This window comes from Dipodomys spectabilis, unplaced genomic scaffold, assembly GCF_019054845.1.
Source record: "Dipodomys spectabilis isolate Male_0828 unplaced genomic scaffold, ASM1905484v1 ptg000140l, whole genome shotgun sequence".
Lineage (NCBI taxonomy): Eukaryota > Metazoa > Chordata > Mammalia > Rodentia > Heteromyidae > Dipodomys > Dipodomys spectabilis.
Window position 1 is genome coordinate 28,776,489 of NW_024870817.1, and position 288,358 is coordinate 29,064,846.

Below are 288,358 nucleotides of genomic sequence, written 5' to 3' on the forward strand. Positions count from 1 at the left end.
TTGTGTGTGTGTGTGTGTGTGTGTGTGTGTGTGTGTGTGTGTTTTGTGGAGCCTGAACTCTGAACCTGGGTGCTGTCCTTCAGCTCTTCAGCTCAAGGCTAGCACTCTACCATTTGAGCCACAGAGCCACTTCCAGTTTTCTGGTGGTTTATTGGAGATAAGAGTCTCACAGACTTTCCTGACTGGTCTGGCTTTGAATCGTGATCCTCAGATATCAGCCTTCTGAGTAACTAGGATTGCAGGCCTGAGCCACCAGCGCCCGCTGTGAGACAAAGTTTTAAATGATCTCCAGTCCAGAGGTTGTGATAGAGAACTAAACTGAACAAGGAAGAGGGAGAGAAGAGGAAGAGAAGATGGCTGGGAGGCAGAAGTGAAGGGCTTAGTGAGACCGAGAACAGGCAAAGAAGACCTGAACATATGGAAACTGACCTTGGAAGAAATTATCCAAATATTGCAATAGTGTGGGGTCAAAAGTATTGTATTTAGGTGAGTGATTGTGATTGTATTTATCCAATTGGTATTAAGGCCAATTTTTTTTTTTTTTTTTTTTTTGTCAGTCCTGGGGCTTGAACTCTGGGCCTGGGCGCTATCCCTCAGCTCTTCAGCTCAAGGCAAGCACTCTACCACTTGAGCTACAGCGCCAGTTCTGGTTTTCTGGTGGTTTATTAGAGATAGGAGTCTCACGGTCTCTCCTGCCTGGGCTGGCTTTGAACCGCAATCCTCAGATCTCAGCCTCCTGAGTAGCTAGGATTACAGGCGTGAGCCACCAGCGCCCGGCTAAGGCCAAATTTTTAAGCAGATACTTTTCTTTTGATTTTAGATCTAGTTTCAATCCCAGAATGGCTAGCCTTTGAGAGAGAACCTAGACCAGGAAGGAGGAGGGGGTGCGGGGGCGAGGTGGGGAGGTGGGGGGGGGGAGGGTTCTTGGGAGCCAGCCTGCATTGCATTCTGGAGGGCATAAGCCAAAAGGTTGGAACCTAGACCTTTGAACATGTTGAATACCTGCTCTACCACGGAGTTACATCCCCTGTCCGAAGAGACTGAGCTGCAATACAATGACCAGATGTCCTGTTTAGGGTGGGTCAGCCCTTGATTTTGATTAGAATCTGAGCTTTTGAACCATTTTCTTTTCTTGCTTTTTCAGGACTGACAGGAGAGAACTTTTTAAACAGAGGCTACATATAATTTTCCTTAGAAATTTTTTATGGTTCTTTATTAGATTATCTGTAGAGTACCTGGTATTAGGAGAAGTTAACCCAGGAATAGATTTCTCTTTACAGAAAGAGTGTAGACTTGGTTAAATACCAGATCCTTCAGTTTAAAATCAATTTAAAAAATAAAAATATGAATAAGCCAAAACTAAATCCCTGAGTAGGAGTTTCACTTTAACCATTCTCTTCATTTATTTGTTTATTTATTTATTTATTTATGTGGGTTGCGGGTCTTGAACGGTGGGCCTGGGCACTGTCCTTCAGTTCTTCAGGTCAAGGCAAGTGCTCTACTGCTTGAGCCACAGGGCCACTTCTGGTTTTCTGGTAGTTAATTGAAGATAAGAGTCTCACGGACTTTCCTGCCCAGGCTAGCTTTGAACCTCAGATCTCAGCCTCCTGAGTAGCTAGGATTACAGGCGTGAGCCACCAGCGCCTGGCTCCTTTTTAAAAATTTTTAACAGGGGCTGGGAAGTTGGCTCAGTAGTAGAGCGCTTGCCCTGCATGCCTGAGGCCCTGGGTTCGATTCCTCAGCACCACATAAGCAAAAAGAAAAAACCCAGAAGTGGCGCTGTGACTCAAGTGGTAGAGCGCTAGCCTTGAGCTGAAGAGCTGAAGGACAGTGCCTAGGCCCAGAGTTCAGGCCCCACAATCGGACCCAAATAAAAAATAAGTAAAATAAAAATTTTTAACAGTATTGGAGTTTGAATTCGGACATCCCAACATTGCTAGGATGGCACAATTCCACTAAGCCATGCCTTCAGGTCTGATTTTGAGGGTTATTTGTAGGATAGGGTCTTGCTTCATGTATAGGCAGTTACCCAAGCTGCTTCCAGTGTGGTGGGATTACAGGCATGAGCCTCCATATTCAGATCCCTTCTGTGGAAACAGAGTCTCATAGACTTGTTCCACCTGGGCTGGCCTTGAACTGTGATCCTCTCAAGCTCATCTATGTCTTTTTCTTTTCTTTTTCTTTTGTGCCAGTACTGAGGCTTGAACTCAGGGCTTGGGCACTGTCCCTGACCTTTTTTTGGTCAAGGCTGGTGCTCCACCACTTGAGTCATATCTCTATTTTTGCCTTTTTGGTGGTTAATTAGAGATGAGGGTTTCACAGACTTTCCTGCCAAGGCTTTGAACTTCAATCCTCAGATCTCAGCCGCCTGAGTAGGGAGGGTTACAGGTCTAAGCCACTGGTGCCCAGCTCTCTGGACTCGTTTAAACTGTAGCAGTTTCCTATTCACTTTCTCTGTGACATGAGAAACTCCCGGAGCATATTTTCAAAACTGTAAAATTGAGATCATAGCAGAGGCCTCACAGAGATGTCGTGACAAGTCAACGAACTAATACGTGAAAGACGCGTTTAAAGTGCAGAACTAAATGAACTACTTTTCTCACTGATCAAGACTCTTATTAGACTTACTAGCTACAAATTCCATGTTTTCTCCTCTCTCCTCATCCGCGTGGTCACCCAAAGTGCTTGTCACCGGGTTTTGACCCATCTTACCACTTCTCCCCTTTCACCCAGATCCCTTTCATACCGCCTTCACAGCAAGCTTCCTGAGGGAGCTGTCTATACTTCCTGTCTTTACTTCCTTTTTCCTTTTTAACCCACTTCAATCAGACTTGTATCTCCATCGCTTCAAAGACTCTGAATTTGTCAAGGTCATCTCCATCTGGCTAAAACCAAAGGTCATTTTTTCAATGTCTATCATCTGTTGGCCACTGAAATAATGTTTTCTGCTCTGGCTTCAGTTACCTTTTTCCTGGTGCTGCTTCTACTTTACATTCATCTCCCTTGTGAACTCCTCCTCTTCCTCCACTTCCTGCTTCTTTCCTATATAGCCCACAAGGCTAACCTTGAACTCATGATCATTCTACCTGTGCCTCTGACCTCGAGGATTATAGGTGTGTACTAAGCTGGTTTGTTCACTTCTAACCTCTAAATGCAGGAATTCCCTTGGTGTAAGAGACTGAACCTAGAATACACAGTAACAAGTGTGTAATCCCATCAAATGTTATTTACATATGTTGATGACCCTTCAATTTATGTCCTGAATCAAGGAATCTATGTGGCGAGCTCCAGAATCATAAACTGAAACACCTGATAGATATTTCTGTGTGGATTTTCAAAAAGCACCTCAAACTTAACTTAAAAATAGAGCCTAGGGGCAGAGAAGGTGACTCAGTGGTAGAGTGCTTGTCTTGCATGCATGGGGCCCTGAGTTCAATTCCTTAGCACCACATAATCAGAAAAAGCTGGAAGTGGTGCTGTGGCTCAAGTGGTAGAGTGCTAGCCTTGAGCTGAAGAGCTGAGGGACAATGCCCAGGCCCACAGTGAAGGCCCCACAAGTGACAAAAAAAAAAAATGGAGAGAGACTAAGCCAGGTGCTGGTGGCTCACCCCTGTATTCCTAGCTCCTCAAGAGGCTGGAATCTGAGGATCACAGTTCAAAGCCAGCCCAAGCAGGAAAGTCTGTAAGATTCTTATCTTCAATTAACCACCAAAAAACCAGAAGTGGAGTTGTGGCCCACCAAAAAACTTTAGAAGTAGAGCTGTGGCTCAAAGTGGTAACTTGCTAGCCTTGAGCAAAAAAAACAGGTCAGGGACTGCACCCAGGTCCTCCTTTCAACTTCTGGACTGACAAAAGCAAAAACAAAACAAAACAAAACAGAGCGAGGAATTATCTTATCTCAAACCTACACAATGCCATATCCTTTCTATCCGTTCACTATCATCACTCACATAGTTTCTCAGCCACAACTCAAAGATCATCCTTAGTGTCTTTCCCCCTTTCACACCCGGTGTCCAATTCATTAGTCAACTCTGTCAGCTTCGCCCTAAAAATCCATTTGGAATCTAGTCACTCCTTACTTTTTTCTTTCTTTTCTTTTTTTCTCTTGCTGGTCGTGGGGCCTGAACTCCGGGCCTGGGCGCTGTCCCTCAGCTCTTCAGCTCAAGGCTAGCGCTCTACCACTTGAGCCACAGCGCCACTTCTGGCTTTTTCTGCTGATGTGGTACTGAGGAATCAAACCCAGGGTCGAATGCATGCAAGGCAAGCGCTCTACCACTGAGCTACCTTCCCTGCCCTCTCTTTACTTTTTTCATGCTGCCACCTTATCCTGCCAGGACTATTTTATCTGTCTTGTGAGTGGCCTTCCAGTCCTTGCCTTATTACAACCCTTCTTCACAGGGTACTGTGAACTATTAAAAAGTTAAATCAGATCCCACCATTGTGTTCCATCACAACCCTTTACTGGCTCCTATCCCGTTGAGATTACTCCTGTCTTTGACACACTCTGCCTCCTTTTCTGACCTTGTCTCAGTACTTCCCTTTGATTCCAGCTCCCACCGGGCTCCTTTGTGTGTACTTGAACACCTGCAGCTCCACGGGCCTTCTTGTAGATCTTCAGTGTGGACTTCCCTGCTGCTTCCTTTAGCTTATTCAATCTGCTCAAGTGCCACTTCCTCAGAGAGGTCTTTCTGACAACTCTAGCTAGAGAAGATTTCCCCTCTTTCTACTACAATCTACCTCATGTATACTTCATAGCATGAATATCTTCCCACAATAAAGGCCAGGGGAGCAGCAAAAATGACTTGTCTTGTTCACCATTGACTCCCTGGTGTCAAGAAGATGGCCTACCTCACTCAGCACAGGCGCTTGCTAAATAAACAGATAGACGAGAGCACTGGAACAATGTGTTACTGCTGAGTCCTGCTGCTACAAGGGCGATCAGAAAGCGTTGGTCTGCTGGTATGTTTGTGTTTTGCTCCTATTACAAAATATCTGAGACTGTGTACTTTAAAAAGAAAGAAGTTTACTTAGTTTGTCATTTGGGAGGTTCAAGAGCATGATGGCACAGATATCTGCTCAGCTGATGAGAGTCGGCAGCAGATGATATCATGATGGCCAGTCTCAGCCCATGAAGAAAAGGAATCCATGGGAGGTGTCATACTCCATTATAACAATCCATCCTTTCAGGAATGAAACCTTCATTAATCCTCTGAAGGGTGGTACCCCATGACTTAATTATTTCCAGTAGGCCGCACTTCTTACAGGTTCCACTACCTCAACTATAGACACTGGGGAACAAGTATATAGCATACGGATCTCTGGGGAACCAGTCATAGCAATGGTAACTCAGATCCTCTCTCGAGCGTCAGGGCATCTTCAGAGGCGACCAGATACATGTCCTCCATGCTTAGCTCAGCCAAGGGTGCTTCTTGCTTGCTGCCTATGATACATCTTTTAGTTCTCTTTTTTTCCAGTTCCCACAGCAGCCCTTAGCTAGGGGCTAGCTGGCTCCAAGACTTCTAGAAGTTGTTCTAGACTGTAATAGTTTACGGATCTCCTCAGACCACTTTGCTAAAGGTTGACAGGCCTGGGCTGGGAAGGTGGCTCAGAGGGAGAGTGCTTGCCTTGCATGCATGAGGCCCAAGGTTTGATTCCTTAGCACCACATAAGCAGAAAAAGCCGGAAGTGGCACTGTGGTTCAAGTGGTAGAGCGCTAGCCTTGAGCTGAAGAGCTGAGGGACAGCACTCAGGCCTAGAGTTCAGGCCCACAACTGACAAAAGAAAAAAAGAAGGTTGACGCTCCTGGTGAATCTAGGGCATTTTCCTGCTAACTTTCCTGTTGAAAGGAAGAAAGAAATTGAATTTCTATGAGTTAGCCTTCTGGAACAGTGATTCCTTAATTTATTCATTTAACAAATATTCATGGTTGGTTGACAACTATGTAAAAAGCACTCTTCCATGCCCATTATTATAACTGTCATTATCAGTATCAAATTAATCAAGAGCCTCTATATGAAATTAGTTTTTTTTTTTTGGCCAGTCCTGGGGTTTGAACTCAGGCTTGGGCACTGTCCCTGAGCTTCTTTTGCTCAAGATTAGCACTCTAGCATTTGAGCCACAGCACCATTTCTGGCTTTTTCTGTGTATGTGGTACTGAGGAATTGAACTCAGGGCTTCATGCATGCAAGGCAAGCTTTCTACCACTAAGCCACATCCCAGCCCCTAGAACTTTCTTAAGAGCAAAGACAAGTATTGTAACAAGAGCTTGATAAATATCTATTGCTGAAATAAAAGAGAGGTAATAAAATATGTTAAAGATTACTCCCAAGTACTTAAAAATAATAAAAGGAAAAATTTTTTAAAAGATTAGTCCCAGCCGGGCGCTGGTGGCTCACACCTGTAATCCTAGCTACTCAGGAGGCTGAGATCTGAGGATTGCGGTTCAAAGCCAGCCCGGGCAGGAGAGACCGTGAGACTCCTATCTCCAATAAACCACCAGAAAACCGGAAAGTGGTGCTGTAGCTCAAGTGATAGAGTGCTCGCCTTGAGCTGAAGAGCTGAGGGACAGCACTCAGGCCCAGAGTTCAAGCCCCATGACCAACAAAAAAAAAAAAAAAAGATTAATCCCAATTTACATATATAAGTATCTAGAATTTTTTTTTTTTTGTCAGCCGTGGGGCCTGAATTCTGGGCCTGGGAGCTGTCCCTCAGCTCTTCAGCTGTAGGCTAGCACTCTACCACTTGAGCCACAGCACCACTTCTTTTTTTGCCTATGTGGTGCTGAGGAATCGAACCAAGGGCCTCATGCATGCAAGACAAGCACTCTACCACTGAGCCACCTTCCCAGCCCCTAGAACTGTTTTTTTAAAAAAGTTACTGGGTAAATATTTGTAAAAATATTTAGCAATTATAAATTAAACTATATGGATTTCTTCATTTTTCCATATTTTCCTTTTTATTTTTTTTTTTTTTGTGTGTGTCAGTTGTGGGGCTTGATCCCTTAGCTTTTGTGCTCAAGGCTAGCATTCTTACCATTTTGAGCCACAGTGTCAATTCTTGTTTTCTGGTATCTCACAGACTTTGCTGCCTGGTCTGACTTCAAACTATGATCCTCAGATCTCAGCTTCTTGAGAAGCAAGGATTATAGGCATGAGCCACTGGAGCCCAGCACCCTTTTCCTTACAGGTATTTACATGCATATACAAGTATTTAGTATTCATGCCAAATATTTTATATATACATATATATTACACAGGTATTGCAACTCCCCCCCTCCATTTTTTTGGTGCTAGTACTGGGGCTTAAAACTCAGGGCCTGGGCATTATTCCTTAGCTTTTTCACACAACTTTGGTGCTCTAACCACTTGAGCCACACCTCTACTTTCAGCTTTTTGCTGGTTAATTGTAGATAAAAGTCTCATAGACTTTTCTGCCTGGACTGTTTTTTTTTTTTTAATTTTTTTTGGGGGGTCCGGTTGTGGGGCCTGAACTCTGGGCCTGGGCGCTGTCCCTCAGCTCTTCAGCTCAAGGCTAGCACTCTACCACTTGAGCCACAGCACCACTTCTGGCTTTTTTCTTTTTGCTTATGTGGTGCTGAGGAATCGAACCCAGGGCCTCATGCATGCAAGGCAAGCACTCTACCACTGAGCCACCTTCCCAGCCCCTGGCTGGCCTGGTTTTTAAACCACAATCCTCAGATTTCAGCCTCCTGAGTAGTTAGCATTACAGGTGTTAAGCCCAGCATACAGCTAGTATTACCTTAGTAATTTCTCTGTGGCCACTAGCAGTGTGAATCTCTTAACAATTTGTCAGGGTTTTGTGCATCCTCCACAAACCACAAAGCCAGGGATCCCCTTGAAGAGGCAGGCCAATGGAGGAAAGCATGGTGCCACTTCAGAAAGCAGGTGGTCCCTGGGGCACTTAGAAGAAAGGCGCCTAGGGAGCTGCTCTGAACCAAGAAGCTTGTATGCAGAGTCACGCTTGGCACCTTCTGCAGTTAAATTAGCATGTTTCTACCTCTTGGTTTTCCTATTGCAGCTTGCCTGGTTACCATCTGCTAAGCTTTTACTTTTTTTTCCCCGTTGCATGCAGTGTTTGTACTTAATATGCTGCTTTTGCATGAGGAAAGGAAAAGCAAGGTAATTCCTGACTTCTCCGAGCTGGCTTTTTCTCTGCTGCCTTTTAACAGAGTTTACCCCTTTTGCAGTTTGCCTGTCATCAGATAGCTGAGTACTGAATACTGAGGATTATTCCATTTGATAGAGAATGCTGCTCCTGAAATTAGTAGATGAAGTCTCCTGGAGCTTCTCCTCTGCTGCTCTGGGAACAAGTGGAAATTGCCAAATTGTATTGAAAACAAATGGGGAAATGTGTTTTACTTTATAGCTAACCTTTCTGAAATGAAACTAGATGTCAATGCTGTAATGAGGAAAGCTACTTCTGGGTGTGTTAGAGACTGGACTCTTAAACTTGGAGACAAACTCTATTTTGTAAGGCAAAGAATCTTGTAGTCTTATGTGCTACCACTCATCAAGTTATGTCCTGATAGTCCAGGAATACTTTGGGCTATAATGTATATGTTTGGACAAAAATTTAATGAGGCCCAAGAACATCTTTTGGAAGCCACCATATTAATAGCTGGTGTGATTAGAGAGAGATTCAAAGTAGATAGTGAATCTGGTCATGGGGACAGCCAAAAATGAAAGGACAATTTGTGTGTGTATGTGTGTGCCAGTACTGGAGGCTTGAAACTCAGGGCCTGGGTGCTCTTAGTTTTTTTTTTTTTGCTCCAGAATGACACTCTACCATTTGAATCACACCTCCAATTCTGACTTTTTGCTTATTAATTCGAGATAAGGGTCTCACTGGCTTTCTTGCCTAAGCTGGCTTTGAACCATGATTCTTACATCTCAGCATCCTGGGGCTGGGAAGGTGGCTCAGTGGTAGAGTGCTTGCCTTGCATGCATGAGGCCCTGGGTTCGATTCCTCAGCACCACATAAGCAAAAAGAAAAAAGCCAGAAGTGGTGCTGTGGCTCAAGTGGTAGAGTGCTAGCCTTGAGCTGAAGAGCTGAGGGACAGTGCCTCGGCCCAGAGTTCAGGCCCCATGACCGGACCAAACCTCCCCCCCCCAAAAAAAAAAAAAAAAGATCTCAGCATCCTAAGTAGTTAGTATTACAAGTGTGAGCCACCAGCACCATCAAAAGATATTTGAATATCTTTTCAAAATATTTAAAAATTTAAGAAAATTAAATTAAGTAGGGCTTAAATAGATAATGGTATTCTCTGTGAGTCCTAGCATCTAGCACAAAATAAAGAACATTTTAAGGGAGTTATTGCATAGCCAAGGACAAATCCACTTTGACATTTGATAAGCCTAGTTGTTCATTCATTCATTCACTGAACATTTACTACATGATTGTTAAGTGACAGGTAGGCAGTTTAGTTGTGCTCTCCTGTTATCTAGGCCAGTTTTTCCTAAGTTTACAGTGTATTTGTATAAAAACAGGCTAAGGTTGTGTGGCACGATATAAGCAGCTTGCCTACTTAAGGTCGTTGCTCTGCCAGAGGATCTGTGCATCTCAGGAGACAGAACACAAGGTGGCTGATACCACCCACATTTTTCCTATATTATACCATCTTATCTGGAATTTAGTCACGCTAATCACTAAGAAGTTCCACAACTTAAATACCAGGCAATTACAACACAATGAACTTTATACCTAAAATGCACAAGGGATTTATCTCCCTGGCAGACTTACCCATGATATTTATGGGATCCAAGGTAAAGACAAAATGGAGGCTAGTGTAACATGGACAACTATGGTGACCACCATGCTAAACAGAAGGAAAATCTAGGCTTGACAGTACCAGGAATGATTTGTTATGCCAATGTATTGCATTCAAGCTGAGGTTTGAGAATTTAAAAGTCTGTCTGACCTAAGTAACCACTTCCGAATGAGAGGTATCGCGTGATTTTTACTTTAGAGGATGAAAATAATTTCTCATAAGGTGTTATACCATTACATTTGAAACCACAAGATGGAGGAGGTGTGATGTATGTAACAGTAAAAGCTACAGTAAAGCTAGCTTGACTTCCAAGAGCTGCTGAGCTGGGTCCTGGCTGATCTGGTGGCACTGAACTTGAGAGCTCTACAAGAATGCAATGATCATTTTGTAACCCTTGGAAGAGTAAAGCCTGGGGAGGGGATTTAGTGCTTAGACGTGTTAAAACACGTTTTGTTTTGTCAAATGCACAAGTTGCTAGGAGAAACGAGGAATTTTGCGAGCAGGTCCAAAGAGAGGCTTGTTTTTCCTTGCCGGGGTCACGTTCCCTCCCCCTTCCCGCCCCCCCCCCTCCCCAGGTCAGCGGCTGGGCCTCGGCGCCAGGTCGCGCAGCTCCAGCGACAACTGGGCGTTTCCTCCCTTCCGGCCTCGGGGGCGGGGAGTCTTGTTTTGCTCCGAATTCCCAGTCCAGGAAGGGCACCCCGTGACCCCAGGGTTCCCCAGGCCCCAGGGGGCGGGCCGGCCCGCCAAGGGCCCTCCGGCCCCGCTCGCCGGACTTCGGTCTGCGGGTAATCCTCCAAGGCCAGCGGCGGAGCCACGACTGAGCAGAGCATCACCCTAGTTTTGGCTCGAATTCCGGCCAGTGCCTGTCACGCCGTGGGGGACGGTAGCCCGTGACTCCACCAGGACCCGGTTCTCCACCATTCCCCGGAGGAGACTCAAACAGAGCCGCGCCCGGGGCTGCGGGTGGCACGGCGCTCGGTGCGCATGCGCACTCCGAGGTCGCGGCGTCGAAGCGTCCGTCTCGTGACGGCCGCTAGGTGGCGCATGCGCCCTGGAGGGTACGGGCCGGTCTCGGGGAAGAAGGCGGCGGCGGCGGCGAAAGGCGGGGGCGCGGTGGGGGCCGGTCCGTGTTTACACAGCGGCGGGCGGGTGCGGACGCGGAACCCGGCGGCGGTGGCGGCAGCACAATGGTCATGGCGCATTTCGTCGAGAATTTTTGGGTAAGCGTAAAGATGGAGGGAGTGGGGAGGGTTTCGGAGTCCGGCGCTTTGGGCGCCTGACCTCGGCCTGCGTGCGCTTCGGGCGGCGGCGGCGGCTCCGGCTCCTCCGCGGCGAGCGTCCTCGGACCGCTGCCTGCCGGGTCCGCCGGGTCGAGGTCCGGGCGGGCGGCCCCCCGGGGACTTGTAGTCCCTCCTTGTCGCGGGGGCTGTCAGTGCGGTCCGGGGAGCCGCGGCGGGGCCGCCCCGGCCGGGACAAAGCGCCGGATGGGGCGGGAGACGCCAGCCGGCCTCACCGGAGGCTCCGGGCGCGCTGGGCGCGGGGCGTGCGGCGGCGCTCGGACGCGGAGGACAGGCCCGCGGCTCGGCGCCTCCCGCGGCGGCGGCCCCGGGGAGCGCGCCCGGCCCAGCCCGGGGGTCGTCCGTTTCCCGCGCCCACCGCAGGCCGCGTCTCGGCACGGCCCGCCCTCCACCATCCCCGCTCGCGACCCCGCGCGGGGCCGGGCCGGATCGGATCGGATCGGATCGGCACTGCACTTCCTCCCCCTGGCCTCGCCGCGCGGCTGTGTGGTTCGGCGCCCGCGACCTCGCCTTTAGGCCTGTCCACAAAGCTGTGGAAGTTGACTTGAGTGCAACCCAACTCTTGTGGATTGGGTGCACCCAGGCTTCCCAGACCTGCTCCTTCCTCATTCTTCCACCACCCCACCTCTGAACTTAGTGGTAGTTTTTTCTTGGAGCCGGATTCTCAGTTTTCCTCTGGGGTGTTGTGCTGCAGGACTGTTGATTGTAATGGGAATTACTGTGCAGCCACGTTCAGGAAAGGAACACACGCAGGTACCCTGAATGAATCTCTTGTGTATGTCCTGACACTTTGCAGGTACTGCAGTTTCATTTGAGCACGATCTAGAACTGTTTTGTTGTAGAGGAGACATCTTTTAAGATAATAAGGAGTGAATCTTCTTAATTCTAAGTGTTTCAAACATGAGACCATGCTCAGAAATCAGATCAGTTTGTCAGTCATGTTCCTTGTTTCCCGTGAACAACATATGTATTAACATGTTCTTTTAGACAGCTTTATTAACATGAAATTCACATTCCACACAGTACACCATTTGCAGAGTATATCGCAAGAGTTCCTTAAAATGTTTATAGAGTTGTTCAAACATGACCACAAGCAATTTAAGAACAATTTTATCAGGCCAGAAAGAATCCCGTGTCCATTTGTAGTCACTATTTTCTTCTAGTCCCAGCCCTAGGCAGCTGATTTACTTTTTGCTTCTTATAAATCTGTCTATTCTGGACCATTGTGATCGGCTTCTTTCCTGTAGCATAATATTTTCAAGGTTCATCCATGTTAGTACTTAATTCCTTTTGGTGGCCAAATTATATTTTTCTCACTTTTTACTTAACCGTCTGTGATAGATTTTGTTTTGTTTTTATTTTGTAGTACTGGGCTTGAACCTAGGGCCTAGAGTTCTCTGTCTCCTTTCTTGCCCACAGCTAGTGCACTACCACTTGAGCCAGTCCTCCAGTACTGAAATGGATATATCATTTTCACTTTTTGGTTATTATGAATAATGCTTCTATGAACAATTTTGTAAAAGTTTGTCTGAATATGTTTTCATTTCTTTTGGGAATGGAATTTGTTGGGCCTTATAGTAACACTGTGTAACATTTTAAGGAACTGCTGCTGACTGTTTTCCAAAGTGGTTGAAGCATTTTAGGATCACACCTCACATCTCAGGATACTCACTATCATTTGTTATATGACTTTTTGATTGCAATACAGTATCATAGTGTGGTTACTGTTGTGTCGTTCTTCATGTGCTTACTATAAAGTTTTATGTTTTGTTTGGAGAATTGTTAATCTCCATTGACCATTTTTCAATTATGCTATTATTGAGTTGTATAAGTTCCTTTTGTATTCTATTTTTTTTTTTTTTGGCCTGGGCACTGTCCCTCAGCTCTTCAGCTCAAGGCTAGCGCTCTACCACTTGAGCCACAGCACCACTTCCGGCTTTTTTTTTTCTCCTTATGTGGTGCTGAGGAATCGAACCCAGGGCCTCATGCATGCTAGGCAAGTGCTCTACTACTGAGCCACCTTCCCAGCCCGTCTTTTTGTATTCTAAATAAACATTTTTACCAGGTACAGTACTTGAAAAATATTTTCTGCCATTTTCTGACTCAGGTCTCCCATTCTGTGACTCAGGCCGCATGCTTGCCTGGCTGGTGCTTTACTACTTCAGCCACACCTTCAACCAAAGCTGGTTATAGAGTTTAGTGAACATCTCTCCCAGGGCTATCTGGGCACCTCTGTCTTATCTGATAGTCTGATTAGTAGCTAGGATTATAGGTGTGAGCTGACTCCCAGCTTCTTCTTTCCCACTTTCTTTAGCCTGCATTAATTTGTGGGGGAGGGCTTTAGTGTAACATTTCCACACATTATATTATATTCCCATCTCCCTCAGTAACCCTCTCACAAACCTCTTTCCCAGAACAATTTTAGCAGGTATTGTTTTGTTTTTACATATGCAAATAAACTATGTTGATCATATTCATCCCTTTCCACCTTCCCACTGCTGTTGTCCATCCCCACTTTGTTTTTTTGGTGCCAGGCCTGGGGCTTGCTTGAACTCAGGGCCTAGGCGCTGTTCCTTCTGAACTCTTTGAAATTCAAGGCTAGTCTTCTACCACTTGGAGCACAGCTCCTCCACTTCCAGCTTTTTGGGTGGGTAGTTGTATGTAAGAGTCTCAAGAACTGGGCTGGGAAGGTGGCTCAGTGGTAGAGTGCTTGCCTTGCATGCTTGAGGCTCTGGATTTGATTCCTCGGCTGGAAGTGGCACTGTGGCTCAAGTGGTAGAGCACTAGCCTTGAGCTGAAGAGCTGAGGGATAGTGCCCAGGCCCAGAGTTCAGGCCCCACGACTGACCAAAAAAAAAAAAAGTCTCAGGAGCTTTCCTGCCTGGGCTGTTTTGAACCTCGATTCTCACATCTCAACTTCGTAGGATTACAGGCATGAGCCCCTGGCTCCTGGCTTCATTTACTTTCTTGTAACATCATTTGAAGCACAGTGTTTAATTTTGATGTAGTCTGGAAGCACAGTTTACCTTCTTTTCTATCACTTCTCTTTTGTTCTTGTACCTAAGCCTCTGCCTGACCCAGGATTTACTCCTGCATTTTTGTACTTAGAAAGGTTTTACACTTTTAATTTATCTGCTTAAGTCTGTGATCCATTTGAAATTAATTTCTTTGTGTGGGAAATGTTAGGGGAGCAGCTTCATTATTTTGTGTAGATATATCCAGTTGTTCTAGTATCATTTGTTGACAAAAAGCTTTTTTTTTCCTTCATTGATTGCGTGGCACCTTTATCAAACATCACTTAACTGTGGATAGGAGTTTATTTTTGGAATTTCAATTTTATTCTGTTGTCTGTCCTTATGCCAGCCAGTATTTTTTTTTTTTTTTTTTTTGGGTCCGGTCGTGGGGCCTGAACTCTGGGCCTGGGCGCTGTCCCTCAGCTCTTCAACTCAAGGCTAGCGCTCTACCACTTGAGACAGCGCCACTTCCAGCATTTTTCTTTTTGCTTATGTGGTGCTGAGGAATCGAACCCAGGGCCTCGAGCATGCAAGGCAAACGCTCTACCACTGAGCCACCTTCCCAGCCCCATGCCAGCCAGTATTAAGCCTTTTCGATGACTTTAGCTTCATATATTGTTTGGAGTTGTGAGTTTTCCAAGTTTTTTCTTCTTTTTCAAGATTATTTTGGCTATTCTGGGTCTCTTCTGTTTTCATATGAACTTTAGGATTGGCCTGTATATTTTGGACATTAGGTTTTGCACTGAAAATTTAGATCACTGTTACAAAAGCATTGAAAAGTTGATGCTCTTGGTCTGGGAAGGTGGCTCAGTGGTAGAGTGCTTGCCTTGCACGCATGAGGCCCTTGGTTTGATTCCTCAGCACCACATAAACAGAAAAAGCAGGAAGTAGTGCTGTGCCTCAAGTTGTAGAGCTCTAGCCTTGAGCTGAAGAGCTGAGGGACAGTGCCCACACCCAGAGTTAGAGCCCTCCGAACAGCAACAACAACAACAAAAAACTAAAACAAGAGTTGATATTCTCACTGTTTTTAACTTGTTTTTATTTTTTAGCCAGTCTTGGGGCTTGAACTCAGGGCCTAAGATATTTTTTTTTTTGCTCAAGGCTATCACTCTACTTTTTGAACCAAAGTTCCACTTCTGGCTTTCTGGTGGTTAATTTTTTTTTTAATTTTTGGTCCGGTCGTGGGGCCTGAACTCTGGGCCTGGGCGCTGTCCCTCAGCTCTTCAGCTCAAGGCTAGTGCCCTATCACTTGAGCCACAGTGCCACTTCCGGCTTTTTTCTTTTTGCTTATGTGGTGCTGAGGAATCGAGCCCAGGGACTCGAGCATGCAAGGCAAGCGCTCTACCACTGAGCCACCTTCCCAGCCCCTCTGGTGGTTAATTTTTATCAATTAAAAAGAAACTTTGAATTTTTATTAATTCAAAAGTAACTTGTCAAAGTGAAGTAATAGGAACCTTTGACATTTTAGATTTCTAATCAATCTATTAGGTTTATTTCCTGGGTATATATAATTAAAAAGCTTTTTTGTTGTGGTACTTAGTTGGATGAAAGTTGAAATTATTGAAATTCTCTAATGTCTCTTGGAAGTATGCATTCTTTATAGCTTTTTATTGACTAAAATTATATGTCAAATTGAAAACTTCTTAATACCATATACTTTGAAGAAAAAAATATATTCACAGCTTCCTACACAGCAGGTGTTTTATTGCTGATAAGCCAGTTGCTGCAAACTACAGTGTCATTGATAATCATATTGAAAGTGTTTTCTCTTAACATTGGATAGCAGAGTAATTTTGATAGCAGAAATGCACACTGCTGACATTAATGTATAAAACCAGCTGTTGACACTTGAAACGAGTGTGTAACTTTCAGAACGGTATAGCTAGTCTTTACATTAAGAGATTGTTTCTGTATGCTGTGCCTTTCTCAAAAAGAAGAGTTGAGGGGACTGGGAAGGTGGCTCAAGTGGTAGAGTGCTAGCTTTGAGCTAAAGAGCTGAGGGACAGCGCCCAGGCCCAGAGTTCAGGCCCCACGACTGACCCCACCCCCCCCCAAAAAAAAAAAAAAAAAGAAGAGTTGAGAATTAGTTTATATTCTGAAGTCTCAACATTACATTAGGATGAAATTAAGATGTAATTAAAATGCTTAATATTTTTAATATGATTGCTTAATTTAGCAGTAAAAGCATCAAAGGAATAAATTTACAGAAATTACTTAAGGGGAAATGTAAGCACAATATATTTGAGTTGAGTACTTTATAATCCCAATCTATTTAAGATATGAAACATTTACCCAAAGATGTTGAATGTTCTTTCTTCTGTAGCATTGTAATGAACTATGTTTTTTGTTAGCTACTTTTCTCAGAGACTATCTACATTTAGCCAATAATGATAATAATAATAATATAGTTATCTTAGTCATTTGTATTCAGAAGTTTTTCCTCTGTAGTCTCACTAAACTGTAGAGAAGTCTAATTTCATTTGTTACTTCATTGGTATTGTCATACTTTATTTTAAATCAAGTTGGAACATTTGCATATGTATCCAAAATTTGACCTGTCATTACGTAGGTAAAGCTGGAAGGATTAAAATGCTTAAAAAAAAAATCTGGGATTAGCCAGGTGCCTGTGGCTCACACCTGTGAACCTAGCTAATCAGGAGGCTGAGATCTGAAGATCACAGTTCAAAGCCAGCCCGGGCAGCAATGTCTGTGAGACTCTTATCTCCAGTTAACCACCAGAAGACTGGAACTGGGGCTGTGACTCAAGAGCTTCCCTTGAGCTGAAATGCTCAGGGCCGCATCCAGGCCGAGAGTTCAAGATCCATGACCAACCAAAAAAAAAAAAAAAAAAAATCTGGGATTACTATTAATAGGATTTTGAAATGTAAAATATATTTTTGCTTGAATGTGTGATTTAAACTTAGTGTCTTGGTTGAGAGATTATCATCAACACTATTCAGGGATATTTACCCATATGAAAATTTAAAATATATATCTTTAGAAAATTACTTCAGATGACTACAGAAACCTAGACTATAGTCTCTGTCTCTGTCTCTCTCTCTCTTTCATGCTGGTGTTGGGGCTTGAACTTAGGGCCTGGGCTCTGTCCCTGACCTTTTTTTCTTTTTTGTCTGTTGTGGGGCTTGAACTCTGGGCCTAGGTGCTGTCCCTGAGCTAAATCTTTAGCTCAAGGCTAACACTCTACCATTTGAGCCACAGAGCCACTTCTGGTTTTCTCAGTAGTTTATTGGAGATAAGTGTCTTAAGGACTTTTTGTGCCCAGGTTGGCTTTGAACTGTCATCTTCAGATCTCAGCCGGATTATAGGCCGGAGCCACTGACGTCTGTCTTGTCTGTCTTTTTGTAGCTTGAAATTTCCAAATATTATAGTTGGGGATATATTTTCAGAATATGGTTTCATCTGTAGTTATACTAAAATAATATTTGCAAACATATATGTGTATGTTTATATGTTAACTTTATATGTTAGCTAACGAGTTTGCAAAACATCATAAATGATTTCATATTCAAAAGATACAAAAGAGAACATGGTATAAAAACTTATTTTCTGTAGACATGAAGATGTCCTTGAAGGCGGTCACTGTTGTTTCTTATTAGCTTCGCAAGGGTCATGTATACATAATATATACTAAGTAAAAAATAGTATATATAATATATACTATATGTATATCATCTTTCACTTATATATATACATGTACATGTATATATACACACATTTATATATGTGTGTGTGTGTGTATATATATATATATATATATACACTAAGTGAAAAATAGTGTTATTGTATAACTATTAGCTAAATAGACATGTCCAGATAATTTTCATTGCAACAGAACTATGAAATCTCACTTGGTTCAATTTGATTTGACAAGTAGGCATTCTAAACTTATTTTGTTAGTTTTTGTTTGTGAAGATAGGTGTTCTCTCTTTTTTTTTTTCCTTTTTTTTGGGTCCGGTCGTGGGGCCTGAACTCTGGGCCTGAGCGCTGTCCCTCAGCTCTTCAGCTCAAGGCTAGCGCTCTACCACTTGAGCCACAGCGCTACTTCCAGCTTCTTTTTCTTATGTGGTGCTGAGGAATCAAACCCAGGGCCTCGACCATGCAAGGCAAGTGCTCTACCACTGAGCCACCTTCCCAGCCCAGGTATAACTTAAGTAAAGCAGGGGCTGGGAAGGTGGCTCAGTGGTAGAGCGCTTGCCTTGCATGCCTGAGGCCCTGGGTTCGATTCCTCAGCACCACCTAAGCAAAAAGAAAAAAGCCGGAAGTGGTGCTGCTGTGGTTCAGGTGAAAGGGCGCTAGCCTTGAGCTGAAGAGCTGAGAGACAGTGCCCAGGCCCAGAGTTCAGGCCCCACGACCGGACCCCCCCCCAAAAAAAAACAAAAAAAAAGTAAAACAAAGAAATGCAAGTTTCATTTGATTGAAACAATAACCTCAAGTGTAGTTTTCTTTTTAATTATAGCCTTTATTATATGATAGGTATAAAACAGAATCCAGAATAAAAATTACCAATAACCTCTGCACTAGCTGCCCTGTGGTTTTTCCTCTAGAGAAAACATAACATTCCAAATGGATTCTACTATTTATCTTGATTTTTTTCAAATATTAATATCAAGTCTTAATCATATGCCTAGATATTCTTTTAGTACTTTTCAGTGATTGCATAGGTTCCCATTGAATGAATAGGCTGTGGTGTTTTTTTGGGGGGGTCCGGTCATGGGGCCTGAACTCTGGGCCTGGGTGCTGTCCCTCAGCTCTTCAGCTCAAGGCTAGTGCTCTACCACTTGAGCCATAGCGCCACTTCCAGCTTTTTGCTTTTTGCTTATGTGGTGCTGAGGAATCGAACCCAGGGCCTCAGGCTTGCAAGGCAAGCGCTCTACCACTGAGCCACCTTCCCAGCCCTTAACTACTCCTCTTTAGGATACTTCAATTATGCTGATCTTTCAGACTTGAAACTTTTTGATGAGGGTCAAGATGCTAGCTTAAGAAACTAGCCTTCTGGTGGTTAAGGTGGCTCAGTGGTAGAGTGCTTACTTTGCATGCCTGAGGTCCTGGGTTCGATTCCTCAGCACTACATAAGCAAAAAGAAAAAAGCCGGAAGTGGCGCTGTGGCTCAAGTGGTAGAGCGCTAGCCTTGAGCTGAAGAGCTGAGGGAGACAGCACCTGGGTCCAGAGTTCAGGCCCCACAACCGGACCCAAAAAAAAAAGAAAAAAAGAAACTAGCCTTCTGTTTATTTGTAAGCATAGACTGAAGGGTTGAGAAAGCTGAAATTGTCAATTTTTATTTTTTTATTTTGAAAGTAATGTAAATCACTTTCATTACTTACTAGTACATAAATTAGAAGGTACAAAAAAGTTATCTTACAGCTGGGTGCCAGTGGCTCATGCCTGTAATCCTAGCTACTCCGGAGGCTGAGATCTGAGGATTGCAGTTTAAAGCCAGCCTGGGCAGGAAAGTCCATGAGACTCTTAACTCCAATAAATCACCAGAAAACTGGCTTCAAAGAACGCTGGTCTTGAGCTGAAGAGCTGAAGGACATCACCAAGCCCAGAGTTCAAGCCCTAGGACCGACACAAACACACAAAAAACTACGATTGCTTTTTATTGAGCCTATGTAAATCTCTTTAGATGTTTTTAAGGATTTAATTACCCTGAAAGAAGTGAGTTATAATTAAAAATGATTAGGGACGAATGTCTGAGTGGTGAGAAAAACCAATTCTTAAAAATGTAGTAAGATTGCTCTTCTTTGGTTAACCAACAAATGTGTTTGCGTCACTTTTGTGCCTGCATTAGATACTTCTCTCTGCTGAGCAGTGCTTATTCTACATATTTTAATCACTGTTTTTCGTTTTGGCAATGTCTTGCCCAAGAGCTGAAAATATACTGAAAATTTCAGTATATAAAGGAAGTGATGACAAATGCCCTGCTTACTAATTAAAGAATGAACAAAATCTGTGTGCATATGTTTTATCCTCTTCTTCCTAGCAATTTCCAAGGCAAAAATGGCATAGTAGGGCTGCCATTGCAGATCTCATTAAAAGGATTTCAATAGGTTTTTTACTAGAGAAGCCCTACCTACCTACTGATCTACCGATCTACCTACCTACTGCCTACCTATATTTCCTAGGTAGCTGGGAAGGCAGATGTGTGCTACCATGTCTGGCTTGTTTTGTTGAGATTGGGGTCTTGACCAGACCAACCTCGAGCCATAACCTTCCCAATCTGCCTCATGAGTAGCTGTGACTAAGGTGTAGGTGGTTTTTTGTTTTTGTTTTTTTGTATTTGATTTACTGTTATTCTTTAAAAATTCACTGAAGAAATCACAGCTGGGCCCTTTGGCTCATGCTTTAATCCTAAATACTCAAGTGGCTGAAATTTGAGGATTGAGATTTGAAGCTAATCTGGGTTGACAAATCTTGGAGACTCTTATTTCCAATTAACCAGCAACTCCAGAACTGGAGGGTAAGGCACAAGTCGTAGATTACCAGCCATGAGCAGAAAAGCTGAATGAGAGTGTGAGACCTTGAGTCCAAGCCCCCAGTACTGGTAAATACATACAAAAACAAATAAAAGTAAAAACAGGTAAATAAACATAAAACAAGCTATTGCATTTTTCAGTTCAAGTGGAAATATGTTAGCATATTATACTATAAAACAACAAAAAATCTGGTTTTGGAAATGTGCTTAATAGCTTATTTAAACTTTTTAGAAAATTAGAAATTTAGTTTGGGAATGTGGCTTAGTGGTAGAGTGCTTGCCTAGCATGCATGAAGCCCTGCGTTCAATTCTTCAGTACCACATAAACAGAAAAAAAATGGAAGTGGTGCTGTGGCTCAAGTGGTAGAGTGCTAGCCTTGAGCAGAAGCTCAGGGACAGTGACAGGCCCCGAGTTCAAGCCTGGCATCCCTCCTCCCCCCCTCCAAAATTAGAAATTTAAAGGAAGCCTCATTTGTGAACTATATATAGTAGAGAAAATTTGAACATTTCAGTGATTTGATATTTTCAGCTAAATTTTAGTGTGTGTGTGTGTATACATATATATGTACGTGTGTGTGTGTGTGCGCATGTGCATGCGTGTGTGCATGCACTGGTACAGGGCTTGAACTCAGGGCCAGGGTCCCTTAGCTTATTTGCTCAAGACTGGTGCTCCACCATGATCCACAGCCCCACTTCTGCCTTTTTGGTGGTTAATTGGAGATAAGAATCTCACTGACTTTCCTGCTTAAGCTGACTTTGAGCTGTGATTCTCAGATCTCAGCTTCCTGAGTAGATAGGATTGCAGGTGTGAGCTACATGTGCTTGGCAGTTTATAATAATTTTTTTTTTTTTTTGGGTCCCATCGTGGGGCCTGAACTCTGGGCCTGGGTGCTGTCTCTCAGCTCTTCAGCTCAAGGCTAGCGCTCTACCACTTGAGCCACAGCATCACTTCCGGCTTTTTTCTTTTTGCTTAGGTGGTGCTGAGGAATCGAACCCAGGGCCTCATGCATGCAAGGCAAGCACTCTACCACTGAGCCACCTTCCCAGCCCCATGCTTGGCAGTTTAAATGATAATTTAAGTGTAAAATGTGCATAATATGATTGCATTTTCATATTAAAAAGTACAATGTGGCTATTTATGTGCAAAAAGGAATCTGGACTGATAGATATAATGCAGTCATCTTAATTAGAACAGGAATGGAGCAATAGATATGGGAAATGCATATTCACAAACAGCCAGCATGATTCTGAAATTATGTTTTTAAAGGATGATAAAACTACATTGTGTTGAAAAGAATTAAACTTGGCACCTTGGATATGCTAGGAAAGCATTCTACTACTGAGTACACTCCCAGCCCCACTTTACAAAGATTTTTAATACTTATTTGTATTGGATGATAATAAGATGTAATCTCATCAGTGGATATTAAATGAAATGACTATCTCTTTGTGAAATAGTTGTGAGATCAGAAGATAAAACATCTCATATAAAATATAAGCTTGCATTGCAGTTGTCTTCCTTGGACCAGCAATGGCATTAATGGCTATTTTTGTTATATAATAGTGAAAAATTATTAGAATTTATTAGGGCTAGAAGGCTGAATTGTTGTTGTTGTTACTGTTCTGAGGCTTGAACTCAGGGCTTGGACACTGTCCTTGAGCTTTTTTGCTCAGGGCTAGCTATTTTCATTTTGAGCCAGAGCTTCACTTCTCGTTTTCTGGTGGTTAATTGGAGATTAGAGTTTCATGGCCTTTCCAGTTCAGCCTGGCTTCCAAACTGCAATCCTCAGATTTCAGCCTCCTGAGTAGCTAGGATTATAGGCAAGAGCCATCAGCGCCTGCCCAGCTTGAACTCTTTTAACTCTGTTCGACGCCTCAGATGTTGTTAGTCAATGCAGGGACTTGTGCAGGAAATACACAAAACTATTAATTACTTGACATTTATTATTTTTGACAGTATTGGGGATTGAACTCAGGGCCCTTGGACTTGCTAGGCAACTATTATTTCTAACAGGTTATATACTTGTTTGTAGTAGCTCTTCACATCCAATTCTTCTCTAATTCAGCCTTTATGTATGTGTATCTACATACATATTCATATGCACATACGAATTTGTGTTGGGAGTGAGCTAGAGATAGAACCTTGTATATTTCAGGCACCATTCTGCTACTAAATTATACTTGCCCCTCTCTTTAAGCCTTCATATTGTACTCTAGGGATCTAGGTAATCTGACTTGTTAGAATAAGATGAATATGAGAACTGTGGGACATGAGAGCTCGCACATGGGTTTTATGGTTTTAGGTTTCAGTGTTTTTGTCTTTGCTTGTTTCAAGGCCCACAACTCTATTCTGGAAGTTTAATCAGGCGTAGTTTCTGTGTTATATTAAAGTAATAGAATTCATTCTACAAGGAATTCTAATCCTGCATTTTCCTCCTGTAAAATTTTATTTATAAATCTGTATGAGGATACTATTTTTACTTGTTATAGACAAGTGAAAATCGTTACTTCAAAGAACGATTTTTAGCTGGGTGCTGGTGGCTCACACCTGTAATCCTAGCTACTGAGGAGGCTGAGATCTAGGATCATGGTTCAAAGCCAGCTCGGGCAGAAAAGTCCGTGGGACTCTTATCTCCAATTAACCACTAGAAAACTGGAAGTGGAGCTGTGGCTTAAGTGGTAGAGCACTTGCTTTGAGCTGAAGAGTTGAGGGACAGTGCCCAGGCCCAGAGTTCAAACCCCATGACCGACAAAAAAAAAAAAATATTTTGCCTGGAAAAATTTTGCTTGAAAACAGCAACATAAGTAAATTAAAATTAGATACTACATTTTTTTTTTTTTGGTCGGTCGTTGGGCTTGAACTCTGAGCCTGGGCTCTGTCCCACTAGCTCAAGGCTAGTGCTGTACCACTTGAGCCACAGCACCACTTCCATCTTTATCTGCTTATGTGGTGCTGAGGAATCGAACCCAAGGCCTCATGCATGCAAGGCAAGCACTTTACCACTGAGCCACCTTCCCAGCCAAGACACTACATATTTCTTAAACCTGAAAAGTTGCAGAACCCCATAAAAATGCTTGGATTCGTAAGAGGCTGATTTTTGTGTATTATTATTCTTGATAGTGGAAATAAGATATTCAGAATGTTAAGGTTATGATTATGTCATCTCATAACAAGTATGGCATTTTCATTTGTATTTCACAAAACTGATGAGTTTATTAGAGATCACTTCAATTCAACTGGAAGTTCCAATGTTGACTTTTTATTTAGTGGGCCATTTAAAGTTAGGTTTCAGATGTGTAATATATACTTCTATTTTATTTAGAACAAATATAGTTGATTCTTCATTATCTTATTTTCATTGAAGAGAATTTAAAAAACCCTCTTAACCTGTAGATAGCTGTTAAATTTAGTTTATTAATGATATTATATTTAATTTAATTTTTTAATTTTTCTTTTTTTTTTTTTGGGTCCGGTCGTGGGGCCTGAACTCTGGTCCTGGGTGCTGTCCCTCAGCTCTTCAGCTCAAGGCTAGCGCTCTACCACTTGAGCACAGCGCCACTTCCAGCTTTTTTTCTTTTTTGCTTATGTGGTGCTGAGGAATTGAACCCAGGGCCTCTGGCATGCAAGGCAAGCGCTCTACCACTGAGCCACCTTCCCAGCCCCTGATATTTTATTTTTTGATTGTGGGGCTTGAACTCGCCTGGCAATTAATGTTTTTTTTTTTCCCACGTCAGATGAGTAATGTGCCCACGTCGTAACAAAGTTTAGAGGGAGGCACATGTCACGCAGGCGCAGGCGTGTGAGAACCCAGTCATCACACTTATGAACCAGAAAAGGATATGATTTTTTTCTTTTGGCCAGTCCTGGGACTTGAACTCAGGGCTTGGGTACTGTTCTTGAGCTTCTTTTGCTCAAGGCTAGCACTCTACCACTTGAGCCATAGTGCTACTTCCAGCCTTTTCTATGTATGTGGTACTGAGGAATTGGACCCAGGGCTTCATGAATGCTAGGCAAGCACTCTACCACTAAGCCACATTCCCAGCCTTATAAATGGTACTCCATTTTGCTGATTAGACACTTCTAATGTTTCCTTTGTTATAACTTAATTTAACATTTATAGGATTAAGCAGCTGTAAAGATTTTTCTTAGGTTGTATGCTCATCTAATTCTATTTATTTATTTAATTTTTGTTGGTTGTGGGGCTTGAATTCTGGGCTTGGGTGCTGTCCCTCAGCTTTTCAGCTCAAGGCCAGCACTCTATTCCTTGAGCCACAGCACCACTTCCAGTTTTCTAGTGGTTTATTGGAGATAAGAGTCTCACGCCTTTCCTCCCCTGGCTGGCTTTGAACCGTGATCCTCAGATCTCAGCCTCCTGAGTAGCTAGGATTACAGGCATGAGCCATGGGCGCCCAACATTTCTATTTATATTTTAATTGAAGACTGAGCTAATAGCCAATTTCTTGTCCTTCCTTAATGTATTTCTCTTTTTTTCTGACCTTCCAAGTTAAATTTTCCTGATGGCTTAGAATGGGAATTATAAAGTATTTTATGATGTACAGTGCTTGCATGTTGAGCAGTTTAAAATCATATAATGATTTAACAGTGATTGAATTAAGGAAATAAGTCTTTTACCAGACAACAATGTGTAAGAATCGTAAGATGTTATTTTTATGTTCCTTTCGTTAAACTAAATATCTCTTCTAATTTTAGGGGGAAAAAAATAGTGGCTTTGATGTTCTCTACCATAATATGAAACATGGACAGATATCAACAAAAGAACTAGCAGATTTTGTGAGAGAAAGGTATGTATTTTTGTGAGTAATTTTTAAATAAATTGTTAATTTAAATTGTATAAGTAATTGAAAAGTTTTAGATTAGGAATCAAAGCACACTTTTAGAAAAGCATGCAGTACTGGGCTCTGGTGGCTCATGCCTATAATCCTAGCTACTCCTTGCTAGCAGGAAGACTCCTCAGGGATATTACCCAGGCCTTGAGTTCAAGCCCACGATTGACCAAAAGAAAAAAAAAAGCGTGCTATATTTTATATAATTTTTTGTAAGAGTATTTTATTTTATTTTATTTATTTATTTTTGGTCAGTCGTGGGGCTTGAACTCTGGGCCTGGGCGCTGTCCCTCAGCTCTTCAGCTCAAGGTGAGCGCTCTACCACTTGAGCTACAGTGCCACTTCCGGTTTTCTGGTGGTTTATTGGAGATAAGAGTCTCACAGTCTCTCCTGCCCGGGCTGGCTTTGAACTGCGATCCTCAGATCTCAGCCTCCTGAGTAGTTAGGATTACAGGTGTGTGCCACCAGCGCCCGGCTGTAAGAGTATTTTAAAGTAGGCTTAAAAAAAAAATATTACACACAGAGACTGATTTAATGGCTCAAATTTTGAATGACCCTATCTTAACAGCTGGGACTGGTTTTGTGGGCTTATCATGGAGGAAATCTGTAGAGTATTGCAGTTCAGGCTGTCTCAAGGAGGAAAAGGAGAGACCCATCTCAAAAGTAGCCAGAGTCGGAGCTGGGAAGGTGGTCCCAGTGGTAGAGTGCTTGCCTTGCATGCATGAGGCCAAGGGTTTGATTTCTCAGCACCACATAAGCAGAAAAAAGCCGGAAGTGGCTCTGTGGCTCAAGTGGTAGGGGGCTAGCCTTGAGCTGAAGAGCTGAGGGACAGCGCCCAGGCCCAGAGTTCAGGCCCCACAACTGATCCAAAAAAAAAAAGGAATCATCTGACAGGTACAAATAGAAGTGACTTTTAGGAGCCAGAGTAAAAAAGATTGAAGTATGGCTGTATGGCACAAGTATTAGAGAACCCAAATAGCAAGTATGAGGACCTGAGTTCAAACCTTACATTTATCGTCTTTGTAATCCCTCTAACTTACTTCAGTGATAACTGATTTGCTTCTAAAGCTTAAGCTGATTTTTGTTTTCTAGAGTTTTGTATAAATGGAGTCATATGTTATGTAGTCTTGTTCTCCTGCTACTTTCATTCAGTGTATTTGTCCCTAGCTATATTTGGTTTATTGGCTCCAGAAGTCTCCTGAATACTAAAATCCTCAGGTGCTTAAGATTTTTATATAAAATAATAGAGATTTTTGCATATGATCTTCACATCATAGTCATCCAAGTCATAGCTTATCCTAGGGTCCGCTTTTTTTTGGGGGGGGGGGGGGCTCCGGTCATGGGGCCTGAACTCTGGGCCTGGGCGCTGTCCCTCAACTCTTCAGCTCAAGGCTAGCGCTCTACCACTTGAGCCACAGCGCCACTTCCGGCTTTTTTCTTTTTTCTTATGTGGTGCTGAGGAATCGAACCCAGGGCCTTGAGCATGCAAGGCAAGCACTCTACCACTGAGCCACCTTCCCAGCCCCTAGGGTCCGCTTTTATTGTTTTAGGTTCAAGTTTCTTCTGGGTCTTTTTTATGATTTGCCTGCTTATTTGTTTTTAGTGCTGACTAGTGTCCTATTTTTTCAGATGTACCACAGTTTATTATTAATCTCCTGAAGGACATCTTAGTTATTTCCAAGTCTTAGAATTACAAAGAAAATAGCTACAAATAACTGTGCAGATTTTTGGTAGTCTTGTTTTCAGCTCTTTTAGATAAATGAGCAGAATTGTTGAATAACGGAAAGAATATGTTCAGCTTTGTAAGAAATCAGTGAACAGATTGTGGTTCAAAATCAGCCCAGGCAGGAAAGTCCATGAGACTCTTATCTCCAGTTAACCACCAAAAAGCCAGAAGTGGAGCAGTGGCTCATATGTTAGAGTGCTAGTCTTGAGCAAAAAAGCTTTGATAATACAACTAATTCTTCTACATTGGGTAATATGTACATTTCTTCCCTTTTGTTTAGTGTAAGATATTCTCTCTCATTCCCTCCCTCCCATCATTGCCCTTGAGTTACTTAGTTCGTTTTCATCAAGTCCAGTGCAGCTGATGGGCCCCTCTATTGTATATTTTCCCATTTCCCTCTGATTCTGCGCCTTTCTCCTAGCTTCCCTCAGATGCGCGCGCGAGTCGCGCATACACACACGGTTAATTAAGAACATGGAGTCATTTAGAAATGATAGGATAAATTGAATGGAGAGCCTTTGTTTTTCAAGTCCTGTTTACTTTGTCATATCTCCTTGCATTTTGGATTTAATATCCACATATCAGGGAGATCATGTGTTGTTTGTCTCACTGCTCTTGGCTTACCTTGCTCAAAATGATTTGTTCTAGTTCCATCCATTTCCTTGTGAATGCCATTATTTTGTCCTAATGGCTGCATAATATTCCATTGTATATAGGTACCATAATTTTTGGATCCATTCATCTGTGGTGGGGCATCAGGGTTGTTTCCATACCTTGCCTATTGTGAACAGTGGTACAATAAACATGGAGGTGCACGTGTCCTTGCAAGCTGGTTCCTGTTGCTCAGGATAGATGCCCAGGAGTGGTATGGCTGGGTTATGGGGAGGTCTGTATTTAACTTTCCAAAGTGGTTGTATTAGTGTATATTCCCGCCAGCAGTATGCAGTAGGGTCCCTCTTTCTCCGCATCCCCACCAGCATTTGTCATTGATTGAATGTAAGATATGTGCCATTCTGACTATGGGTTGTTTTTAGTTGCATTTCCTTTACAGCCAGGGATGATGAACATTTCCTCATGTGTTTCTTTGCCATTTTTATCTTTTCTTCTGAGAAGTCTCTCTTTAGCTCCCTGGCCCATTTAACAATTGGTTTGTTAGATATGGGAGGGGTGAGTTTCTTGAGTTCCCTGTATGTAATGGATATTTGGCCCTTGTCTGATATATTGCTGGTAAATATTTTTTTCTAAATTAGTTGGCTGTCTTTCTAGTTTGGTAGCTATGTCTTTTTTTTTTCTCTTTTGGTTGGTTGTGGGGCTGAACTCTGGGCCTGGGTGCTGTCCCTGAACTCTTCAGCTCAAGTCTAGCACTCTACCCCTTGAGCCACAGCATCACTGCTGGTTTTTTGGTGGTTAATTGGAGGTAAGAGTCTCATGCCCAGGTTGGCTCTGAACCACTAACCTCAGATCCTCAGCCTCTTGAATAGCTAGGAATACAGGCATGAGCCACTGGCACCTGGCATGGTAACTATGTCTTTAGTGTACAAACTTTTTATTTTAAGATAGTCCCATTTGTTGAGAATTTCTCTCTGATTTGTTGCAACCCTGAACCTCTGTTCAGGAAATCCTGCCTGTGCCTATAAATTCAAGTGTTTCTCCTACTCTGCCCTGCAGTAGTTGCAGAGTTTCAGGTTTGATGTTAAGGTCTTTAATCCATTTTGAGTTGATGTTAGTGCATGTGACAGGCTGTGGTACACTTTTAGTTTTCTGCATGTGGCTGCCCATTTTTCCCAGCACCAATAGTTGAAGAGGCTATGATTTTACTGTATGTCTTTAGTCCCTTTGTCAAAATCAGATGACTATAGGTATGTGATTTTATTTCTGGATCTTCTAATCTGTTCCCTTGGTCTTTGGATATGTTTTTGTGCCAATACCAAGCTGTATTTGTTATTATGGCTCTATAGTGGAGCTTGAAATTTGGCATCATAATCCCTTCTGCATTGTTTCTTTTGCCTGGAATTGCTTTGGCTATTCTAGGGCTTTTGTTGTTCCATATGAATTTTTGGATTGTTTTCTCTATTTTATTTTATTTTAGTTGTTTATTTATTTTTGGGTCCAGTCGTGGGGCCTGAACTCTGGGCCTGGGCGCTGTCCCTCAGCTCAAGGCTAGCACTCTACCACTTGAGCCACAGTGCCACTTCTGGCTTTTTTTTTCTGCTTATGTGGTGCTGAAGAATTGAACCCAGGGCCTCAGCATGCAAGGCAAACGCTGTACCACTGAGCTACCTTCCCAGCCCTATTTATTTATTTTTTGTCAGTCGTGGGCCTGAACTCTGGGCCTGGGCACTGTCCTTCAGCTCTTTAGCTCAAGGCTAGCGCTCTACCACTTGAGCCATTGCACCACTTCTGGCCTTTTCTGCTTATGTGGTGCTGAGGAATCGAACCCCGGGCCTCATACGTGCAAAGCAAGCACTCTACCACTGAGCCACCTTCCCAGCCCTGTTTTCTCTATTTTAGTAAAGAATGTCATTGGGATTTTGAGGGGAATTACATTGAGTTTATATGTCATTTTTGGCAGTATGGCCATTTTCACTATATTAATTCTGTCTATCCAAGAACATAGAAGGTCTTTCCATTTCCTGGTGTCCTCTATTATTTCTTTCTTTCTTTTTTTTTTTTTTGTCAGTCGTGGGGCTTGAACTCTGGGCCTGGGCGCTGGTTCTCAGCTCTTCAGCTCAAGGCGAGCACTCTACCGCTTGAGCCACAGTGCCACTTCCGGTTTTCGAGTGGTTTCGAGATAAGAATCTCACGGACTTTCCTGGCTGGGCTGGCTTTGAACCTTGATCCTCAGATTTCAGCCTCCTGAGTAGCTAGGATTACAGGCGTAAGCCACTGGCGCCCGGCTCTATGATTTCTTACTTTAGGCTTTTATAGTTTTTCAGTAAATACTTACTTTATATCTTTGATTAGGTTAATTCCTAGATTTTTTTTTGAGGTTATTGTGAATGGGTTGTCTCCTTGATTTCCCTTTCTGTTTGTACAATGTTGATGTACAGACAACTGATTTTTGTGGGTTAATGTTGTATCCTGCTACTGTGCTGAAGTGGTTTATAAGTTCTAGGAGTTTGGAAGTGGAGTTTTTGGGATCATTAAGGTATAGTATTGTGTCATCTGCAAATAGTGATAGTTTAATTTCTTCCTTTCGGATGTGCATCCTTTTAAAGTCCTTTTCTTGCATTAGTGCTCTGGCTAAGGATTCCAGAACTATATTGGTGAGGAATGCAGAGAGTGGACATCCTTGCCTTGTTCCTGATTTTAAGAGAATTGGTTGTAGTTTTTCCCCGTTTAGAATAATATTGGCTATTGGTCTTTCATTGTTTTAAGGATTATTCCTTCTATTCCTATTTTCTCCAGAGCTTTTAATATGAATGAATGTTGTATTTTTACATCAAAAGCCTTTTCCACATCAATGGAGATAATCATGTGGTTCTTGACCTTGGATCTGTTGATGTGTGATGGATTACATTTATTGATTGATTGATTGATTGATTGATTTGTTTTCTGGTCCTGGGGCCTGAACTCTGGGCCTGAGCACTGTCCCTCAGCTCTTCAGCTCAAGGCTGGCACTCTACCACTTGAGCCACAGCGTCTGGCTTTTTCTGCATATGTGGTGCTGAGGAATCGAACCCAGGGCCTCATGTATGCAAGGCAAGCATTCTACCACGAGCCACCTTCCCAGCCCCGATTACATTTATTGATTTATATATATTAAACCATCTCTGCATCTCTGGGATAAAGCCTACTTGATCATAATGTATGATTTTTTTAATATTTTTCTGGATTCTGTTGGCTAAAATTTCACTGAGGAGTTTTGCATCTATGTTCATCAAGAGATTGGTCTGTAGTTCTCTCTCTTTTTTTTTTTTTTTGGATCTTTGCCTGGTTTGGGCATGAGTGTGATATTGGCTTCATAGAATGAGTTTGGGATTGCTCCCTCTGTTTCTATTTCTTGGAAGAGCTTGAAGAGTATGAGTATTAGTTCCTCTTTAAAGCTCTTATAGAATTCCATAGTGAATCCATCTGTTCCTGGGATTTTCCTTGTTGGAAGACTTCTGATTGCTTCCTCTATCTCATTGTAAGTTATTGGCTTATTTAATTGAATTATTTCTTCTTGATTCAGTTTGGGCAGTTTGTATTTCTCTAAAAATTCATCCATTCTTAGTCTCATTTAATTTCAGCTCTTATTTTGGTTATCTTGCTTTGCCTAATAACTGGGTTCAAGTTTTTTCTAGCAGTTGTAGATGCTTCATGAGATTATTTACTTGGTCTGTTTTTTTTTTTGTTGGTCGTGGGGCTTGAACTCTGGGCCTGGGCACTGTCCCTCAGCTCAAAGCGAGCGCTCTACCACTTGAGCTACAGCGCCACTTCCGGTTTTCTGGTGGTTTATTGGAGATAGGAGTCTCATGGTCTCTCCTGCCCGGGCTGGCTTTGAACCGCGATCCTCAGATCTCAGCCTCCTGAGTAGCTAGGATTACAGGCGTGAGCCACCAGCGCCCGGCTTGGTCTGTTTTCTTGATGTGTGCACTGAGGGCAATAAGTTTGCCCCTCAGGCCTGCTTTTGCCGTGTCCCACAGGTTTCTTTGTGATATATATTCATTTTCATTGAATTGTAGAAACTTTTTAATTTCTTCTTTAATTTCTTTGTTTTTTTTTTTTTTTTTTTTTTTTGTTGGTTGTGGGACTTGAACTCTGGGCCTGGGTGCTTTCCCTCAGCTCTTCAGCTCAAGGCTAGTGCTCTACCACTTGAGCTACAGCTCCACTTCTGGTTTTCTGGTGGTTTATTGGAGATAAGAGTTTCACGGACTTTCCTGTCCGGGCTGGCTTTGAACCATGATCCTCAGATCTCAGCCTCTTGAGTAGCTAGGATTACAGGCGTGAGCCACCAGTGCCAGGCTTTTCTTTAATATCTGCTGTGACCCAGGTGTGTGTGCTGTTCAATTTCCATGTATTTGAGTAATTTCTATGGTTTGCTTTGCTATTGAGAACTAGATTGATTCCAGTATGGCTGGATAGAATACAAGGGATTATGTTGATCCTCTTGTGTTTGTTTAAATTCTTTGTATGAAATATGATATGATCTATTTTTTTTTTTTTTTGGGTCCGGTTGTGGGCCTGAACTCTGGGCCTGGGCGCTGTCCCTCAGCTCTTCAGTTCAAGGCTAGCACTCTACCACTTGAGCCACAGCGCCACTTCCGGCTTTGTTCTTTTTGCTTATGTGGTGCTGAGGAATTGAACCCAGGGCCTCATGCATGCAAGGCAAGCGCTCTACCACTGAGCCACCTTCCCAGCCCCGATATGATCTATTTTGGAGAAAGTTCCATGGGCTGTTGAAGAATGTGGTTTGGGTTTGTTGTTGGGTAGAAAACTCTGTAAATGTCAATTAAGTCTACTTGAGATATGGCATCATTTAATTTGGAGGCTTCTTTGCCAATCCTCTGGTTGGTAGATCTGTCCTTTGGTGAGAGTGGAGTATTAAAGTCTCCTAGTATAGTTGTATTTGGATCTACTTTTCCCTGTAAGTCTGAGAGTATTTGCTTAATGTATTTGGGTGTACCAATGTTCGGGGAGTATAAATTGATAATGTTGATATCCTCTTGGATTGTTCCCTGTATTAATATGTAGTGTCCTTCTTTGTCTTTTTGTATTGATTTTAATAAAAAGTTTGTTTCGTAAGATATCAGGATGACAACTCCTCCTGCCTTTTTTTTTTTTTTTTAATTTTTTTCTTCTTTCTTTTTTTTTTTTTTTGGTCCAGTCGTGGGGCCTGAACTCTGGGCCTGGGCACTGTCCCTCAGCTCTTCAGCTCAAGGCTAGCGCTCTACCACTTGAGCCACAGCGCCACTTCTGGCTTTTTTCTTTTTGCTTATGTGGTGCTGAGGAATCGAACCCAGGGCCTTGCAAGGCAAGCACTCTACCACTGAGCCACCTTCCCAGCTCCTTTTTTTTTTATTTAAAAAAAAATTTTTTTTTTTGGTCCAGTGGTGGGGCCTGAACTCTGGGCCTGGGCGCTGTCCCTCAGCTCTTCAGCTCAAGGCTAGCGCTCTACCACTTGAGCCACAGTGCCACTTCCTGCTTTTTTCTTTTTGCTTATGTGGTGCTGAGGAATCGAACCCAGGGCCTCAGGCATGCAAGGCAAGGGCTCTACCACTGAGCCACCTTCCCAGCCCCTCCTCCTGCCTTCTTGCTGAGAATATTTACATGGTGGACCTTCCTCCATCTCTTCACTTGAAGTTTATTTTTATCCTCGGCTGTGAGATGGGTCTCTTGAAGACAACAAATGGATGGATCGTGTTTTCTGATAGTCTGCAGTTCTTTTTCTTTTGATTGGTGAATTGAGTCCAGTAATATTTATGGTTATTACAGAGAGGTGCATTGTGTTTCCTGTCATTTTCTTCTTTCCTTTCTTCCTGTGCTTACTAAGTTGGTCTTCTAGTGATATCTGTCTGATGTGGATCCTTTGTCTTGATTGTTTTCTTCAGATTGTAATCTCCCTCTTAATATTCTTTGTAGTGCAGGCTTATTGTTTATGAATTCATTTAGTTTTTCTTTACTATTAAAAATTTGTTTCTCTGTTAAATGTGAATGCCAGCTTTGCTGGATATACCAGTCTGGGTTGGCAGTTATTGGTTCTCAGGGCTCAGATGGTACTTTCCCAGGCTTTTCTTGCATTCAGTGTCTGTGTCAAAAGATCTGCAGTGTTTCTGATTTTTTTCCCATTGTAGTATATATGTTTGTTTTTGCTGAGTGCAAGATCGTTTCTTTATTGTTCAGATCTAGCGTTTCCTATGATGTGCCTGGAAGGGTTCCTCGTGGGATCCTGTTTGATAGGTGTTCTGTATGCTTCTGGTATGTAGATGAGATTTTCTCTTTTAAGACTGGGGACATTTTTGGTGATAATGTTATTGAATAAGTGTTGCATCCCTCTGATCTGGCATTCCTCGCCTTTGTCAACCCCAGTTAAAGGAAGGTTAAATTTCTTGGCACTGTCTGCTTATTCTTGGACTTCGCTGGCATAGTTTAAGTGTTTTTTCCATATCGATGACTTTTTTTTTCCAGTTGCTGCATTTTGTCTTCTGTACCTGATACTCTGTTTTCCATTTCATTCCATTGTGGTTTGCATGGAGGAAATTGAACCATTTATGATATCTCAAAGTCTTTTTTTTTTTTTTTTTTGGTCGGCCGTGGGGCTTGAACTCTGGGCCTGGGTGCTGTCCCTCAGCTCTTCAGCTCAAGGCGAGCACTCTACCACTTGAGCTACAGCGCCACTTCCGGTTTTCTGGTGGTTTATTGGAGATAGGAGTCTCACAGTCTCTCCTGCCCGGGCTGGCTTTGAACCGCGATCCTCAGATCTCAGCCTCCTGAGTAGCTAGGATTACAGGCGTGAGCCACCAGCGCCTAGCGATATCTCAAAGTCTTAATTTCATCTTAAAGAGGTGTGCACTGCATCTATTTTTGAGTGCATCTCTTGTTTGATAATTCATTTCTTCTTTAAATTTCAGATCCATTTCTTGCTTTAATTCTTGAGTCATTTTTCTTCCATTTCTTTTTCACTTTCACTAGAATTCTTCCCTGGGTGGCTGCTGGCCTTTGGGGATGTTTGCTGTCTTGGCTGTTGATGAATCTTGTAATTTTTCACTGTGATTTTCGCATGAGGATTCAGGGATTGTTGGAGACAAATCCCGAACTCTGTTTTGGTCAATAGGTGCTGTCTTTGCTTGGTACTGGGTTGGTTCCTAGGTCAATTGTTGAAGCCTGCTCTCAGCCCTAGGCTGGCTGAGACTGCTGGGTCTTGGTTCTGTTGGGGGAAGGGTCAACCTCCAGCTGTTAGTCTGACCCAAGTAGGGCTCATTCTTGTTAGATTCTGGTGGGCAGACACACTCCATTCTCTGCTGAGGCATGCCCAACCCCTCACTGGCAGTGGCATTTTACTGACTGCTGTGGCTCTGGGGTTTCCAGCGGCTGCTTTGGCAGCTTGGTGCGGAGTTGCACTGCCAGTGAGGGGTTAGGGGAAGGATCTTTGTGATTTTCTGACTTCGTGTAGGTTCTGGAATTGTTTCCTTTTTTCACTTCCTGTATTTCTCTGGGTGTTTGCCTTTTGGCTGTTGTCCATCTTTTGGAACTCGAACTCTATTTGGTTGGAGTGAGCTGTGGTATTTCCTTACTGTGCCATCGCCATGTTGGGTCCCCCCTTTTTAATCTTACAGATTTTTACTTCAGTGATCAAAAGGGCATAGTAAATTATTAACATCAGGCATGCACCTGTGCTTGAAACCACTGTGAAGTTGTGTAGTTCTATCTGGTCTTAAGTTTTTATAATTTCTTTTTAAATTTTGTAAAATTTTTATTGTAAAGATGATATACAGAGGAGTGAGTTACATAAGTCAGGTATTGAGTACTTTCTTTTTGAACAGTGTAGCCCCTCCCTCATTTTCTCCCAGTTTTTTCCCTTCTTACCTCCCTGCCCCCTACGTTATATAGTTCATTTTCAATCTAGTGTCTGGTGAGTATCACTGCTGAATTAGTTCAACTTTTATCTCATTATTTCATTGCTTTCCCTTCCTCTACTTAAATCAGATAAACTTACATACAAGACAAAAGGTACTGAAATCAAAACAGTGACAAAAGGGAAAAAAATCAGAGAAAAAATTTCAAAAAGTAAATAAGAAAACCTCTTGTTTCCACTTCTTGCAGTTCATTTATAATTTCTTTAGGCTCATCTTTTGAGTGTTTTTTAGACACACACACACACACACACACACACATCTTTTGAGTGTTTTTTAGACACACACACACACACACACACACACACACACACACACACACACTGGTCCTGGGGCTTGAACTCAGGTTCTTTTTTTTTTTTTTTTTTTTTTTTAATTTTATTTTATTTGAGAACATACTGTACAGAGGGGTTACAATTACATGGGCAGGATAATGCATACATTTCTTACCAAGCATTGCAGCCTCCTCCTTTGTTTACCCTTGACCTCCCTTCCCAGCCTCCCCCCTCCCCCCCCACCCAATCATACCCCCCCTTCCCCCCCCACACCGACATTGTAAAGCTGGTTTTGACATGACATTTTGTACTTCTCATTGTTGCAGCAGGTCCACCTGAATCCTGGTGCTTCAAACTGTGATCCTCAGATCACTGCCTCCTGAATAGCTAGGATTCTAGGCATGAGCCTCTGGTGCCCAGTAACAACATATTTTAATAGAGACATTTGAGTAAATAATAAGTGAGGGAATTAACCTAGAAATCTGAAGTATACTATATGAACATTCCATAGATTTTTTTTTTTTCTGGTACTGAGGGTCAAATAATAGATAAATTGGCCCACAGCTGAATGCCAAGCTGTTCTCCCAAGACACTCTTTTCTGACAAAAGATCTCCCTCAAAATCTGAAATGAATTCACACAAACAAGGGAATCCCACTAACAGATTATAGAAAGTACTACATTCCATTATTGAAGTTATCAGAAGCAGTTAAGGAGACATTAGGAAAGGTACAGCCCCACATATAGTAATATACATCTAATAATTTTCCATTTATCCTTGCTATCCAGAGGTTTAGGTAGGAGGGACCCTATCTGAGTAATAGCTAAAGCAAAAAAAGGGTTGAGGCATGGCTCCAACATTAGAGCACTTTTTCAGGAAGCAGGAAGCTCAGAATTCAAACCTAGTGTCTGTCTGTCTGTCTGTCTCTCTCTGTCTCTGTCTCAGTCTCTGTCTGTCTGTCTCTCTCTCTCTCTCTCTCTGTCTGTCTGTCTCTCTCTCTCTCTCTTTCTCTCTCACACACACACACACACACACTCCAAACAAACAGAAACAACCCAACAAACAAAATGTATCCTGTAAATCTGGAATTTGTAATTTTTCTATTATACCCTTATACTTCTTCTATATAGCCCAGTATAAATTACAGTGAAATTTGACATAAACCCAACTCAACATAGTACAGATATTTTATCTTTTTTTTTTTTTTTTGTGCTGGTACAGTTGACTGAAATCAGGGCTTGGGTCCATCCCTGAGCTTTTTGTGCTCGAGAGTAGTGCTCTACGACTTGAGCAACAGCTCTAGTCTGGCTTTTTGATAGTTTAACTAGAGATATGAATTTTCTTATGTACTTTCCTACCAAGGCTGGTTTTGAACATTGATCCTCAGATCTCAGTCTCCTGAGTAGCTAGGATTACAGATGTCAACCATCAGTGCCTGGCAGTCTTTTCATATATTGATGAAACAGTTTGCTCTTACTTTTTTTTTGTCAGTTGTGGATCTTGAACTCTGTGCCTGGGTGCTGTCCTTGAGTTCTTCAGCTCAAGGCAAGCACTCTTCCACTTGAGCTACAGTGCCGCTTCTGGCTTTATCTGCTTATGTGGTGCTAAGGAATTGAACCCAGGGCCTCATGCTTGCGAGGCCAGCACTCTATCACTGAGCCACCTTCCCAGCCCCTGCTCTTTTAAAATCTTTTTATTAGCATATCATAGTTGTATAAAGGAAATTTCATTGTACTTTGCTATCTTTTTGTAAGTGAGGTTGGCCTGAAAAATTCTTTTCTCTAATGATCCTTGTTAGGTACATTGTTAGGTTTTAAGTATTGAGGTTTGCTGGTTTCATTAAAAGTGATGGAAGGTATGCCCCATTTTTTCATTCTCTTGAAAATAATTGGTGAGAGATTTATTTTTGTATATGATTGATAGAATATTCTGGTATCCAGTGTATCCAGTGTGGCTTGATACTATCTTTACAGAAAGGTTTTAAAATACACATTTGATTTTCTAAATATAAATTTGTAGTTCACATAGCTATTGTAGTATTTAGCTTTTTTTTAAATTTTGACAGCAGCACCCATGATCACATGGGCCCTTACACTTGCTCATCTTGCTTTGTTCACCACTTTGGCATTCACCACTTGAGCCTCTACTTGACTTTTTGCTGTTTTTTTTTTTTTTTGTTGTTGTTGTTCTTTTTGTCCATAGTAGGGCCTTAATTCTGGGCCTGGTGCTGTCCCTCAGCTCTTCAGCTCAAGGCTCTACCACTTGAACCACTTCTGGCCTTTTCTGCTTATGTGGTGCTGAGGATCGAACCCAGGGCCTCATGCATGCAAGGCAAGCACTCTACCACTGAGCCACCTTCCCAGCCCCTTGGTAGTTTTTATAAAGAATCAATTACAGGATTTGTTCATCGTCTTTTATATTTTCTATTTCACTAACCTCAGTTTATGAGCTCTTTCTACGATCAGTTTGCTATTCTTTTTTTGTGCCAGTACCGAGGCTTGAACTTAGGGCCTGGACACTGCCCCTTACCTTTTTTGCTACTTGAACCACAGCTGCATTTCTTTTTCTTTGTTTTGTTTTGTTTTTTGTTGGTTAATTGGAAATAAGAGTCTCCAGGGTAGTCTGGGAATGTGGCTTAGGGGTAGAGTGCTTGCCTAGCATGCACGAAGCCTAGTACCACATACACAGAAAAAGTCAGAAGTGGCACTGTGGCTCAAATAGTAGAGTGCTAGCCTTGAGGCAAAAAAGCTCAGGAACAGTGTCAAGACCCTGAATTCAAGCCCTATGACTGGCAAAAAACAAGTTTTATGGACTTTTCTACCTGGGGCTGACTTCAACTCATGATCCTCAGATCTCAGCCTCCTGAGTAGCTAGGATTACAAGCCTAGCCGTCAGTGTGGGGCATGAGTCACAGGTGCTCAACCACAAATGACTTTTTTGGACAGTGTCATTCTTTCTTTGCGTTTCCCCAGTTTCCCCCTCCTTATCCCTTCATAGTTCATTTTCTACATAGTATATACTGACTATCATGATTACACTTGTTCAACTTTCCTCCCTTTTTAGGCCCCTCCTTTGCCCCCTCCTAAAAAAGACAACAACAAAAGCTAAAGCAAAAAAACAAAAACAAAAAAAATCTATAACCCCCCCCTCCCCAACAATAACAGTACAAAACCCGTATTTCCATTTTTCTGGAATTAGTTTTGATAGTATGTTCAGAAGAGTTTCTGCTTTGGGTTCCTCCCCTAAGGGTATCCTCCTTTAATCTGAGGTTTGTGTGTGAATGCCTACAGTGTTGTACAGATTATCTTCTCCAGTTATAGTGTAGATCTAGCTACCACATATGAAAGAAAATATGTGCCATTTGTCTCTCTGAGTGTAGCATGATTTTTTCTAGGTCTATCCATTTTCCTGCACATGGCATAATCTTATTCATTCTAATGGATGAGTAAAATTCCATTGGCATCTTGGGCTGTTTCCATAACTTGGCTTTTATGATAGTGCAGCAGTGAACATGAATATGCAAGTGTCTTTACTATATCCTGACTTGTAATGATCTGGGTAGAGGCCAAGAGTGGTATGGCTGGGTCATAGGGAGTTCTCTGTTTAGTTTTTTGAAGAATCTCCAAACTGCCTTTCAGAATTGTACTAGTTTATATTCCCACTAGCAGTGCAATAGGGTTCCCCTACATCTCTGCCGGAGTTTGTTGTTGTTTGAATTCTTGATATTGGCCAGTCTAACAAAGGTGAGATGGAATCAAAGTTATTTTGATTTGAATTTCCTTTATGGACAGTGTTGTTGAGCATTTCTTGCTTCTTCTTTTGAGAACTCTTGAGTTCCATTGCCCATTTATTGCTTGGTTTATTATGTCTTTTTTTGGGGGGGGGTGTTAATTTTTTGAGTTCTTCGTGTAGTTTGGATATTAGGTCTTCGTCAGATTGCTGGTAAAGATTTTCTCCTAGTCTGTTGACTGTCTTTCTGGTTAAGTAACTGTGACCTTTGCTGTGCAGAAACTTTTTATTTTGATTTAATCTCATTTATTTGTCAAGTCTCTAGCGTTATTTTCTGGGTCCCTGGGACTCTTCAAAAAGTTCCTACCTATACCTATAAGTTCTAATGTTTCTTGTACGCCATCTTGCACTAGTTTCAAAGTTTTGGTTCTGACATCGACATCTTTGCTCCACTTTAAGTTGGTATTGGTGCATGGTGACAACAGAGATCAAATTTTATAGATGTCTAGTTTTCCCAACACCAATTATTGAAGAAGCTTTTTTTCATTGTACTTTTTTGACTCCTTTATTTGTATTTTGATCATTTTGATATGTTTTTGATCATTAAACAAGATTCTCTAATATGAAAATTTCATTTAACAGAGCTACAATAGAAGAAGCATACTCCAGATCAATGACAAAACTAGCAAAATCTGCAAGCAATTATTCACAGCTTGGGTGAGTTACTTTCTAATTCATGTTCATTCAGGCAAGGTTTTTAGGAATATTAAGTTTGTATTAAGGGTATAATAGTTTATAAGTATGGTGATATTAAGATATATCAATAATCACTTAACCACATATTCTCAGAAATGTGTCAGATGAGATTTTGTCATTCTGCAAACAGCATAGAGTATATTTGCAAAAACTAAGACATTGGGCTGGGAATGTGACTTAGTGGTAGAGTGCTTGACTAGCATGCATGAAGCCCTGAGTTTGACTCCTTAGTACCACATACACAGAAAAAGCCCGGAGTGGTGCTGTGGCTCAAGTGGTAGAGTGTGAGCTTTGACTCAAAGAAGCTCAGAGACAGTGCCCAGGCCCTGAGTTCAAGCCTCAGGTCTGGCAAACTAAGGCATCTACAATATCACTATATGATAGTGATATTGGGACCAAGGCTGGGTGCCGGTGGCTCATGCCTATAATCCTAGCTACTCAGGAGGCTGAGATCTGAGGATCGTGGTTCAAAGCCAGCACGGGCAGGAAGACTGTGAGACTCTTTTTTTTTTTTTGGGGGGGTCTGGTCATGGGGCCTGAACTCTGGGCCTAGGCACTGTCCCTCAGCTCTTGAGCTCAAAGCTAGCGCTCTACCACTTGAACCACAGTGCCACTTCCGGCTTTTTTCTTTTTGCTTATGTGGTGCTGAGGAATTGAACCCAGGCCTCAGGCATGCAAGGCAAGTACTCTACCACTGAGCCACCTTCCCAGCCCAAGACTGTGAGACTCTTATTCCAATAAACCACTCAGAAAACTGGAAGTGGTGCTGTGGCTCAAGTGGTAGAGCTCTAGACTTGAGCTGAAGAGCTCAGGGACAGTGCCCAGGCCTAGAGTTCAAGCCCCACGACCGACAAAAAAAAAGTTTATGGGACCAGTGGTTTCTATTATTGTAAATGTTATTGTTGATCAAAATGTCAACATACATGCATAGTTTACTAAGTACTTATTTAGAATTTCTATCTTTTATAAATATATATTTTTATTATCTTTAAGTTGTATAAAGGGGTTGCAATTCAGCATGTCATTTATGAGTACATGCTTGTTAATGAATGTCATCTTTGTATGAATACATTTTGACTTACTGAAAATAATCATTGAAGTTGCTGAATCAGTTAATGCAAAGATACTGAAACTTAGTGTTTTACCTAGCCATTCAGTAGTTTGAGATTATAAATGCTCTATTACATATAGACAGATTGTTCTAGTTTCTTCAAGTTAATTGAAATTCTCTTGTACGCTTAATAATGATCCTTACATTGCCAGGTATGGTGGTCTAATCCTGCAACCCCAGCACTCAGCAGGGTGAATGAGGAAGATTATGAGTTTTGAGGACATTCTTGTCTTCAGAGTAAAATTATCTCTTAAGAACAAAACAAAAAACAACAAAAACCGCAACAAAAACAAAACTCAATTGAGACAAAACTATTGAAATAATTTAAAATTATTTGAAGCTGGGCGTTGGTGGCTCATGCCTGTCTGTAATCCTAGCTACCGAGGAGACTGAGATCTGAGGATCATGGTTCAAAGCCAGCCTGGGCAGGAAAGTCCCTGAGACTCTTCAATTAACCACAAGAAAATTGGAAGTGGCACTGTGGCTCAAGTGGTAGAGTGCTGACCTTGAGCTGACGAGCTGAGGGACAGTGCCCAGGCCCAGAGTTCAAGCTCTGTGACTGAACAAAAACACAAAAAATTTAAATATTCACATGATTTAATAGACTCATTAAATCTAAACAATTTGTATTCAAGAAACATGTTTCTTAAAAAAATTGAAAAGTAATGACTCTTTAAAATGAAAAAAACTTACAGCCATAAAAATTATGGAAAGAATAGTTCTATAGTCAAAACCTATAATAACTCTGGAAAGAATTAATCTTGTTTAATTATATTCAAGTTGAGGAAAGGACTGGGGACAGGGCTTATGTTTGTACCTACCTTGCAAACATGAAGCCCTGAGTTCAACACCTTATACTACCAAAAAAAAAAAAAAAAGTTGAGGGAAGATTCTATCTCAGCTAAGATGTTGAAATAGTTAATCTAACAAGATTTTGGCAGTGAACTTCTGTGAACTTGTCAATTTCATTTTATATTAACTTATATTTTATAACGATGGTCAGTACAAATTAACTGATTTTCAAATGATTCTGTGATTTTCAGAATAGCTAAAAACACCTACTTTATGTAAATATTCTGCAGTATGTTTAGTTTAAACAAAAGTTGCTTGGCTTTGGGATTGGGCCAAGGGGGATTGAAATCTCAGTCCATTCCCAGTGTAGAGTCCCTGCCCTTTACGTGTATGCTGACAACTACACAACTAAAAGGTCCTTGTGCAGCCAGTGCTGCACAAGTCTAGTGGGAGGGCTGGGAATTCCACCTTGAAGAACGGAGACTGGTGGTTGAGAAATGCTTCTATTTTTTTCCTTCCTATTTGTCTTCCTTTTCATAACTTTATCCCTACTTTCTTTTCTTACTTTTTTGACACCCTCTTCTTTCTATTATAATAAACTTCTAAAACCCAGTTTCTTCTTTTCTGATCACACTAGAAGGGCCAGAAAAGTTAACTGGAATAACAAAAGTGTGTTGGGAGTTTTAACTAATTGGGCTTGGTTTTATTATAATATTCTACCCTATTTTTAGTTTTTAGGAATATGGTAGACAGAATTTTTTTTTTTTGGGGGTCCGGTCATATTGCCTGAACTCTTAGGTGCTGTCCCTCAGCTCTTCAGCTCAAGGCTAGCGCTCTGCCACTTGAGCCACAGCACCACTTCTGGCTTTTTTTTTTCTTTTTGCTTATGTGGTGCTGAGGAATCGAACCCAGGGCCTCATGCAAGGCAAGCGCTCTACCACTGAGCCACCTTCCCAGCCCCGAGACAGAATATTTTTTGACATCAGCTTCGTTTCTTGACAACATTACTGCCTTTGGAATGTGTATTTTCATAAATAATAGGTTATTTTTTGTTGTACCATCTCTTAAGTTTGTTAAGATTCTTCTCTCTCTCTCTCTCTCTCTTTCTCTCTTTCTCTCTTTCTCTCCTTTTTTTTTTTTTTGTCAGTCCTGGGGCTTGAACTCTGGGCCTGGGTACTATCCTTCAGCTCAAGGCTCAAGGCTAGTGCTCTACCATTTGAGCCACAGCACCATTTCTGGCTTTCTGAGTGGTTTATTGAATAAGAGTCTCAGGGAGTTTCCTGCCTGGGCTGGCTTTGACTGCAATCCTCAGATCTCAGCTTCCTTTGTAGCTAGGATTATAGGCAGGAGCCACCAATGCCCGGCTAAGATTTTAAATGTTTATGTTGTTGTTTACTGTTGCATAGTTTAGCATTAAATTGAATTTTGTCTTTTCATGTTCAGTTGCATTTAAATAGACTTTTAATTTCTCATTTATTTTCCTTAGTGTTTATTAATGTATATACAGTAATATCTATAGTTGACCCCAGAAAATAGATGTATATGTCAAACTTAAAATTTGAATGAGATTTAAAATTTCTTAAACAATTTTTGAAGAAATTATATGTTGAATCCCCTTTGAGTATAAAGAATCCTTTAGTGCGAAGTAAAGGGACATTGTGTTTTTGTCTTTGTGAAATCTCACCTAATACCAGGTTTATGTGAATTGAAGTACATGTATTTTGATACTTTAGTGAGAAGATGCATTATTGGTATCTTTTCTTGAAATTTTCTGCTTAACTGCTTGCCAAGCTTAGTGCTTATGAGACTTTGGTGTGAGATAAGAACTGATCAGGAAATGTATCACAAAGATTTTGAATAGCGTCGTACTGTATACAATGATTGTTTCCAGTTCACTTTTCTACTGGCTAGGAAATGTAGTGATTTGCAGAAAGTACACATAAAAATAAATAAGTAATTTCACTCTCTGACCTCTTAGTAGTCATTGCTGCAGTTTCTTTTGTTTTGTATTAGAAGTTTTATTGTGAAGATACTTTAAAGCAAGAACTTGAACAAAATATAAATTAAGATGATTATTAACCAGGCTAATTTAAACTAAGCAAGGATATCCTAAGTCCTATCCAAAATAGGATAATTGTACCAATTCTTGGTTGTACTTGAGACTGCTGAAAGTATAAATCCTTAATTTTGAGGAAAAAAATTGGTAGGAAAGAAGGTCACATCCCTTACTGTTAATGAATTATTGAAGTACATGGTAGAGAAAATCATAATGCCCAAACATTTCAGCAGTTATTGCTGTAAAATAATTCTTAAAGATATAAAATATCACATGCAAAAATTTTGCTTCTTGAATGTTAAATTCAGAGAAACTGTTACTATTATTAATGGAACCCAGGACTTCCTAAATGGTAGACAAAGCACTCAACACTGAGCTGTATACCTAGCCTCATAGGAACTTTACTTTCGGAGAAGCATCTTAAATAGAAACTTCATAGTTTTAAATTAAAATTTTGATGATTGATTTAATTTTTAACAATAGTGATAAACTTTCTAATTCAGCTTTTAATAACTAAGTCAATATAGAAAGCAATGTAATTGAGAGGGACCTGTGATATGTGACATAAAATTAATCCACATTTGTGACAGGAATACATTCAGTAATTAACCAAGGATGAAAAAATAAAAAATCAAGATCAGTTTGTTAGTTTTTCCATTAAAAAATTTTTTTTTGCCAGTCCTGGGGCTTGAACTCAGGGCATGGGCACTGTCCCTGAGCTTCTTTTGCTCAAGGCTAGCACTCTACCTACCACTTGAGCCACAGCGCCATTTTTGGCTTTTTCTATTTATGTGGTATTGAGGAATCAAACCCAGGGCTTCGTGCATGCTAGGCAAGCACTCTATCACTAAGCCACCTTCTCAGCCAGTCTTTCTGTTGTTTTAATTTGGTCTTCATTATTATTTCTAGTAGTTCCATCTTAGAACTTTAAATTTTTTCTTTTTCTTTCTCTCTCTCTCTCTCTCTCTTTTTTGGTCAGGTGTGGGGCTTGAACTCTGGGCCTGGGCGCTGTTCCCACTTGAGCCACAGTGCCACTTCCAGTTTTCTGGTGGTGTATTGGAGATTAGAGTTTCACGGACTTTCCTGCCTGGGCTGGCTTTGAACTGCGATCCTCAGATCTCAGCCTCCTGAGTAGCTAGGATTACAGACATGAACCACCAGTGCCCAGCTGCTGCTGCTGCTGCTGCTGCTGCTGCTGCTGCTGCTCCTCCTCCTCCTCCTCCTCCTCCTCCTCTACCTTCACCTTCTTCTTCTTCCTCCTCTTCCTCCTCCTCCTCCCCCCCCTCCTCCCCCCCCTCCTTCTTCTTCTACCTTCTCCCTCCTCCTCCTCCTCCTCTTCCTCCTTCCTTCCTTCTTCTTCTTCTTCTGTTGTGGGGCTTGAACTCAGGGCCTAGGTATTGTCCTTGAGCTCTTTTGCTCATGGTGCTCCACCACTTTGAGCCACAGCATCACCTCCAAACCTTTCTTTTTCTTTTAGTGAATTATTTCTATGTTGTTCCTTTTCCTTAGAACATTTGCTCCAGTGTGGGATGTATTCAAAACATCTACAGAGAAATTAGCAAATTGTCACTTGGATCTTGTTAGAAAATTACAGGAATTAATAAAAGAAGTTCAGAAGTATGGAGAAGAACAAGTAAAATCTCATAAAAAGGTATGTGTTTTTTTTTTTTTTTTCTCATGAAAGTATTGCTTAGTTAGATATTAAGTCCTTTCTGGTTTATTCATTTTTTTAAATCATCATGCCAAACAGACGAAAGAAGAAGTTGCAGGAACTCTAGAAGCTGTTCAAACCATTCAGAGCATAACTCAGGCCCTTCAGAAATCCAAGGAAATTTACAATGCCAAGTGTGTAGAACAAGAGCGTCTGAAAAAGGAAGGAGCTACACAAAGAGAAATAGAAAAGGTAATTGTAATAGAAATAGTACATGCAGTCGTGGAATTCCTTGGAATACCTTCTGACTAGTCAACATAAAGTTTAACAAAAATGAATATCAAGAAGCTAAAACTAATTGGAGTGGGGGGTTACTGGGAGAGTGTGGGTGAATGAAAAAGGGAATGGGGAACAAATTCAGCCAGAATACTCAATGTACATGCATGATAAAGGAAGTAGGAAATATGAAATGAGTCTGGGAAAAGGAATCAATGGGATGAATGAGAATGGTGGAAGGTATGACTGCTCAAAAAGCACTGAATACATAAAGGGATATGATAACTAGAAACCTCTTGTTACAACCATTTGAAGTATAAGAAAGCAGTTTTTTAAAAAAAGAACTACCTTGTAATTGATGGCATAAAGTTAAAATCTGGAGAATATATTGAGAAGATAACGAACACATTTCAAGAAATAGATGCCTTGATCTGGATTTTAGGGCATTATATGTATTTTCAAAGTTAAATATGAACACTTCTGCTTTAGAAACTAAATATGCTTTGTGAAATGAGTATACTAAAGGCTGATACTTGTACTAACTATCTACTTTGTTTTGAAACTATCCATGGCTTTGGGAGCTGATCAACCAGCTTTTAAGGTTTGGATTTTAGAATTTAAGAAGTCTTGAAGGTTATATTTGTAATTTTTTATTTGCCTTAATTTAAAAATGATTTATGAAACATAACTCATAAATACATAAGTACATGCTTATACATTTAGGCCCTTTGTTCAAATGTTACTTAAGAAATAGATTGACTGCTCATGTTATTATAATTCTTAGATAATCCAAATCTGATATACTTAGGGAATGATATTGTAATAGGCTTGAGCTATTATACAACATAATGAAATAATAAAATATATAATGTATAACAAATTGGAAATTTCTTAAAGGAAAAAATAAAAAGCAGCAAATAATTCAAAAAAATGTTCCAGGGCTGGGAAAGTGGCTCAGTGGCAGAGTGCTTGCCTTGCATGCATGAGGCCCTGGGTTCGATTCTTTAGTACCACATAAGCAGAAAAAGTCAGAAGTGGTGCTGTGGCTCAAGTAGTAGAGTGCTAGCCTTGAGCTGAAGAGCTGAGGGACAGCGTCCAGACCCAGAGTTCAGGCCCCCCTCCCCAACCCTCCCCCCCTCAAAAAAAAAAAAAAGTTCCAGAATTCGTAGTGTAGCTCAATAGAACACTTGCCTAATGTGCAAGGTCCCACTTTTGATTTCTAGCACCATAAAAAGAGCAAAAACAAAAAACCTCACATTTTTCATCTTCCCTTTTAGTGATGACTTTACATGGGCAATCTACTAGGGTTTGTAGTTTCTATAGATCTACTTGAAGAATTCATAGTATTAGCATACTATTTATAAAGTGTAGACAGTAATTCAGTATTACTCTTCAGCTATTTCTTACGAGAGCAGTTTCTTTTAAAAAAATATGAGTACGTTTTAAATTTGCTCCTACGTCCTTTTTTATAATACCTTTAGTCATTTGTAAAACACTTCAAGAATCAAATTCTTTTTCAAATTTCATTCTTGCTTTTCACTGGTGGCCCACAACCTCTATCCTAAAGCTACTCGGGAGACTGATAGATGAGGATTATAGTTCTGAGCCAGCCTGGGCAGAAAAGTCCATGAGACCTTTATATGCAGTTAAGCACTAAAAAGCTAGAAATGGAGGTGTTGCTTACGTGGTAGAGTGCAAAAAAGCTAAGGGCCCCAACTTGAAGCCCCAGGACTGGCACATTAAAAAAAAAAAAAAAAAGCAAATATAATGAAAGTGTTTGCTACTATATAGTTCTAAAATTCCTTCTATATCCCTGTGGTAGTTATTATAAATATTGAATCCACCTTTGTTCTAAACCACAATCCAGTGTTGCAGATATTTGTTTAAAAGGACATCTGTATTTTATGAATGATACTATTGAACTCTTGATTTGTGTTAAAAAGAATTAGAACTTTAAAAAAGTACCTTCTTTCTTCCTTAATGTTTCCAAATAGGGGAAATGAAAAATTTAGTTTTGTTAATATCAGAGAGTATATTCCAAAAGGGATTAACTGGCTTATAATTTTGGGTTAGATTCAATTCTTAACCTTTGAGCTAAAGATGACAATTTTATGGTTAGTAGTAGTAATTAGCATGTTAAATTGAATAGCTACATCAGTAGTATTATGGTATAATTTTATATGGGAAAAAATGAAAATTTACTGGTGTACAGGTTTTTTGTTGACTTATTAGCTATTGGTGTGCAAATTTTAAATGACTAATTTTGTCTTTTGACTTAGTGAAGACCTGGTTAACAAATTTTTCAGAATTCTAGAGACGAGTATAGAAGGAAGAAATGATATGTCAGGAGATTCTTTCCATCTTTCTCTTTTTTTTAATTGTATTTTTATTACCTTTAGTTGTACAAAGGGTTATCATTCAACAAATCTGTTTTTAAGTACAATTCATCTTGACCAATATCACCCTTTCATCATTCTCCCCTCTCCCTCCCAACTCCATGCTTCTTCTGTCTCTTAAATTCCTTTATTATGTGGTGACTAATGTTACGAATAATTATTTTGTTTATATTCTAGAAATACAGGTCTTCTATAAGGAGTAATTTTCTTCCAGGCGATCATCCTATTTATTTATTTATTTATTTATTTATTTATTTATTGGGTCTGGTCGTGGGGCCTGAACTCTGGGTCTGGGCGCTGTCCCTCAGCTCTTCAGCTCAATGCTAGTGCTCTACCACTTGAGCCACAGCGCCACTTCTGGCTTTTTTCTTTTTGCTTATGTGGTGCTGAGGAATCAAACCCAGGGCCTCAGGCATTCAAAGCAAGGGCTCTACCACTGAACCACCTTCCCAGCCTCATCCTTTATTTTTAATGACATCATAAATTCTTTGTCAGTAAAAAAAAAAACCATTACTGAATTGTCCATAAACAGCTTTTGTGTTTACTTGGAAAATAAGAAAAATTTAAACAATATTATTTGAACTTTTGCAGTTCATAAATTATTATAATAAAATTGATTATTTTAGCTGTAATTTTATTAGAATATTTACACTTTCCTAAATAGTTTCCTCAAATATTTTTCTGATTGACAATTAGATTATGATGTAATAATTTATATGTAATAGCAAGTCAGAATTTTAGTTCCAAGCTTGTCACTTTGCTAGATACTGTGTTATTAAAGGCTAAATACATGATATTCCCTTCTGTCTGTAAGAAGCTTTTATTTTCTTGAGAGCTGAGGTACATGATTAAATAGTGAGTTATAAGAAGTTAGAAAATCGCTTGAATGGTAAGTTGAGAAGTGCAAGTATCTTAACGTGTATAGTACCTGTGAAAAGAAAGATGGCTAGAGGTGTAGCTCAGTGGTGGTAGAGTATTGGCTTAGTGTGTTCAAGGCTTTATGTTTGATTCCCCAGCACTGAAAAAAAGGGAAAAGAAATAAAGACTACAAGAAAGCTGAATAAATTACTTTTAAAATTACGGACATAGTCATAGTTTTTAAAAATCTTTCAAATCTTTAGGAGTGATTGTAAGCTATGTCTTAATAGGTAACATAAATTACTAAATCATAATTTAATAAGCAATAGAGAAAAAGAGTAGAATTGAGGAAAAGAAGCAAGTAAAGATGGGTTTGCCAATGAGATCACATAATTTTGTTAGACAGTTATTAAAAATCACCCTGTAGATTGTAGGATGACTTTAAGTTATAGAAAGGATTTATTTAGTATAGGATGAAGGAGGGAAAAATGGAGAAGAAAGAAAATAATTTCTGTTTTGGTTATGTTACTATTAAGGAGTTGTTACAGCCCCTTAAGTCAGATGGTAAGTACAGTGCTTCTTGGACAATACCACTCCTTCCTTTGCTTTTCCTCTATTTTCTTCTTCCTGTCCCTGCCCAGAAGTTTCATAGTTCATTTTGTGTATAGTATATATGCATTTGTGTACTTTTCTTCCCTCCATTCCTGCGCCTATTTTACCACCCCAACCACCAAAAAAAAGAGACAACAGCAACACAAAACAGTACCACCACCAGCAAAAAACTTTGTTTCCATTTCCTGGAATTCTTTTGATAAATCCTTTTGCTCTTCAGAGGGTTGTGTTCTTTAAAAGTCCTTGAAGCAAAGATCCCTTGTATAACTTACTTTGATATTCTTCACTTTCTCATATTTAGTATATTGCTATTTTTTTACTAAGTAATAAAACTAGAACTGTGATATTATACTAGAAGTTTGTTTTTAGGGATAGAAATTTTGAAAAAATAGGAAAAATTTAAAAATTCATTGCTTTAGTTGAATATAATAGAAAATAAGAACAATGAAGGAAAACTAAGTATTAACTTTTTTTTTTTGGGTCTGGACGTGGGGCCTGAACTCTGGGCCTGGGCTCTGTCCCTCAGCTCTTCAGCTCAAGGCTAGCGCTCTACCACTTGAGCCACAGTGCCACTTCTGGCTTTTTTCTTATGTGGTGCTGAGGAATCAAACCCAGGGCCTCATGCATGCAAGGCAAGCGCTCTACCACTGAGCTACCTTCCCAGCCCCTAAGTGTTAACTTTTGAACTTTGTTGATAGACTTTAATAAAACAGTAAATGAAGTGTGTGTGTGCGTGTGTGTGTGTATGTGTGTGTGTTGTCATCAAGGAGAGATGAAAGATGCAAGTACAGAAAGAATATCAAGTGCTTCTGATGGTATTGTCAGATTTTCTTGTGGATAGGAAGTTTCTTTGCAATAGTGTGTTGACATATTCCTAGCAACTTCACATAATTATAATGTGGTTATATATTATATAGTCATAATACTCTTAAGTTATAAAATAAGCATATTTAAAGTTTTCAAAGTACATTTGATCAGATAGAAAGGAGAGTCAGTATTTAATCTCTGAGTTATTATTTGACCATAAAAACAAAATGACTAAGATAGGCTTAACCAAGCTATTAAAATGGCTGTTTGTCATACTGAACTCTTAAAATATGTTTTATTTTGTTATTTCAAAATATATTAGGAAAGAAAAAGGTTAATGTGTAGTTTAAAATGTTTTTGTCTTGTTACAGGCAGCTGTTAAATCTAAGAAAGCTACAGATACCTATAAACTCTATGTGGAGAGATATGCATTAGCAAAAGCTGATTTTGAACAGAAAATGACAGAAACAGTTCAGGTTGGTAATTTTAAGACATTAAATTGAAAATAGCACATTTGTATTGTTTATAGTTATTAACACAAATTTTTTTCATATATAATTTAATCTTAGAAATGTTTAGATACCCAGAATAAATGTTCTAATATTGTGGTATTTTAAGGTATTGAATTTTGTTTGTGAGCTTGTGGACCAAGATGTTATAATGGTGGTGTCATAAGGACATATGCAGGTAGAAGAGGGTGTTTAAAGATAATTGAGCTGGGTGCTCAAGGCTCACAACAATAGTACTGTCTACCTAGAAGGCTGTCTGAGGATCGTGGTTCAAAGCCAGCCCTGGCAGACTCTTATCTCCAATAAACCACCAAAAAACTGGAAGTGGTGCTGTGGCTCAAGTGGCAGAACGCTAGCTTTGAGCTGAAGAGCTCAGGGACAGCACCCAGTCCCAGAGTTCAAACCCCACGACTGATTAAAGAAAAATTAAAATAAAACAATAAAAATAAAAAGTCTATCTTCCATAAACTTAAATTTTATCCAATTTGTATATCCAATTTGATGTTCCTTAGAACCTAGTTAAAGGTCAGGTTTAAAGTAGGTGCTTTTCATAAATTGATTTCCATTCTTCTTTGTCTTCTTTCTTGTTTTACTTTCTTAGTGTTTATCATTATCCTTTTCTTTTTTTTCTGTTCTGGTACTGGATTGTCACTTGAGCTACAGCCCTACTTCTGGCTTTTTGGTGATGATTGTAGATAAGAATCTTACAAACTTTTCTGCGTGGGCTGGCTTTGAGCTGAGATCCTGAGATCTTAACCTCCTGAGTAGGGTTACAGGTGTGAGCCACCAATACCTTGCTGATAAAGATACTGGGAATTTAATTTTTCTTTTTCTTTTTTTTCTGTTAAAACTCGTTTTATTAAGAGAAAGGAAGAATCCTTTTAAAATTATCACTCTAAAGCCATATATCAAAACAAATCAAGAGACAGAACTTAATTTTACTATCATATTAAGTAGCTTACATACATACCTAGCTTTGTAGGGTTTTTTTTTGTTTGTTTGTTTGGGTTTTTTGGAGCCTGGGTACTATCCTTTAGCTTTTTTACTTAAGGCTGGTACTGTACCAACCATAGCTTGAGTCATAGCTTGACTTCTGGCTTTTGATGGTTAATTAAAGATAAGAGTCTCACTCAAACTTCCATCCTCCTATCTCAGACTCTTGAGTAGCTAGGGTTATAGGCATGGTCACCTGGCTTGTACTTTTTTTTTTCTTGGCATTAAATCATAAAATAGCTTTCTCTATATCCTCACAATCTTTCAAAGGCCCACAGATAAGATATAAGGCATTCACAAAATAAGTGGCTTAAAGTATCAGGTTTGCTTGTTTCTGTGCTTTGTGTTCAGTGGTGGGCTAAAACTCTTGTGGTAAGGCTAGTAGTGGTTGGAACTTCTTTTTGGAACATAGTCATTATGTTTGAGAAGCTAGAAACATAGTGAAGGACCTAGTGAGCTCTTTTACCCATATTTTTTGTTTGTTCTTTCTCAGTAAATTGCAGTTCTGTGAGAAGAGAAATTTACATCCTAAGCATTTAAAATAGTTCCCAGCTCATGGTACACATCTGATAAGCACAAAAGATGTACTTCATATAGATGTACTTTCTGTCTCACTTGAAGAAGTGAATGATTGACATCTCAGAAACCCAAAAGGCTTACGTGCTAAAATTCATCTGTCTTTATCTACCATTCCATAGGCTCTGTGGTAGATGCTGAATATGTAGATTATATCTGTAAATAATAAAACTTACATGGGTTTCATAAAACAGAATGAGAGGCAGACATTAAGCACTTGATTATGAGATAACAAATTATAAATATTACAAGGGAAAAGGGTATTTTCACTCCATGAGATAAGATAATAGGAATGACCTAATTTTTTCTTTTTCTTTCTTTCTTTCTTTCTTTTTTTTTGGTCAGTTATGGGACTTGAACTCTGGCCCCTGGGCGCTGTCCCTCAGCTCTTCAGCTCAAGGCGAGTGCTCTACCACTTGAACCACAGTGCCACTTTTAGGTTTTTCTGGTGATTTATTGGAGATAAGAGTCTCATGGGCTTTCCTGCCTGGGCTGGCTTTGAACTGAGATCCTCAGATCTCAGCCTCCCGGGTAGCTAGGATTATAGTCATGAGCCACCAGTGCCCTGCTAGGAATGACTTAATTTGGATTAGGTTATTTTTGGAGAGAAAAAGCTTTTGGAGACATGAGACTAAGACTTAAAGAAGGCTGGGAGGGGGCTGGGAAGGTGGCTCAGTAGTAGAATTCTTGCCTTACATGCATGAGGCCCTGGGTTTGATTCCTCAACTCTACATAAGCAGAAAAAGCTGGAAGTGTCACTGTGACTCAAGTAGTAGAGTGTTAACTGAAATGCTGAGGGTCAGTACCCAGGCCCAGAGTTCAGGCCCTACAACCAACCAAAAAAAAGAATGACTGGGAGACTGGTAGGGCAAAAGTGTCCCCAAACTTTGGAGCCCAGAGATAGAAAAGAAATTTAGTGATTTCTGATCACATTACTCCATGCTGAAGAGATTTAAACATTAAATATGAGGGGAAGTAATCTAATTTGATACAGAGAAAAATAATAAATCATTTAGGCCAGTTACTTAGAACCAGTTTAATTTGGCAATAAAGGGTAATCAGGTTTGTGTAGAAGAAATGATGAATGTATTTTGTTTGGATATTGATAGCTCAGCACTTCCCAAACCCTGTTTTGAGGAACATTGTGTGATAGTAATGTTTTTGGTTTTTTTTTTTGTCGGTTGTGGGGCTTGAACTCTGGGCCTGGGCGCTGTCCCTGCACTCTTCAGCTCAAGGCAAATTCTCTACCTTGAGCCACAGTGCCACTTCCGGTTTTCTAGTGGTTTATCAGACATAAAAGTCTCATGGACTTTCCTGCCTGGGCTGGCTTTGAACCGCGATCCTCAGATCTCAGCCTCCTGAGTAGCTAGGATTACAGGCGTGAGCCATCGGTGCCCAGCTGATAGTGATGTTTAAGGGGCAAGTAAAACATTAAATAAGGTTGTGAGGTCAAACTTTAGAAAACACTGGATTAAGCAAAATGAAGTTCCATTGTTCCAGTATTTCTCAGGACTTTTTAATGCTTATTGTGAAGCCAAGGCTAGCAGCAACTTTTTCTCTCAGGTATAAATGTTAGAGTAGCTTGGAGGTTTTTCCAGACAACATCCCGACCTGTTCTACCCGTTCCTCAGGCAGCACTTGGAGGATCTGTGTGTTTTATGCTGATCTGATCCTATCCTTACCTTTGGTGCTGTGTTGAGAGTACACAGGCTTTCTTACAAATTACAGACTACCTCTTTTGGAGAATACATTAAACATATCAAGGATTGTAAAGACATTTTAAAAGTCTTTATTTAGATTATGAAGGCTTCAGAGGTAAACTCTAGCTTTTGATCTGCTATCATACAGTTTTTCAGTTTTAGAAACTTTTCTCCCTTGGCTTTTGTAATTATTCTCTTGGGTCTCCTGTTTTTTAAACCATGTTTATAGAGTTGAACTTGAATTATTTTTAAGCTCTAGAAAAGTTTATATAAGCAAAATACTTTTCTCTGAGCTGTTTTTTAGTGTAAATTCATTTGTCTAGATGTATTGTTAAATGCTATCTAAACTAACTTGCAGGGCTGGGAAGGTGGCTCAGTGGTAGAGTGCTTGCCTTGCATGCATGAGGCCCTGGGTTCCATTCCTCAGTACCACATAAACAGAAAAAAATAGCCAGAAGTGGTGCTGTGGCTCAAGTGGTAGAGTACTAGCCTTGAGCTGAAGAACTGAGGGACAGTGCCCAGGCCCAGAGTTCAGGCCCCAGGATCGGATCCCCCTCCAAAAAAAAAAATAAATTAACTTACTTAAGTTGGTTATCTAAATTGAAATGATTTCTAAAATCTTTTGATCCCAGAATATGTTTTTGTATGCATCTATATTTTTATGTGTAACTACCCAGAAATTTTATGTTTTACTGTCCAGAAATTTCAAGATATTGAAGAAACTCATCTCATTCACATAAAGGAAATTATAGGATCCTTATTGAATGCTATAAAGGAAATTCATTTGCAAATAGGTCAGGTAAGTACATTATTTTACTTGATGCTCAGCTGATTTATGAAAATTTTTGGCACTTTATAAATATCAGTGTCTAAAGCTCACAGATATACTGAATTAATGCCTGTAAAGAATACGTATTTAGATGTATTTTTAATTATTTACTCATCAAGCATGTAATTCAAATTATTTATAGAATAATTATAGCTAAGTGCTATAGTATTTAGTTACTAGATAACTATATAGTTAGTATATAGCTAAATGATTATGGTTATTTTAAATAGCTTGTTACAATTTTTAAAAAACGAACTGTACAGTTCTCTTAAAGCATTCAAAAATTACTAATTTTTAAATATTTCTGATTGCAAGTTTTACTATGTGTAGCTGTGCATCAGTGGTTCATGCCTGTAATCCTAGCTATTCACAAAGCTGAGATCTGAAAATTGCTGTTTAAATCTGGGCAGACAGCAAAAAAGCAGAACTGGAGGTATGACTCAAATGGTAGAATACCAGCTTACGTAAAAAAGCCAAGCAAGACTCCAAGGTCAAGCTCTGGTGTTGGCACCAAAAAAAAGTTTTATTTTTAGATAGAGGAGAAACTTTTGTAAGTTAAAGAACTTGAACTTAGAAATATTTTGAAAATATAGAGGAAGTTTAATTATAATTTATAATTTAGGGTACATTAAACTATAGTAGAGTAGGATGAAATCTGTTATGCTTTGCTACTAAAATCCCAAACTATTATCATTGTTTTTTTTTTGCCATTACATTAATTTTTTTGATAGCACTAGGGTTTGAACTCACTCCCTAGTGCTGGCTATACAAGTGTTGTACCATTTAAGCCATTATTGTTTTTATAAATTTGTATTGCTTTTGTAAGTTTTAATTAGCATAAGAATTTTGGTGGAAAAAGAAAAAAAATGGTCTTTGTTTTGTTTTAATAGGTTCATGAAGAGTTTATAAATAATATGGCTAATACAACAGTTGAAAGTTTGATACAAAAATTTGCTGAATCAAAAGGCACTGGGAAGGAAAGACCTGGTAAGATGATTAAGCACAAGGGAAACATTTTCAAATTTGTAAATCTCATAACAAATATTTGCCTTTTTTTCTTCCCTTTTTGAGATGGATTCTCACTCTGTAGCCCAGGTTGGTCCAGATCATGATCTTTGTGTCTCAGTCTCCCAGGTTGTGGGATTACAGATGAGCCACATATCTGAATAATATTTGTCTTTAAATTCATCTGTGCCATTGGTGATTTTAACTTTTCATCCTGTATCTGAACTGAATCATACTTTCAAACTATAAAATAGAACATACCTAAAAATCTGCATAGAATCTCAGCTATTATATTCTATGGAGATTTTTGTTGTAGCATTTAGCAGTTGATAATTTAGTAGTATTTAATTTAGTTTTTAGAGCTGGGGGCTCATGGCTTATACCTGTAGTCCTAGTTACCAAGGAGGCTGAGATCTGAGGATCACGGTTTAAGGAAAGCCATGAACAATAAAGTTCTTTGGAGACTTTTATCTCCAATGAACCAGTGAAATCTGGAAGTGGAGATATGTTTCAGTTGCTCTTGTGCATGCACTTGCGCCCTCTCTCTCTCTCTCTCATCCACCCTCCACAAAAATTATATAACCTTTACTAACCTATTTACAGTTTGTTAGAGTTTGTGAAAGGAAATTAGCTACAGAAAGCCATTTTAATAAGTTTGGGAGAGAATGTTAAGCCCTTTGACCATTGAGATCAACATAGACTCTTAGAATTTAATTTCTTTTTTTTTTTGTCAGTCCTGGGCCTGAACTCTGGGCCTGGGTGCTGTCCCTCAGCTCAGCTCTTTAGCTCAAGGCTAGTGCTCTACCACTTGAACCACAGCGCCACTCCCGGCTTTTTCTGCTTATGTGGTGCTGAGGAATTGAACCCAGGCAAACACTCTACCACTGAGCCACCTTCCCAGCCCTAGAATTTAATTTCTTGCCAGCCACTGGTGGCTCATACCTGTAATCCTAGCTACTCAGGAGGCTGATATTTGAGGATCACAGTTCAAAGCCAGTCTAGGCAGAAAAGTCTGTGAGACTTTTATCTTCAATAAACCACTCAGCAAATGTAAGTGGCACTGTGGCTCAAGTGAGCTGAAGAGCTGAGGGCTAGTGCCCAGGCTCAGGCCTAGGCCCAGACCCAGACCCAGAGTCAGATTTCAAGCCCCATGACCAACCAAAAAAAAGAAAAGAATTTAATTTCTTTTCCTATGCACATACACATTCAACAAATATATATATAATTTTTTTTGGTCAGTCGTGGGGCTTGAACTCTGGGCCTGGGCGCTGTCCCTCAGCTCAAGGCGAGCGCTCTACCACTTGAGCTACAGCGCCACTTCTGGTTTTCTGGTGGTTTATTGGAGATAGGAGTCTCACGGTCTCTCCTCCCTGGGCTGGCTTTTAACCGCGATCCTCAGATCTCAGCCTCCTGAGTAGCTAGGATTACAGGCGTGAGCCACCAGCGCCCAACTTTAACAAATATTTTTATCAAGTGTCAGTAGTACACTGGACATTGTTCTAACATTGGGATTATACCAGTGAGAGAATGAAAATAGGAATCTTACTTTCTGGTTTTATTAATAAATTATTATAGGAACCCAAATCCTACTTTTTTTTTCCTCCCCAGTCCTGGGGCTTGAACTCAGGCCCTTGACACTGTCCCTGAATCTCTCTACACTCTACCACTTGAGCTGCAGCGCCACTTTGGGCCTTTTCTGTTTATGTGATACTGAGGAATCGAACCCAGGGCTTTATGCATGCAAAACAAGCATTCTACCACTAGGCCACATTCCCAGCCCCCCAAATTCTACTTTTGAAACACCTTATTATATAGCACATATAATAAATAGACTATTTTTCCCTAATGCTTAGCATAGTTAGTTTTGTTGATTTTTTGAATTTGCTTATTAGTTACTGTAAGATACTTGTTTCACTACACAAGTAAATATAACTCAGTCCAGTTAAGAAGTTAAAATATAGTATGGAATTCAGAAAAATAGAGGTTTTGTAGAGATAGATATCTGGTAGCCATTTTTCTTTAGCATTGTTCACAGAACCTAGTTTCTTTTTTACAAATTTCATTACTTCTCAAATCTTATTGATTGGATTGTGTTAGTATTTCTCCCTCAGATTTTCTTCCCATGCTTTCTCTACCTGCCTGATGAATTTGCATGTTTCCTATCCTAGGACAGTAGAGGTTTTTTCCTACAGTTCTATTTATATGTTATAGCAATTCACCTTTTGACTGTACAGTTATGAATTATTAGTGTACTACTTGTAATCTTTAAATTTGCATTATAGACAGAATGAAAGTTACACTTCAAATTTGGATTCAAAGCCTTTAAGTGCTGAGGTTGATCATTTTTGCTTTTTATCACTTTGGATTGTTCTTGTTCTGGGACTGTGGCCAACCTGAAAACTGTACTGTTTTCTGTCTCTACCCAGATTTTCCCATTAGTACATTAGTTTTCCTAATGTCCTTCAAAGATTTTCTTCAAGCCTCCTACGTATGTGCAAAATAAATACATACTTAAAGAGCCAGTTATATATTAACTTTCTTTATTGAAAATGCCACAAAACTTTATTCTTTTTATTTATTTTATTTTATTTTATTTTGGGTTTGGTCGTGAACTCTGGACCTGGGTGTTGTTCCTTAGCTCTTCAGCTCAAGGCTAGCGCTCTACCACTTGAGCCACAGCACCACTTCCGGCTTTTTTTCTTTTTGCTTATGTGGTGCTGAGGAATTGAACCCAGGGCCTCAGGCACGCAAGGCAAGCGCTCTACCACTGAGCCACCTTTCCAGCCTATTCCTTTTTTTAATCATTGCTGTCTGCCTTAATTAGCTAATTTATTTATGGTACTGTTTTGAACTTGGTGCTTGGTAGACTGGCAATCTACCACTCTTTTAATACTTTCTTGCTCTAGTTATTTTTGAAATAGGGTCTTCCATTTTGCCCAGACCAGCCTGGACCACAATCACCCAATTTATGTTTCCTCTTTTATCTGGGATGATAGGCATGTGCCACCATGCCCAGCATTTTCTTTTGAGATAGGGATGTCTTGAACTTTTTTTTACCTGGCCTAGCCTGGTGCTAAAATCCTCTCAATATTAGCTTCATATGCAGCTGGACAGATAAGCATTCACCACTATGCTCAGTAGTTAGCTGAGGTATCATCTTGTGTATGGTCTTTTAAGACTGGCCTCAAACTACAGTCCTGCTTTTTGCCTTCCAAGTAGGTAAGATCATAGGCATGAGCCACTAGCCTCTGAGCTAAGTTTGGCATTTGTGAAAAAAATCAATTATTAAATCTTTTTTTAATATTTTTGTTGAATGATGAACAAATATAATGTTAAGATTAGAGCATTAAAGAGATTGAAGTGAATGATGTTACTATTAGAAAAGTCATATGAACACTAAATATTTATGGTAAATGTTTAGTGAACACTTAGCTCTGTGTTATGAACCATGCCAATCGCTTTGCAGGCACACTTTTTACCACCTCTTGAAGCTCTTTGATTCCAGTTTTACAGATGTGGAAATACTGAGAATGTAAATGATTTGCCTAATCCAGTGTGTAGTAGAACTGGACTTCATTTCTAGGATTTTTGATCCCAAGACTGATGCTTTGGAAAAATTAGAATAGACTGAATGAGAGAAAAAGATATGTATATGATATATGAAGATATATGAAGATGGTAAAGTGTTTAAGAATAGTATGACGTTCCAGAACCCCTTCCAAAAGAGATTAACTTACAAATGAAGACCAGTAAAGGGGGTAGAAAACAATTGGAGAACAAGTGCAATTTACAGTCTTTAGAAGAGTTGATAGAATGAAATGTATTGGCCAGTTAAAAATGCCTCAGGAGGAAAAACATAATTGTTAGATTATAGTTATTAGTATTCTAGTTGTGATGATATAGTTTTGTTTTATAAAAATATTATCATGGGAAATTGAGCAGGGTATACTAGGGTTCTCTTAGATTGCTTTTTTTTTTTTTTGGAGGGTCCGGTCGTGGGGCCTGAACTCTGGGCCTGGGCGCTGTCCCTCAGCTCTTCAGCTCAAGGCTAGTGCTCTACCACTTGAGCCACAGCGCCACTTCTGGCTTTTTTTCTTTTTGCTTATGTGGTGCTGAGGAATCGAACCGAGGGCCTCATGCATGCAAGGCAAGCGCGCTACCACTGAGCCACCTTCCCAGCCCTCTTAGATTGCTTTTTACAATATATGTGAATTAGTTATCTCAGTAAAAACTTCAGTTATAAATATGCCTTGAATTGAAGTGTTAACTTTTTCCTTTCAAATCATAGATGATCCAGAGCATTTTTTTTTTTTTCCGGTCGGTCATGGGGCCTGAACTCTGGGCCTGGGCACTGTCCCTCAGCTCTTCAGCTCAAGGCGAGCCATAGCCCCACTTCTGGCTTTTTTCTGCTTATGTGGTGCTGAGGAATGGAACCCAGGGCCTCATGCATTCAACGCAAGTACTCTACCACTGAGCCACCTTCCCAGCCCTCCAGAGCATATTTTAGAAAAAAGAAAGAAACCAGAAAATCAGCTTAAAGATAGATCAACAGTTTTTTCAAATATTAAATCAGAATGGTTGGAATATTAAAATGAAAAGCTGAAGTTGTACAAGGTCTTTCTGTGAAGTGCAGGCTGGCCTGGAGCTCTCAGTTCTCCAGCCTTAGCACAGGCATCAGCCTTCATGCCCAGCTTTGATTTGGCTTTTTTTTTTCTTTTTTCTTTTTTGGTGATTGGCATTTTGGAAAGCCAGTTCTTGATTTGTCTTTGTTTTTTATTTTTTCTTCTACTCTTTTGGCTTCACTGGGGTCCTTTACTGCTTCTTCACTTATTTGCCACTGTTGTTTCCTAAGGCACTGCTCACACAAAGGCTGACAAGTATATGGCACATGTACAGTCTTACTCATGGAAGATACTGCTAGTAGATCATTGCATTTTTCATCCAAAGAAGACTTAGGATTTCCTCTTATCACAGTGCTGCAGGCAGCTTCTGGCCAGTATTGTAAATGAGCACTCAGGTCAAAATTGGTCATTTCTGGCTCAGTTTAATAGAGACTTTTTTGTTTGCAAATGTCAGCAAGCTTAAGCAAAAATTCCATGCCTTGATCTTTTCTTTAACCTAGACTGACAGGAATGCATTAAAATACCTCTAAGCCTTTTTAAAAGTTTATTTATTTATTTATTTATTTTTTGGGTCCGGTTGTGGGGCCTGAACTCTGGGCCTGGGCGCTGTCCCTCAGCTCTTCAGCTCAAGGCTAGCGCTCTATACCACTGAGCCACCTTCCCAGCTCCTCTAAGCCTTCTTTTTTGTTTCGTTTTGTGCTGGTCCTAGAGCTGGAACTCAGGGCCTGAGCACTGTCCCTAGGCTTTTTTTGCTCTAGGCTCATGCTCTAAGCTCCACTTTGGCTTTTTGGTGGTTAATTATAAATAAGTCTCATGGAATTTCCTGCCAGGCTGACTTTGAACCACAATTCTTAGATCTTAGCCTCCTTAGAAGCTAGGATTAAGGTGGGAGCTACTAGTGCCTGGCAAGACTTCATGTTATTCTTTTTTGTTCCAATGTTTGTCTCTGCTTGGCTTTACTTTCTTAAACTCCTGTTGAAGCCTCTTCCTGAATTGGCTGGGAGGGAAGGCATCAGTACCACTAAACCTTTATCTGTTTCGATGAGCTTCCAAGTAGAAAAACTTTATTTTTTCTTATTGTCAACATACTACTTTTCAGGAAGATTCTCCTTTTATCACATGCTTGTTTTTAAGTAAGTCATTGTGTTAATGATAATGGGATATTATAACTGATCAACATAGGACATGGGGCAAAATGCTTTCTGAGGAAATTGTAGAGTCACCACATAAAGCACTGAAAATAACATCCTCAAAATGTGTGTGTGTGTGTGTGTGTGTGTGTGTGTGTGTGTGTGTGTGTGTGTGTGTGTGTGTGTGTGTGTGTGTGTGTGTGTACGTACACACTCGCTTGTGGTACTTGAACTCTGGGTCTGGGTGCTGTCCCTTAGCTCTTCAGCTCAAGGCTAGCATTCTACCACTTCTGCTATAGCACCACTTCTGGTTTTCTGGTTGTTTATTGGAGATAAGAGTCTCACAGTCTTTGAACAGTGATCCTCAGATCTCAGCCTCCTGAGTAGCTAGGATTACAGCACCCTGCATAATTTTTTTTTAAAGTGCAGGTATTAGGGCTTAAACTCTAGGCCTGGCTGTTGACCTTCAACTTTTTTACTCAAAGCTAGTGCTCTACTACTTGAGCTATAGCTCTTCTTCTGGCTTTTTGGTGGTTAGTTGTAGATAAGAGTCTCATGGACCTTCCTGCTGGGCTAGCTATATGAATATCTCTACTTGTGAGTAGCTAGGATTATAGATATGAGCCACTGGTCCTGGCAAAATAAAACCCTTTAAAACTGGGAGGATTTGGGGCTGGGAAAGTGGCTCAGCAATAGAGTGCTTGCCTCGCATGCATGAGGCCCTGGGTTCTATCCTCAGCACCACAAAAACAGAAAAGGCCAGAAGTGGCACTGTGGCTCAAGTGGTAGTGTGCTAGCCTTGAGCTGAAGAGCTCAGGGACAGTGCCCAGGCCTAGAGTTCAAGCCCCACAACTGATAAACAAAACAAAAACTGGGAGAATTGTTTGAATTGTAGGACTTAATTATGTTATTAATATTAATCAAAACAATCAGTGTAGAACATAGGGATTCATTTTATAATTAGAAGTAAAGAAAATTACTTAGTTTTAGAATCATAGAATTTTATTGCTTAACAAAGACCTTAAAAATAGTTACTCCCGGGCTGGGAAGGTGGCTCAGTGGTAGAGCACTTGACTTGCATGCTTGAGGCCCTGGGTTCGATTCCTCAGCACCACCTAAGCAAAAAGAAAAAAGCCGGAAGTGGTGCTGCTGTGGCTCAGGTGGTAGAGCGCTAGCCTTGAGCTGAAGAGCTGAGAGACAGTGCCCAGGCCCAGAGTTCAGGTCCCATGACGGGATCACCCCCCCCCCCCCCCCCAAAAAAAAAAAAAAAAGTTACTCCCAAGCCATTCATCTAATATGCAAAAATATCTTGGGTATTAAATGTTGCACTAATTTCATTTATTAGTCTTTTTTTTTTGGGGGGGGGGTCTGGGCACTCTCCCTCAGCTCTTCAGCTCAAGGCTAGCGCTCTACCACTTGAGCCACAGCACCACTTCCAGCTTTTTCTCTTATGTGGTGCTGAAAAATTGATCCCAGGGCCTCATGCATGCAAAGGCAAGCATGCTACCACCGAGCCACCTTCCCAGCCCCCATTTACTAGAGTCTTACAAGTGAATTAAAATTTTGTCAGTTCTCAGTATTGGAGATTGCTGCTCTTACCTTATTCATCATAACATTCCATGTGCTCACCTATTAATGAATTTCTCAGTGAAATTTTCAACAAATATGCAATTATTTTATAAATTCAATTCACTTGATTAGGTCTTTAAAATAACATCACAGATGGCCTCATTTTAGGAATATTTTAGTTTAGCTTTTTTTTTGGGGGGGGGGGTCTGGTCATGGGGCCTGAACTCTGGGCCTGGGCACTGTCCCTCAGCTCTTCAGCTCAAGGCTAGCGCTCTACCACTTGAGCCATAGCGCCACTTCTGGCTTTTTCTTTTTGCTTATGTGGTGCTGAGGAATTGAACCCAGGGCCTCAGGCATGCAAGGCAAGCGGTCTACCACTGAGCCACCTTCCCAGCTCTAGGAATATTTTAGAATCTGGCTGATTTTTCTTGTTTGTATTGCAGAGCAGTAATATTTATTTATTTATTTATTTATTTTTATTTTGTCAATTGCTTGAACTTGGGGGCCCAGGTGCTCTCCCTGAGCTCTTTTGCTCAAGGCTAGTGTTCTACCACTTTGAGTCACAGTGCCATTTCTGGTGGTTAATTGGAGGTAAAAGTCTCACAGACTTTCCTGCCTGGGCTGACTTTGAACTGCAATCTTTAGCTCTCAGCCTCCTGACTAGCTAAGGATTACAAGTGTAGGTCACCAGTGACTGGGTTTAGGGCAGTAATTTATACTCTGCTCTTCACCAAAAGTGAAAACAAAGTTTTCTGAAAACAGTTTTAGGTTCCAGGTCCAAACTCCAGATGTTTCACATGACAGGTCTGGCCACTGTCCCAAATAGAGACATGGTAAAGGGTAGAAAAAGGAGGTTTATTATGTATCACATGGCACAAGGAGATCAAACTTCATCCATCTTCAGCTATCTTCTCAAAGCATACAATTTCTTTAAAATAAACAGAGGGAATTGGGGCTGAGAGTGAGAAGAATGCATAAACGGTTCCAGTCATGGGTGTTTTTTGGTGGTCACTTCCATTCTTTGTTGGGAGGGGTTCAAGGGAGTTGTTACAGCTTTTTCACTTCACAGCAGCAGCTTGGGTTAGATAAACAATCCATTGACAGTTGGCAATAGCTAATCTGTCCTGGATTCCAAGATGGCTGGGAGTGATTGCAGGGCAAAGAACATAGATATAAAAAAGAGCTGGAATACCTAATTTTTACCGTTTTAAGCTAATTTATGGGCTTAAGTAAGGAGTTAGTGTTTTTTCAGGGAAAATAACTTCTTAGCCCTTGTATAAGACCTTACGTCTCTGTGCCTTTACCTGTAAAGTAGGGATAATACTAGTACTTACCTCATAGAATTGTGAGGTTTACATGGAGATAATGTTGTAACATTACTAAGAATTCAATAAATACCATTTTATAAAAATGAGTGGCATTTCCTGATTAATAGCTATTGTTTCTTTATAATTTTAAGTTTATTGGTTTTAAGACATATAAAATATATAGAAAATTCCTATAACTGAATGAATGGTAGGAGATGAGAAGGTAGACATGGGCTGTTTCAGGTTTGCTGTTGATGTCATGTATATAGGTGACTTGCTTTAAAAAAAAGTGGTCTTACAAGTAACTTTTTATTTATTTTATTTTATTTTTGGTCGGTCATGGGGCCTGAACTCCAGGCCTGGGCGCTGTCCCTCAGCTCTTCAGCTCAAGGCTAGCGCTCAACCACTTGAGTGTCAGCCCCACTTCCGGCTTTTTCTGCTTATGTGGTGCTGAGGAATTGAACCCGGGTCCTCATGCATGCAAGTAAAGCACTCTACCACTGAGCCACCTTCCCAGCCCCTCAAGTAACTTTTTAATGAAAGGATGTGGTGTGGATTAGAGTGGAAGGTTAAGTTACTGCTCTTTTAAGTATTTGCTTAGCTTATTTATACCTGAACAAAGGATTCCAATTTACAGTGACAGAAATGTGGTGTTTTTAAGAGCAGTACCATACTACAGGTTTTGTATGTGATTAGATGGAATTCATGTACTTAAAGGATTTGTTATTTATGCTGAATTATAATCTACTGTTGTTTTATACTATTGATTTCTATCAACATTTATTTCTGTTGTTTTGTAAGGGCTCCCTCTGGTGGATAAGTTTCTTTTAAAAGCAGAACGTAAGTCTTGTTTTAATCACAAAACAGGAGCCTTGGGTTTTTTGTTTTTGTTTTTCTTAAATGCATATAAAAAGTTAAGTATTTCTCTGGTGCTATAAAGCAACTCCATTTAATCTTTAGTCTGCTGCAAGGTATTCTCTCTCAGTTTATCTCTTCAGCTCTTGTGTAAATCAAATACTTTCAGAGCATTGAGACTTTCCTGACTCATTGAAATAGTATGGTAAGTCATGGCATTTTTTTTTAAATTGCTTAAATGAAATATTGCCTAGTTCCTCTGGAATTTGTTATTTATTTATTTTTTGGGGGTCCGGTCATGGGGCCTGAACTCTGGCCTGGACGTTGTCCCTCAGCTTTTCAGCTCAAGGCTAGCACTCTACCACTTGAGCCACAGCGCCACTTCTAGCTTTTTTTTTTCTGCTTATGTGGTGCTGAGGAATCGAACCCAGGGCCTCATGCATGCAAGGCAAGTGCTCTACCACTGAGCCACCTTCCTAGCCCCTCTTGAATCACTGGAAATGGATACTTTGAATACCAAAAGTACCTGTGGCCAGTCTTGAAGAAACAGGTGTTTTCTAATTTTAGGTATCTTTTTATATTCTGGGACATTATCCTAGTAATACTAGTTACTATGTTTTTTCATTTGTTAAAGGATCCATATTTTTATGTTTTCTATTTTAAAAGGATTCTACTGACTTTACTGTCTGCTTTTAATGCAGCTTTTCATAGACATTAAACCAGTTTCCAGCCCAGCACTGGTGACTCACGCCTGTAATCCTAGCTACTCAGGAGGCTGAGATCTGAGGATCATGGTTCAAAGCCAGCCCAGGCAGGAAAGTCCATGAGACTCTGATCTCCAATAAACCACCAGAAAACTGGATGTGTGGCTTAAGTGGTAGAGCTCTAGCCTTGAGCTGAAGAGCTGAGGGACAGTGCCTAAGTCCAGAGTTTAAGCCCCACTACCGACAAAAAAAAAACAACCAAAAAAACAGGTTTCCACTCAAAGAAAAGGACAAATAATTTAAAGAAAATAAAAAATTTGGTGACCAGTGTGTTATATCTAAATAAAGATTTTGTTGAAGAGCTTATCGATATTTTCATTATATGACAAAATAGGCTTATAGCTTCCATTCGAAGACTTCTAGAAACTTTTTTTTTTGTCCGTTGTGGGGCCTGAACTCTAGGCCTGAGTGCTGTCCTTCAGCTCTTTAGCTCAAGGCTAGTGCTCTACCACTTGAGCCATAGCACCACTTCAGGCTTTTTTTGCTTATATGGTGCTGAGGAATCGAACAGGGCCTCATGCATGCAAGGCAAGCACTCTACCACTGAGCCACCTTCTTAGCCCTTCTAGAAACTTTAAAGAAACGGATCTCTAAAGTTGAAGATAGGAGTGGGCCTATAATCCCAGCGACAATGGGAGTAGAGATTGTAAGGATTACAGTTTGAGGCTAACCTAGGTAAAACATTAGTCTTGACTTCCATCTCTCAGTGAACAAGAGGGGTATTATGGCATGTGCCTATGGTTCAGTTACTTGGAGGTGTAGGTAGGAATATCAAAGTCAAAGGCTAATCCTAGGCTGTATCTTGGGGGTGAGGGTGGGAAACTAAAGAAGGACTGAGGACTTGGCTCAAGTTGTAGAGCACCTGCCTAGCAAACATGAGGGCCTGAGTTTAAACCTCACTACCATCAAGAAAAACAGAAGACAGGGAAACCTGAGAAGAATGGGTATAAAAATAATGACCCACAGAAAAATAGGAAAAATGTGATTTCTGTTGTCAGATTTTCTCAGTGAAATTAATGTACTAGCTTTGATATTTGAGGCTATTTTAGCTTTTGTATTAGGTATATTATTGTATTAGGGGATAAACCAAATAATTTTAAGTAGATATAATCATCTTTCTAGAGCTCTTGAGGATTTGATATTGTGCTAAGCCCATAGAGCTCCTTGTTTTCCCCATTCAGACTTTAAAACATTCATTTTGAAATTAGAGGAACAAATACAGAAAAATGAAAGCAAATTTTAAGTATAGTTAAGAAGAGAAATAGGAGGGGGATAAGTAAAGGCAAAGACTCCCTAACCACACAAGATATAGTGTGCTTATTTTTTTTTCTATTAGATAATGGTTAAATTACCAGAAAAAGGAAAGATGAAAGGATGATGACCAGAGAAGAGAATACTGTAATTAGTACCAATAGCAGAGTAAAAGAGGAGACTCCATGAAGAAAGGAACATCAAAATGCTCCATTCTGGATTGCCTAGAATTTGTAGCCCTGGGTTTAATCCTCAGGACCCCAAATCCCAAATCTAAAACAAACCCTCAGCTCTGTATACCTCACCTATGTGTCCCAGCCACTCTAGGGCAGAGTCCTGAGTTAGGCTATGTTTGTGGGGCCTACAAGCAAAGGATAGGGTTTACACTTTGATGGCAAGTGGGGGAAAAAAAATCAAAAGAGTAATATTTTGTGACACAGGAGAAGTTCATGATCTTCAGAATTTTGGTGTCTATAGTTTTATTGTTTATTGTTTATGGTTGCTTCTGTACCACAGTAGCAGAGTTGAGTAGTTGTGACAGACCCACAAAACCTGAAATGCTGTGTTTTATAGACTAAGTTTACCTACCCATGTGACAGAGAATACTTTTCTTGGTTTAGTGTGTGTTTTTGTTTGTTTTTTAAAATATTCTGCTTATGTGGTACTGAGGAATTGAACCTAGCCGAGAATACATTTTTTGCAGAGCATAGGAGCATATGGTATGATATATTGGAACTGTATGGCTCCTGACAGAGCTTTTTGTCAAGAGATTTTTGCTGTTAATAGTTTTTGAGCAGGGCGCCTGTGGCTCATGTCTGTATTCCTAGCTACTCAGGAGGCTGAGATCTGAGGATTGTGGTTCAAAGCCAGCCCAAGCAGGAAAGTCCGAGAAACTCTTTATCACCCATAAACCACCAGAAATATGGAAGTGACACTGTAGCTCAAGTGGTAGAGCACTAGCCTTAAGCTGAAGAGCTGAGGGACAGAGCTTAGGCCCAACGTTCAAGACCCACAACTGACAAAAAAAAAAAAAGTTTTTGAAATCATTCAATTTCTAAACTAACCTACACTTATGTAAATAGCAATTGATTCTCAGAATGATAATTCAAAATTGTGAAATAGGGAGTGAGTGGTTTGTTTTTTGTTGTTTTGAGGGGCGGGGAAGGGCATAGGCCCTGAGTTCAAGGCTAGCTCTCAGACCAAAACTCTACTGGTTGATTGTAGATAAGTGTCTTATGGGGACTTTTGTGCCTGGTGTGGCTTTGAACAATCTTCAAATCTCAGTCTCCTCAGTAGCTAGGATGACAAGTGTGAGCCACTGACTCCTGGCTGGGAGTGAGTGATTTTTGGTATGGTAGCCCAGACCTGTAATCCAGCATTCAAGAGAATACAGAGTTTAAGACCAGCGTGGGCTAAACAGTGAGACCCTGTCTTTAAAAAAATAATGAAACCAGGCACTGGTGGTTCACTACCATAATCTTAGCTCCTCAGGAGGCTGTCATCTGAGGATCACAGACAGGAAACGTGGGCAGGAAAGTCTGCGAGACTTATCTCCAATTAATCTCCAAAAAGCCAGAGGTGGAGCTGTAGTTCCAAATGGTAATGCTTCCAGCCTTAAGTGAGAAAGCTAAGGGACAGCCCCCAGGTCCTGAGTTCACGACCCAGTAAGTGCACATACACACACACACAAGTGCTGTTATTGGTTGGCTTTGTTCTGTTAGGTTTTTAAAAAGAGGTAGCCGAGTAAGAACAGCAATGGTATCCATGCGCTGTTTCCGCCGCAGACAGACTGGTTCGCAAAAGGCCGTCAGAACTGTGGGAAAAAGGGCAAAAAGGGAAGAACAAAAAAAGAAAAAAGAGGAAAAAAACAGAGAAATCCCAGCTTTCCTGACTTTAAGCCTTTATCCGAGTCACAGCACCATTTATGTTAGGTTTTTAAAAAGAGGTAGCCGAGTAAGAACAGCACCAGCACGCATGTGGTATTCAGGTAAGGGGTAGGTTTATTCAGTAGACCTGCTGGGACCAGGCAAGGTTGGCACTTCACGCGGCTGGCAAAAGAAAAGGGCGGTCTGGCCGCGGTTTAGGCCTTATATAGGGTAAGGGGTGGGGAAGGGTGTGTCCAGGTAAAGGGAAGTGGGGTCAGGTGGGAGAAAAGTGTGGCCACATCAGGTTAAGATGTGACCTCAGTGGATGTAAAGGGGTGGGGAAGGGTGTGTCCAGGTAAAGGGAAGTGGGGTCAGGTGGGAGAAAGGTGTGGCCACATCAGGTTAAGATGTGACCTCAGCGGATGCGGATGTGACCTCTTCCAGGTGTCCCAGTTGCCTAGGTAACGCAGGTACTGGGCGAGGTCTGTTTGCGGTCCAGGAATGGACCTTACATGTTCAAGGGAAGCTTGAGTCATTAATTTGAGCCAGACATTAAAATGTTAATAAATGCATAAGCATTTTGGTTCCACATTAGAAGTAAGACAAATTAAACTGTTATTGTTTTTTGCTTTTTTTTTTTGGGTCCGGTCATGGGGCCTGAACTCTGGGCCTGGGCGCTGTCCCTCAGCTCTTCAGCTCAAGGCTAGTGCTCTACCACTTGAGCCAGAGCCCCACTTCTGGCTTTTTTCCTTTTGCTTATGTGGTGCTGAGGAATCGAACTCAGGGGCTCAGGCATGCAAGGCAAGCACTCTACCCACTGGGCCACCTTCCCCAGCTCTGTTTGTTTGTTTTTTGAGTTGAAATTTTCTCCATGTTGCGTGGGCTGCAGTTTTCCTGCTGTAGCTTCTTAAGTGCTGAAACCATAGGCACTGAACCTAGCAAGAAAAAGGGTTTAGTTCTTTTTGCCATATAAAAGAGGACTTAAGCCAGTTAGAATTTAAAAGGAAATTTATTGGAAAGAAACGGAAATATTCCAAGGATCCAAGTTCAGGAATATAGCCAGGCTTCAGAAGGAAACCCATAGCAGTAGTAGGAAAATGAGGTATCACTTTTCTTACATTCTGTCTGTTTCTACTGCTAAATTATTTTCTTTGCAAATTTTTAAAATTCTTTTATTAAGCACATGCTGATATGAGGTTGTCCCAGTAATAATGTTGGTTTTTATTTCATTATTATTTAAAAAAATATTTCATAATTGCAGTCATAACTCAGAATGAAGCCAGTTTGTTTTGTCCCTTTCCAAATTGCTTGCAGAAAGAATACGATTGGTCCAACCTGGGTCAAAGTGATCTTTCAGTCTGACCAATTCTAGATAGGTCCTGCAGTATAAATATGGCTGCACACTAAGCACTTGTTGAGACGGGAACATTTTCTGGAGAAAAGAGATTATAGTGACTACAGCATAATCTTCTTTCAAGTATCTCCTGCTTGATCCCCAATAAGAAGCAAGAGAGAATGGTGGTTAGGATATGCATATTCAGCATACATTTCCCATGTTGTTCACATGTCCAGAAACTTTCTGAATCTGTAACTATGGTTCTTAAGGAGACTTCATTACATAAATGTGATTGAAGCATGGATTCAACATGTAAAAGTGTGACTAAATAAAAAGGAATGATCTAATGCTAATAGACTGAGTAGAGCAACACACCCAGCATAGCTTCTCTCACTTAGCATAATATTTTCAAGATTCATCTGTGTAGTAGCATATATTAGTATTTAATTCATTTTTATAGTTGAATAATATTCCATTGAATAGAAAAGCCACATTTTGTGTACCTATTCATCTGTTGATGAGCATTTGGGAATCCACCTTTTGGCTCTTGTAGATAGTGCTGCCATGAACAGTCATAGACAACTTTTTGTTAGGATGTCTGTTTTAGATCTTTTTGCTGTGTATTTAGGAATGTAAATACTGGGTCATAGGATAATTCTGTTTGGGGCCTGAGGAACTCACTGACTTTTTTTTGTGGAAATACCATACAGAGGGGTTATAATTACATGAGCAAGATAGTGAGTACATTTCTTATCAACCATTGTTGCCTCCTCCTTTGTTTCCTCATACTGACTATTTTTTTGTTTTTTGTTTTGTTTTGTTTTTGGGTCTGGTCGTGGGGCCTGAACTCTGGGCCTGGGCACTGTCCCTCAGCTCTTCAGCTCAAGGCTAGCACTCTACCACTTGAGCCACAGCACCACGTCCGGCTTTTTTCTTTTTGCTTATGTGGTGCTGAGGAATCGAACCCAGGGCCTCAGGCATGCAAGGCAAGCGCTCTACCACTGAGCCAACTTCCCAGCCCCGACTGACTATTTTTTTGTAGCAACTGTTGTTCTTTACATTCTTACCAACAGTTTTCCAGTTTCTCCAAATACTTACCAGCCTGTTTTTATTTGTTTTTAAATTATAATTCCTTTTAGTGGGTATGAGTAGTATATTGTTGCGGTTTTCATTTTCATTTCCAGTGATTATGCTTGAAATCTCATGTGCTTGTGAGATGTTTGCATATCTTTAAGATACTTTCTTGAGTTATTTGCCCTTTCCCTTTACCCCTTCCCTTCCCTTTCCTCCCCTTCCCTTCCCTTTCCTTTTCCTTTCCCTTTTCCCCTTCCCTTCCCTTCCTTTCCCTTCCCTTCCCTTCCCTTCCCTTCCCTTCCCTTCCCTTCCCTTCCCTTCCCTTCCCTTCCCTTCCCTTCCCTTCCCTTCCCTTTCCCCTTCCCCTTCCCCTTCCCCTTTTCCCTTTTCCCTTTTTCCTTTTCCCTCCCCTCCCCTCCCCTCCCCTGCCCTCCCCTCCCCTCACCTCACCTCTGCTTTCCCTTTCCGCTTTCCTTGGAAGGTAGGATTGCTCTATGTTGCTCAGAATGGCCTTAAATTCCTGTGTTCAAGTGGTCCTCCAGCTTACACTTTCTTAGTAGCTGGGTGTATGTCACTGAGCCCAGCTTGCCCATTACAAATTGTATTGTCTTTTTGTTGTTGCATTCTAAGATTTTTTTCTGTATAGTAGATCCTTATAATTTGTGGGTTTTTTTTTTTTTTACATTATATGGATTGTCTTTCTGGATAGTATTTTTTTGTTGTTATTATTATTGGTTGTACTTTCACAATCATGTAAAAGAAACTATTGCCAAGCTGAGCAATGTTGGTTCATAACACTAGCTACTCAGGTGGCTAAGACCTGGAAAATTGAAGTTCAAAGCTAGCTCAGACAGAAAACAGTACACAAAACTTCATCTCTAATAATATCAGCAAAAAGCCAGCTGAAGGTGAGATTCAAATGGTAGAATGCCATCCATGAGTAGTCCTCCTAAGCATGGAGTTCTTGGTTTAAGCGCTGGTACCAGCAAAATAAATACGATAAAATAAATAAATAGTAGAAGAAAGCATTGCCAAGTAGAAGAACATAGAGATTTACCAATGTTTTTCTTTTAGGGCTTTTTTTTAAAAAAAAAAAAATCAATTTCAAGTCATTTTTCACATGATATGAAGTAAGCATACAATATCAATCTTTTGCATGTAAATATGCAGTTGTCCATGTACCTTTCGTAGAAAAGATTATTCTTTTCTTTTTCCTTTTTTTTCTTTTTGTGCCAGTCCTGGGGCTTGAACTCAGGGCCTGGACACTGTTCTTGAACTTTTGTGCTCAGAGCTAGTGCTCTACTACTTGTGTCATAACTCCATTTCCAGCTTTTTGTGGTAGTTAATTGGAGATAAGAGTCTTACAGACTTTCCTGCCCAGGGCTGGCTTAGAACCTCAATCCTCAGATATCAGCCTCCTGAGTTGCTAGGATTACTATGGGTGTGAGCCTCCAGTATCTGGCTGATTATTCATTGCTTACTGAATTGTTGTAATACTAGCTACATATTTTAGTTACCTATATACAGAAATACACCTGAGTTGAAGAGTCCAGACATACTGGGGTTGTTCATTGTTAGTTTAAAAAAATTTTTTTGTGCCAGTCCTGAAACTTGAACTCAGGGCCTGGGAGCTGTCCTTGAGGTTTTTTGCTCAAGTCTAGGAATCTACCATTTGAGCCACAGCTCTTCTTTAGCTTTTTGGTAGTTTGTTGGAGATAAGAATTTCATGACTCATTCCTGCTGTGTCTGGCTTTGAACCATGATCTTCAGATCTCAGCCCCCTGAGTAACTGGCATTATAAGTGGCTTACACTAGTACCCAGCTACTTCTTTTTTTTTTGTAAAAGTAATAGGAAAGTTTTATTAGGAAAGAAATACAGGAGAGAAAGAGTATGTAGCAAAGGCATGCCATGGGAAGATGACACTTTAGTTTAATCTTCAGCTATGAATATTAGGTTTTGTTTTTTTTTTGGTCCAGTCGTGGGGCCTGAACTCTGGGCCTGGGCGCTGTCCCTCAGCTCTTCAGCTCAAGGCTAGCGCTCTACCACTTGAGCCACAGCGCCACTCCCAGCTTTTTTCTTTTTGCTTATGGGGTGCTGAGGAATCGAACCCAGGGCCTCAGGCATGCAAGGCAAGCGCTCTACCACTGAGCCAACTTCCCAGCCCCTGAATATTAGGTTTAAATAAAGGAAGAAGTAGGGCCAGGAGGCAAACGTATGTGGTTACAGAGAGGTGTAACCTGGCTGACCATCATCTCCGTTTTGGTTTTATCACTGAAGTTGTTATTGCTATCTTCACTTGAGAAGAGTATTCTGGTTCCCATCAGATGATGGGAGGGAAGGTTCTTCTGTTCCTTAGGGATAGTTTTAGTCTTGTAAAAATATTATTGATTTGTCCTATCTTTCCTAGAACACAAAGTGATTGCAAAGTGACTGTTAGGGTTGTGTCGCTAGCTAATGAACGAGGGCTTTCCTCAGCTTCCCAGTTTCCATAAAAAGTCTCAGCTCTTTTGAGATCTACATATGAAAAGAATTTTGTGCTCTCACAAAAAGTAGGTGAAAGGTTTAACAAGGATTTATTTTAGTGTAACAGGGTTAAAGTAGGGAGAAATGGGGGGAAAACATTTTCTAATTACTACAAATGAGGGAAACGATGGACCTTATGTTTCTTTGGGTCTGGCTTACTTCACTTAACTATAATTTTTTTTCCAAGTCTTTTCATTTCCTTACAAATGTGAAATATTCTTTCTGATGGAATTAGAGAATTCTATTGTGTATATATACCACATTTTCTTGATCCATTCATCCACTGAGGGGCATCTGGGTTGATTCCATATCTTGGCTATGGTAAAAATATGCTGCAGTGAACATGGTTGTGCTGGTGACTTTAGTGTGGCCTGGTTTGTGGTTAATTGGGTAAATGCCCAAGAGTGAAATTGCTAGTTCTTAGGGAAGCTCTATGTTTAGTGTTTTGAGAAACCTCTACACTAATTTCCAGAGTGGTTGAATTGTTTATTTTTCCACTAACAGCATAGTAGTATTCCCTTTGGCCACATCCCTGCCAGCATGTGAGTGTGTCTATAAATCTACAAGTAAACACAGTGAATGGTAAAAGACAAAAAATTACACTTGGACATGATAAATTACACAGGATTCCAAACATTCACACAAGTGATATTCCTTGGAGAGGATCACAAAGGCTGAATAGCTATTTGCATATGACCATATAAAATGATGTTTATCTAAATGAACTTCAAGAAATGGAAACAAGAGGTTTTTTATTTTACTGTTTGTGATTATTTTGTTTTGTTTTTTGTTTTTCACGTTTTGTTGCTGTTTTTGATTTCTGTACTTTTTATCTTTTATTTATAAATTTTATCTGTTTTGGGGGGGGCAAGGATAAGCGCAGAAATAGTGGGACAAAGGGTGAGCTAATTCAGCAGTGATACTCACTAGATACTATGTTGAAGATAAATTATACAAATTGGTGGGAGGGGTTCAGGAGGGGAAAAATTAGGAGAAAAGGAGGGACGAGGTGACACTGTTAAAAAAGAAATGTACTTGTTACCTGTAACCTCTATACATCACCTTTACAATAAAATTAAATTAAAAAAACAAAACATTTTCTGTACCTCACACAGGAAATGGGAGTTAAAAAGACTCATATTTGAGGTTTTTGTTTTGTGTCTATGCAGAGGCTGGAACTCAGAGCCTTACACTTTTGCCCAGCTTTTTCTAAAGTGGCTAGTACTCTACCTCTTGAGTTATGCCCCGAGCATGGCTTTTTGCTGGTTATTTTGGAAATGATGTCGCTCAAACTTTTTTGCTCAGAGTAGCTTTGCACCTCAATCCCTCAGATCTTAGCTTCCTGAGTAGCTAGAATTATAGGCATGTGCCACCCTCACTTGTCTGGTTAATGACTTTTAAAATTTATTTATTTGTTTGTTTATTTGAATTCAGGGCCTTGTGTTTGCTTATTTGGCACTCTACCACTTGAATCATGTAACATCCTGTTGATGGCTTTTAAAAAATAGCAATAATTTATTTCTACCTAATGATTTAAGAATATTTGAGAATTGTTTTTGCTTTGAATTGTTGATATCTCAGAATGGTCTTGCGTATTTGTGTGAACTTATAATGACATTTGTGGATATTTGTGGTAAAAATATCAAGAGAAAGAGCTAAGTAATTTTATTTACTTTTGTATAAACTAAATTGCCCTTTTGACCTGGCATAAAATCTTAAGTGCAGTCACATGTATTGATAACAGAACTAATTGGGTCTAAAACAGTTGAAATTCCAGTTGTAGTAAACTGTTTATTAAGATTCTCACTCTGGCATTAGTATTGTCAAAAAAATAACTTGTCTTATGATTAAATAGCATAATGATGAGCAGGACGGCACTTGAGGGAGATGCTAAATCATCTTTCATCTTGTGAAACAGTTGAGAAGTGACTTACTACAAGAGGGGGGTGGTCAGACTGCATTGCTATCCAGCTGAGCTGTCAGCTGGCACTGAGCCAGGCACGCAAAGCCCTGCCATGTGAAGGAGCATATGGAATATGTGCTGTCTGAAGAAAGAAATCTTTTTGTACATATTTAATTTTTAAAGTTTCATTGTACTGAGAGCTGTTGTATTTCTGTCATTAATAGAAATGTTTACATGGATTGTTCTCAGACATTTTTACATGTTTTAATTGACTTGAATTTGGAAAATTTGACATTTTTATATTTCAGAAATGTTTGTTATTTTGAATATTTTCCTTGGGCACTTTGCTATTTCAGATAGATTTTAAGATGTTTAAAAAGATGAGGGAAATAATCAAGGAATATATGTGTAGTGAAAAGGTTTATGAAGGAAAAAAATGTTGAATTTTATTTAAGGGGATTGATTTTTTTTTTCAAAACAATTTTTAAAAATTTTTTATTGTAAAGATACTATACAGAGGGTTACAGTTACATGAACAAGGTAATGAGTACACTTCCTATTGAGCATTGTTACCCCCTCCATTGTAAGGGGATTGATTTTATAGTTGAGAGATGACCTTACTATTTTCACATACATGTAATCATCCAAAGATCTTTTTTTTTTTTTTTTTTTTTTTTTTTGGGGGGGGGGGGTCGGTCTTGGGACTTGAATTCTGGGCCTGGACCCTGTCCCTAAGCTCTTCAGCTCAAGGCCAGCACTCTACCACTTGAGCCACAATGCAACTTCTGGTTTTCAGTTGGTTAATTGGAGATAAGGATCTCAGGCTGGCTTTGAACCATGATCCTTAAATTTCACCCTCCTGAGTAGTTACGATTACAGGCATGAGCCACCGGTGCCCAGCTCATCCAAATATTTTTTGGGGGGGGGGGGGTGTCCGGTCGTGGGGCCTGAACTCTGGGCCTGGGTGCTGTCCCTCAGCGCTTCAGCTCAAGGCTAGCGCTCTACCATTTGAGCTACAGCGCCACTTCCGGCTTTTTTTTCTTTTTCTTTTTTTCTTTTTTCTTATATGGTCTGAGGAATCGAACCCAGGGCCTCATGCATGCAAGGCAAGCACTCTACCACTGAGCCACCTTCCCAGCCCCCTCATCCAAAGATCTTAAAAGATAATTTTCTATGTATTCCATGTTTGATGAGATGATATAAGTGTATATTTAGGTATATTTTTTTTCAAAATTGTTATTTTGATTAAGTGGTTATATAATTTCCCAAATTTCACAGTATTGTGGGATAGTGATGCTTAGTTAAAAGTCACAAACACATTCTAACTTTCATGGGGCAAATTGTCTATCATGGTCTACAACATTTATGAGCTTTTCAGTACAGTTATTTCTTCCACATTGGGTGATATGTACATTTGTTTTGTTTTGCATAGCATCAGCTGTTTCCTCTTTCCCACTTGTTCCCTCCCTCCCATCGCTGCCATTGATTTGCTTAGTTCATTTTGGTCAATGTCCAGTGCAGCTGATGGGTTCCGCTGTTGCATGTTTTTCCCTGATTCCCTCTAGTTAAAATATTTGTAAATAATTCAATTTGTTTGTATTGATATTTTTTTTTACCATTATCTTTCTCTCTAGAATAAGTCCATGCCCAATTGATTCTTACAGTGATGGGTGCAAATTAGGAGTTTTTTTTCCTTTTTTTAATGTGCCGTGGATTAAAAACAGGGCCTTTATTATGCTAGACTATAAGCCTTTTAGAGATTTATTTTGTTTTGTTTTTTAATTGCAAGTACTAGGATGTAAACTTGGGTCTTGAGTTACTATTTAGCTTTTTCTGCTTATTCTAGCACTTTACCACTGGAGCTATGCCTTCAGTTCTTACTTTTTGAGGTGAGAGTCTCATGGTTTTGTCTGCCAGGACTTGCTTCAGCCCATGATCCTCAGAATCTCAGACTCCTGAGGAGCTAGGATTACACATGAGCCAACAGTTAACCCAGCAAGAGAATATTTGACTAACCACATTTTTAATTGCTCTTTTTGGATGAACTCTGTCTCAGATATATTTGACAAATAGTTATATTGCCTAGAACTTAGAAAAGCCAATAATAATAATACATAATGAGATACTGTTAGTTTAAAACTTTGAGTAGCTGGCTGCCTGGAGCTCATGATCCTAGATACTTAGGAGGCTGAGATCTGAGAATCGTGGTTCAAAGCCAGTCCAGGTATGAAAGTCTGTGAGACTTTTATCTCCAATTAACCACCTAAAAAGCCAAAAGTAGAGTTGGGACTCAAAGTGGTTGAGTGCTAGCCTTGAACAAAGAAACTCAGGGACAACCCCGGCCCTGAGTTAAGCCTCATGACTGACAAAAAAGAAAAAAGCTTTTGAATACAACTGATATGTTACAGAACAATGACATAGAAAGGAAGGTATTAATTGATATGGATTTTATTTAACAAATCCTTTTTATTACTATTTGTTCTACTTAGCATCAAATGTAAATCTGTCTTTGGGGGGGGACAGTACTAGATTTTGAATTCAGGGCTTTATGCTTATCTAGCAGGTATTTTACCACTTAAGCCATGCTCCCGGTGTAAATTTATTTGACTTGAACAGAAACTAGGACCAATCAGAAGTATATCTTAGAGTAAGGGAGAAGGACATTTAGCCAATTCTTATAGATCTTTTCTCCCTGAAGAGAAATATTTATTTTTACTGAGTGATTTTCTTCTTTTTTTTGCTGGTCTTGGGGCCAATCAGAATGAACAGACGTGAGCCACCGGTGTAAGAACTGATGCAATCAGTTTGCAAATAGTTCTAAGGATCAAAAGAGCTAGTAGGGAAATCCTCTGTTACATCTTCTCTTCAGTCTATTTTTAAAGTTCTTAAAAATGTAGATTGTGCACTCAAAAACTGGAAATGGGGCGGGATGCCATTGGCTCACGCCTGTAATCCTAGCTACTCAGGAGGCTGAGATCTGAGGATCGAGGTTCAAAGCCAGCCCAGGCAGCTTGTCTCAGACATATACCAGTTATTGCAAATAAGGGAAACCATGGGACCTATGTTTCTTTGGGCCTGGCTTACTTCACTTAATATAATTTTTTCCAAGTCTTTCCATTTCCTAACAAATGGGGCAATGTCATTCTTTCTGATGGAGGCATAGAATTCCATGTGTATGTATACCACATTTTCTTTTATTTTTTATTGTGAGAATACCACACAGAGGAGTTAAAATTACATGGGCAAGATAGCGAGTACATTTCTTATCAAGCAGTGTTGCCGCCTCTTTGTTTCCCCTTCCCATACTCCCCCCCTCTCCCCTACCACATTTTCTTGATCCATTCATCTACTGAGGGGCATCTGATGTTAGGCGAAATGAACCCCAAGATAAGGACTCAAATGTTTTTTCTTTCTTGCTATGGTTTCTAACATATTTATAAGGCGCTATATGATTTCTTTGTTGCTTTGTATGTCCCTTCCCCACAGTATAAACCCTGTTTTCACTGTATTTGATGTTGATATAATTTGTGGAGGGGAAGGGAAAAAACAAATTGTTTAAATAGGGTTACAAGTGGACTAATTGCAACAATAAGATGTACAAGACGTTATGTCCAAAAACGAACTTTACAACTTTGGCTTGGGAGGGGGCTGGGGGTGGGGGGGAGATGGTAAGGGAAACAAAGGAGGAGTCAACAATGCTTGATAAGAAATGTGTTCATTATCTTGCTCAAGTAATTGTAACCCCTCTGTACAGTATTTTCACAATTTAAAAAAATTTTTTAAGTGAAAAAAAGAAAAAAAAAAGCCAGCTCAGGCAGGAAAGGCTGTGAGACTCTTATCTCCAATAAACTACTCAGAAAACTGGAAGTGGTGCTGTGGCTCAAATGGTAGAGCACTAGCCTTGAGCTGAATAGCTGAGGGATAGTGTGCAGGCCCAGAGTTCAAGCCCCATGACCAATCAAAAAAAGCCCCCCCCAAAACAGAAATGGGACTGTGTGGCTCACAGTGGTGGTAGAGCACTAGCCTTAAGCAAAAGAGCTCAGGGACAATGCCCAAGACCTGAGTTTAAGTCCCAAACCCCACAACTGACCAAAAAAAAAAAAAAAAAAAAAGAGAAGGCTGTACGAATTACATATAATAATAAATTTATAAATATTTCACAAACTAGCTGGGGTCTCTACAGTTTTATTATTTTAGGGCTATTTTGGTAATTTGTAACTGACTTCTACTTTATAATCTCTTTTCTACAACCTGTCCTTCATTTTAGTAAAAAATTATTTTTCTATAATACCACTTTGCCTGAGGTATATGTTTATATGAGAAACCTTTGTCACATTAAAACTCTTCCCATTGCCTACAAATTACAGTTCATATTCCTTAACCTTCTAATAAATTTAAGACAGATCTGGATTATAATCCTGGGACTACTACCTAATTAGCATATAATTGATTTATTCCTCAACAAGTATTTACTTGAGACTTGGTGTTTGCCTAGTATTCTAGGGTAGAGTTGTGAACAGGAAGAAGTAGTTACTCGGCTTACATTCTAATACTACTCACTGTGGATAACTTTTTCCCATAACAGAAGCAAGTAACTGTGCAACAAACTCCTTGAAAGAAGAAACTGCTCAATCTGTGTCTCTAGTTCTATAGTATCACATATAAAGTATTTTTAGTAAATTATTGTGAATTTCAGGAAATAAGCAAGTATCAGTTGTTTCATTGTTTGGCTTATTTAAATAATTATAGATATTTTAATTATCAGATAATTATAGAACATGTTACAGGACAACTTAAAAGATGTCGTGCAATGTTAAAATAAAAAATGTAAAAAACTAATGATTAAACCTGTATATATTTGATAATTATTTTCTTTTTTTTTGGGTCCGGTCGTGGGGCCTGAACTCTGGGCCTGGGCGCTGTCCCTTCAGCTCAAGGCTAGCGCTCTACCACTTGAGCCACACTGCCACTTCTGGCTTTTTTCTTTTTGCTTATGTGGTGCTGAGGGATCGAACCCAGGGCCTCAGGCATGCAAGACAAGCGCTTTACCACTGAGCCACCTTCCCAGCCCCATTAATAATTATTTTCAACTACAGGTTGTCCTTTTCTTTTTCTCCAGGTCTTATTGAATTTGAAGAATGTGACCCTACGAGTGCTGTTGAAGGTAAGTGCTAGTGTTAACATCACACATGGTAACAAAGAGGAGCAGATAGCTATTTGACTAGCATACTGTGGAGTTGTAGTTTGGAAGTCTACAGACATTAATTGTTACTTACTAAATTAGTAATGTATTGCCCAAAGAAATATTAGTGTATAAAAATACATACTTTGTTACGCTGGAAATTTAACCAAAAGTCTCACATAGGCTAATAAGTGCTCTATGGCTGAGCCATACCCAGCCAAAAATAAAATGTGCATTTGTTTTTAAATATATATTGAGGATTGTTCTCTTTTTTGTGTTTTTGTTTTGCTGGTCTTGGGGGGTGAACTTGGGGCCTGGGGCCTGTCCCTGAGCTGCTGCTGCTTCTTTTTTTTTTTTTTTTTTTTGTTGGTCGTGGGGCTTGAACTCTGGGCTTGGGCGATGTCCCTGTACTCTTCAGCTCAAGGCAAGCACTCTACCGCTTGAGCCACAGCACCACTTCCAAGGATTGTTCTCTTTTAACATACATCTTTAAATTTTCTAATGTCATAAATACGATTCTTATCATTACATATTAATGAATAGTGGTTACTCTGAAAAGGATAACATTTCCTTTATTAATGAGATTATGAATTAGTTTTAGTATTATCATTATTCAAAATGAGTTTTTAAGTAGAATGGGAGGAAGGGTCTACAACCAGCCTGGCTTCTTTGTAAGTAGGTGTCTTTTTTATAGCTTAAAACCCAAGATCCCTACTATTTTTTCATATTTTATATGTCTTACAAAATGAGATTATTTCACTTTGATAGAAATAACTTGGAATCAGTGTTTCATTTTTTCTTTGTAAAAATGATTTGTTACAGTATATATGTTTATTATTGGGCTAATCAATAGTCTTGAGACCTGGGCTTCATAAGATTTACAAATGTGTGGCTTAGGTCACTAGCTTTGCATGATAATAAGTCCATTACTCCATAACACCTGAGTTCTTGTTGTGAGTTAAGGACAAAAATAATACTTAGGCTAAGATTGGAAGGATCATAGTTAGAGGCCAGCTAGGCAGAAAAGTTTTCCAGACCCCATCTCAATAAAAAACTGGCACAGTCTCAAGCTTGTCATCCTAGCTACATAGAAAGCCTAACGTAGATGGTTTGTTCTTAGGCATATGTATAGGCAGGAGGCAAGATCCCACCTCAAAATAAATCAGCAAAAATACCAGGAATGGAGGAGTGGCTCAGCTATGAGAGTGTCTGCCTACTAGCAAATGTGGGAATCTGAGTTCAAACCACAGTACACACAAAAATTATTTATTTTTTTGGTCAGTCGTGGGGTCTGAACTCTGGGCCTGGGCTCTGTCTCTGAGCTCTTCAGCTCAAGGTGAGCACTCTACCACTTGAGCCACGGCACCATTTCTGGTTTTTTCGCGGCTAATTGGAGATAAGAGTCTCACAGACTTTCCTGCCAAGGCTGGCTTTGAACCATGACCCTCAGATCTCAGTCTCCTGATTAGCTAGGATTACAGGCGTGAGCCACCAGCGCACCGCTTAAATTTTTTTTGTTTTTCAAAGAGAAGTTAAAACAGACCCGTCTCTGGGGTATGCGGTGTTAACTTAGTTCATCAGAGTTCTCTTGCTGCTTGCTTCTTTTTTTCTAATTATTTTAATTTTTTATTGTTTTTGTATAGTTGATATATAGAGGGGTTACAGTTACATGAGTCAGGTACAATCAATAGAATTTTTTTGAATTATGTTTCCCACCCACCCATAAGTTCATTTTCCACATAGTATCTAGTATCACTGTTGTATTTGTTCATCTTTGTTCCACCTTTTACGTGCATCTCTTGCCCTCCAAATACAAGCAAATAAACAAGACAAAAGGAAAAGAAAGCAAAAATGCAGCAATGACAACTAAAGAATGAAACGTGTTTTCTTTTCTTGGAGTTCATTTCATAGAATTTTTTTTATTTTTATTTTTATTTTTTTCTTTTTAATTTAAATTAAAAAAAAATTATTGTCAAGCTGATGTATAGAGGGGTTACAGTTACATAAAAGTAAACTGCTTACTTCTTAAAGAATAAACAAACAGCTAATGAAGTTTAAGTGCTAAGTTCTATCAGCAATTAGACCAACCAGTTAGTTCAACAAGTAGTTCAATCACAGACCTTAAAGATAATTTATCATGTAAGATGAGGATGAGTTACTGATATACTAGGAAAAAGATGATTTTGGAGATAACGTTTATACACAGAGGTTCCACATTATGAGCTTTAATTTTCTACTTCTATTTGTGTCGTGACTTAAAACAGCACATTTGTATTTTGTGACCTTTTATATAGGGAATATGATTTGACCCTCATACATAACCAGTCTGATATACTGGGCAATACTTTCTTTGAATTTTTGAGTTATCTCCATATGCTAATTTGCCTGAGGTGACATAGGGGAGACTGAGATGAAGAAAAAAGGCTTTCATTTATTAAGTGACTGTTCTATAATTTTATTTGAGACTATATTATATTAACATAATTAAGAGTTTAAACAGATTATGACTGACTTAAATACTTGAGTCTAGTGATTTATTCTTTTTATTTCTTTCACAAGTTTTGCACCAATGGGAACAAATTTGCCCTAAAGTATTCATTGTTCCATATGTTTGTTAAGAACAGTTATGTTTCTGTAACAATATACATTTATCTTAAAGGCATAAAACCAAGGAAAAGAAAGACTTTCGCTTTGCCAGGAATAATAAAAAAGGAAAAAGATGCAGAATCTGTGTAAGTATTTTAAATATTGCCTAAATCATTTTCACTGTTACAAGTGATTAAGAATAAGGTTTGTTTTGAATATAGAAAGAAAAAAGTCTTATAAATAACTCTGAATTTATGTTTAAACTGTGTAAAAGAATCCAAAGACTTCTAAGTAAATTAATTTACCATTTCCTTTGGTTTTGGTTCAGGGCATTAAACTTTCTTGTTAATTACTTTAAAATCTTAAGACAGCACAGTTGAAAACTGTAGTGATTTGAAACTGACCTTGAAAAGTATTCTTTGCCTGGTGCCAGTGGTTCACACCTGTAATCTTAGCTACTCAGGAGGCTGAGATCTGAGGATCACGGTTTGAAGCCAGCCCAGGCAGGAAAATCCATGAGACTCTTACCTGAAATTAGTCATAAAAAAAGCGGCACTGTGGCTCATGTGCTACACTTGCGCCAAAAGGAGCTCAGGGTCAGTACCCAAACCCAGAGTTTGAGCCCCAGAACAGCAAAAAAAAAAAAAAAAAAAAAAGTATTCTCATTTTGTAAAATGCTATATGAAATTTAAACTACAGAGAAAACTGAAATTTTATCAGTATTACTTACCTAAGGTAAAATGTGAAACTTCTAATTAATTACCTCCCCCCATTATTTCGAGAATACTTTACCAGTTTCTGTAATCTGATCAGCTATTTGCTGAAAATCTTTCTAGGGTAAATTGGGGTTCGTTATATGGAAGGAGACCTAACATGTTTTATCATTTGTAGTAGCTCTTGTTTTTATATGGAATCCATTTGTGAGTCTTACTGTCTTTTAAAAATAAGAAACCAACTAGGTGCCAGTAGCTCACACCAGTAATCCTAGCTACTCAGGAGGCTGATATCTGAGGATCACAGTTCAAAGCCATCCTGGGCAGGAAAGTCTGTGAGGCTTATCTACATTGAACTACCAAAAAAAGCTAGAAGTGAAACTGTGGCTCAAGTGGTAGAGTACTAACCTTAACAAAAGAACCCAGGGACATTGCTCAGTCTCTGAGTTCAAGCCCCAGGACTGGCAAATTAAAAAAACAAAATACAAACTAGTGTACAAAGAATTTATAGTTAGTACATAAGAATTTGAACTTACTAACAAAACAAAATTTTCTATTTGACTACTTATTAGAACTACTGGAGGTATTAAATATGTCTATGATAGCTAGGACCAATTTGAGACAAATCAGATTCTCCCAGTGTATGAGACCTCACATAGTTGTTTTATTTGTTTTAGGCAGTCTGTGTGATTCCTAGTATATAAGTAGGGTTGAGAAACATTGAGCTATGATTAATCCAGACAAATCAGATGTAAAGGAGTTTTTCAGTAATTGCTCAGTCTGTTTAGACGGAAGAAACAACTGATCAAAAGTCTTGAATGATTTGTTGTAATACTATTGAAAATTATTTTAAAATTTCTTCTTTAACATAATCTGTGGAACTCCCATGTGATTTAAAACTTTGATGGGCATTTATATTTTCAGCCTTAAAGAATAATCAGTGCTTTGGATATTTTTATCTTCTACTATTAACCAAGTTCTTCAAGAGTTTTTCTGATTATAAATGTTTGCTGCTTTTTTTCTGCCCAAGTGACATTTAACTAACAGATTAAGACTAAGTGCAGAACAATTTATATCCATGATTATCATCTTTCTTGCAAATACCTTCCTTGGACATTTATGAAGAGATATTTTGCTGTGGAGCCTAATTTCTTCTTACAATATTAGAAATAGTGAAACTTAAACAACTGATTCGAAAGCAGATTATTTATTTATTTAGTTAGTTAGTTATTTTTGTCGGGCATGGAGCTTGAACTCTGGGCCTGAGCGCTGTCCCTTAGCCCTTCAGCTCAAGGCTAGCACTCTACCACTTGAGCTACAGCACCACTTCTGGTTTTCTGGTGGTTTATTGGAGATTAGAGTTTCACGGACTTTCTTGCCTGGGCTGGCTTTGAACCGTGATCCTCAGATCTCAGCCTCCTGAGTAGCTAGGACTATAGGCATGAGCCACCGGTGCCCGGCAATAAGCAGATTTTAAAAATGAAGTCACATCTGTTTGTGACTGTGTTACAAAGAATGTTTATCTTAAGTATTTTTATTTTATTTTTTGACTTGTTTTTGAAATAGTTTTCACCATTAAGAATTTCCCAATCTGGGGCTGGGAATATGACCTAGTGGTAGAGTGCTTGCCTAACATGCATGAAGCCCTAGGTTCAATCCTTAGTACCACATAAACAGAAAAAGCCAGAAGTGGCACTGTGGCTCAAGTGGTAGAGTGTTAGCCTTTAGCAAAAAAGAAGCTCAGGGACAGTGCTCAGGCCCTGACTTTAAGCCCCATGACTGACCAAAAAAAAAAAAAAAAAAAAAAAAAAAAAAAATATATATATATATATATATATATATATATATATATATTTTTTTTTTCCAATCTGATCATAGTACTATTAGGATACTGGAATTTTTCTTTAATTTTTTTTCCAAGTTAGGGTCTTAATTATTCAGGATTTTGATTTCTGGAATTAAAAAATCTTCTTGCCTCCTTCTGCTGATACCTGAGACTATATGTATGTACCGTCAAACCTGCTTTAGTATTGGACTATTATTTGTTAACTGAGCATACAAGAACAGAAAGCCAACACAGAAACCATATCATTGTCATCACCTTCTTTCAAACTTCTTAGCAGGAACAAGGCTAGAATTCACTAGAAATGCCAGACATTCTTCTCTTGCTTTTTCCTCATAGCATGAAGGCCCAATTTTAAGATGTTGTAATTGAAAGATAGGTCCTGCTCAGATGTTTATCTTCCTTGGTCTTCATATGTAGGTCTTCTGCAGACACTGTGGAGGCAAACAGATGCGATGAGAGCTTTACCACAAAGACTGGGGAGTTGTGTTTCAAAGCGACAATAAATTGCACCCAGAACATTTCAGGTTTAAGGAGTCTTGGGATTTCCTTTTTGTTTATTTTTTAAAGAAACATAGAAGAGTCCTAACGTTTCCTTGATTTTTATTCTCGACTAGGAATGGGAAACCTTTATTCTACCAAGGGCTGTTGGTATACTAATAATGCCATTCTCGAGCCTTACAAAATTAACAAGACAGACAACTGAGGGCAGCTGACTGGAAGCATGTATATCTAGCATGTACCAAATTATCATGAGGACCTTGTATGGCCTATGGGTCAAGGTTCCCTACTCCTGCAGTGTAGACATAATAAATTTATTATTATTGGCCTTTTCTAGAACATTCCCACCAAGTATGTTTTTTTTTTTTTCTTTCCCCTTACTAGTCTAGGGCTTGAACTCTGAGAGTGGGCGCTGTCCCTCACTCAGCTCTTCAGCTCAAGGCTAGCACTCTACCACTTGAGCCATAGCCCCACTTCTAGCTTTTTCTGTTTATATGTTGTTGAGGAATCAAATCCAGGGCCACATGCATGCAAGGCAAGCACTCTACTACTGAGCCACCTTCCCAGCCCCACTTCCAGCTTTTTCTGAGAAGTTTATTGGAGATAAGAGTCTCATGGACTTTCCTGCCTGGGCTAGTTTTGAGTTGCAGTCCTCAGATCTCAGTCTCTTGAGTAGCTAGGATTACAGGTGTGAGCCATTGGTGCCTGGCTTACCTTTTTTTTTTTTTTTAACATAATAATCTTTACCAATAAGAAAAGTAAGTTCTAAAATTTGTAATTTTAAGTGACTTTTTATGATACTGGGTTGGAACTCAGTGTTTCATGCTTGCTGTACCACTTGATCCATAACTCTAGACTTTTTTTCTTTTTAACGATAAGGTCTTAATCATTGTCCAATATGGCCTGACCACAGTACTCCTATTTATACTTCGGTAGTACATGACAGGGATGAGCCAACATGCATAGCTTTTTTTGTTAGGATGGAGCCTCATGAACTGTTTTGCCTGTACTGGACCATAACTTTGATCTTCCAGCTATCTGCCTCCCAAGTAGTTAGGATTACAGTGTGAGCCACCAGTGACTGGTGGTTTTTTGTTGTTGTTGTTACTGTTTTTTTGAAACTGGGCCTTGCTATGTTGTCTAGGCTGGTCTCAAGCTCCTAGGTTCAGGTGATCCTCTGGTGTCATCTTCTAGTATAGCTGGGATTATGGGCTTGTGCCATTAAGACTGGCTTTAAAAGGTGATTTTTTAAAAAAATAAAACTGATTTTTAAGTGGATCTAGTGTTTGTTGAATATTTCACTTGAATTAAAAGGATCTCTTTGCTTTTCATTTAAAAAAATTGTTCCATCCTATCTTTCTTTAACAGAATTTCAGCTTGTAAATTTTTCTGCTTTGTGCTAATCTTGGGTAGATTGACATTACCTGTTTCTAGAAGATTCTGATATATATATTAATTGTCTCAAGTTGAAGTCCAAAATGCATTCTAAATCTGCTTGTTTCAGATTATATACATAGAAATTCTTAAGAAATTCTGAGAAGAATGAGAACCTAATTCTCATGGCCTCAGTAGCTTTAACTTTATGAAATTTTTATCTTTATGTTTTTATTTTACATTTCAAGCAATAATTTTCACTAGTTTGTGTGCATGCATTAATTTGTTCATCAGTTAAATGATAAAATATTATTTGTCAACTCTATTGCATTATACTAGAAAGTCATTCCAAGGAGAAGTCTGTTCATCTAGAATATATGGAAAAACTAGTTGTGACTTCTGTATATGCTGTTACAAAAAGTACATCAAATGAAAGGGTGGTATTTAAAAAATTATAATTAAAAATTTTTATTTATCAAATATAAAGTTATCAATTGACTTTAAGTATTTAGATTGCTGGCTTTAAATATAGACCTTGTCTTTTTTTTATGCTGAAGCTTAAACTAAGGGCTCTTGGCTTTCTTGCTCACAACTGTCATTCTACCACTTGATCCTTGAGCCTTGCTCCCAGTTGGCATTTTATTGATTGAGGATGGGGCCTTACAGACAGTTTTTGTCCACACTGCTTCAAATTGAGAATCTCAGATTTCAGCCTATTAAGAAGCTAGGATTATAGGCATAAGCCACAGTGCTCAGCTAGACCTTGCTTTTTAAAGCCAAGCCTTTTTTTTTCTTTATAAAGGATTTTAACTATTTTTTGCCTCTACTTGGATAATAAAAAGATTTGAAAGCCTTATAGTAATGACAAGTTTTGATACGATATGAATATTTTCATAGGAGAAAAAATGCTGTTGAAAATAATTTTTAGAGTATTTGTAAGCTATATTTTGTTTCAGCAAATATTATGGTACTGTCCTTAGAATTGCTTGAAATAATTTGGCTCATATTTTAAAAATATGTAATTAAACAGATAGTGCTAATAGTTGAATGTTTCTAATACTTTGTTTGCTTTAATAGGGAATGTCCTGATGCAGATTCACTTGTAAGTAGATTTAACCTTGATACAATTTAAATTTGCTGTTTTCATTAAAACAGAAAAGCATATTTGAGTTGCTAGCCAATCTTTAAAAGAAAAATACCAAACATATTAAAGTTTATTGTTAAAATTATTTTTAAAAATCAGTTTTGATTTTACATTGCCATATACTTTCCTGTTAAGTAGAAAGTATTTCTCACTTCTGTAAAAACTGGACTTTATACTTTCAAAATTGACATTGTGCCATACCAGCATGTTTCCCCTCCCTTCCCTACCCCCCTTCACCTGCTTGGGAAACACGCCAGAGAGAAGATCTACAGGCTGTATTTTAAAATGTGTTGCCCTTACTGATTCAGTCTCAGCTGTGTAAAGTACACCCTCACCTGTTCATGAATTTGGGTTTTCAGTTAAGAGATTATCATATTAGAAATAATTACAACAATCATGGTCAGTATTTTTCTGTGCCTTTAGTTTAAAGAAAGGTTATTTACTTGATTAAATGTAATTGTTAATGTGTATATAATTAAAGAAGGTACTAAATGGAGCTTCTGGTGGTACAGTGGCAGAGTAGATTTATGAATCTGTAAATTATGTGCTGATTGATAGATACATTTTCAAACTGTTCATTAGACACCATGTTGATAAGTGTAGGAATTTCAATTATTCTCTTTTGCTTATTGTTCTTATCACACAACTGTTATTTCCTTTGGAATATTTTGATCTTTTAGGGTATAATGATGTACCAAAATATAGAACTAAAAATGTTTTGTGAAACATGTTTTATATACCTTAGCTTAAGTAAACTAGAATTTTTCTTCTATATTTCTTTTTAAATGTTCAGCATTTTTAAAAGAAAGTTATGATTTACGAAATTATATGAAAATCAAATAGATTTCTGGTAGGATTTGGAGTTAAGATCATCAGTGTTTTTGGAGTTAAGAAACATTTACTCTTGATGCCTTGATTAACTGATTAATGAAACAGCAAATGTGTTTAGCATTCACTATAGCTCTCATGCATTTTAGTTTGCATCTAATTATTTATAGCCTTTATTTTAAATGGTTGCTACGTTGAATAAAATCCTTCAGTACTTTGTTTCTTTTATATATACTTCCTTAAATGGCTTTGATTGTCTTAGTAGCAGATTGACACTCTTTCTGATGATCAGTGTTATCTACTTTTAAACTTTAGCCAGTACTTATAATGAATTAAGAAAGGGCTAGAGAGAACATGAAATTCTAATCTATGCAAGAAGAGATTGGTAAATGTGGCTGTGTAGAAATGGAAAAATCTAATTAGAAAAAAATACAACTTAGAAGAATTTCAGGGAAGTGGCTTTGTGGCTCAAGTGGTAGAGCTATAGTCTTGAACACAGAGAGGCTCAGGGACAGCGCCCAGGCCCTGTGTTCAAGCCCCATGACTGACAAAAAAATAAAATAAAATAAATAAATTAAAAACCACACCGGGCTGGGAAGGTGGCTCAGTGGTAGAGTGCTTGCCTTGCATGCATGAGGCCCTGGGTTCAATTCCTTAGCACCACATAAGCAAAAAGAAAGAAGCCGGAAGTGGCGCTGTGGCTCAAGTGGTAGAGTGCTAGCCTTGAGCTGAAGAGCTGAGGGACAGCGTCCAGGCCCAGAGTTCAGGCCCCAAGACCGGACCCAAAAAAACAAAAAAGAATTTCAGTTATCAGTACGCTGGTAGAGCATGTTTTCAGGATATGTTACACAGGGATATTTGTTTTTATTTTTAAAGTAATCATTCCAATTAATATAAAAATTAAGTGCTAATAGGGAAAGGACATAGGAAGAAATTAGATTTTCATAAAAGGAAATGTGATGAACAACCATAATGAGTATTACTCAAAAGTGATATAAATTGAACAGTATATTCTGCAATCATATTAGGAATTTTCTTTTTCTTTTGGTCAGTCGTGGGGCTTGAACTCTGGGCCTGGGCGCTGTCTGTCCCTCAGTTCTTCAGCTCAAGGCTAGAGCTTCTACCACTTGAGCCACAGCTCCACTTTGGTTTTCTGAGAAGTTTATTGGAGATAAGACTCTCATGGACTTTCCTGCCCGGGCTGGGACTTGCTGGCTTTGAACTGAGATCCTCAGATCTCACCCTCCTGAGTAGCTAGGATTTACGGGCGTGAGCCATTGTTGCCTGGTATTAGGAATTTTTTAATACATTGTCACTGTTAACAGAAATAGAGGGCTGGGAAGGTGGCTCAGCGGTAGAGCGCTTGCCTTGCATGCTCAAGGCCTTGGGTTCGATTCCTTAGCACCACATAAGCAAAAAGAAAAAAGCCAGAAGTGGCGCTGTGGCTCAAGTGGTAGAGTGCTAGCCTTGAGCTGAAGAGCTGAGGGACAGCGCCCAGGCCCAGAGTTCAGGCCCCACGACTGGACCCAAAAAAAACAAAAAACAAATAGAAAGTGGTACAGTCTTGTAGATAATTTGGTAGTGACATTGACACTCAATAAAGTGTTTTCTTTTTAAGTACGAAATCTCCTACTTGGAATTATTGTTATGGTTGTGTTTGCAGAACATCCTGTACCTACGGTATATACATGCAAAAATACTTTTGATCAGATATATACATATATAGAAGGGGAAACATCATAATAGCAAAAAGTAGACCACCAAAGCAATTGTCAAAATAAGAACTGGTTAAATGATTAAACATTCACTTGGTGATCAGGTAATAGAAGTTACAAAGAATTAGGTTGATCTGTTTTGGCCCATATGGAAAGAAATTAATTAAAATGAAGTATGGTCTTGGCATATGTGTGATTTTTTTTTTTTTTTCCCCTTTGAAGAATGAGTCACAACCTTTGGACAGTAAGTTACCTTTGGTTACAGTGATGATCAACAGGGAAAGAAGATGGTCATTTCTGTTGTTCTCTTATATTTATGGCCAATTATTACTTATGATCCATTTATGGCTTTACATTACTAGTTATTTTAAAAAAACATGATTAGATTCTCTTGGTAGGGAAATTATTGTTGATTGCTGTTCTCCTTTGAAGACCTTTAAATTAATTTGAGGAACTTTTTCTTTGGAATGTAAGAAGTGTAATTGTTGTTTTTGGCCAATGTCTCCCAATTCCATTGACATTCCAGTGACTTCTTTTTTGGGGGGGTGCTGGAGGTTGACCTTAGGGTCTCATGCTTTCTAGGCAAGTATTCTATCACTTAAGCCATGGACCAAGGTCATATTAATTGTGTTTCCTGCCTGGCTAGGATAGATAGGTGCATGCCACTGCACTCATATATTGATTGTCATGCAATCTCAGTAACTCTAGCCCAGAGATACTCCTGATCATTGTCTACCAAGTAAGGTGGGACCATGTCCATTGACTCTTGAACTTCCTCATAGTGTAGAAAACACTACTACCCGTCACAGTTATCTTTAAAATTGATAGGTGAAATTACCTGTTCTGTTCTTTTTTGTTGTTGGTCATGGGGCTTGAACTCTCAGCTTGGGCACTTTCCCTGCTTTCTTTAGCTCAAGGCAAGTGCTCTACCACTTGAGCCATAGCACTACTTATTGGAGATAAGAGTCTCATGGAATTTCCTACCCGGGATGGCTTTGAACTGTGATCCTCAGATTTCAGCCTCCTGAGTAGCTAGGATTACAGGCGTGAGCCACTGGCGCCTGGCTGCCTGTTCTGTTCTTCATGTTGCTTTTAACTTAATGTTTCACTTTAGCAGTGTGGGACTCTACTGTAAAAACCCTAAGTAGATGAGGAAGGATAAATACAAGGTACTGTGTAAGTTTTTGTTAGTATCATATCGTATTTCTTTGAATAGTCTTAGCACTGAAAAACTAGTGTGCTTTGAATCACTGCTTTAAAAAAATTAACTTTTTGGGGCTAGAGACATGGCTAGCAAGCCCAGCAAACACAAGGCCCCAAGTTAAAACTCCAGTACTACCAAAAATCACAAACTACATTTTCTTTGGAAATAATTTTAGATATATGGAAGATTCCAAAACTAGGAGAGAACAATCTTACATACCCACCATTCCTTTCTCCTGAAGGAGATGTCTAGTAAAACTATCACAACTGTGATAGCATCCTCATTCAGTTCATTACCACAAAGATCCCTCATGTTGGTTGTCTTTTTTTTTTTTTAACTAAGTACTTTTCTTTCTCTTCCCCTATCTTAATCTCTGTCAGCCACTAATCTCTTCTGTATTTCTATAATTTTGTTAACCCAGAATATTTTATAAAGGGAATTATATAGTGCTCTTTGAGATTGGCTTTTTCCATGCATCACAGTTCTCTTCAGATTTATCTAGTTGTTATTTATATAAAGAGTTTGTTCTTTTCTATTGCTGAGTAGTATTCCAGGAATTAAATATTCCAAAGTTGGTTTAATCATTCACCTATTAAAGCATATTTTAGTAGTTTCTAGTTTGAGGCTGTCAGAAGTGTTTGTGTATATCTTAGGTTCCTTAATGCTCTGTTAATTTTCTTCTGAAATCTACTTTAGTGCCAAGACAATCACTCTTAATTTGACACATTTTTGCCTTATTTACATAATAATACTAATGTTTGCTTGATATTTCTTACACTTTTTTTTTCCACTTACCTGTATGTGAAGTGGTTTTCTGGTATATCATATGTAGTTGCCAATCTCTATCTTAATAAAATTTAAAAATTTACTTTAGAAGTTAATTTTTAAATTAACACTTAAAAATTTAACATTTTTATTTTTGGTATAGTAATCACACGTATTTATCAGGTATTACATTTCAGTGTCTTTTTACAGTAATATTCAGATAAATCCAGATGGATGATAAATCCATCATCTCAAACATTTGCCTTTTTTTTTTTGCCGGTTGTGGGGCCTGAACTCTGGGCCGGGGTGCTGTCCCTCAGCTCTTCAGCTCAAGGCTAGCGCTCTACCACTTGAGCCACAGCGCCACTTCTGGCTTTTTCTGCATATGTGGTGCTGAGGAATCGAGCCCAGGGCCTCATGCATGCAAGCCAAGCACTCTACCACTGAGCCACCTTCCCAGCCCACATTTGCCATTTTTTTATGTGGTGCATATAATTTAAAATCTCGTAGAAAACAGATTGATTTCATTTAAAATTATTACATCATACTATATAATACATTTTAAGCAAAGTAGTATCAATTACCAAATTCTAGATGGAACCTGCAGAAGACATAACACCCCCTCATCTTACCATGTATGCATTTATCTGTTTATATACTTATACATAAACAAATACATGTCAGATATATACATATGTAGCTCTTGACACATATATATACATATATATGTGTATATATATATATATATATATATATATATATATATATGGTTATATATCAGTTTTTCCCTATGTGTATTTAGGCCTGTGATAATTTCATAAGTTAAGCACAGTAAAAGATTAACAACAATAAGTAGAATAGCTATAAAAATTACCATAATAAAAGTTACTTAAAATGTGTAGATTTTTTTATTTCTGGAATTTTTAGTTTCATATTTTCAGACCACAATTGACCACAGATAACTGAAACTGTGGAAAGCAAAATCTAGCATACTTGGAGTAGGGATAAAATATCTTGAAAAATCTTAGCTTTTCTAATGAAGCCACACTTAGAAAGTTTCTAACTTTTTAAGTATTCCACATAGTAATATCTATATATTAACAAGCAGTATATAATACTGAAAGTAAGTGTAGTATTTCTGTTACTATAACTATGACATCTGCCATCTCTTTATTCATGGAATCTGTTTTCCATGAGATATTATTTTTCCATCTTCACCCTAGCTTTTCATCTTCTAAATTGCTAGATTTGGCAGGAAGGTATAACTTTTTATTTTGAAATAATAACAAAATAATACACAGAATTCTAGGTCCATTTTACTTTTCTACTACATTTGCTTTACTAAACATTTTGTTCTTTTTCTATATGAACATGTATTTATATTATTTATTTTATGATTCATTTTAATATGTTAGTATATTATAGTCCTTTACCTCTAAATACTTCCATGTGTATTTCCAGGAACTAAGAAAGTGTTCCTCTCCTTGATTCCTTTGATGTCAATGTTCTCTTCTATAGACATCCAGGTTTAGTTTGTTCAGATTTTTCCAGTGTTTTTTTTGGGGGGGGGGGGGCGGTCTGGTCGTGGGGCCTGAACTCTGGGCCTGGGCACTGTCCCTTAGCTCTTCAGCTCAAGGCTAGCACTCTACCACTTGAGCCACAGCGCCACTTCCGGCTCTTTTTTTTCTTCTGCTTATGTGGTGCTGAGGAATCAAACTCAGGGCCTCATGCATGTAAGGTAAGCACTCTACCACTGAGCCACCTTCCCAGCCCTTCTTCTCTTTTTTATTTACCACCTCCCCCGCTCCAGTTCCTCAGACCCAAGAATTTTATCTCTTTTTTTCTTGTTTTAAAATATATTCCTCCCAGTGTATCTCTTCTTATTTTTATAACATCTATATTTGTTGACTCCTCATCAGTGTTCAGGTTTACCATTTCTTTTACCTTGAAAAAGTAAATATTAACTGTGCACCTGAGCTATCTACTTTCTATATCTTGGTTTATGATAGATTTCTTTATTCATCATGTTCTTTGTTCTCTACACCTGTGGAAATTTTATGATATGAACAGAAAAGCTCTTAAAATGTTTTGAAACTAATTTACAGCCAAGCCAGAATATTTAGTAACTTGCTGTGTTTTATACTGCCAGCTAGATTTTTAGTAACTTTTTATTATATTGAATTTTAAGTAAATGCAAAATACATTCAGTAGTACCATAATATCTCATGTACTCATCAACCAGCTGCAAGTTTTCCATAACCAATTCTTCCTGTCCACTTTCCATCCCCAGATAACCGAATAATATATTCTAACTGATGAAACATTGTGTATGTCTGAAACATAATCAAAATGCCATCATGCTGGAAAACAATTCTGCTAACTCCTTACTGTTTTCAAGAAGCCTTTCAGTGTTTGTCTTTATTATTTATTATTAGCTTTCAATGCCAGTTTTTTGGATTTTTTTGTGTGTTTTTGCCACTCGTGGGGCTTGAACTCTGGGCCTGGGCGATGTCCCTGAGTTCAAGGTGAATTCTCTACCGTTTGAGCCACAGCACCACTTCCAGTTTTCTGGTGGTTAATTGGAAATAAGAATCTCACAGACTTTCCTACTGGGGCTGGCTTTGAACTGCGATCCTCAGATCTCAGCCTCTTCATCCTCAGATCTCAGCCTCTTCAGTAGCTAGGATTACAGGCGTAAACCACTGGTACTCAGCTTAATGCCAGTTTTATTACACTTTTATTTTGTTGGTATGTCTAAATCTCCTTTGATCTGTAGATTCCCCTTCCTTCTTTAACTTTTATTTGTTGAAGAGACTGGGAAGTTTGCTTTGGTAGTTCTTTTAGTCTGATTTTGCTGATTGCATTTCAGTTTTTGTTTTCTATTAAGGCTACCTTTTCAAGAAGCACTAATAACTGTAAGATGTTGATATATATTTATGCACTGTCCTAGAGTTTATTAGCTCACTTAGACTTTAAGCAACTCAGTGAAACATTATATTTCTTTTTCCATATACCTTTTGATAGTATTGAGACTATTTAGCTTAAAAGTGCATTTTTTCTTTTTTCTTTCCTTTTTTTTTTTATTGTGAAAATACCGTACAGAGGGGTTACAATTACATGGGCAAGATAATGAGTACATTTCTTATCAAGCATTGTTGCCTCCTTTTTTGTTTCCCCTTCCCCTTCCCATCACCCCCTTCCCATCACCCCCCCCCCCAAAAGTGCATTTTTAAAGAATAGCCTTTTTAATTCATGAAAGAAATGGTAGATTTTGGTGATAGTGGGGTTTGAGCTCAAGACCTCACACTCAGTGGTTGGCTGGTGCTCTGTAACTTGAGCCATGCCTCCAGTGGAAATAATAGATTTTGAACACTCCAAATTGGACTTTACCTTTTTATAATATATAATTATTTATTTATCTATTTTTGTCGGTTGTGGGGCTTGAACTCTGGGCCTGGGCACTGTCCCTCAGCTCTTCAGCGCAAGGCTAGCGCTCTACCGCTTCAGCCACAGCACCACTTCCGGTTTCCTGGTGGTTTATTGGCGATAAGAGTCTCATGGACTTTCCTGCCCGGGATTGCTTTGAACCACAATCCTCAGATCTCAGACTCCTGAGTAGCTAGGATTGCAGGCGTGAGCCGCTGGTGCCCAGCGGCTTGTTGTTGTGGTTGGTTGTGAGGCTTGAACTCTGGGCTTGGGCGCTATCCCTCAGCTCTTCAGTTCAAGGCAAGCTTGAGTCACAGGGCCACTCCGGCTTTCTGGAGATAAGAGTCTCATGACTTTCCTGCTCAGGCTGGCTTCGAACCACGATCCTCAGATCTCAGCCTCCTGAGTAGCTAGGATTATAGAAGTGAGCCACCAGCGTCCGGCCGCTGTAATTTTTTTTTTTTCCCCAGGGCTGAGGATTGAACCCAGGGCCGTACGCGTGCCGGGCGCGCACCGCACCGGGCGATCGCCCTTCCGCTGGGCTAAACCCCAGCCCCCGGCTGCTGTAATTTTTATACCTTGAAATTTTGAGTTGTAATTCTGTCTGTTTTTGCAGGTGTTCGGACATCTGAAGCATAGATTATTTGAAGCTGATTAACTAAAAACAAGTTAATTTTCCTGTGATGCTAATAGTTCTATGAACCTATTGGTATTTGATAAGTGATTTAATTTCTCAGAAATATTTAAGGCTGTTTGGCTAATTAATAATACTTTTGTATTTTGGAATTGTTATAATAATTGTTTTTTTTTTTTCCCATAGAACATTCCTGATGTAGACGAAGAAGGCTATAGTATTAAACCAGAAGCAAATCAGAATGATATCCTTTCATTATTTGGGGTATTCTTAGAGATTGTGTTGCATATGAAAAACAGTGTTGCTGGGCACAATGACTCTTGCTTACAATTCCGGCTGCTCAAGAACCATAGATCTAAAGATTGAAGTCAAAAGTAAGCCAATACAGATAAATCCACAAAACTCTTACCTCCAATTAACCCCCCTCCCAAAAAAGAAAAAGCCAGAACTGGGAGCATCCCACAAGGGATAGGGTGACAGCTTTGAGCAAAAAAGAAAAAATGTTGAGTATGAGGTCCTGAGTTCAAGCCTCAGTATAAGCACAAAACCAGCAAAACAAAATGCACACACAATGTTAAAAGACTTCAGTTTTTAAATTAGTTATAATAAACCATGACTGTTCTTCATTTTATATGTTTTTGTTAATAAAAGTGGTAGTTCATTTGTTAATTTATTTTACCCTTAAGGGTTGTGTTTCGTTTTATATAAGTGTGGGGAAAACTGATTAGGCATTAAGGCAATTTAAAAACTAAATTCTTTAACTGATACTCACATACCAAAGAGAATCATTTTTATTCATCTAGTGATTCTGACTCTGAAGATGAAGAACCAAAGAAGTACCGCATAGAAATTAAGCCTATGCATCCAAGTAACTCACACCACACAATGGCTTCTTTGGATGAATTGAAAGTATCCATAGGGAATATATCACTCTCCCCAGCAATATCTGTAAGTGAAAACCTGAACAAATTTCTACTCTGTTGTAGAAGTCATTATGTATTTATTTTTGCCTTATTTACTGCATCTTGTTAATTTTAAGAAAAAAGTAAGAAAGACATCATTTAATCTAAAGCATTTTTCGTGAGAAAATATTAGTTTATTATTTTTATATACACTTTGGGTTTGGCTTTTACCTTGATTTTGAAAGTATTTTACAAAAGTGGAAAATTCACAACTATGTCTTTAAATTTTTATTAATGTTTTTGGTTGGTCGTGGGGCTTGAACTCTGGGCTTGGGCACAATCCCTCAGCTCAAGGCGAGCCTGCTACTGCTTGAGCCACAGCGCCACTTCCAGTTTTCTAGTGATTTATTGGCGATAAGAGTCTCGTGGACTTTCCTGCCTGGGCTGGCTTTGAACCTTGATCCTCAGATCTCAGCCTCCTGAGTAGGTAGGATTACAGGAATGAGCCACCAGCACCCAGCATTTCTTCAAATTTTTATACACAGCTCTCTCTCTCTCTCTCTCTCTCTCTCTCTCTCTCTATATATATATATATATATATATATATATAGATCTCAGGCAGACTTTGTGAATTTGCAGTATTAATCTTTCCCCCCTCTAATTCTAAAGTTTTACTTTTATGTTTTATAAACATTACATAAAAGGAAATTCCAATTAATTCTTTGCTTTTATTTTTTTGGTACTGGGGTTGGGAGTGAACTATTTCCTCTTTTGAATGCTAGGTAGGTACTATTCTGCTGAGCAACACTCCAAGCCCCTTTATATTTTCCCTTTTTGTATATCATTAACATTTGCTTTTGTGGAAGAAATAAAACATATCTGTAATAAAAGTTTCGATAATATCTCCCCCTTGATAATGTCATTCTGAATTCAGAAGTATTACCTATGTGAGAAAAAGCATATCTTAGAACGTTAAGTGGGTCTGTACATTTTCTTAATTGATGAATTTAGTTTTTCTCATAATGAACAGAAGTTCTCACTTTTTTGACTCCCTCCCTCCCTCCCCCCCTCTCGCTCTCGCTCTCTTGCTCTCTCCCTTCCATCTGTCCTTCCCTTCCCTTCCCTCCCTCCCTCCTTCCCTCCCTCCCTCCCTCCCTCCCTCTCTTCCTCTCCTTCTCTCTCCTTCTCTCTCTTCTCTCTCTCTCTCTCTCTCTTGCAATACAGGCTTTGAATTCAGGACCTTACACTTGTTAGACTGGCACTCTATTACTTTAGTCCTACTTTTTTTTTGGCTGGCTATGTTAGAAATGGAACCTCTAGGGCTTTCCTGCCCAGTCTGGCTTTGAATCAGGACTCATCAGATCCCTCCCTCCCTCCCTCGGTCCCTCTCTCCTCCCTTCCTTCCCTCCCTTCTTTTCCTCCCTTCCTCACCTTCCTTCCTTCACCCCTCTCTCTCCCTCCCCCCATCCTCTCTTTTTCTTACACACACACAGACACACACACACACACACATCTAACTTTTTATTGTAAAATCAACTCTGCTCACTTTCTTTTTTGGTGCCAGTCCTGGGATTTGAACTCATACCCTGGGTCATGTCCTGGAACTTTTTGCTCAAGGAGCTAGCCACAGCTCCATTTCCAACTTTTTGGTGGTTAATGGCAATCAGAGTTTAATGGACTTTCCTGCTCCCAGCTAGCTTCAAACTGCAATGCTCTGATCTAAGTTATTTGAGTCGCTAGGATTACAGAAGTAAGTACCACCTCTTGGCCTGCTCTCAGCTTTGTGAGTAGCTAGGATTGCAGCCACCAGGGTGTCTAGCTTTCTTACATTTTAAATTACCTAATTATATATTTTAAGTAACCTCTGCCTGTTACTTTGTAAAAAAGTTTTTTTTCCAGATACTCACTTTTAGAATTTAATTTAAAAACTATTGTTTTCCCTCTAAAAAGATTACTTCCTCTCTTTTCCCACCCCTGGTGCTGAGTATTAAACCCCAGAGCCTTGTGCTTGCTGGGCAGGTATCCTGTCACTGAGTTTACCCCTATCCCAAGAAGGATTTAGGAGGGGCTGGGAAGGTGGAAGGTGGCTCAGTGGTGGAGTGCTTGCCTTGCATGCCTGAGACCCTGGGTTTGATTCCTCAGCACCACATAAGCCGGAAGTGGCCCTGTGGCCCAAGTGGTAGAGCGCTAGCCTTGAGCTGAAGAGCTTAGGGACAGCACCCAGGCCCAGAGTTCAGGCTCCATGACCGGACCCAAAAAAAAAAAAAAGGATTTATTGTAGCATCACTATTTGTAACATTGTGACTAATACTTAGTTACAAAGAGAGTTGATGTAAATATGAAGTAGAGAATTGTAAACCATTAAAAATTTATTGTGGGGCTGGGAAGGTGGCTCAGTGGTAGAGCGCTTGCCTTACATGCATGAGGCCCTGGGTTTGATTCCTCAGTACCACATAAGCAGAAAGAAAAAAAAAAAACCAGAAGTAGCGCTGTGGCTCAAGTGGTAGAGCAGTAACCTTGAGCTGAAGAGCTGAGGGACAGTACCCAGGCACAGAGTTCAGGCCCCACAACCAACCAAAAAAAAAAAAAAAATTATTGTGTAAGAGCCTGACTAATTTAAAATAGATACACAGATAAATAAAATAAAATGAAAGCCTAGAGAAACACCAATATACCAAAGTGTTGATTATCTCCTCTAGATAGTAAATTACAGATAGTTGTAGATTCTTTTTTGTGCTTCTTTTTCTTCAACTTGTTTTAAAATAAATATGCATTAATTTTATACTCAGAAAATAATCAAGAAAATTTTAATAGTTAACATTGGATTCGAAAAGAAGTTCTTTGAGTGTACTTTGTTTTGGTTTGTTGTTTTATATTTAGAGCAGAGGTCAATACTGAGATTTGAACTCAGGACCTGGGTACTGTCTGCTTTTTTGCTCAAGGCTAGTCCTCTCCCACTTGAGCTACAGCTCTACTTCCAGCGTTTTACTGGTTTATTGACTTGGCAGGGCTGGCTTCAAACTGTGATCCTTTGATCTCAATTCTTCTGAGTAGTTAAGATGCCACTTGTGCTTGAGTTTGATTGTTACTCAATTTTTGCTCCTTAACAATGTCTGGGTTTTGGGCTGGGAAGGTGGCTCAGTGGTAGAGTGCTTGCCTTGCATGCATGAGGCCTTGGGTTTGATTCCTCAGCACCACATAAGCAGAAAAAGCTGGAAGTGGCGCTGTGGCTCAAGTGGTAAAGCGCTAGCCTTGAGCTGAAGATCTGAGGGACAGCACCCAGGCCCAGAGTTCAGGCCCCATGACTGACAAACAACAACAACAATAACAACGTCTGTGTTTTAAAATGTTTATTTTAGATAGAATTCAGAAGGAAAGAGAAGCAGCAAAATAGGAAGACTAAATTCTATACTGAACACTGTCTTTCTTTTTTTTTTTTTCCATGTACCACTAGAGACACAGTCCAGTAAGTGCAAGATTTTCTGTTTTTGATATTGACTTAAAAAGCATTGTGATCATTAAACATTGGGTTTCAAAAATTTGTGTTTTATTTAAAGAAGTTATAGTATCTCACTGTAGTTGTTGTTTTAATATTTTAGGAACATGTTATTGATCATTAAAGGTCCTTGTATTGCTATTTCTTATAGAAATAGTGAAAAGTTTCTGTTTTATGTTAATAAATTTTACAATTGATCAGATATACTAAAAGCAGCTGAAAACTAGGATTACCAGTATTAACGTTTTGTGCAGTATTTCATTGCCAAATTAAGTTGTTTGTTCAATGGTACTTAGTTTTTGCATTTCTGTTTTAGGTACAGATGAATCGGAATTCCTCTAGTAAGTTGACAGTTATGTCTCTAAAACTACCAGGCATTTTGTCTTATAACCCTGTGTAATTGTAGAAATAGTTTTTTCATCATTACCAGCCTTAGAGGATAACTGAGACTGATGAATTACGGAGATGAGGGCAAATGGAGAAAGATGGAAAATAGTACAATAAATGGTTTGAGGCAAAACACTTAGCAGCTAAACCAAGCCACATAGAAGAATGTAGTACTCCTCAGGAATGTGCGATAGCACTCACACTCACTTTCTTGGTGTTCATCACCTCTTAGTGTTGTATAACATGAGGTACTATCATGACTTTTGTGTAACTGATCCCATTCTCCTGTTTATCACTTACTTGTGAAACAAGACACATAACAAATGCATAGGCAGCAATACAGACGTGCTCTAGGTTGCTCTAAAACTTTCATTTGAAAATAGTGCCTACAGGATTAATCACTACCTTTAGTGAATATAATTATCACTAATAATATTCTTAAAACTTGAAATCTGCTTTTGTGATTCATCAATTAAAATTCTTTAGTAAAATTTGCAAACATGTTTTTCTCCTAAGTTTTAAAGCTACAGCTCATACTTCCTCTCTCTTGAATAGTAAGTTTATTTTAGTGAATACCATGATTGATTTTAAATAATTTCTTCCCAAATCTGTTGGAAGAAATTGAGGTTCAAGGGAAAATCAGCTTAAGTTTTTCCCTCTGATTACTTTCGTTTTCAGTTCCAGAATTCTGAAATTGTTCATAGGATTGGGATATGTGGGTAGTTTCTCTTTTTATTATTTTCTCAGATTATGAATCTTTTGTTTTAATTTTTTAATTAGATGAGGAGTTAACAAAATCAAAGTCATCTGCTTCATCCAATGAGTAAGTTACCTGTTTATTTTTTAAAAATAGATGTAATAGCCAGGTAAATAGATGTAATAGCCAGGTGATAGTTGTTCATGCCTGTAATCCTAGCTACTTAGGAGGCTGAGATTTGAGGATCACCATTTGAAGCTGGTCCAGGTAGGAAAATCTGTTAAGATTCTTATCTCCAATGAACTACCAGAAAACTGGCTCAAAATGGGTAGACTGCTAGCCTTGAGAAGAAAAGCTCTGGGACAGTGTCCAGGCTCTTGAGTTCAAGCCCTACAGCTGACAAAAAAAGGAAAATTTTTTTTCGATATTTTAGAGCAGTTTTAGGTTCAGAGAATGTATAAAGATTTCTCATATATTCCCCACCAGAGTTTACAATCACTCTGAGTTGATAAGTTAAAGAGTTCCCTCTTGATGTTGTATATTGTGTAGGTTTTTATAAATGCATAATGCGAATTATGTGTCTTACGTTATAGTATCTTACAGAATATTTGTACTTTGCTTATTTAGTCCTTCCTTTCTTCCAATACAGATTTTAAATAGGTTCCTTTTGTTCTTTTCTCTAGGGAACTCTCTAGCTTAGTTGGCATATTTCTGAACTATGAGATGGCCATCTTGGAGTGTTAAATGTCTTAAGTTCTTTATTAATTTAGTATTTCTTTTTCCAGTGATTAAAATATTTAAGTGAACTTTGTCTTGGTGGCCTCACTGCTTCAACTTTATTTATTTTTTTTTTGTCGGTTGTGGGGCTTGAACTCTGGGCCTGGGCACTGTCCCTCAGCTCTTCAGCTCAAAGCGAGCGCTCTACCACTTGAGCTACAGCGCCACTTCCGATTTTCTGGTGGTTTATTGGATATAGGAGTTTCACGGTCTCTTCTGCCCAGGCTGGCTTTGAACCGCGATCCTAAGATCTCAGCCTCCTGAGTAGCTAGGATTACAGGCGTGAGCCACCAGCGCCCGGCACTGCTTCAACTTTAAAATAAATTGTATTTCAATGAGAAAGTGTTTGAATTAAGATGGCTTTAGCAGTCTTAGAAAAAAAAAAGTTAGAGTTGTATGAGTTCCTCTTCACTTCTTTATTAGAAAGAATACTATCTTTAAATTGACTTTATTTGTAACCTGGGACTTGAATTCAAGACCTAGGCTTTTTGTTTTATCTTTTTGTTTGTTTGTTTGTTTGTTCAAGGCTAGCACTTTTCTCACTTAGTTGACAGCTTCACTTTTGGCTTTTTCTGGTAGTTAATTGGAGATAAAAGTCTCATGAATTTTTCTGCCATGGATTGCTGCAAACTAGGATCCTCAGATCTCAGCTTCTTGAGTAGCTAGGATTACAGGTATGAGCCACCCACAGCTAGCTAAATTGATCTTTTAACTTAAAAAGGAGTTAGCCTAGGGCTGGGAAGGTGGCTCAGTGGCAGAGCTCTTGCCTTGCATGCATGAGGCCCTGGGTTCAATTCCTCAGCACCACATAAGAAAAAAGAAAAAAGCCAGAAGTGGCACTGTGGCTCAAATGGTAGAGCCCTAGCCTTGAACTGAAGAGCTGAGGGACAGTGCCCAGGCGCATTGTTCAGGCCCCACGACCAGACCCCCCCTCCCCCCCCAAAAAAAAAAAAAGGAGTTAGCCTTTATAAAAAGGCTTAGGGAAAAAGATAGTTTAAGTTTAAAATAGTTATTTGGTGCCTTTGAAGCACTAACTGACCATGGTTGTAGTATTTATTGGATTTAATGTTTTTAGGATAAATACGTTAGCACTTTAAACTTTTTAAGCTTTATCAAACTTAGTAATACACTTCCATACATTCATGTTGATATATTAGGTAAACATTTTTAGATAGTTTTAACATTTTTTGGGTAGTTGTGCTTTCTATTTAAAATCTCCTAAAATATTTTTAGAATAATGACTGTTTGATACATTAAAATATTTAAGCCACTTTTATGTACTTATGACTTTTAAAGAGTCCTTTACCTATTTTCTCCATCTTTGAAAATAAATGTGGCTTATAAAATTTTTAATGAGTTGTGTGTTTCTTAAACTTTCTATCCAAGAGTGGGTACTAGGTGTGAGTCAGCAGAGCTGAGACTGTTTTAGAATACACTAGCTGTATGACACTAGCTCAGAGCTGAGACTGTTTTAGAATACACTAGCTGTATGACACTAGCTCATTTAGACTCTCTGCTACTTTTCAACAGCCTTCCACAATTGTCAGTATCAAGGCTGCTAACATTTATCAAGGTTGCTAACATTTGATAAGGTAGGAGGGCAATTAATCTTCACTTTCTCTTGCCAACTTCAACTGCCAGTTTATTGAGGCTGTTTATTAAATTTCTTCATGTAAACCATTGGTAGAACACACAGATTTTAAACACTGAATATTGAACTCTTTGAATTTTGTGAAATAAAAATAACTTATTAACCAGGCACTGGTGTTAGTTGGGGCAGGATAGTTTGTGAGACCCTTTATCTCCTAATTAACTATCAAAAAGCTGGAACTAGAGCTGTGGTTCAAATGGTAAAGTGCTAACCCACAACCAAAAAGCCCAGGGACAGTTCCCAGGTCCTGAGTTCAAGTCCCAGGATAGGCACCAAAAAAACCATTAGATTTTATACTAATTCTTACTTTTTTTTTAATGATATGGAAGAAAAGGGAACAGTGATTTACTTGCTTGGGACCCTCTCTTTGGACCATCTCTTGATTCATCTTCTTCAACTGCAATAACATCCTCATCATCAGGTAAATATATTTAATGTATATATATATATAATATATTTAAATGTATATTTAAGAAACGTAGTTCCTTTTTTATAATTGATTTATTTACTATTTTTTGTAATGTACTTAATCAACTAAAACTTGTAACTTGTCTTCATATTATCAGATAAAATAAGTTTTTAATTTGTTTACTTATTTGTGGCTTACACAATAATAGTTTATCAAGTACCAGCTAGATGGGCAGCACTTGGGAGACTGAATGAAATATAGGAGGATTTAAATGAGTTAAAGCCAGCCTAGGCTACATTGTGAGAGTTTGTTTAAAAAACACAACAATAAAACAAAATTTTTAAATAGCCAAAATGTCCAAGACTGATACATTTATTTGTAGCCATCACTACATATCCTTAAGCAAATAATATTTCTAATTACATATAATTTAGATGCTATAGATATCTATTGCTATAACCAATTCTTTCTTGATGGACATTCATATTGCATCTGATCTTTTAGTAGTATATATTAGTGTAAATAACTGCATATTCTATATTATCCTTATTGTAGTCAATATATAAAATATATAGGTACACATACTCCCCTTGATACCACCAAACTGCTTTCCAGAAAGATTTTTAACAGTTCCTATGCAAGATATTAACTAGTTTCATGAATGTTGTTTAGTTGTTGTTTTGATGAGAGTATGTTGTTTCTCTTCAAAATGTAAAAATCTCATTAGCCTAAAATTAAAGCAAGCATCAAAAATTTACTTAAGTAAAACCTCTGTTTGTTCAAAATAAGAAAGTAGACTCCCCCTTTTCTTAATTGCTTATGCAGTGTTCAAATATTTGCTATACAGAATTTGATGTTAAAGGAGTGCTGAAATCATGGAAATAGAACTTCAGTCTATTGCCTTTATGTTGTATCACTCTACTAGGAGCTTCTCTGTTTAATACATTAACATCTTGGATGAAGTCTTTTTTATTGTCTCTATGTCACAGGTGAAGAAAGGAAAGCTCAGAGAAACAGCTTCTTCAAGATTATCTAGTTAGGAAATAAATGATGGAGATAAGATTCAACCTAGATTTTACTAATTCTAAAGTCATTCTTCTATTTCATTCTGACAAATGAAGAAAAATAAAACCATGTTGAAATGTTTTAGTATCACTCATGAAATAGTTATTAGGATATGAAATTGCATTGTTTAGAGAATAAAACTTGTGTGTGTATGCATGTGTGTGTGCACATGCGTACACGCACATGTGCCAGTACCAAGGCTTGAACTCAGGCCTTACGTTCTCATTTGGCTTCTTCACATATAGCTAGTGCCCTACCATTTGAGCCATACCTCCAATTTTGGCTTTTTTGTTAATTGAAGATTAGAGTCTCACTGCTTTTTCTGCCCAGATCCTTAGATTTCAGCTTCTTGAGTAGCTAGGACTATAGAAATAACCATTAGGTGCTCTGATGAGAGTAAATATTTAAGATACCACAAATGGCTTGTTGGAAATCTTAATCCTAAAAATTATGGAGGCTGAGATCTGAGGATCGCGGTTCAAAGCCAGCCCGGGCAGGAGAGACCGTGAGACTCCTATCTCCAATAAACCACCAGAAAACCGGAAGTGGTGCTATGGCTCAAGTGGTAGAGTGCTCGCTTTGAGCTGAAGAGCTGAGGGACAGCACCCAGGCCCAGAGTTCAAGCCCCACGACCGACAAAAAAAAAATATTTGGAATTTTAAAGGGAAAGTAATCTATACTTAATAAAACAGCAAGAAAACAATCAATTGAACATATTCTGTAGTGGCCTCGTAGCCTTTCGTGTGTGTGTGTGTGTGTGTGTGTGTGTGTGTGTGTGTGTGTGTGTGTGTGTGTGTGTGTGTGTGTGTGTGTGTGTGTGTGTGTGTGTGTGTGTGTGTGTGTTTTGGGGGGGGTAGGGCTTGAACACTGGGCCTGAGCACTGCTCTTCAGCTCCGAGCTCTCTATCACTTGAGCTACAGTGCCACTTCTGGTTTTCTGGTGGTTTATTGGAGATAAGAGTTTCACGGGGACTTTCTTGCCGGGCTGGCTTTGAACCACGATCCTCAGATCTCAGCCTCCTGAGTAGCTAGGATTACAGGCATGAGCCACCGGTGCCCGGCTCATTTATAAACATTTTTTGCTGTTTTTATTTTAGTGTTTGTTTTATGTCGATTCTGGGGCTTGAATTCCAGCTTGAGTGAGTCCTCAGCTTCTTTGCTCAAGGCTAGCACTCTTATCACTTGAGCCACAGTTTTACTCCTGGCTTTTTCTGAGTAGTTTATTGGAGATAAGAGTCTAATGGCCGGGCTGGGAAGGTGGCTCAGTGGTAGAGTGCTTGCCTTGCATGCCTGAGGCCCTGGGTTCGATTCCTCAGCATCACATAAGCAAAAAGAAAAAAGCCGGAAGTGGCGCTGTGGCTCAAGTGGTAGAGCGCCAGCCTTGAGCTGAAGAGCTGAGGGACAGCGCCCAGGCCCAGAGTTCAAGCCCCCTACCGGACCCAAAAAAAAAAAAAGAGTCTAATGGACTTTCCTGCCCAGGCTGGCTTCAAACCATGACCCTCAGGTCTCAACCTCCTGAATAGCCAGGATTATAGGAATGAGCCACCAGTCCCCAGCTTTTAGTGTGTGTGCTTTAAGCTTTCAGATAAAACATAATTATGTAATAAATAATTCTTACAAAATTAATGGTACTCTAAAGATAATTATACTGTTATGTTGTAATTATTATTAGTCTTCACTTGAACAGAAGATAATTATTGGTGAAGTTGATCAATAACATTATTGTACATTTTACAAACTGGCCTTCAGGAAAATTATGAAATAAGCATTTTATTCCAACATGTTTTTGCGATATACTTCTTCTCCATCTTAACATCCTCTTACGTTCCCACTTGAACATTTTAGCAAAGTGTAGGTATGACATTATCCCCTTCTCTCCTTTGTCTCCTTCAGAATCTTAATTCAGTCAGTTGATCATTAAAAAGAATGCTCAGATTTACCCAAAAGATTATATACCAGGATACAGTAAATCCACCAGCATAACCATGTTTATTATTGCAGCACTGTTCACCATACCTAAGGTAGGAAATCAACCCAGATGCCCCTTAATGGACAAATGGATCAAGAAAATGTGGTATATTTACACTATGGAATTTTATTCACCCATTAGAAAGAATGATAGATATTGTACTATTTGTAAAGAAATGGAAAGACCTGGAAAAATTATGTTAAATGTAGTAAGGCCCAAAGAGACAAAGTCTGAATGTTTTCCCTTATGTAAAAGCTCAGTTTATAAATCTGTAAGTGAATACATTGGGTAGTATGCAAGTATAAACAAATGTATTAACTAGAATATGGTATATTCAAAGGAGATCTCAAATCATTGTAATTCCTTAGAAATGGAACAAATTTCAATAAAATAAAACTCCAGGAAGCAGATACTTGAAAAGAGTGGGTGGGATCAAGGGGAAAAAGGTAAATGGATGAAGAGAAGAGGCAGAAAATGTACATAAGAATCCAATCTAGCCTGGCGCAGGTGGCTCATGCCTGTAATCCTAGCTACTCTGAAGGCTGAGATTTGAGGGTCACCGTTCAAAGCCAGCTGGAGCAGGAAAGTCCGAGAGACTCTTATCTCCAATAGACCACTCAGAAAACCGGAAGTGGCACTGTGGCTCAAGTGGTAGAGCGCTAGCCTTGAGCTAAAGAGCTGAAGGGCAGCATTCGGGCTGAGTTCAAGCCCCATGACCGACAAAATAAAAGAGAGAATCCAACCTATCTCCTACAAAATTATGGAGAGTGAGGAAAAGGAGAGGAGTAAGGGAGAGATGGGTGAAAATGTTGAAAGGGAAGATAAATTGTATGCTTCATTAAATGGCAGTTCCTTTGTATATTAATTAAAGATAATAATAAAAAGTGCTCAGAGCTTGACTGAGAAGTATTTTCAGTGGTACTTTGTACTATGTGGACTATAAGGAAGCATTTATATTTAATTCTGTGTATATACCAGCATTCATGTACTAGTGACTCATAAATACTTATACTTTGTTCATTGGGCCTTGTAGCTTATTTTCTCTGTTCAGGAATTAAGCTCTATGGCTCTACAAAAACCCCTCTAGAATTACCTTTAAAAAAATTAGATTAGGAGGATGACAATTGGAATGGTGAACAAATGCAATAATATTATTCAGTGTATACTATGTGGAAAATGTGTGGAAAATGACCAGTGTAACTTGTGGGCAGGGATGAGAAAGGGAAACTGGGGGAAAGTAAAGGGAGAGGTAACTGTCAAAAAAATAAATGTACACATACACATGCACATGCACGCACACACACACACGCCCACAGGAAAATGAGTTAGAGTAGGCCCCAGTGGCTCATGCCTATAACCCTAGCTACTCAGCAGACAAAAATAAAAGCTAGCCTGGGCTGGACGGTCCTTGGACTTCATCTCCAAACTAACCTTCAAAGAAAAATATGGCTAACGTGGTAGAGGAAGCAAATGGAAAAAGTAAGAACCCCAGAGTTAATAACCCTGGTATCAGCCAAAAATAATACTCATTTTAATAGTAACTCTATTGCCTGTGATAGTTTATCAGTAGTCGGGAACTTTATGGAATACTACATGTACAAAGTACTCTCACTTTGCTGCTTTGTTAAATCTTTTTTACACTTCAATACTGACTGCTAAAGTTACCTTGCTGCTTTCAAAGAAGGAATTCTGATTTTACATAATTTGGGATTTCATTTTCTCATATATTTTAAACTTCTTTTGCTCACAGTTGTTTTTCTCAGTGGTAGAGAACTTGCCTAGAATGCATGAGCCCATTCTCTTCTTGTTCCAAGTATTACTGATTTTTTTTCTCATTTCTAGTAATTAAAATAAAATTAAGCTGGAACAAGGGAACTATTTGTCTATAGATGCTTCTAGTTTTATAGTTGTTTTCATTTTACTCAATTGATCTTCATAGACCAGACTAGCAATATCACGTCCTCTCTCACTGATATGCCTGATGGGTGATAATTGAAACCTTGCTTGAAAGTAGGTCAGATTCTGGCTCTAGAAAACACATGGGAGACTTCCCCCTAACTGTTTTGTACTACATTAACAATACCACTAAAGAGTAAAAGTTTCCTTTTACTTGATGATCACAAATTCAGTTGGCTTCCTTTATTGATAAACTTGCAGCAATTTATAACTCTAGTGCCACTCAAAAATGTATTCCAAGAATACAGTATTCCAAAAACACTCTTGGGTTCCTTGGATAGGATGCCTTCCAGCATCTATATCTCCAAGGATCAGTATGGCTATTGCCACAATATTAAATATCCTGAAAAAATAATTGACAGAAGAAAATAACAGTGTTACTTACTCTACATCATTATCATTGCTTCTAGATTCTAGATTTGTTTCTGCCTTTGTTCAGATGAAAAATGGTATGGCAAACATATACATTCCATAGTGGATGCTGGTGGCTCACACCTGCAGTCCTAGCTACTCAGAAGGCTGAGATCTGAGGACTGCAATTCAAAGTCAGCCTGGGCAGGAAAAGTCTGTGAAACTCTTTATTTCCAGTTAACCACCAGAAACCGGAAATGGAGCTGTGGCTCCAAGTGGTAGAGTGCTAGCCTTGAGCAAATGAGCTCAAGCACAGTGCCCAGGCCCTGAGTTCAAGCCCCATAAAGGACCAAAGCACAGAGACAAAAAAAAAAAATGCTCGTTCCCCGTAGATGTTTATCTGACAGCAAATGCAGCTTGGCATTTGTCACCTATGTTTTTGTACTATATAGATCACTTTCCACTTAAAACACTACATCTTATAGACATTTGTAGTAGTGAGCTCTCCCACCAGTAAAAAAAACAACTAGTAGTACATTTAAACACAACTGTTGACATTTTAAAATTAACTGTAAACATAATACATATAGACAGTTGTAGGGCTGGGGACATGGCTCAAGGGGTAGAGGGCCTCTACCTAGTAAGCAAAAGGGCCTAAGTTCAGTTCAAACTCCAGTACTACTCCTAAAAAGAATATAAACAGTTACACAAATATTCTCTAAAAATGATGTCTAATTGACATATATAATATTAATTTGTTATTAGCTTTCCTGCAAAGAAAATTCTCATTGTAGGGCTGGGAAGGTGGCTCAGTGGTAGAGCACTTGCCTTGCATGCATGAAGCCCTGGGTTCGATTCCTCAGCACCACATAAGCAAAAAGCCGGAAGTGGCGTTGTGGCTCAAGTGGTAGAGCGCTAGCCTTGAGCTGAAGAGCTGAGGGACAGCTCCCAGGCCAAGTTCAGGCTCCACGACCAGACTCCCCCCGCCCCCGCAAAAAAAAAGAAAAGAAAATTCTCATTGTTTGAAGGATTTAAACTTCACCTTCTCCAGGCCTAGTTTGAGTCCACTTATTAAATGCTATTTGGAAGCCTGGTGGCTCATTTCTGTAATCCTTACTACTCAAGAGGCTGAGATCTGAGGAACAAGGTTCAAAGCCAGACTTGGACATACAAACCTGAGGAACTCTTATCTAACCTGCAAAAAGCTAGCAATGGAAGTGTGGCCAAAGAGCTACAGTGCTAGACTTGAGAGAAAAAGCTAAGTAATGGGTGGATAGATATAAACAGACAGACAGACAGACAGACAGATAGATGATAAATACTACTTGGAGGCTTCCTATATACAGTAATGAGCTTTAAGTGTTAAAACTCTTACACAAGGTTGAAATAATGTAGAAGTTTAGATCAGTAATGATTTCATTGATAATGAGCATGTCTTTAAAGTAGATACCGTACCACAAGGAAGTGCTCAGGTTGATGGACATTTCTTCTAGTATACACCTTATAAAGTGTGAGGGCAACATGAAAGGTCAGTGCTTCCTGAAAGAAAGAAGTGGCCTTAGAATCTAAGCTTGATGTGATACACACACGAAATGTGTATTACACTTCCTCTGATAACACTTTCTAATGATAGCTCAACTTACACATGTTTATTTTCTAAAATATAATGACCTTTTCTTCTTCCCTAATAAAGGGAAGGCCCTTTATAGTTCATTCTTCCATTGGTGGCCAAGGGCCTTCAGATTTCTCTTTTTCCTTCCTTCCTTCCTTCCTTCCTTCCTTCCTTCCTTCCTTCCTTCCTTCCTTCCTTCCTTCCTTCCTTCCTTCCTTCCTTCCTTCCTTCCTTCCTTCCTTCCTTCCTTCCTTCCTTCCTTCCTTCCTTCCTTCCTTCCTTCCTTCCTTCCTTCCTTCCTTCCTTCCTTCCTTCTTCTCCTTTCTTTTCCTTCTTTTTTTCGTTGCCAGTCCTAGGGCTTGAACTCAGTGCCTGGGCACTATCCCTGAGCTTCTTTTTTGCTCAAGGCTAGTACTCTACCACTTTAGCCACAGTGCCATTTCCAGATTTTCTGTTTATGTGGTACAGGGGAATCGAACCCAGGGCTTCATACATGCTAGGCAAGCACTCTTCCACTGAGCCACATTCCCAGTCCCCAGATTTCTTTTTATTCCCTCATATGTATACTTTAGCCTGTTTAATTATACTTTACCCATTTAATTGTTTTTAATTTTTCATGTCTGTAAATGTGGAGGACTTGCTGAGTGTATTTTTCCCACATACTATGTTTTTCATCTCTGAATCACAGCCATATTTTATTTTATTTTATTTTTTTTTTTTGGGTCCAGTGGTGGGGCCTGAACTCTGGGCCTGGGTGCTGCCCCTCAACTCTTCATCTCAAGGCTAGCACTCTACCACTTGAGCCACAGTGCCACTTCCGGCTTTTTTGTTTTTGCTTATGTGGTGCTGGGGAATCGAACCCAGGGCCTCAGGCATGCAAGGCAAGTGCTCTACCACTGAGTCAACTTCCCAGCCCCATCACAGCCATATTTTAGAATAGACCTAGTGTTTTTGAAAATTGTTTTAACTGGGGCTGGGAAGGTGGCTCAGTGGTAGAGTGTTTACCTTGCCTGCATGAGACCCTGGGTTTGATTCCTCAGCACCACATAAGCAGAAAAGGCCAGAAATGGCTCTGTGGCTCAAGTGGTAGAATGCTAGCCTTGAGCAAAAAGAAACATTAGGGACAGTGCTCAGGCTCTATGACCGACAAAGCAAAAAGAAAATAAAATTGTTTTAACGTATTTAGTAAGATAATCTAAGCATGTTTGCTTCTATTCCTCATTCCTGTTTTGATTATATAATAAATTTATGAATTTTGATGATGGACACTTCAATTTCACTCAGTGATAAGGGTTTTTAGGAGTTAATATTGATAGTTCTAGAGAAAGAATGATGCAAGACAAGACACTGGTTAGGAAGCATTGTACACACAAATGGACACATTAAGTTGTACAACTACTTAAATATAATTAAAGCAATAAAAACAACCCCCAAAAGAAATTAGAAATACTGATTCCTAACCTGCAAAATTTGTAAATGGCATTGAAAAAATATGAAGACTTAATTTATTTCAGCAAAGTAAAATGTTATTGTGAACTCTTAGAAAATTTATACTGATTTGGGGAAATATTTTCAGCAAATTAATAGAATACTTTTGATTATTCCTAAAAGTACAATGTAGTCAAATGAACAAAGTTTAGTGAAGGTAGGGTTTTGATTCAGAGCTCACAGCTGTAAAAGTTTGGTCGGTCTGTAAAGAAGATGAGTTATTAGTAAAGACATTTCACTCCAAATTGGCTTAGTCTTACCAGCTAACTTATTAGATTTAATTTTTACATGTATAAATAAGAATAAAATTTGTCAGTTTTGTTGAAAAGTGTGATTTTTTTTTTTATCCAGATTATCATTGATAGCTTCAAAAACATATTTGATGAATGGGTTCCATCAAACAAACACAATTACATTTTAAAACCCCTGGAAAATGAGCTTTTAATCCTAACAGTTCCTTTATAATAGAATGTCTTTATGCAAGGATTACTGCATTCTAATGATTTTCTTCTAATTCTCTTTTTCCTACCAGCCAGGCCCACAACTCCTCTTTCTATTGGCACCCTTGTCCCACCTCCAAGGCCTGCTTCCAGACCAAAACTTACATCAGGCAAACTCAGTGGGATTAACGAAATAGTATGTACTTGTTTTCATTTTTTGAATTATGTAACATTCAATTTAAATGTCAATATTTTTCTTACACAGTTAAGTGCTTGAAGTTTTCTGCTCTAGTCCTTAAAGAATAGAAAATTTCGCCAGGCGCCAGGGGCTCATGCCTGTAATCCTAGATACTCAGAAGGCTGAGATCTGAGGATCACAGTTCAAAGTCAGCCTGAGCAGGAAAGTGAGACTCTTATCTCCAATTAGCCACCAGAAAATCTGAAGTGGTGCTGTGGCTCAAGTGGTAGAGTGCTTGCCTTGAGTCAAAGAGCTGAGGGACAGCTCCCAGACCCAGAGTTCAAGCCTCACGATCAACAAAAAAAGAAAAGAAAATTTCCCAAACCAGTATTTTTTTGTTTGTTTGTTTGCTTGTTTTTTTTTATGGATCATGAGGATTGAACTCTGGGCCTGGGCGCTGTCTGTGAGCTTTTGTGTTCAAGACTAGCACTCTACCACTAGAGCCACAGATCCACTTCCAATTCTCTGAGTGGTTTATTGGAAGTAAGAGTCTCAACGTGGTCCTCAGATCTCAGCCTCCTGAGTAGGATTACAGGCATGAGCCACCATGCCCCTGGCCCAAACCAGTATTATTATTACCTCTGTCCACAAGGAGATTCCTGAGAATATCAACACATTACAAAAGCACCATTCAGTGCCCATTGTCCTCACATTTTGTTCTGCCTAAAATTAGATATTGAGGAAGAAATGTTGATATATCCCTAAGCCTTAGAGGTATACTGCCAGGAGAGTCCTGGAGGACATTTAGTCTAGCTTTTTTATGCATAGGAGAGTCGAGTCCACATCAGTTAACTGATATATACTATAGTTTATATGGAATGGGAACAAACTGGTCTTCAAAAATCATCAAAATTAGGCTCTTCTAAACCAACCTTCTTGCCATGATCTGTTTTGCTTTGCTTCATCTCAACATTAATTGCTAGTTTAATTGCCACAATTAAATTTCTAAAAGTTTTAACTTACTATTTTCTTCATATTACATCTCCATATGTACTGTGGATGCCTGTAATCCATAAATCACTAACCTGCCTCACCAGAGTAACTGCTTAATATTTAAATGTATGTGCTGGTGGAGATTGAAACTAGGGCTTTGTACATTCCCTCTTCCATGGAGGTACATTATGTCCTTTTGTATGTCCATGTTTTCTTATTGTGCACTTGGTTTGAAGTACTCCTCAGTGTTTTTTGTAGTACACTAAACTAACCTCTTTTAGATCCAGCTAAATGTGAACGTTTATGTAGAGCACTTTTGACATTGTTTCTCCAGCAGATTAAACTAATTCTCTTGCTTACTCCCATATTCTTTGCTTCTATTTCTGTTAATGCATACTTCAAATTGTATAGACTCTGTCCGTGTTCCCCTCACTAGACTGGCTTAGCTAATTTCATCAGTATTTTACAAAATGCCTATCACATGGTACATAGTTAGGAAATGGTCAGTGAATAGAGCACCATAGGTGTTCCATGAAGTGATGATTTACATCACTATTTCACTGAACTGACTTACTGGTATAGGAGAGTGGAATGAAAGACCACATACAAACTGCCAAGGAGATGACTATTGTAAGAATTACTACATCTTGGTTTTCTTTTTTTTTTTTGGGTCCGGTTGTGAGGCCTGAACTCTGGTCCTGGGCGCTGTCCCTCAGCTCTTCAGCTCAAGGCTAGTGCTCTACCACTTGAGCCACAGCACCACTTCCGGCTTTTTTTCTCTTTTTGGTTATGTGGTGCTGAGGAATCGAACCCAGGGCCTCACACATGCAAGGCAAGCGCTCTACCACTGAGCCACCTTCCCAGCCCCATCTTGGTTTTCTTTTTTCTTTTCTTTTCTTTTTTTGAGGGGGGGGGTCCAGTCTTGGGGCCTGAACTCGGCCTGGGCACTGTCCCTCCGCTCTTCAGCTCAAGGATAGCGCTCTACCACTTGAGCCACAGCGCCACTTCCGGCTTTTCTTTTTTTGCTTATGTGGTGCTGAGGAATCGAACCCAGGGCCTCAAGCATGCAAGGTAAGCATTCTACCACTGAGCCATCTTCCCAGCCCTTTCTTTTCTTTTTTTAAAATATGGAACACTTTACGAATTTGCATGTCATCCTTACACAGGGGCCATGCTAATCTTCTCTGTATTGTTCCAATTTTAGTATGTATGCTGCTGAAGTGAGCACTTGGTTTTCATTCCCTGATTACAAAAGAAATGCATGAACAAGTTATAAAATACAGAAAGTAGAAAACACAGAAAATTAAAAATTCCCTCTATATTTTACCACCTAAAGAAAACCAGTGTTAACACTTTTGTTCTTTTCTATTGTGAGTTTCAACTGAGGACCTTGTGCTTGCTAGACAGGTGCTCTACTAGTTGAGCCATGGCTCCAGTCCTATTTGTTGTTTTCCTGTGCATAAGAATTTGTTCCAAGGCAATGAAGCATAGTTATTACAAGTACAACCTTATTTCCCACATACTAGTGGATCAGCATTAGGCAAAGTATTTATTATGAAGCCTGGTTTCCTGTAGGTAGTGTGGGTGTAATGATACTTTATCACCATAACACTTAAACACTTTCATGTGTATTAAACACTATGACTTTGTTGAGTGTAGGTAATTGCTCAAAAATTTATTACTAAGTATATCAGTAAATACTCATACTTTACATATTTCTACTTTTCAGCTGAAAATATTTGGAAAATGTCTTTCTATATCATGAATTATTCCATGGTTTACAAACTTATTTTAAGTAGCAGAATTATCAGATAATTATAAATTCTTACTGTATTGAAATCAGTGGAACTATTACAATTAAGTCCTTTACATCACCTTCCTTTCCCCAATTCCCACAATTGAGATTTTTATAGAAAATACCCTAGGCGGGGCTGGGAAGGTGGCTCAGTGGTAGAGCGCTTGCCTTGCATGCATGAGGCCCTGGGTTCGATTCCTCAGCACCACATAAGAAAAAAGTCGGAAGTGGCACTGTGGCTCAAGTGGTAGAGCGCTAGCCTTGAGCTGAAGAGCTGAGGGACAGCGCCCAGACCCAGAGTTCAGGCCCCGTGACCAGACCCAAAAAAACAAACAAAGAAAATACCCTAGGCATTCCCAGGATCACTATTTGAAGTTGTCAGAATATTTCATTGTCTAAAATGTTCTGTCTTCTACACTGTCAGAATTAAATTTCTAAAAGAAATGTGATATTTATTTCTAAGTCTTCATTATTACACAGTATCTGATGAATATCTGTTTTTAACTTGTAGTCAATTAAATGTATGGACTAAATGTGCATATTTTAAGACTCTTGATAATTTTTCATTGCCTATCAGAGAACACACCTTTCCCACCCCAAGAAATAATTCTTGTTCTAGAGTGTGGTGCTCAAAATAAGATACCAGGTTGGCAATATTGGCATTTTTACTGGTGACTCAGTAAAAGCAGTGTCTTCCTCCACCCTAGACAAGTCAGAAGCTCATTAGTGCATTCTGATAATGCACTCATATTTAAGATGCACTGTTATAAATCATGACTACTCAAGCAATATACATAATTTTCAGCTTTCTAGGAGGCACATTAAAGAGTTAAAGTCGGCGAAATTAATTTGAATATATTCTATTTACCCAGTTTACCTAAAACATAATTTTAGTATGTGTTTAGAATAAAAATTGCTAATGAAATTTTATATTTTTTATGTGTATGCTGTCTTCAAAGTCCACAATTTTTCAAATCTCAGTAAACATAGCTACATTTTAGTAGCTATTGTAATAGGTGGGGCAGTTTTAAAAATAAGAGAAAAACATGAGAATCTTTTTTATCTTTTCCTTGAGAACTTTAAAATACAATGAAAAATATAGCTACATTTTAGCCCTTGCTGTATGTTTTCAGTGTAGTGAGTCACTAGAAAGTTGTACTCTAGAAAAAGTGTTTTACAATAAATGGATCAGGATGTTGTTACAAAACGGCTTATCTAATGAAGTTAATTTTCATGGAAATGTATATATGTTTTTGTTACTACTGAAGAGTTGGCTGATTTATGTATTAATGCTTATAGAATTGTGCTGGAGTTTGCTTTTTTCATGTCTTTCCTATGAGAAAAGACAAGTTTTTGGGGGGCTTTAGGAAGAAAAGGTAAATATGCTTTTTTTTTTTTTTAAATAATATGAAACATTCTAGGAAAGCATTGCTTATATATTACTAAAGGAATTAGGAGTTTGAAAAGGAAAAACATATTCACCAAAGTAAAAGATAAATGGATTGAGGTTATATTTTTCTATTTGTTTCTACAAAAGTAGAAAAAACACAAACTTAAGATTTTTCTCAGCCAGACATGGTGGCTCATGCCCGTAATCCAAGCTATTCAGGCAGCATGAGAGGTTCCAAGCCAGCTAATCAAAAATTAATTTATCTAGAACCCTTCGGAGACAATAAAATTCTGGGCTTGATAGCACATGCTTATCATCTCAGCACATATAAAGCATAAATAGACGGATAGTGGTCTGGACAGGCCTGGGCAAAAAGTAAAACCTCTTACATTTGGAAAATAACAAAAGCAAAAAGGGATGGCTTGGGGTATGGTTCAAGGGATAAAGTACTTGCCTAGCAAGTGTGAGGCCTTAAGTTCAAACCTCAGTACTACCTCCCTTTCCTCCCCAAAATGATTTTCTCAAATCTTTATATTGGTCAAGCTTTCTTAGTAAGGAAACATTACAAAGAGTTACAAAGGAAAATGGGTATAGATGTGTAAACAATAAAGGCAGCTGAGCTACATGTGATTGACACCTGTAATCCTATAATTCAGGAGGCTGAACTTTGAGGGTTGTGGTTTGAAGCCATTCTAGGCAAGAAAGTCCATGAGACTCTTACCTCCAGTTAACCACCCAAAATGCCAGAAGTGGGGCTGTGGCTCAAGTGGTAGAGTACTATCATTAAGCAAAGAAACCCTCAAGGACAGCATCTAGGCCCTGAGTTCTAGTCCCAAAAAATTTAAAAAAAATCATATCTCTGTCTAGTATACTTTTAAAAATACAAATGTTTTAAGTACAACTCTTGATCAGTTATTTAACTGTTTCAGCTTTCAGTGTATTCTTAGGAATAGAATTTGACTGTTTTGGGGTGAGAAAAAGCAGTAAATTTGAAAGTTAATCATACTCATTAACTTAAAAAACATTTTCTGGCAAAGCAGGAATTATTTTAACATAAAAACTTTGTTTTTAAGCCCAGGCCATTCAGCCCACCTGTAACTTCCAATACCAGCCCACCCCCTGCTGCTCCCTTAGCCCGGGCAGAAAGTTCTTCCTCCATCTCATCTTCTGCTTCATTGAGTGCTGCCAATACTCCAACAGTAGGTAAGTGAGATCCTGTCTAAAAAAGTAACTCTGGAGATGTGGTTCAAGTAGTAGTGTCTGACTAGCAATTGTGAAGAAGCCCTGAATTCAACCCTGTACTGACATTTAAGGAAAAGTAAAGTTGAAACATTGTATCACCTATTTTATTTACCTTTCATGTACCTTCATGTACAACATTTTCCCATCCTATAACTTTGTGTAAGTTGAATTTAGTAACTTTATATTTTATTTGGTTTAACAAATACTTTATATATTTGGTTTCAATCATTTTTATTTATATGAATATATTTTAGTCATAAAAACTAGATGGGTCCTACTCAAAATCAAGCTGAGTCAAGTAATCTTTAGTTCTTTTTCATTACCTAGATTATTTAGAGCTTTCTGGTTATGATGGAAACTAAGTTATTTTTTGTGAATCGGAACAAAGATGTTCATGGTTTCAGCCAGTGCTGGCAAAAGGAGAACCAACTGTAGATGACACATCTGCAGGGAAGGCAGTTGGATATGGATTTTATATAAGAAACAGTCTTTACCCTCAAATTTTACTTGTCAAGACATTTATGTAACTCTGTTTACATTTGAAAGTTTGATTCTTGTTACTTGAAAGTGTTTTCCTACAATATTGTGTTTTATTTAAATATAATAGAAGATGATAATTTGATTGGGACACTCTCTGAAATTGAAAAGCACTGTGAGACATCACCAGGTATAGTATCAGAAGCAAGTGTTTATGTTGACTAATGATGCTAAAGTGTATCTAAAATATTTTGTTACCTAGTTTTTCCTTTTCCAGCAATGTTGGTGTCTCAGAAAACAGGAATAACACTAAGATTAACTATCTCAGTTTTGTGCTAATTATGTCTAGTTGCTGTACAACAGCTATTGACATCAAATCCTTAATGTAATATTTTTGTATTTTCTTCTATTTCCCTGCTCTCTTCTTCCCTCAATATTAAAATATGTCAATAAATCTGAATGTCAGAGCTATCTGAATAAGAAGAAAGAGTGATTACAAAAGAAGTGGGAGCTACGGGCTGGGAAGGTGGCTCAGTGGTAGAGCGCTTGCCTTGCAAAAGAAGTGGGAGCTAGGCACTAGTGAGATGAGATCTGAGGGTCAAGATTTAAGCCAGCCAGAGCTGTGAGACTTTTATCTCCAGCAAACAAACAAAAAGCTGGAAGTGAAGCTGTAGCTTAAGTGGTAAAGCATCAGCCTTGAATGAAAAAGACAGCACCCAGACCCTGAGTTCAAGCCTCAGTACCAACCTCCCCCTTCCCAAACAAGTTATAATATGTAAACTATCAGAGCAAAGGCTGTCATGTGGAAAATCACAAAAAGATAAAATCATAGAAGTAGAGGTAGGTAGGAGGGAGTTAGGCTCAGGTTTTGTGACTTAAATAAATGCCCACTCTTAGAGAAAGATACCTTGTATCCTTACCTCAGATTTACAGAACATACTTAAGTAAGCAGCAATTAAGCTGGAATTGAAAACAAAAAATATTCTAATTAAAATACAGATTTCTAAAAAATTATTTAAAAGAATATTGTAAATTTAGTTGCTGAGAGACTTAAGTGAATACTTCCTCTATGAATTTATTTTCTTCAGATATACCTGTACAATATGATCTTGAAAGGAAAATAAAATTAGAAAGTACCAAAATTGATATTGCCAAATGCTAATAGATTTTGAGTTATCTCCCAGTCTTCCAAACACTGGTTGTGTATTTGTAAATATTTCATAATAGTCATGGTATATGATTACAATGGCATATTGAAAACAATAAGTTACTATTTTGTTTTGTACTGGGTTTGAACCTGGTCCTTGTGCATGCTAGTGAAATGCTCTACTACTGAGTTACATCCATAATCCCTATAGATAGATCTCTTTTGCTATTTACAGTTAAAGCAGTAGCAGACATTAATGTTATACTTGACTGTGTCTACATATCCATTTGTGTAGGTTGCTCAAGAAAAAATAATTTCATATTTAATAAAATACAGGCAGCCTTTGACATCTCTTGACATCTACATGTGGTATTTGTATATACCCTCTATACATTTTCCTGTGTGCTTTGTCATCTGGTTATTTATATTGCACGATGTAGTTTTATATTTATATTTATAATGTATAAAATAAATAGTTATATTACGTTGTGTGGAAATGACAGGAAAAATGTCTATAGATGTTCACGAGACACAATTTTTTTTCTAAATATTTTCAATCCATGGTTGAATTTGCAGATGTAGATTCCTCAGGGCAAGCTATATACTTTTCCTTATGAGACTGGGGGCACAGCAATAGGTCAAGTAGTAGAGTGCTTGCCTAATAAGCAAGAGGCCCTAAGTTTTAATCCTCAGTACCCTAAAAATAAATAAAAATAAATGAGTGGGCCAGGCACTGATGGTTCATGCCTATAATTCTAGCTAATTAGGAAGCTGAGGTTTAGAGGATCATGTTCAGAGTTAGCTTAAGCAGAAATATTTCTGAATGACTTTGTTTCCAAAATAATCTGTAAAAACTAGGTTGAAGGGACACCTTAAGTGGTAGAGTGTCCGCCTCAAGCAAGCAAATGGAACAAGTGGGAAAGGTCCTGAGTTGAAATTCTGGTACTGCAAAAAAAACACCAAACCCCACATTATTGAACTTGGAAGATAGCTCAGTAGTAAAGCATTTGCATGAGGCCCTAGGTGTGATCATCAGTAGGGACCAAAAAAAATATTATGACAGAAAATGACAGTGATGAGGAAAAATGCACTGAGTGGGAGTGTGAAATGTTACCATTACTCTGAAAACAATGGTTGTTACTCAGAAAGTAATAAATAGATTTACCATATGATCAAGCAGTTCCACTTTTGGATATATACCCAAAAGAACTGAAAGCAGAATTTTTTTTGATTGTTGTTGGTCATGGGTTTGAATTTAGGGTTTGGGTGCTGCCCCTGAGCTTTTTTGTTTCAGGCTAGCACTCTACCACTTTGAGCTATAGCACTTCTGGTTTCCTGGTGGTTTACTGGAGATAAGAGTCTCAGGAACTTTCCTGCCCGGGATGGCTTTGAACTGCAATACTCAGATCTCAGCCTCCTCAGTAGGATTATAGGCATGAGACACTGGCACCTGGCTTGAAGCCAGAATCATAAAGAGATAGCTTTATATCCCTGTTCATAGTAGTACCATTTACAGTAGCAACCCACCTGTGCATTGACGTATTAAACTGATAGCAAAATGTAATATATGCATGCAATAGACTATTATTCAGTTTTAAAAGAGAAGGGAATTCTGACATGAGCTACAACATGGATGACACTTGAGGACACAGAGCTCTCAGATACTGTGTTCAATTTAGCTTATTTGGGGCATTTAAAATAGTTAAGTTCAGGGCTGGGAAGGTGGCTCAGTGGTAGAGCGCTTCTTTGCATGCCTGAGTCCCTGGGTTCAATTCCTCAGCACCACATAAGTAAAAAGAAAAAAGCCGGAAGTGGCGCTGTGGCTCAAGTGGTAGAGTGCTAGCCTTGAGCTGAAGAGCTGAGGGACAGCGCCTAGGCCCAGACTTCAGGCCCTATGACTGGACCCCAAAAAAAACAAAAACAAAAAAATAGTTAAATTCATACAGAAAGAGAGGTAATTGCCAGAGGCTGGGGGTCACAGGGAGATATTGCTTAATATGGGTATGGTGTTTCACTTTTACAAGATGAGAACAGTGGATGGTCATGGTTTTCTAGCATTGGGAATGCACTTAAAATGATTCAAAGGATATGTATGTTATCGCAATAAAAAAAGAGGAAAAGAACTGAGTGCTGGTGGTTCATGCCTGAAAGTCCTAGTTTCTTTTTTTTTTTTTTTTTTTGGTCCAGTCGTGGGGCCTGAACTCTGGGCCTGGGCGCTGTCCCTCAGCTTTTCAGCTCAAGGCTAGCGCCCTACGACTTGAGCCACAGCGCCACTTCCGGCTTTTTTCTTTTTGCTTATGTGGTGCTGAGGAATCGAACCCAGGGCCTCAGGCATGCAAGGCAAACGCTCTACCACTGAGCCACCTTCCCAGCCCCGAAAGTCCTAGTTTCTAAGCAGGCTGGGATTGAGGATTGGGATTCAGAGCCAGCTAGGGCAGAAAAGACTGTGCGACTCTTAACTCTCAGCACCACATAAGCAAAAAGAAAAAAGCCGGAAGTGGCTCTGTGGCTCACGTGGTAGAGCACTGGCCTTGAGCTGAAGAGCTCAGAGACAGGGCCCAGGCCCAGAGTTCAAGACCCATGACCAGAAAAAAGAAAAAAAGCTCAGGGACAGTGTCTAGGCCATGTTCAAGCCCTAGGACAGTACGTCCTCCCCTGAGGGTCATGTCCCCTCCCTTCCCCAAAAAAGGAAAGGTTATAGTTATCTTTGTCTCAAAACATACTTCCCTGGAATTGTGATAACTCTGGTTTTTTGTTTTGTTTTGCCAGTCCTGGATCTTGAACTCAAGGCCTGCGCACTGTCCCTGAGCTTCTTTTGCTCAAGGCTAGCACTCTACCACTTGAGCCACAGCGCCACTTCCAGTTTTCTAGTGCTTTATTGGAGATAAGAGTCTCACAGACTTTCCTGCCTGGGCTGGCTTTGAACTGTGATCCTCAGATTTCAGCCTCCTGAGTAGCTAGGATTTACAGGCATGAGCCAACAGTGCCTGGCCCAGCTCTTTTTTTAAGTCATGATTTTTTATTTCGTTTTTCAACTCACCCTAAGTGTACAATTTTTTTTTGTCTAGTATGAATTCCTGCATAAAGACACTGTATTCTCACCAGTATTGTCATTCATCAGAATAGTTCTCACTAGAAAGGATTAAAGAACATGTGTTCTGTTACAGTGTGAGCTTCTGTCTTTGTTTGCTGCAAGATTGGCCCAAGTTAGAAAATTTCTAAGAAATCAGTACAGAAGAATGTTAAGTACTGGTGCCTTACCACTTGAATCACAGCTCTACTTCTGGCTCTTTGGTGGTTAATTGGAGATGAGTCTCATGGACATTTCTGTCCAGGCTGGTTTTGAGCCATGATCCTCTGATATCAATCTTCTGAGTTGTTAAGATTGTAGGTGTAAGCCAGTAGTACCTAGTAACAATGCGCTGTATTTGAGGGCTGCTTTAGACTAAAAAAAGAAAAGAAAAGAAAGAAACCTTAATACATGTATATAGGTGTTATGGTTTAAATATGAAATGTCCCCCACAGGCTCCCAGAAGCTCTTAGTCCCTAGCTAATAGTGTTATTTTAGAAGTTGTGGAAACTCTTTGACTGGAGGAGTTTCTTTAGTCCCAGGGGGCATGGTCTTTCATCCCTTCCTCTCTCTACTTCATGTCATTCATTAGCTGGGAATCATGAGGTAGGACCCCCTCACACTACACAAATCCTGCCACCATCGTTTTGTCCAAGCAGCCATGGACTGAACCCTCTGAAACAATGAGAAAATAAACTTCAGTTCCTTTGCAATTGTTTGTCAGGTATTTTGACCATAAAACCAGCTCACATAATAGATTAAATCTGTTCATATTTTGTTACACTTTTAAAATGTTGATGTTTATGTGATGTGACTCAAAGTGTTCTGCTTTTAAGCAACATTAATAGTTAAACGTGGAGGCAAGGTAATGTGTTAACGTAATGTAGGTTGAGCATCCCTAATCCAGAAATAAATTTGTAATTCTCCAAAATCCAAAACTTTTTTGAACCCTCATATTGCTTAAAAAGTTTCAAATTTTAGAAAATTTCAGATTTTGAATTTTTGTGTTATATTCAGCAAGTAAAGTTTATGCAAGTATTCCAAAATATGAAACACATCTCAAGCATTTCAGATAAGGAATACTTAAGCTGTACAAGCATCCAAGAGACTTAAGATAATTGCAACAATAATGAATCATGTGTGGAACATTATATTTCAGTTTAGTGCTGTGAAGTATTGGATTGAAAGAATTTGGTATTTGCAGGTTTAGGAAGACATACTAGTAATTTTAGCTCTTCAAGTCAGGGACCTTTTCCTTTTGATGTTACTTAAATATCCCATGCTTTTCCATTTTAAAGGAAAGTATGATGTGTCTCCCAGATCTTTGTCCTTTGTATTAGTTCCAATTTGTAAACTCTAGGTTTACACTTGGGCATTATTGAGACCAGAAGTTGAGTCAATTGTGACAACCTAACATTGTGAGTCTGACTGAAGGATTTAACAGTGGATTGTGTGTATTCTAGGTGTGTCACGGGGTCCCAGTCCTGTCAGCCTTGGAAATCAGGATGCCTTACCTGTAGCAATTGCCCTTACAGAATCTGTTAATGCCTACTTTAAAGGAGCAGATCCCACCAAGTGAGTTTTTAAGTTTTATGTGTGGGCCTATATGTGCTTCTGTGTGTGTGTACATGAGTGCGTGTGTCTGTGTGTGTATGCTGGCCAGGAGGAGGGACTTGGTGATAAATTTCAGAGTTACCCTTCAGATTCTTTTATAAATTAGAGTTTTTTTATTTACTTGCTTTTTGCTATTTAATCTTAAGGATTTTCTTTCAAATTAAAAAATGCTATGAATAGCAGTAAGTGATGACTTCCCCCAGTTTATTACACTCTTGCCTAAGTTGTTTGATCATGAGGACCCATCTGATGGAATATCTGGTAAAAGGGACATTTTCTATGAGACCTACAATGTGTGGTTAATATGAGGCTCTTGCAGAATTTATTCAGCACCTGGCCTTAAAAAAAATTATGTTTGGGTGAATAACCAGTCTTACATAATGAATCTATTCATTCATGAAATGTTTGAGCACTTACTATCTCTAAGACTTTGTAATATATACCGAGGATTCTTAAGTAAACAGAGTAAAGTTCTCTCCTGAGCTGAACTTGCTTTATAGTAAAGAAAAAATATCAGACACATATTGATGTTTGCAATAAACCAGGTTTAGAGGGAGTAACCAAGGGATCTTTTTGAAATTAAATTTAAGCAGATATTTGAAAGATGTGGAGGACTAAGCCATACAGGTATATGGGGAAAGACCATTCTAGTTAGGATGGTCAGTGAGTGGAAGGATCTGAGGTAGAAACATGCTTGACATATTCCAGACAATGAGGTGAATTGTATCCCTGAATAGAAGGGAGAAAGTGATTGAAGATGCATCCAGAAGTACCAGATCAGATTGGGCATTGTAGGTCTTGATAAGAAATTTAAATTTTATTTTGAGGAAATAATTTATTCATAATTACGATAACATACACATATAAGCCTTTAAGCACTTGTCAACATTCCAATTTCAGGTGTATTGTGAAGATAACTGGTGATGTGACAATATCATTTCCAAGTGGAATTATTAAAGTCTTCACTAGCAATCCCTCTCCAGCTGTGTTATGCTTCAGGGTGAAAAACATCAACAGACTTGAGCAAATTCTTCCAAATGCACAACTTGTGTTCAGGTTTGTGTAGTTTTGTCTTTGATGTTGAAGTTTTTTTTGTTGTTCTTGGTTGTGAGGCTTGAACTCTGGGCCTGTGCACTGTCCCTCAGCTCTTCAGTTCAAGGCTCACGCTCTACCACTTGAGCCTCAGCACCACTTCTGGTTTTCTGGTGGCTAATTGAAGATAAGAGTCTCATAGCCTGGGCTGGCTTTGCAGGCTTTGAACTGTGATCCTCAGATCTCAGTCTCCTAGAATTACAGGCATGAGCCACCGGTGCCCGGCTTGAAGTTTCTTTTTTTTTTTTTTTTTGGGTCCAGTTGTGGGGCCTGAAGTCTGGGCCTGGGCGCTGTCCCTCAGCTCTTCAGCTCAAGGCTAGCACTCTACCACTTGAGCCACAGCGCCACTTCCAGCTTTTTTCATTTTGCTTATGTGGTACTGATGAATCGAACCCAGGGCCTCAGGCATGCAAGGCAAGCGCTCTACCACTGAGCCATCTTCCCAGCCCCTTGAAGTTCTTTTTTTAACAAATATTTTCCATTGTTTTGGGATTGGGGAAGGCAGAGTGATAGAAGGAGTTAGATTGGAATATATTGTAAATGTGTGAAAATGTAACCATAAAGTCATTGTACAACTAATGGAAGCTAATAAAAAATAGATTCCAAAAAGACACTTTTTCTTTCATTAAAATAATTCTGATTTGAAGGCAATACAAATAATTTATTAATATTAAACAGCCTTCTGTTGTCTTTTTTATTCTTTTTTTATGTTAGTGATAGCACTTCTTTTGGCTGTGTTCCATTCTTTATCCTCTAAGATTAGTGTTTTCTTATCCCACCTTTTGGTTCAATTCCTACTAGTCTTTTCCAAGTCACTATGTTACTATTAGAGGCAAAGGAAAGAGGTACATATGAGTGAAATAAAATAATGAAAATATTCCTTTGTGTACATACAGTGATCCATCACAGTGTGACTCCAGCACAAAAGATTTTTGGATGAACATGCAAGCTGTTACTCTCTACCTCAAGAAACTATCAGAGCAAAATCCAACTGCTTCTTATTATAATGTAGATGTATTAAAGTATCAGGTGAGTGTGGTGTCATTGTAAAAATCCTAAATTTAAACATTACCTAATGAGGGCTAGGTGTGTGGCTTAGTGTTAGAGTAGTTGCCTAGCATGCATGAAGCGCTGGGTTTGATTCCTTAGTACCACATAAACAGAAAAAGGTGGAAGTGGCACTGTGGCTCAAGTGGTAGAGTGTTAGCCTTGAGCAGAAAGAAGCTCAGGGACAGTACCCAGGTCCTGAGTTCAAGCGCCAGGACTGTCAAAAAAGAAAAAAAAAAATACCTAATGAAATAGACATAACATTAAATGAATAAATATGTCACAGCCAAATTAGGTTCATTCTAGAAGTGTAAAGCAGTTTCAGAATTAGAAAATTTATTAATGAATGGATATTTCAATCAATTTGATAAACTGTTTGCCATCTATTTGTGATCAAAATACTAAATAAAAGTAGACACGAATTTGAACTTAACCTGTAACAGTGGAGACTTAAGAATACCAAGCAATAGGCCATGGATGTAGCTTAATGGTGGAGCACTTGTCTCTCAAACACAAAGCCCTGGGTGTGATCCATAGCACCTCCAATACTAACAAGAGAAGAAAAGAGGGGAGGGGGGGGGGAAGGAAGGAATGAGAAAGAAAAGGACCCGAAGTAGGGGAAGGGAAGAGAGGGAGATGGAGAAAGGGTGGGAGGGAGGGAAGGAAGAACGGACTTAGAGAAGAAAAGAATGCCAGGGACAAATTTCCTGTTTTATTTACTTATATATTGGACTGTTTTTTAGCATCTGGCATTATTGTATTGCATGTTTACTATGTACTGCAGTCAGTTTCACTCCCTTATCACTGTTTGACTTTTTAATAAGGTAGTTATATGACCAAAGGACCATAGGTCAGATGATTAAACATTTGAAATAGAAAGTATCCAAATTCTCAGCTTGTGGAACTGCACTGTGAACTTCCCTTTTATTCCTCTATCATAATTAAACTCTTCTAATTCATAATCATGGAATTCTGTGTTGAATATTGAGAGGTTCTCAGACTTCATACTAATCACCAGATAACATGCTAATTTCTAAGCACTGTCCCTAAGCTGTGGAGTCAGATTTTTGTCCAGTAGACTCCAGGGACATGCACTGTAAACCTGCTCTATGTCTTATTTCTGTGTAGGTAATTCCCCCAGGTCAACATGCTGAGAGTGAACTGTATTCCTGTGAGCTGAGTCTGTTTTACTCTGCCTAGTATCAGTTAGTCCCTTTGCTACTTAATTTCGATTCTGTAATTTCTTACGTTCAAGTGTCTCTGTCATAAACATGATTTGTTTATTGTTTAGGCTAAAGACAGTATTTATTCATTTCTTCTTTAAAGGTAACATCAAATGGCATCCAGTCCACTCCTCTGAATCTTGCAACGTACTGGAAATGTAATGCCAGCACCACAGATCTAAGAGTAGATTATAAGTACAACCCAGAGGCTATGGTGGCACCTACTGTGCTTTCCAACATACAGGTGGTAGTACCAGTGGATGGAGGAGTCACAAACATGCAGTCCCTTCCCCCTGCAATATGGTAAGTTAAATGTATTTCTAAATTCATGCTACATTTTTGCTGTCTTTAACTTTTAAAACCTATCTTCTGAAAGTTAAAGTTTGAAAAGGGTTTTGTGCATTTTCCCATAAAACCACACCATAAAAGATACTGCTCAGGCTGGAGATGTGGCTTAGTGATAGAGTGCTTACCTTGCATGCATGAAGCCCTAGGTTTGATTCCTCAGTACCACATAATAAGAAAATGCCAGAAGTGGCGCGGTGGCTCAAGTGGTAGAGTGCTAGCCTTGAGCCAAAGCAGCTTAGGGACAGTGCCCAGGTCCTGAGTTCAAGCCCCAGGACTGGCCAAAAAAAAAAAAGAAACTGCTCATTTAACTAATCAAACCACAATAACAAGTAAAAATAAAAAATAAAACTAGTTTTGATGTGAATGATTCTGTACTCTTTCCCCTTAAGCAAAATGTTTACCCTCTTCAAAATAACAATATTTTAAATAATTATTTTAGAGGATTAAAACACGGTATCTGACGTATCTATAGGAACATCTGTTTGCTTAGGTTTTTGTTTTTTCTGTCACGGAGCCTGAACTCTGGGCCTGGCACTGTCCCTCCGCTCTTCAGCTCAAGGCTAGCACTCTACCACTTGAGCCACAGCACCACTTGTGGCTTTTTCTGCTTATGTGGTGCTGAGGAATCAAACCCGGGGCCTCATGCATATAAGGCAAGCACTCTTACCATTGAGCCACCTTCCCAGCCCACTGCTTAGTTTTTAATAGTATTAGTTAACTCCATTTGTATCTACATTTCCTGTCCTCTCTACTGATACTAGTATAAACTAATAGCCCTTATATTTTCCTCTTTATAAGAGGAAGGTGTGGCTCAAGTGGTAGAGCACCTTCCTACCAAGTAGGGGGCACTTGAGTTCAAATCCCAGTACTGCCAAAAAATAAGGTGTTTTCCTTAACTAATTAAAGTACTAAGACACACACATTCAATGTTTCTTTCTCTGACCACTTGAAGTGAGAATCTTATAGGTTTGTAAACTTCCATTATTTGAAAAAGATACAGTATTGTGTTTATACTATATCATAAACAAATTTGTGCCAATATTCAACTTAGAAGTGCAATTGTGACATGAATATTTAAAACATTTATTTTTTGAATATCCATCCGTGAATAAGATACTTATATTAGACAATTTTTACCACAGGAATTCAGAACAAATGAAAGCCTTATGGAAATTATCTGGCATTTCAGAAAAATCAGAAAATGGAGGTAAGAATATGCTTGCTTTTTATTTTTGTTTTCACCCAAAGTGGATTTTCTCTTTTGCTCATTGTCGCTCTTGTGTGCCCCTTTCTTCTTTTTTCTCAAACTCAGGACCTGGTGCATGCTAGGCAGGCATGTGCCTTCTCCATCCTCCTCAGTTTCCATTGAGGTTTTTAGGCATATTTATAGGTTTCCCTCTTGACTATCATGACTTCAGTTCTAGAACTGACCACTAGATGGAAGTTAATACCTTAAATAATAGTGGATCAGCTGAGATTAAGAAGTCTCCTCAAGATTTCTTTCTCTCTTAGGAAAAGAACTTGTTTTGTTATAACTTACATAAACGTTACATGAATGCTTCTTATACTCACATGTTAGCATTAAGAAAAAATAAAGCTTAAATAAGCAGAAATACCTAGCCCAGGTCAGTAACCTCATATTACTGATTTAACATACTATTTAGTACAAGCTTGCACTTTTTTTTTTTTTTAACAGTTTTTTTTTTTTTTTTTGGGGGGGGGGGTCCGGTTGTGGGGCGGTGGCTCAAGTGGTAGAGCGCTAGCCTTGAGCTGAAGAGTTGAGGGATAGCGCCCAGGCCCAGAGTTCAAGCCCCATGACCGACCGAAAAAAAAAAAGAGAGAGAGAGATCTAGCCAGGTTCTGGTGGCTCACGCCTATAATACTAGCTACTTAGGAGGCTGAGATCTGAGGATCACAGTTGGAAACCAGCCCGGACAGGAAAGGCTATGAGACTCTTATCTCTAGTAACTGCCAGAAAAAAAATGGAATTGGAGTTGTGGCACAGACTTGTAGAGCACAAAAGCTCAGGGACAGTGCCCAATCCCTGAGTTCAAGCCCTGCAACTGACACACAACAAAAGGGAAATCTCTTTCCTCCTTTTGGACACCTAATTAGCTTTCAGTAACTTTGCCTATTGAGTACGTATTTTGGCATTTTCAATTTTGCTTAAATTGGAACATTTTGAGCACCAGTAGTTTCTGTCCTAATCTTTCTTTGTAAAAGAACATGAACATATTTGAATTATCTGTTCACTTACACTTTTATGTAGAATCAGATTTATAGTAGAAAATCACACTTTGAGTGTAACAACCAAGCTTAACCTTTTTTCCTGTTTGGTACGTGAAGGTTCCTCCTTCAAGATGTCCAGCTCTGCTGACTTTTACCCTAGCTATATAGCTTTTGGGGAACCACACTGAAATAAGTCAGGAATTAAACTGGCATTTTGGGTTTTGCTCAGCTAGCAAGCAAATTAGGATGTCTTTCACCTATTTACTGAAACTGTGCTACAATTTCAAATTCTTACCAAGAAGCGAATTTGTTCTCTCAAAAACAATACCCAAATTTTCTGATCAGATATTTTAATAATTTTCCTGTATTGTTCAGGTATGAGAATGTCTATGTGAGGAAATGGAAAAATTTCCTAAATGTGATTTTGACATGGCTAGTCAAGCCTTTAAAAAGAGTTATAAGTTTGAGTGCTGTCAAAAATCTTTTCTTTTCTGGCCCTGTATGCAGAAAAGGAACAGGAAATAATTCTAAAGTTTAAAGATTGCCAAAGTGACTGTTCTTCACCCATAGTGGAACTTTCACAGAACTAAATTGCTTATCAAGAGTCGAAAGAGTTAGCCAAGGGGCTGAGAAGGTGGCTCAGTGGTAGAGCGCTTGCCTTGCATGCTCAAGGCCCTGGGTTCGATTCCTCAGCACTACATAAGAAAAAAGAAAAAAGCCCGAAGTGGCGCTGTGGCTCAAGTGGTAGAGCTCTAGCCTTGAGCTGAAGAGCTGAGGGACAGCGCCCAGGCCCAGAGTTCAGGCCCCACGACCGGACCCAAAAAAAGAGTTAGCCAAATGTCGTGGTATATACTTCTAATCCCCAGCTATTTAGGAGGCAGGAGGATCAAGTTCAAGGTCAGCCTGAGCAAAATTAGACTAACTCAAATACAAACAAAAGGACAGGGGCATGGCTCATATGGTGGAGCCCTTACCTAGCACCCAAAGCTCTGGGTTCAGTCCCCAGTATCAGCACCAAAAAAAAAGAAAAGTTCAAAGTTTTAAGGGCTTGGCTGGCCACTGGTAGCTCACACCTGTAATCCTAGCTACTCGGGAGGCTGAGATCTCAGAATCTCAGTTCAAAGCCAGCCCAAGAAGGAAAGTCTGTGAGATTTTTTTTTTTTTTTGGTCGGTCGTGGGGCTTGAACTCTGGGCTTGGGCGCTGTCCCTGCACTCTTGAGCTCAAGGTGAGCGCTCTACCATTGGAGCCACAGTGCCACTTCTGGTTTTCTAGTGCTTTATTGGAGATAAGAATCTCAAGGACTTTCCTGCCCAGGCTGGCTTTGAACCGTGTTCCTCAGATCTTAGCCTCCTGAGTAGCTAGGATTACAGGCGTAAACCACCTACGCCCAGCTTGTGAGATTCTTATCTCTGATTAACAACCAAAAAGCTAGACCAGAAGCTGTAGTTCAAATGGTAAAGGCTAGCCTTGAGCAATACAAAATCTAAGGGACAGTGCCCAGCCCCTGAACTGAAGCCCCAGGATTAGCACCAAAAAGAAAACAAAAACAAGAAAACACCACCAACAACATCGTTGAGAATTTGGAATTAGATAGCAGTTCATTGCCACTTGGATCTTCACAACCAGGCACAAGAAGATGGGATGGCTCACTTATGATATCTCATTCTACACTTTTGTTTATAGTGTTAAACTTTGGTACAGAGGATCATGGGATCTTACCCACCAATCTTATCTAATTGCCTTAACACAAGAACCTTCTAGACTCTTGTTCCTTTCTTCCCTCTTGATTCCAGCTCCTAAATATCTTTGAAATACATTCTATTCTTTCCTTTGGCCCCATTTCAAATCCCCTCTTCCTGTCTCTTTCGATTCCTAAATTGTTTATTGTTTTACTATTTGTCTGTCTCTTTGCTTCTTCCTCCTCTCCTCCCTTCTAGAGTACTAGTTTTGAAGGGAAGGTATTCTTCATTATTTGGGTGTTTTCCCCAAAGTCATGTCATAAATTTCTTTTTTGGGGGGGGGGGTCCGGTCATGGGGCCTGGGCGCTGTCCCTCAGCTCTTCAGCTCAAGGCTAGCACTCTACCACTTGAGCCACAGCGCCACTTCCAGCTTTTTTCTTTTTGCTTATGTGGTGTTGAGGAATCGAACCCAGGGCCTCAGGCATGCAAGGCAAGCGCTCTACCACTGAGCCACCTTCCCAGCCCAGTCATTCATAAATTTCTTAACATGGCCTGGTCCTTTGTATTTCTCTCTCATTTGCTGTTCTGTACTTGTATCCTGTTCTGTAGCTATTCTGGAATAGGACCTCTCTCTTTGAAACGCATTATGTTCTCTGAAGTATCCTGTCATGTACATGTAGTTACTGTGCCTGGCCAATAGTGTGTATTTTAAGAAGTAACAGAATAAAAATGGCAAAGAAACACATGAGGAAATGTTCATCATCCCTGGTGGTGAAGGAAATGCAAATAAAGACAACCCTGAGATACCACCTTACCCCAGTCAGAATGTCCCACATCCACAAATCAGCCAACGACAAATGCTGGAGGGGATGTGGAGAAAGAGGAACCCTATTACACTGCTGGTGGGAATGTACACTTATACAACCACTTTGGAAAGCAGTCTGGAGGGTCCTTAGAAAGCTAAAGATTGACCTCCCTTACGACCCAGTCATACCACTTCTAGGCATCTACCCTGAACAACAGGAACCAATATACAAGGACACGTGCACCTCCATGTTTATTGCAGCACTGTTCGCAATAGCTAGGATATGGAAACAACCTAGATGCCCCACCACAGATGAATGGATCCAAAAATTGTGGTATCTATACACAATGGAATATTATGCAGCCATTAGAAATGACAAAATAATGGCATTTGCAGGGAAATGGATGGAGCTAGAAGGAATCATGTTGAGCGAGGTAAGCCAAGAACGAAGAGACAAACGGTACATGGTCTCCCTGATAAGTGGATGCTAAATCCAAAATGTTAGGTAATACGACAAAACTAACAGGACTTAAGAAACAAAGAACTCCCGCTCATCTGGTTGAACCACTACTAAATATCCCCATGCTGCTGATCACAAATATGGTATATAACATGTGAACACTGTTATATATTACAGACTGTGATAGACAATTTGCTCCAGGAAAGTTAGAATGAACTTGTGACTTTGAAATTATGTAATCACTTAATCACAATCAAAAAAAAAAAAAAAACCTCGGGGAAGGGAGGGAGGGAGGGGATGGTAGGGGGAAAACAATGGAGGGGGTAACAATGTTCAAGAGGAAGTGTACTCATTACCTCACTCATGTAACTGTAACCCTCTGTATAATATCTTTACAATAAAAAAAAAAGAAGAAGTAACAGGGACAGACAATTGGTGTTAGAGGCATGTCTGGGGGAAAAAAAAAAAAATTCACGAGATTCCCATCTCAACCAATAACTGGGCATGGTGGCATATACCTGTCATCTCAACTATGGGGAAGAAAGCACAGTGGTCTAACTCTAGTGTGTGTCTGTCATCCTCAAAACAGAGAAACAGGATAGGATCAACAAGTCCTAGGTTAGCATGGGTGGCAAAGCAAGACACTGTCTTGAAAATAACTGGCATAACAAAAGACTAGCATAGTGTGACTCAAGCAATAGAGTGCTTGCCTAGCAAGTAGTAGACTCTTGAGTTCAATCCATAATACCACATAAATAAACACACTCATCACCATCACCATTTATAACTTCCAGAAGAGAGGTACACTTTTGAGCCTAATGGCTTCTCCTTTGTAACATTTCATATTCATTATAATTACTGTTCTGTTGTTTCTGCCATGCTGTTAGACTGAGGTGTTTTGAATGAATGATTATGTAAATAAGCAAGGACTTTTGAAATAGCTAGACAGGTAAAAATAAAAATGAATAAAAAATGGTCATGTTGAATCAACCCTTCCCAATAGGTAGCTGCTTTTCCTTCCTTTCCTATTTTGTGATCTGGTACTCAGCAGTCATTTGTTTTTTACTTTATACTGCCTATGTAGGGTTTACCCCTGTTCTGCCCTTGATTATATCTTATTCCCTTTCTCAATAGAGAAGATCTTTGAAGTCAAAGGGAAACATGAATTAAAATTACTTAGTGAAAATTCAGATTCACTGAATAAAATCTGGTTTGGAAATAGGACAGTGGTTTCTTTACTTATCTCATGAACTTAATATGGAATGGATAGAATTTAGCTTATGTGCTCATTTGATTTTATTTGGTAGCAATGTGTTTTGCTCTGTGTAAGTCCTTTTTCTTTTCTTTGTAGGTTCTGGGTCCCTGAGAGCAAAATTTGATCTTTCAGAAGGACCCAGTAAACCCACAACACTTGCAGTGCAATTCCTCAGTGAGGGAAGTACCCTATCAGGAGTAGACATTGAACTTGTTGGCACTGGGTATAGGCTTTCCTTAGTAAAGAAGCGATTTGCCACTGGTAAGTTGGGAGGATTCAGATTGCTTAATGTATGTGGGAAATACTTATATTCTAACATCTACTAAACAATTACCAAGTTTATAAGCTAAAGACATGGATGTTTTTTGTTCCATTCTTGGTATAAGGTAGAGACATACCTACCTGTTGAGTGCATTCCTGTGGTCAGTATAGCTGAACACCTGTGATATGACTCTAATGTATTGTAAACAGCAGATGGGAACTGGGTGCTATGTCTGTAACCACAATGAGAAATGTCCTCCTTGGGTGTATTTGAAAGTGTGATTGCAAAGCTGTGCTTATTGTTTTTCAGGACGATACCTAGCGGATTGTTGATGGACCTATGAAAGTGGTTAGCTTCCGGAAATAGTTCAGACCTTCCATTCTGCATTATCTGTTCTTTCCAAACACTATTCTAAGTTATATGATGTCTTTTAAACTTCATATTTGAGAGCTGACTACAACAAACATTAAATCGCACTTTCAAAGTGAGTCATTGAAAGAAATAGCACTGAAATGGTTTTCTACACAGTAATGATCAAATGCAATATTCAAGAAGCACATTTATTCAGATTCTCAAGTAAAAATGAAGTATTTGTAGGCCGAAATTTTAAGTTATCTTCAATATCTGTTTGAAAAAGTCGCTATAGTGTCAAAAAATAGGCCTATAATTTCAGGAGAGCAAGCACAAAATTTAGCTTTCTGTAAATTTGTAGGGTTGGATAGCTCTGAAATTTCTTAAGTTTGATATTGGATGGATATAAGGAGATGTGAATTTAAAATTTTTGAATAACGGTCACTCAAAACACTCAATCAAATTGAGTTATGTGCCATAAGGTAATGAGACCAGAGTCCAAGCTGTATGCAAACAACATAATTTGATTCTCATCACATATTAATAAAGTGTAAGTGGTATTTTATATGATTTTGTTAAAATTCTCAAGTGCAATGTGTTTTAAAATAAGCTTGCAAAAGACAGCAGAAAACTTTCTTCTGCGGTTAATTAACTTTATAAAAGTTATGATTGTTTTGATGAATTAATGCTGTAGATTTAATTTATTTTTGTATGTTTTACATAATGTGTGCCTTTTAAAACAATAACAAAACCCAGAAATGTGCCTATCTACCTATGTCCATTAGTGTGCCTCACGTCCTCATAGCTGGATCTTCTATTCAGAAGCTTCCAGTGGCCAAGCAGTTTTACAAGATATTTGCAAGTTTTGTAAATACCTCTGTCCTGCAATTGGGAAGGGAATTCAAAATAACTAAAGAATAATTTATATTTACCCTGGCTCACTTACTTAGTGATAACACTGTAGCCACTAGAAAGAGAAATAAACCTAAGTGATCACCTCAGATATTCTACATGAATCTCACGAAAAGTATGTGAAACAGATAAATTCTGAGAAAGTTTGACAATGAATTGGCAGCTGTGGTATTTTAACTCGCAAGGTAGCATTTCCTTTGACTCTCTTTACCATTGAAATTTCACACAGTTATTTACTGGTTTGTGGACTTGAATTTTGTAGTACTTTATGAGTATTACAAAGAAAGATTCATTTTTGGAAACAGGAAGAGTACTTTCATTTGGTTTCATTTAAAAATTTGAACAATTGTACATTTTTATGTTCTTAATTCCCATAAGGTAAAAATATGTAAATTATTTGAAGTGATAGGTTGACTTAAGCATTTCTTAAAATGGACTACTTATAGTAAAACCCTCATTTTAACAAGTCCTGGTTAATTGAAAAAATATTTTACACAAAATTGCATAACTTTCAAATGGGAATTTTATTTATAATGATAAATACCAGTGCCCTTCATTTTTCATAGTAGAAGTAATACTTTGTTATGTGACAATTTATATAAAACCACTAATTTTCCTGTTAAACATTACAGAAAACAAAAGCCTTTTTACTAGCCATTTATGTAACATATTGTTATACTAAATACAGAGGAAATCCACACCTTAGAAATGTATAACACAGTATGTGCGTTTTCATATATTCAGTGTTAGTCCCGTTCTAAATTTAGATTTGACTAAAGCAACAAATAAGACATTTTGCTAAAATGTTCGTCTTTACTAAATAGCAAAATTAGAATTTCTAACTCTTATATTGTGCTCCTTAAAATGCCAATTACAGCCCCCCTCTTGGAATTTTAACTGTAAGTCTGCTTTGCAATCAAACTGCTTTTTTTGGCAGTTAATGTTTTATTACTGGAATTCTGACATTATTATACTCACCTTGTTTGTTTTTAATCAAGTATTACTTAAAAATGTGCAAATTAGTGAAATGGTTAAACTTCTGCACTTTCTTAATTATCACAGTCTTCATATTAAGTATTGATATATAAATTTGTATTGGGTACAGGTTATAAGTTTGAAGCCATATGAGTTTATATTGATTTTTTTTCATTTAAAAATCTAATGGAGTGAAAAAGAAACAGTAGGTTTTCAATGCGAAATGTATGAGCAAGCTGGTTCTTGCTTATGTATAGCAATAAACATAGTAGCTGCCTCTTTAACTAAGAACTTGTAAACACAGAACTCTAACAAATGTGAGTTTTTAAGGATTGTTATTTACTACTTTGGGTTGTAATTAGAACAATGCACATCTATCTTCCAAAATTTTGTAAATATTTTTGATTTTTTTCATAAAATGTAAATTTTACATGAAAGTTGTACCCTTAATAAACATGTAATATATAATTTATTGATGGTATATTGTGTCTTTGTTCCCTTGCTGACAGTGGTGGCTTTGTGGTAGCTTTCAGGTCAGTACAGGTGGGCAAACAATGAACTTCATATCACCAGTTTTGTAGACATATAGATGAACTATTACTTAGTTTTCATGTGTCATATGGAAAACTTTGTTTGGAAAATATCTCCAAATAGTCAAAATTGTTTAACAAGGGATTATTTTAATATCTTTAAATTAATATTAAATTTTAGCCCAATTTTAAAATATACTTTTCCAAAGAGGTAGTCAGGATCGTCAAGCTTGCCGCAAAATGGCAGATTAAGAAAGGAGCAAAAGAAGGAAACTAGAAAAGAGAGAATTAAATCATAACAGTTTATTTAGTCAGGTTGGGAACCTTCTTACCATTTTATGCCAGGTATCTCTCATGCTACTTTCTTCATTACCTGCACCCCCACCTCTGTTCGACAAAAGGGTATCTAGCTGTGGGGTAACCCCACGAACACAGTGGCTGAACACAATGCTTGTGTTACTCACATCACAGTTCTAAGTAGGTTTGAGTAGTTAGCCACATGGGAACCAAAACCTGTCCATTTGGCTAGGAGATATGCTAGCAAAGACTTGGAGTTTTCATTGTTTCCACCGACACTTGTTGAGCCATGGCATGGGTATGGCTATAGCTAGAGGTGAGAAATGGGGTTGGGAAGGTGGCTCAGTGGTAGAGTGTTTGCCTTGCATGTATGAGGCCCTGGGTTCGATTCTTCGGCACCACATAAGCAGAAAAAGCCGGAAGTGGGGCTGACTCTCAAGTGGTAGCTTCCAGCTGAAGAGCTGAGGAACAGTGCCCAGGCCCAGAGTTGAGGCCTCAGAACTGACCAAAAAAAAAAAAAAAAAGGTGAGAAATGAAAGGTGATTAAGTTCCAGGAGGAAAAGAAAAACAGGATTTTGATCAACAGTAGTCCTCCATCACCTACCCCATCTCTAATATTCATATTGTTTTTTCTCTAAGGTGCATTTATAGTGTCTGTGGCATTCTATACTGAAGTATTGTTTTCCATGATTTTACTATTTGCTGGTATTTTATACCCATTTTAAAGTATAATCTGGCTTTTCTCCATACTTCCTGTAATTATGTCTGAACGATCATTTGTGATAACTAAAGTCATTGTTTATCTTTAGTATTAAATAATTTTATCTGTGAAAACTGTTAACTTCCAACAGAAAATAATTAGGAAGTGGTTTAAACAGAGACCTATTTTTTTTCCCTCATATCTTTAAAAATATTGTATTGTTATTACAGAGGTGATTGACAGAGATGCACATCTCCTTTGGTGTAGTGTCCTCTGTTCCTCCTCCTCTCCTCGTCCCCTCTCCCGGCTCCACCGTGAGTTGTATAGCTCACTTTCTTCCATCAGTGTCCAGTGAGCTCCACGGCTGCACTTTTGCACACTTTTCCCTCAAGTTCGTGCCCCCCGTCCCACTCTCCCAAAGATGTACACATGAGTGCACCATACATAAGGGAAAGAAGACAGAATCTTCAAAAAGTAAAAACTTTTTTTTTAAGTGTTTTGGGGCTGGGAATGTGGCTTTGTGGTAGAGTGTGTTTTCCTAGTATGCATGAAGCCCTAGGTTCATTTCCTCAGTACCCTATAAACAGGAAAAGCCAGAAGTGGTGCTAAGGCTCAAATGATAAGAGTGCTAGCCTTGAACGAAAGAAGCTCAGGGACAGTGCCAGGCCCTCAACTCAGGGCAAAAAAAAAAAAAGTGTTTTGTTTCCATATCTTGGAGTTTGTTTCAGTATGTATATTAGAATCCTGTATCATTCATTACATCACAGTGTTTTAGATCTAACTTCTGCATATCAGAACATGCGCTGTTTGTCTCTGAGCTTGGCTTACCTCACTTAATATGATTTGTTTATATCTTAAAATTTGCAAGCTATTTGATTCTGGCATTACATTGATATAAGTTATTTACTTGGTCTTTTCCTTACATTTGCATTATGGGGGACTATAGGTCCAGACTATATGTTTACATCTGTAGCTGGGGGATAAGTATTCTACGTTTTATTCTTTGGAACAGTAAGTTTGCATAACTTTCCTAAAGAACAGTTTGAGCCTTTTTACAAATAAATCTGTGTGTGACACAAGCAGAGGGAAGTCCCTCTGAGGACACAATGAGAAATTTTGGTCGTCCACAAACCAGGGACAGAGAGGTATCGGGAGAAACCCCTCAATGCCTTATCTTGGACCTTTAGCCTCCAGAATTGAGAGAAACAATTTCCATTCCTGAGCCCCCGTCTGGCAGCTCTTGATGACCAGTAGCATGATAAAACGTGGAAATGTTGACCGCTGAGCCCCTTCGGTGCCCTGTGCCTGTCATGCAGCCACACTAAGAGTGTGCGAAGCTATCCAGAGGGAAGGAAGTCTTCCAGGAGGTGTGTTGAGGAGAGAAGCCAGACATCAAGGTGTGCAGACCTTCCCACACAGAGCCTTCAGCTGAGCCATCACTACCTTGTGCCTGGGCCCTAGAAAAATGAGGACTGTTGCTGTTGGGAGTGTGCCATCATGGCCAGAACTTAGCTTGGCTCGCTTTACCAACCACAAACAGTTGTAGAAAACTTAACTTTGGTGTAAGTCTATGATTTCACTCAACTCTTAAGCTATCTCGAGAGTGCCAAGCATACTGGGACACTGATGACTGGCCACATTTTATAGCCTTATCAGAGCTCCCTGGGGATATGGTTAGGTGTTTCAGGCAGCAAGCCCCCCTCTATGGGTACATTCCTGTTCACCCACAAGTGATGCATGGCTTAGCCTTGTGCTGTACAGTTCACACTTATGTCCTTATCGGGTTGTCAACTATATGAGGTGCTATGGCCAACTGGTGCAGTAGCACCTTTGGTATGCTGGAGCCAAGGTTAAGAATTACTGTCCAGGTAGGGGCCCAGCAGGGGAAGCATCCTTCATCCTGAGGTGTGTGCATTTGCTAACTGTTTAAACTCTCAGGAAGTGATACCAAGTGTGTCAGCTCTGTGCCTGATGATGCACAGGACCTAATCATTTGAGGCATAGTGGGAAGCATTACATAGAATTTCCTGGCCATGTAATTAGCATTGGATTGATCTCCTGCATGACAAGGAGGAATTCATCCCACTGGCTACCTCAGGGCAAGGTCACTCACAGAAAGAAAGCCAGGGCTGACTTTGGAGGTCTTGCCTCCAGAACAGAATGTCTCTGGCTGTAATGCTGTTGGTCTCATCTTGTTTCCCACTGCCTACTGAGCTGGTCAACGGGATCTTCAGACCCACTGCCTGCATGGATACTCAGGGTTCTTAGAAGGACACTTGGCAAGGATGCTGCAGGTGTGGTAGACCATGGTAACCTTGCCAAAAGAACTTGAGTTCCCATTGTACTGCATGTACAATCCCAGGGCAGCATGCAGCCCATGCTGGATGCTTCCACCTCTGCCACTAAGGAGTTGGTGTTTATACCTCTTTTCTAATTGGTCACATTTTCAAATGCTGGGTAACAAATGATATTAATCAGAGATAGTAATGGAACCTGACCTCTTATAGGTTCATCTGGGAAATTCAGGATGGTTCTTCAGAGCAAGGACAACTGGTCTGTATACTCTGAAGTTTCAGCAGCACAGCCCCCTCTGAGCATGCTGTCACCTTTTTCTGGAAGCCTACAAAGGGAAGATTGCCTCTCACACTAACATCTTCCTCATGGCTGCGGCCGTGTGACGTGGTGTTGAATTTGCAGTCTCTGATGGACTTCCCAGTCCCTGTGCAATAGGACCTCTTGAGGTAGTTGGGTCCAATCCCTGGAAAGGGGAAGACAAAAACATATACTGTACAAGGTTTTGAGGAAAAAATTACTTGAAATTGTTGAGAAACTCCTGGGCAATGAAAATCTGCCACTCCATCCTCAAAACTCTCCCAGTTCTTATAATCAGCTCTGTGACCCAGGCCTTTAGTTTCAGGGATCATTGCTAATTGTTTTAGGATTGATTCACTTGTGCTGTAAGAGCAAAATTCCTTATTAACCTGCTGTGTGACCTTGGTCACATTGCTTTTCCTCTCTGAATACTGAGTTTCTAATGTTAATAAAGAAGTTGGCTAGAAAAAAATTACATATTTTAAACTAGTAATCACCCTGAGATATTCTAAGAAAATAATGTGACAAGAGAGAGACATACAAAGTTATTGATTGCATAACAGGATTAGGAGGGTTGGCCAAACAACATGATTACTCCCATGTAATGAATTGCTATGTAGCTGTTAAAAAAATCATGAAGATCTATAGTCATTGCTGTTAAGGTACTGCCAGAATATTATTAAAAGGCAAAGTGTGATTTTTGCTTTTGTAGTTTTGTGTCAGTCCTGGGGTTTGAACTTAGGACCTAGTGCAGTCCCTGAGTTTTTGTTTTTTGCCCTCCCCCACCCCCCACCCCCCACCCCCTGAAGGCTAGCACTACTACTTGAGCTATAGCTCCACTTCTCTAGCTTTTTTAGTGCTTCAATATAAGAGTCTCACAGGATTTCCTGCCTGGGCTAGCTTCAAATCATGATCCTCTGAAATTGGGAGGATCATAGTTGTAGGTCAGCCTGGGCAGAATAAAGTTCACAAGACTCCTTTTCAACTGGTAGCTAAGTGTGATGGCAGATGCTTGTTATTCTAGGTAAGAAAGAAGACCTAAAGTAGATGGATTAAAGCCCAGGCGTATGCTTAGAGAGAAAATGAAAACATCTCAAAAATAACCAGTGCAAAATAGAGCTAGAGGTTTGGTCCACTGGTAAAGTGCCTGCGTAGCAATCACAAAGCCCTGAGTTCAAACCCTACTATTGCCAAACAGTTAATCTTTGGGCAACAAATATGTGGCAGTTGTGTGTGTGTGTGTGTGAGAGAGAGAGAGAGAGAGAGAAACCGGCAGAAGTCCAGAAAAACAGAAGCTTCTTAAAGTTCAGAACTACAAGGTTACCATAGTGAACAGCATTTGCACCTTTGAGATTCCCAAAAGTATAAGGTGAAAATGATGAGCATGCCACCATGGTTTTCTGACTTCCATTAGTGAAATATTCCCATTAGAAAACTAGCATGTTCAGGATTTTCGGAGTGGGAAGTACATTTTGAAGTTACCTGCACGCCAGTTTCCATGGCTCTCTGAGCATATGCAGATGGACCCCTTGCAAGGCCATAGCACCCACTGCTGTGGCTGCACAAGGTGAAATGGCCTTTGCGCTCTGGCGCTTGGCTGTGTTCAGCAGGACTAAAATGCTGCTCTTTCTCAGTCCGTTTGCTTCCTTGTGAGCTCAAGTTAATGGCACCCACAATATTTAGTCCAAGATCCAGAGCCCCAGCCAGTCCTCCAGATTAGGCAGCAAGGTGCCATGGCTTTAGGACAGAAGTCAATGAGCAATTCACTTACACATACCACATCTTGGCAAAGTAGCCGTGATCAGAAATGATCTTTTTTTCAGCTCCTGCCCTCCCCATTCCCCAGAAATCAGGAAAGTCAGTATTTTAGAAGTTCAGCTCCTACAAGAGAGCATTCAGCTAGCTGCAGGTGGCTCACGCCTGTAATCCTAGCTACTCAGGAGGCTGAGATCTAAGGATCATGGTTCAAAGCCAGCCTGGGCAGAAAAGTCCCCATGAGACTCTTATCTCCAACAAACCACTCAAAAGCTGGAAGTGTAGCTGTGGCTCAAAGGGGTAGAAAACAAAAAGAGCTCAGGGACAGTGACCAGACCATGAGTTCAAGCCCCATACTACCAACTAAGAGAGCATTACCAATAACACTCTCTGTCTGTCTGTCTGTCTGTCTCTCTCTCTCTCTCTCTCTCTCACACACACACACATTTTCATATCTTCTGAAACAAAAATGGTGTGAGTTTTTGACTTGTAGGCAAACTATGAGAATAAAGCTAAGTGCTGATGGCCCACAGTTCATATGTGTAATCCTAGTTACTCGAGGTTCAAAGCCAGACTGGCAGGAAAGTCCATGAGACTCATTTCCAGTTAACCAGCAAAAAGCTGGCAGAGGAGCTGTGGCTAGCTTTGAGTGAAAAGTAACGTACTAGCCTTGAGTGAAAAAGGTCAGGGACAGCTCCCCAGGTGCTGAGTTCAAGTCCCAGCATTGACATTAAGAAAAAGAAACGCATTTATAAGATTATCTCTTTGTTGCTTTGTATGTCCCTCCCCCACAGTATAACCCCTGCTTTCACTATATTTGATGTCAGTATAACTTGTGGAGGAGATGGGGAAAAACCAGCTGTTTAAGGATACAGGTGGACCTGTTGCAACAATGAGAAGTACAAGTTGTCATGTCCAAAACGAGCTTTACAACGTCGGTGCGGGGGGGGGGGGGGGGGGGGGATTGGGATTGGGGGGGAGGGGGGAGGGGGGGAGGCTGGGAAGGGATGTGAAGGGTAAACCAAAGGAGGAGGCTGCAATGCTTGGTAAGAAATGTACGCATTATCCTGCCCATGTAATTGTAACCCCTCTGTACAGTATGTTCACAAATAAAATAAAATTAAAAAAAAGAAAAAGAAACAAACAAAGAAAAACGGGCTGGGAAGGTGGCTCAGTGGTAGAGCGCTTGCCTTGCATGCACGAGGCCCTGGGTTCGATTCCTCAGCACCACATAAGCAAAAAGAAAAAAGCCGGAAGTGGCGCTGTAGCTCAAGTGGTAGAGCACTAGCCTTGAGCTGAAGAGCTGAGGGACAGCGCCCAGACCCAGAGTTCAGGCCCATGACCGGACCCAAAAAAAAAACCAGAACAAATAAATGAAGTTAAAAAACAGCACTGTGTTCCTGAAGTCTTTAGGCAACAAATAACAAATATGTGGGAATTTTAAAATGCAAATATTTCAGATTCAGCAGTTAGCCAGAACTAATGTCACCTGTCAAATAATCCAAGGTATGCATATTTTATATGGCCTCAACAAAATCTCCAGATATTATCTACTATAAAAGTCCTGGAAATGTCAACCTCTGATTTTTTTTCCCCCAGATGAGTGACTGTAAAACCTCTATCACCTATAATTGCTTAGAGCAGTCAAGGGAAAACACCTAGATACCATCAATATCTGAAGTTAGTTTCCCAGTAGAAACCCTGGCAAATAGCTGTCTTCCCTCACAATGTGAAATACCCGGCTCTCTCTCAATGGGACCCACTCTTACATATAAGCTGCTACCTTGTAAGCACCAAGAGACTGTGCAGAGCACATACCAGGCAGTGCTCTAAGATTGTTGTTTGATTGTGTGTGTGTGTGTGTTTCAATATTGGGAAGGATTGTACCCAGGGCTTGGGGCATGCTAGGGCAGTCGCTCTACCTCTGAGCTACATCTGCAGCTCTCCAAAGAGGTTTTTTAATGGAAAATCCTTAGGCAAGTATATTTTACCTTCGTAGCTAAGAAAGGCTTCCTGTGATCCTGTGACAAGTTTGCAGCTTTAAACCCAGGACTCATTCCTTTCCATTGCAAGCAATGTCACTTCCTTGTTTAAGAGCTAAGGGAACATGCACAGTCTCTGATGTATGCCCTTGTTCTAGAAATGTGACCTTGCTAACAAGCAACTGACGGCTCTGATCTCTGCTCTGTACGTCACGGGGTTTAGGCATAGTCTGTTGTTACTGGGTGTGGTTGAAGGGCATTTTTGAAGTGTGAAGCCACTACCTGGCAAAGTGGCCAGTGCTCACCCATGTGGCTGCTTAGACTGGTGGCTGGAAAGAGCTAGAAAATGTCCAGCTCTGAGGAGCAAGCCTCTTGAGTATGAGACTACCTCATCCTGCCTTCTATGTTTATCCCAAACAGCTTGGTTCTAAAGCTCTAAACCACTCTCAACTGTACAACCATGTTGGTTGTGAATCTGTATCATAGGGAAGTTCTTCTAGAGGCAGTACTATCTAGGAAGTTGTCTTGCAGGTTAGCAGAGACAGGATGAACTGGGGAAACTGAGAATGGCTATTATTCTGGCTTAGAGTATCTCTTAGCATTTGCCTAAAGGAACCCACTTCATAGGTACACATTACAGTGGCTGTATCTGTAATTCATTTGTGCCTTGTGAGTTGTTTTGGTGGGACCTAGGTTTGAACCCAGACCCTTTCAGTTGCTAGGTAGGCACTCTACCACTTGAGCCACATCCACAGTCTTCTCTTGCTTGGCTATTTTTTGGATTGGGTCTCACATTTGTTTTTCCTGGAGGTGACCTTGGACCATGATCCCCCTGCCTATGCCTCTTGAGTAGCTGGGACCACAGGTGCATGTCACTACACCTGACATGTTTTGAGATGGGGTTTTACTAACTTTTTACCCAAGTAAGCTTCAAACTATGATCCTCCTGATTTTTGTTTCCCAAGTAGTTAGCATCACAAGTGTGAGCCATTGTGCTGATGGTTTTTTCTGGTACCTTTTAATTTTGGGTATTGAGAGAGAAGTGAGTCAGATAAGAAAGAAGATAAGAGCTGAATTACAGATATAGCCACTGTAATACGTACATACAGACTAGATGCCTTCATCGGGAGCATTCTTTTAAATGGTCGTTAAAAATTAGGTAAAAATAAAACGTATTACAACTCCAGGGTTTGTTATGGGAAGTTAGATTTGCTAATGATCTGTGAAGCTGTACAATTATTTCCACAAGGCTTTTTTTTTCTTCCATTTTTCAGACCTCCTAGTTAGAGCTATAACCTGCACAGTTGACTAGGCAGAAATATCAGCAATATGAGCTTATTTTATTTTTCTGTCTCCAGACTAGTGAGATAACAACATGTGATAAACACATACCTGCCTATCAGCAGAGTGTGTTCTGAGCTGAAGCCATTACGTTTTCTAGCTGAGCTAGCAGAAGCCGATCAGGGGGCTCTCGATCCCCTAGACACACTGGGGAGTGGTGCACACAGGCCACCAGCAACCAGGGACCAGAGACCAGAGACCCTGGGGACACGGAAGCTGGTGGAGCTGACTGCCCCATAGCTGGGCAGGTCTGATACTTCCCTCAACCTTCCGGGGCTCCGGAAGCAAGCAGACTCCCAGACAGTTCCACCACACCAAGCTCTCAACTCCTGAAATTCAGCCCCTGGTAACCACTGGCTGGGTCATTTGTAGCAGGACACACCCAACCGTCCAGGGCTGTGTAGGATAGAGTTGACATGCTGCTTTCTGTAACTAGCTGTCTCTGTCCTCCATCTATCAGGGCCTTGTGCCCTGATCTCACCTGTTGGTGAGATGATGCTGAAACAGCTGCATTTCATTTATCTCTGGACCTTTTTGATAGCTACTGAAAAATCACAGCTTCGTTCATAACAATAATTTTTAATTAGCTTGTTTTTAATCATACATCTTACATGTTTGTTATATATTTTTATTACCATATACTTTCTCCCTATAAAATTTTATCCAAAATGTATTTTTTTGGGGGGGGTGGGGTCTGGTCGTGGTGCCTGAACTCTGGGCCTGGGAGCTGTCCCTCAGCTCTTCAGCTCAAGGCTAGCGCTCTACCACTTGAGCCACAGCGCCACTTCCGGCTTTTTTCTTTTTTGCTTATGTAGTGTCTCAAACCCAGGGCCTCAGTCATGCAAGGCAAGCCTTCCCAGCCCATCCAAAATGTATTTTAAAGAATGTTTCTCACTAGCCATTTTATCATAGTTCTTTAAGATATATTAGCCAGGCAACAGTGGTTCATACCTGTACTCTTAGCTGTTCAGGAAACTGAGATCTGGGGATCATGGTTTGAAACTAGCCTAGGCAGGAAAAGTCCTTGAGACTCTTATCTCCAATCAACCACCAAAAAAACCCAAAACCAAAACCAGAAACAAAAAAACAACCCAGAAGTTGGAGCTATGACTCAAGCAGTAGAGCAGTATAAGGGCCAGGGGAGGGGTAGTGACGTTGAGCATCAGTGGTTGGATATTCCAGGCAGAAGGAGCCTGCAGCAGCCTCTCCACTTTTGCAGGAAAGGCTGCTTCAGGAACCAGTGGCTCATGCTGAGCTGAGGCCACTGAGTGCCTCAAAGAGGGACCATAGGAAGTGAGAAGGCTCAGTGGAGGCTAAAATCATGAGCATGAAGGCAGGATCAGAAGAGGTGGAGACCAGGTGCCAAGACCTGAGCTGGAGAAGAGGAGCTCTGGAATGTCAGACAGGAACAGGAAGGGCATGGGGGAAGGAGGGGCACCCACACATACACACAAGGCTTGAACAAACAGTAAAGGGTGGGAGAAAAGTGGTGTGCAAGGGGTAAAAACACTCCACGTTTGTGATTAGTGCTCTGAATGAAAAACATCAGGTGCTCTTTGAATACCAAGGGGCCAGGGGTGCTGGGCTCACTAAGACCAGGCCAAGGGAGGTCCTGCTGGGAAAAGGCATTTCACTGCAGCTGTCAAGGGTGAATGGGAGCTTGTTAGGTGCTGCGGCTGATTCAAAACTGACATCACATGAGCTGCCACTTGCCTGTCTGCTGGAAGAGGAAGGTGCCTTGGCCAGTGCCCAGCCAGGAGGGGAACAGAGGAGGACCCTGCACCATGCAACAGGACAAACTCCAGCATCCACACCTAGGGTGTTCGGAAAAACCAGCAGCCACCATGTGGAAAGCCAGCAATTAGGATATAGGCAAAAATATTCGTCCATAGAGGACATCCTAGCTCATGGGTTGGCAGGCTTTTCTCTCTGTATTCTCTCAACAACCTTATAAGGTGTGGGGGGAAACCCAACTCTAAAGACTGGTTTTCTTTTCCTTCTTTCAGAATCAACACAGCCTCCAGGCCTGGCTTTACCTGCAGTGTGAGATTTCCACAAAGAACCTTTTGTTAAAATGTAGGGCACTCCGGAGCTGGTGGCTTCCAGCCAAACTGCCTTTTTCATTTGTCAAAGCCTCTCAGCTCTCAGGTGTTCTGATTCTTATTGCTTAAGGTTTTTTAGGGCAGAAGTCGGTGTGGGAGGAGCTGCGGGTTGGGGTGTGTGACTGGCAGGAGCTGACCAGCTAGCTACACCCAGCCAGAGCCTTCACCAGCTGGACACTCCCACTTTTCCCACCAGGTACCATGTTCCCAGTACACAACGTCTCAGGGCACTCAGAAATTTCTCCCCCCAACACACACATATACACTTGCGGCTCAGGATCAGGCTATCCCAGGTGTATCTTAAATGCTGGGTTTCCATTACGGGCAGCTTGGAAAGGACCTCCCTGCCCACCTCTCACCACTTTCCCAGCACGGCTACCAACAAGCCATGTGAAAGAGGAAGTGCACCCTAAACCTTTTCTTCTTTTATGTATTTCCATGTCGATTTCACTATTTAAATCCATCAGTGCTCCCTGGAAATGAAGGAGCCAGAACTGAAATGGAGGAGCTAGAACCAAAGGCCTAGAAATCAGGCTGAGACCTGCCACGGATAGACCAGGAGCTATGTCACAGGTGGAACCCGGGGCCCTGGCCACTGACTGGCAGAAGATCACTCTTGGCAGTCCCCCCAGGGACCCCGACAGCAGCAAGGCACCTTCCAGAAGCTCTGGGAACTGTAGATACTGGTGGCCCAAAGATAAAACCCCAGGACAGGTAACACAGCTTGACAGTGCAGGCGGGCTGATCTGAGATGGCGCTGTACACCGTGAGCCGCCGAAGGTAGCTGGGGGAGGAAGGAAGGGGCTCTGCTGAGATGGTGGGGACTCAAGACAATGCAGTTTGGGCATCCAGAGTCTTCGTGACCTCATGCACCTGATCTCCATCCCCTTATGGTGCTTCATCTCCTGGAAGGTCATGCGGGGAGGAGCCAGACAAGGTAGAAAGACACAGCTTTGTCCATGGACTCTGGACACCACAGAGACCTGCTTCTTCCACATCACGATGCGGACGCTGAGGTACAGCAAAGTGTTTACTCACCTGAGGTCCCACAACTAGTACGAAGCAAAGCCTAGGACTAACCTGTGAGTCCCCCTTCTTACTGCTGAGATCCAGTAGGTTGTGGTAGTCCATGAAACAGTGTAAAATGCCAGGGGGCCACTCAATTTCTTGAAAAAAACCCTTACCATTAGTATGTTGGCCTCCTCTAACCTGCTATCCAATAGCCGTGGTCACCATACGAGGTGAATTCTGTCCCTCAGAAGTGCAGAGTCTCCTCCCCTGGAGGCCACCGGTGACCAGAGCCTGGAGGCACAAGCCAGGCTGAGCTGATTCCACCCACATAGGATCCACTGTCCCATCTCTGGCCACGGAAGGGCTTTGAGGACAACTAGCCATGCATCAGGGGTTAGTAAAGGGGTTTGATCTAAATCTTTCATTCATTGCCACAGAGATGTTGGCAGTGCCCTTTGCAGACAGGAGGCTGGGTGGGGCCCAGGCAAGCTCAAAGGAATTGCTAAGGGTCCTGGGAATATTGGCGAAATCTGTACACCCCCTTCCCCCCTGCCCAAACTGAGTATGAGAAAACAAATCCCTAGAAAGTAGGTGGGGTGGGGGAGGGGGCAGTCAAGAAATACCAGGAATTGATTGAAGGAAAGCCAGCTTCTGGGCATTGCATTTGGGCAGAGAGAGCCAAAGGGAGGTTGACCTGCTGACCCACTGACTGTCTTGCAGTCTCATGAACGCTGTGACATGCTGGTGCCAAGTTCCTCCTTTACCACTGGTCCTCCTGGGCTGGCAAAGCCTTGGGCACAAGAGTTGGCCTCACTGCAGTGAAGAACATATGTCTCCCCATCCTTAGAGCCCCACTCTGGCAACAAAGAAGCAGAGACTCTGCCTGGCATTATGATACTCACTCTCCCAGCTATTTCTGTCCTGGACACTACACTATACACACACACACACACACACACACACATTGTCTGGTACACACACACACACACACACACACACACACACACACATTGTCTGGTCCCAGTTCCTTGCTTTGTGTGTGAGAGTTGAGGGTTAAGGAAGACATCTTCCAGAGAAAAAACCTGCCTCTCCTTTGTGACCAATAATGCTGTCAGATCACAGGAAAGGACACAGTCCTCCCAGATTCCTGAGATCTGTGCTTTCTTTTCTTTTTACTGGGGGAGATGGGTGGGTAAGGGGGTTAGAGAACTACTGGGGATTAAACTCAGAGCCTTTGAACTTGCTAGGCTGGTACTTCCCTGGTGCCATGATCCCGGTACTTTGTTATTGGAGGCTGTTTTCCAGGTTTGCAGGTAGGGTCTTGTACTTTTACCCAGGCTGGTTTTACCTACTGATCCTAGCCTACCACACCTGGCCCTCATGAACTCCTTGTCATTCATTGCCAGCTCCACTTCTCCACCCATATGGCTAATGGACAAAGTGAATAAACTACAAGCAAAGTCTGTAGCATCTCCTGTCTGGAACCATCTTTCTGCCTACTGAGACCCTCAACTTCAAAATCAAAACTGCATCCACGTGTGGAAAATCCTACTGACTCTCCAAGATACATCTAGAGCCCAGTTATTTCAATCATCTCCAAACACAAGGCACAGGGAGCTGTCTCAGGCTCGCCCATATCCTTTCTCTTCCTCAGGTTATACTCTTCCAGACCAGGCAGAAGCAGGAGGTTCAGTTAATCTGATGAGTTCTAAACCAGCTTGGGCAACATAGTGATACTCAAAAAAGAAAAAAAATCAGATCTCTCACACTCAAAAACCATCCAAAGTCTTCTCGTCTGCTTAACAGTCACAATGATCCTCACTACCTGATGCCTGACACAACCCAGTACACTTGGTACCCCACACACTTTTCCTTACCTCTTCATCCCTTTGTTTGCTTGTTCTAGACACACTAGCCTCTTGCTCTTTTTGAAATAAACTAATATTCCTACCCCAGGGTCTTTGCATTTGCTATTGCTTCTGCCCAAAGTAATCTTCCCTTCCCTCAGAATCTGACCACAGATTCTTTGATATACTTCCCTTTAAGAATGGAGCCTCAGCTGGACACCAGTGGCTCATGCCTGTAATCCTAACTATTCACGAGGCTAAAATCTGAGGATCTCAGTTCAAAGCCAGCCAGGGCAGGGAAAGTACATGAGACTCTTATCTCCAATAAATTAATCAGAAAACTGGAAGTGGCGTTGTGACTCAAGTGGTAGAGCGCTAGCCTTGAGCTGAAGAGCTGAGGGACAGTGTCCAGGCCCAGAGTTCTTAGACTCACGAATGACAAAAAAAAAAAAAAAGAAAGGAGTCTAATCTGTCATCTGCTTGGTGGCTCAGGGCTAAGGACTGGAATGAAATAGAAGTAGCTCAGAGGCTACTTCATAAACAGCACCAGGGCTTCCTTCTTTTTTTTTTTTTTTTGCCGGTCATGGGGCCTGAACTCTAGGTCTGGGCGCTGTCCCTCAGCTCTTCAGCTCAAGGCTAGCGCTCTACCACTGGAGCCACAGCGCCACTTCCGGCTTTTTCTGTTTATGTGGTGCTGAGGAATAGAACCCAGGGCTTCATGCTTGCAAGGCATGCACTCTACCACTGAGCCACCTTCCCAGCCCCAGGGCTTCCTTCCTGTTTGGCTGTCTTGGGTGGCTCATGTTAGGGGCAGCTAGCTACCACCTCTTGAGGGCATTTAGGCAGCTCTGCAGAGAGCTGAAGCCTTTGGCCAACAGCCCTGACTGAGCCGCCTGGGTCTGCCACCCTGCCACACCTCCCACACCTGCACCTGCTTCATGCAGCCTCCAGCACCCCTACACCAGAACCACCCAGCTGAGCCTCTCCTGGACACTGGCCCTCATTCTTGACCCTCGGCCCCTGTGAGAGCTAATAAGGCTCTTCCTTTAGTGTCTGAGTCTTGAGGTCATTTTATGCATTTACAATAGACCCATGTGTGGCTTCCTCATTCCCTTCACGTTTGTGCTGCAATGACACCTGTGCACAGATAGCTTCCTGACCACACCTGTCCCCGCCCATCATGTATGGTTCTCTCAACTTCGTGCTGTGTACAAGTTCCACATGCGATTGCCTCCACCCTAGTACACACTGCCACTTCCATGAGGGCTGAGGACTTACGGGTGTATGGTAGAGATCCAGTAAGTATCTGCTGGGTGAATAAATGAATGCACACCCCCTCTTCATCTCTCTGTTTCATAAACTGAATTGTAGTTCTTGTTAAATCATCATCATCATCATCATCATTTTGTGCTGCTACTGGGGCTTGAACTCAGGGCTAGGGTGCTGTCCCTTAGCTTTTTCACTCAAGGCTGACTCTCTACCACTTGAGTTACAATTCCACTTGTGGCTTTTTTTGGGTGGTTAAATGGAGATTCGAGTCTCATAGACTTTCATGTCAGGGATGGCTGTGAACCTTGATCCTCACATCTCAGCCTCCTGAGCAGCTAGGATTACAGGCATGAGCCACTGGTGTTCAGCTTCTTGTTAAATCTAGATGCAATTTTCTAAGGATTTGGGAAAGGTCATTTGGTTTCTTTTGAACAGGTCACCCAGATTCATTCCTAAGACTAGTTGGCCCTAAGGACCTTGAAGCCAATGGTGCGTCTTTCATACTTGACTGATGATCAGTTTCCAAGGAGTTTCATTTAGTCAAATGGGCTCCAAAAGACACAAACAGAGCCAACACTAGATATCCCAGAGGGAAGGCTAATCTGATTGTCCTTGGTGCCAGGACATTTAAGTCTGTCATGGGTGGCGAGCCTGCAGTCATGTGGTGCCCGAGGGGCAGCTGTATCAACAGGCCCCTTGCAGGATGTGGCCAGAGATCAACTTCCAAATAAAAGAGAAAGGAGATGTGGGTTGGGGGGTGGTGGGGGGAAGAAGAAATGGTACCTGCCCTGGTATAGCGAGGAGCTGCTGGCAGGGCGAGGTCAGAGGGGACACATTTTCTGTGAGGGCTTGAGTTCTTAGAAAGCCTGGTGCCAACTGATGTTGGGCAATCATTGCTGCTGGCTATTGGCCAGGCACACCTGGTGCCCTTCCAGAAGGTGCCATAGCTTGACATTTTGTCCGCTGTCTCCACCCCAGACCAGGCTGCTGGTGGTGGCAATGCTCTTGGGGATACTGTGGCAATGACCTGCCCAGATCCCTCCCCTGCTATCATAGGACCAGGTGATAAAACATGTTTTTCTGTTCACAGTCGTGGGGTGAGTCCTCTAGGCAACAGGTGAACTTGGGGAGGGAGAAGGAGCAGCCTGGGCATCTGGGCAAGGCCCTTGCTGTGGAGTTCTTGTTTCTGTTTTTGTGATGGCGCTCAGGCTTGAATTCAGGGTCGCATGCTCTCCATCGCTTTTTTTTTTTTTCCCTTTTGGTTCCAGCCTGATACTTTGCCACTTGAGCCGCCGCAATGCCATGTCTGGCTTTTCTCTCCTCTCCTCTCCTTTCTTTTCTTTTTCCTTGTTTAGGTAGTTGTACAAAGGACCTGCCATTTAATACGCCCCTCCCCACCTCTTCCTTCCCTCTTCTTAACTTTGTAGGCTGTACATTGGATTCTTGTCTGTATTTCCCCCCTCTTCTCCTCTTTGCTGGTTAACTGGTTACAAGAGTCTCAGGGCCTTTTCTGCCCCGGGCTGGCTTTGAACTGAATTCCTCTCCGTCTCTCCAGGCATGAGTCACCAGTGTCAGGCTAAGTGCTGTGTTTATCAGCTGGAAAGTGGCAGGGTTTTTTTTTTTTTTTTGGGTCCCCATACCCTTTGAAAGGCTCCAACCTCCTCTGAGCGGGTGTGGCCCCCAATTCTCAGGCTCATCTGTTACGTCCTTCCCTGTGTCTGTGGGGGGGTCTCCGCGCTCAGGGCAGCCTGGCTATGAGGAAATCCACACTCCGGCCTCCCTCCCCGTCTCTTCTCCCCACCCCGACCGGCAAGTGCCCCCACCACATTCCAGAGGCTGGAATTTGTCCAGTGCACTCGCCTAGTGAACCCCAATCTCGCCCTTCCCCAGGCCCTGGCCGCACACTTCCTGTCTGGGGTAAGTAGCTAAGTGGAACTCACACTTGGCGCCCGGTGAGGAGGGCTGCTGCGCAGAGCGTGTTCTGTCCCGATGGTGTTTAAACGGTTGATCTGAACAGTGTGATTTCAAGAAAGTGGACAGGAAGCTAGCGAGAAAAGGCGAGGCCGGGGGGAGTCCCTGGCCAGGGCGCGTGGCCCCAGCGAGGGGCCTGGCCGCACCCTGACCTCGGGCAGGGGAAACTGGCACCGTGGGAGAAGGGTCAAGTGTCACGGGGCGGGTCACAAATAGCTCGGGCTTGGCAAGCCCAGCCCGGAAACTGGCGTTCAAGGGCAGAGAAAAGTTACCCGGCCGGGCACCGGGGAGGGGGCGCTGAGGCCGGGGATGGCGCCGCGCGGCCCCGGGGAACGCGGTGAGCCCGCACGGGGCCTGCCGAGGGTCCGCTTCCGTCTCAGAAGGAGGTCCACACGCCTGCCCGGGCCCCTCGGTGGTTCTCGGAGCGCTCAGTGTCTCCCGCTCGATCCTGATCGCGGGAGCTGGCGGAGAGACCCTAGCCAAGGTCTCCGGAGCCGCGGGAGGCGCCCCCCGAGGCGGCCGGGGGCCCTGCCGAGGCCGCCGCCGCCCCCGGAAAGACCTCGCTGCTTTCTTTCCCACCCCCCTCCCCGTCCCAAGGCTCGGCGGCACCCCACACCCGCGCCGGGAGCTCGCGCCTCACGCCCCCGAGGCCTCGGGCTTCCCCTGCCGCTGCCCCTCGTGGCGCGCAGCCCCGGGCAGCCAAGGAGAGAATCTCCGCTCGCCGGTGCCCCAAGCCTGGCCCGCGCACCCGCTGCCCGTGGACCCCGGATTCCCGGTGCTCACGATCACCCGTGCCGAGCCGGCCAAGTCCGCCAGCTCGGGTCCCCCGCCGCAGCCACTGCGGGCTCTCGGCTCCCGCGCCCTGCTTCCCCCGAAGAGCGGCAGCCCGAAGCGGCCGGCCCCCGCCGGCCTGCCCGGCCCGGCCCTGCTCAGGTCACTGCGCCCGTCCGCCGGGCACCGCCTCCTTGTCCCCACCCCGAGGCGGCTCGCCCTGCGCGCCTCGACGCGCAGCGGGGTGGGTCGGGCACCGCCGAGGCCGCGAGTGGAGACGGAACGCGCTCAGCCCCGGGCCACAGCAGCGCGGCCCGAGGGCGCACGCAGGACCCGGACCAGGTAAGCAGCGCGACCCGCCGGGCCTGGGCGTTGGCCTTGGCTGAGCCGAGGGACCTGTGCGGAACCTGCGCGCCTGGGAAACCCCGAAACCCCGCCACTGCGCCCCAAGGCTCCTCCAAAGTCCACAGGCAGGTGTTTGTCGCCCTTCACCTGGCTCTGCCAGAGCATCGGAGATGGAGAGGTGCTGTTGGTTTGGAAATGCCTTTTGCCAAAAGCAAGAGGAATAGCGGGGAGGGGAATTGGTTTGGGGAAGAGTTCAGCGTTACATTTTCGCTTTAATGATCTAATTAATGTGGGTCCATCTCTGCGGGTGGTGGTGGAGGCACAACTCCACCACCCCCCCCCCCTTCCAGCTACTCGATGTTTGTTTGTAACGCTTGTCCAGAGAAAAGTCAGTTACAGGTCCAGCTTGAGCTTCTATTCACTTCCTTGGTGTTTGGGAATTCGTCTTAAGATGAAGCTGAAGCCCCTAGCTCTCACTACAGAGTGGAAGATAGCTACCAGAAACACAATGAGTTCCTCACAGGACTTTGTAGCCAAGAGCCAGCCTTATCTCTGAAACCAGCCAAGGAGATTATATGAGTCAGAAACTGTTTTAAAATTAGTGCAATGCTTTCATTAAGTCTTTCTCTCGCCTTAAAGGCATCGCAGACAACGTGGTTTTTCGAAGTTTGAGATGAAAGGTTATTTCTGTTCTGTATTTCCTTTTTTCCCCTCCACTTCCTTGTGATTGTATCGTGCATTTTCCTGGAAAAGTACTTCCTAGTATATCCTCAGATGTCTGCTTCCCTTACCTAAACTGATCTTCCTTCCTCATGATTTTGGTTTTGCAAGATGGTTTTGGCCTAAAGAACCTTGGACTTAGGCTGTGCACTGGTGGCTCACACCTGTAATCCTAGCTAATCAGGAGGCTGAAATCTGAGGATCTGCCTTTCAAAGCCACCCCGGCCAGGAAAGTCCATGAGACTCTTATCTCCAGTTAACCACCAGAAAACTAGAAGTGGCGCTGTGGCTCAAGTGGTAGAGCTACCCTTGAGCTGAAGAGCTGAGGGACAGCACCCAGGCCCAGAGTTCAAGCCTCACAACCACACACACACACACACACACACACACACACACCAAAACAAAACAACAACAACAAAAAAACAGAAAAAAAACTCACATGGTTTCCCCCCACCCCCACTCCACTCCCTTTTTAGTCTTTTTTTTTTTTTTTTTGTGACAGCACCAGGCCTTGAACTCAGGGCTCTTGCTTATCTCCCTACTCCCCCACAACACCCCCCACCCAAGGCCAGCTTCTACCATTCGAGCCACAGCTCCACTTCCAGCTTTTTGCAGTTATTGGAGGTCAGAGTCAATGGACTTTTCTGCCTGGTTGTCTTCTAATTGAGATCCTCAGATCTTATCCTCCCTAGGTAGCTAGGATTACAGGCATGAGCCATCAGAACCTGGATATGAGTTTCGGTCTTGGATTCTTTCATGTGACCACGGGTATGAGTGACACAAGGTATTTTTAGGTTTTCTTTGATGGAAATGTTCTTGTTGTTGTTGTTGTTATTTTTTTGGGTCCGGTCGTGGGGCCTGAACTCTGGGCCTGGGCGCTGTCCCTCAGCTCTTCAGCTCAAGGCTAGCACTCTACCACTTGAGCCACAGCGCCACTTCCAGCTTTTTCTTTTTGCTTATGTGGTGCTGAAGAATCGAACCCAGGGCCTCATGCATGCAAGGCAAGCGCTCTACCACTGAGCCACCTTCCCAGCCGCAAATGGAAGTGTTCTATAGGCTTTGGACTGTGTTTGAGGACCTGTATAAGGGCTTTTACCTCCATTGGAGAAAGGCAAGATAACTGGCTGATAGACTCTATGAACCATGAACTAGTTGGCTTTGAAGACTGCTTGGTAGTTAGTATATAATACCCTCTGAGTAGGAGATTGGGGTGGGGGTTGTAGAAGATGCTTTCCCATTGGCTTCCACTTAGGTCCCTTAGCTTTTTTTTTTTTTTTGGGTCCGGTTGTGAGGCCTGAACTCTGGGCCTGGGCGCTGTCCCTCAGCTCTTCAGCTCAAGGCTAGTGCTCTACCACTTGACCACAGCACCACTTCTGGCTTTTTTTTTTTTTTTTACTGCTTATGTGGTGCTGAGGAATCGAACCCAGGGCCTCATGTATGCAAGGCAAGCGCTCTACCACTGAGCCACCTTCCCAGCCCTCCCTTAGCTTTTTTGATCAAGGCTAGCACTCTATCACTTGACCCACCCCTCCACTTTCAGCTTTTTGCTGGTTAATTGGAGCTAAGAGTCTCAGGGACTTTCCTGGGCTGGCTTTGAACCTTGATCCTCAAATTTCAACCTCCCTTATCTCTAGCATTACAGGTGTGAGTCACCAGGGCCTGGCTCCTCAGGAACCAGGTTTTGACAGAATTAATGTAAAAGTTCTCACACCTGCTGTCTTTGTGAAAACTGCTGAACTTGGGTCGTCTGTCGTGGTAGCGCTAGAATAAAGCATGGGATGGAAATTTGCCCAAGTCCAAAAGAGCAAGTGGAAAGTTAGTTATAGAGAAAAAAAATCAATGTGGAAATGCCTGGAGCTACAGTGGTCAACTACTGGGCGTCTGGAAATCAGAGCCCCTATGGCTCTTCCCTCATGCGCTATTTTCTGCTTGAGGAAGTGAATTTGTAAGTCTCAAACAGGAAATACCACGCCCAGTTATTTTCTTTTTTATAAGATACTCTTATCTCAGATGCAAAGTTGCTGCCTTCCCTCTTTTGGGGGGGAATGTCTTCATAACATTTCACAATGAGGAGTTTGTGAACGCCAGTTCTTCTGACTCATAAACCAATGCATTGTTCTGCACTGTGTCTGCTGTCTAAGGTCCTACCTGCTGTGACCTCAGCCTCCAGTGGAGATTTCTGAACCGGCCAGCAAAAGAACTGAGCTGGTCAGGAGTGTCTGGCCCTATTTAATTCCACATTCCTTAATGTTTGCAGAGCTCAAAAAACAGTCGGAGGACAGGAAACACGCCTCGCCTCACCTCGGGGAAGGAAGAGGCCTTTTCTGGCCATGTCTTCTGTAGCAGCTGCTGAACCAGATGGGGACCATCGGGATGGGCATGTCACCAAGCTCATTTTCTTCCTTTTTGTCTTCGGGGCCGTCCTTCTGTGTGTGGGAGTTCTGCTGTCCATCTTTGGGTACCAAGCATGCCAATACAAACCCATCCCAGACTGCAGCCTGGTGCTGAAGGTAGCTGGGCCTTCGTGCGCAGTGATTGGGCTTGGGGCTGTAATCCTGGCCCGCTCTCGGGCAAGACTTCAGCTCCGGGAGGGGCGACAGCCAGGCAGCAATCAGGCAGACAATGATCAAGCCTTCATCTGTGGAGAGAGCCGCCAGTTTGCCCAGTGCCTCATCTTTGGTTTTCTCTTCTTGACGAGCGGCATGCTTATCAGCATTCTGGGCATTTGGGTCCCTGGATGTGGCTCAGACTGGGTACAGGAATCCCTGAATGAGACTGACACTGTGGACACAGAGCCCCCGATCTGTGGGTTCCTCTCTCTGCAGATCATGGGCCCCTTGATTGTGCTGGTGGGATTATGTTTCTTTGTGGTTGCCCACGTAAAAAAGAAGAACAACTCCAGCATGCACCAGGACACTGCTGAGGGCGAGGAGGGGCACACCCAGAACACGGAGCCTGTCCAGGTCACTGTAGGTGAGTGGTCATTCCAGAGCAAGCTTGCTGGTGGGAAAGACAGTATCTTTGGCCTGAGGGTTTCACTGGGGTGCTCTCTGATCTGGATTGGGTTTTTTCTCACTTCCTCTCACACACCTGTGTGCACGCATTTAGGCCTGTGCACATGTACACAGTGCCTCCTCTGTAGTCCACCTGTGGGAATCCTGGCAAGCATCATGTCCTCTCAGCAGCTAGACTCTGCAATAGAAACATTCAGTGGTGACCTTGACTGAAGTCACAGAGGAAAGTGAGGAGAACCCAGAGGACCGCCATGGAGACTGTCACTAGCTTCACACTGAAACTGTATAGCCCTTCAGGGGTGTGTGTGTGTGTGCGTGTGCGTGTGTGCGTGTGCGTGTGTGTGTGTGTGTGTGTGTGTGTGTGTGTGTGTGTGTGTGTGTGATGGGGGGGTCTTCCTCCCCTGTTGCTGACAGGCTTTCTTTATAAGCCATTCATCATTCCTGCCTCCACCTCCCGATGCATGTGGAGATGTGAGATCATTTCTAGGATGGACATTATAGGAGCCTAAGCCTGTCCCCTGTCTGTGGACTGCAGAGCTCTCAGGAGCTCTGTGCTGCTTTCTGCATTGCTCTTCATTTTCGGAACCTTCTCCAGGGGACAAAGTTTTCCAGATGGAGGCAAAATATGGCAGTGTTTCTCACCCCCTCCCCGTGGAATGCCTAAAATTCCTCTTAGGACCCCTGAGTTTGCAGAAGAGGTAGCGGATCCTTTCCCAGAATCAACTGCCCTCATAGCAGCATCCTTACCTCTGACCTTGGTGTCACGCAACCAAGGAAAAACCCATCGCTGCTCTTCTGCAAATCCTCCCCTGGCCCCTCTTATTCCCAGTCTCCTCTTTTTGAACGGTTGAAGTTCTGAAGCCACAGCAGTCTTGGCATAGGAGGGCTAAGTAGAGCAAGGGCCGCAGAGGGTCCACAGGAAGGAATGTGATAATGACATTTTTTCCTGTCGGGGCTTTCTTCTGTAGTCAGTGTTGACTGACTACAGATGGAGGGAAGGGACCAGACAAGATGCCGACCTTATCAGGAACGGCCTTTGCAGGGTGGGAGGTGGGGGTGGGGTGGATGGCTTTACAGGTATTCCTGTGCCAGTTTGGCCACAATGCAAATACTAATCATGTGTTTGATAGCTAATACTTCCAAAAGTCAATTCCTGTGCCAAACACTCACCTGAATACCTTAACATATATATTAAAGCACCTGCTGAGGTCAGTTCAGCCACACCTACAACAACCCCCTGAGGCTGACTTCTTATCTCTATGTCAGAGGTGAGGACTTGGAAGCACTGGAACATCAATGACTTACACCGGGACTCGAGAGCAAGTCCCCAGCATCCTTTACACCAGTGTGCAGGCCGAGTCCATCCTGCCCCTCCCCCTCCCTCAGCAGCCCTCCCCGGGCACATAGGTCTAAGTCAACCAAAGTCAACTGTTGCCCAGCACCAGCCTCTCATATCTGTAATCCTAGCTGCTCAGGAGGCTGAGAGCCAAAGATCACAGTTGGAAGCCAGCCAGGACAGCAGAGTCCTGGAGACGCTTATCTCCCATTAACCACAAAATCCCCAAATCCTGAGTTTAAGCCTTAGTACTGGCACATATAAAACACACACACACACACACACACACACACACACACACACACACAAAACAAACTACCAAGGAAAGTATTGAGCTCCTGAACACACAAGAGAAGCCATGCTCTGTCCATGACTGTGTTCTCCAAAATTTCATCCAAGCTGCACAGACAGAGACCAAACTCAAAGAGGTTGGTACTTGATTTCTGCAGCTATTGCGTGTTGTAGAATATATCCCTGTGTTTTGAGAAGGAGAAACTAGGGACCAGACCCACATCTTAGAATCCCAGTGCACTGCATCATGGGAATTTCCCAGAACATTCTAGACGGGTGGCTGGACCACTATTGGAGGTCCAAGGAAGGCCTCTGGTAAGATGGTGACACCAAATGATAATGTAGGAAAAAATAAAGGCAGAGAGAGAACTTGACTTCCTTGAAGAGAGGAGATTGGTGCAGAGATGTTAAAAGTCATTTGCCAATGGCCAGCCTGGCATGACCCTGAGCAAACTCTCTGCTTCCCTGGCCCCTGAAGCCATAGCCACACCGAGATGCCAGGGCACACTGGGCTCCACCCCGCATCCAGAACTCTGTGAGCAGTCCTCATCCCTGGGCAGGCGAGGGAACTAGTTTGTTAAGGCCTCACAGAGATGCTTTGGCTCAGACTCGCTGGGAAGAGGCCACATGCATACTGCAATGCTGGAGGCTCTGGACTTAGAAATAAAGACCCACTTAAAACACACACACACACACACACACACACACACACACACACACACAGATCCCCGGGCACCGGTGGCTCATGCCTGTAATCCTAGCTACTCAGGAGGCTGAGATCTGAAGACTGCGGTTCAAAGCCAGCCCAGGCAGGAAAGTCCATGAGACTCTTATCTCAAAAACAAAAACAAAAAAAACCCCCAAAACCCAGAAAACTGAAAGAGCTGAGGGACAGCACCCAGACCCAGAGTTCAAGTCCCTTGACCAACAAAAAAAAAAACCACAGATCAAGATACATTTGATCACATAAACTGCTTTGTTAAATTGCAAAAAATTCAATACATAACTTAAAATTAAGTTAGGGAAGGGGCAGGTGAGAATGTTGAAAAGGGTGACTTTTACTGCATTGCGTGAGTGACAGTTCCTTTGTACAACTACTTAAAGATAGTAAATATAAATATATATATATTTTAAATCATGGTACAATACCTGTAACAAAACTTACTTTGTTGTTGTTGTTGTTGTTGTTTTTGTTTTTGTTTTTGTTCTAGTACTAGGGCTTGAACTCGGGGCCTAGTCACTGCTCCTTAGCTTTTTCATGCAAGGCTAGCATTCTACCACCTGAGCCTCACCTCCACTTCTTTTTTGTTGGTGTTGTTGCTGTTTGTTTGTTTGTTTTTGCTGGTCCTGAGGCTTGAACTCTGGGCCTGAGTGCTGTCCCTGAGCTCCTTTTGCTCAAGGCTAACACTCTACCACTTGAAACACAGCACCACTTCTGGCTTTTTCTGTGATTAATTGAAGATAAGAATTTCACAGACTTTCCTGTCTATGCTGGCTTCAAACCATGATCCTCAGACCTCAGCCTCCTGAGTAGGATTACAGGCATGAGCCACTGGCACACAGCCTGTAGCCTTTTAAAGTAGTTAATTGGGATAAGAGTCTCACAGACTTTCATGCTTGGCTTGGCTTTGAACTCAATCCTCAGATCTCAGCATCCTGAGTGGCTAAGATTGATTACAGGCATGAGCCACCAATGCCTGACCATAACTTACTATGCCAACTACCTATTTTTTTGTTTTTGCTTTTGTTGTATTTTGTTTTGTCGGTTCTGGGGTTTGAACTCAGGGCCTGGGCTCTGTCCCTGAGCCTCTCTGTGCTCAAGGCTAGTGCTCTACCACTTGAGCCAGAGCACTACTTCCAGCTTTTTCTGTTTATGGGTACTGAGGAATTGAACCCAGGGCTTTATGCATGCTAGACAAGCACTCTACCACTAAGCCACATTCCCAGCCCCGTCAACTACCTTTAAATGTACACTCTGGGGGCTTAAGTGCATTCACAGCTTTGTACAGTCATCATCACTATCATTTTCTAAACCTTTTTATATTCCAATCAGAAACTTTGTACCCTTCCTCTCCCCAGTTCCTGGTAGCCTGTCCTACTTTATATATAACATTATTTCCTTTTTGATAATATTGGGGAATTTAGCTTAGGGCTTTGTGCTTGTTTGGCAAGCAGTCTAGTACTTGGGCAATACCTTACCTACTCTCAGCTTTTTACTTTTTGTTTTTGAGATAGGGTCTGGAGCTTTTGCCCCAGCTAACCTTGGACCTTGATCCTCCTACTCTACCTCCTGAGTAACTGGAATTAGAGGCATGAGCTACCTTACATGGACTTAATAGGCCTATTTTTACTTCTGGAGTGAATAACAACTATTTTGACCTTTTACTGTCTCTAGAAGGCCAGATATAGAACTAATTTATTTTGCTCTTGCTAATATGCTTTTAACCAAATATTGTGTTTCCTCAGGTGACTCAGTGATCCTATTCCCACCCCCTCCACCACCTTACTTTCCTGAGTCTTCAGTTTCTGCTGGAACTCGAAGTCTTGGGGCCCACAGCGTGCTTCCTTCTGAAAATCCACCTTCATATTACAGTCTTTTTCACCACAGGTAAGACTTGCTTGTGAACTTCCCAGGCCTAGGGCTGAATCCAGGCCAATTTAGCTCTAAGCTATGGCATAGAAGTAAATGTTAGTGGGCTGCGTATCTGAGGTTGTGTCAGAATTAGTTGACATTAACACAGGCTTTCAAGGGCTGTCAGGAACTCCTAAGTTATAATCCATGACAGGGTTAGTACCAAGCCTTCTCTGGACTTCCTTGGTGCTCCTAGCAGGGGTGGCCATTCAGTGTCTAACAGCCCATCCCCCATCTACCACACTGAGTTGTCCCTCCCCCCCCCCCCCCCATGTCCACACAAGGTCTGAGAGGCCCATGCCCTGTTAGGCTTTACTTTCACTGCTTCAGATTGTTGGCAGTCCCAGGCCCCGGGGGATCCCACCACAGGTACAGAAGGGTTTCAGTACGCTAACAGAGGTACTTGGCTGATGGGTGCAAGCAGCCTGCAGAGGACCTGGCCCAGCCCAGGCCCTCTCTTCGTGTTCAGCTGTTCCTGGGCCTCAGCCTCCTCAGAGTGGATTGAAGAGAGACATGAGGGCTACACCTCACCCTGCAATGAAGGCTGAGGGGCTGAGGCCCACTCAGGACCATGGTGCCATGGGAGGGGATGGGCAGGAGGCTGGCTGTGAGTAAGAGCAGGGGAGAGGATGATCCCAGGGTGAGTGACAGGGGAGCCCCCTCCCCCGAGAGGCCAGGAGAATGTTCTGTACCTGCTGGCAAAGAGGAAGAGTGAGCATAGACTTGAGGTAGACTGATACTGGGTAGGGCTAGGAAGGGGGGGAGGTGAAGGGGGAAGAGTCGAGGAGGGGACGGGAAGTACTGGAGATGGAGGTGTGACGTTTCTAAAACCAGGAGGAGGGCAGACCCTGAAACATTCCATGAAAGCAGAAGGCGTCCAGCAGAAGTCTGGAAAGGGCCAGGCAAGGACTTTTACGGCCCCCAGGCCCCTTCCCTTAGGGAGTGGGGCAATAGACAATGGGGAAACCTGGTAGTAGGCTGGGAAGAAAGGACTGTTGGGAAATGTCTAGGGGCATGGTGGGAGGCTGGAAGGCCCCAGTGAGCTCTGCTTTCCAGACCGAGAGATGTGTGCAGTTTTGAGAGCAGGGGCATAAAGTGGGGAAGGGTGTGTGGGACCTGGGGCAGAGCGCGCAAGGTCCAAGGCTGATGGGGTGAGAACCATGGCTGGAGCTCGGTGCTGTCTTCTTACCTTGCTGCCAGTGTCCAAGGCTCATGGCTCCTGTTCTCCACTGGAGGGCGCCCCCTGGGGAGTCCAGCTCTCCCTCATGCCCACCACCCAGGTAGAGCCGCAGGGCGCGCCTGGAGAGGGAGCAGCACAAACGCCTTTCCTCAAGGTGTTGGAGAGGGTGAAGTGATGTGGAGACCCTTTTCCCACACAAGTAGGGGGACAGGTTATCTGATGAGAGGGAAAATGGTGGCCGCAAGGGTGGAGGTGTGCAGTCTGTCAGTAGGAGGTGAGCAGAGGCCTTGCCCAATATGGAGAAAGGATGGGGTTAGGGCCGGGCAGTTGGGAAGGTGAAACAATGATATTTTTCCCCGCTCTCCAATGACAAACTTCCCCCGTCCCTACAAATCAATCAGTGTTTGTGCCCAGGGTCTGGCTTTTCTTACATTGTGTTCTGTGATTTGCAAAGCCACTCTCTTAGGAAAGTGGAGAAGAATGGAAAAGAAATAGGCCAGACTCCATTGTCAACAAGCTAGGACTATTTATTGCCAGCAAGATACACAGACCTTCCCCCATGTTTGGAGGTTGTTCGAGGGACTGGATTTGGAGTGGGCTTATATAGGCCCTAACAAGGAAGCAGAAAATAAAAATGGGCTATGGTCTCCTGGGGACCAAGGGCCGTATCCTTGGCCAGGCCTAGGTTGGAATAACCTTCCTGCCGACAGGCATGTGGTCAAGCCTGTTTGTGTGCACCTGGTGTCTTGCTTGACCTGGGAAAATTAGACAGGAATCAATCCTTCACACTCTGGGAGAAACAGATGAGGAAACTGAGGCTCTGAAAGGCTAAGTAAGGTGCACGGGGCCAGCCAGCTGGGGAACAGCAGAGTGGGAGTGGGATTCAGATGCTGGCCTGTCAGTTCGCAGAGACACAACAGTGGCCAAGCATGCCTTCCTGCTTCCTGGCAAGTTTTGGGATTGTTTTCATTCTCTTCTCTTCTCTTCTCTCCTTCCTTTCTTCCTTCCTTCCTTCCTTTCTTCCTTCTGTCAGCTGTGGGGCTTGAACTCAGGGCCTGAGTGTTGTCCCTGAGCTCTTTTGCTCTAAGCTAGTGCTCTTCCACTTTGAGCCACAGGGCCACTTCCTGGTTTCTGATGGTTCATTGGAGTTAAGAGTCTCATGGACTTTTCAGCTCAGGCTGACTCTGAATGAAGTCCGCAGATCTCAGCCTCCTACGTAGCTAGGATTATAGGTACGAGCCACCAGTGCCCTGCTGCTTTCATTTTGCTTTTTGCGTATGTTTGTCCAGCTCGTATTAGCTGACTCAGAAGACAAAAGTGGCAGAGGACAGCAAGTGTGCATGTGTACCAGTGTGTGTATCCATGCATGTATGTGTGCAGCAGTGTGTACACATATGTGCACACACATGTGTATGCATGTGTACGCACCATGAACGTGTGGGCAAGCATGTGCATGCATTCATGTGTGCGTATGTACATGTGTGTGCGTGTGTGCATTTTGTCTTCGGATGGCACATGTCCCTTTGTACTCTGAGCCTTTTCAGGGCAGTGACCACAGAAGCGAGGCTATCTTATAGTTACTATCAGCAGTTAGGAAATGTGGGGTAAGAAGCCCACACAGAGCTATAAAAAGCACCAGGTGGGAGAAATGACTCCGTAGGACTTTGGGATGCTTCGAAGAGTGTCACTGAACATTTGACACAACCTGGTACTTAAGGGTGCAGCTGTTTTTGTCATTCCCTTCATGACCCCTCTTCTTTTCAGCAGGACCCCAACTCCTGAGAGCGAGGGTGCAGTCTCTGCAGGAGGGCGGGAAGCTGTGTACACCATTTCTGGGACTAACACACTCCCTGAGGTCACACTCCCTTCACACCTCTCCTTGGACTCGCCCCCTAGATATGAAGAGAAAGAAAACCCCACGCCCCCCTCCTTAGCCCCATCTTCTGAGCCTTTTCCACCGTGAACTGTGGGAACCTGTGTAATTTTGTATATATATATATAACTGATCACTGTTTTCTGTGTTTTTTTAAATAAAAAAAATGCAACAGCATTGGCTGGGTCATTGTTTTCCTGGTCAGCATGGATAGCAGCAAGGGGTGTCCGGTTAGAATGCAGCTGTTGGTGTAGGAGAAGCATGTTGCTCTCCAGTCCCAGTTGTCCCTTTAGCACTGAAAGTGTGGGAGGGAGGCCAATTTTTGTTGTTGTTGTTGTTGTTCATTGTCAGTTGTGGGACTTTAACATAGGGCCTGGGCGCTGTTTCTGAGCTTTTTTGCTCAAGGCTAGTGCTTTACCACTTAGAGCCACAGCTCCACTTCTGATTTTCAGGTGACTAATTGAAGATAAGAGTTTCATAGTCTCTGGGCTGGGAAGGTAGCTCAGTGGTAGAGCGCTTACCTTGCATGCCTGAGGCCCTGGGTTCGATTCCTCAGCACCACATAAGCAAAAAGAAAAAAGCCAGAAGTGGTGCTGTGGCTCAAGTGGTAGAGCGCTAGCCTTGAGCTGAAGAGCTGAGGGACAGCGCCCAGGCCCAGAGTTCAGGCCCTACAACTGGACCACCCCCCCCAAAAAAAGAGTTTCACAGTCTCACAGCCTGGGCTGGCTTCGAACCATGATCCTCAAATCTCAGCTTCCTGAATCATTAGGATTCAAGGTGTGAGCCACCAGTAGCTGGTGGTAGGTGGAATTTTGATTAAATTGGCTTATTACAGACAAACAAACAAACAAACATGGCTCAGAGGAGTGAACTGACTTCTTCAAGGTCATGCAACTTGCAAATGCTGAGGTTGGGTTTTGAACCCGCCTGGCTGGTTTCTGAAAGCCAGGTCCTATCACCACCCTGTACTGTCAAAGGCCAGCCACACGCAGTTGTTAATCATGTTAATCATTAGCCTGCTGCTTTGTCTCCTGTGTTGGACACAGATTATTCTCCTAATTTTCCTATTATTTGTCCCTTTAAGCCCTAACTTGGGAGCAGTGACATGGACCTCACCCACCTCCAGTGTCCCTGTAAAAGTTGGCCTTCTTCATCAGCTGAAGTCCCCTGGCAAGACCCGGCATAGTTTGCCACTCTGCTTAGTAAAGCATGAGCACCACATGTGTGAGCCTTCCCCTTCATGCACAGGAGGATATTGCTATAGTAAAGCTTCTAGGCAGTTGGGTGGTTTCCTTCTAGGTGGAATCCTTAAGAAATAATGACCTGATGATGGGTTTTTCAATCTCAGCGAAGCTGACTTTCAGAACATAAAATCTGTACACACTTGGATATTTTTTTTTGGTAACAAAATTAGATGTAGCAAAAAAAACAAAAACCAAAAAACTTTTCATGCCGCTTCTGTAAACCACAATCCCCACAAATGTCAGCTCCTCCAGCCCTCGCATGCTTCCAGGCCCAGTTCAAGGGTGTTAATGCTGCCATGGTTTTCCTAAAGCCATGGCTGAATCGCCATCACAATGATCAGCAGACCTGATCTACTTTTACATTGGACATTTATTGGATTGAATTGCTCTAAGATTTGGCTCTTTCTCCGGCCCCCTCCTGGAAGGTTAATTATTCACGCTCTCACATTGGAACAGAGGGTGTATTATCACCATTGCTATTTGTTCAAAATGGCCCAGCTGAAACTTCTAGGTAGCATTACATCTGAATAGCTATGAATTTTCACCTATAATTGAGAATGTTTTTAATGACTCAAGGTTGGGGTTTGTAACTGGGTATCTTACTTTTCTCCTATTTTGTTTTTTATTTTTATTTTTTGGTGGTCATGGGGCTTGAACTCTGGGCCTGGGCGCTGTCCCTCAGCTCTTCAGCTCAAGGCTAGCATTCTACCCCTTGAGCCACAGCGCCACTTCTGGCTTTTTCTGCTTATGTGGTGCTGAGGAATCTAACCCAGGGCCTCATGCATGTGAGGCAAGCACTCTACCACTGAGCCACCTTCCCAGGCCTTGGTGTCTTACTTTTATAGATGAAACCCAAGCAAGCATTGACAAATGACCCAGGAGGGAGCCTGATCTTCTGATTAGAGAGGTCTGTTTTGCCACCTCAACCTTTGAAGTCTTCTGCTAACTGGAGAACTTAAGCCAGGGTCTATAAAATCTTCCAACAATGACGGGACCCTGAGTGTGGGACGAATGCCAGGTGACAGAGCTGAAGTGGTTACATAGTCACAGGAAGATGTGTTCTTCGAGAGGATACACACTCATTTTAGATGCATTAACCTTTCTTTTTTCATCAAGGTGAAATGAGCACAAAAATTTTACTGCATGTGCGCATCCGTGTGGTGTGTGTGTGTGTGTGTGTGTGTGTGTGTGTGTGTGTGAGTGTGTGTGTGTGTGTGTGTGTGTGTGCGTGGTGCTGGCAGTGAACCCAGGGTCTTGTGCATACTAGGCAAATTACTACTAAGCTATTCCACCAGCCTCAAATGAACAATTTTAAAGCAAACCACTCAGTAGCACTTAGTACCTTTACAATATTGTACCATCACCTGTGTTTAATTCCTTAAAATAAAAACCCGTGCTCGTTAAGCAATCAGTCCCTAGCCGGTTCCCATGTCCCAGATGGTGTGGAGGGACTCTCGGGGGAAGACTGGGTTCACAGCTGGCTGCATTGATGGGAGCTTCCTTCAGTCCGCTGTCCTGGCTTTCCATGCAGCCCTGACCAAGACCATGCAGAGAGTTCCAGGACAGCAGGGACACAGCCAGATTCCTGTCACCTGCCTTCTCCTCTCAATGCTTCTACTTCTAATTCTGGATTTTTTTTTTTGAGGGGGGGCACGTATCTTGAGCTGGATGTTTTTTTATTTTCTGTTTTTGCCAGTCCTAGGGCTTGAATTCGGGGTCTAGGCACTGTCCCTGAGCTTCTTTTGCTCAAGGCTAGCACTCTGCCATGTGAGCCACAGTGCCACTTCCAGCTTTTTCTGTTTATGTGATACTGAGGAATCGAACCCAGGGTTTTATGCATGTTAGGCAAGCACTCTACCACTAAGTCACATTCCCAGCCACTGGGCTGGGTTCTTAAAGTGTGGCTCTTTGTTCTGGAAGAGGTTGAGTGGGGCCCTGTGCACATATAGATGCTGCCTATGGATGGAGGCAAATATGCCTTGGGTCCACGTGCAAGTGCTAAGCAGCATGGAAACCATCTGGTCCCTGGTGAATCAGGTGGCAGGGTTCTACTGGCTGTGTGCTGGAGCGGGAAGCCCTGCTCTGTGGGCTTCTGATAGGGCTGGTCTGCAAAGGGAAGCTGAGGCAGGAAGCTCACATGGGGGTGGTGGGCCCAGTGCAGCCTCCAGGGGAGCCATGCGTGGCTGGCCTCAGGGCCCTCCTGGATCCTGCATACCTGGGATTCTTGGAGTATCATGCATGCTGCCTCCAGTCCAGTACCCCAGCAGGAACACAGTGGAGGACCCGGATGCAGCTTTTCCTAATAAGGAATGCTCTGTAGGGGAAATTCCGGCAGGGCAGCACATGACTGCTTGCCATCTGTCTGGCCCAGTGCAGTGACCTTAGCCAGGCAGGAGTGCTGGCCTGTGGGGTGAGGTGGGGAAGGAGGTGGTAGTAGGGAGCCATGGATGGGCAGTCACCTAACTGGCCTGTATTGTCCCTGACTGCCCTGGGTCTGGAAGGGCCGGAAGCTGGGCAGGGTGGATGAACCTTTAAGGTTGTCCTATGCCAGCTCCTCACAGGACACTATTTCTTTATCAAGAAATACCAAAGAAACCTTATTAGTTAAAAAAAATCCTTTATTGTGTGTGTATGTGTGTGTGTATACATATATACATAAATATATATATATATATATATATAATTTTTCTTGATAAACATAGTTGTGCTGGTAGCTTTAGTATGGCCTTGTTTGTGATTGTTTGGGTAAATGCCCAAAAGTGGGATTGCTGGGTCATAGGGGAGCTCTATGTGGAGTCTTTTGAGGAACCTCCATACTGCTTTCCAAAGTGGTTGAACAAGTTTACACTCCCACCAACAATGGAGTAAGGTTCCCTTCTGTCCACATCCTCTCCAGCATCTGTTGTTAGAGCCAGGAGTGGTGGCTCAACTACTGGAGAATTGCACATTGGAGTTGGAGGCCATACCAGACAAAGTGAGCAAGACACTGTCACAAAAATAAAATAGCAACAGAAGAGCTGGGAGTGTGGCTCAAGTTGTAGAGAGCTTGCCTAGCAAATGTGAGATCCAGGGTTCCATCTCTAGTACTGAAAAACAAACAACAAACAACAAAGGAGATTTGAATGAGGATTAAAACAAAACAACACAAACAACTGGATCAGCAGGTAAAACCAAACACAAAGCCTTGCCTTAGCTGGGTGGGTTCATCTATTAGCCAGTGAATCCTGCTTACTCTTTAGGAGTTGTTGTTGTGTTTTTTGTTTTTTTTTTGAGGGGGGAGGCTTTTTTTATTCTTTCTGGGAAACTGAACAGAGGATCCAGTACTCCAGAGAAGACAGGGGAGACCCCAGGCCACTGCAGGGCCTGGCTCTTTCTAAAACTCAGTATCTGGCTGGTATCTCACATCCTGCCCAAGGAAGGGCTGTTGCCTCCCAGAAAGCCTTCCTTTGGCTAGGGGACTCTGTTCTTCCCACTCAGGGTGGCGGAGTGACTCACACTCTGCCCTGTGTGGCAGTCAATGACCCCTGCACTATGTGGGCAGAGCATAGGACTCACTGTCTGTCACTTCCTCCTGCCACCCTGCAAAAGATATCAGGAAAGATACTAGCTGTGAAAGTGCCTGGCTGCCACACCTGCCCAGAGCCAGCCTGTCCCCACTAGTGTGCACAGGACAGGGACCTCAGCACCGGGTATGCCGCAGTGGCAGGTAACTGCCCTGTTCCATCTTGCCATTTGGCTCAAGGTTAAGAATCCAACACCTGTCAGGGCCTTCTCCTCTCTTCACAGTGGACTGCTAGCCTTGGATGGGATGAAGGGCACTGGAAAAGTGAGGGGCAGTACACACCGGCTTCAAGGGAGACTTCAAGTTCAAGGTGAGGCTGTGAGATGAACCAGAAGCAATGCAATTGGGCAGGCAATTTTGGATTCCCAACTTAGAAAGAGGACTCACCTCGATACTTGTTACTCTAGTTTCAAATGTCTTTAGCACCAGCCACTGGTGAGAGTAGCAAGAAAGAGCCATGGCTGCAGGTGGCCCCTGATCAGATGGGATTCTCCCCCCAACACACCACACACACACACACACACACACACACACACACACACACAGAGTTTCCAGAATTGACTGGGGACAGTGACAGCTGTCCTGGGGCGGAGACTATGATAGATGATGCCTGGACAGGTTAGACAGGAGGCCTGGCCTGCACACGCAGAGCTGGGAGTCCACCGCCTGCTGAGTTCCATGCTGGCCTTGGTAGGGACTGGCTTTCTGCAGAATCAGAAAGACAGAACATTATTATGTACGTGTCATTCAATCAAAACTATTTTCCCCTCAATACTGAATTAAAAAATAACCACGTATGTGTATATTTGTGAAATTTAACTATGGACCTATTTATGGACACTCTGATTATTCTCTACAAATAAACAGCAGAAAAGAAAGAGAGAAGCAGAGCTCCCTCTGCTGCCGGGACATCCACTCTAGAGAGCTCTTCATAGGAGGGAATTCCTGTCCTTCCAGCCTTTCCTTTTTATCACTGTCCTCGTGATAGCAGACTGGGAAATCTTACAGCATCAGGATGAAGAGGTCAGCTGCCAGTAAACACAAGGAGGCAAGAAGCCAGAGCAAGGACACACAGAAGAACAATTGTGCTGAGTGACTGCCAGAGGGAAAGAGCCTCAGGGGACTCTGCCCACAAGCCAACCACATTTCTTTCTGCTCCCTTAAACTGGATGCGCCCCTCCTCCACCAGTTCCCTACTGTTAGGTTTGGTATTTGTGGTTATTACTAATTTTTTTTACAATGAGGAAAAAGATGCTAAAATTAATGAAGGAAAACGCTTGCTCTTTTCCAGTTGTATTTATGCTGAATGTATATGTGTACATTAATTTGTAATGTGCCTCTTTCTATTTGATTTATTTTGCTTTTAATTTTTGCTGATATCGAGGCTTGAACTCAAGCCTTATGTCCTTGCTTATCTTTCTCGTTCAAAGCTAGCACTCTACCCCTTGAGCCACTTCCAGATTTTGCTGGTTCATTGGAGACAAGAGTTTTAACACACTTTCCCGTCGGGCTGGCTCTGGATTATAATCTGCCCTCAGCTTCCTAAGTAGCTAGGATTACTGGTGTGAGCCAACAGTGCCCAGCTCATCTCTATTTGAGATGCTTAGTTTTTATATAAACTTAATTGTGTGGATGTTTCTGGAAGAGTCTAGCATTTTGGATCAGTGGACTGAGTCAAGTAGATCAGCCATCATGAATACAGACATTATCTGGTCTCTGTCTAGGACCTGGATTGAACTAAAAGGCAAAAGGGTAAACATGCTTTCTTTTTGTGGCCTGCGGCATCCATGTCTCCTGCCCTGTGACATACAGCTCCTGGATCCAGGATTCATAACAGCTCCCCTTCGCCCCTCCATACCCTTCCTGTTTATCAGGCTTTCTGCCTCTCCAACTCAGAGGCAGCAGATAGTGGGACTTTTTGACCTACAAAATTGTGTGAATCAAGTTCTATACTAAATCTCTGCTATTATTTAGCTCTTAAATGAACCCCGTAAGCTTGCTCCCTAGCCTGTGACAATTCGACAGGAGGTGATGGAGCCTTTAAGAAGAGGTGCCCGATGGAAGTTAGGGTCACTGGAGTGTGTCCTTGGAGGGGATATTGGGACTTTATCCTCTCCTCTCTCTTTGCTTCCCAACCACCATGAAGAGAACAGACCTTTTCCACTAGCTTTTACCATCGTCTACTGGGGTCACCAGAGGCCCAAGGTAACAGGCCACTGACCACAGCCAAGCCTTTCTCTCTCTCTCTCTCTCTCACACATTGCTCAGAACCGTGCTTTTTATAAATCTAACAATATTTTCTGGCAATTACTTCATCTACAGAGAGCGTTCCCATTTCTTCTGCATAGCTCTGTGGTGTCCCACTATGAATCTCACGTGGTTTATGCAGCCAGCCATTTTAGGATGGGCATGAAGATTGGTTCTAATCCTTTAGCATTGCCAATCGTATCAGAATGAGCAGCACATGCTTACATTGTTTGCTTTTGTGAAGTTGCGTCTTCAGACAACTTCTTAGAAGTGTCATTGCTACCTTAGAAGGTGAGAGCACATTTTTTAGGCAAATTCTCCCCATGGCTCTAGCAAGGGGCTGTTTTCTTTCATCAAGACTATTATACAAGTCCATTAAAATTTTCTGTCAGTCTTATAAGCAAGAGATCATATTTCAGGATAGTTTTAAGTTGCATTCTCTGACTATGAGTAAAAGTGAATATTGTTTTAAATACTCAAAGCCATTTAAGCTGGTGGCTGTTGGCTAACATCTATAATCCTAGCTACTTCAGAGGTTAAGAATAGGAGGATTGAGCTGACCTGGACAACATAAAAGACCCCTATTCCTCCCCCCCCCCCCCCCCCCTGCCGCCAACACATAGTGTCATCTCAATGTTCTTGGGAGTCTGAGATTAGAGAGACTGTGCTACTAGGGCAGCCTGGGCAGAAAAGTCCTGAGGACTGTCTCCATGGAAGGAAGCAGGACTCAATGGTGTGTGCTTGTGATCTCTATGACAATGAAGGTCCTGTCAGTGGATGGAGACTCAAGTGCATACCCAAGTGGGAAGCAAGATCCTATCCTAACAATAGGGGTGAAAAATAACCGGTGGAAAATGGGGCTGGAGGTATAGCTCAATGGTACTGTGCCAGCCTAGCAAGCATGAAGCCCGAGTTTAAATGCTAGGACTGCTCCTACTACTCCTCACCCTCTCCCAACTTACAATTTGATTCTTCTATGACCTGTATACACCATCATTATTTACAAGCTTGTAGTCTAATTTTTAAAATTGAATTCGAGTCTTTCCTGGTGTGAACAAAATTAACTTACATCTCTTAGATAGATATATATAAAATACAACATGAAACCAACAAGGAACTATGATAACATGCTTTTTTCCTCCCTTCCCCGAGAAACTCACCCTAATCAGAAGCACTGGTGATTCCTTACATCTTAACCTTTCTCTAGAAGTACCATCTAGTCAGCTAGAGTATTTTGGCACCAAATCATCACTTTGGTATTTTCAAAAACCTTGGTCAGTCTGCTGGTTTTGTTAGAACATGGTGTTAATGCAACAAAGCTTGCCGTTTCCCTGGCCATCTGTGCTGTTTGGCTGCGCACTGGGAAAAGCTGTTCTCCAGCCAGCAGAGGGACTGCCCAGCTGCTGCACATTCAGACAGAAGCCTCAAAAGAACACCCTGTGGGCAAGGAGGGGCAATGACGTCATCTCCACGCACAGTTTGCCCAGGGGGTGGATACCTCAAGTCCTGGCTCTTTGGAGGCCTGATGTTGGGTCTGCCTGGGAAAATGCTGTGAGGTCAGCAGCCAGTGCAGAAGGCACATGTGTCATACAGGAAAGCCACCAGAGCCCTGACTCCAGTAGCTCTAAAGATGGCTGCCCTGGATGGAGGGAAGTGGGGGTCGTACTGATGTGAGTCACTGCGCTAGTGATCTACCTATTATTCCACAAGAGATGCCACATGAAAGGCTTAAATGAACATAGACTACTCTATGTTATTATCCACATGTTTCAGGAGCCACTTGGCTGGGTGGGAGTTGGGGAGGGGGGGGTTAGGGTGTGTTTCTTTCATGGTGTTATGGCCCAGATGTCAGACAAGGCTGCAGACCCCTAAGTTGTGATGAGGCCAGGGGATCCCAGTTCCAGGATGGTTACTACTACGGACCAAGTATTTGTGCCTCCCCTAAATTCACAGGTCCATATAATTTTTCTATTTTTGGAGTACTGGGGATTGAACCCAGGCCATATGTTGAATTTGAATTGACAATAGGATGACATTTAGAGGTGGGACTCTTGGGAAATTATTAGTTCATGAGTATGGGGCCTTTAGGAATGAGATTAGTGTCTTTTTTAATAAGAGATCTCAGGATACTCTATGGGACACAGAAAAATGTCAGCCATCTGTGATCCAGGAAGTAAGCCCTGACTAGCCCCTTGCTCTTGGTCTTCTCAGACTCTGGAACAGAGAGACACATTTCTGATACTTGTAAGCCATATTGTCCATGGGTTTCACTTGAGACTGGCTAAATACAAGCTGTCTGTGTGTGTGTGTGTGTGTGTGTGTGTGTGTGTGTGTGTGGCGGTGGGGGGGGGGTTAATCAAATACAACTTCCAGGGAGAAAAAGACTATAATAAGCTGGAAACCACACAGCCTAGATGCTAACACTATAGTGAAAAGATCATAAACACCAGGGTATTTAATAGTGTGCCCCTAAGACCACATCCCAGGATTAGGACTCAACTAGCTGAGAATAAAGGCCACTCACCAACCATGTCAACAAAGATCTACACATTCATCCACACATAAATCAACTGCCAGCCAAAGTAAAATTCAACATTCTTTAAAGGAAGACAACAGAGATCCTTTCAATATTTGATTCCAGTGCACTTTGAGTTTTGTTAAATGCTTTTTCCACAAGCCTTTAGCTGGCCTCATAGTTTTTGGTGACAATGTTTCTTCTAATATGAGAGTCAGGGTAATAAAGGACTTTCTTTCACAATTCTAATTCAATGTTATATTGGGGTCCTAAGTGCAAAAAAATGCAAGAAAAAAGGAAGTAAAAAAAAGAAAGTAAAAAAGCATAACTATTGGGAAGAAAGACATAAAATGTGATTGTGAACATAGACTATATCTTGAGATTTTATTAAAAGCTACCCAAGCCCCAAAGGAAATGATATGGTTTGATATGATTTGATATAATTTGTGCCCTAAAAGTTTACATGCTAGAGGCTTGGTCTCCAATATAAAAGTATTGAGTGGTGGTGGAACTTTTAAGTTATGGTGGTATAGCCCTGTAATACTAGCACTCAGGAGGTTACGGCAGAAAAATCCAGAGTTCAAGGGCAGACTGTGCTTTATAGAAAGACTTTGTCTCAAAGAACCAACCAGCCAAACAAACAAAGCAACAAACAAACCTCAACATAAAACAAAACGCCTCACGCAAAAGAGGTGGGGCCTAATGGGAGGTTATTAGGTCATTGGTTGCTTGCTCTCTCGCCATGTGAATTCTCTCCTACATGCATTTCCCCCATACGATGCCATCTACCATAAGACCCTCACCAGAAGCCATTCCAGTACCATTCTCTTAGACACCCAGGAACAAGAGCTAAGTAAACCTCTTCTTTATAACGTATCCAGCACCAGGTGCTTTATTAAAGTAATATAAAATACCCTATAAGCATGAATCTAGAAGACACAAAGACAACTATGTCTATTTATGGATACAAATAATTGGAAAAAGAAATAAAGACTATTTTCTTTGATATTATAATATAAAAAGATCAATGTCTTAGGACTATACATGTACACATATATATTACAAACATATCCATATAAACTACATATATACATATAACAAACCTAACACATACATTATTAACTATAGTGCATTTCTCAAAATAAGTTACATAAACTCCAAATGTATGCAGGAAGGCCAAAGTAATTTTGGAAAACAATTTGGAGGACTTAAACAACTGACTTCAAGACTTACTACAACTGTAGTCATCAAGATACTGTGATGGAGCCGGGCGCTGGTGGCTCACGCCTGTAATCTTAGCTACTCAGGAGGTTGAGATCTGAGGATCGTGGTTCAGGCCCAGAGTTCAAGCCCCATGACCGACAAAAAAAAAAAAAAAAAGACACTGTGATGGGGGCTGGGAAGGTGGCTCAGCGGTAGAGCGCTTGCCTTGCATGCATGAGGCCCTAGGTTCGATTCCTCAGCACTACATAAGCAGAAAAAGCCAGAAGTGGCACTGTGGCTCAACTGGTACACTGCTAGTCTTGAGCTGAAGAGCTCAGGGATAGTGCCCATGCCTAGAGTTTAGGCCCCACAACCAATAACAACAACAAAAAAAGACACTGTGATATTGGCCTAGGATAGACATACAAATAGAGCACTTGATAGGCAGGTGCTCTACCACTTGAACCACACATATCTCTCTTTTACACTGGTTATTTTTTAGATGAATCCATTTTTTTTTGGCCAGGCTGGGGCTTGAACTCTGAGCCTAGACGCTGTCCCTGAACTCTTCAGCTCAAGGCTATCTCTCTACCACTTGTGTCACGGTACCACTTCTTGTTTTCTGGTGGTTAATTGGAGATAAAAGTCTTACAGATGCTCTTACTCAGGCTGGCTTTGCACCACAATCCTCAGATCTCAGCCTTCTGAGTAGCTAGGATGACCGGTGTGAGTCACTGGTGCCTGGCATGAGTCCATTTTTGTTTTGACCTTTGCCTAGAATACAGTTAATCTATTTTGCATTTCCAGTGGTAGCCAGGATGGCAGGTGTGTATTACTCCATCCACTTCTTCAGTTGGGATGGAATATTTTCACCTTTTAAGTCCAGGCTGGCCCAGAACTGTGATCCTTCCAAACTCAGCCTCCCAAGACACCAAGAATACTGGCACAAGCCACCTACTTTTAAAAATAGAAAAACTTTTTTTTCCCCCAGTCCTGGGGTTTGAATGCAGGGTCTGGGCACTGTCTCTGGGCTTCTTTTTTGCTTAAGGCTAGCACTCTACCATTTGAGCCATAGCATCACTTCTGGCCTTTTCTGCTTAGATGGTACTGAGGAATCGAATCCAGGACTTCATGCATGCTAAGCACACTCTACCACTAAGCCACATTCCCAGACCCATAGAAAAACATTTTAACAGACATACTGCAAAAAGAATAAATATAAGACTGGCCAGGAAGCCCACAAAAGATGCATAATGTCTCTAGTTTTCAGACATGCAAATAAAAACCATAACATTCTATTATGATAATAATTGGGAGAAGAGAAAGTTGAGGTCCTTACCACAGTGTACAAATTCTTTCCTAGAAAATGATTTCTTCCATAGTCTTCCAGGTGCATCTGTTCTATCCCAGAGAACAAGAGCATTAGGAATGTGCACCATAATGTGGCTGCTTTGATGCAGCAACCTGGTTGGAGCTTGGCTGGCTTCCTGTTTTCTTGGCTGGTAGCTGAGGCAGGGAGTATCTGTGTGTGGAGTCAGGAATACTAGGGTCATGGGCAGAGCTGGGCAGCAACTGCACCTACCTGTTACATCTTCTGCAGGAGGGAGGTGAATGGTTAACTGGTCACACACTGCTGGCATCCTTCAACCTTCTCTACAGGTTTTCCCAGGCTGAATTCTGCCAGCCAAACTAAAAGTCTCAGCAAAGGCACAGGGCAAGGCAAATCCAAGTGACTGCTAAATAGTGAAAAGCAAAGCCCTTTGCAAGAGGCTTTTTGCACAAATGCAATGTCTTCTTGCAACCTCAGGCACAGCTGCTCAGATTGTCCAGCATCCTTGCCAGCTAAGGTCTTGGAGCTAAGGCATGAAAAGGAAGCCATTTGGAAGTGTGCCTTGAACAGGTAGGGAAGGAGAAGGCAGGGTAGGGAATTCAGTGAGTCCTCCTGTCAGTCCCATCATACTGATGCAGGAAGGGAAGGACTCAGCCAAGTCAAGTTCTCACCTTAACTACAAGGAGCTGAGCTCAAGAAGAGCATGTGGCAGCAGGTGTGAGGAGTTTCAGGAATGCAGAGAAAGGGCACTGGACCTGCCTGCTTCATGAGTCTTGGAGATCAGGAGCAAACTAAATTTCAAGGCCTGGGAAGAGAAGAGGGAGGGTCATAGAGACGCCTGGAAAGGCAGACTGCAAACGATTTGCCAAGCATTTAATGTAACATTGAGATCACTGGGCTACAAGGAGGGAGCTGAGGAGAAGGCCTGCTTGTCTGGAGAACTGCGTGTGCTTTGAGGCTGAGTGGACAAGTAGAACAGAGATGACAGGATCCTCAAGAGTCAGGAAGGAGGGAGGGGCTAAGGTCATACGCTCTCTGTGTGTGTGTGGGTGTGTGTGTGCGTGTGCGCATGTGCGCCCAAGAGGCTTGAACTTAAAAGGTTTAAGCGTCCTGGGGCTTGAATTCAGGATCTGGGTGATGTCCCTGAGGTTTTTTTGCTCAAGACTAGTGCTTTACCACTTGAGCCATAACTCTACTCTGGCTTTTTGGGGGAATTATTTGGAGATAAAAGTCTTTTTTGCCCTGTCTGGTTCTGAACCACGAGCCTTAGATCTCAGCCTCTTGAGATTATAGGTGTGATTATAGGTGATTATAGGTGTGAGCCACTAGCATTCAGCTTTCCCTTACCTTTTATGCTCCAGACTGATACTCTACCACGTGAACCATACCTCTACTTCTGGGTCTTTGGTGGTTAATTGGAAATAAGTGTTCCATGCACTTTTCCTGCTTGGGTTGGCTTCAAATGGTAATCTTCAGATCTCAGGCTCTTGAGTAGCTAGGATTATGGGTATGAGCCATTGGCACCTGTCTCCTTACAGATCTTTAGAAAGAACAGAAAACATAAATCCCTCTTGAAGTGTGCATGTAGTGTGGACAGACTTCTCATTAGCATTATGACTGGAGACAGTCAGAAGGGAGGGAAATGAAGGAGACATTGTGTAGTGTGAGATGATAAGGAAATCGAAGCTATTGTAAAATCTGGAACAAGTGGTAGTGCAAAGAAAGACACCTAGAAGGAAACAAAGACCATGGCTGTCCCCTTCCCCCTGAGTCTGAGTAAATAGGTTAATAGATTAATATTAATGACTCTCATAGATAATAGGATATTTAGTGTCGTTTTTCACTTGTTGCTGTTATTATTTTGAATCTCTAGGGCAAAGTCAGAGATCATCCTTTTAAGTTGATTCTGTAGGGTATTTTTAAAAAAATTATTGTAATGAAAGGCTGATTAACAGGGCACATACATATCAGTAGTAATCACCTGGAGGAGTGCCTTTAGATTTTATTACGGCTTTTCCTGTCTGGAGATGTTGTTCACAGAAGGCTGAAGCGCCCAGCGGTTCCCAAAGCTGTTTGTCATTACCCAGTTCTTCAGGTGGTAGTCATAGGTGACACTTAAAAGTTTTGTTACCAGTACGTTTTGAGAAACACATGAGAAACAAAGGAAATTACATTGCCATCTGAGAGTTAAACATAAAGAAGATAGCCAGGCACCTATGGCTCATACCTATAATCCTACCTACACAGGAGACTGAGGTCTGAGGGTCCTAGTTTGAAGTCAAACTAGGCACACAAATCTGTAAGATTCTTCTCTGTAATTAACTAGCAAAAAGCTGGAACTTGTGCCATGGCTCACATAGTAGAGCATCAGTCTTAAGCAAAAGCCATGTGAGAACAGGAGACCTTGCTCTCAGGAGACCCCGAGTTCAGGCCCCAGTACTGGCATACACACATGTACGCATGCGCATGCTCACGCATACACAAGATAAATCCATAATGGACGGAATGGAGATAAACAAGTTTTCTCTGGTGGATGGGAGGAGGGAGGGTTCCTAGGTCTTCCAGGGAATGTGCACACCTCTCAGAATGGCCTCTTTGGTGGGACAGCTTGGGTTTCCTCATAACATGGCCCCCCAGCCACACTGGACACACGCTCACACTGGGTACCTTTGGTCACAGTGACAGCCCACACAATGACCAAAGGTGCCTGGTGTGAGCATTCCTGTGAACAGTGTGGAACTGTGCTCTATGATTTGGCTTTGGAGTTCACCGTACTCTCTGTGGCAGTCACAAAAACCACTGCTTTCAAGAGCAGTAACACTTCTTAAGGAGGGCAGTGTCAATCGAACAATGTTCAGGAGAGAGGAAAGGAGCAATGTCACAGCCCCCTTGGGAGAATCCAGTCTTCTACACCAGCTTTGGCTGAGGGAGTGCCTCAGGAGCTCCAGGGGGGAAAAAAAATCAACAAGGATCATTTTTTGGTTTCCCAACTTAAAATTCCTTAGTGCCTTGGATTTTGCTCATTTCTTTTTAATTTGGATCTTAAATAAGAAGCTGATTGGGAGAGAGCTAGACAGATTCCAGAAAAGAAGAATCTTGTACTATGACCTTTGGCAATGAAAGCACCGGCAAACAGAAGCATCTGGAAAGAATGTCTTCAGGGATTTGAAATTGGCCATGATGGGTTTTTTTTAAAGCTACTGCAAAACCAGTTTTCCTAACACATAATTGTGCTGGTCAGCCTCGCGGGAGCACAAGGAACAGAAAGCCAGTGGGGTTCCACAGCAGAGCGCTGATGTAAGGGGTGCATGCACACTGTGGTGCCGTGATTCTAGGAGACTGAAGGGAGATTGTATCTCCCAGCACATGCTCATTCTTTTGGAACGAGGTCTGGGTTCATCTCTGGACCAAGATGGATACCTTTTTCCTCTCTTGGGTACCAGAATCCTCTGCCTAAGCTTTTTGCTCTCTAACAATTCAAACCTTCTTTCACCCAGGCCACTTTATTTCAGCAACGGCTTCCATCTGTGCATCTTCCTGTTTCTAACTGAGCTCTTGATTGTCTATGTTATAGGTCTGAGCCCAGCCACACAGGCCCTAAGTCCTGTCAACGCTGACCACTTGTCGCAGTTAGCCCAGGAATCCTCTAGTTTTAGCACTGAAAGTCTCAAGTCATGAGAATCCCCTCACTCATGTCTCTGGGAAGACCACCCTCTCATCCGGTGCCCATCCTGGGCCAGACCCTCCAGAGGAGGTGAGAGGATCACCTGGTATCCAGCGGGGCCATCGTCTTTAAGAGGGGGTGGCGAGATTCCCTGAAGTGAGGTATGAGTTGGGCCAGCAATGATCTACCTCTCTAGTTAAAACTGTACCTGGGTGAATTACTTATTAGATGGGAAGAGATTGAGGTATTCTAAGTACACATGTTGCAGTTTGCTGTGGCAGGAATGGCAGCGAACTAGAAGCGTCTGTCACTGAGCAGCTTAAAACCCCACAGCCAAACCACCCATCTTCCAAGCCTCTGTGTCGCTCTTGGCAAAAATCAAAATATAGGACTTTAGGGCTTGCTTCCCTGTTTTATTTTTGTTCTAGAATTTCAGGTCTAGAGAGCAAAGTCCAAACACAGTTGGCTCTCAACATGATTAAATTCTTCCCTTTCCTTCCCTACCTCTCTCCAGCTCTCTTCCCTCCCTCCCCAACTAGGTATATAGTTTCATAAGGTATGATCATTATTTTGTGTATGTGTTTTAAGATTTGTGCATTAGGTTATTCTATAGTCCTCAGCTGGTCCCTAAGTTTTGCTCTGTATCATTAAAAAAAAAAAAAGTCTCTATGGGAACCCTGGTGCTGGTGAGCACATATGTAATCCTGGCTACTCAGGACACTGAGATCTAAGGATCATGGTTCAAAGCCAGCCTGGACCAAAAAGTCTGTGAGACTTTGATCGCTAATAAAAGGCCGGAAGGGAAGGTATGGCTCCAGTGGTGGAGAGTCAGCCTTGAATAAAATAGCTAAGAGTTTCCTGACACTGAGTTCAAGTCCTAGTACCTGCACCAAAAAGAAATGCCCCATGGGGTTGGAACTGGGTCTTCACGCTCCTTCCAGGGTGCTTGCCATTCAGTGAGACTGCTCGGTTACCCCAAATCATTTTTACATTGGAATCAAATGATTGGTGGGCTTTCTGGAGGGATCAAGGGAACAAGCAGGTATGACCCCAAAGTTGTATGACTTTGGTTGGCCTGAGGGGGACATGCAGAGGACATTAAAGAAAATAACTAAAGCATGTGATGGCCAGGGTGGTTTGAGCACATCTTTGGGCCTGACTCTCTCTTACATCTCATTAGCCATGTAAGGTCTGGCATTGCTAAAGATCTCAGCCAGACACTGACCTTGATGGTGTGTGTCTGCTAGGCCTTACTGATCTCCCCTGGGCAGCCAGAACATGCGGCTAGAGAGTTCCTGTGGTTGTGAATGGAGCAGCATAGTGCAGGCCCAGCAGCTCTCTTGGTGGTGCTGAGGATTCAGGAGCCATGTGGAGCTGGGAACAGGGCTGTGGGTGGGGAGCAGCTGTGGGGGCTCGGCCCCTCTGTCACTGCCTGCCAGCTCTGGGGGAGTGGATTTCGTTTCAGGCAGCAGGGATTCACCCTGGGTGGCCTCTGCCTTGCCTCCCACGTCAGTGCCACAGGCCCAGCAGGCCGAGGAGAGCTCAGCTCTCAAAGGAAAGCAGGCCTTCTCCTTCCCATGTTCTTGACGTGCGTTCAGGCTTTGCAGTCTGGCAAGATCTCTTGCATCTTGCATGGTGAGGCCCGTGGAGTCAGGGTGGAGGTGGGGGAAGGCTGAAGTCCCTCCAAATGACACGTTTCCTCACCCAGACTTTACGGAGGCACATCTTGACTCTATTCTAGGACATAACCAGTTCTGCTTCTTTGCAGATGCAAAACAAACAAAATAACAATAATATATTAGCTCCCTAAATTACAAAAATAGGCAGCAGAGACCCCTGAATGGTCCCACCCTCCCCCCCCCCCCCCCCCCAGTCCTGGCTGACTCAGTGTGGGATGCTTGGTTTCTCCCTTTGTTCACGAGCTTCCCAGAGGAGGAGGAGGGAGGCACAGCCCTGGGACCATGCACACGCTTAGCAGTCTTGATTTACAGTGACAGGGCTTAGACTGTGCTAAGAATCCAGTTCATCTTTGCCCCTAGGCCTGGGAGAAGCTAGTCCTCAATCTGCAGGTGTAGCCCACAGGCCTTGTGACATGGGCTTGGAGGTGCCAGTCCACCATGTACCTGACTACTTAGGTGTCACCCTAGCCACTTAGGAGACTGAGATCTGGAGAATCCTGATGATGCCAGCCCATGCAGAGAAGTTCACAAGACTTCCTCTCTAAAGGAACAGCAAAAAGCAGGACTGTAGGCATGGCTCAAGTGGTAGAATTCCAGCTGTTTAAGCAAGCCAAGGATGCACGAAGACTTCAATTTAAATTTCAGTGGTGAACTAGAACCCAAGGAGAAATTTTCTAGGAACTTAGTAAGTCAGTCACACCTGACATCACAGTACTATACAAAGTGTTCTCTCTCCGTCATTTAACCTGAAAACCTTATGAGGTGGATACACAGTGAACAAATGAGGACAGTGTGTCTCAGAGACTAAGCAGCTGACCTAATTCCACTGCTTGGAACAGGAGGAGCTAGGAGTTCATAAAGAAAAGGTCCCAGAGCTATGTTCTCTCTCTCTCTCTCTCTCTTTCACACACACACACACACACACACACACACAATGATAGGTATTGTGTCCCTTGTGGTCCATACAGTATAATAACTTCTAGAATACTCAGAATCTTAGATTCTTGCAGCCTATGAGAGTCATTTCTAAGATTAGCTCTGACTTTCCTACGTTTGGTTTTTACAAGGAAGGCCTTGCCTTAGAGAAATGGCAAATTCTCAAACCTGAGCGACCATCAGAGTTGCCTGGAAGACTGGCTCCAACACAAAGCTTCTGGCCCTACTTCCAGGGTGCTGCTTCCCCGTGTCTGCCTTGGGCATAGGAATGTGCGAATGTGCTTTCCTTCCAGGTTGCCAGGTGATGCTAGTGCTACAGATGCTGGAACCATACTCAGAGACTGTCTTAGTCTATTTTCTGTTTCTATAACAGAAATACCTACAGCTGGATACTGTACAAAGACAAGATGTGTAGTCCACAGTTTTGGAGGCTGAAAGTCAAGTCAGACAGTCCCATCTGAGGTGAGTATGTACAGAAGAGAAAACATGGTGAGACTGGAAACTGTAGAGATTCAGAGGACACATTCTTTCTACTTTTGAAAACAAAAAACTGAAAACAAACAAAACATTATCTCACTTTTATGAGGAGTCACTGCAGGAAACAGCCTTAATCCCTTCAGAGCGTGATGCCACCCCCCCTCCCCCATGACCTATCTATCTCTCATTAGGCCCCACCTCTTATAGGTTCCACTAGTTTGCATCATCATTGCTCTGAGGACCAAGCTTCCAGCACATGAACCGGCTGGGAACACACCACACACACACACACACACACACACACACACACACACACACACAACCACATCCAAGTCATAGCAGAGACCCACCGCATGAGGATGCAGCCCATGGACCTGTTGCAGTTGTGACTTAACCTGTCAGCCCTGTTGTTGATGACGCTGGGACAAACATCCCAGGGGGATCACTCTTAAGGATTCTTGGGCTCCCAGAACAGGGCCATTTAAGAATGAAAAGGCTGAATTCTAAAAGATTCTACACCATACCCTTGATTCCTCAGGGCCTGGGAAGGTGTGAGCTGAGATCATGGCTGGATTGTGTTACAGGAATGTCACATATTGTCCTGAAAATGGGATTGTCCAGGTGGGTGGAATTTGATCACTTTAAAAGCCAATGAACTTCCTCTGTTGGTTGAGACAGAAGAGGAAGGTAGAAAGAGGGAAGCCAGAGATCTAAAGCAAAAGAACTTTGACCTACAGAGAAGTGCTGCCGGTAGTGTCCAGCCAGAGCTTGGGAGGAAAGCTGCAGGAGGTGATTTCAGCAAAGGGACAGAGACCTTAGTCCCGTTTTTGCACCTGACAGAGTTCTGCCAACAACTTGCAGGGGCTTGGAAATAGAATCTACTCTTAAGACTCCAATAATATTCAGGTGGATGTCTGACCTTTGGAACTTCAAGCAGATAAAGTGAACATGATTTTAAGCCTCTATGTTCATGGCTATGTGCAATAAAAGCCCAGTTTGTCACATTTATAAATTCCTGAGATCAGAAGCAAGCTACTGCCTAGCATAGAGCAACTCCCTCCACAAGGTCCTCAGGCCAAATACTGCATCACTGGAAAGGTCATCTTATCCTTTGCTGGAAATAGCAGGGGCTGCAACCTAAATTCTAGCTCCACCAAGCTAACTAACATTCTGTTCAGTAGGGGAAAAAAACCAATTGAATCGTCAGAAGGTCTTGAGCTCTGCCTGGCCAACCCAGCCTCACGGACATGGGGTTGCTCATGAATGCAGAGAGGTCCCTGTGAACAAGCGCTTGCCCTTCATGGTAGAGCAGTTTGAAAACAAAGTAGGAAAACAGATTGTCCTCTTGTGCTGCTACGAAGTCAATCACCTACTTTCCTGCTTTTGTGATGAATCTTCTATAACACAGGAGTCCCTATCCCTTAGCAGGACTCTGGGAAGCTCAAACCAGAGGACGGGATAAATGCACAGAATCCGCCTAGCAATGATCCCACTCCCAAATAATCATGTTGCTCTCAGAACAAAGCAAAACCTAAAACATGAGGAGAGTCTTTGCATTTTCAACATGGTCACAGTTGAGCTATTATGTTGATTTGTTGTTGTTTTAGTGATAGTTGTACTGAAGTTTTAACTCAGGGCCTTGTCCTTGCTAGGAGTTGCTCCAGTCTTCTTTGCCTTAGTTATTTTTCAAATTCATGCCTGGATTGGCCTGGGCTTTGATCTTCCTAGTTACACTTCCTGTGTTGTTGAGATAACAGGAAAAATCCTATGGCTCCTAGCTCTGTGTGTGTGTGTGTGTGTGTGTGTGTGTGTGTGTGTGTGTGTGTGTGTGTGTGTGTGTGTGTGTGTGTGTGTGTGTGTGTGTGTGTGTGTGTGTGTCCTGGGTCTTGCACTCAGAATTTAAATGCTGTCCCTGAGCTTTTTTGATCAATACCACTGCTCCTCTACCACTTGAGCCTCAGCTCAACTTCCAGCTTTTTAAAAAGCAGTTTATTTTATGGATTTTCCTGGGCAGGCTGGCTTTTAATTGCGATCCTCAGTGCTCAGCCTACTGAGTAGCTAGAACCACAGGCATGAGCCACTGGTGCCCGGAAGCACCCAGTTTTTTATTGGTTGAGATAAGGCCTTTGAAACTCTTTTATGGCCTCGAATCTCTATCCTGATCTCAGTCTCCTGAGTTGCTAGTATTATAGGCATGAGCTGCAATCACCTTATCCTTCTACTTTAGAAGGTTATAATTACATTAATAACTTGCTGTTATAGTCAGACACAGTTGAGGCCAATAAAATAAAGTCAGTACACAATTCCTATTAAACTTTCCCCCAAGGTGTGTCTCCCCCTCTCCTGACTTGAGGACACTGGCATTCTTGGCCCTAAGAACATTATGTAAATGGAGACTCTGTTCTTAGGGCCGAGAATTACCCTTCTTCTGTTATTGTTCCTCTGTCTGAAAGTCAGGTTCTTCTTTCTGAAAGTCCCTGAGGGTTGGTGCACACCCCCCATCTTTGTTCATGCTCCTGGTAGGCCCCATTGAAGCTCTCTGAAGGCACAGAGCTGGGCGTTCTGACTCTCTTCACCTCTCTCAGTGACACCTGCCTGCTTCTGCTCAAGCCCTAAAGATCAGGCATGGCTGGAAGAAGTCCTGCCTTGGTCAGAACCTGGGAACAGGTGTAGCCCCTTGGTTTCTGAGCTGAGCATTCTGATCCTATGTTCCTCTCTCATCAACCTGAAAGCAGCACTAAGCCCATAGAGCAATTTTCTAGAGGCTATTCTGACCTTTTCTGATTGCCTTGTTGTCTCCCAGGTACAAGGAAATGGTGGCCACAGATGACCCTGGCATGCACAGCAGAGTGCCTAGTCCTTCCTGCTGCCTCTAATCTTTTCCCCCAACACCTTCCGCCATTGGTTGCGAAGCCACCCAAGGCATTTTAAAAAATAATTTAAAAACAGTTTTCTCTTTTATTTCTTTTTTGTTTATGTGGTAATGAGGAATTGAACCCAGGGCCTTATGCAAGCACTCTACCACTAAGCCACATTCCCAACCCCCTCCCAAGGCATTGTTATCCTAACACAATTCTTTTTGAATTTTGGAAATGTTAAGGGTTACGAGACATCTTTGCCAGCCAATGAGCAGATGCTTGTTTTTTTCCATCCGCATTTAGGCTCGTGGCTTTGTTTGGTTTTATTTTGCTTTTTCTGTGCTCTAAGCGGTTGAGATCCTTTTGTTATCAGACATGCTGTGGGTTCTCATGGCAATCAGGGAGCGTGACTTTGGCCACAGCGTTGTGAAAACGAGGGACCTGCAGGGCCCTGGCCTGAGAAGCTAGATCTTTGAAACATGAACTTGTCATCTTCCCAAGCCTTTTTCTTTTTTCTTTTTCTTTTGTTGCTGGTACAGGTGCTTGAACTAAGGACCTGGACCTGGGCTTCATCCCTTAGCATTTTCTACTCAAGGGTGGAGCTCTACCACTTGAGCCTTCACTGGGCCTCCTCCTTGTTGAGCGTTTGGGTGGTTCATTGGAGATAAAAGTCTTACAGACTTCTGCCTAGGCTGTCTTTGAACTGCAATTCTCAGATCTCAGCTTCCTGAGTAGCTAGGATTAGAGGTGTGAGCCACTGGCACTCAACCAAGTTTTTTTTTTTTTGTAGGTTGTGGGGCTTGAACTGTGGGCTTTGGCACTGTCCCCCAGCTCTTCAGCTCAAGGCTAGTGCTCTACCACTTGGGCCGCAGTGCCACATGTGGCTTTTTATGTTTATGTGGTGCTGAGGAATTGAACCCAGGGCCTCATGCATGTGAGGCAAGCACTCTACCACTGAGACACCTTCCCAGCTTTTTTTTTTTATGGTATCGTAGCATGCGCGCGCACACACACACACACACACACACACACACACACACACACACACACACACACACACACACACACACACACACCTCCTACTAGAATGCTTTGCATAAAACACTTTGCTCAGAACTGTGTGACCACATTACCTTCTTTCCCACCACAGATTTCTGATAACTTCCTGGCACTCTTTTTGTGGTTTTACTGTTATGTTTTCTTTACTTTGAAATATCAGCAATTTGTCATTACATTTTTTAACCAGAAATATAGACTGATAAGATAGGAAATTTGTGAAAAAAGCAGTGAAAGTCTACAAGAAATCTGGGAAATTGTGAATCAGGCATTATTGGTACCTGTGACAGTTACACCTGCCCCTCATTCCCCCTCATTCCTCCCTTCTCCCCGTCCCCGCCCCCCTGCTGTGGACCCCTTGATGACTTGTCAGTGAGGGATGAGATTATTAGCCAATCACAGTGAATGAATCCATACAACTGTATGAATCAGAAATGTTGAGATACACCTGAGTGCCACATGGACAAAAATTTCAAGTGCTGTCAGTTGAAATGGTAAGAAATATAAATATCTCTTCGCTAACGACTGTAGTTTGAAAAAAAAAAAAAAGCAATAGTATCTCCTTGTCCCTCACATTTATCAGCAATGGGACCTTGACAGTTTCTCATAGAAGGATCTAATATTTCCTTCCTTGTGTAATTGGGCTAGTTTAGTCACTTACTTGAGCAATAGGATGAAATAGAAGATTTTCTAGGACTTGCCAAGCTGGACATCCACTAGGGGCTTGTAGAATATTCCCTTGTAGTACCCAGATTACAGTCTGAGAGAAAGGTGATAGGAAAACACAGGTGGGTGCTCTGGATATTAACCTTGGCTGAGTTTCCAGGTAGGTGAGTGGACTCCAGGGCCATCCCTCCACTGAGCTTGAAGATGACCACAGCCTTTGCTAACTGCCCAGGAGACAACTCCCTACACAACTTTGTGTTGTCGTAAGTTTTGTGTAGCTTGTCATGTGGCCAGAAATAACTGGAGCATCCTTTCAGTTCTCTTTCCTCTTTGTGTATCTGTGCAGTCATACTTTATACACCTATATTCAGTGACACCTGAGCCCCTCTCCCCTTGAGAATTATAAAAGCATAGGAAACACATTATTTATTTTGCTTTTTAAAAATCAATCAATAACACACCTTAGGGGATTAAGGCCTGATTTACTGTTTAACAGAGTACCTGGGATGGCTAACTGACCTTGTCCACTTGACTGGATCGAAGGATACATAGAAAATCAGCAAAGCTCACTTCTGAGTGAATCTGTGATGATGCTTCCAGCAAGACTGAGGTGTGGATCAGCAAACTGAGCGGGAGGACCACCCCCTGAACATAGGTGGCACTGTCCAATGGGCTCGGGGGCCAGGATGGAACAAAAAGCAGGAAGGGAAGAAGATCCCATATGCCCCACTCAGGCTTCCATGAGCAGGTGTTGCCCATGGACACTGGACTCCAGATTCTTCAGCCTTTGAAACAGACTTGCAGGGGTGCCTCTCCCGGCAGCTTCCAGCCCTTCAGCTTGGACTGGTGCTCCATCGTCGTTTCCTCTTGTTCTGTGGTCTCCTGCTTCTTAGACTTAGCAGCTGCTTTCTCTACTCTGTCTGCAGACAGCCATTGGGGGACTCTCCAGCTTCTGACTGTTCAAGCCAACCTAACCGACCCCCTCTTGTAATTTTATATACTCCGCTCCTCTGGAAAACCCTAATGCAGTACCTCACTGAGTATCACCATCATTTAGTGTACCAGACCATTACTGATGGACACTTTAGGGTTCCCCTATCAGCTCCATACTTAATTACTATGGTGATTTATCGTCTATTTCTAAGATACTTTCATGCAGGTGTCTAACATATATATATATATATATATATGTACACACATATGTACCACACATGCACATACATAGAATGTTCTAAGAGGAAAACATCTGTAATTTCCTTAATTCAATTACATGTATTTAAAATTGTAGTCCACATTGCCAGGTTGTCCCCTCAGAAAGAGGTAGCACTGAATCATAGTCTCCTAACCATGTTAGGGGTAGCTGTTTTTCTATACACTTGCAAAAATACTGAGTTCTCCAGCTTTTTAAAAAATTGATTACTCTGATTTACTATCCTGATTATAAGCTTTATTATTGTGGAAAAGCAACTGAGATTGAATCCCTGATAACTAATTAATATCTTTAAAAAATTATGCCATATTATCTTGAAGTAAAAGTCCTTGGTACTTCCAATATGTCTGCTAGAGACTATTTTACCCACTATTCTGCTTTGGCCTCCAGCCTCTGACTGTCTGAGCAATGGATATTTGAAATGCTGAAATAATTGAAATAGTTGGAAAGCCAGGTATCAATGCTATTGCTTGTTGGCACCTTTCATGTGAACCACATCAAAAGAACCCTGATGTCTCTTTGTCTAGACGGTCATACTCATTTGTCCCAGATTAGCAGCTCTGGTCACCATGCACAGGTTATCCATGTCAAACTTGATGAAATCTGTGATCTTGCCAGTCTCTGAGCCAGCCTCAGGGGTGTCATTGGCTTGGCAAGGGGTCATGAGAGTGAATGGGGTGAGCATTATCTGATCAGCAGATGAGGGGTTGCTTTTGTGCCCACAAAGACCTTTTTCACTCTGCACAACGTGTACTTGGCTTCCTTGGGCGTGATGGACAAGCAGCAAAGGCACTCTTGGCATCCTACAGCAGATGGAAATTCTCTCCCGCAGGACATCCATGAAACTGCAGGGTAAGCTTTATCAGCTGACTTTGCCATCACTGAGATACTGCCTGCTCAGCTTCTGTACCTCACCTCCTGTCAGGGTATAAAGTCTGTTTCTGGGAAAATCACAAGAGCTGTTGGTTTGTGGGTCCAGTGGATGAATGAGGAGTAAACACATTAGTTAATGTGTCCAGCTTCTAATGTTTTGAAGCTTCTACCCTCTTCAGAGGATTCCTGCAACCATGAGCCATGGGTATGCTAGGAACAGAAAGAGACTAGCTGATACCTTGATAGTTCTTATTTGTGACACTCCCATCTGTTACTGCACTAATGGTACCAGAATAATAAAAGTTAAATGCCATGGGTAGGCATAGTGGCCCATGTTTATAATCCTAGCTGCTCAGAAGGCTGAGATCTGAGGATCGAGGTTTGAAGTCAGCCCAGGCATATAAATGAATGGCTCTCACCCCCAAATATTCAGCAAAAAACCACAAGTGGAAGCATGGCTCAAGTGGTAACCATGATCAAAAGGGCTGAGTGAGAGTTTGAGGCCCCAAGTTCAAGCCTCAGTACAAGCAAAAATAAAAAATTGCATTACATGGATTTTGGAAGGATGTCATGAAGTTAAAAAGAAGAGAGAGTTGAGGAATCGTGAAGTTTAATGTAATTTCATTTATATGAAGTGTATAAACTTTGTATAAGGAAAATAATCTGGAAGCAGATATCCAAAGTGTTTGCGATAAACTAGGTGCATCTTAATAATGAAGCATACTCAGTCTAGGAAATAAAACACTACCTGGAATTTCTTCTCTTCTCTAGAAATGGCTGAGGAAAAACATAAGCTAAGGACAGTCAAGCTAAAGAAGGTGCTCTTCTCAAAAGGTATTTGTTAAATGTGCTAAAAAGTCATCTTTGTACTGAGATTAATTAATGGCTGAGATTAATTTTTATTACTTTTGGGGGGGTCAGTCATGGGGCTTTAACTCAGGGTGCTGTCTCTGAACTTTTTTGCTCAAGGATAACACTCTACCACTTTGAGTCACAGCACCACTTCCAGTTTTCTGGGAGTTAATTGGAGATACAAGTCATGAACTTTCCTGCCCGGCCTGGTTTTGAACCGTGATCCTCAGATCTCAGCCTCTTGAGTAGCTAGGGTAACAGGTGTCAGCCACCAGTGCCTGGCACTTTATTATATATTGATAAAAAAGGCACATACATCTTTTATTTATGTAAAATGGATCCCTCTAACCTGCTGAATGACTAATTTGCTAAGTGGCCATTCATTTACCATTTGTCTCCCTTAGAAGTTGTTACTCGTGTGTGTGTGTGTGTGTGTGTGTGTGTGTGTGTGTGTGTGTGTATGTGTGTGTGCTGATAACTGGGCTTAAACTATGGATCTGGTGCTCTCTTTTGTCTTTTTTGCTCAAGGCTGGCACTCTACCACTTGAGCCACAGCTCCCTTTCTGGCCTGTGATGATTAATTGGAGGCAAGAGTCTCAAATATTTTTCTGCTCAGGTTGGCTTGGCTTTGAATGGTGATCCTCAGATCTCAGCCTCTAGAGTAGCTAGGATTATAGGCGTGAGCTGAGCAGAAGTTGTTTCTTCTAAGCAATTATTTTTAGTTGACTGGTTTTCATTTGTCCTTGTAACTACATCTTAAGGAATGTCATTGCGTCTCTAATTCATTTAGTTCCAGACCTGCTGCAACTGGAGACTGAGGGGATCATTTTATAAAGGGACAGCTTCCGTGGTCCATATGTTTTGTGAAGACAGGCCTGGTGCTGGCTCAGCTCATAACTTAGACAGACATTTTCAATAAGATAGGGTCCTGAGATTTCTTCAGCAGCTACTGCTTTCATTAAGAACACCATCCCAAAGAATTTGCTTCTGGATAGTCTTATTTAAGGAAATTAAATAGCAGTAATTTTAGTTTGGAAGGAAATAGGGTATTGAATGAATATGCTTTTAACAAATGTGAAACAGATATCGAATAACTTTGAAAAAGATAACCAGATTTTTCTGAACTCAGCACTATTAGTTTTATATATTTTGAAGAAGAAATATCCTATAGCACAAAGAGTCAAATTCTTAATAAACTGAGCAGAATTAATTATAAAGAGTGCTCACAATCTTGGCTTAGCTAACAAATGTTTTTCAAGGAGTGTGTGTATGTGTGTGTGTGTGTGTGTGTGTGTGTGTATGTGTATGCTAGTTCTGGGGCTTGAACTAAGGGCCTGGATACTGTTCTTGTCTTTTTTACTTAAGGCCAGCTCTCTGCCACTTGATCCACAACTTCACTTCTGTCATTTTTTAATGGTTAATTGGAAATCAGCGTCTCACAGATTTTCATGCCTGGGCTGGCTTTAGACTCTGATCCTCAGCACTCAGCCTCCTGATTAGCTAGGATTGCAAGGGTGAGCCGCTAGTACCTGGCTATTTTTCAAGTTTTAATGCTAAATTTTATCAAGCAAAATGGCCAAGGCAAAATCAGATTTTTAAAATTCTCTGTGATATCCCTGCAATAAAAATGAAAATTGAAACTAGAAGAGACTTCCTTAACCATTGAGACCATTCTTGAAGATAGTATGTTTATGTTTATAATAATACAGTTTTTCTCTGAAAAAGCAGTTATAAATGTCCATGGTTAGATTCTAGATTTCCTGGAGCGTATTTCTAAGTTAAGACTGTGTGTTTTAAAACCTGTGTGGATTCTTTTCCATTTCTGTCTTCCACATGACTGTGGTGGGCAAGGCCTCTGGGCAGGTAGCTAGCTCTGATAGACTCACTTACTCTCTGTCCTACATGGCTTTCTGCCCTCAGAGGACCTGTGTATGCTGAGCCTTGCTGATAATCACTTTTTCTGTGCTTCAGTGTGGTCAGGTTCAAGTTCAGAGGAGACTTCCCGTCTTGACCATGTGCTCCAGCCTACAGTACCTGAGTTCTCTGCATTGAGAGTGTCCACAAATCAATCCCGGTAAAGCAGTAAAAGAGGTATCATCCATCTATAACAATTCCCATGCATGGATATTTCTGAGTATTTGAGAGACTGACGGGGAGATCAGAGAGTAGGTACAGCTTGCCAATGCCACCAGGGACTTAGCTTCTTGATGACAAGCTATTCTATGAATATTCAGTCATGATGATCCTCTGCGAGTGTGGTACCATCCTGCCACACTGGGCACTCCGTATGGTCTCTGCCTTTGGTAGAGTAGGCACCCAAAAGGACACTAGCCAACTTGGCTCCCATCTTTTTTATTTTTTTGATCCGGTCATGGGGCCTGAACTCTGGGCCTGGGCGCTGTCCTTCAGCTCTTCAGCTCAAGGCTAGCACTCTACCACTTGAGCCACAGCACCACTTCCGGCTTTTTTTTTTCTGCTTATGTGGTGCTGAGGAATCGAACCCAGGGCCTCATGCATGCAAGGCAAGCACTCTACCACTGAGCCACCTTCCCAGCCCTCTTGGCTCCCATCTTGTGAGCTCCTTTGCTTTGTCTTTTGGCTTTGTGCCTAAAGATATCACAGATCTTCTGTTACTTGTTACTAACATTTCTTTTTTTCCTTTTTTTTTGCCTGCCATGGGGCTTGAACTCAGGGTCTGGGCACTGTCTCTGAGCTTCTTTGGCTCAAGGCTAATGCTCTACCACTTGAGCCACAGCACCACCTCAGGCTTTTTCTGTTTATGTGGTACTGAAGAATCGAATCTGAGCCTTCATGCATGTTAGGCAAGTACTCTACCACTGAGCCACATACCCATCCCCGTTGCTCACATTTCTATCAGGTTCTTTCCAAATCCCTGACATCCAGCCAAACCATGCTCACTGTTTGTGAGTCAATGCCAGTATGTGCTTGTAATAACTTTCTTCCAGCTCAGAAAAAAAATGGACAAAAGAATTGCTTGAAATTCTGCTTGGTTGGAGTTCTGTTCGATTCTATATCTAGTATCTTCTGGGGACAGCCTTGACTGGTGTTATCCTGTGGCAATGGTCTACTTTTGTGCAAAATATCATGTACACTAGTTCCAAGTATTTTCTCCTCAGTCCACTAATTATGGTGAATTCCTATACGTTTGGTTTATAGGAGAAAACACAAGGTAGAAAGTGAACCGTAGTCTATTTTATGCTGCTTTAGCAGAACATCTGAGGTTGGATGACTTATAAATTAAAGAGATTTATTTATTTGTTTCATGATTCTGGTGGCTTGTGGGTCCAACCTGCATGGTACTAGTATCCTGTGAACATACCCTGGCTATATCACAACATGGCGAAGAAGCAGAAAAGGAATAGGCCTTGTGGAGAAGAATCATATGTACAAGCAAGCATGAGAGAGGCAGGTGGGGTTTTGCTTATAACAGCCCACTCTTTCAAGCTTCCTGGAAGAACAAAATGCACTCCTGAAAGACCCAACCATTTCCCTCTTAGGACCTACTTCTTAAAGGTTCCACCACCTCTCAACGCCACTACACTGAAGACCAAGCCCCCAAAACATGACTCTTTGGGGGACACACTTCAAACAATAGCCACAGTATGGAAAAGTGTAAAGACATGAACTGCCAGCTTTTGAAGTACTTGTAGTGCTTGTGCCCTGTTTATTTTATTTTGTTAAAGAGATAAGAATCTCACAGAGCCCAGGCACTGGTGGCTTACGCCTGTAATGCTAGCTACTCAGGAGGCTAAGATCTGAGGATCGCACTTCAAAGTCAGCCTGGGCAGGAAAGTCTGTGAGACTCTTATCTCCAACAAACCACTCAGAAAACCAGAAGTGGTACTGTGGATCAAGTGAGAGTGCTCACCTTGAGCTAAAGAGCTGAGGGAGAGCGCCCAGGCCCAGAATTCAAGCCCTATAACCACCACCACCACCACCACCACCACCAACAACAACAAAAAGGCTCACAGACTCAGGGCTGGCTTCAAACCACCATCCTCCTATCTCAGCCTCACTAGTAGCTGGGATTACAGATGTGAGCCACTAACACCCAGCAGCTTGTGCCCTTCCTTAAATACCAGATACACTTGATGACGAATTACTGCTATGTGTGCCCCAACTCAGGGCTTTATGGGTTAGATACATCCCATCCACAAAAGGCAGTCACATCATATTAGATCTCATGGTAAACTTCATTTCTATCAGGAACCAGAAAGAAATCATGAGCTGTTTTTCAAAAAGAGAAGAATAACCAGTAAAAAGGCTGATCTCTAAAAAAAATCCAGAGATCTGCATCATGACCTTCACTTTTAGCCATAAACATTCAAGTATCTTTGTAAATTAGGATTCTCCAAAGACACAGAAGCAATATGAGAGAAACTGCTATCTCTATTATCTTTATCTGATATATATTCATTATTATATAATGTATATAGGAGCCATAGGCAAACAGGGAACATACACTGAGTGCTTTGGAAAAACAATATTGAGAGCCTAGCTTTTTTTAATGTCAAGGAAGAGCTGGAAAGGAATGTCAGGCTAACTGTCCATGACATTTTTTGTTTTATTTTTATTCTTTTAAATTATATTTTGTTATCTTTAATTAGTTGTAAAACATTTTTTTGGGGGGGGGCAGTCATGGGGCTTGAACTCTGGGCCTTGGCGCTGTTCTGCAGCTTTTCAGCTCAAGGCTAGCACGCTACTTGAGTCACAGTGCCACTTCTGGTTTTCTGGTGGTTAATTGGAGATAAGAGTCTAATGGACTTTTTTTGCCTGAGTTGGCTTTGAACCTCGATCCTCAGATATCAGCCTCCTGCATAGCTAGGAACACAGGCATGAGCCACTAGTGCCTGGCAATAGAATTTTTTTTTTTTTGTCAGTCGTGGGTCTTGAACTCTGGGCCTAGGTGCTGTCCCTCAGCTCTTCACCTTAAGGTGAGCACTCTACCATTTGTGCCCCAATGCCACTTCCTGTGAAACTTTTTGATTAAGTAGAATCTGGTTCTCCTGCTCTTCCCCAGCTCAGTGGGAAAGGACCTGTTCCTGCTCAAGGCCGGGCAGCTGCCGGGCAGCTCAGTGAGGCCCCGAGGTGTCACTGGTTTGCTTGACATTGAAGCTGGAGTTTCCAAACATTTTGGTGGGGGAAAACAGTCTCTGGAATTCTAAAAACATTTGAGATTGATTTACTTGGGTTAGGGTTTCCTAAGATTCTCCAGTGATAAGAGTGTTTGATCTTGTCCCTTAGGTATTTTGGTTCTGTTGAGTTGAGTTGGGTTATCTTTTCCTTCCCTCCCTTCCTTCTCTTCCTTCTCCCTTTCTTCACTGCTTCCTTTTTTATTTTCATCCTTTCTTTTCTTCTTCTTCTTCTTTTCTCCTCCTCCTCCTCCCCCTCCTCCTCCTCCTCCTCCTCCTCCTTTTTCTGTGTATGTGTGTGTGTGCGTGCATGTGCGTGTGTGTGTATCCACACAAGAATGTAAACTCAGGGCCTCATACTCTTACTTGTTTTTATTTTTTAATCACAGCTGGTTCTGACACTTGATCCATGCCTCCAGTTTCAGCATTAGCTGGTTAATTGAAGAGAAAACTCATGAGGATTTGTCCGCCCAAGCTGGCTTTGAATGTCTATGCTCAGATCTCAGCCTTCTGAATAGCTAGGCTTTTAGCTGAGACTTTGGTGCCAGGTTAGATTGTGCTTTTTAGAAAAGTGATCCAAGGCTGGGTATAGTAGCTCAGTGGTAAAGTGCTTATGTAGCATGCAAGGCTCAATATCCAACACTGGTTAAAAAAAAAACAAGAATATTTTATCATGGGATATTTTATCATGGGATGAAGGCCTTGGGCAAAAGGGCTGCCCTCTCCATTCTGCTAAAAGAAGCTGATATAATATTTAACCACTGAAAAGCATCTGCTTGGACAAGATCTGCCCAGGGAAGGAAGAAGGCTACAGCTCTCTCTTCAGTCATGGTGGAAGTCTGGTTATTGGAATTTCTGGAGTCAATAATGATGGATAATGTCAATGAGGATCAAAATATCTTCTCTAAGTCAGCTTGGACTTGGTCAAAAAGCATAGCAAGCTACAAAAGGCAGTTATTTGTCTCACCTTGGACATTAGAAACTACGGGATGGGGCGGGGGGGAGAGGGCACTGGTGTGTGTGAGGGTCCAAAGCACATGTCCTGGCAATGCCATGTGATGTGATGTGTGACACTTATGCAACCTCTGCCACTGATGTGGTGTGCAGATAGTTCTCCTGGGGTTCCTTCCCTTTCTTCCAGCTAGAATTATACCCCAAATGCAAAAAGCAAAAGGAACACCAGGTTGCTCCAGGAAAGAACAGTATCTCTGGGCTCTGTGAGAACAGTTGTTAAAGTTTAAGTATTGTTTAAATTTAAGGATGTGTCCTCCCCCAAACTCATATGCTGGAAACTTAATCTCCTCTTCTGTTGTAGGTCTCTGGAGGTGAGGACTTTAGGAGGCAATCAGGGACAAAGGAGATCATCAGGGTGGGCCCCAAGCTGGGATTGGTAGCTTTGTAAGAAGAGGAGAGAGCTGAGCCCCCGCCCCATGATGCCTCCTGCCATGTTATTATGGTGCTGCAGGAAGGCCCTCACCAGAAACTGGTGCTTTGGAATTAGACTTGGGGGCCTCTAGAAGTATAAGAAATAAATTCCTTTAAAGATTACGTCTGTGGTCTTCTTTAGCAGCAACAGAAAATAGACCAAGACAAATATGATCACAACCAGAGGTTGAATAGAATATGAATATAGTCAATAACTAAGTATCTACTACTCCTTTCTGTTTTTTGTTTTTTGTTTTTTTGGTGCTGGAGAATCAACCATACCTTCATGCTTGCTAGGCAAATGCTTTACCACTGAGCCGCATCCTAGCCAGTGTCCATCTATTTCTCTTGCACTGACCCAGTAGGCGTGTCAGGGTGGGACTCTGAGGTGGAGCAGACACCTCACGGTCCCTCTCTATAGCCAGAGGAAACTGTGCCATGTCCACAAACCTGGCTGTGGCAGGACAAACACGGGCCCATAGAGCAGAATCACATGGCTGTAGCAGTCTCACCTGCTGGCATAAGATCAGCTTCCTATGTGTTTTTGTGAATGACTGTGTGATCGTGAATTAGAAAGATAGCTTGTCACTGCTTGCAGAGTGGATATCTCCACTTGCTGGTAATCTGTGACAAAACTTTAGGCTTCGCTTCCCAGACCTTTATTCTTCTAAACAAAGTCCATCCCTCTGCCTGTTATACTCTGTTAAACACAGAAGCCCAAAGGTCTTCTACGATTAACCTGAGTCTGCCAGTCCTTCGCTCACACAGACCCTGTCACTTCTAAGAAGCCGACACTGGTGTGGGGAGCCATGGAACATGGCAGCAGCCGCCTGGAGGACTTCCCTCTCAATGTGTTCTCCGTCACTCCCTACACACCCAGTACTGCTGACATCCAGGTGTCCGATGACGACAAGGCAGGGGCCACCTTGCTCTTCTCAGGCATCTTTCTGGGACTGGTAGGAATCACCTTCACCGTCATGGGCTGGATCAAGTATCAAGGTGTAACCCACTTTGAATGGACCCAGCTTCTCGGGCCCATCCTGCTCTCAGTTGGGGTGACATTCATCCTGATTGCCGTGTGCAAGTTCAAAATGCTCTCCTGCCAGTTGTGCAAAGAAAGTGAGGACAGGGTCCTGGACTCGGAGCAAGCCTCAGGAGGACAATCGTTCGTGTTCACTGGCATCAATCAGCCCATCACCTTCCACGGGGCCACTGTGGTACAGTACATCCCTCCTCCTTATGGTTCTCAAGAGCCGATGGGGGTGAGCACGACCTACCTGCAGCCCATGGTGAACCCCTGTGGTCTCCTAGCCCCTGGCGGGGCTGCAGCCACCACGCCAAGCCCCCCTCAGTACTACACCATCTACCCTCAAGATAACACTGTGTTTGTGCAGGACGAGGATTGCCCTCCTTTTACAGAAGGTGGAGATGACAGGTATGCTGTATATTGGGATTCCCCTCTCTGTCATGGTCAACATCTGGTGTGGTTTATGATGTGGTTTATGTGCTTCCTGGGATGGTGGCACTGGGTGGGTAAGTAATGCATTAGGCTGTAAGGCACCTGTGTTTTCTGCTTACATTTCAGACCCAGGCCAGGAGCTGATCGGCTGGAAGAGGCCCAGCTTCAAGAGGAGGACCGTGCCCGCTTCTCTCCTCCCCCCTATGAGGAAATATACGCTCTCCCTCGCTAGACACTGATGCGAAGGGATTGCGTGTTTGAGTCATTGGGGCCTGTTGCCTGGAGTGTGCTCTCTGTTGTGACCTTTGGCAGTTAGACAGAAGAACAGCCCAGACAGCTCAACAGATGTCACTGAAAGTGGGAGAGAGAGAAAGGAAGATGAGGACAGAATGTGTCAGACTGGTAAAGATCATGCTGGCCTGTGAAAAATTCTCCTTTAGGACTTTAGTACTGTTTCAAATTCTCTCATGTAAGAAACCTTCTGCTTCTGATCCAAGAGCAGGGATTTCACCTGCTTCCATCCACCCTACCACCTATTCTTTCCTCCAAAGGAAGGCCTTCATTTCAACAGGCAGAGGAAACCATCTAAGGAGCATCCTGAGTGGTGTGAGTAGGGTGGGAAGGAGGCAAGGAAGAGAAAATGAGTTCAATGAGAGATTTCCCAGCACCAGTGCTGGGCTCCAAAATGGACTTGCAAATCCCAAACAACTTGGCTGCCATCTAGTCTCCCTGGAGGGCTCTCAAAACCTTAATGGCTGCAAAATAGATGACTGAATTCAGTAGACTGTGATGAAATAATGTCTCTTGTTAAAACAAGAAGGGTTGGCAAGCCATATGCAAGAAATAATAGTAAGTAAAAATGCAAATAAAGTCCTAAATTATCACTGGATCACAATGGTTCTTGTTGGCTGCTGTTTTCTTCTGCAAGGTTGATGCTTGATGTTGGTCATACATAAATGGCTCTTGGTCCTGCCTGGACTGAGGCGTAGGATGAGTAGGAGCTAAGTGATCCAGTGGCCCACAGGTCACAGGCACTATCTCCAAGAACTTAGAGACTGGTTAAATCCAGTTACTGCATCAATCAGAAAGTCGGGGATTTTAGAGGCAATCTTAACGCCAAGACAAGCTCACTTTTTTAGTTAAAAAAAGTTGATATTCTTAATATCTCTGAATCTTAATTGTGTAATAAACAACCAGAGAAGATGTATAGCTTTTAGAAGAGACTGTTTTAAAGCACTAGTTTTTAACATTATTTATTTATTTGTTGGTTGTGGGACTTGAGCTCACAGTCTGGGCATTGTTCCTGAGCTTTTGTGCTCAAGGCTAGCACTTTACCACTTTGAACCACAGTGCCTCTTCCAGTTTTCTGGTGGTTGGATAAGATAAGAGTCTCATGGACTTTCCTACCTAGGCTGGCTTTGAACTGTGATACTCAAATCTTAGCCTTTGAGTAGCCTGGGTTACAGGTGTGAGCCACCAACAACTGGCTTCATTTTAAGTGTGTGTGTGTATGTGTGTGTGTGTGTGTGTGCTTATGCAAGCGTGCCAGTCCTGGGAACTGGGTTGAACTCAGGGCTTGGGTACTGTCCCTAAGTTTCTAAGGCTAGTACTCTTAGCATTTGAGCCACAGGGCTATTTTGGGAAGTAATTTGTTCGAGATAAGAGTCTCATGGACTTTCCTGACCAGGCTGGCATTGAACTGCAGTCCTCAAATCTCAGTCTCCCGAGAGGTTAGGATTATAGGTGTGAGTGCCCAGCTAAAACCACTATGTTTTCAAAGAAAATATTTTGTTAGGCTCCAAAGATAAGATCATTCAAGTTTAAAAGTGGACTTTTTCTAAGAAAAACACAGAATTTGGCAATTCTTTGAAGTTTTACTATTATATGGTTTTTACTTTCTATCATCAGAAGTATACAGTTTTCAAGGGTATAACTAAAATAACGTTGACCTGTATTTCTATTACGATTTATGTTATACCTTAGTTATTTTCATGTTTATATGTATTTATTTATTCATTTATTTGTCGGTCGTGGGGCTTGAACTCTCAGCCTGGGCGCTGTCCCGGGGCTCTTCAGCTCAAGGCGAGTGCTCTACCTCTTAAGCCACAGCACCACTTCCAGTTTTCAAGTGGTTTATTGGAGATCAGAGTCTCATGGACTTTTCTGCCTGGGCTGGCTTTGAACCGTGATCCTCAAATCTCAGCCTCCTGAGTAGCTAGGATCACAGGCGTGAGCCACTGGCACCGGGCTTGTTTATAGTTATTTTATGTTTGATGATACATAAGAGGTGATGGGAAAATATGATTTTATAGATTCAGTTTAGTAGTTTCACAATCCATGTTTCTGTGATGCTGGATTCCTGGCTGAAGGCCTTAGTTCTAGGGAGGAAATTAGGTGATAGAGACATGATCAATTTTATCACCATCACCAGGGGCATAGTGACTTGGCAAGTGACACTTTGGGTCCTATAGGCCTGTCTCCCTCTCCTCTTCTCCCTACCCCTCTCTTTTCCCTGTCCCACAAAGGAAGCTCAAAAGAGCAAAAGATGTTAGTGAAGGGCTCTGTGCGTGCGTGGAAGTTGTCTAGGTTAGACAGCCATGCAGGAATGTGGCCTCTAGGATTGAAGCCATGCAGCAAGGTCTTTTTTTTTTTTGGGTCCGGTCCTGGGGCCTGAACTCTGGGCCTGGGCGCTGTCCCTCAGCTCTTCAGCTCAAGGCTAGCGCTCTACCACTTGAGCCACAGCGCCACTTCCGGCTTTTTTCTTTTTGCTTATGTGGTGCTGAGGAATCGAACCCAGGGCCTCGAGCATGCAAGGCAAGTGCTCTACCACTGAGCCACCTTCCCAGCCCACAGCAAGGTCTTTTGATGCCACGGTTTTCATCCCAGTACCAACAGAGATCACTGGCGCTCAGATATCTCATGCCCTCAGGGGCTCAGGATGCCAGAGTGGCCTGCCACAGGGGGTGGGGGGTGGGGCAGAAAGTGGGAATTTTCCCATTCATCCCATATTTATGTATTGAGCATCTGCTCTGTGTCTGGAGACTGGGCCGTCAAAGTCCTTCTAGTATAGTGGGAGAAACAGATATTTGTTAATTATCTATATTATCGAATAATTATTCTCCAATCCCTGAGAGGGGTGCTGGTGCTTTAAGAGGGTCACACAGTATGCTTGGGGTGGTGAGGACAGGGCCATGGACTTATAACCCCAGGAAGTGTGGTTCATAGGGGCAGGTGAGCGGCTGGGGTCCGAAGCTCAGGAGGACTTACAGGCAGGCATCTATGGAGCCCTAACTGTGTGTTAGACAAAGGGGAGAGGGCACCTCACAAGAGGTGAGGACTGGCAAAGTGAGCATGGGAGCATCAAGAGGCATTTGGCCACTTCAGCCTTTAGGTGGATCTGCAGCCAGTGCCTGAGACTTCACAACCCCACCCTGTTTCTTCATTTGGCCCACATCATGGAATACCCATGGAGAGGCTCCTGGCTTGGGACTACCAAATCCTTACTTGAAATGTGCAGAGACACATTCCAGAATTTCTGGTTTGTGTCCCAGAGAGTTGTCTTTGATCATTCTTTTGAAGAGCCTGGGAACAGGGAACAGGAGCCTCTCTCTTCTTCCCCTTTATTTCACTCATGGGGAAAGCAGCATGGTTCCCAGCAGGTGCCCAGAGGGGTTTGCATGTCTGTGTCCTAATGCTCAGGGCCTCGGTGTCTTATCAAACACTTTAGGCTTATCAAATATTTTAGAGCAGCTGGAAAGCTGTTGGGGTGGGGCGGGGGAGGTGAGGGAGCATCAGTTTATTCTCATTAACTCAGCAATAACAAAATCACACAGTTAGTTTAAGGAAATCACATACACTTGTTCCGAGAAGTCCTCTGCCCTGTCAGTGAGCTTCTGTGTAGCCACTGAGGAGCATGATGTTATGGATAACAAGGGGTTGAATTTAGGATTTTACACTTTACGCTTTACACTTCACTAACTGTTATGTTTTTAGGCTAAAGTAACTTGGTCCCCAGGGATGATTTTTCCATCCCTTCAATTTTAACTTGATTCAACACATCAGTGTGCAATTCTGCACTGTTTAAGAACTCAGGAAAACTCTCACAGAGCTTAATGCGATCTTAATGTCAACTCTCACGAGCCAGGGCCACTAAATGCTGCTGCTGCTCCAGCTGCATCCCCCTGAGGTGCCTGGTAACTGGCATCAGGTGTGTTTGGTGGGGGGAGGTGAGACCTGCCTCCTCATTGAAACCTGCGGTAATGGCACAGGGTGGGGCCACCACCAGCCACGTCAGCTATAGCAGCTGCCATCTGAGCCACCAGCCACGGCCTGCTGCAGATGGCAGGGTTGCTGTGAGTGGCTGAGCTGTGGGTGCTGGACCAGGCAGCTCTCCCACCGGAGGGGCCCAGGTGTCTCCACATCTAGAAATACAAAACTCCATAGCAAGAGTTTGTTGTTGCTTTGTTTTGTTTAGCTATGCTTTGTTTGAGATGGGGTCTCGCTAGGTAGCTCAGGCTGACCTATGATGCCAGCCTTCCGAGTACTGAGACTGCAGAAATGGACTGCCATTCCTGGCTCCATTGGAGTATTTTAAAGAAGAGAGATCTGTAACCTATTCTGAGCAGTTACTGGTTAGGGCAAGACCCAGAGGGCACATCCAGATGTAATAGTGAGTTTGTTGGTGGAATTGAGCGAAGTGGCTGGATCACTAGGAACTAGCCATTCCTCCTCTCATCCCCCCACCCCCATCCTCCAAGAACTCAAAAGAATGATAAAAGGACTTAATTAAAGCACACAGTTTCTTAAGAATTTAACATTAGCTGGCTGAGTGGCTGGCAAACTGTGAATAACTGTTTTGGGCTTTGTTTGTCGTTTTTGGGTATTGGGGTTTGAACTCAGGGCCTCAAAGTTGTTGGGTGGATACTCTACAATTGAGCCCATATCCTCAGTCCAACCGATGATTTTGTTGGGGACAAGAAAAGATTGGAGAAATGAGACACAAACTGTAATGGGAAGTGCTATCACAGTTTTTGGGACATCTTCTTTCTCCCCTTTGGGCCCTCAGTGGAGCTGATGGAAGTTGGATGTGTATTTCACAGGTGTATTCCCCAGAGATTCAGCCACTTTCCCTTTTGCTCCACTGAGCCCGTATGAATCTAAGTTTCAAATTCACCATGTGTCTCTCTGCTACAAAACCCTTTCAATGTTCTCCTTGCCTTTTAAAAAATCTCAGTACAATATTTTTATTTTTTTAAGCCTCTTATTAGTGGAGAGCTGACCTTCAATGTCCGTTTTCAACTTCAGAGTTTTGGGGCTTCCTGTGGCATATTTACTTTTAGATTAGTGGAGCAAGATTTTACTGCAGCAAAATACTGAAGGGTGGCTGTACCCACAAAGAGCAGCTCCTCAGAGTAACTACCTTCCTATCAACCAAGATAACAGGTCTTGGCACACATCACAGAGGTTGGCCTGGTCTAGATGTCAGCCACTGCTGAAATGCTGCTGTTGGACACTGCAGGACAAGGCTGTATCCTTGTCTGTTACAACGTGCTATGCTGTCTGAGCCACTGGGGAGCACACCCTGGGCCATTCACAGAAGGCCTAGGTCAGAGCCTGCTCACAGCTGATGCGAGGTTACTATTAAATAGCAAATGTGAAATGGATACAGGAAAGCTTTCCATATAGATAATGAATGACCAATCAAACTTTTAAGTTTACATGATGGAAAACTTCAAGCTGTGCATGGTGATGCACAATTGGAATCCCTGCTATTTGGGAAGTAAAGAATGGGAAGACTGTGGTTGGAGGCTAACGTAGGACGAAAAACAGGTGAAAAAAGTTAGCAAGAGACCTCATCTCAGTCAATAAATTTGGGCCTGCCACAACAACTATACAAGACACATAAATAGTAGTAGAAGGATCATGGTTCAGGCCTGCCTGAGCGTAAGTATGAGACTCTATTTGAAAAATACTTAAAAGAAAAATGAGGCTGAGGCTGTGATTCAAGTTAGTCTAGCAAGTGAATTGCCCTGAATACAAATCACAGTATCACACACATGAGCGCACATGCACGCACACACACACACACACACACATACACACACACGCATGCACGCACGCACACACCATTTCAAACAAATGTAAGGGTAGTGAAAAGAGTATATGAAACCTTATTCAGCCATGCTCAATTATGAACTTATAGCTGTACCCACAACTGGGCTTTTAATAAGCAAGTCAAATCATCCAATTATTTTGTCCTAAAACATTTCATGGTGCATCTTATAATGATAAAGACTGCAAAACAATTACAATATCATAATCACACCTAAAAATTTATCATAATTGCTTAATGCCATTAAATATCAATTTTCCAATTTTTTTCTTTTATGTTTTTACTCTTTGGCTTGGGTCAGGATGCAAACAAGATAGCATTTTGCCAAGTGCATGGTAGATTGTTAGCTGTGGACTCTATATTTTTGGGAGGTAGTTTGAAGCCATTCCTGTCTGCAGATTTTATATTTCCAGCCCACTTTCCAAAGAAATATTTTCAAGATTTTTTTCACTTTATATCTTCTTCTCTGTCAGCTCCTTGAAACTCTAGAACTCCTTGGGACTAGTAGAAATTTTTCTTCTGTGATTATATTATTAAAGATTGTTCTAAACACAAGTCTAGAGAAAAAATAATACATGAAAACAAAAAGAGAACTTTCTTGAGTGCTTGAGAATTATTGTCACAGAATAGCTTCAACCGAAGCTGGGCACTGGTGGCTCACGCCTGTAATCCTAGCTACTCAGGAGGCTGAGATCTGAGGATCACGGTTCAAAGCCAGCCCGGGCAGAAGAGACCGTGAAACTCCTATCTCCAATAAACCACCAGAAAATCGGAAGTGGCGCTGTAGCTCAAGTGGTAGAGCGCTAGCCTTGAGCTGAAGAGCTGAGGGACAGAGCCCAGGCCCAGAGTTCAGGCCCCATGACCGGACCCAAAAAAAGAAAAAGCTTTATGACCAAGCCCAAACTACTGACAAGTTGTCAAGGTTTTCCAATACGGTTGAAGCTATTCTTTTTTTTTTTTTTTTTTGTCGGTCGTGGGGCTTGAACTCTGGGCCTGGGCGCTGTCCCTCAGCTCTTCAGCTCAAAGCGAGCACTCTACCACTTGAGCCACAGCGCCACTTCTAGCTTTTTTTCTTTTTGCTTATGTGGTGCTGAGGAATCGAACCCAGGGCCTCAGGCATGCAAGGCAAGCGCTCTACCACTGAGCCACCTTCCCAGCCCCCATAAAGCTTTTTCTAGAAATGTTTTTTAGTTTGTGTCAGTACTGGGACTTGAACTCAGGGCTTTGTGGCTTTATGCTCAAGGCTGATGCTCTATCACTTGAGCCATACTTCTACTTTTGTCTTGTTGCTGGTTAATAGAAGAGAAGAATCCCAGGGACTTTCTGCCCAGGCTGGCTTCAAGCTGTGACCCGCAGTTCTTAGCCTCCTGAGTAGCTAAGATTCTAGCTGTGTGCTACCAGCTCATACTTTTTCCCTAAGGACTATAAAAACATCTTTAAACATCTCAAAAACAGATTCTTGTCCTACCTTAAAATATAACTTGATATAATTTAACTTCCAGAGGTTATTGACTATGGGTCTTTTACTGATGAACTCTCAATGTTTCTTGAATAAAAATGAATGTATTTTCTGGACATGTGTACAACTTTCTTTGAAGGTGGATGTATGTACGTGAGCATGCACATGCATGCGTGCACTACATTCTCTTATTACACAATTTGACTTATAGATTCCTTCTCTACTTACTACTTGTAAATCATTGTGATTTTATGTCCCAAGCAGTCAGCAGTTGGTTAAAAAGTCAACAGAGAGCTGCACTAAATAAACCATTGCTGGATTTTTCCTTCAGAGCTGTTGACGAATCTGAAAGTGAAGACAACTCCTAGGGAATGGTTCTCACCCACCACTGGGAAACCACAAAGGTTTCCTAGGGGATTGTGTTTGCCTTGAGCATTTTAAGAAGATGAATTACGAGATAAACTGGTAAGGAAATCTGGTTCCTAGGTTCCAGAAGTTTTCCTATGACAAAGAATTTGCCCTGTGTCGAACATCGACAGGTGTAAATCATAGATGCAAAACAAATATGTACTGTGGTGCCCAGGTCAAGACACATGACACGAAGTGTCGAGGTGGAGAAATTCCTGTTCTAACCTCTCACTTATTAATTTAAAAGAATAAAAATTTAAAGGTGAGCACACACACACATATATGTAGTTGTGTACTCATATTTTTTATGCTAGTATTAGGGCTTGAACTCAGAGCTTGGGTACCGTCTCTTAGTTTTTTTGCTCAAGGCTGGTGTTCTACCATTTGAACCACAGCTCTACTCCCCGACCCTATGTCTCTTTTCAGTGGCAGAGAAATAAACTTGAATCTTAAATCTTGGTTTGTCTGTTACAAGTTGCAGAACCTAAATTTACTGTTCCCCTTAAATATGACACTGAGACCAACCACGAAGGATCTAACTTTATATGGATTAATGCATTTTTAAGACTGGGAGTTTTATTTCCAAATCCATTGTTGTCTTACTGTGTGGTGGTGTTAAAAACAGCAGCAGCAACAACAAAAAAACCCAAAAAGCCATTGGCAGGCTGTGAACCAGCCTAGGCCCAAGTGCCTTCAAAAGCCTTCTGTCCATGGGAGTTTGTCTCTGCGGGTTCTACAGCTCCGCTGCCCGCCACACCCACCACAGGATGGCAGACAACTCTCACTGTGAAGGGAGACACAGCCAGCTTTGTCCATTGATTGGTCTCTTGGGCTGGTGTGTAGCTCAGTAGTAGAGCATGTTCAATTCCCAGGACTGTGCTCCCCAAGTTGTTTTGAGGAACCTTTCATTGTTACTCACATTCCATGAACAAACATGGCCCAAATAAAGAGATTTCCCTCCCCAGACACCCTTGTCAGTCATTCGAGTTGTTGATTGTTCTCTTGTGTCTCTTAATACTATCAATACAGTAACTGCTGAACTTAAAATTGTGCTTGTACAAAGTCAGCCACTATTGTCTGTGGAAGCACCCTGTAACTAAAATCCTTGAAACAAAGTTAAGATTCTGAAGACTCTCAGGTGGTCCTTCCCCTTCTGTTCCACAGAATCTTTTTGCTGGTCTAAGATGTTGTAAGTAGCAGGGTAGATGAAAGGCTCAGAAGATTCTGAAAAGTGTAACATCTCTGGAGACTTCCTAGTTGAGAATGGATTCATATCAGACCTGACTACAGAACCTTGAGACAATTCAACATGATAATGTGTTCATCAAAAATGAATTCTTCAGCCGGGTGCCGGCAGCTCACGTCTGTAATCCTAGCTACTCAGGAGGCTGAGAGCTGAGGATTTTGGTTCAAAGTCAACCTTGGCAGGAAAGTCCATGAGACTCTTAGCTCCAATTAACCACCGGAAAACTGGAAGTGTCACTATGGCTCAAGCAGTAGAGCACTCGCCTTGAGCTAAAGAGCAGAGGGACAGTGCCCAGGCCCAGAGTTCAAGCCCTACAACCACCACCACCACCAACAACAAAAAGAATTCTTCAGAGCTGTATGAATGTCAGCTGTAGCTTGTGCTTCCCTGATGAGAAAGATGATTCAAGGAATAGCATAGGCTGAATTAGGATATGAGCTCTGCCTGCCACTAATTAACTGAGTGCCACTAATTAAGCAGGGTGCTTAGCTTTGCTGAGCACAAATAATTATGTATGCCTTGACAGACCATGCCACACTGTTCACTCAAGCAGTGAGCGACCACAGACACAAGTGTGCTAACAAAGATTGGGAAACGAGGTAGTCAAATAATAGTCACAGCTAGGGGGTGGGGGCTCACACCTATAATTCTACTTTGAGGCTGAGATCTGAGGATCGTGGATTTGAAGCCAGCCCTAGCAGTGACGTCTAAATGTCAGACTCTTGTCTCCAATTAACCAAAAAGGCAGAATTGGAGGTGTAGCAAAGCACTAGACTTGAGCTTAGTAAGAGAGATGCCCTGAGTTCAAGCCCCAGTAACAACACCAAAACCAAAACACCCTACATCTCTTCCATACTTAAATCTTGTCTCCCTATCTCTAAGTTTAGTTCACATTCATATATCTGCTCAAGGATTTGGATTGTGTGTGTGTGTATGTGTGTGTGTGTGTGTGTGTGTGTGTGTGTGTGTGTATCGTTGGGCTGGGCCTGGGTGCTGTCCCTCAGCTCTTCAGCTCAAGGCTAGCACTCTACCACTTGAGCCACAGCACTACTTCTGGTTTTCTGGTGGTTATGGGGATAAGAGTCTCACAACAGTCCTGCCAGGGCTGGCTTTGAACCACCATCCTCAAATCTCATCCTCCTAAGTAGCTAAGATTACAGGCATGAGCCTCCGGTGCCCAGCTTTGGATTTGTTTTTTAGAGTTTATTTTGAATCCTTCTGCCGAACCAAAAATATTAGCTTTAAAATGCTAAGTAAAATCCACATGTCAGATACAAAGTTTTGGCCAAGGAAGTTTGACTTGTTCTTCTAGAACAACAGAGCAACATTTAGTCACAGAGGATCAAAGCAGTAAAATCCATAAGCTTTTGACTCAACCAGGCCACTGAGGAACTGTTTGTCTTACATATTTTGTGAGAATTTTGTTGGAATTTTGTAGGTTTTTTTGGTCTTTCCCGTTGTCCCATTTGAAGGTCATTAGTCATTATGGAAATGGTGACACCGAATGCATGTGGCAGGACTTGATGGCATCGACATATGCAAAATAAAGGAGGCTCCTTCCAGGAGCTATGACTCAATAAGCTCAAATTTTCCAGAGTTCAACTTGCTGCTGGGTTTGGGAGGGTGACAGGAGGGAGGAGCAGGAAGCCAGACACCTTGGGGAGCTGCCATAACTTCTTTGGGGGGCATTCGAGCTATATTGGGTGCAATTAAGTTGCTAATTCAGTAAAAACGACACAGTTCCCTGGAGCTCTGAGAGAGGAAAATGCAGCTGCTGAAGTGACTGATTTACAACCAGGGGATGACCTAGGTACCAGGGGAAAAAAGCCAGATTCTTCCGAGAGCCTAAATCACTCTCTCAGTCAGGCGATCAAAACAGCATGCTCACCTCGGGCAAAACCCCAGAGTTGGGCAGCCTCCAAGACTGGGCTTGAAAAGATTCCCAATTCTCAACTGGATTAGATCCTGGCTTTCCCTCATTCCCACGAAGGAAGCAGGAAGTATAAGAGACACTTCAGAGGATCGAGGTTCAGCCTCATAGTCTTCTCAACATTGCTCCAACAGCCAGGGAAAGGATAAAAGGCAGATGCATGCTATGGATTTAGCCTGTGACCGCTCCTACCTGCAAGTTCAGATCGCTGGAGATGGCGTAGGCCAACTGGAGTGGGCAGGGCCATTCATAAGGCTATGCATGTTACATGTTATCTGCCGTATGGGGTGTCACTCCAGCCTGGATGGCTGTATACCTGGGTCTCCAGTGGACACCATCCACAGAATAATGTAGCTCAGTGGTTCTCAAAGGTGGCTGTATATTAGAATTGTCTAGACGACTTTTAAACATCCAAAACCAGAGTGTTAATGCAGACCAAAAAAAAAAAAGCAGACTATCTGCAGGAGAGACCAAAGTATCGGTAATATTTAAAGTCCCACTCTAAGGGTTTCCAACATGCAGCTGTTTTAAGAACATGGTCTGATTCACAAGGACATTGAAGTGAATGGCACACCCTACAGCTGGGCTGGGCACAATTGACATATTCATGGGTCATCCAGAGGGTAGGGGGTAGGGAGTCGGGGATGGAGAAGCCAAGAGTTGGCAGTGGGTGGTAGCAGGTAGGTATGCCTTCCAGAAAGAAAATGAGTCAATAAAAAGAAGGTAGAAACAGGGCCTCAAACCAGTATCACACGACTAGAGATGCCTATAGACTGACTCAGCAATGCTTTGTGGAGCAAACGTGAAGGTAAATGTTGCATTGAAAGACCATGATGGAAAGCTACTGCTTAGAAAGAACTCTCTGGATGCTAAGAGAGAGACTACAGCCACAGAGAAGACAGGAACGTGCTGTTGAATCCTTGTGTATACTCAACAAGAGCTCTGCCACTACCCCCATTATGCTTATTGTTTAAAATTTGGTGGTGGGATCTTTATGTCTCAGTCTTGTCCAAGGCAGTGGTCAAAGAGCTTTCCTACCCTGTTCTGGAGAAATTGGTCCTTGTATGCTCACTTCATAAATGTGCAGTGGTATATTATGACAGATGATAGTCTCTGAATTTACTGTTGTCACCAGAGAATCACCAGCAGAGGGAGCCTGATCCTTCTTCTGTTCCCCAGGACCCTAATCAAATGGACCTCGGTCACCAGGCCATGATGTGTTTAGTGAAAACAAGAAATTTAAGTAGGTTCTATCTGTAAGGTTCCAAGTTGTTCGTTTTCGTTAGATATAGAATAATGGTTAAGAAAATAGGTTCTGAAGTCAGAATGTATTCACGTTCTTGTTCTACCACTTAATTATGGCCTCGGACAAGGTCGCACCGTCAGAAAATCTGTTTCCACATGCATGAGATGAAATGAATGCCTTTGATCATGGCATCTCTTAATTGGAAGAATCAAAGGATAGAAGGTTGGAACAAAATTTGCACATGGTAAGTGACATAACTGAAATGCTTGGCCAGTCCTGCTTGCATCTCTCTGCCCACTTACCAGGTTTTGATAGTTTCCAATAGCAGCTTTGGCCAACTTCAGCTGTATTCAACTCCAAGGACCGGCAGAATGCCCCATGTTTCAGGAAATACCATCCCCAGTTGATAGAGATTCCTCACCTTGCTTCCTAGCACAATAGCCATTCATAAGATTACAGTAATACTTGATTATTTAGCGTTCAGCTACACACTAAGTGATCAAAAGTCAGAGTGGTTGCATTTCTCATCTCCTCCCATTGTACCTGCAGACAGATCAGACCTCTTTCTTCAGCAGAGCCAATACCCCTATTCCCAAACCGCTGTTTGGAACAGACACTCTCTCCCACGTGTGCCTCCTTCCCATAGCCTGCCAGACTGCACCATCCAAAACACAGCGCTGGGGAGGGGTGACCCCCACAGCTGGCAGCTCTACAACCTAATAATAATGTGTACCCTATGGGATGAACTATTTTGTGTTTATTCATGGCCCTGAGCCCCACCCACACCAATTAGACATCACTGTTTCCGTAGCAGATAATAATCTTCACATGGACAAGCAGGAGCTAAGTGTCCCACAAAATGTAAGCAAATGAGAGAAACATGTTGCTTAAACAATGGGCACCATGGTGTGGTGCAGCCGCCAGCCTGTGTGTTTGTGTTCCAGATGACTTCCGTATCTCAGGCCATGCGTCCTCCACTAATGAGCAATGAGTAAAATCCTCAACTATGAGCAATCGACTGTACACCACGGCTTCATGTGTCCCTCGGGAGTACGGATTTATATAGCAAGACTTGACTCTCACATTAAAAGTTAAGACTTCTTAATGCAACCCTGCATCTGGAGCACATGTTCGTCCTCAACATTTCAAAGTAAGTATTTGGGCTTTAGTTCTCCACAGCTAAAATAGACTGTTTGCTCTCGCTCATTGTCTGCAGCCCTCATTTAGCACCCACGACTGGCCTTTGTGTGGCTGCCTGCCATTTGCATGTTAACATGTTAAATATAAGCTCTTAAGGCCAGCGGCCTGCAAATGACAGTGCCTTGTTTTCTAGAAGCAGCGCAGGGTCTTGCATATAGAAGACAAGATGATGTGACAGACAGAAATCCATGCATTTAAGGACCTTTGATCCTGGAAATCCTAAAAGGGCACTAACTCTCCCTCACCCTCATGTCTCAAAGTGTGGTCTGCAGAGAGAGAGACAGAGACAGAGACAGAGACAGAGACAGAAAGAGACAGAGACAGAGAGACAGAGAGAGACAGAGACAGAGAGAGACAGAGACAGAGAGATAGAGACAGAGACAGAGAGACAGACAGAGAGAGATATGGAGGGACACAGGGCCACAGAAAGAAAGGAAGGAGAAGGAAGAGGAGGAGGAAAAGGAAGGGGAAGATGAAAAGAAAGGCAGAGAGAAGCCCACAATAGCCAATACCTGCTAATGCTTCCCCTGGCAGGAGCTTCTTGTGTACTATCTCATGAAATTCTCAGGCAGAGCCTGAGACAAGAATGGTCCTGTAGGAATTCTAACATACAGTCAGGTAGAGCCACACATGGATCATTACAGATTGGTTAAGCTTTAAGGCAAATGATAATCCTTATCCTTTTTTAAAAAAGGAGAAGTAATGAATGCTTACTGTAGAACCATTAGAAAGCCCACAGAATGCCCTTAATAAAGAACTTGCTTCTGGTTGCTAGAAAATTCCTTAAAGGCAGTAAGGCCACTTTTGTCTCCACAGATTAATTTGATGCGTGATGGACAGAACTTCTGGGTTTGTGTGTGTGTGTGTGTGTGTGTGTGTGTGTGTGTGTGTGTGTGTGTGTGTGTGTGTTGTGCCCGTTTTAGGACTTGAACTAAGGCCCTGGGTGCTGTCCTTGAGCTTCTTTTGTTCAAGGCGAGCACACCTCTACTTCTGGGTTTTGGGTAGTTAATTGGAGAGAAGAGTCTCACAGACTTTCCTGCTCAAGCTGGCTTTGAACTGTGATCCTCAGATTTCAGCTTCCTGAACAGCTAGGATTATAGGCGTGAGCCACCTGTGCCGGCTAGCACTTTCATTTCTATTACAAAGAAGGCTACAGTTGAGCGCATGAGAGCCTAGGGACAGAGAGGACACTGTGTCGAGGTGAGGATGTGCTCTTGGCTTTATCATCACAGCTCTTCCAAATACTGACATTGCAGACTCACTCTCAACAGTTTTTGTTTTTGTTTTGGTTGGTTGTGGGGCCTGAACTCTGGGCCTGGGCGCTGTCCCTCAGCTCTTCAGCTCAAGGCTAGCTCTCTACCACTTGAGCCACAGCGCCACTTCTGGCTTTTTTTTTTCTGCTTATGTGGTGCTGAGGAATCGAACCCAGGGCCTCATGCATGTGAGGCAAGCGCTCTACCACCGAGCCACCTTCCCAGCCCTCAACAGTTTTATTCCTAGCTTCCCTAGAGAAGCTTTCATGCATGCACACGTGACAGGATGTCAACTATAGCAATGGGCATAACATGGATGAGTCACTAAAACAATGTCATCCATTCATAAAAAAATGAAGGGTAAGCCGGGCGCTGGTGGCTCACGCCTGTAATCCTAGCTACTCAGGAGGCTGAGATCTGAGGATCGCGGTTCAAAGCCAGCCCAGGCAGGAGAGACCGTGAGACTCCTATCTCCAATAAACCACCAGAAAACTGGAAGTGGCGCTGTAGCTCAAGTGGTAGAGCGCTCGCCTTGAGCTGAAGAGCTGAGGGACAGCGCCCAGGCCCAGAGTTCAAGCCCCACGACAGACAAAAAAAAAAAAAATGAAAATGAAGGGTAAAATATGGTATGTTCATATGATAAACTATTCAAAGTGGAACTGAAATGCACACACACACACACACACACACACACACACACATATCACTATGGCAAATCCCAACATTTAATTCTGAGTCAACAATCAAGTTCAGGAAATATATATATATATCTGTGTGTGTGTGTGTGTGTGTGTGTGTGTGTGTGTGGTATGTTTCAATTGCCTCTCTCAGAAAGGCATTAGATAACACTTGTTTTAAATTAAGTTCCCTTTGACGTCCTGCTCTGTATCACACATAGGAATAATTGTTCATCTTAGAAGTGAGAACAGTCAGAATGAGGAAGTCAAGGCGGAGTTTCTCAGAATTAAAGATGACAAGAGCTTCTGAAAGCCTGAGCTGACAAGAATGATGTCCTAGGTGGCCTTAGCTTCCTTCCTTCAGGAGATAGGACAAGTGCTTACAATCTCCTCACTTCCTCTCTGTCTTGGGTATACCATAGCTTCCACTTCTCAGCTGGGCACAAGTATGTAGACAGTTCTGCCCAGCAGAACGGGAGTGGGAAAGTTGTGCATTATTTCTGGGTCAAGGCAATGGAAAACCCACAAGTGCTCTCGTTTGTCCTTCCCTGATGTGGATAATAGGGAGGCCTTGACTTGAGCTAGAGGCATCACAAGATGGACGTGCTATGAATCACCACATGAAGGAAGAAGTAGAAAAGCCACTTGGATGTGCAAGGGATTTTGAATGAATCAAAAAATAAACGTTTGTTGCGTTAAGGCACTGAGACCAAGAGGTTGTTATGGCAGTAAGACCTGACCTCTCCTGACCAATATACTCACCTTGCCTAGTTTTATAGGTTTCTCCTTTATATACCCCTTCTTATGTAGGTAGCATACTAGTTGTATAGAGGGGTTTCATTTCAACATACCAGTTTATAAGTACAATATACCTTGATCAATGTTAACCCTTCCATCAACATCCCCATCTCTCCCAACCCCACCCATCCCTTCAAGTTGGTGCTTTTAATTTCTAAAGCACTTTCCTTACATCTCGGAGCCCCACAAGTGTGTGAATATATGACTGCACACGAGTGTGGATATATCACTTGACAGACTATCTTGTTCTGCCCTTTGTCTCACCTTGCTTTCTAAGAAAAGGTACAAAACAAGATTATCTGCCCCCCCCCCCAAACAGAAATCATACAGTTCTCACCACCCAGAATTTACAGTTGTTAAAATCTTGTCAGATTTGGTTCAGGGCTTCTTTTTGGTTGTTGCTGTTATTCGAAACCAGGGCTCGAACTGGGTATCTGATGTTTTTGCTCACAGACTGAGGCTCTACCACCTAAGCTACACTGCAACCTCCAGAGCTTCATTGTATAAAGTAAATGAACCCATAGTCACAGGCTCCCAACGCCTTTTCCCTACTGGCTGTGTCAAACATAACTGTGTCCTTGGACATACACACACACACAAACATATACATACCATGGTCAGTCCATCTATCTAATCTATCTATCATCTATCTATGCCTTGGTGTGATTGTGTAATGGACATTAAGTGTGGCTTTATTTGCTTTAAAGATGTCACAAGGGGCTGGGAAGTCGGCTCAGTGGGTAGAGTGCTTGCCTCACATGCATGAGGCCCTGAGTTCGATTCCTCAGCACCATATAAACAGAAAAAACCGGAAGTGGTGCTGTGGCTCAAGTGGTAGGGCGCTAGCCTTGAGCTGAAGAACTGAGGGACAGCACCAGCGCCCAGAGTTCAATCCCCACGACTGACAAAAAAAGAAAAAAAAAAAGCTGTCACAAGCCAGAAAGAAAATCTGTAGACATTCAGTTAAGATTTAATCATTTGTACTTAGCTCCAAGATCCTGGGTTCTACCAAGCAAAGAGTATTTCCTGGGTTCTGGAGAGATGATACAATTTCAAAATGTTCTTTGTTGCTATGATGATGACTATAGAAGACTCCAGCCTGCCTCTCATTTCTTAGCAAAACTCACAACAGAAGAAAACGGAAGGTAACTTTATCATTTTTGAGTTGCTCTAGAGAAGATGGGATAGAGTATGTTCATTTGACCAGTTTGCATGAATTTTAAAAACCCACATAAAACCAACAACCAGCAAAATGCCTAAGAATGTGGGCTTGAGAGTCAGACTGCCTGATCCCCAATTGTGGTTGTGGAAGTGGCGCTGTGGCTCAAGTGGTAGAGCGCTCGCCTTGAGCTGAAGAGCTGAGGGACAGCGCCCAGGTCCAGAGTTCAAGCCCCATGATTGACCAAAAATAAAAAAGGTCCCAATTGTGGTTGTGCCATTTACTGGCTAAGTGACCTTAGGCACAATACTCTCACCTCAGTGTGTCTCTAAATATGTACAACAGCATACTCATCTCCAAGTGTTATTTTGAGGCCTAAATGAATTAATACAATCACTTACCATATAACAATGTTTAAGCTAACAGTGGAGCACATAATTTGCCTTCCTGATGGCACAAATAGATGGTGCACCAGATATATGAAAGTAAAGCATTTATAATTAAGTTCAGTGCATGGTATTTCACAATGATAATAAATAGGTACCTATGTTTCTGGCTTATGTATTTACTCTGCTATAGGTTTTGTTGCTACTTTCGAGGGATCTTGTAGTTAGAACTCATCTCTGAACCAGTCCACTGTGTTCCAGCAGTAGCCTCACATACCGTGGTCAACCATGAAACAGCAGAATCACCTAATGATGCATCTCAGAAGGAGCCCTGTCATTAAGTGACAGATTGACTGTGACTGTGTATAGTTTACAGCCAGACTTGACATTCTGGAGATGTTCGTCGCCACTATTAGGATGAATACAGAATACTCCAGCACAGCTCTCATTTCTTAGCACAACTTACAAAGAAAGAGACCACATCTTTTAGTTTTTAATTGATTTAGAGGAGACAGGATGGAATGTGTTTCTTTTCACCAGTGAATACAAAAGCATATAATTAAAATGTTGTCCTTCTGAGAATTAAGGGACTTCCGTTCAAGACAGAAAATGAAATCCAGTAATGAAGTTTCATTAATTAAAATAACAGTGTCGTTTTACATGAGAATAGAGCTAAGTGCATTTAAGTTGCTATTGTTCTTTAAAAATGCTCATATGTAGCTTTGTCTAAACATAGGAAATCAGATTTCCAACATGTTTTTAATTGTTTTAAAAATGGGTTACAGAATCTTGTAAGAATTTTCTGGGTCTGATTAGTTAGTTCATGGTTATGCAAAGAAATTACATTTGGAAATAAGAAAGTACTTTATTTGCCCAAGAAATCATTTTACTCCCAGACAGTGGCAATGTGCTTATGTGAAACACAACCCTGCCTCTTGGACCACTATGGGAAGCAAGCAGGCCTCTGCTCCGACACTTCTCAGAAGATTCTCTGTCAAGTTTTGCTAGTCCTAAAAAAATAAAGGTCAGCCAGGTGGGTGTGGCTTATGTCTATAATCCTAGATTATTAAGAGGCTGAGATCTAAGTATTAAGGTTCAAAGCCAGCCCAGGCAGATAGTCTGTGAGACTCTTATCTCCAATTAACCACCAAAAAGCTAGAAGTAGAGCTGTGACTCAAGTGGTAGAGCGCCAGCCTTGAGTAAAAAAGCTCAGGGACATCACTCAGGCCCATCAGTTAGGTCCTGAGTTCAAGGCCCTGACTAGAACAAAAGAAAAAAAAAAGGAAGAAGGAAAGGTCTCGTGAAGCCAGTGCATTGCCCTACTGCCTTATTTCTGTCTACATCTAACACCGCAAACCCACTGCAGTATTCATTGCTATTATGAACTGGCATTATTTAGGTCTTATTAAAACATTCTACCCACAAGGCATCTGTTTAAGTTCTGAAATTCCATACCTACCTCAAAACCCCAGGTGTCACATTACGGTGCTGTGCCCTAGGAACAGCTAAGGAGAGAAGCCTCCTGAAAAAGACAGGTGTGTCCCAGATCAGCCCTCTAGGAGGATTAGAAATCCAGGCAGACTCCGACGCCCTGTCTGCCCCTGTGTTCCCACCCCCCCTCCCGCCCTCCTCCCCCTGAACGGGCCAGCTGTAACCCTCAAGACCTGCTAAAGAGTTCTACCTACGGAACCACCATGGCCTAGTCCATGCTGTTCTGTCCCGGGACCCTAGGGCTTGATTATCTTCCTACTTTGGGAAGTTCCTGCCCCTGGTTCTTGTCCAGATCCTCCTCACATCTGGTCCCCTGCAATCCTTTTGTGGGCCAGCCCCTTCCCCTTCTCCCACACGGTTCTTCCACCCCCACTCCCCTCCCACCCCCACCTTGGAGCCCTCTGCCCAGAGCCCTGCAGACTCTGAAGGACTTCCTCAAAACTGCAGCGGCTCCCCCTGCAGGACACAGGTGGGAGTTTCTAGCTTGCTTTCAAAGTCCTCCCCCCCCCCCCCCCCCCCTTCAATTTAGCTCTTTCCGAGGTAGGCTGATTTCACTCATGATGATTTCCAGTTCTGTCCATTTTCCTGAAAATGGAATAATGCCATTCTTCTTTATGACTGAATAATACTCCATGGGTATGTACATTTGCCACATTTTCTTTATTCATGTATTAGTTGATGGACACCTAGGCTGATTTCACAGCTTGGTAATTGTGAATTTTGCTGTAATAAACAGGGGTGTGCAAATATCTCTTTTATATTTTGGCTCACACTCCCTTGAATATATGCCCAGCAATGGTGTAGCTATATCATATGGAAATTCTATTTTTAGGTTTTTTTTTGCAACGTCCATACTGATTTCCATCGTGGCTGCTTTACTTTTCATTCCCATCAACAGTGTGTAAGGCTTGTCTTTCTCCCCACACAGGATGATCATTCCTAATCATGGTGTGTATGGAAGAGTTCCATGAACCTCCTGAAATTGGGTGTAAATTTGCCGTACATGTGCAGTTGTACAGTGAGAGGATTTACCGCTTTCCTTAGACTCTCATGGGCCCATGACCTCAAAACGACATGGTGAACTACTGCTCTGAGACCCTCCTGGATATACTAGAGAAATAAATGATAGAGCTCAGGAGTCTCACGGGCAATGTGGGAATAATGACAAAAACCTGCAGATGAGGGCGCTCAGGAAATGGCAGTTATTACATTCATGGTCCTACCTTAGTCCAGGAAATGCCTCTCACTCTTATCCCCAGGTCCTAGATCAAGGCTCCTCAAATTTGGGGTAATTATTAGACTCACCTGGAACAAACTCCTTCCTAGGCTCCCATCTACACGCTGAAGAGTGACAGTAGCTGGGAGAGGGGCCTGGCGCTCTGTACCTTCATCAAGCATCCTTGACATTGGTGCTTCCAGTGATCAGAAAATTCTGGGAGTGGCCACCTTCAGGCTCTGCTGGGCTGCAAGTCCTGCAAGTACTTCAAGAGGCATCTCACCCCACCACAGTCCCGCCTCCTCTCACCCTGACAGGCACATACTCAGGAAGATGAGGCAAACTGTCTGACCCTTTGAGAGACTGTGGGTTGCAAATCTTTTAGAACAAAGAATTGAGTATCTTCTAATTATATCCAGGCCTAGATTTAGGTCATAGCTCACATGGCCTCTTGAACTTCAAATAAATACCTAGTTTGTTCCTTGTTTAAACAGGTGGAGGAGTATTGGTGGGGACTGGGCCTTTCCTGACAGGAAGGCAGCTCCCACAGCTGTCAGAAACACATCCCCTTTGGTTGCTCACAAGAGGGAAGCTAATTATACTCTCCGAGAGCAAAACCAATGCACAATGTCTACCCACCAGCTCTATTCGCAGCAGGGTAAACTTTTCTTTGGGCTGTTCCAGGGCAGGACTCAGGGCCAACCCAAGAGACACAGGCCACAGACACTTAGAGGTCATTGCAGTGGCAGGATCCTGCTGGCAAGATCTACTGCTGACAATCACACACACACACACACACACACACACACACACACACACACACACACACACACACACACACACACGACAAACGTCCATCATTTTAGACGTGCACATACTCCCACACTCAAATGCTCAACTCTCCCACATGTTCACTCAACATATACATCTCAGAAACATACACACACGTATTTGTGCAACTTGGACACACTTATACACATTCTCACACATGAGAATTCATGCACTCACTGAATGCTCTCTTGCTCATGCATCTATGTGCACAACCCACATACCTACACACACACACACACACACACACACACACACGGTTATCCTCTGATGCTAGAGTGGCTACCACCAACCATGAGTTTATTCCTGTAGACCTCAGATTTACAGTTTTCTCAGAATGGCAGAATTCTTGGAGCTTTCCCAATTTTGGTGCTTTAAAGTCTCATATTCTGAGAATTCACCTCCATAAGATCCTAGGCAAGCTGGGGCCCTGGTCATCCTAAAAATCATGTGCCCAGCAAGAGAGAGAGGCTCTCAAACTGCCTTCTCCAAGGGCCCTCAGGGACTGTGACAGGTCTGCGGGATCAGCCTTCTGGCACGCAGACAAGCACTCACTTGGAAGCAGGCACCTATCTTGTGGGAAGATGAATGGGGCAGAGTGCCCCCCACACACACCTGCACCGAGGAGGTTTCACTGCTGGGGCCAGGGCCCAGACCCCGAGGTGAGTGAAATGTGCTGCCAAGGCTAAGAATTACTAAGTCCAGGCCCAGGGTCCACCAGCCAGGTCATTTCTGGGGAGAGTCCCCCCTCCCCCAGCTCCTCAGAGGGGCCAGCAGATCCCTGCCACACCATGGGAATGCAGAATTTTCTCTCTCTTAGAAGCTGAAATGGTTATTTTCATTCAAATGACACTAAGCCTAGTTTGGAAATAATTTCCAATTATGCCTAGAGACTTTAAACTCAAATCATGTTTGCAACCTGAAGGAGCTTTCCAAGCTACCGTTTTGACCCAGGCTGGCCAATCTACAAGGGAAGAATTCCACAGTTAGCAGCCCACTAACTGTGAGTCACTGTGACTGCTCTCTGAGAAGGGTGGACAGATATGTTGGAGGAAATAGTGGTTTGGAATTTGCTGAAAGTGGATTTGAATCCTTTATCTCCACCATTCAGCCAAAACTACTTGGCTTTCAAGAAGTTAGTTAACGACTCTGTGCCTCAGTTTCCTTCTCTGTAAATAGTTTATAGCAATACCTCCCTCAGAAAAGTTCTTGCTCTATGAAGGAAGCTGCAGTCACGAGGATCAAAGTCTAAGGCCGATCCAGGCAAAAATTCATGAGACTCTTTCTCAATTCATAGTTGGGCCTGGTGATGCTTTTCTTGTCAGCCTAATGAAGTGGGAGGCTGTGATGGGGAAGATCAGGATTCCAGACTAGTGTAGGCAAAAAGTTCTTCAAGACTGTTTCAGTGGAAGAAGGTGGGTGTGCCCATCATCCTAACTACGGAGGGAAGTATCAAATAGGTACAGGTTGAGGCTTTGGCAAAAAGCAAGATCCTATATCAAAATAACCACTGCCTTTGTGCCCAGTGGTTAAGAGTCTGCCTGACAATATAAGGTCCTGAGTTCAAATTCTATGAAGTATCAAAACTGAAAAAAAGATTTCACTGGTCTAGTCACTAGCTTGGGCTCTGGCTTAGCAGGGATGATGAGTAAATGACACCTGGCAGCCCTTGGAGAATGATCCCAACACACCTGAAAGGGTTTTTTCTCAAGCCACATAAACAGGTTAATGGAGCATGTTAGTTTCCTATTGTAATAAAGGACCACTAATGTAGTGGCTTAAAATAATGCAAATTTATTATCTCTCTGTGCTGGAGGTGAGAAGTCTAAAGTGGGTCTCGTGGATTAAAATCATGTTGTTGGCAAGACTGTACACCTGCGCAAGACTCTGGGGGCGATCCTTCCTCTTGACTTTTCCAACTTCTAAAAGCCTCCTGTACTCCTGGCCCCACTGCCTCTCCTGTCATCTTCAAAGCCAGCAATCTGGCATCTTCAGCTTTTTAATTCATCCTCTGTAACTCTCTCACCTTGTTCTTGAACTTGTAATGAGCTGGGTCCATCCAGGTCATCTCCCACTTTCTAGATCCTTGAACTTAACCATACCTTCAAAACTTTTCTTGCCACAAAAGGTAATATAGCCACACATTTCCCCAATTACAAGTGAGCTTTTGGGTGGGACTATAATTCTGCATACTAACATGAAGAAAGCTTGGTGGCTTTAATGGTTTAATCTTCCATTCTGTGACACCTGCTCCTATTTGTCTAGTAACAAATGCTGGCAGAGGCTGGAAAAAAAAAAGCCTTGAATAAATAAGCAACATTAGAACATTCAGAAGCTGCCAGTTAGGGAATCTGGTCGCCTGTCACGCATGCAGGGATGTATGAACCTGTTTACTTGTGTTTATGATTTTATAGTACTTGACATAACAGGGTCATCATTTTTTTTTGCTTGTAAAATTGTTTTTAGCACACTTGAGGGGACTAATGGATTATGTGATGCCCTGCAGAACAGATTGCAAGTGTGCCTTTACAGGTCCTCTTAGCTTCGATGATCATCTGAGGACCATCCCTAGGGGCTGCCAGGGTCAGAGCTTTACTAAGCCCACCCTCCCCTGACAGCAGGTCCACAGGCCACCCCAGCCAGGAAGAAAAAAAAAACCTGAATATACAAATAAGTACAGGGTATATGATTCCCTGACACCCCCTTCCTCCCCCTTCTTCAAAAATGAGTCAAAAACTCAAGTCTGGAGTTTTGACTGGAAACTGGAGCTCAGTGGGAGGTCTGTGAGGGTGGAGGATGGGCTATTTCCAGGCTTCCAAAACACAAAACAGGTGTTTTTCAGCAGGGCTGGCTGGTGGGGGAGGGAGCAAGGAGACCAGGGCTTAATACCAAGTAGGCAGGCCTCTGGGAGGATGGGGCCTGGCATCTGCTGCCTGGGCCGGCTTGCCTGAGAGCAAAGAGTGCCAGGTGAGGCTGTGAACGTTCCTGCCATCTGCCAGAGTCCCAGGAAGAAACCTGGAGACTCCACTGGGAAAAATCTTTCCTTTGCGGGAGGATCACTGCTCATCTTCTGAGGCCCTGGGGGAAGGGGCCAGAAATGTGGACCAAGGCCCAGCCAAGCTGGAAGTTCCTACAAGAAAGACCAAGGGGGCAGAGAGGTGAGACCTCCTTCCTCTGATGCCTGGCATGAAGGAGCAGCAAAGAAGTGGACCAGGCATATGAAATCAGGTACCCAGCCAGTGGCACAATTGGCCAAGCCAGTGATGGGCCTCAGTTATCTTAGGGTAAGGAATCTGTGCTTTATAAATGTGCCAGATGTCTATGCTTTGCTGCTATCTTTAAAATTGTGGTTTGTTTTACTGTTGGTTGTTGTGACTAGTATTCTTTTAGGAAAAACTTAAGTAAGGAAAGGGAAAGGGTAAAGGGGGTCTTTGACTTTGCTTGGGGAGGCTCAGCTGGAGAATCAAAAGAATTCAGGACCCCAGAAATGAGTGGATGCTCTCTAGTCCCCTGAACCTTTGAGGGCTAGAGGTGGTGGTGGAGAGAGTTCCCCCCTGTGTAGTACAAGCTAACCTCAAACTCCTTTTTTTTTTTTCCAGTCCTGGGGTTTGAACTCAGGGCCTGGGCGCTCTCCCTGAGACTCTTTGTGCTCACAGGTAGGGTCCTACCACTTGAGCCACTAAAAATACCTGTTTTTTTTTTTTGTAGCCTCAAACTCTTGATCCTCTTGCCTCAGCCTCCTGAATGCTAGGATTACAGTCCTGTACTACCACGCCCTGCTTAATCAGAGAAATCTTTAATCAACACTTCAGTACATTGCACAAACTAGGAATATGGCGATTGAGGACAGTAAAAATCCTCCTGTTTAACATGGAAATGGACAACTTACCCCTGCCTACCCAGCAGGTTGGCCACAATCTTGTTTGCATAGCTTAGCAGGTAACACAAAGTGCCTTTAGGTTCATCAAATCGTCTTCAGTGCCCATTTCCCCTTCATGCTCGCTAGCTCACTAGTTCTTGGTATAAAGCAAGAACAAAACAAATACAAGTTTCCAGTCTCTGCAAAAGACCTGCCTGACATCAATTAGCACTAAGCTCTGGCAAGTGGCAATCTTCAAAAAGCTCCAAGATGTTTTCAGCATGTGCTTTAATGTGCTCCTCTAAATGAGTATTCTAATGATGAGCGTTTTTTCTTCCTTCCTTCTGCCCCCCTCCTCTTTCTTTTTCCTTTTTTTTTTTTTGTGCCAGTACTGGGACTTGAACTCAGGATGTGGGCACTGTTCTCTTAGGATTTTCAGTCAAGGCTAGCACTCTACCACTTGAGTCACAGCTCCACTTCTGTATTTGTGGTATTTAATTGGAGATAAGAAGTACCATGGAGTTTTCTTGCTGGGGCTGGCTTCAAAACATGATCCTTAGATCTCAGCCTCTTGAGTAGCTAGGATTACAGGCATGAGCCACCCAAGACGAACTGTGGTAGGCTCTGCCAGAAAACCATGCAGATATCCAGGCAGGAAGAACAAAGAAAAGGTTTACTGCCTGCAAAGGGACCTGCAAGAGGGAAGAAGTGCCGGCTATTGTCTGAGGTGACCTATATAACCTACAGGCTAGGTGGTGGGGACCTAGGTGGATGTGTGCAACAGGGCCTTCATCATGGTGGGCTAGGATTTATAGCTGCTGCTGGAGTGGCAGATAAGGAATCTTGCAGCTGCCCAGACTATAGGTCACTCTAAGGGGATTGTGTTGTCTTATATGGTTGTAACTGCCCCAAAGCCATCTCAAGGTAAAGGGGAGAGGCGGCTGATTATTTACTCCCTGTACCAAATGGGCCTAGTGTTGCCTGTGAGAGGAGCATGCTAGGCTGTGGGAAGGCAGCCTACTGCACTAACAGACGGGAATGATGATTTTTCCATAGAAGACTACCACATTCAAGGTGATAAATGATGGTACTAGTTTAGTGGCCTTGTGATTGAAGCTAAACCTATGACCATACTCAGATTCAAGGGCAAAAATCCTGCCTTTTCATTAAACATTTAAACTTCTCAGTCAACCATGCTGTAAATGTGTGTCCTAGAACCACCAGGCTGCCACAGCTCTCCTTCCAAGATATTAAACCATTGTTCTCTTTTGGGGGGGAGGGGCATGGCATCAGAGAAGAGTAGAGAGCTGATTCAGTAGCTGGAAGGTAGGAAACAGAGTTGGAAGGCAAATAGTTCAAAGTTCACTAGAGAACTGTCATAAAACACAACAGACCCTCTGCAGAAATCCAAGAGTGATTTAAATCCTGTTGGAATTTTAGGGAGAAGAAGTAAAACTTATCAGCTCTGCTTAGGGCTTCGTGAATACTTTTCTTTGTTCACCTGGCAGGAGATACTGAAGCGGCAAAAATCTAGGAAGGCTGAAGAAGGAAAATAGGTCTCCAATTGATCTTTGTTCCTCAGCCTCACTTCCTAAGTGGGGAAGGGGGAGGGGAGGGGAGGCCAGACAGGAAGCTCATCCTTTTTAGATGCATTATATTGTGTGCTTGTGTGAGAGAAGTTGGATAGGAAACACATTTTCTAGCAGCTGCAACCTGGTGGGCTGGGTTGGCTAAAGGAAAGGCCACGCACCCACGTCTGACCAGGATGTGGAAGTCATTTGTAAATTCCCCCTAGGCTGGTACAGGCGGCTAGCTGGAGGAGGGACGACTTGAAACAAACACTTAAGCCTGGCCCTGCAAAGGTAGCGGCCTTGCAGGTTAACTTACACCACCCTACACCTCCTCTCCTACCACGGCATGGCAGATCCTTCCTCTCCCCCCCCCCCCCAATAAATACTCACCAGATTGTCCCCAAAGTGCCAGCCAGGCTCTGGGAAGAGCAGTTCCCACCACAGCCCTCATTGTTGTGGGGAAACAGCCTTAGACAGCCAGGTGTTTGAGGGAGGAGGGGACAGGGTGCAGACTTGTCCGAGCCTCCTGGAAGATGCCAGAGAGATTGGGTCCCTCAGAAGGACCCCTGGACCCCTCAAAGCGCGCCCAGCCTGGCGCCCTAGTGCGCCCAGGCGCCCACCGTGGCCGCCGTGCTGGTGGCGATGGTTGTGGCGCGGCCAGGAGCGGCCACGCTGCTTTCCTCGACGGCCGCAGGGGGGCAGGAGAGAGGCACCGAGGCCGCGGCGGCCAGCTCCCCGCGGGGGTGACGCGCGGCAGCGGGGAGACCTCGGGGAGACCTCGGGGGGCCTGGTGGGCTGAGCGCCCGGGTAGTGAGTGAGCGCGCAGGCGGGATGACCCTCGGTCTCCCCACAACCCTAGTCTCCGCCCCCTGCCCCCCACCCCCACCCCGGCCTCAGCACCCCAGGCCGCAGACTCCGGACCAGAGCCCGGCCAGTGGTCTCCAGGGATGCGGAGGGGAAGGGGGAAGGAGAAAGTCCGCAGATGGATGTCCATCCGCCCTGGGAGAGAGTGGCCAGTTCCTCCCCACCTTCCCTTCTGGCCTGATCACCTGTCCAGCTGACCCGCGACCACCCTCATTTTGTAAATGCTGTAACCCTAAACCATCACTTGGTCATGTCCACCTGAACTGTGTGGGTCAGAAAGTTTGCATGCAGGGATCGCAGGCTTCTTTTTTTCCCTCTTGTTTCTGGGCAGTCCTTCCGTCTCTTGGTACCCACTTTCATCCAATCTTGTCATTCCACCCCAAGAAGCCAAAGCTCACCGGGTTCCATCTTTACTGACTCCGATTCTCCATCTCTCTTCTTCCTGAAGCATTTGATTCAGAGCTGGGGGTTGGACATAGAAGAACACGCCTATCAAAAATAAATTGCAGCTGGTAGCCGGTGGCTCACGCCTTTAATCCTAGCTACTCAGGAGGCTGAGGTCTGAGGATGGCAGTTCAAAGCCAGCCCAGGCAGGAAAGCCCATGAGACTCTTAACTCCAATGAACCATCAGAAAATCGGAAGTGGTGCTGTGGCTCAAGTGGTAGAGCCATTAGCCTGGAGCTGAAGAGCTCAGGGACAGCGCACCCCATGACCAACAAAAAATAAAAAATAAATACATTGCACGAGGCATCTGCACACAGTGAGACCAAAGAAGGAGACACAAAGGCGCAAGACCTATATGCTTTCAATCATACAAAATAGCATTTTGTTTTAAATGAACTCCAGGAATTGGAAACAAAAGGCTTTTTTTTTTCCTTTGTGGTTGTTTTTGTTTTCTTTTTGTCTTGTTTATTTATCTGTCTTTGGGAGGGTAAGAGGGGCACAGAAATGGAGGGAGGGAGGGTGAACAAATGTAGCAGTGGTACTCAATTACACACTGTTGGAAGTGAACTATACGATTTGTGGGTGGGAACGGGAGAGAAAAGCTGGGAGAGAGTGAGGAAAAGGGTGACATTGTCCAAAAAGAAATGTACTCCTTACTTGGCTTATGTAACTGTAACCCCTCTATACATCACCTTTATAATAACAATGAGAATTTAAAATGTTTTAACTCAATTGCATTTGTGTTACAAAGAGTAGACATTTAATTGTTTAATAAAATAGTACCCAGTCTTGGAGGGTGGAGGGATTGGTTTTGATCTAGACTGACTTGCATTGGTTTGTTTCAATTGATATTTATTTTGAAATGTCAGTCTTAGAGATGATGTGAAAATGTTGTGCTCCTAGGTTCAAAAGAATTGTGGGACTGCGGTCTGAGACTAATAAACACTCAAATCAGGAAAAATAAGAAGTTCTAAGCCAAAGCAACACTAAAGCTCGGCCAGTGGGCTCTACAGAATAGTCTGAAAACGCATGTTAGTCTCTTCCTTTCCTCATCCGATTCCTATCTCCTGTCTCGGTGGAAGCTGGTAAGAGCATCAGTCCCAGGCCTGGTGTGATCTGGTGCTGAGAGGAGAGGACGCTCCAGGTGACAGCCTCTGTAGTGCCCTCTCATGAAGAAGCTAGTCCAACTGGGTAAAGAACTGTGATCTAAATGTACTAACATCAGGAAATAAAACCGTTGCCCTTTGGGAAACTGCTGCCAGGGCCTCTATGGTGTTGGACTGCATTATGCTTCTTTACGCCAGGACTCTGATTTTCTAGGTTGACAATGGCTCAGAATGCCTAGTTTCCCTTTCTTTTCCTTTGCCTTTTTCTTTTCCATTTCCTTTTTCTTTTCCATTTCCTTTTTCTTTTCCATTTCCTTTTTCTGTTCCTTTTCCTTTCTTTCCTTGGAGATGTAGCAATTCATTAACATCTCCACCAGAGGGTAGGCAGGAGAAAGAAAAGCTTGGAACTCCAATCCACCTTGCGTTTCTTAATCCTTGGTACTTCTAGGGCTGGGGTTGGTGACAAAGGAGCTACACTGTTGGCTAAAATGAGATTTAGGGGATAAGCTGTGTATTTAATCAGATCTCACCTCTACAATTTCCACAAATAGTTAGAGATTATTAGTCATATTCAGAAGCTGCATTAGCTTCACAGAATGTACAGAGAATCTAAGCTTAAATATTACATCTTGGAGTCCAAAATATTAATAGGGTCTCCCCTCAGGCTACAACCACACCTAGGTAACAGTGCACTGAATACATTCTAAATATAGAATATTTCTCAGCAGAGGGTGAGCCGGGCAGAAAAGCAGATCCTGCACTGCTGTTGCATCGAGAGGCAATCAGCCTACTGCGCAGCATCTGGATTTGCAACCTCTCTGGTCTCCCAAAGTAAGTTCTGTTGCTGGAGGGGTCAAGAAAGGCCTTTGGTATTAACTTGTGTAGAGGTCCTCAGAGGGTGAAATCACACTCTGAGCTTAAGCAGGCTGAGGCCATCTCCTGGAGAACATTCTGGACACAGAATGTCTGGGGGGCCTTCTGAATGTTCTGTCCAGTGAGCAAGTGGAAAGTCACAATGGAGTTCTTTTGATTATTCTCTTCTCAGTGGGAGCCTTGCATTAGCACTAATATGAAATGGTACTCTTGTTTTTGCAGGTTGAGAGTGTATTTTGTCCATCTGTAGTATTTAACAGTTTTCAAAGCAATTTTAGATTTTTTTCTCTTACTTGATCTTCATAGTAACAATGAGTTCAGTGAGACACACATTCTCAGTTTTTCTGATAAGAAGACTGAGCACTTTGTTATTAGAGAGCTAATAACAACAGAGCAGAATTAGAATCCAGGTACACTGGCCATCTCCTTCATAACCATTAGAGTACTATAAGAGCATACTATTATTTCTTTTTTTTTTTTTCAGCACAAGGTTGGATTTTATTTTATTTTTTTTTATTGTAAAGATACTATACAGAGGGTTACAGTTACATGAGTGAGGTAATGAGTACACTTCCTCTTGAACATTGTTTCTTATTTGACTACATCATCATGCCAGCTCTATGGCCTTTGGATTGCCACTACACTCAAGGAAAGTAACTTTAAGCAGGTTTACTTATGCAAATCCTACTTATGAAAATATATCACCACTTAATCATTCCTTTGGAGTCCCACTATTGTAATTCTACCCATTAGTTGTATTTCTCCTCTTTAATAATCAACAAGGTTTTTAGTCCACTCACGGATTATTCTCCAAAGTCTCTCATCAATACCACCCAGAATCCCCTTCATCCATTCTTTTCTATTACTAGACTCCAAGTGGGTAGTGGGATATTGCCCAATGCAATGAATGGAGATCACAACTTACCAAAACAAATCCCAAGCCCAAATAAAACAGTTAGTATATATAATAACTTCAAATGATTATATCCCTTGATAGTTTTAGAAAGATGATTTTTTAAAAAAATCCTCTGACATACCCCACATGTTGATAGTCCAATCTATGCTCATGAAAACCTTCCAGTCATTTCCATCAGCACCATTCACATTTCGGAAGACAGACGTCGGAGAGGCTTCCCCCAGAGTATGCCAGCCTGGAGGTGGGGGAGAGCAATGGTACTATTATATAAATATCTGCATTGAGTTCTTGGATAGAATTGCACAATGGCCATATATGGTGAAAGGTAGATAGCCCCCTGAGACATTATTCTTGGAATATGTTAAAATGCATATGTCTCCATTTCTGCTCCTGAGAAGCTGGTGTGCAGATGTTAAGTATTGGGGTGGTAGTAGTGCTGCTGTCTACAGTTTACATGATGTCTAATAGACTTCTAGAATGTGCTTAAAAGGCACAAAGAAGGCCCCTAGCCTTCTTTGACGTAATTGTCTTTCTTTGAGACACATCTTGAAGGAAAAGATGAAGATTTGAAAAGGGAATTAATTTTTTCAACCAGACTAATTATTTGCCTTACACTTTATGATAATCTTTTAAACTAAAAAAAATAGGCTAATTATGAATAATGTTGAGTAATGCTGCTGTTTGAGAGGCTGCATGTCACTGTCTCTGGTTTCTGACCCCTGTTAGGCCACATCTGCCTGATTTCACAGCGACTTTTTATCATCTCAATGTTATTTCCAGTCAAATGTTTCCAGATTTGCACAAATCCTAAGAACTTAAAGGAAGGGGGGAAGGAACTTCCTAGCTATTATTTTTGGGAATTATTACTTGGAGTTATTCTGATTTACTACAAAAAATACACATGGAGAAAAGCATTTGAAATACAAGTTTAGAAGTCAGTTTAAAAGCTAAATTTCTAATTTGGTTATTTAGAACACAGTTTAGGCAGTCTTTCATAATTAAAGTGCTCAATAAACTCTTGAATCTTATAACAGATTTCGAAGTGGAGCCCATTGAGAGGAGAAAATTAAAGAATGAAGTTAAAAAGCTTTAAGGAGATTTTTAAAGATCCAATTTACTACTATGTAGAATGGAACCTGGGAAAAACCTCCTGGTGTTTAATATGTTTGCTCCCTATCTTCTAAATGCGATAATCTCTAACCACTATTTGATCATTAGAGATTTATATTCACAATAATTTATGTCAACTTATATCTGGGGCTTTTTTTTCTTTTCTGCAACGTTTGGCAGCCAAGTGCTGGTGGAAACTAGAATGTTTCATATTAGGCTGCAGCCCTCTTAAATTATTCCTGTGAAATAATTTATGGTGGATTACAAAGTCTTATATGGCATTTAAAGTTAATGATTAGGCAGAGAGATATATCAAAAATATGATTAGCCACATATGTGTCTAACTTGCATGATTCTGTGTCTTTTGTGTGAATTATTTTTTTAAGAAGAGTTTTTGGAGGGGCTTCTATATTTTTTCCAATGAAAGACAACATATTCTTAAAGGAAAAAAAGAAGATGCATATTCTCTTATAAACTTTTATTAAAATATTGACAGAATTGCTTTCTAGATCCTAAAAGCCATTTTCAATGTAAGTAGAGGTATGTTGTTTAAAAAAAATCACACAAATTGTCAATGGTAAAAATTATTTGCTTTATAAACTTGGAATCAAGATATAAAAATAGTAACAAAAAGGTTTTTTTTCAGTGAAAATTTTAATGTATTTTTCTAGAGAAAAGAATTAGTAATGGAGTGACATTTTTCAAGCAGAACAGAAATAAAACCCAAGGTGGGTGCTGATAGTTCACTCCAGTAAAGCCTAGCTACCCAGGAGGATGAGAGCTAAGAATCAAAATTCAAAGCCAGCTGGGCAGAAATGTCCTTGAGACTCTTAATCTCCAATTAAGCATCAAAAAGCTAGAAGTGAAGCTGTGACTCAGTACCAGCTTTTGTGAAAAAGCTAAGGGACAGCACCCAGGCCACACACACACACACACACACACACACACACACACACACACACACACACACACACACACACACACCTTGTCCTAAGGGACAGCACCCAGGCCACACACACACACACACACACACACACACACACACACACACACACACACACACACACACACACACACACACACACACCTTGTCCTGATAGTTTCTTTAAAAACAGTTCTTTGCATGAATGGAACTTCCAGAATATCTCTTTTGCATCTGAAACAGGTATTTCTTTTTCTCTCTGCTTCCTCTCACTTCCTATTTAACAGTGACTTTTAACACAACTATTTATGATTCATTTCATGAAAGGCTGGTTTTTTTCTGAGAGCACTAAAATGTCTTAAAGTGGGTATAGGGGCTACCAGCAACCAGGAACTGTTTTCCTTCATGCTGTAAAACAAAGTCATTGTCAATAGTCTACAACCTGCAATAGACTATTAAAAAAGGAATTTATGATGGCTGCTTATTATCCTCCTGAAATAACGTTGTTCCGAGTCTGTTCTCGTGGTGATCCACAGAGTCAGGAGCTGGACAGCAAACAAAGGGAGGGCCTGGCCTGCGGGGGCCTATGCCCTTCATCACCTTTGCAAAACTGCAGAATAACAGCAGCACCAGTAGTTTATCCTGATGGCACGCAAAGGCACCTGTTTGTGAGGAGGAGTCTGGGTTGTGAATTGGAAAAATATTTGCATAGTTGGTTAATAGCAGTTATACGGGTGTGCCTGAAGGGATGGGGTGTGGTAGCTTTTAATGTGAACACTTTGCTCTGTGAACACTTTCTTTTGCAGAAGCTGAGCTTAGCTATCCAGATTTTGGGAGAAGGGAGCTGGTCCTGCCTTGGGCTGCATGTGCACAGCGGCAGAGGAGGGACAGAATTATTCAGAATTATTCACCAGTATCTGGACTTATCTAAGGCTAAGGAACTAGAAAGGTTCAGTTGGCTGGTGCTTAGAGACCTGAAATTAGAAGTTCACTTAGGAGGGAGAGCTTTGGACAATGACTTTCAGGAAGAAAAACAAACTTGTGTGTGGCTAGGGAGGGTGGGAGATCTACCAGTTTAGAGGAGTCAAGGGAGGAGGGGATTAGAGGAGATAAGGGTCTGAAAATGGTTTGCTTGGTCTCCAACAGCTGAAGATATAAAAATCCCACGTTCTAAACATTTATAGAAAGTATTACAATCTCACTGGCAAAAAGATGGCTTTCTTTTCTTTTCTTCCCTCCCCCTTTCTTTCTCTTTTTGAAAAAAAAACAACAACTTTATGTTGTGTCTGTAAATGTGTCTGGTGTGGGAGTGGGAAGGTTCCCCAAAATTCAATGCTAAAGTAAAGTCGTTTTAAAGTGATACTAAAAATGTGCAGCTCGAATCTCTTACACCTTGGCCACTCATTTAAATAAGTATGTTCTAACAGTGTGGCAATGGCTGATTGTTTCAAAATGCCAACGGAAACAGGAATGGAACACAATTGTGGAAGGCAGCTTGTCTAGCTCAGGAAAGCTCCATGTCTGGTGTTAGTGGAAAATACAGTAGATCATGCTATTTTAATCCCATTGTTTGGAAATTTTACAGCATGTCTGCTATCATCTGAAATGATTAGCCAACTTTATTTGCTTTCCTAATAAACTCTAGTGATTTAATTCAGGGAAGAAAAAAAAAACCACGTTGGTTTCAAACACCAACAATCAAAATCCAGACTTAAAATCAGCACTGGGTACAGATTTGTAATCGATTTTAAATTGTCTCATCATTGGGACATTGATGTTACTGTCCCTGAAAGGCCTGGCTATCTTGCAGTTTCACAAGAGTTTTCTAAATGTCATCTCAAACAGAAAACCTGAAATCTACTGAAAAAGTGTCACATGTTAAAGACAGAAGTAATATAATACAACAATAAATGCTAATTTCTGTTAACATGTTCAGCTGCTTTTACAAAATTTTGAGAGCAGCCACTGTCCCCTAATATTTTGGGAATGAAAGAAAGCCTGTATTACAATCTCTGCCCCTCTCTAAATTCCCCAAATATGGCCAATACTGGAATCCTTTGAGCAACAGTTATGAAAGGTCATATTTAAATGGTTGAAATAGCCATTGGTAGCTTTTTAGTGGACTATCTACTCTTGGTCAAATATTACCATATAAGTCATTCATCTCTCTTTGAAGTAGCATGGATTACATCTGCAATTACGTTGTCGAAATAAGATACGTTTCAGACATATAAGGAGGAGAATTTCTTAATTAAATGCAGAAAAAAGCACACATGACAGTGTTCATTCTCGTGATATAGTCCTATTTCATGTTACTCTATAAATAACCAGAGACAAAGAAACCCAAGTCAACAGCTTTCTAGTCAAATACTAGAGATTCAGATATACTTAACATCGAAAATTTTTGAGAATCTGTCAGTATAGCAGAAAGATAAAATCCAATAGAAAAATAGGGGTTTCTTAAAGATTTTTCTAATTATCACCTTAATTCTCTGTGGTTCTGCAAATATAAATAAATAGGAAGCCAAGGCCTTCATTTTTTCCAAACTTCAAATGTAGCTGCAAACACTCCTAAGTGGAAACACAGCTTTCAGAAGTTTTGTCAGCCCCATAAGGACATCTTCATTCTCCGATTGTCCACTCCTTGTCCTGATCTGCTCACTGTTCTTTTTAAGGGATCATTTTGGAGAAGCAGAGCTACTAAGGCTGAGATCATTATTAAAAGAAATGTTGAGCTATTACCCACACTGCTAATATACCCATATAGCAAGTGACTGTTGAAACAAATCGTTGTCCAACAAAAACATTTTAGAATTCGAAGGGATGGGGTGGCTCAGTATTAAGTACTTGCCCAGTATGCACAAGGTCCTGGGTTTCCATCTGTAGCACAAAAAACAAAAACAAAAAAGTGGGGGCTGGGAAGGTGGCTTAGTGGTAGAGCGCTTGCCTTGCATGCATGAGGCCCTGGGTTCAATTCCTCAGCACCACATAAGCAAAAAGAAAAAAGCCGGAAGTGGCGCTGTGGCTCAAGTGGTAGAGTGCTAGCCTTGAGCTGAAGAGCTGACAGACAGTGCCCAGGCCCAGAGTTCAGGCCCTACGACCAGAACCAAAAAACCCCCAAAAAACAAAAAACCCCCACAAAAAAGTGTTCTCTCTTAGTAAAGTTTTCAGCTAAATGGGGGCTAATCTGGGAATTAAGTAAGCTTGACTCTGAATCCACAGCTGTTTAATATGTAAGCACCAGAAGCTGGTTTAGGCAAGAGATTTTAGATTTTAATATTGTCCTAAGTTTATGCCCCCCACACTAGACTCCCATCAAAACGATAGAGACTGTTGTTGTACAGTAGAAATATATTGCAAGCCATACATGTAAATTCAGATGTTCCTATAGTCATATTAAAAAAAACAATCACAACAGGAGAAATTAATTTTAGATATAATTAGTTATTTGTTGCTGGGTGTTGATCCTGAAACTTAGCTTACTTCACATTTAGTATTTCACAGGTACCTATGCATGAGTAGCTTGGCTGGAACATGGGACTGAGGGTTTCTCCTGAGTGTGCAGCCAAGCTGTGGGCTGGGTTACATCATCTGAAGTATTGGCTGGGGCTGAGGCTGGACGGTCTGTTTCCAAAAGCCCCACTCCCATGATGCCTCACTCTCAAGACTCCCTCCCAAGAGTCCCTTCTCTTGCAAAGGGTACTTACTAGCTCTCTGCTGAAGCTCTTTAGTTCTCTTCCACATGGCCTCCCAGCCTCTAAGTCTCTAACTCCATTTGTGCTGCTACAATGAAATTAAAGACACTGAGTAATGTATAAGGAAAAGAGGTTTATTTATTCAGCACATGGTTCTGATGGCTGGGAAGTCCAAGCAACATCTAGAAAGGGCTTCTGGCTGTGTCTAAATATGGTGGGAGAGAGCAAGGAGGTCAATGAATCACATCGTGAGAAAAACCAGAGCATGAACTAAATTAGCCAGTCCCACTTCATTACAACCTGTTCTGTGGGCAAACAGTCCAGTCTCTGAGACCTAACCTCCAGAGTGGGATAGACAGGCATTAATCCCTTTAAGAGTGATGACCCCACAAACTAATTATCTCTCAAAGGCCCACCACCCAAGGACCACTACGCAAACCAGCAGAGGAAGCTTAAGGAGACAAATCATTTCTAATTATAGCAGTCTCTTCTCCATGGGGCATCTTCAGCATGGTTTCCTGTCCTTTAGCTAGACACATAGATAAAAAGAGTGAGGGAGAGAGAGAAAGAAAGAATGAGAGAGGGACACAGAGAGAAAGCTAATGAGTAGAAAAGGCAATGCCTTAGAAGCCACAGTCTTTTTGTAATCTAAGCTTGGAAGTTATGCTCATGACTTCTGCCATATTCTATTTGTTAAAATTGAACTACTAAGTCTAGCCTATATTTTCAGGAAGAGAATTGCATATGAGATGCGTGCCCAGAGATTGAGATGAGTGAAGATGTCTTAAAGACTATTATAAGTATATATTTACCTAATCCAATATAGTCAAAGTATTCTTTTTTTATTTTAGTTTATTGTAAAGATGCTGTACAGGGGGTTACAGTTACATGAATAAGGCAATGAGTAAATTTCTTGTAGAACATTGTTACCCCCTCCTTTGTTGTTCCCCCACTATTCCTTCCCTTCCCCACCTCCCTCACTCCCCCCCCCCCCCCCCCCGAGTTTGTGTGCGTGTATGTGTCATGGGGCTTGAACTCTGGGTCTGGGAGCTGTCCCTCAGCTCTTCAGCTCAAAGCTAGTGCTTTACCTCTTGAGCCACAGGACCACTGCCGGTTTTCTGAGATAAGAGTCTCACAGGCTTTTCTGCTGGCTTTGAACCGCGATCCTCAGATCTCAGCCTCCTGAGTAGCTAGGATTACGGGCGTGAGCCACCAAGGCCCGGCCCAAGTATTCTTTAATATATAATCAATATAAAATTATGAATGAAGTAGTTTATCTTTTTTCATGCTGTCTTTGCTATGGACTTTATGTTTGTGTCCTCCTCCCCTTAAATTCATAAACTGAAACCCTAATCTCCGTTGTGATGGGATTTCCAAATCCAAAGTGATGCTTTTGGAGGTAATGAGGCTTAGTTGCAATCAGAAGGGTGGAGCTCCCGTGATGAGCTTGGTGCCCTTCTAGAAAGAGACTCAAAGTCCTTTCTCCATTTCTTCCCTTTTACTTTTCTCCCTCCTACCCTTCTCTCCTTCCTGAGCCCCTCCTCTGTCCTCTCCCCACCTTTCCTGTAGCAAGGAACAAGCACAAGAGAAGATATACAGGAATAGACTCTAAGACTTTGACCATACTAACAACTCTGACCTTGTACTTCCGGACTCTAGAACTATATAAGTCATCCAATCTATGGGTAGTTTGCTATAGCAGTCCAAACTGCCTAAGATGGGCTTCAAATTCCAGGGTGTAGTTAACATATATTGAACTTGGACACAAGCATATGTGGACTTGGACTAGTCACATCCCCAGCATTAGTAAAGATACATGGCAAGTGGCTATGGAGGTACAGTACACATCTGGATGCTCTATAATCACCTGAAGGCCCAAAGACTCTAATAAGCATTCTTTGAGGAATTAAGAACTGAGAACATCTTCTCTTGGAACCTAAATAATTCAGATGATTTATCAGACATAGTAAGTGTTTGTCAGGCCCAGGGCTAAAGATAGGGATCTCAAAATAAATAAGTCATTATTCTACCAGGGCTCCTTTGAAATTGTCTTCTTTTTTTCTCATTGGAAGGGTCCAGACTTTGACCTGACAGACTTCATTTTGCTTCTCCAGCCTGTCCTCTGAGAACTTCCCAATTTACCTCAGATTCCAAGGCCAGAGAACCTTGCAGACCTACAGACAGAGACCCAAACCACTTCCTAAGCAGTAACGATCATCTGCTCTCGGCATCAGTGATTTCCCTAGAGCCAGCAGGACCTCAAAACACCAGATCTGAGTCACCAACCAGAGCATTTGCCCAAGCCTGTGTGACACTGGTCCCTCTGTTCCTTCTTGGTGTGGATACATTCCTTTCTTGCTTCACCCCTTCAGCTGACCCTGATTGGACTCTTCAAGTAGCAAGCCTCTTAAGGTAGCCAAATATGAACATTTGGGACCTCTTGAGTCAGGCCTTTAGCCTTGAACTCTGGCAATAATGCTTGCTCTAAAGGAGCTCAGACTAGACATTATCTTTAGATGCTAGACCAGCCATGCTGGACCCACTTGGGAGAGCTCCAATTTGGGATGAGCTCTAGAAGAAAGCAAGGCCCTGTCTTTCCATGGTCCCTAAGAAGGTAGGTGATCCCGAGTTTGCTTGGCCCAGCCAGAGCCTTCAACAATGACCACAGACATCATTCATTTCCAGACCTGACCTGAGCCATGTGCTCCAGCCTTGAACTGGAGCCCATATGTTGGCCTGAAAGCTGATTTGCCTTGGACATGGAACAAGTTAAATATTTGCTTAACTCAGTACATTGTATGTTCTACTATTCTCCACAAGAAGGCCTGTGGGGGAAGGGAGCTGTCAGGGCGCCTTCACTCTCACCGGTGCTGGATAGTTCCGAGGAGACTGCAGAAATCCTGAGGCATGTCATGCTTGCCCCTTGAATACACAGCAGCCATGACTAAATTTACATGACAAAGCTATCATACTGGCTCAGAATGGGTTTAGTGCCAGGAAGAATTGTTTTCAGACTATTCCCTATATTCAATGATCATGCAAATGCCTTTGCTTCTTACACAGTGTGAATATGTATCTGATTTGCATCTGTTCTCACAATATAAATCCTAAATTGTTTTTATAGTAAGTTTCAATCAGTATGAAACTTTAAGTGTATATTCAGTGCACCCAGTAATCTTTATTTCATTTGGGGAAAATAAAGTTTTCTTTTTTTTCCTTCCTTCTTATTTTCTTTCTTTTCTTAATTTCCTCCCTTCCTTACCTCCCTCCCTCCCTTCCTTCCTTCCTTCCTTCCTTCCTTCCTTCCTTCCTTCCTTCCTTCCTTCCTTCCTTCCTTCCTTCCTTCCTTCCTTCCTTCCTTCCTCCCTTCCTTCCTTCCTTCCTTCCTTCCTTCCTTCCTCCCTTCCTTCCTTCCTTCCTTCCTTCCTTCCTTCCTTCCTTCCTTCCTTCCTTCCTTCCTTCCTTCCTTCCTTCCTTCCTTCCTTCCTTCCTTCCTTCCTTCCTTCCTTCCCTTCCCTTTCCTTTCCTTTCCTTCATTTTTTTTTTTTTTTGCCCATACCAGACTTGAACTCAGGGCCTTGAGCTCTCAGTTTTCTTGCTCACTGCTAACACTCAACCACTTGAGCCAAATCTTCAGCAAAATGCTGGTAATTTTGGAAATGGAATCTTGGAGACTTTCCTGCCCAGTCTGGTTGTGAACTGTGAACTCCATATCTCAGCCTCCTGAATAGCTAGGATTATAAGTATGAACCATCTATGCCCTGTACAACACACATTATATTAGAAGTAGAGTAAAGCAACTTTTGGAGTGATTATTCAACCAAGGGAAGACATAGTGATTTATTTTAAAGTTAAAGAAAAAAATCTATGCCTGCCTCAATGAAAATAAGTGTCACTCACATATGTTGAAAAATGAGTTTGAATGCTTTCTTTATTAACTTTTGTCCTTATGAAAATATTGTTTTGAAAATAGTAAAACTTTGAAGACAGTTTCAAGTAAAAGACTCTAAAGAAAACAATATATCTTCTGGACATGAAAAAACCCCTCATTTCCATATTTTTCTTCTGTCGTATGGTCATACACTGTTTCATCAGTGTCAGGGAAGTTGCATCTTTAAAATAAAATGTCTCTGTCCTACAGTGTGGACACAATGTCAACACATACCTGATGACACAGATCTCATTTCTGTGCCTGATAATGTCATGCATTTGGCTGAGCTGCTACAGTCTGGGGCTCAACCATAACAACCTGGAAAAACATTCAGAGGGTCTGGAACATAGAGAAGTCCCCAAAGCTGTTTGGCTGCAATTCAAAGAGTGAAATGAAAGCTTCTGTTCTGTGTAAATCTGTCCAGATTTAGTGTTTTACAGCACTAGGCAAAGCTATTGGTGCCAAGAGCTAGTTCTGCCTAGAGGCCCCTCCAAGAAGCAGAAACTCCCATGCCCCAAAGTCAGGTTCCATTAGAGACACAAATGAATGTTAAACATTCCATTGTAAATACAATTTATGCATGTCATCTTTTCACATGGAGGGCAAATTCATTCTACAAGTATAGTTTGCTCCTGTTTCAGAGATCCTAAACAAAAATGAAAAGAAAATAGTACTTTCGTTAGCCTTTAAGAGATTCTGTAGGAGGAAGCAGGGATTGTGGTTGGAGGCCAGCCAAAACAAAATAGTTAGGAGAGACTATATCTCAACCAATAATCCAAGGGGTGATGGCATGCCTGCCTGTCATCCCAGCTGTAGGGGAGGTGTGTGTGTAGGAGGACCGCTCTCCTCCCTGGTCAGGACCAACATGGGAGACCTTATCTGAAAAATAACTAAAACAAAATGGGCTGAAGATGTGGTTTAAAAAGCAGAACTGGGCTGGGAAGGTGGCTCAGTGGTAGAGTGCTTACCTTGCATACATGAGGCCCTGGGTTCAATTCCTCAGTACCACATAAGTAGAGAAAGCTGGAAGTGGCTCAAGTGGTAGAGTGCTAGCCCTGAGCTGAAGAGCTGAGGGAAAGTGCCCAGGACTAGAGTTCAGGCACATGAGGCCCTGGGTTCAATTCCTCAGTACCACATAAGCAGAGAAAGCTGGAAGTGGCTCAAGTGGTAGAGTGCTAGCCCTGAGCTGAAGAGCTGAGGGAAAGTGCCCAGGACTAGAGTTCAGGCACCACGACCGACACAGACACAGACACACACACAAAGCAGAACCATTTTCCTAGCAAGCCTGAGGTCCTGAGTTCAAATGTCAGTATAGTACAGCAAAAAAGAGACCATGAACGCTCATTAGGCACCTGTGATCTTAATATCACACTGTATTTTTACATATATATGTGGATGGTATGTGCATTTATATATAGATGGAGACACTGGTAAAGTATCTGTATTCTTTTTCACTGTAGCTTTTACTGTCTATTGTAACATATTCCAAATGTCCCACTGCTTTGGCTGTGCAGGCTACTGGGCAGGCTGTCAGATGTGCAGATCTGTAGATAAGGACTTCTGGGCAGATGGCATATTTCAGCTTTTTCCATTTGAGCTTTGAACTTCAAGTTCTTAAAATTAAAAATGAGTATCAAGTAAGCAACAAATTGGAAAAACTGAGGGAGGGGGTGACACTGTTTAAAAAGAAATATGCTCATTATCTCACTTGCCTAACTGTAACTCCTGGGGGAGGGAGGGAGGGTGGAAGAGGGGGGGAGGCAGGAGTGGACCCAGGAAGGGCAGACAGAAGCCATTCAGGAAGATCTTGTTGGCTGCCTTCTCCTTCTTCTTCTTCAGGCCACCTACAGGGAATGTTGGGACAGGGGAGTACTGCTAGAAGGCCAGAGCTGTAGAGCTGGCAGGAGGATGATCTTGGAGTTGCTAACTCTGTTGCACCACTTATGGGGTGTGGGAAAGCAAGCACAACCACAGCAAGTGGACCTTGAAGGCCTTTGACTCAGCCCAAATCTCTGAGGCTGGAGAGACAGGAGATCCAGCCCCGAAGCTCCTGCTGGAGGCACCCATGCCTAGTTCTCCCCATCAGAACCAGTAGGAAGAGCTCAAAAAAAATTCCCATATTCATAGGGGATATTTGTAATCATGTCATGCTGATTGCTCCTTGAAACCTCCCATCAGAGCAATTTAGTGACTGTCCTAGCATGGACTTATTACAAAAAATCTGTACATTTACTTATACAACCACTTTGGAAAGCAGTCTGGAGGGCCCTCAGAAAGCTAAATATTGACCTTCCTTATGACCCAGTCATACCACTTCTAGGCATCTATCCTGAACAACAAGTATACAAGGACACATGCACCTCCATGTTTATTGCAGCACTGTTCACAATAGCCAGGATATGGAAACAACCCAGATGTCCCACCACAGATGAATGTATCCAAAAATTGTGGTATCTATACACAATGGAATATTATGCAGCCCTTAGAAAGGACAAAATAATGGCATTTGCAGGAAAATGGATGGAAGTAGAAGAAATCATGTTGAGCGAGGTAAGCCAAGAGCAAGAGACAAACGGCACATGGTCTCCAAAATGCAAGGTGATACGACAAAATTAACAGGACTTAAGAAACAAAGGACTTCCACTCATCTGGTCAAATCACTACTAAATCACCCCATGCTGCTGATCACATATATGATATATATGTGTACACCGGAGGGAAATCAGGAGGACAACAAAGAACTAGAAGGAATCAGGGAAAAACATACAACAGCGGGACCATCAGCTGCACTGGACATTGATCAAAATGAACTAAGCAACTCAATGGCAGTGATGGGAGGGAGGGAATAAGTAGGAAAGAGGGAACAGCTGATGCTATGTAAAACAAAAGAAATGTACATATCACCCAATGTGGAAGAAATAACTGTATTGCAAAGCTCACAGAACTCATAAATGTTATAGATCACGATAGACAATTTGCCCCATGAAAGTTAGAATGTGTTTGTGACTTTAAGCATCACTATCCTACAATACTGTGAAATTTTGGAAATTATGCAATCACTTAATCACAATAAAGAATTTGAAAAAAAAATCTGTACATTTTTCTAAGCGGGGCATGATAGGGCATACCTATAATTCCAGTACTCTGGAAGCTGATGCAGAAAAACCAGAATTAGAGGCTAGCTTGGACTGCATATGAAATTACAGGCCAGCCCAGGCTACATGGTGAGACCCTGTCTCAAAACAAACCAAGCCCCTAAATACACACACACACACACACACACACACACACACACACACACCTGCAAGAAGATTTATTGTGAAAATCATTAACTCTCTCTTTTTGTCCCTCATTTGACAAAGGCCTGAGAGGGACATTAGCAATTCTGGGTTCTGAATCGAGGGGTATCAATTTGAAAGCTGTGCCCACATTGAGTGTGTTCCTCTCTGGGTGCAGGCGTACCTGCCTCCAGTAAGCATCTCCCTAGTGAATAGGTTTGGGGTATGGCCTAAAGCTCTAACTATTGGAGCTAGCCACAGACCTCCATCAGGCTGGGGAATCCTTTCTCCTGGTTTGAGCTCTTCAGGGAAATGGGCCTACAGAGCAGCTGAAGCAAAAATGTTCCAATTCTTCTGTGGTATAGATTTCATGGATGTCCTCCCTTTCTTAAGCATCCCACACCCCGCCGCCCCCTACACACACTCCTTGGTATGATAATGTAGTTTTTTGGCTAAGGCTATGAAATTGAGTGTAACATGTCATGACTTTTATATGGTGTTGAAACCTGTGCATGGATGAAATAAATATATGCAGCATTAAATCTCAGAAACAAAATCAAACCCAAACCCCAAACCAAAGCCTTCTCTTTAGGGCAGCCTAATTAAAGCAGCTGGAGAGAGGGAGGGCTGTGGAATGGGGAGAAAGATCAAGGAGGTCTCCATTGCTGTCATCGGAATATTCTCCTCCCCACCCCCTGCCTTCTAGAACAAATAAATAAAGCATTGATTGCCTCAAAACCTCAGCCTAACGCAAAAGTGTGAGGCCGTCAGCAGTCAGACAGCACCCATCCGTTCCCCTGCAAGGGTACTTGCTCCATGCTTTGAAAATACACACTTCATAATTTCCTGAATTTTATACTCCCAGGGCGGAAGTGGAACTGTCTGTCTTCCTTATGTAACCGACTAATAACAATATCCTTTCTCAGTTAAATCTTCCCAACTATTTTCAAGAAGATTAGTAGGGGCCTACAAATGTTAAACAAACAAACAAACAACCCTTACCAGATAATTATACCTCTTATTTTGCATTTTAATTCTGGAGAGGCCGCGGGTATTTCAGTCAACACGGACAATCAGAGGAAAAACGAAAAGGAAGAGACAGACAGTAAATGTCATTCTTCTCTGTACCTGGTGACAGTGGACAATGTTTCCCCAAAGCTTCCACGGTAGGACCAAGGAAAGAAGAACACAGGCCTGTGTACATTTTGCACGGAATAGAAGCTTTGGATCCCAAATCTGTCTTCACTTTATTCGTGCCTGTTGAACCCAGGTTGGCTAAGCCGGTGTTCTGCGCAGTGTAGACTCTGAAACCAGGCTGAGGTTAGGCAAACCAGCTAAGTTCCCCCGGCAGGGGGAGGGGTGCGGGCGGTGGGACCGGGGGTTGGATGTAGGAAGCTGCACCCGCAATGGGAAGGCCCAGACACCTATCTTTACCCAGTCTCAGGACGAGCTTGGATAACCCTCCACTTCAAGCTTCATTTAGAGCCTAAAACGTGTGTCCTGGAGGGTCGGACGTCAGCCGGCGGGTCCGTCTGGGCCGCAGCTGCGGGTTGGGGAGCTCCCCTCCGACTCTTTTCTTGTCGGATGTGGTTTCCCGTTAATTGATCACCGATGCCCGCGTGTCCGCCGCGCCTGCCCCGCTCCTCCTCCCGCCTCGCGGCGCAGGATCTGGATTTGGAAGCAGGGCGCAGGCGGAGCGTCGGGCTAGCTGGCGGTGGCGGTGGCTGTGCTCTAAGCAGGCCGACCCCGGGGGCCGCCGACGTCTGTAGATTCGCCCCATCGGAACGCGGCTTCTGGGAGATCCGCTTCCCCCGTCCGGACTCTGGCCACACTGGTCTCCCGGCTTCGCCGAGCCAGGCTGCGTCCTGGGTGGTCCAGGTGTTCAGGGTGGTCTCCTGGACCACATTTCCTCCAGGATTTTTAATTATTATCTTTTATTTATTTTAAATGTTTTGCCTACTTGGGCCCTCCCTCCCCCTGCAGCTGGCACCTCGCTGACACTGGCCACCCTCTGCCCATTCCCATCACCCCCGTCCTTCGAAGATCTCTCAGCCCTGGCGTGGCCATCTTGTGTAGGACAAATTATCCAGGTTCCCAGAATCCGGCTCCAGAAGGTGGCAGGCCTCCGACTGGACAGTTTTTTTTTTCTGGAAAGGCCTGGTCCTCAATCACCCACAGCATCGGATTTCGGACTACGTTGGGGAGCTCCGATCCCGGAGGCTGCCTAGCTGCGTTTAATGCTCGCATGGTGCCGAGTCTCTAAGGCAGGCCTCAGGGCGCAGGCGGGACGGGGCTGAGACCACCCGTGGGACTCGGGTGTCTCAATGGGCATCAGGGGGCCCCACGCCTCGCAAGGTGGGATCAGAGGGTCCCACTGGAAAGACTGTACGCCCCTGGGTGTGGAAAGTCGAGTAATGTAACGAATCGGGCTCTGCGATCCCCCTCTTCCCCCCAAAAAACATTGGGCAGGTCGCGCGTGCGCGCGCGCCGCGGGGCGCAGTGGGGTGGCGGGAACCGTAGGTCTCCGCGGCCGCCCTTGGGTGTGATGGGCGCGGGACTGCCTGCCCATCCGGCCGCGGGACACTGCCCGCACTTCCCCCGAGCGCAGGAAGCCCGTGTGTGTGTGGGGGGGGGGGGGGGGTTCCCTGCGCGTGGAGCCCGCGGGGCGCTCGGCACTGTCGCCCCTGCACTGCCCACCCGCGGTCCGGCTCGGCCGCGTTCCCAGCAACCGGGAGCGCTTCCTCCCTGGGCCACCGATCCGGGCCTCTGGTCCAGCTGTCAAAACAGGGGGTGTCTCTTTCATTCTGGCCCACAAAGTCCCAAAGGGGAGCAGGAGGCCTTAATGCTTGTGTTTGGACACAAGCAATTATCCCTAATTATTCTTTTTTCTTTTGAGCCTGCCCGTCCCGCCGGCGAGCCCGCCGCGGAACAGGCCCCCTAATCCTCCCGGTCGGCGGGTCTCAGTGGGTTGTGTGCGGCCCGAGGCTCGGGCGCTTTAATGTCACTGCGGGTTTAGGGCTGATTCAAACTCATTGCGATGGGAGAATTAACCCCGAGGCCCGGGCTTTCAGGGGCCTCTGATAAGAGATTATACGTGTTGATGGCAAGCTTTTCTTGGCAAAATGTTTTCAAAGGGCCTGGAGTTGTTAAATCAAAGCGCCATTGAATTGCTGGGGACCACCCTCTCCCCTCCTCCCCCTGCCCTTCCCCGGTCTTCATCTCTTTCCCCTTCATCCCTCCACCCCCCATCACCTCCCCGGACAGCCCAGCGAGAGGCCCAGCCTCCCGGAGCTGCAAAGCACTTTCCTTAGGAAGATTTTTTTCCCCCCTCTTCAGTGCCCACCCGGTGAGGATTGTTTGTGTAAGTGCTCCAGCTCTGGGGCACTGTGGCTTCCTTTCCTTGCTCCCTCGATCCTCCAGTGCTCTAGCTAAGAAAGCCAGATGAAGGCCTTTTTATTTTAATGTAATGATTATGATTATGATGTGGTGCCAGGCTGGGGCTTGAACTCAGGGCCTGGGCACTGTCCCTGAGCTTTTGTGTGCCAGTCTAGTGCTCTACAACTTGAGTCACAACTCTACTTCCGGCTTCCTTCCTTTTTTCTTTTTCTTTCCTTCCTTCCTTCCTTCCTTTCTTTCTCTCTCTCTCTCTCTCTCTCTCTCTCTCTCTCTCTCTTTCTTTCTTTCTTATTAATTGGAGATAAGCGTCTCCTGGATTTTCCTGCCTGGTCTGGCTTTGAACTAAGATCCTCAGATCTCAGCCTCCTGAGTAGCTCAGATTACTGCTGAGAGCCACCTGTCCCTCCCCCCTCTCTGGGGCTTAAAGGCTTTTTGCTCCTCCCAAATGTTCCCCTCCCTGGTAGAAAAGGGACGTGCCAGTGTGGGATGAGGAAGGGTGGTTCTTTTGCTTCCACCACAGCTGCCCCCCCCCCCCCCCAAAAGGTTAGAGTAGTCAGAGGAGAAGCCCTGGAGTTAAAAAGTGCTCTGGTAGTCCAGATATTCCATGAAGCTAAGGGTCTGCCCTAAGATGGGGCAGCTAAAATAACAGACAGCTAGTGTTTTGAGGTTTTCAGGGATGTATGTTTTGCACCCTGGAAGGTCTTCTTTATTTACAGAATTGGGTCTGATAATTAGCTGCAAAAGATTTGGGTATCCTGCAGGGTGCAGTGGGAAAAGAAAAACAGCTACAGGGATTTAAGTAGTCCTACAAGGACTAGATAGGTGTACAAATAACTTTTTAAGTACTGAAAATGTTTTAAGTATTAAAAACTGATGACAATACTTCCTTGCCATCTTTTGTTCCCTTCCCCCACATATACCACAATAACGACAATCAATTCCACAGCTAGACTTGCAGACCACCTTTATCTCTCTAGTCTCTGTCCTGGATTGGAACCACACCCTTTGCCCTTCAGGCTGTGCTGACTTCCTGCTTGATTTCTGTTTTTTCCTCTAGGGTGGTACAGAGAGGAAAGGCGTCCTATTTAGCCAGTGGCTGAGACCTGCTGGAAAAGGACTGGCTTTGAGAGAGCAGACTGCCTGACTCGGCAGCACCTCACAGCACCGGGCCCTTTGGCCTCCATCTGCTGCCAGGGTTTGCTGGAATCTCATCTACATCAAGCCTAAAGGATGTCAGCCTTAGACCTCAGCCTTCTGAGAGGCTCCTACCTCCTACTCCTACCTCCACCCCCTTTGTAGTTTAGCCACTCTTAAACCCAGCGTGCCTGCTCATGAACCTGCCCAACCAAGTCAGAACAAAACTTGGTGCCAGATTGGCAACCCATTTTTGTTTGCTAGCTTTTTGATGGATATAAACGGAGTCCTTGATTGAGTTCCTGCTTCTTTGTTGTAGCCAATGAACTCTGATGGGCCCTGCTGGAAGCAAAATTCAGTTATGGCTTTTTTGTTTTATATTGTTATGGAATCTTTGGCCCTGTGTCTCCTAGCAGCTGGCTAATATGTAGCTTTGCTTTTGTATTAACTTTTTAGCTTATATTATCTCTCAGGGATACATCGTTCTCACAATCTTGATCTATTGAATTAGTAATATTTAAAATTAATTTTGAGTCTCACGAGCAATGAGACACAAGCATGTAAGTGGGGTTACATAAAATGGAAGAATTGTCCGCACAGCAAAGAAAACAACTAACAGAGTGAAGGGATGACCCATCACGGTGAGAAAATATTTGCAAATCATGCGAGGAATAAGAGGCTGGTGTCCAAAATATACAAGTACTCAACAATGGGAGAACAAACAACCTAATAAAAGCGAGCAAAGGACTGAATAGACATTTTTCCCCAAAAGAGATACAAGTGAATGGCAGACATATGAAAAAAAAAAAAAGCTTGACATCTTTACTCATCAGAGAAATGAAAATCAAAACTACAATGTGGCCAGGCACACATGGCTCACGCAGGAGGCTGAGATCTGAGGATAATGGTTTGAAGCCAGCCCGGGAAGAAAATTCCTCATGAGACTCTTATCTCCAAGTAACCCCTTGGAAACTGTAAGTGGAGCTGAGACTCAAAGTGGTAGAGCACTAGCCTTGTGTAAAAGAGCTCAGGGACAGTGCCCAGGCCTTGAGCTCAAACTCCATGAAACACACACACACACACACACACACACACACACCAACAAACTACAGTGTGACATCACCTTATCACTATTAGATTAGCTATTATCAACATAATGAAAGAAGCTGAGCATGGTGGCACACACTTGTAATTTCAGCACTCAGGAGGCCGAAGCAGGAGGATGAAGAACACTTGTAATTTCAGCACTCAGGAGGCCGAAGCAGGAGGATGAAGAATTGGAGACTACCCTGGGCTACACAGCAAGACTCTGGCACAAACAGACCCAAGATAATGAGTGTTGGCAGGATGCACACTCACTGCCCATGTTATAAATTAGTACAAACATGTTGGGAAACAATATGGAGGTTTCTCAAAAAACTAAAAAGACAATTATCACAAGATCCAGAAATCTAATTTCTGAGTATGCATTTAAGGAATTGACATTAGTAGATCACATGTAGATGTATAGTATATAGGTCTATTCTGTCTTTTCTCCCATGGTCATCACAGCATTCATATCCAGATGGAAATCACTAGTTTGCCTAGGCTAGGGTGAAGAGTCTTTGTAGGAAATGGGGAGTGATTGATTGCAATAGGGTTTCTTTTCAGAAATGCTTGCATTCAAATAGAAGTAACCTGGTAGAATGGGAAAGTCAATGATGAGAGACAGGCTCTTATGAGCACTTAATGAGGGGTTAACAGGCATGGGGAATGTCCAGTTCTTGGCTGTACAAGGTAGGAGATAATCATTTGGTTTGGCCCAGCCAAACCCAGCATCCCCAGGCAGGACTACAAGTTCAATAAATCTGGGACCAAGAATAAGAGGATGGAAAGGCTGGAAAGACTGATTACTGATGGGAAGATAAGACAAGATATGAGCCTATATCTTCCAAAGGATGGAGGAGGAGGACAGGAGAGAGGTGGGAATCTGGGAAATCTCTTCTGATAATTTCAGTTTTCTAGGCTGGTGCTGTACCACTGTGCTGTACCTGCAGCAATGGTTTCTGTTTTCTCCATGACATGAGACACAGGCATTGCACGGGGGAGGTGTTAGAAATTTGAGAATAAAGGAAAAGGTATGGAATAGACAAGTAGGAAAGTAGGAAATACGTAGGAGCAGGAGTATAGGATGTCTTCTTGGAGCATTAAGGGCTTCCTTGAAGGTTTGGATCTTCAATTTAAAGTGTGCCAATCAGATTGAATAGGAGCTTTTCTTCTGCAGCTTCAGGACAGAAGGAAAATTGGATTCAAATGGGATCATAGCTTGGTCATGAAAAGATGACTAAGTTTCCTTTAGTGGGGAGGGATATTTAGGGTTTCAGCTGGTAAGGTGAGAACAGAACCAGGGCAGAGGGGAGGGTGAAGAGAGGTAAGATGAATGGAATGGGGGTCTTGGAATTCAAAGGGCTTATTGAATTTGGAGAACTAGAAAGAATGAGCTGGAAGACAAGAGGAGGTGATGGCTGATGAGCAGGTATACTCAATGGAGATTGTGGAAAGTTCCAGTCAGGGGTGAGGAGCTGAGGGGGTGGAAGACAAGACCCTGAGGAGAGGAGCTTAAGAAATGAGAGTTTAGGTTATTGGGAGGGTTAATTTATGTTTGCCAGAATCATTGAGACTTAGGGACAGGAGTAATATTGGAAAGAGTGGTATGCAGGAGGTAAAATAGCCAAGAAATGGGGAAAGATAAAGTAACCAGAGTCTTTGCCTCTTTTTCTCTGGAATTGTTATGTAGTATTTGAATTACTTCAGTGATTGGAAGTTTCTAAACGACCTTTCCTCCCTCCCTCCCTCCCTCCCTCCCTCCCTTCCTTCCTTCCTTCCTCCTTTCCTCCCTTCCTTCCTTCCTCCCTCCCTTCCTTCCTTCCTTCCTTCCTTCCTTCCTTCCCTCCTTCCTTCCTTCCTTCCTTCCTTCCTTCCTTCCTTCCTTCCTTCCTTCCTTCCTTCCTTCCTTCCTTCCTTCCTTCCTCTCTTCTCTCTTTGTATTCTTCTTTCTTTTGTGGGAAGGGTTTAAGCTCTTGTTTGGCATTTTCACTCAGGGTTGGTGCTCTACCATTTGGGTCATACTGCCACTTCTGACTATTTGCTGGTTAATTTGTCCGTTTGGGTTTGTCCGTTTGGGCTGGCTTTGAACCTCAGTTCTCAGATCTGAGCCTCTTGATTAGCTAGGATTACAGGTGTAAGCAACTTATATTTTCTTTTTGGGTACTAGAGATTAAGGCCAGGGTTTGAACCACAATCTCAAACCTCAAAAACCTTTATTTTTCTTCTGTCCCTGTTTTTATTCTCATGTTTGTATTTGTGAATTTTCTTGTTTTGTTTGACCGATCTTGAAAGAAGTGTGTCTATTTTATTATTTTGTTTTATTTTTACAAAAAAATATCCTATTGGGGGCTTTGAAGACTGTCTTTGACTTTCAATCTATTTCCTATATTTCTGCTCTCTTATTATTATTATCCCTTTCTGTTTTCTTTATATTTATTCAATTAGTAATAATAAAGATAAATGACTCCAGAGCTGGAGAAGGTCTTTATTTCATCTGATTTTTTTTTTTCTTTTTTGTCAGTCATGGGGCTTGAACTCTGCATCTGACTTTTGATCTGATAGGTTAGATCAGAGACTGAGTCATATTCTTCTAGCTTTTATTGTTTGAGAAGTTAGCTAACAATTGCCATTCCTTTATAGATCATCTGTAGCTTTTAACATCTTTCCTGTCTCAAGAGTTTTCCTCTTCCACGATGATGTATTGGCGATACCTTTATTTTGATTTATATTACAATATTTGAAACAATGAGTGTCTACAAAGTTTTCAGCTACAATCTTTTTTTTTTTTGGGTCCGGTCGTGGGGCCTGAACTCTGGGCCTGGGCGCTGTCCCTCAGCTCTTCAGCTCAAGGCTAGTGCTCTATCACTTGAGCCACAGCACCACTTCCGGCTTTTTTTTTTTTGCTTATATGGTGCTGAGGAATCGAACCCAGGGCCTCATGCATGCAAGGCAAGCGCTCTACCACTGAGCCACCTTCCCAGCCCTCAGCTACAATCTTTTGTTCTGTTTTACCAAGACCTTTTTATTGAGATATATTTCACATACCTTAAACTATTTAAAGTATGCAGTCCAATGGCTTTCAGTTGTTCATAGAATTATAAACCATTGCTATCTATTATCTTTTGAACACTATTCTGTCATCCATTTTATTCTTGCTTTCTGACATTCCTCTTAAACATATGCTAGATTATTGTAGTTTTAGGGAACCTAACACATAACACCCTTTTCTCCACTGAAAGTCAAAGTTAATTGAGAATGAGGCAAGAAGATTAGACAGATGGAAAAAGAAAACAGTTTTATTGCTAATAAATTCTGGATTTGAGGATGTGGCTTCAATGTGTGGCAACCATAGAGCGCTCATACTAAACCCCAGTGAGAATCATCACATGCTCTCCACATGGAGGCCACCCCTGGAAAATGCATGGCCAGAAACTCTACATCAGAAAGGCTCTCTGTGGGCAGGCTGGCTCCCAGGAGGAGGGCAGGAAGCCTGAGCCTGCTCTATCCACGGTTACCAATAAGGCATGTCGTGCTGCACAGTTTCACATGGACTGATGTCCCTCCACACGCATGCAGAGCTACCCAGAACAGCTCATGATGCAAATACCATTCTGATGCTAAACCCAACAAAGGTAAACAAACTAAAATGATAACTATTCTGAAAATGTAAAATGCAGGGTTAGGGGTGTAGGTCAGTGTCCAGTGCTTGCCTAGCATGCATGGACCAGGCCCTGGGTTCGATTCTCAATGAAACAAAGCAAAACAAAGCAACTCAACTTCGGTGCCTGTTTTGGTGCTTGAACTCAGGGTCTGAGCTCTGTTCCTGGGCATTTTTTCTTAAAGCTAAGCTCTACTGCTTGAGCCACAGCAACACTTCCAGGTTTTTTTGGTGATTAACTGGAGATAAGAATCTCACAGACTTTCCTGCCTGGGCTGGCTTTGAACTGTGATAATCAAGTCTCAGCCTGCTGAGTAGCTAGGATTATAATTGGGAGCCACCAGCACCAGGCCACTGACACCCAACTTATTGGCCCCTGGTGAAATAAATAAATATTTTTATTATTTGGGGTTTTTTAAGTGTATTTTTTTTGAGGGGGGTCAGTCCTGGGGTTTGACCTCTGGGCCTACACACTGTCCCTGATCTCTTCCGCTCAAGGCAAACACTCTACTACTTGAGCCACTGTGCCACTTCTGGTTTTCTGGTGGTTAATTGGAGGTAAGAGTCTTATGGATGCTCTTACCTGGGCTGGCTTTGAACCGCAGTCCTCAGATCTCAGCCTCCTGAGTAGCTAGGATTACAGGCGGGAGCCACTGGCACCTGCCTAAGTGTATTTTTTTCTTTGCTTATTTGGCACTAGGGATCAAATCCAGGATGTTGCACTTGCTAAGCAGGTGCTTTGCCAGTGAGTTATATCGCAGCTTTAAATCAATATTTGTAAAAATCAGTCATATTACATTTCTCTAGATGATTGTACATTAAGAAAATTCAATGAAAACAACTAAAAGCCACTTTAAAGTAAAGAGTAAACAAGCAGCCAGGGGCAGTGGCTCCCACCTATAATCTCAGCTACTCAGGAGGTTGGGACTGAGCATCACAGTTTGAAGCCAGCCAGGGCAGGAAAGTTCATGAGACTCTTATCTCCAATAAGCTACCAAAAAGCTAGAAGTAGAGTTGTGGCTCAAGTAATAGAGCACTAGCCTGGAGCAAAAAATGCCCAAGTACAGAACTCAGACCCCGAGTTTAAGCCCCAGGACTAGCACGTGTACACACAAAAACTCCTAGCTACTTGAGAGGCAGAGGATTGTGCTTTGAGGCCAACCTGGACAAAAAGTTGAACTTAGATCTTGTCAACCTAGCTACAAGGGGAACATAAATAGGAAGATAACTCTCCTAACAAAAGGAGAAAGGGGCATGTCTCAGATGGTAGAGTGCTACCTAGTGAGTGCAAGGCTCTGAGTTCAAACCCTACAGCTGAAAAGAAAGGGATAAACAGAGTAAATGCCAATTCTCCCCAAATTAATTTAGCACAAGCACAGTTAAAAATTGTTGAAACTTTATAAAATTAAAAAATGATAAGAAATATGAGTAATATCCTGAAGAAGAGGTGTGCTGGCTATCAGTCACCTTTGGAAATATATTGTTGAAACAGCAGTAATTAAAACCAGTTTCAAATATTGAAGTAGCACTAAATATAGCTACTAATTAAATAGAATAGAAAATTATATGTCAGAAGGTAATATGTGATAAAGAAATTATAACAACAAAAAGATGAAATAAGGACACAGGATGACCCATTGCAGCAATGATACTCACAAGATACTATGTTGGAAATGAACTTTACAATTTGGGGGTGGGGGTGGGGAAGAAGTTGGGGAGGTAGAGGAGGGAAGGGATAGTAGGACAAAACAAAGGAAGAGATAACAATGTTGGACAAGTGTACTCATTACCTTACTCATGTAACTGTAACCCCTCTGTATAGCATTTTTACAATAAAATAAAATTAAAAAAGAAATTATAACAAAAGAATACTGTTACTAAATAAACTGGGATTAACTGCTATATTGTGGGGGGGATTTATGTGCCTGTGTCTACTCCATCCACATCAGTTTACATATAACTAAAGAATTGAGCTAAAATGAAAGAAAAATCACAGGGAAAAATTAAAGCCAAGGAATAAGGCATAGCTGCTTCCTAGATCTTTGGAAGCGTGGACAAAATCCAACAAGCAGATTTATCCCTTCTAAGAAGTTTACGTTTTGTATTAAAATGGAAAGGCATGATGAAATACATTTGTAGTAGAAACGTTCGTTCATCCCCAACCAGAAATCAAGTTAATATGTATAATCATATAAAGGGCTCCCTCAGAGTGGAAAAATAACTTGTGGTGCATTCATATGGTAGAATTAAATTTAGACAGTAATGTGAATGAACTGGGTCTTATAGTTTGTCAAAATATATAATACTGAGTCTAAAAAGAGCAAGATGCAAGATGCTAAGTTTAGAATATTATCAGTATTGTAAAGTTTGGACTCACAAGTCAGAAGTGTGCATGCATGCATGTGTGTGTGTGTGTGTGTGTGTGTGTGTGAGAGAGAGAGAGAGAGAGAGAGACAGACAGACAGAGATGACAGAGACAGAGAGACAGAGAGAGACAGAGAGACAGAGAGAGAGAGAGGACCAAAGACTAAACCTATTAAAGTACGGGGGAGTAATATTCATAGCCATTATGAGTAGTTACATATGAATGGGTAGAAGTGTCCTACGGGAAGATTAAAAAAAAACTTTAAATGTGTTACTTTTCTGTATCTACATAATATTCCAGGCAAAAAAAGCATTTTTGAATTGTTAAGAAAAAAGCCTAAAACAGCAAAATATGTATGTGAAAATCAGATAAACAATTTATAGAAAAGGGAAAAAAACAAAGAAACTAAGATCAAAATGAAATACCAATCACTTATATTAAGTTAATACAGTTTATTAAGTTGATTCACATGATTAAAAAAACTAATATGATGTTTTAAAAATGCATATAGCATAGAATCTTCAAGTTCAGGCGGTATATTAAGCCCTCTAGTGCGAAATCACAGAGCCTTGTGGTATTTTTCGGGTTTTTTTCCTTCTTGTTTTTCTTTCCTCAAGCTTAAACCCTACTCATCATGACTCTTGAATCTCAGAAGCAAATTTCTCTTTTCAAGAATCTCCAACTTCCTCGGAACAAAGGAGAGTCATGAAAGTAGCTAAGGATAGGGTCTGCCCTCCATGTTCCCCAAATAACCAATTCTTAATCCTTAAATGTTCCTCCAATAAAACTTTTAATTCTTAAATAGCCTCTAAATCCTTAAACTTTCTTTAAAACGTTCAAGACAATTCATAATCCTGCAAATCAAATCCAGACTTCGATGGAGCCCCACCTCCAATTCACCATTCATCAGCTTTGGAGGCCGGCACATGCGCACGTGCATGCACTCGCGGGCGCGCGGGCGCGTGCGCGCACGCAGACATATGTTCACAGAGTTTACTTGTGGTTTTTTGTTTTTGAAGGCTTGTCAGTCAAGAAAGTGCTCCTCTTTTGCGAAAGAGCACGCCTTCTTTACACCAGGGGCATACCAGAAGCCCCCCGTGACTGTCATCAGCGCTTGGCTTTTTTTCATTTGTTTTGAGAGAGGTTGGTGGGTGGCAGGAATGGATAGAGATGTCCAAGCAGTGGGGGGCATTTTTGTTTTAATTTTTGTTTTTGTGTTGTCACAAGGGAGCCCTACATATATTGAATTTCTGGCTCCTCTCAGTTCCTAAAGTTGTTTCTTCGGGATTCCCGTCTGTGGTGAGGTTCTTTCTCCTCCAGCCCTCCCTCTCCAAGGTGGCTAAAAAAGAGAGACAGCAAAGAAAAAGTTACACTTCCTTTCTAAATCTAAATATTTGAGTTCGCGAGTAAACGGAGAAATGTTTGTGTGACAGTTCTCACCAATGCATGCCTCGTGGTCATTTCAAAGCACAAGAAAAGAGAAGCTGGCAGTTTACAGCCTCAAAGATGTCAAAGAGCCAGTACCCAGAATCTATGGATGGACTGCTTCACAGGGGAGGAGTACGGATGCCAGAGGTAACAAGCCTGAGCTTTTGCAAGCCGCCAGCTCTAAGCAAGCGCTTCATGTGGATGAAATGCTTCACCCAGGTAATGGCAGGAAAGGAATAATAGGAGCCAGGTCTCCCCCCAAGCCTCACTATGTGTCAAATGCTGTTCTGAGCACTTGATATGAATTCACTCATTTATTCTGCCCCCAAACCTAGGATGATATAATCCCCACTATTTACAGCCTAGGAGACAGAGGCCCAGAGAGATTGTGTGATTTGCTTAAGACCACACAGCTAGGAAGCAACAGAGCTGGACTCTCACCAGGCATTCTAGTTAGACGCTACACTCGAAGTTTCTAGGCTCTACTGCCAAATACTTGAGCAGAAACCAGATGGGAAGAGGGGGAAAGAAAGTTGAGTGCGTTTGGTGAATTACTCCCAGGTGGCTTTCAGTTCAGAGCAGGGATTCCACACTTCAGGCCTTTACTGTGTGTCCCCAGCTGCGGGGGGTTGTGGGGCTGCACAGCTGAGCAAGCTTATGCTCTGCCCGCCTTCCCCCCCCCCCCCCCCACACACCCAGGGCCTTGAGCTCTGCTGAGATGGACAGGCTCAGCTGAAGGGAGAGCAAGATGGAGAGCCAGATCCCATCATACTGGACCCTGTGAGCCAACTGTTCAGGAATATTTTAAAATTTATTTTAGAGTAGTTTTAGGTTTGTAGAAAAATTACGGATAGTACAAAAACAGTTCCTGAGCATTGTGCATGCAGTTCCTTCTAATATTAACATTTTGCACTAATATGGCTTATTTGTCTCAACTAATAAACCCATATTAATACTTCTCGGATTTCCTTAGTGGTTTTTTTTTTTTTTTTTGTCAGTTGTGGGGCTTGAACTATGGGCCTGGGCGCTGTCCCTCAGCTCTTCAGCTCAAGGCCAGTGCTCTACCACTTGAGCCACAGTGCCACTTCTGATTTTCTGGTGGTTAATTAGAGATAAGAGTCTCATAGACGTTCTTGCCCAGGTTGGCTTTGAACCTTGGTCCACAGAGCTCAGCCTCCTGAGTAGCTAGGATTACAGGCATGAGCCACCAGTGCCCGGCCTTCATTAGTGTGTTTTGTTTTGTTTTTCTGTTTGTTTTGGTGGTACTGGATTTGAACTCAGGACCATGCACTTGCTAGGCAAATGCTCCATTATTTGACCTGTGCCTCAACTCTCTTTTGCTTTAATTCTATTTTTAGGTAGGGTCCCTTAGGCTGTCACATAACTGGGATTCCAGCTGGGCCAGCACACTCAGCTTGTTTGCTGAAGTGAGGTGTCAGTAACTTTTGTCCAGGCTAGACTTGAACAATGATCTCACAATCTGCATCCCAAGTAGCTGGAGTGATAGGCATAAACCACTGCACTCCACCAGATTTCCTTAGTTTTTTACCTAATGCTGTTTATCTGTTTCCAGATTGCATCCAGGGATATAATTTTATACATTTAGCTATTATAGATACATTTGTATGTATTTATATATTTAGACATTTAGCTATTATTTTTCCTTAGGTTTCTCAGACTTTAGTTGCTCTTGGTGAAGGTGACAATTTTAAGGAGTACTTCTCAGTATGTGTAGCATGCCCCTCTGTTGAGGGTTATGGTGTTTTTTAAATGATTAGATTCCCATGATAGATTTTGGGTAAGAAGACCCTAGAGGTGAAGTAGCATTGCCAGCACTCGTGACCTGGTTGGTACACGGGCCAGCATGACTTAGCATCGTGAATGCTACCCTTGAGCACCTGGCTGAGGGACGGTGAGATTTCTTCTCTAAACTTACTCAGTTTTCCCCTATTCTTTTGGGAAGGGAGTCATTAGGCTTGGCCCACCTTATGGAAAATAGACAGTAATTATGTGAGTCAGTTGTTGCACATTTGGTAGCTTGAATTAATCTGTAGGAGGGGAGGATGCAACGTGGAAGGCTGTTGTGAACTACAAATCTGAGCTACTGGGAGGACTGGTTTCCCAGGTTACTACAGGCTATGTGGCTTAGGCTGACTCCCAAGAGATGATGAATGGGAGGTGAAAAGGCATTTGGATCAAGGCTTGCACAGGACGGAAGTGAAGACTGGAGGCAGAAGCTGCTGTACTTAGAGGAGAAGGTATAGCATTACAAGATGAGTGGCCTAGACAGACCTGGGAACATGGCCCAAACCATCCCCAAGGACGTGTGTGTGTGTGTGTGTGTGTGTGTGTGAGAGAGAGAGAGAGAGAGAGAGAGAGAGAGAGAGAGAGAGTGTGTCTTGGGTCCTGAACTCAGGGCCCAGGCAATGTCCTTGAGCTTTTTGGTCAAGGCTAGTGTTCTTCTACGGTTCTACTTTAGCTTGTTTTGGTGATTAATTTGATATAAGAGTCTCCACACAGGCTTTCCTACCTGGGGTTTGTTTTGAGTGAAATCCTCAAATCTCCTGAGTAGCTAGGATTACAGGCATGAGCCACCAGTACCTGGCTTCAGAAGGTGCTTTTAATATGTTAAATTCATGGGCCTTAATGTTTTTTTAAATGATCCCTCTTAAAAATCTTGCTAGTTTAATTCATATAGAGAGAACACTATTTTTTACTTTTGAGGGATTATTTTCACTGATTTATTGTTTTCACTGATTTATCTTCTAGTAAAAGAATGATAAAACATGGGGCTGGAAAGGTGGCTCAGTGGTAGAGCTCTTGCCTTGCATGCCTGAGGCCCTGGGTTCGATTCCTCAGCACCACATAAGAAAAAAGAAAAAAGCTGGAAGTGGTGCTGTGGCTCAAGTGGTAGAGCGCTAGCCTTGAGCTGAAGAGCTGAGGGCCCCATGACCCGACCTCCCCCCCCCCAAAAAAAAAAAAAAGAATGATAAAACCATTCCTGATGTCTTCTGGTCAACCAAAAAATTGGTGCTGGTGGTGACACCTGTCATTCCAGCTAGGTGGAACATGTAAGTAGGAATATCACAGTCCAGGCCATCCTGAGCAACAACATGAGGCCTGGGCTGGAGATTTGGACAAAGCCTAGCCAGCATGAGGTTTTGAGTCCAAACCCTAGTACCATCATAAAAATATTCAAAGGGACCAAAATTATTTAGGGAGGAAAATGAGGCAGGATTGATAGGATACATTGCCAGATAAATTAGGAAAAAAAATTAAAATAAGCAAGATTCAGTAACAATATCAAGGACTAAGATAAAAACTGAGTATAGCAATCAAATCTAAATTGATCTTTGGGAGAAGGGACCATGTACATTGTTTTCTGTACTTTAATTCTTTTTTTTAGATGTTAAATGGTTTTACCATCTCCTTGAATAAGCAGTGCCACTGGGGATAGGAGGCATTTCTGGAGAATTTATGCTTTGACTAGAAAGGATTGCCCATAGAGGCTACATCACGCGCCTCATGTTTTTGGTTATGATAAACCCATTGTTTCAAAGCTTGGGACCTTAGCACAAATGATTAAAGGTTACGGAACTAGGAAAGTTTATACTGAACTATCCAACTTAGCCTAGAGGGCATAAATACACCCAGGACAAGGACCACCATTCTGAGCCTCCTTACTGCCAACTCCTATGTGTTGGGAGGTGTCTTTGTAGTTTGTAAGCCCAGCCCTTGGATTACACATTTGCCTGCCCCGGCTGACTCTAAAGAGAGATGATAGCCCTTAATCCGGGGCAGAGAAGTTGCATCTTGTAGATCTTCATGTTAACATAAAGATTATGATGAGATTAATGATGAAGGAAAAACTCTATTGAGGGCTTGCAATGCGTTAGGCATCCATGAGCTTTTTGACTCTTAAAATAGTACCAAAAGTGGATCATATTGTTTCCAAGTTGAGTTGCGTTGCCTGGAATTGCGCAGGTGGTGCCAGAGTCAAAGTTTGAACATAGGGCTGCAATGCCCATGAGTGGAGCCACAACGCAGGCTGCATCCCAGAGAACTTCTCACATTCTTGAGTCACACACTCGAGGTGCTCTGAACACTCAGAGATGGCTCAGCTCCATTCTGCAGGAACTGAGCCACAGAATTTCTGAATGAAGCTGGGTGTTAGGCAGCTCTTGAAAAGCTCTTTGGAGTTGTAAACACTTCAATATCACCTAGAATGCTTGCTAATTATGTAGGCCACCTCATCTCTTTTTAGAACACATGGTTTCAGGTGAGATTTGTGGTTTAACTCTTGGTGGTTCTAGTCTTAAGGTGAGTTTGGTAACCAGTGCTGGATATCAGTGATTTCACCAACATTTACATCACATACCACTGAGGGGATTCCAATGAAAGGAAATATTTGGGGCTCTGTCTTTATGTGGGTGAACTTTCAGGCCATGAGTGGCAGTGAATTGTCCTTGCTCTAAGGTGCACCGCGCTATCTACCTTACAAGTACACAGCTCCAAAATGGCTCCCTGATAGTGCGTACAACTAAACCCCAATGCTATTTATTTAAATGTTCTATGTACTTGAACTAAAAAACTGGCTGAGAGGCCTAGAGGCTCTTGAAGAAACATAGAGGGGTTGTTTGAGGCACTGGGAAGAGGAGCGCTGGGGAGGTCTCCCCCCCCCCCCCCCCCCCCCCGGGGCTTCTGAAACTCCACCTCTCTCTCTCTTTTCTCTCTCTCTCTCTCTCTCTCTCTCTCTCTCTCACACACACACACACAAGTGATAAAACAGATAATGAAGCGAGTCTCCCATGTGTGCTTTGATCTCCTTCAGTACAGACGCCTTAAGTTCCTAAGGAGGCTGCCATCTTGCCTGCCTCCTGTGTGGTGATGAGTGCTCCCTGTTGATACTCTGTCTTATCATTGGTGCTCTGGAGTCTGGCCAGCTCATTTCTGAGTGATTTCATAGTTCTCATCTGATGAACTTCATTTAATGCTTTCTAACTGTTGTATTTATTGACCTTTCCCAAGATTCAGAAGGAAATGCCTGTTCTTTCACGGACAATGCATATGGTTTGACTCCTGAATTCAAGAAAAAATCTCTCTTCTGCTGCTCTCTTCTCCTTCCCCCTTCCTCACCCCAAGAGAAACTCTGAATCTATTTTTGTACAATGTTCAGGTTCTAGAACTTACTCTGCCAGAATAATCTTCCTAATAGGAAATCTAATGGGGCCTCCCACCAACTGAGAAGACCACCCCATCTGCAGCTAGGGACAAAAGACACTCCCAGCCCAGATGTAAAGAAATGTAGCAGATCATGGCTTGATGTATATTCATTGCTTATTTAATATTTGAGCATCTTTTTCTGAAGATATTTCTATTGAACTCACTTGTGGTGTCTCCATCTGGAAAACATCAAGCCTCACCCACTGAGGTAAACCCCTATTGCGTATTTTCTCTTTAATATGAGCCCAGTGGGCACGGAGTGTGTATCTCTATGTTTAGCACAGCTGCCTGCCAAGGCAGCTCTCACACATATGACACTCTCTAAATAAATCAGTGTTCAGCAGCCCTATTAGCCATGACTCCTAATTGATACTAATAGAACGTCTAAATGGGGCTCCAAGGAACCTCCATGACTTCCTGGTATGAAGTCCTTTTACCTATTAAGGCAGTAGACTTGGGTTTTAAGATGGTGTAATGGTCCAAAGATGGCCTAAAAAATCATTTGCTGGTTTGGAGGTACAGCTCAGTGGTAGATTGGGTGCTCCTTAAAAGCAAGTCACTTATTACAATCAGGTTTTATTGGGCCAAATCTAGAATCAGACCTTTGTCTAAAGCCACAAATACAGGCTTTGGCCAGCTCTGGAGGATACAGACTAAGAGAATGAGCAGTAGGCCACAAACAGCTGGAACAATGACATGAAAATGCATCCACGGAAGGCAAGAGGAGGCATTTTATTCATTCAAGAACTTTATATTAAAATTCCTGCCAAAGTGCCAGGGAATGTGGTCACCAGAGAGAATGTGCCATCTTCCCCTTCATCACAGGAATGACCTGAATTAGCCAAGGGAAGAGGCTACAAGGCAATGTGTTATGCAAGGCACATCAGGTGACTGCATTACGAAATCAGTCATTCACTGATAATCTTATTTTGCCCATGCTTAGTAAGTATTGCATAAAACATTGAAAAAAGTGACCCGAGATAAAGGGAAGGAGGAGAGGAAACTTTTTTTTTTGCACTGGAATTTAAACTCAAAACTTTTGAGCCATGTCCTCTGCCCACTTTTTTTAGTTATATTTCATACAGGGTCTCCTGTTTTTTTGTTTTTTTTTTATCCCCAGGGCCAGCTTTAAACTATAATCCTCCTACTTATGCCCCCTATATTGTTAGAGTTATAGATGTGAACCACTATACCTAACTTGTTTGTGGAAATGAGTCTCACTAGCTTTCTGCCCAGGTTGGCCTCAAACTACAATCCTTCTGATCTCTTCCCTCCCAGTAGCTGGGATTACATGTATGAAACACTGTGTCCATTTCTCATCCTGGATTATCACAAGGAGGAAATTGTAACAGTGCTATGAAGTGGTTTATTCTCACAAGAATGGCCATCGTGAAGGCATTTTCTCTTCAGCAACATGGCCTTGAATTTCCAAGGTAAAGCTTCCCATGAAGCTAACTGACATGTTTGACTACTTAGAGCCCCAATGAGGACAGGAATCAGTGCTCAGAGCTTTGGGTAATGCCTGATACTTGCATTTGCATTGTCTGCTTGGTTCCCACAGGCTTCCCTTGAGAGCCCTCCATGTGGTCACATGGTCATTATCAGTGTCAGGAGCATAAGCTTGTCGGGTTTCTTCAGGCCATTTGGCAGTTCATCTCGTGTGGAGCTTGACAACAATCTACCAGACAGCCTAAGCGTGTATAAAATCTATTCTCTTGACATAAGGACTAAGACTCTGTTAGAATCCAGATGACTTTTATGTTATCTGTCATATAGAGAGTCATATGTAAACATATTAATTCTGCTAGGGTTCTTGCTATTCCTCAGATAATTAGCTAAATCAAACGAACAAATCTCTATCACTGGTTTTAGACATTTCTGAAACCTGAAATAAAACAACGTTCCTTAACAGAGAAGTGATCTGAGTGAGAATATTCTCCATACCCCGCCCCCCTTTCTTTCAAAAGAGCAGTAGGTGGCATGGGGTCATCACTAGGTGGCTTTTTGGAGAAGTAGTCCTTTTTTTTGTTGAGGAGTGCACACACTGCATGAACACTTTGGGATTTGTGCCAGGGAAGGTTCTGCATACTTGGATAGAGAGACATCTGAGTCCACTCTTGTTTCTGTTTTTAAGGACCTAGAAGACCAGAGTGGGTGACTGGCAAGATAGTGAGTCATGACCCACCATGTAAGGATTGTGTGAAAGTACCAGTATAAGAAAGTGCTAAAAGCCTGTAATCCTAGCTACTCAGGAGGCTGAGATTTGTGGATTGAGGTTCAAAGCCAGCCTGGGCAGGAAAGTCCATGAGATTCTTATCTCCAATAAACCACCAGAAAACTGGAAGTGGCGTTGTGGTTCAAGTGGTAGAGTGCTTGCCTTTGAGCTGAAGAGCTGAGGGACAGCACCCAGGCCCAGCGTTCAAGTCCCATGATCTGCCCCCCCTCCCCCCCCCCAAAAAGATGAAAATTAAGATTTAGTCACACTGGAGTAGAGTGGTCTCTTAATCATCAGAACAAGAGTCAGATACATTGGAAAGGATGCCATGCGAACATGGAGGCAGAAGTTGGAGTAACTCAACTAGAAGCCAAGGGTTGCTTGGATTGCTAGGAAACACCGAAGCAAAGAGAAAGGCATGAGACAGAATCGTCTCGAGCCCTGTTGACACTTGCATTTCAAACTTCTGGCCTCTTGAATTTTGAAAGAATAAATTGTTGTTCTAAGCCACCCAGTTTGTGGTGCTTTGTGACGGCAGCTCTAGGAAGTTAATACATAGAGAGGAAAGTAGAAGAGTCATTATTGTGTGCAGTAACAGAAATGGAGTCCTCTGTGACCCAGTGAAGTGAGAGTATGGTAAAACCAAGATGGATGGGAGTGATGGGGTCGAGGGGAGCATTAGCATCTTCTCTGTGAAGCTGGGGCATAGATCACCTACTGAGAATTAAGGCAAGGGAATGAGGTCATGCATCATTTACCACCTGCATTGTCTATATGGCATCACAAATTACTCTAAAATGTACCTGGAAACATTTACTGCCAGGCACCAATGTCTCATGCCTGTAATCCTAGCTGCTCAAGAGGCTGAGATCTGAGGATTGTGATTTGAAACAACTCAGAAAAGTCTATGAGCCTGGGAGTGGCTATACTGAGGGTTCTAGCTTAGCATCTCTGATGAGGTGGTGTTCAAAGTGTCAGCTAGGGCTCCAGGGAGCTGGAGATGGGCTGGGGTGAGAGGATCTGCTTCCACTGTAGCTCATTCACATGGACATCTCCATAAGGTCCTTAGACGGTTAGAACTAGGCAGCAACCAGTTTCCCTCACAATTCCCTCTCCCTTCCAAGAGAAGGACCACTAAACATGCCACAATGCCTTTTATAATCTAACCCCATAATCATATATCATTTCTGCTGTAATCCATTGGCCAACTTTAATACAGTATGAGAGGGACTACCTGAAGATCTGAATGTCAGAAGGCAGGGATCCTCAGGGGCCATCTTAGAAACTGGAATCTCACTACCTCTACACTGAGGCTTCCCAATGTTGGCCACAGTGTGATCTCTGCCTTTGAGCATCTGGCAGAACTAAGCTGTCTTGTGGTCATTCCTTCTTGACTATCCCATGAGCACCTCAAAGACAATAGGTCTAAACTGATCTCTTTGTTCCATTCCAAGCCTGTTTCTGTCTCTAATAACATGTTTGTTAGAAGCCCTTCCAGTGACTCAAACACTCATGCTGTACCTCAGGCTCATCTATGACTATCTTCTTGATCAAATCTCCTGTCTGCATTATCACGAGGTCTATCAAGTTTACTTCCTAAGTACTGCTGGGTAGCCTGGGGTTTTCTTCATATTGCATAAATATTTTGCCTTTTACTAAGAGTTTCTGGAATTTATTGCCTTTTCTCTATACTTATCTTCACAGCCTTGGTTGTGAGATTTATCATTGTTAGCTTGGATCCTTGCCACAGCCTCCACGCTACTGAATCAACACACAGCTATTGGATCTGAGAACAATGAATGAGCTGAGATTTCCATTCTACTTGCAAACTAATGAGTTAGCCTGGATGCTGACAGAATATACAGGGCTCTTAGGTCAGAGACAAAGGGCTCTGTTACTCCCAGCATAGTGAACTGTATGAACATCACCTCCTCTTCAGTCCCCCTTGCAACAGAGTCCAACAGAGACAATGTGGGATGACCCAAGTGGATGCTACACATGTGGTAGAATTCTGTCTCAGCTGAGAAACCCCAATTTAGGGAGTATGAGTCTTTTATAATGGGCTCTGAGCAAAGCTGCCTGCCCTTTACATTGCAACTTTCCATCTTTGAAAGATGCTTTCTATAACAATCTCTTTGATGAATCATCATCATCATCATCATCATCATCATCATCATCATCATCATCATCATCATCATGATACAGAACAAAAGGACAGTGTCTTACTTCCAAATCACAGAAAAGTGAGAACTCCAGGGAGAATCACCTCCCAGGGGCAGCCAAAAATCCCAATCAAGCCATGCATGGCTCATCATACCTACAGAGTAATGTCAGCTCCCTCCCATAGATACTACCTTCCCCACCACCTCATTTCTCCCTCTTTCTGGCTCCTAACTTAAATCTGAATAATCCAAAGCCTCTCAAAGTATCTAGGTTCATTCTGGCCTCCAGGTCTTTGTTTGAATCGTCTTCCGTGCTTGAATTTCCTCTTCCTCCCTGTATATCCTTTGAGTGCCCTTGAAAACTAGTGGTGGTTGAGGCAGTGGGGGGTTTTGTCTATAGGAACCCAACAACCCTTGCTCTTTATTGAACTAATATTTAACCATTCTCAACAATTTCCTTTCTTCCTGAACTGGAGCTTTCCTCTGTGTGGTAAAGGTACAGCATATTCCAATGAAATGAGTCTCCAGAATTCCCTTAGCAACCTCCCTGACAGGATGGGGTAAGACCTAATTCCTATTCTTATTCTTGGTTCTCAATTGCCTCTCAGTTGTGCTGGTGTTCTCTCCTCCCCCCACCCCACTCCTGACAATGCCCTGAGCTGCTGCAGCTCTACTCAGGTCTGGCCTTACTCTAGGTCTGATTGTTTTCACTGTACCAAAGTCAATAAAATGGGTATTTTCACTAACAAAATAGCCAACCATGCCACAGCTTTATAAATCGCCACATGAAGGCCTGTTGAGTATCTAGATGGGGAAGTGAGCGGTAATACATTGGCCTCAGGTCTATGTGAACAATGCCACCTGCTATGATTTTGTGTCTCCCAAAGCTTCATTGGTTGGAACTGTAATTCCTTAATGAAGCAGTGTTGGGAGGTGGGGCCTAGTGAGAGGTGTTTGGGTCATGGGGTTGAAGCCTTTATGAATAGATTCATACCTTTCTCATTGGAATGAGTTAACTGTCTTGGGAGTTCATTCCCATTTCTCTCATCTACATGACTCTCTTGTCCTGCTTTTCTACCCTAGTTGAAGTGGCACAAGACCTTATCAGAAGCTGTCTTTTCTCAGACTTTCCAGCTTCTAGAACTGTGATCCAAAATAACCCTTTTTTCTTTACTAGTTACCCACTTCCAGGTATTCTGTTACAACAATTGAAAGTGGACTAACACATTGCTTCCACTTCTCTTTCCAAACAGATTCAAATATAATATGTCATAAGAACAGCATCACGTTAGATGAGACTGTTTCCAGAAAGGCTAGGAGCAAACTACTAATGCACTCCAGAAATAAACTCTTAGACATCATTTGGTTCAATTTTCAAAATCATTGATCTTCAAAGACCCATAAGAAATGATACCCAAGAAACACCAAAGTCAGCAAACTCTTCTTGCATTGCCAGTTTCTCATTTTTGTGGGTTTTTTTTCCCCATGAGATGAAGTTAATAGCATGAGCCACTGACATAGCTCTGAATAAGAAGAGCTAATGAAGAAAAAGGTTATTAGATTCCTCATGGATTGGTCAAACACGAGTGACAAGCATAGGAGAGCATGTCTGAGTGGGTGAGCTCACAAAGCAGAGCCATCGCCATTGACATTTCTCTTAGGTTGTGTGTGGTGTGTGTGTATGTGTGTCACCTTTTGTGGTACATGTCCAGCTGGCAAGGACCCTTCTTGATGAAATCTACACAGTTGGGCAACTAGAGACCAGGTTTATGGGATTTAATTCTGTATCCCGTCTCGCATTCTACATAACTCTTCTTCATTCCCCATGAACCTCAAGCATTTACCACCATGTCTGAGTGATCTGAATGTCCAGTAAGCACTTGTTGAATAGATGCTATGGGGGAATTGAGACTCACGGAGAGACACCTCTTGTACTTGAGACGGGAGCTGTAGCATGTACACTCCAGTGCTCAGGGCAACCTTATCTTGTGAAGACTGTGAAATGAGAGTATCAGACAGTTTACCATCACTATCATAAATAATGAACTCATAAAGAACAGAATGAACATAAAGACATAATGAACTCACAAAGAGAGAAAGGTTGTTTGCCTCACAGTTTTAGATGTTCTAGTCCATGACTGGTTGGCCCCCATTGCTTTGGGCCTGTGTCAAGGCTGTACATTATGTTGGAAGCATCTGGTAGAGTAAACTCATTCCCCTCATGACCCAGGAAAGGAAGAGAAAAGGAATGGGTCAAGACTCACAATCTTTAGGTCATTGACATACACACCTCATTGGCCTGAGATCTCCCATTATACTCTGCCTCTTAAAGTTCTACTCCTTCCAACAGTGACTTGCTGAGGACCAAACTTTAGTCACAAGTACCTTTGGAGAACATTCAACATATGATCTATAGCAGCAGAGGAGAGGAGAGATAGAAATCTGAACAGGGGAACTTGGACTCTCTCTTACTTTCAAAATTCCAGCCCTTTCCAGTCCAATCTGTAGACCTTTGAACTTTAGACTAGCTCCAGGATATAGTCCAACATAACATAGAAAACCTGGAAGTTGACATGGTAAAAGCCCTGGTGTGTTGCTGGGTGCTGGGGGTTCACACTTATAATCCTCAGGAGGCTGAGATCTGAGCATTGCTTGCAGTTCAAAGCCAGCCCCCCCGCAAGAAAGTCAGCAAGACTTTTTTTTTGTCAGTCATGGGGCTTGAACTCTGGGCCTGGATGCTGTCTCCCAGCTCTTTAGCTCAAGGCTAGTGCTCTACCACTTGAGCCACAGCACCATTTCCAGTTTTGTGGTAGTTCATTGGAGATAAGAGTCTCATGGACTTTCCTGCCTGGGCTGGCTTTGAACCACGATCCTCAGATCTCAGCCTCCTGAGTAGCTAGGATTACAGGGGTGAGCCTTTTATCTACAATGAACCACCAGAAAACTGGAAATGGCACTGTGGCTCAAAAGGGAAGAATACTAGTCTTAAGTACTAGCTTGAATCCTCAGTTCAAGCCTTACAACTGACAAAAAAAGAAAGTCCTGGTGTGCTTACAGAAAAGTGGGAGAGTCCCAACCAGCAGCAGCCATGGTGCTGCTGGTGTGAGATCTGGGCCATGTGAGATCTGCAATGAAGAACTACAACTCAGCCCATGTTCTCCAGCCATCTTAATTCACAAGTATGCTCTGACAGTGATGTGTGCTCTCCGGCATAGCACAGTGGGGACATGGCATTTAAACCACGGAGTCTTATTTTCCATACCAATATTTGATCATATTATTTGGGAGCCCATATTAGAATTCTAAAAGCCTAGCCTCAAGTGGAATTCTTTTGTGTTCTAATACCACAAAGTAAAGGAAAATAATCACCCTTTCATGCCACCATAGTTCTAGAGACTCATAAGACAGATGACTGTGAGCAGAGCACAGAGTTAGACAAGAAGCTGTAACTCGACACACAGATGCCTGCCATTGGTGGTAGGCCTCACTGTAAAACCGAGTGTCCTATGTTCTGTACTATTATTAAGAATTAACGCAAGTTGTCTGTGGCTCACACCTGCAACCCTAGCTACTCAGGAGGCTGAGATCTGAAGATCAGTGTTCAAAGCCAGCCTAGATAGGAAAGTCTGTGAAACTCTTATCTCCAATTTACCATAAACAAGCCAGAAGTGGAGCTGTGGCTCAAGTGGTAGAGCATCATCCTTGAGCAAAACAGTTAAGAGATAGTGTCCAGGCCCTGTGTTCAAGCCCCAGTACACACACTCACACATATACCACCACCACCACCACACAACTCACTGAGATACATCTGGAGAAGTTTTGCTATTACAACCCTTAACTTTGAGCATAAAACTACTCATAATTTTCTGCCATTAAATTTTAATTATGTCAACTAAAAGGAAGCACACAGTGGTATGCAATACAAAGAGTTCAGATGACAAGAGAAAATTCCAGACAGAACCAGGACCAAAACATCTCCCTGAGCCACTCTCAGTGGAGTATTTCACCAGTGCCACGGAGAAGCTGGCTTGGCCTAAGCTAGCTGCAGGATCAGCAACCCCACCATTGCAGGGGCTCACAGCAGTGAGGCCTGTTTCTCTACCCTGGCTGCTGTGGACTTTGCTGCTGCTCTGACCTTCCCATACCACCATTCATCCTTCTGCCTTAGGTCAAGATGAAAGGAGCTGTTGGTGTCTGGGACATGCTACTCTTACAGAGGAGGGCAGAGGAAAAGCTGAACCAAAGCATGGTTCTTAAAGGTCCCCACTTCCTATCCCATTTCACTGGCCCAAACAAGTCACATGGCCACACCCACCCTCACAGGAGCAGAAAGTTCAATCTCCGGGCCACAGGCTAAGATTCCAAGCTTTGGAAGGAAGGAATCTTTTGATGGTCATGCAATGTTGGCAGAGAGAGGGTTATATGTCCAGAATCACACCTTTTATGTCTGGTAGTCTACCCTCATGCAGATTACTTATGGTCCATAGGTTAACTGGAAATAATTCACAGTCTCCATGCAAAATGTGGATGTAGTTACTTCTAGCAGTTTCTATTGTAGGTCTTAAAACCTCAGCAATTAGAGACTCCCTCAGGTATTAACAAAACCTATTAGATGCACCCTTGAGCCCCCTCTGGCAAAGGCAGGAGGGATTCTGGAGATGGGAAACTAATTTCAGTAGTTTCCCTCAGGAGTGTTTCTGAATGTGGTCGTGTTCTCCTCCTAGCAGAATGCCCAGAGTGCTGTTGAACAAGCAGATTTCTGGGCACTACCCTAGCTATACTTGTAGTACTGGCACCAAACCTAGGGTTCTGTGCATGTAGGCAAGCTCTCCGGTGCTGAACTTATTCCCAGCCTTATCCTAGGTACACTGAAACAGGACAGGTAGCGAGCAGGGGTTGGGGGAGGAGGGGACAGGAATCTGCTTGTCACTAGCATTCTAGATGATTCTGAGAAAGACCAACAAGTGAGGATTGTGCCTTTAGAACACCCCTCCCCACTTGCCGGTGCTCCATCTTAGCAGAGAAGCTTCTGCTGGGTGCTCCTGTCTTCAGCCCTGTTTGCATGCTGGTCCCAGGGCTGCCACAGCAGTACTCGCTGTATGCATATATATCTGCAGGCATCAGTTTGGCCAGGCCTTGGAATTTCCTGGTGGGTTAAGGGAGGGACTTTCTATGGGATTGTTCCTAATGAGAGTCTCCATGTTCCCTTCAAATACGTTTTGCTTTATACACTTTACTATTTTTCTTGTAAATCAACATCTGCGATTCATTTGCTTTGTCTATTTTTAGAAATAAGATGTGACTACGTTGAACAATGTTCTCATAAAAAATCCTCTTATAGTAGTCACAATTGTTTAAAAACTTATATTTTTTAAATTGCTTTTCCTCAATAATGTACATTTGGGAACAAAGCTGCAATGAAAAACTGAACTGCAGGTTTTACAACCTGGTTTTCATGAGGTTTGTATTGGGTTCAATATTTTTGGCTCTTGATCTCTAAAATGAAAAAAAAAAAAAAAAAAGAAGGCAACTTAAAAGTTTGTATTCTGGCCGAGCTCTGTCTGTGTTTTCTAGGGTTGGTTTAAGGACAGAGAGCCGTGTGCCATGTGGGATGATGCGTTTCAGGGTTCTATGGCAATGACCTCCAGGTCATTAAACTCCACGCTCTGAGTATCTAGCTGAAACGTTCCTGGCTTTACAGTGCCATGCCTGGGCTTGCTCTAACACTCTGGTGACATTAGCTGCCAGCTCATTTTAGGAGCTCCAGCCCTTTTTCAGTGCGTATGGTCGTGAGAGGGAGGAGCACTTCTCTTGGGTGGCATTGGCCTTGTGCAGGAGCCCTTCACATGCCCTCTGTGTGCAAGTTCTTGTTGGGCAGCTCAGCTCAGCTCTGCTTTCCCAGGGGCTCCTTCTGAGGCAGGGATGCTGGTACAGACACCTTCAAGGCCTATTTGACCATCTATCTACACCTCCTAACAGGAATTGCTATCTTAAAGGTTACTCTCAAGTTACCTCTGCATTTTTTGAAGTCTTGACCACAATCACAGTGAGGAGGAGAAAACATACTGTAAAATTTTATTGAAAGAGGGCTGGGAAGGTGGCTCAGTGGTAGAGCATTTGCCTTGCATGCCTGAGGCCCTGGGTTCGATTCTTCAGCACCATATAAGCAAAAAGAAAAAAGTGGTAGAGCGCTAGCCTTGAGCTGAAGAGCTGAGGGACAGCGCCCAGGCCCAGAGTTCAAGCCCCATGACCAGACCCCCCCCCCCAAAATTTTTTTTATTGAAAGAAAGGGAGAAAGAGGGAGAAAAAAAGGAAGAAGGAAGAAGGGGCAGGATGTAGAGGGGCCAGGTGCTCGTTCCTCACATCTATAACTCCTGCCACTCAAGAAGCTGAGAGCTGAGGATTGAAGTTCAAAACCAACCTGGGCTGAAAAGTCAGTGAGACTCTTATCTCCAATTAGTCAGCAAAAAGCTAGAAGTGGAAGTATGGCTCAAGTGGTAGAGTGCCAGTCGAGTAAAACAGCTAGATAGTGCCCAGGGCTGAGTTCAAGTGCCCAGGCCTGAGTTCAAGCCCTAGTACTAGCATACACACACACACACACACACACACACACATGCACACATACACGCACACATGCACACACATATACAAAGTAGAGTGGGAAGGAGAAGAACAAGGAAGGGAGAGAAAGAAGGAAGGAAGGAAGGAAGGAAGGAAGGAAGGAAGGAAGGAAGGAAGGAAGGAAGGAAGGAAGGAAGGAGGGAGGGAGGGAGGGAGGGAGGGAGGAAGGGAAGGAAGGAAGGAAGGAAGGAAGGAAGGAAGGAAGGAAGGAAGGAAGGAAGGAAGGAAGGAAGGGAAAATGAGAGAGAGAGAGAGAAGAAAGGAGGAGGACAAGGAGGAGACAGGGAGGCAGGGAGAAATAAAGGAAGGAAGAAGGAAAGGCATTTCTGCTCTCTCTCTGCTTTTTTTTGGAGTGTTGACCCAGCTTCTTGGTTCCTCTCAACTGACTCCAGCATTCACATTTCCATGTCTCCATTGCTGCACTCTCTTTCTGTGGCTCCTAAATTCTCCAACTTGAACTGAGCCAGATCCATGTCACAAGATGAAAACCATCACGCCCAAGGAACTTCTGGATCTCCCGGAGGTTGGCACCAAAAGGACAGAGGGCGGCGTGAAGTCTAACCCTCCATCGCTGTCATGAAGCTGTCGTGAGGCTGGCTCCTCAGAAACGACAGGCTGCTTTTTGTCCTGACCGCAGAGCGGCAGCTTGTTAGCGTGGCATCCGGTGACCATGCGAGGGGCAGGGACACTGGGCCAACACAACGCGCTGGTTTATATACAGCTAATGGAGACTTCATTTCATTTCTTGGGATTAGAATGTTTCAATATTGCCTTATAAAAATATTCCATTCTGGTTTTCAGGCAGAGCATCAGTGCAGAAAGGCGGTGAGGTTTGAGCTGCCAGTTCTTGGCATTCCAGTTATTGTCTGTAATTTCTAAAGACCAGTGAGCAGACATGGCACTTTACAAATACACAAAGACAAGGGCCTGGCCCTCAGCCAGAAAAACACAACCCAAATGAAAATAATCCAAGCAGAAGCGGTTACAGAGAGTTTGAGGGGGGAGGGCATTGGGCTTTGCAAAGCTAAGTTTGAAGTATTTTCTGTTTTGTTTTTGTTTTGAACTAGGAGTGACTGGGGCGGTGGAGTGAGGTGTGTGTGTGGCAGGGGTGGGGGGTGGGGCGGTGGAGGGGTGGCTGATTCCTGAGATTTGCTGCCCCTTACTCTATCTAGGCTCCTGGTCTCAAGAGATCACTCCATTTAAAAGCCAAGCTGTTTGCAAACTGACCTCTCCCCTTGCAAAGGAGCTGCATTCTATGGCACACAGAAACATTTTTTTCCCCAATGGCTTTGTGGCTGACCCCAGCTCCCCAGAAATGTGTAGGCTTAAGTAAGATAATTGCTTTCCCTTTCTTTCTTTTTCTTTCTTTCTTTCTTTCTTTCTTTCTTTCTTTCTTTCTTTCTTTCTTTCTTTCTTTCTTTCTTTCTTTCTTTCTTTCTTTCTTCCTCTCCTCCTCCTCCTCCTCCTCTTCCTCCTCTTCCTCCTCCTCCTTCTTTTTCTTCTTTTGCTCATAATGGGGCTTGAACTCAGGGCCTGTCCCTTAGCTTTTTCACTCAAGGCTGGCATTCTACCACTTGAGCCACACATCCATTTCTGGCTTTTGGGTGGTTAATTGGAGATACGCTGCTCACAGAATGTTCCTGCTCCAGCTGAATTTGAATGCAACCCATGAATCTCAGCCTCCTGAATAGTTAGGATTACAGGCGTGAGCCACTGGCACCCACCTCATTCCTCATTTCATTTACCTTCGTCCCAAGGCACTATAAGCTTGCATGGGCAAGTGTCAGGTATGTAACTTCTAGAAACAAGCCAGCTACTCAGCATTGGGGCATAATCCATTCATCTAAGACATGTTTTTATGAAAACCTCAAGTTACAACTTACATATGGTGGCAGATCATTATCCTAAGACTCTAAATTGAACCAGTTATATAGTTGGAGGTGGATCTATCGTAATCTGGAAAACTTTTCTTTTACTGGTCTCTTTTAACAAGTGTAGAGAGGAAATAAAACTGGAAAAGCATAAACTGCTTTACGTTTTTGAATTGAACTTGGATAGAAATGGAAATACTCCAAAATAAAGGAATACTGGCAAAGAAGGAAGGAAAAATGTAGCAAGAAATCAAGAGGCAAATGTGGAAATAAAAATGTTCTGTTATCGATTTTATATTTCCTGATTTAGTTCAGTGCAAAGGGCAAGAGACACAATTGTATGGGGGGGGGGAGGGGACAAGAGAAAAGAGGGGAGAGAGGGGAGAGACCGACAGCGTAAAAGACAGAGAGAGAAACAGAGATAGAAAAAGAGAAGGGCAGAAAGAAAGACAGAAAGAAGCTGGGTGCTGGTGGCTCACGCCTGTAATCCTAGCTACTCAGGAGGCTGAGATCTGAGGATCGTAGTTCAAAGCCAGCCAGGCAGAAAAGTTCGTGAGACTCTTATCTCCAATTAACCACCAGAAAACCGGAAGTGGTGCTGTGGCTGAAGTGGTAGAGCGCTAGTCTTGAGCTGAAGAGCTGAGGGACAGCGCCTAGGCCCAGAGTTCAAGCCTTACGAAAGAAAGAAAGAAAGAGACTGATAAGAAGACAGAAACAGACATAGAGATAAAGAGACACAGAAAGAGACAGAGACAGGCAAAAAGACTAAAATAAAATAGATTAAATACATCTCACTGATTAGCTCCAGGAATTAGCACTACAAGTCACTTTTATTAGTCTGTTTTATATTTTCCAAACTCTCTATAATGTCTTTAACCCAAGCGAATTGAATATTTTAAAACAGTTTCTACTTCCAGATGTAATGGTGTTTACTTCTGAGCCTGAGGGCACCAGGCTGACTTGAGGGTTATCAAAGGCAGCGTGATGTGACTACGTGTGTCAGTTCATCAAAGGCCCAAGGGAGAGGAACATGCACACACACATTCTCACGTACTTTGCATACAACTCACACAGATATAAAGACTTTTCCAGCCTACACCTGTTTTGATAGTTCCAATGCCTCAGGCAATAACAGATGGCAAAATGTAGTATTGACCTATTGCAAATTGTTATCATCAGCGCCAGTGCACAGCAAGGTCAATTGCAAGGTCAATCCCAATTGTAGTATATGATGCCTGGCTTTATTCCTTGTGGGTCCTACCTAATGGGATCTCCAAACAGTGGAAGCTGTACTAGGGAGGAGGCCAGTCATGGCCTGGCTATAGGTGTGAATTGTGTCAGTCATTTGAGGACCCAGGATCTCTAGATTCTGAGCAGCAGCCTGGAGCTGGAAGAGCATGCAGAAATTTGCTCTGGGAATCTTGTTCCATCCACATCACATCTGGCTGCACAATGTCCTCTGGGCATATGGTCTGGTAGGATTTTCTGCTTCTTTGGCATGGTCCTTGGATCATTTGTTGGGTAAAAGGTGCCCTCAGCGGTGGACTTCAGATCGTTGCTCTGACCTACTGCCTATTTACTCTTTGTTCTTCTATTTGAAAACTCTTGGGATAGAAGTTTATTAGTGAAACTGAAGGTAGAGACCTCTCCTCGGGCAGGAGGGGAAGCATAGTTTGAGCACAATTAGATGCTGTTAAAACACTGCTCATGTTAATGATAAAGTTTTATTCATTCATTTCTTCCTTTAATTAGGGGCCAGGCAATCTGACTTCCTGACAGCTCTTAGATCCTTTCCTGGTGTCCTGCCTGTCTTAAGAAGCCAAACTGCCCTCATCCCAGTACCAGCTGCTTTGATCACTCCACGATATCTTGAGACCTCAGCTTGCTGTCAAAGTACAACTCTGGCTCCTGAAGTCACTGTCCCAGAAAACAGCTTGCAGAGGACTCCTTCGCCCCCATCACAAGTGGACTCAAGAGAATCCTACAGCTATTCCCACCCATGCCAGAGCGGGGAACATTTCCTCCAGTACAAACACAGCCCATCACAGGCATGACTGCTGACTGAAGCATTGTGCCAGGTATGGTGCAAGCACAGGCCTTCCTGTGCATGACCAGCCATGATTGGTGCAGACACCCTTGCCACGCCTCCTGATAGCCAGGGCCCGAGAGTTGTAACACTTGCTGTCGGGCTCACGGATATAAGAGCTGGAACACAAGAGGGCGCCACTTGCTGCTGTTGGCTGTTGTCCGCAGCTGCTCTTTGAAGATTCCAAAAACCACTAGAGAACCAAAATCAAATACAGTGACAACAGGGGATAGGGGGAAGAAATACAAAAGAAACAAAAGAAAAATCACAGGGTACATTAAAAACAACCACCACAACTAAAACCTCTTGTGTCCAGTTTTGATACCCTGCATCTTGTATATACATTTATCTGATTTGGGGAGGGGAAGGGGAATAACAAAATGCTGAAATATGGACATAGAGGGTGACCCATTGCAACAATGAGACTCACAAGACACTATGTTGGAAATGAACTTTACAACTTGGGGTTGGGGGGGAAGAGTGGGGGAGGTAGGGGAGGGAAGGGATAGTAGGAGAAAAACAAAGGAGGCAGAAACAATGTTTGACAAGAAATGCACTCATTACCTTACTCATGTAACTGTAACCCCTCTGTACAGCATCTTTACAATAATTTAAAAAATAATTTAAAAAAACACGAGGGAGGGTTGGGGGGAATAATTGGAAGAGCTTCTCCTTATCAATTCCTATCTAGGAGCAACAAACAGAGCAACAAAATCCTTTCCACTGAAAGCCAAAAGCTTCAATTAGACCAACCTTAGCATAATCCATGGCTTCTTTTTTTGGGGGGGGGGGGGTCCAGTTGTGGGGCCTGAACTCTGGGCCTGGGCACTGTGCCTCAGCTCTTCAACTCAAGGCTAACGCTTTACCACTTGAGCCACAGCGCCACTTCTGGCTTTTTTCTTTTTGCTTATGTGGTGCTGAGGAATCGAACCCAGGGCCTCAGGCATGCAAGGCAAGCGCTCTACCACTGAGCCACCTTCCCAGCCCCAATCCATGGCTTCTTATGTGGGAGCCAGTCCCCTCCTCATTCCATACTGTCTCACCGATTCCAGATCCTTGACCCTCTGTTGCCTTTCTCTCTCTCCCAACCTGAAATTCTTTTTCCTGCCCTCACCTCTAAGCACACAAGTGAACAGAGTCTCCCTAGCCTTGCATGGATCACCCAGCCACACTTCTAGGAAGATAGCTCTTACATTTCCTCACCTTCTTCTGTCTCCTCAGTTCATCTACCTGTCTTCCATCGTTTCCCTGCTATGGAACAGCTTTGCCCAAGTCACCAGCGATAGAGTGATAAAGTACAATCAAAAGCCTCTGCCCTTCGCTTGCTTGATTTCCACAAAGTTCTTGGGCTCACTCCTTCCTTGACTCTCTTTTTATGGGCTTCTTGGATCCCATTCTCCTGGGGTGATGCTGCTTACACTCATCATGTACAGACTCCTGCCCCCTAGGTCTGTATGCTCAATGCAGGCCTCGCCGCTGAGCCATGCACCACATACACAGCCACCCTATGTCCCACAGAGATACAGTAGTCAGCAGCTCCAAAATGGAGCCCATCACACATATTCCCACCTCTCCTTCTGGGGACTTTGTACATGCAGATGCCCTGCTCAGAGAGCACTCGGTAGCTCACCCACTGTTACTCATGTTTTAGGTTAGATGTTCTGCTTCAGAGAAGCCTTTCTTAATATCCCAGAATCCAAGCAGGTTTTGAGACAGGCTATGTAACCCAGAGATCCTGCCTGAGACTCCTGAGTGCTGGGAATACAGGTGTACACCACCATGCCCATTTTTAAAACTCTTTATTATATTGCCTAGTCTTTCTTTCTTTCTTTCTTTCTTTCTTTCTTTCTTTCTTTCTTTCTTTCTTTCTTTCTTTCTTTCTTTCTTTCTTTCTTTCTTTCTTCTTTCTTTCGAGGTCCGGTTGTGAGGTCTGAATTCTGGGCCTGGGCGCTGTCCCTCATCTCTTCAGCTCAAGGCTAGCGGTCTACTACTTGAGCCACAGTGCCACTTCCAGCTTTTTTCTGCTTATGTGGTGCTGAAGAATAGAGCTGAGGGCCTCATGCATGCAAGGCAAGCACTCTACCACTGAGCCACCATCCCAGCACCTGCTTAGCCTTTCTACTATTCACACACACACACACACACACACACAAAATACACTACACATGGGGGCAAAGACCTTTCAGTCTTACTCATTATATTCCTTGTCCCAGCATGATATCCAGCACATAGGATGCACCCTAAAAATGTGGCTATAAGAAAATCTAAAACAACCTATTTCCAATACTTGGGTAGTCAGGAAAGGGTGCACAGATTCCTGTGCATAAGATTCAGGATCTTCTGCTCAGGTAGAAGAGTAGGATCTTCTACTCAGGTAGGTACTCTTTTCTGCAGTGTTTAGTTTATTGGCAGACTGAAAGACTTGTGAATCTGTCCCAACCCTCTTTCCACCAAGCATAACAATCTATTCTGTAAGAGAATGAGTTCTTCACTTCAACACCAAGCCAAAAAGGAGCTTAAGCTGTGGACTATCTTCACCATATATAAATATGGATCAGTGAGCACAAATAAAGTCTAGATTGGTTCCTCCAAGTAAAACAAATAACTTTGCCACAGGATAATTCTTAAAAGCAATTTGGTTTATGTCTTCATTTTTGGTTTTCTTTTGGGGGTTTAACTTTGCTAAAGGAAAATGTTCAACTCCAGTCTGGTTATTTGAAAATGCATTTTTAAGGTTCCAATTGTTCAATAGTTGTTCCTTTTGCTTTGTCTCATTATGAAGATTTTATAGGCCCAAATACATATTCTTTGATGCTTTAATTAATGCTTGTGGCTAAATTATGAAAGAAAGGAAATATTTTAATAAGTTTATAGAAATGAGTCATATATTTTCCCAGTTGAAGCCACAACACCCGGCTACAGGACATCTGTTTGTCTCTTTCAAAGGTTTTAGTACTGGATTTTAACAGCAAATTTGAAAATAATACAACTGTACCCGCCACTATGTTGGCAAAGAGTTTGTCTTGGGCCTTTTCTTCCCAGATTATCACAACAAAGGATAGTGGCTTTCTGAGAGATTCTGTTAAGTTGTAGCATGTTATTTGAAGTTAGTAATGAGCAGTAATGTCTTCTTTACCAAGGAAAAGGTGTTCATTCTAGGAATCATGAAGGAAGTATAAAGCAAATGGAGTAATGAGAGTGTGACAAATTATTCTGGCACAAATTATTCTGGCTCTATTTGCAGTTGTTGGTTAAGATCTCTTGGCATCACGCGGAAATCCTTTCCTACAACAGGGTTTTCTAGAAAGACATCCTTATGCTGTTCAGATATCCACAACCATGAAGAATGCTTTGTATGTGCATTTGGATTTTCCTTCATGTATGTTTATTTCCAGCTCACACTCTGATCTTGCTTTTCCTCTTCATTTTATTCTTGGGGCAGACCACTACCCTGTTTCTTTTTGTTTCCAGGACTTCTCTCTTCCACTCTCTGTGGATTCAGATCTGATGTTTCTCTTTAACTCCCATCCATGAATCATGGAGGGGGACACTCCTGATTTAATTCAATTGCATTGATTAATTGATTTACTTTTAGGCTACTGGGGGTTGAACCCAAGGCCTTGAGTTTGCTAGGCTAAATGCTCCACCCCTTGAGCCATCACCCTAGTCTCTTTTATTTTAAAAGGAAGTGCCCTTTATTCTACTGAAGGCTTCTTCCTGTCTCTGATAGCTGTCTCCCTCTGCACTGTGCTGAAAATGTGTTGTATCCTATCAATATTTAACTCAGTGTCACTCACCAGCAGAATGAATCTCACCTGGGACTCCCTTAGAAATGAATGTTCTCCAGCTTCAAGCTAAACCTCTTCAGGCTAAGAGGTAGGGTCTAGAACCTGGCTTTCCCCAAACTCTCAGGTAATCCCTACTCAGTTTGAGAATTGCTGTCTCAACTCATAGCCACTTCCTGTCCCTCCAGCTGCATGGAACAGACACCTCACCACCACCCATGCCGCCACAGGTCTCAGGATGTCCTGGCTGGCAGAAGCTACTGTGCCCTAGCGGCCTAGCAGGACATGCTATGAAATCAGCAGTTAAGGGCTAGGGCTGAATTTTACCAGCTGAGAGATTTCCCTTGGAGGTCTCCAAGCATCTGTTCTTTTTCCACACTGCCTCCTGCTTCCCCCCTAAAACACTACCCCAAATAGTCTGATCTGCTCATTGCCTGCTGACACCTGCCCTGTTCTGCAATGGCTTCCTAGCTCTCTAGCAACCTAGAACAGATTCACATCCTCTCAAGGCTTGGCTCTGCCAAGGAACTGGTACTTAGGGAGCTCTTGATATGTGCAAAGAATCTTTAACTGTCCTTTCTCTATATAACCTCACTGACAAGTCCAGCTGGTGGCTCACACCTGTGATCCTACTCAGGAAGCTGAGATCTGAGGGTCATGGTTCAAAGCCAACCTGGGCAGGAGACTCTTATCTCCAATAAACTACTCAGAAAAAGCCAGAAGTGGCTCTGTGGCTCAAGTGGTAGAGCATTAGCCTTGAACACAAAGAGGCACAGGGACAGCACCTAGGCCCTGATTTCAAGGTCGAGGACTGGCCAAACAAACAAAACAAAACAAAAAAACCTAATGACCACTGTCACCTGATTCTCTGACCAGGGACAGGTTCCCAGACACTAAACTGGGTTCCTTTACATCGCTGTCCCAATGCCTTTCAAACATTTTAGTAATATAACCATATTAGGATACATACAGAAAATCAGACAAAACAGCATTTCATTAGAATTAACACCTTTGGACATTTCAATGAGGTTAAATTGTAAGCTAACCAATCAGGCTGTTTTGATAACCTCCCCTTCTGCCCCAAGAAATCAATGTTAGATGGAAAAGAGCAGATAGATATGCCTGTGAACCCAGTGTATTTCTGGAAGGGTGGGTTATACAATACTAAGGAAATCCTTATTCAGGTAACTAGCAGCATATGGTAACAGAGTTTGTAGTTGTTGCTTTGAGGTAGATTACAACTGGTGTGATGGCACACACCTGTAATCCCAGCATTTGAGAGGCTGAGGTTCAATCTCAAATTCAAGATTGGGACTCTGTAGAGAGTTCAGTCAAGATTAAAGCATATGGTGAAAACCTGTTTCAACCAAACAAAGCAAATGTGACAAAACAGCTTGATTTTTGTTGTTGTTGTTGTTTGTTTTGTTTGCCATCTTGGTATACTCCTGAGGGACAGGACAGCCTTACTGCAGGGTTTCCATTCAAATAGATGTTTACACAGCACGTAATGAATACAATGGTAGTACTCAATGGGTTAAAACTTGACTCATAATATATTTGATTGTATCTCTGGTTTATTTTTATACATTGTTAAAAAAATTGAATCGTTTTGTTTGTGGCACCTCTATAAAATTTTTGTAGCTGGGTATAGAGCCTCACACCTGTAATCCTAGAACCTGGGAAGCTGAGGCCAGAGGATCTCAAATTCAAAGCCAACCCTGCTAATATACATAGTGAGTTCCAAGCCAGCTTGAGACACATAGTGAACTCCTGTCTCAGAAATCCCCCAAAGAAGAAATGAAACTAAATCAATCCACGTAAAAATCCTTTGCAGCTCCAATGTTCTCCCAAGCCCAAATGTCACTTTCTGGATGAGAGATGTGAAGTCACTCACTCGGGTACCGTGGCTTGTAGTGTCGGATATTTATGCTTTGCAGGGACAGGGAGCCCCCCAAGTAGATTCCAAGCGCCTTTTGCTCAGGGCAGAATCTTCCAGAGCAGGAGCTCTGTTTATCCTGCTTAAATGAATTACGGACTGGAATGTCCCCAGAGCCATCTCTCAAGCTCAGCCAGAGGGGTGGTGGGCAGGGGAAGCTGGCAGCAGTGCTGAGCCTTCAAGGCGACTGGGCCTGGGCCTGGGGTGTGACCAGCGCTGGCACGCACGGTCCTCTGGAAAGAATACAGTTTGCTAGGGCTTGGCACACGCCCATGGCTCTACTCAGCCTTTCTAGCAGGCCCTCCAGGAAGTGCTTGCTCATTTAGATGAACTGCTTCTGGCACGTGCTCACAGTTAGCTAATGAAGGTATTATCCTAGCTATGTGTGTGTGTGTGTGGGGGGGTGGCAGGGTAGGGTGATGGCAACAGAGGGGGGGGCAGGGTGTGGAGGAGAAGCCATCTCTCCTGGCATCCGAAGATGGCTTCACATAGCATCGCCTGGGCTAGGTGTGGTGGCACGTGCCTGCAATCCCAGCTGGCATTCTTAGCTATTCTGGAGGAGGGAGGGAACTTTTAAGTCCAGGCCAGCTTGGGCTACATAGTGAGACCCTATCTTAAAATAACAACAACAACAACACACCCCAACCCAACAGTATAGTCTGCATCTTGCAAACCTTTCCCAGAGAAGCACGCTGTCCTGTTTCAAGCACAGCACCCTGGGGGTGGGGGGTGGGGGGTGGGCGTGGGGAACAGTTGTATGAATGAGGGCTGGGGGAGGGGAACTGGAGAAAATGAAACAGCTATGGCCTGGCTACTCCTGATGAAGGGCAGGGAACCTTTAAAAAACGATGATGATGATGATGATGATCTTTAAATAGTTGCACAAAGGAGTTTCAATTCAACAAGTCAGATTATAAGTGCAGTACATCTTGGTCTAT

The 288,358-nt window shown here is 42.2% G+C and overlaps 3 protein-coding genes, 1 long non-coding RNA gene, 1 other non-coding gene and 1 pseudogene across 9 annotated transcripts; 3 read left to right on the forward strand and 3 right to left on the reverse strand.

Moving 5' to 3' along the window:
• The first annotated feature begins 10,853 nt into the window (after nt 1-10,853).
• Fcho2 (FCH and mu domain containing endocytic adaptor 2) lies at nt 10,854-140,979 on the forward strand. The gene is made up of 26 exons (XM_042690722.1): nt 10,854-11,007; nt 25,303-25,394; nt 40,364-40,438; nt 45,946-46,087; nt 46,187-46,339; nt 51,408-51,512; nt 55,515-55,613; nt 56,534-56,630; nt 81,968-82,012; nt 84,690-84,762; nt 90,125-90,149; nt 98,950-99,007; nt 99,536-99,711; nt 103,120-103,131; nt 103,478-103,502; nt 104,329-104,371; nt 107,003-107,094; nt 116,055-116,158; nt 121,392-121,521; nt 127,718-127,829; nt 128,769-128,924; nt 129,857-129,989; nt 131,334-131,533; nt 132,721-132,785; nt 138,104-138,268; nt 138,579-140,979. The coding sequence occupies exons 1-26, from the start codon at nt 10,975-10,977 to the stop codon at nt 138,599-138,601; spliced, it is 2,433 nt and encodes an 810-aa protein (XP_042546656.1). The 5' UTR covers nt 10,854-10,974; the 3' UTR covers nt 138,602-140,979.
• LOC122117414 lies at nt 24,321-24,431 on the reverse strand (annotated as a pseudogene).
• Nucleotides 118,255-118,361, reverse strand: LOC122117384. The gene has a single exon (XR_006149136.1). It is a non-coding gene; the product is annotated as a U6 spliceosomal RNA (small nuclear RNA).
• Nucleotides 140,980-157,827: 16,848 nt separating the features above from the next.
• On the forward strand, nt 157,828-170,243 carry Tmem171 (transmembrane protein 171). 5 transcript variants are annotated; one of them, XM_042690882.1, is made up of 4 exons: nt 157,828-157,850; nt 161,998-162,713; nt 166,848-166,989; nt 169,958-170,243. In XM_042690882.1, the coding sequence occupies exons 2-4, from the start codon at nt 162,071-162,073 to the stop codon at nt 170,154-170,156; spliced, it is 984 nt and encodes a 327-aa protein (XP_042546816.1). In that variant the 5' UTR covers nt 157,828-157,850; nt 161,998-162,070; the 3' UTR covers nt 170,157-170,243. The 5 variants fall into 5 exon arrangements, with proteins under 5 accessions (XP_042546816.1, XP_042546815.1, XP_042546818.1 ...); XM_042690881.1 differs by lacking the exon at nt 157,828-157,850 and adding an exon at nt 158,531-159,017; XM_042690884.1 differs by lacking the exon at nt 157,828-157,850 and adding an exon at nt 158,531-159,011 and having other exon boundaries at nt 161,993-162,713.
• Nucleotides 170,244-174,150: 3,907 nt separating this feature from the next.
• On the reverse strand, nt 174,151-182,412 carry LOC122117243. The gene is made up of 3 exons (XR_006149111.1): nt 182,177-182,412; nt 175,260-175,577; nt 174,151-174,396 (listed from the first exon to the last, which is right to left on the reverse strand). It is a non-coding gene; the product is annotated as an uncharacterized LOC122117243 (long non-coding RNA).
• A 21,335-nt stretch (nt 182,413-203,747) lies between these two features.
• Nucleotides 203,748-205,682, forward strand: Tmem174 (transmembrane protein 174). The gene is made up of 2 exons (XM_042690964.1): nt 203,748-204,451; nt 204,602-205,682. Exons 1-2 carry the CDS (start codon nt 203,826-203,828, stop codon nt 204,705-204,707), a joined length of 732 nt encoding a protein of 243 aa, XP_042546898.1. The 5' UTR covers nt 203,748-203,825; the 3' UTR covers nt 204,708-205,682.
• Nucleotides 205,683-288,358: the final 82,676 nt, after the last annotated feature.

Excerpts from the sequence above, each read along its gene's own strand:
- Fcho2 (XM_042690722.1), top strand. The coding sequence starts at position 10,975 with ATGGTCATGGCGCATTTCGTCGAGAATTTTTGG. Across the intron at positions 121,522-127,717 it reads TGCCAATACTCCAACAGTAG|GTGTGTCACGGGGTCCCAGT; the intron begins GTAAGTGAGATC and ends TGTGTATTCTAG. Across the intron at positions 131,534-132,720 it reads TCCCTTCCCCCTGCAATATG|GAATTCAGAACAAATGAAAG; the intron begins GTAAGTTAAATG and ends TTTTTACCACAG.
- Tmem171 (XM_042690879.1), top strand. Across the intron at positions 162,714-166,847 it reads GCCTGTCCAGGTCACTGTAG|GTGACTCAGTGATCCTATTC; the intron begins GTGAGTGGTCAT and ends GTGTTTCCTCAG. Across the intron at positions 166,990-169,957 it reads TACAGTCTTTTTCACCACAG|CAGGACCCCAACTCCTGAGA; the intron begins GTAAGACTTGCT and ends TCTTCTTTTCAG.
- Tmem174 (XM_042690964.1), top strand. The coding sequence starts at position 203,826 with ATGGAACATGGCAGCAGCCGCCTGGAGGACTTCCCTCTCAATGTGTTC. Across the intron at positions 204,452-204,601 it reads ACAGAAGGTGGAGATGACAG|ACCCAGGCCAGGAGCTGATC; the intron begins GTATGCTGTATA and ends CTTACATTTCAG.